This window comes from Diabrotica virgifera, chromosome 4 (genome assembly GCF_917563875.1).
Source record: "Diabrotica virgifera virgifera chromosome 4, PGI_DIABVI_V3a".
Lineage (NCBI taxonomy): Eukaryota > Metazoa > Arthropoda > Insecta > Coleoptera > Chrysomelidae > Diabrotica > Diabrotica virgifera.
Window position 1 is genome coordinate 198,691,288 of NC_065446.1, and position 288,358 is coordinate 198,979,645.

Here is a 288,358-nt window from a genome sequence, read left to right on the forward strand (position 1 = left end):
AAAGAATATCCTTTTACCTTGGCAACATCGAAGGTTTCAGTATTTCACATAGTTTCTAGAATAGAATAGAATAGAAATATGCTTTATTGTCATGAAAAATTTAACAATTTTATAGACAAAGCTTACAAGAATCATAAATAAAAACAATAACAAATACAATTTATTAAAATTATACAAATCGTCAATATAAATAAAACATAATAAAGTCAAACAAAAATCAGTAACAATCTATTGCAAAATTAAAAAAAAATTGCAAATTACGTAATCTACCTTAAGAAATTTAATAAGTAATTTAATAAGTTATGCCTAATAAGTTATAAGTTATATATATATGACACTCAAATATAGATTAAGATTCTACTTATACATAACAATACTGTAATTTCTTAGTTATTGGTTAAGAAACTCTGCTATTGAATAATATGGTCTTTCAGATAAATAGGCTTTAGTCATTTTACGGAACTTGGGGAAAGATGTTGCAGATTTAAGTTGTAGAGGGAGATGGTTGTATAGTTTTTTTGCAGAATATAATATAGATTTCTTTACTAACTCATTGGACGGGATCGGTAAATAGATGTCAAAAGTACAATTTCTGGTGGAATAGTCATGTCTAGGTCTTTCTGGAAAAATATGTAGATGTTTACGAATTAAGCAAACAGTTTCTAAAATATATAAAGAAGGTAATGTTAGAATTCTGTGATCTTTGAAGTAGCTTCTGCAATGTGTTGTTCTTCTGAGGCCAAACAGATATCTGATTGCTCTTTTTTGCAATTTAAAAATAACATCGGATTGGGCAGCTGTACCAAAACCCCAAAAAGGCAGACCATATCGAAGATGGGACTCGAACAATGAAAAGTATGTTATTTTGGAAGAGGCTAAATCCATTTCCTTAGAGACAGATCTTATTGCAAAGCAAGCTGAGGATAGTTTCTACACATCGATATGAAGGGACCATTTAAGGTTGCTATCTAAAAAAATACCAAGAAACTTGACCAGGATTTTATTGTGAGTAGATCAGAAGTTATAGTAGCATGAAGAGTTGCGATATTTGAGTTGCTCCAAGTGATACTGGTATCGTCAGCAAAAAGAAAAACTTTTCCATCGATTTTTAAACTAGTGATGTCATTAATAAAGATAAAGAAAAGTAGAGGACCCAATACTGAACCTTGCGGTACCCCACATACAACATTTTTGAGACTAGAGTCTGTAGCATTTGCTCTAACCAGTTGTTTCCTATTTTCCAAGTAAGATTGAAACCAGTTCAAAGAAATACCTCGAATTCCATAGAAATCTAGTTTTTTTATCAAAATGTCGTGATTTACACAATCAAAAGCTTTGGCATAATCACAAAAAACAGAGGCAGTGTGGAGATTATTGTTTAATGCTTGATAAACCTCATGTAGTACAGAAAACATGGCATCGGTGGTACATTTATTATTTAAAAATCCAAACTGATTTTGTGATAAAATCTTGTTATCAACGAGAAAGGATAAAAGTCGGGCTTTTAGGAGTCTTTCAATAATTTTGGAGAGTACCGGTAGTAATGCAATAGGTCTATAATTGCAGGCAATAGATTTTTCACCACCCTTATGAAGAGGAATAATTATGGCCGTCTTTAGGCACTCTGGAAATTTACCTTTCTCAAAAGAATCATTTATTAGAGAGATGAGGACTCCCAACACATTGTCTGGGAGATTTGAGAAAATTTTTATGGATAGTCCATCGGTACTACAGGAAGATTTGCTTTTGATACTATTGATTGTTTGGATCAGTTCAGATTTACCAACCGGTCTTATAAAGAATGAATTCTAGACCTTTCCTGAATTAGGGAGATAGGAAATGGGATCTTGTTGTGACACAATAGTTGATGTTATATTTTTACTCACATTAACAAAATATTCATTTAGATTTTCTGGGTCTGGAAGGGAAAATGTTTGAGCTGTGTGAGTTTTATTTCGAAGATCGTTTATTATGGACCAAGTTTCTTTTTCAACACTTTTGGAGCTTCTGAGACGATTTTGATAATACAATTTTTTAGCCGATTTTATAAGTTTTAAATAGATTGCCCTGTACTTGGTGTTATATTCAGTAACAGAGACGTTGGTAGTAAATTTCTTGATATACAGTAGTGAACGCATGTTTTTGGCTGATATGCGGACACCTTTGGTAGTCCAGGGTTTGCGATGTTTTTGCTTAATTGTGATTAAAGGAAATGCTTTATTGAAGATACAGACCAGCTTATTCAAAAAATTACTGAAATTATAATCGACGTCCATGGAAGGAAAGTGCCACTCAGAGGTTAAGCATAAATTTTGGAATTTACGAAAGTTCCGACCGGAAAAAATCCTGCCTAAACGTCGAGTTTTCGAGGAGGACTTGCTAAAGATGTTAAACTTCGTATAAACCGCTTCATGATCAGATAGTCCCGCATTAACAGTTGTAGCGCAGACATTAAGGGGTGAGAAATCTTAGACAATATCAAAATAATCAATTATGGTAGATGAAGTTTTTGTAATCCTTGTAGGAGAATCAGTGTTATCAATTAAATTGAATCAATGTTATCAATTGAATCAATGAGAATTCTGAGGGTTAAAAATGGCCGATTTCACAATTTTTAAATTTTTAATCGCTTATATGTCAAACAGTATCAATTTAATAGAAAAGTCACTAAAGACCTTTATAATAATTTTATAAAAGATCTTCTATAAAAGAAATAATTTTTAGGAAAAAAACCAAAAAAAAGTATATAAAAAAATTTTGACCCACTTTTGGACCTGGCAACATGCAAATTTGTTAAAAGGGGTCCTTTTTGAGTAAGATTGTGCAAAAAATCCGAATCAGAATATTTTTCCTAGCGGATGCGCAGTGGCTTTCTGGACTATATAGCTTTTTCGCTTAATACCCTTTTGACGCGGCTTATTACGGCAACATTATCCGTCTACGGGCTTATTTGCATAAATCTTGTATTAATACAGCCGTTTTTATCCAATTTTCTAACAACAGCTTCTAAAGTTAGATTAAAAAGTGTTGTTGATAAGGCATTAACTAATCGAACTCCATTTTCAATATCAGATGCCTCCGTCATATCTCCATCTATTCTCAGCTTTGGAACCCTCCAGAGTCATTCGTATAAGTTTAGTTAACTTATTGGGTATCCCTAACATGGATAGTTATTAAACATCTTTTGTCGATCTATTCCATCAAACGCATGTTTGAAATCGATATACAAGTTGTAAATAGGTATGTTATATTCAACATATTTTTCATGTATACCTCTTAACATATGTATTTGGTCTATAGTTCACCTCTTTTGTCTGAAGCTACGTTTAGGGATGGCGGTTTTTGACAAAAGACCGGTTTTCGGTTGTACCGTTTTTTTTCTGCTTACGGTTTAACCTGGCGGTTATAACCGGCCGAAAAAAACCGGTTTTTGGAAAAACCGGTTATCGGTTATTTTAATCCAATAGGTTACAAAGCTACATTTACAATGCACTTTAGTTTGCGATACTCCATTCGACTCGATATCAATATGATCAAAATTAGTACTATCGAAAGGACATCAATATCAATATAAATAAAACACAATTTTTAATAAAACCATTTTATTCTATTAATTAATATATTTATTTATTATCTAAAATACCCACCAATTTTCCTCTCCTCCCAAACTTAAAAAATTCCCCAACCATTTCAACTTATAAAAATTTCTCAGACTCTTTGAAATGGGATTTAAAAAAAAATAATATCAACATAAATATTTTACTTAAAACTAAATTGGATAATGCAATTTATCTTTTATTTTTACTACCATCAAAAAAAAATTATCATGTATTACTTTTAACACGTTTGTATATATTTGTAGAATAGGTACATTTTAACTCATTTAATACTTTCTGTATGCGTGTATCGTTTTGAAAACGGAGCGAAATTCTTGGAGATTCGTATTCGTAATCAGTAATACGATATGCATAGTCATAGCATAATTTTTGGTAATCAGAAAAAGTCATTCAACCACTTTCAATGTCAAGAGTTAAGAGTTTAGTGTGAAAAACAGATGATGTTTGCATCTAATTCAAACAGACACTTCTTATGTAAATATTATGATTAGAGATACCTTTTCAAGGAAATATAATAAAAATAACTGCTTCCGGCTGATGTGAGATTGCTTTTTCAGCTTGCTTCTGTATTTATAAAATAAAATAAAATTTGAATTATGGTTTTGTTGGGAACAATTAATTGAGAATAATAATTATGATTGGGATAAAAAATAATACCTAACCTAATCCTAACCACCGTAAAAACCTAATAACCGGTTTTTACTTTAAAAAGAAAAAACCGGTTATAACCGGGACAAAAAATAACCGGTAAAACCGGTTATTGGGAAGTAAAAAAACCGGTTTTAGGTTTAAACCGGTAGGTTTTTCCAATCCCTACACGTTAGTAGATATTCACCAATTATTTCCTCCGAAAACGACTCGAGGCGGGTGTATATTACAATTCCTGATATTATCTTGTAGACGACATTTAAAACTGTTATTTTCCTATAATTTTTGCAGAATCGTTTGTCTCCACCTTTATACATAGAAAGTATCACTCCCATTTTCCAATCTTCTGGGATGACTTCTAGGGTCCATATGCGGTCGATTAGTTGTTTATGAATACGCTTCCATAGCACATGTCCACTATTCTTGATCAGTTCTGCAGTTGTTTCATCTGTGTCAGGTGCTTTGTTATTTTTTAGATATTTTATGACGTTTATCGTTTCTTCTAATGTTGTTTGTTCAACTAGTTATTCTGCTGTGTGGTGAATTATTTCTTCATCTTGGTTTTCTTCTTTTTCTGGGTTAAAAAGCTCTTGAAAATGCTCCTTCAACTTTTTCATTATTTCCTCTTTCTCGCTGATAATTGCCCCATTTTTGTCCTTGCAAACTGTTGTTCGTTTCATGTATCCTTGGGTGTATTGCTTGGTTTCATTCTAAAATTTTTTAGTCTCTCTTCTGTTATTATAATCTGTAATTTGTTGTATGTATCCTCTCAACGTTTCTCTCTTTTTCCTTTTACATATTTTTTTGCATCTTTTATGAGTTCTTCTTATGGAGCGTGATATGAGTATGTCTTAGCACAAAAATGTATTCTCATTGTGATGGAAAATAAAATTCTAGTTTTATTTTGAAAAATTTTTCCATATCATTTGATATATTTGAAGTAAAACGCGCCACAAAAAAGTAACTTTGACTCAGTTCGCATTTTAAAGCTCTTTTGTGGCTAGTCCAGGGCGCATCTGTTTTCAGATGGACGTTGAGAGGTGACTCAAATTTTTTTACAGAAATTGCTTGAAAATAACTCAAATAATAGTATTTAAGTTATCCTCCCACTCAAAATGGTCCGGAACATTGTTTAAATAATCAAAATGTCAAAATATGAAGAAAAAATTCGATTTTTTTATTGGTTATTTGATTATAACTTTTAAACTATTCATTTCCGAGAAAAGCTGTACTGACATAAAAGTTGCGCAATTAAATTTCCTACAATATAGAATTAGTTCAAAATTTAAAAATAGTCACCCTTGTTGCAAAATAGCAATAATTGCGAAAAAAAAAAAACATAAAAAACAAGTATTCATATTTTACATTTTTCAACCATTTGTGTTACACTTAGGACCTTCATATTTTACAAAAAAAAACTTTATGATATAATAAAATAGCGCTGTAAATTTCATTAAGATCAGTTTAATAGATTTTGCCAAATAAATTTTGCAATCCAGCTTTAGCAAAAAAAAATTCATTTTTTAAAATGTTGCAGGACTGAAAATAAAGCAGATAGCAAGTTGATTTTTTTTTTGTTTATAGAAGTGTATTGTACCTTTCATTTGCAATTTTCAAAATTAACATCGATTAATTACCACGGCGTCAAAAATTTTTTAAAAATAAACATTAATTTTTGGTGCTACGCGCAGGAGAGTGGTGTTCGATTCACACAAGTTGATTTCCACCAAAATTTCTTCCAATCTTTATCTAATATATTATTTTCTTACTCTATATTTTGTTGTATTTTAATATTTTAATTCCACAAAAATCAAACTAATTTTATTATTGTTTGTGAAATATTGTTTAAACAATTGCATATGTTTAAAAATAATAAACTTTTAATCTCTAAGTTAAAATATATCAACAAAGAAAGTTTTTACTAAAAAAAGTGATATTTCAAAGGATAGAGTATGTGTTTTTATTTTGCAATAAACAAATTTATTTATTTACATCGAAATGTAATATAAATTAAAATGGATCAATCATTATCAAAGGTCATTGGAATGCCCAATCAGAGCAAACTATCCGCTGTCATGCGCGTAGCACCAATAATTAATGTTTATTTAAAAAAAATTCCTGACGCCGTGGTAGTTAATCGATTTTAATTTTGAAAATTGCAAATGAAAGGTATAGTACACTTCCATAGGCAAAAAAATTTCAGCTTGCTATCTACTTTATTTTCAGTCCTGTAACATTTTAAAAAAATAAATTCTTTTTGCGAAAGCTGGATTTCAAAATTTATTTTGCAAAATATATTAAACCCATCTTAATGAAATTTTAAGTATTATTTAACTGTATCATAAAGTTTTTCTGGGTGAATTATGAAAGTCCTAGGTGTAGCATAAGTGGTTAAAAAAACGTAAAATGCGTATACTTGTTTTTGTATTGTTTTTTTTCGCAATTATTGCTATTTTGCAACAAAGGTGACTATTTTTTAAATTTTTGACCAATTCTGTATTGTAATAAATTTAATTACGCAACTTTTATGTCTATACAACTTTTTTCGGAAATAAATACTTTTAAAGTTATAATCAAAAAACAAAGAAAAAAATCGAATTTTTCCTTCATTTTTTGACATTTTAATTATTTAAACAATGTTCCGGGCCTTTTTGAGAGTTATTTTCAAGCAATTTCCGCAAAAAATTTTGAGTCACCTCTCAGTCATGTACTATACATGTATACTAAATGTACTATAACATTTTTACGCCGTTTAGCGGTTTTTTATCTTTGTTATTCGTTATACAACGCATACATGCACAACTATATTTTTTTACAAATGAGTAATGTCAAAAAAATTACAAAATTGAATTCCACTATAAATCAAATGCATGAAATTTTCAGGTTTCGAATATTATATTGCCGTAAATAATATATTATTTTACGGTTTTTGCTGTAAATTAAATTTTAAAGAACCGCTTGGATTAACATGAAATTTGGCAAACGCATAGCCAACATGTTAACGAAAAAGGGGTGAGATTCACCCCCTCTCGGGGTGAAAAATTATATGTCCGAAATAAGTCCAGAAATCGATAAACTGACTAATTCTAAGCAACTTTTTTTCTATAGAGCTTTTTCATCAAGTCAATACTTTTCGAGTTATTTGCGAGTGAACTTGCCCATTTTTCAATAAAATAACCACGTTTTTAGACGGTTTTTCGCAAATAACTTAAAAAGTAAGTATTTTGTCAAAGCCCGAATTTCAGGCACCCCTAAGTTTGACTAGGCACTTCTCAGGTTTGACTGATGATCTTTGTCAAAGCCCGAAATAAATTACAATTTCGGCCTTTGACTAGTCAAACCTAGGAAAGACTAAGTTGGTCAGGCAAAGGTCAAAATTTAATTTTATGAAATCGGGGTTTGATTAGTCAAACCCCGATCAGCTATTAAAATGTCGTAATTTGTTAGATTAAAATGTCGTAATTTGTTAGAGAGAGCTTAACGTCTGGAACCTCTTCGAAATTAAGAAAATCCTCTTTGCATTCTCTTATTTGATTTATTGAAACAAGTTTGTTTATTGTTCCGTATTTCGTACCAACTCTATATAAACCGTCAATTGTTTTATCTTGTGTGATACTCAAAATATTTCGAGCATCTCCCTTGGCTCTATCAAAGCTGGAGATAGGTATTGTTACCGTTTTTCTGATCGAAATGGGAGGAATTCTTTTTCACTTAATTGTTTCATAGCATTAGCCTGGGCATGAAGACCTTTCATCGCCTTTCCTATATTTATTTTAATCTTTTATGTCTGTGAAACAATACCTATCCCCAGCTTTGATATAGCCAAAGGAGATGCTCGAAATATTTCGGGTATCATAAAAGCTAAAACAATTGACGGTTTATATAGCGTTGGTACGAAATACGGAACAATAAACACTCTTTTTTAAAGAAATCAAATAAGAGAATGCAAAGAGAATTTTCTTAATTTCGAAGATGTTCCAGACGTTAAACTGTCTCTAAGAGAAATTAGTACAAAAGATTCTACATTTGGAGGACACGGCTTTATAAAATGCTACTGCATTAAGAAATGCTCTTCAAAATTATATAAGTGTAAAAAAGGTCTAACGTATTGTGCAACTCTAAATGCCATAATTCCTCAACATGTGAGAATAAACACTATTTTTTTTATATTAATTACGACAATATAAAACAAAACAATAAAATTACCCTCTTTGTGGCTCAGTGGTAAGAGCGCCTACCTTTGGATCGAAAGGTCCGAATGGTCGTGAGTTCGAATCTCACCAGAGGCAGAAATTTTTCGTTTATTATAAATTAATAAATGAAAATAGTTTCTGTCCTTATGGGATCGGTACTCACCGGAGGGATCGCAGACGTTTGTATACAATTAGCGTCTCTTTGCAAAGACAATGGCGTCGACTTTGCAAAGTAACAAGACACTTACTCAACACACACACACACACTACACATGACACTAGGTACATAACTGCAAAAATTCACCGTACCTACCATGCCAATGGTCATTAGTTGTCGAGGCATTAGCTAAATAAATAAAAAAAACATTGAAATTAAAAAATGACGTTTCATTAATCATCTAACTAATTACGACATTTTTAATAGCTGTTCGGGGTTTGACTAGTCAAACCCCGATTTCATAAAATTAAATTTCGACCTTTGCCTGGCCAACTTAGTCTCTCCCACGGTACACAGAGAACCGGTATGTTCGCACGCATGGAAGGCGAACGCGTGACGTCATATGGGAACCTTAATTTTCATCCGGCAATGCTAAATGAAGCGGCAATATTGTTTGAATTTTAAAATTAGGTACCTATCATTGCCTTTTAAATAAGAAATTGTATTGTATATTCTTTTTACTGTCATTTTCCAATGTGCATTTAATTTAAACATGAATTTCCGTTGAAAAATAAAGATTTTAGGTATCTGTTGTCCAATATACATTTACCATAGTATATTAAAAAAATAAAACAGAAATAATATAAACATTCACTTTACTGCTGGGTCTGTAAAAATGTTTCACATAAAATTGTGTCTACTTACTGTTATTCTAGATTGTTGAAAAATTTTTGACTAAAAATAAAAATTTAACCACAAATCAATTAAGAAATTTGAAGTTTTAGATGAATAGAACCAATTACTAGATGACTTTCAAATTTTATTTACAAAATAGAAAAACGTTGATTTTAAGTTAAACCAGGTTAGGAATCTAAAAATTTCAAGTGCGAACATTTTATTAGACTGTAATATACATACATATACAGAGTGGGCCAAAGAAAACAGTCCACCTCGATATTTGGCAGTATTTATTAGATTTTAAGGAAATGACGAAGCAGGTCGATTTTTGATTTAAGTGGGACACATTTTTACGGTACATACATTTGTCATTTGTCAACCCCCTCCCTTCCACTCCCCTCACCCCTTATTTTTAAATAGGGAATAGGGGTCGTGTGCTAGCTCATTTAAAAGGTTACTCGATTCTCTATTCAGTAATATAAACATAAACGTAATTATTTATACAGGGTGTTCAAGAAAAAATATTTTAATTAAATTAATTGACACAAATAGAAGAATGTATGTAATTTATTTAATTCAAAATACATTCTGCTGCTACCACAAAACAGAAAAAAATGTTTTTTGATAAATAAACATTGCTCTTCGCTTAATTTCAATATTCAAGCTGCCACCCATCTGCCTCTTGGTAGGTTGAATATTGAATTTAAGCGAAAAACAACATTTATTTATCAAATAAACATTTTTCTCTGTTTTCTGTCAGTAGTAGAATGTATTTTGATTTAAATAAATTGTATACATTCTTCTTTTTGTGTCAATTAATTTAATTCAAAATAATTTTTTTCGGACACCCTGTATAAATAATTATGTCAATGTTAATATTACTGAATAAAGAATTTAATAACATTTCAAATGAGGTAGCACACGACCCGTATTCCCTATTTAAAAATAAGGGGTGGGGGAAATGGAAGAGAGGGTGTTGACAAATGACAGATGTATGTACCGTAAAAATGTATGCCCCTTAGATTAAAAATCGACCTGTTTCTTCATTTCCTTAAAATCTAATAAATACTGCCAAATATCGAGGTGGACTGTTTTCCTTGGCCCACTCTGTATATGTATGTATAAAATGTTCACACTTTAAATTTTTATATTCTTAACCTGGTTTAACTTTAAATCAATTATGTATATTAATACTATGTACAGTCGGAAAAATGAACGAATACCCATGAACGAACATATAAAACACGCTGTATTTTCCTGTCACCGTGTCACACAAAAAATTGCCCAATAGAACGCAAATACATGTAATAATAATTATTACATGTACTTGCGCTGGCCAATTTTTTGTGTGACACGGTGACAGGAAAATACAGAGTGTTTTATATGTTCGTTCATAGGTATTCTTTCATTTATCCTACTGTATAATACATATTATGTATATTATTAAAAAAACAAATTTGCGGGAAAAGTTTTATTAATAATATTAGAATTAGTATCTATAAATAAAATCATTTTTTAAAATTAGAAAATTTAGATATCTTTTTGTCAAGGGATCTCTGGCAGTTTTTAAAACTTTTTTCTGTTAATATCCCTCATTCTAATATATGTTCGTATTCTGCACATGCATAATATCACCTCAAATGGCATTATAGTTTCGGTTTTAATAAATTACCTACTGTAAAACTAATAGTTCTATTATAATAGTTTTAAAAATACACAGTTATGCTAATAGACAACAATTTGTAACTAAAATAATATAGAATTACTTCAATCGTTAACAGCTTAATTAATATTTTAAACCGCCTCAATCTATTCACTTTCAACGCCACCACATACGAAATAATGCATCCAAACAATAAGCAAATATCTTTTAGGTTCCCACGTGACGTGCTGCGCGACCGAAACCAAATTTAGCGACGACAATCGGCATACCGGTTCTCTGTGTACCGTGGTCTCTCCTAGGTTTGACTAGACAAAGGCCGAAACTGTAATTTATTTCGGGCTTTGAGTAAGATCGTCAGTCAGACCTGAGGATTGTCTAGTCAAACCTAAATTCGGGCTTTGACTATAACATATATATTAGGTCTCTATACTTAGCAGAAACAGAGTTAATACTAATGAAGGATAGGCCCATATTCGTCAAATTCCAAATCGAATATTTTAACTTGAAATACTCATTTCAACTTTTTTTAAAATGTTAAAAAAAGCTTTATTTTTGTTTTATAAAAAACGTTTCTAGCATCAAAAGTAAACAAGTTACGCTCAAAATAAAGTTGCTCCCCTTTGTATTGGTAAAAAAAATCGGGAAGATCAACCCCTAATTAGCAACTTAAATGATAGGAATCATTATCGCTTCACAAGTTACTTTACTTATGTTGTGTTTATATGATCTGTAAGTTGCATCGGTTCAAAGTGCTCATTTTTGAAAATAATTGGTTTTGAAGAAAGATTTAAAAAATTTTTAATTTTGAAGAGAATGCATTTTTTTAAAATAACTCAAAAATTGTTAGAGATACCAAAACTCTGAACCAAAAAAAAAGTCGGCTTGCTTTTCTGGATATTTTTTATTTCGTTGTTTTTCTGTAAGAGAAAAATTTGTTAAGAATTGGTGTATCTAAATTTCAATACACTTGTGATTAGTAAATCTTTCAAGCCCTTTTAACTAGAGCCCTCTCAAAAAGAAGGGCTTAAACCAATGAAACTTACAGATCGTATAAATAATACATACAGGAGTAAAGAAACTTGTCAAGTCGTAACGATTACGTTCATTTGAGATGCTATATAGGGGGTGATTTTCGCGATTTTTTTACCAAAAGAAAAACACTAACATTATTTTGAGCGTAACTTGTTTATTTTTGATGCTAGAAATGTTTTTTGTAAAACAACTAAAATCTTTTTTTAAACACTTTAAAAAAATTGAAGTGAGTTTTCCCCAAACAGTGCTTCATTTTTTGGTTATTTCAAGTTAAAACATTCGATGTGGAATTTGATGGATATAAACCTATTTTTCATTATCTATAACTCTTCTTCTGCTAAGTATAGAGACCTAATATAGACACCATTTTTTTCAATTTTTTACGAGCTATATTTTTTTGAGGGTATTTTTTTCGATACAATACTTACTTTTTGAGTTTTTGTGAAAAACCGTCTAAAAACATGGTTATTTTGTTGAAAAATTAACAAGCTCACTCGCAAATAACTCGAAAATTATTGACTTGCTGAAAAAATTCTATAGAACAAACAGGGTCTTAGAATTAGTCAATTTATCGATTTCCGGACTTATTTCGGACATATTTTTTTCCGGAAGTTGGTGAAACTCACTCCAGTCCCAGCGCAAAGGCACACATCCGAATAATATCACTTTTTTTCGTTAACATGTTAGCTATGCGTATGCCGAATTCTATGTCACTCCAAGCGGTTCTTTAAAATTTAGAGGTTTTGCAATATTTTACCGTTAAAGAACGTACTACGATATCCAAAAATACATAACGGAATTTTCAGCGTAAATACTCTATACAATTGCACAATATTTATTTTCCTAACTAGTGCGGAAAGTCATACTTTTCCGCACGCGAAGCGGAGTTCGGCAAGCAGTCGAGTGGGGAAAAGAGACTTTCCGCAAGAGTTAGGAACAATATTTTTTCTACGAGCGTCTACAAAATGACCAAATCTTAATCAATTAATTGAATTAAAAAATAACGCTATTAAGTTAAAATAATGCCGACTTGAAGTCAATGCGGTACCTAAATACCTGTTATGCTGTAATTAATGGTGTATATCACTAAAGGTTTTAATATTTTAAACTCATAGCAACAATGTCAAACAAAGCAATTATTGTCAAAAAGTACGTCACACATTTTAAAATTTCCGCGCATATTTACTTCCGAATTTTAAAATAATTCAGTGATTTAGATGACATCAAGTGACGAAGAACTACCCCCATCTATTCTCGACGCTCGACGTTGTCAATAATCTTAATCTGTTACCGGAAAAATCAGCAAACAGGTACAAGAAATAATACAACATTTCTATGAGTTGGTGTAAAGCCAACATCTACGCCAGCATCTACGCCACTGAATAAAGAGGTATAACGTTCTTATACGAACGTAGTAAATTAAATTCACATATTCACAATCCTCATATATATCGCGATTTTGCCGACAAATAAAACAAAAACCACCGTGACTGGTCACGCAACAGGACGTGGCATTTGCCTTTTGCTTACTTAGACGCGACGATGACAAGACCTTCGAAGCTTTCGTGTCGATGTCAATTTGTAGTAAACTACAGAGAAAAGTAGGTAGGTAGTCAGTAGAAAAATATTATCAAAGAGACGTCGGTTTGGATTTTGCAGTGCATAAATCACAATTTTTATGGCGTTTTATATCGACAGCATTATATTTTATAACGATATATAATATATTTTCAAAATCTCTGTAATAATGTTTTATTAGAAATGACATGAAGATTAATCTAAACCATGCAAATATTTATGATTCATTTAATTTTGCCGAATTAGGAAAGGGAGCGGTAGATGATGTAGGAAATTTTGGAGTGGGACAAATGAATGAACAATATTCTGGGCTGATTATCGGAGAATAGACCATTTTTGGGAAAAGCTATTTACCAGCAATTTTATTGCTGGAATCGAATCTTATGATTGTATATATTAATAATATAGATATGCAAAGTCCGCAGATAGTGTGCTACTTTTTTTATAAACAAAATGGCGCCCGAAAATCGTGTTTTTTTCAATTTTTGCTCTATAACTCCAAAGATTTTAACTTTAGACCAAAAACACCCAAATAAAAATTCACCGCAATTAAATTCTGCATAGAGACGTGTTTTTTCTGATTTACTTTGACGAAAACTTTTCCCGGAAAAAGCGGGTTTTTCCAACAAAATCTTTAATTTCAACTAAACTTTTAGATAAATAGTTAATCAATAATTAAATGACTTGGAAACATAAAAGCCCTTTCCGTATATATTATAATTCCAGAAGTCGATGGAAATTGAATGAACAGTTTAGCAACAATTGAAATGTTAATTAAAAATTTACGGTCGCTATAATAACGACAATAATTACGATGCAAAAAAATAACTATGATTTTTTCATAAAAAGACACTATACCCATCTAAAATACTTTACATAATTGAAATTGGACTATTTGAGCGGCCTCAGAAAAAAAAAAGAATGAAGGAAATTGCTCCATGGGAAGCCGAGAAAATGCATTTTGTTAACGTATACCGATTTTGAACTTTGAGGGTTACATTTTCTCCAACCTAATTTTTGATTGGAATTTTGCTATTTTTGGCAATTTTCACACGTATTATCGATAGTTTTTATTATAATAATATATGTTATGAGAATTTTAAAGATATGAAAATTGGTGTGGTGGGAGAGGACAAAAATAAAAAGGTGATGGTTAAAAAATTATGATCCTATTATTTATATCTTTGACGTAAATTCCGGTGAACTTTGACCGGTTGTATCTCAGGAACCACTCGTCATAATTAAATGTTTTTCCTTTTAAAAGAAGCATCCTACCGCTGTCTTTCGAGTACCGTTTTCATTATTTAATTTAGTTTAATATTTCCCGAGCTTTTCTATTTGTTTTTAAACCAAAAAATTGTTTATAATTTTAAAATATTCCTGAGGCCGCTTAAATAGTCCAATGTCAATTCTGTAAAGTATATTAGATAGGTATGGTGTCTTTTTATGAAAAAATCATAGTTATTCTTATGCGTCATAATTATTGTCGTTATTATAGCGACCGAAAATTTTTAATTAACATTTTAATTGTTGCTAAGCTGTTCATTCAATTCCCATAGACTTCTGGAATTATAATATACACAGAAAGGGCTTTTACGTTACCAAGCTATTTAATTACTGATTAACAACTACTTATCTAAAAGTTTAGTTGAAAATTAAAGATTTTGTTGGAAAAACCCGCTTTTTCCGGGGAAAGTTTTCGTCGAAGTAAATCGGAAAAAACACGTCTCTATGTAGGATTTAATTCCAGTGAATTTTTATTTGAGTGTTTTTGGTCTAAAGTTAAAATCTTTGGAGTTATAGAGCAAAAATTGAAAAAACACGATTTTCCGGAGCCATTTTGTTTATAAAAAAGTAGCACACTATCTGCGGACTTTGCATACCTATATTATTAATACATACAATAATAAGATTCGATTCCAGCAATAAAATTGCTGGTAAATAACTTTTCCTTGTATTTTGCTAATTAGCCCAGAGTAACAAGTAGATTATGTGGGTATAGTCCTGTTAGGAAGAACTACTCATTTAAGGTACATTTAAAATCAATCAGTAACGGCCACTAAAAATGAAGGAATTATAGGCCGATATAGAAAGGTGGGCGGTATTGCCAGTTTTTGTAGTCAACAAATACATTAAAGATAATTGGAACTTTGTTTATTTTATTAAAAATAGCAAATATAATTCTATACATAAACGGAAAATACTAAAACTTGAGAAAAGAAAATAAGAAAGTTCCAGATACACAATACATTATTAGAAACAATAATATACTGTTATGATCTGCTTTCTTTTACTTTTATATTAATTAGTATTTATTTACTAAATTATTCAATTGTCGCAAATCATACATAAGATTAAGAAAAATCTCAGGGTGCCTTTTTATCATACAAAAAATAACTAAATTATCTTAGGTTATACTTATCCTTTTTCGTGGTTTCAGTATCTCTTAGTTGATCCTTACCGGGATAAAATAGGAAAAGGAAATAAATAGAAATGGATAAATAAGCACATACAAATATCGTTTATTATCAAAAGCAATACTCTGAAAATTCATCAATTAAATCCTGTGGGCATAACTGTCCCAATGAAACTTTTACTACATAAATTAATTTTAATTGAACAAATATTTATCGGTTTGTTCTTGATAACATTGATAAAACAAGCTAAACAAACAAATTTAGGTATTCGCAAAACTACTTATATTTCATATTAAATTTTTTAAATATTGGAATCTTAGTTCATATGCTTTTACTCAAAAAAATTAACTTCTGAACATAAAGAAAATGTATCACATAAATTATTGACTGACATTTTGATTCACACAAAATGATGTCTCCTCTTGACCCAAACAGCTCTTCCTTGTTGATTATGTTAGGCAAAGCATCAAAGCCCTCTCCTTTCTCAGCATCAATCCAACAGCATACCAGCAACTAATTCTCCAAAACACGAGCCAGGCCTCTTTTAATCAGTACTCGTTAAAAAACTCCAAAATTCTCTCCTCTCTTTCTCACAATAATATTCTCTCCCTTGGAGTTTACAGAAACAAAGAGTTATTTCTTCTCAATTTGATCTGTCTCTCGTTCCACTTTTCAGCTACACTCTTCACTATCTAACAACCACTGGTAGTTGCTTCTGAGCTGTTCACAAAACTTTGACTGCTCTTCTCCGATGCCGGTCACATAATAATCTCCTTTTTCAAACTATCTGAACATTCAACCTTCTCTCATCCCCATTCCAAATTGCTAAACTAATCAGAAACGTTTTTTTCTCCCCATTCCTCTTTTTTCATTCGAAAAACCCATGCATCCTTCCAAACAAATATTTCTACTCATGATGACTACTTTTCGGAAATTCTACAAATTTACTTGGGGCTTAAACAAAGAAATTTAAAATTCCAACTTTCTCTACATTTCTTTATTAAATATAATAATTACCTGTGGCTTTTGGCCTCTCCCGTAACAAAGCAACCGTTTTAAAATTATAATCCCGAAACAAATTGTCTCTTCACATCACTTTATTTACTAATGTCTTTAATTCTTCAGGGAAAAACTCATTAAGGATAACCCACTGCTTAAAAACTAACTTTCTTTACTTTTTCTTTACTTAACTTTAAATCTGAAACTTTCCTTATTAGAACCCTTCTCTGTTAACATCCTAAATCTCTGCCTTCCACAATTTACAAGGCACAGAGACGACGAATATAGAAAACGGAAAGGATTCTACAATATGCAATCACATTCTGCTTTCATTCGTCTAGGAAGAAAAGGTTCTTAGTACTCACAATCTGAGTAAAGATAGAAGTGAATTGAAACAAAAATTTATGTTTCATTTCGATTCAGAGGCAAGGCACAATCTACAGACAGACTGTTTCTGTTATAAGTCTCATCAGTGCAGATGCTTGCCCGCCTGTGAATCAAAACGAAACGAGATCTTTTTAATGGGAATTTCAAAAATATATTGAAATCCACTAGGCAAACGTTGCCGCGACATCTATTAAAGAAAATAGGAAAGCCCCAGATACAAAAGTCCCATCCCACTGATGAAGTTCATAACAGAAACAGTCTGATAGTAGATTTTGTCTTACCTCTGAATCGATATGAAACATAAATTGTTTTTAAATTCACTTTAAAACTTCAGTTTTTTCAACATCGTATTTTTCGGCACACCTTTTTAACTTAAACCATGCTTAAAAATAGTGACAAACGTTTCTTCTTTTACGACATTTTATTATAGGACTTTAAGGAGCTTGTGACCACCGACCCTAATTCTGCAGGTTATTTAATCTCTTTTTAGGTAGATACAATATGTATTAAATAGCACTGGTAATTTCCATTAAAAAGTAGACCATATTTTGGCCGACATTCACAGGTAAATTTTTATAAAACATGTGATTATTTGGCCGCGTCCGTATTATGAAGGTGACCGTAAATGCCAGGTCATAAATAAGGGAGTCTACATATCATTGGTTTGGGGAATTGTTAAACTGGTCGTTAGTATAGGTGACCGATTTTGGCAGGTCCGATTTTACTATACCAAGACCATAGCACACATCGGTATAGGGTAGACTTTGTTTCTTGGGATATTCCCTACTTACTATGAAAATATCACGTAAATCGATGTAGTAGGATGGAATTCGGAATTTTGCTCAGAAACATCATGTTAAATAGATACAAGATGCAGCAAAAAAAATGTCACCTTCATTATTTAGAAATAAAACTAACATGACAGAAGTTCAAGATCTGCTAACTGACAAATATATTTTATCGATTGTTTAGATTTTAATTAGCTTTTGCGTTTGAATGCGGAGAAAAGATAAGGACAGAATATTTATTTGATAAAAGATCTAAGCGCCACCCATTTTTAGAATTAAAATAGTAAAACAGAACACAAAGTTAACGAAAAATCAAGAGAAATTGGAATATAATACGAACGACGAAGTAGTTTTCAATCCTAATAGTAAATTATTAATATTGAAAATATTAAAAATATTACTAAAAGATTTTTAAATTGAAAACTTATTGGTACATTTTCCTGGTGACACCTCCAAGACTTCTAAGTCAAATGGATGCTGCAGTGAAGACGAGATGGTATACATTTTTATTTTATGGAATAAAATAATTCAAATGACAAATATGTTACGTATACAGGGTGTTCCATTAATAATTGTCCATATAGTAACTTGAGAAACCTTAGCACAAAATACGAAGATTTAACCTAAAACACTTAAATAAAATGTGGTTCCTTACTGAGTTACAGGGTGTTTTATCTAAAAATTTAAAAAGTATTTTTGCTCATCATTTTTAAACTATTCAACGTATCCTTTCCATACTTGGCAGAAAGTGCGACTACTATATACCCTACTAAATTTTGATAAACAAAAGTTTCTAGCTACTACCAGAGGCGTACGACAGGGGATAGTGAATGGTTGACCCTTCTCAAATTCTACGCCACTGGAGGAATTACTATTTTAGTGCCGTTTTTAGATTCTCCAATACCTTCTACGTAAATAATATACTCTTCATTGGTAACGATAAAGTCATTAGTTTTCGAGATATTTGAAGTTAAATATGAAACGGCACAGTTATTTTGATTAATTTATGATATATTGATTCATATGATTAAAATTTAAAAATTATGTGTACCCAGTACTTTAAAACTATTTGGCGTATCCTTATCATACTTGGCAGAAAGTGTAGGTACTGTATACCCTACTAAATTAAGATAAATAAACGTTTCTAGCTACTACCAGAGGCGTACGACAGGGGATAGTGGCTGGTTGACCCTTCTCAAATTCTACGCCACTGACGAAATTGCTATTTTAGTGTAATTTTTTGATTTTTCAGTACTTTGTATGTAAATAATATACTCTTCATTCGGAACGATAAAATGATTAGTTTTCGAGATATTTGAAATTAAAAATGAAGCGACACAATACATTAATCAAAATAACCGTGTCGTTTCATTTTTAATTTCAAAGATCTCGAAAACTAATCACTTTATCGTTACGAATGAAGAGTATATTATTTTCATAGAAAGTATTGGAGAATCTAATAATTGAACTAAAATAGTAATTCCGCCAGTGGCGTAGAATTTGGAAAGGGTAAACCATTCACTTTCCCCAGTCGTACGCCTCTGGTAATAGCCAGAAACGTTTGTTTAACATAATTTAGTAGTTTTTACAGTACCTATACCTTCTGCCAAGTATGAAAATAATACGTCGAATATTTGTAAAATGCTGAGCAAAAATAGTTTTTAAATTTTTAGATAAAACACCCTGTAACTCAGTAAGGAACCACATCTTATTTAAGAGTTTTAGGTTAAATCTTCGTATTTAGTGTTAAGGTTTCTCCAGTTACTATATTTATTTATTTATTTATTTATTTATTTATTTATTTATTTATTTATTTATTTAGTACCCAAATAACAGTACTGGACCAATTACAATCTGGGTTAGTGTATTAAGCGTATTAGTAAATTTACCGTTTACAGATCACAAACATAACAACAAAACAGTATAAAATACATAGACTACATAAACGCCGTTTATATGTAAGTGTGTGAAAAAACTCAAAATGAGAAAAACACACTCACATACGAACAACGACGAACAAAAACTTATAAAGTAATTAAAGAAAAACAGAAAATACATAGTATGTAAAACAATTAAATACAAAAATACAGAATAAATATATAATATAACAGCAAGATGTTAAAAAATGACTGGTTGCAACCTAATATCGTTAGCAGTATTCTTAATGATGCGTAAATTAGAATTGAAGATATCAAAGAGATCAGAGTTCGCATTGTAGTGAGCTTGCATCTGTACTAGAGGTGACTGCACCAAAATATTTGATCTGGCTCTGCTAACATAAAACGTTTGTGAAGTACGAGAAGCAACACGTGGTACGTGAAGATTAAGAAGTTGCAATAACTCAGGAGTATTTACTTGATTGTTAATAATTTTAAATAAAAAGCATAAAGATTGAGTTATTCTACGACGCTGAAGACTTTGCATCTTAAATTTATCGAGAAGTAGCTCTTCAGAAAATCCCCTAGCAGGATAAATGCCAGTGGATTTAAAGTGCATACTTTTTAAAAACCGCCTCTGTACTGATTCCAAAACAGTTGTGTGATTTTGATAAATTGGAGACTATCGATGCATAATCGAGTTTGGGGAGAACAAGAGATGAATATAAAAATTTGCAAGTGTCAATATCGGTAAGTTCTTTCGCATTTCGTAAAATGAAACCTAGAGTACTAAACGCACCCGCAACGATATTAGTGATGTGTGGAACAAATGATAGTCTGCAGTCAAATATGACCCCCAGGTCCTTAACAGAGCAGGAGCGACAAATGGAAGTATTATGTATATGATAATCATAGTGTGTTGGAGAAGGGCTTCTAGAACAAGACATAACATTACATTTAGACGCATTTAGCTGCAAACAATTAGTGTCACACCATATACTGATTTTATTTTCATTTTCTTGAAGTCTAATGCAATCGGAGGGTGACTTAATTTCAAAAAATAATTTTAAATCGTCCGCATAAATTAGTGAATGTACATCTAGGTCATCAACAATATCATTAACGAATATCACAAACAATAGCGGCCCTACAATTGAACCTTGAGGTACTCCGGATAACTGAGGAAAAGGGGTTGATTTAAAACCTCTAATTTGTGTATATTGCCATCGATCCTTAAAATAAGAGTTAAATAATTGTAACAGCGTAGGTGTGATTGAAATAGAATACTGATTGGAATAGAACTGAGTGAATTGAATATCACAAACAATAGCGGCCCTACAATTGAACCTTGAGGTACTCCGGATAACTGAGGAAAAGGGGTTGATTTAAAACCTCTAATTTGTGTATATTGCCATCGATCTGTAAAATAAGAGTTAAATAATTGTAACAGCGTAGGTGTGATTGAAATAGAACTGAGCTTATTCAGTAGAATTTTATGACTTAAGCGGTCAAAAGCTTTGGAAAAGTCAGTGTATATGACGTCGACTTGAGCATTTCTGTCTAATGCTTCACACAGGAATTGAGTGATATTAACAAGATTTGTTAAAGTAGATTTACCACTGATAAATCCGTGCTGTTGGGGAACTATGAATGGTGAAATGTGGGTGTAAAGGTGTTTATTTATACATATCTCGAAAATTTTACTAAAGTTGGATATGATAGCAATAGGCCTATAGTTTTGGATAGAAGTTCGATTTTCTTTCTTAAACACAGGGACAATTTTAGAAACTTTCCATTGTGTGGGAAAGACCGAACTGGATAATATGCAGTTAAATAAAGTACACAGAGGAGTTGAAAATACATGGGCACAATCTTCTATGAGAAATGCAGGAATATTATCTGGTCCCATCGTCATGTTCGGCTTAATCTTCCTTATGGCCTGTTCAACTTCAGATTTTGTAAAAGCGGGAATGTGCAATTGTTCGGCAATATATGTATTTAATTTATGGACAATTATTAATAAAACACCCTGTATAACGTTACGATGTGCCTAAAAGTATGAACAAATCGTCGCCCTAAAGTGTCCCAATTTTACTGGAGAGGCAAAAAACGATTTCGCAGCGTGTACTTGTCAGGTCAAGTTTTACTATATACATAAATGCATGGCTGTCAAGGACTTAGCTGTGTTTAAGCGGGAAAATCAAAGCAATCAGAGTTAGCTGGTATAAAAATCATACAATATTTTAGGTTTTAGATAAAAAATGTAACTTAACTGTTTAACTAATCGATAGACTAAATTAATACTATTATGAAGATGTCAAAAACTCATTTTGCTTAAAATGTGGACTTAGCATGTTACTTTTAAAAGGGGTGATACACACGCGAATAAGTACGCGAACTTATGGCTCGCGACCTTTTTCGCGCGTGTATCACTGCAAGTACGCGTACTTTAAATCCGCCGAGTAAGAACGCCGTCGATCAAACAAGTTTGAAATCTTACTCGTAACCCGTACGTGTATCACTCCACGAGCCACGAGCCTAGAGCCATCATGTTGTTGCGTTTAAAGTTACACTTATATTTTCACTAATTAAGCAAATTGCCTAGAAATAATTCAATCGTTTATTGTTGAAAGGAGACAAATTACATTTTATAAGTTTTGAGAAAACCGTAAAACACTATTTTTAGCTATACATACCTACATAATTTAAAAAAAAATTGATTGATTTTAAACCTATTTTTATACAATGGACTTTCGGCTTTAACCGACATCCCGTTCCCCCAATTAGTCCGTTATATCGAGGTTTTACTGTACTAAATTATTTTGATTATTTGTTTTTGAGTAAACCTAATTATTTATAGGCTGTTTTATCCTCCTGATGAAAATATTACCATCTTATCTATGATATTTTGTTTGTTTGTGCCTACTTTGTATTAAATTAAAATAGATCAAAAACAAGTGCTATACTTCACACCATGATTTTGACAGCTTACCACACTTATAAAAAATCAAATTATTCTTCTATTTAACAAAACCTGATCAAAAAAATAATCAAACTCTACTAAAAAACTTAAGATTTCAGCAAAATTAGGTAGACAGAAAATAAAAAATTTAACCACGAGCACAGTTTCTAAATTTTTTGCTACCGACGGCGACCGCGATCTTTAAAACCGCGCACTTTAAGTCTGCCGTGTATCACCGACGGCGAGCCGAGTAAGTCCGCGATCTTTAAACCCGCGTACTTAAAGATTGCGTGTGTATCACGCGCTTTAGGCGACGAAATATAAAAAAAATAACTAGTGAATAAAAAGTTATTTGTAAAAATGTTATCGCTACAAATATCACCGCATGATGTTTGTGCTTTTAAAATGAGCGTATATACAGATACATGACAACAGAAGTTTTGTTTTTTAACGACTTGTTTATTGTACAAATTGCCTACTACTGCGGCATTAACAAGCTCGATGACGCATGATTTTTATCGTAGGGTCATTATTCAATTCACGGTGCTTTGGGTATATATGTTGAGACACTAGCTTGTTAATTGTATTATTAAAGCTATTATTGTTAGTCATAGGTCATTTTACGGCTTAAATCAGATGATTTTGACTTTATGGATGAGATATTTTTAGAGATTTACCAAGGCCACTGTGCAATAAAGTTATGTACTGTTATATAATTTTATGGGGAAAATTTAGAAAATTAGTTTATGTCAAAGACCACGAGATCATAGATTCTCATCGCCCTGTATGTGGCCGAAAAATTGTAAGTAGTATTAGTTAGTCATAAGCAGTGTTTCATTGAAAGTGAAAATCGTTCAGTATTAGTGTTTCTATGAACGGACTTATACAAACGGTCGGATTAGAAAGTACATGTATTCGCTTTGCAGTGAACAATAGGACAATTATAAATGCTTCTTGAAAGGAAAGACGGTAAACAACCATTATTGTTGAGTTTTAGAATATATCGGGTTTTTTTATAGCATGTAGAAACACAAAAGTAATTTGGTGTCTCCTGAAATTTGACAAAATGGAAAAGTTGTATATAAAATTAATTTGTTCTTAAGAAATGAAAGGCGGGATGGAATGTGTAGAGCGGATGTTTTGTGATTGGCGAGAGAGACGGATGGAAGAAGAATAGAGTGTTTGAGTCTGACTTGAAAAAAAAAAGTTTCACTGTGTAATGAAGATATGAGGAGAGCAATCCAGTGTTTGAAAAGTAAGAAGTCTGTGTAAAGTGGTGAAGTTGGCGGCCGTGTAAGCAGAATCGTATTGAAACGAAATCGTTGATCGAGTTGAGAAGTTAAATCTCCTTGTGTCCGAAGAGATTCCTGTTTCTGTATGGAACAAGTGGCCGGTTGGTATCAATTTGCACAAGATATCGAGCAGAGAGAAAACTGAGGAGATATTTCAAGCGAGTGCTGTTGTTGTTTGTGAATCAGTTTGGACGAGAAGGATCGTAGGAGAAAGTGAGGGAGAATCAAGTACTACACAATCCATGAGAATAAGTAAACAAGAAAAAAAAAAGGTTAGTCAGATTATTTGTGAAACGGAGAGAGTTGTTTTATATCACACACCATATTTGTTTATTTTTTGTTGAACAGTTCTACAGCACCATTTAGTCATTCATAAATTCAAAGAAGAAATAAGTAATCTATTCAAAAAGTGAAAAGTAAATTTTGTTTTTTTGTACAATAGTAAGAACAGTCTAACGAATTATTTAAATAAAAAATTGTAAAAAGAGAGATAGTAGAATTAAAGATTTATTTATTAGATAAGAAATAGTTGCAACAAGATTGAGTTTTCGTATACATTTACATCTTATATTTATGGTATATTAAATAAATAAATAATATTTATAGAATTTATATGACATTGAGTATATTAATTTTCCTGTTTTGTCCTGAAAGAAGTAAGCAACTAGAGATACTAGAAGCTACAAACCAAAGGTAATACATTGAAATAAATTTGTCCCGAGAATAAATTTTATTAGAAAGTTTTATTTAATTTTGTTTTTGTTTTCCATAAGTAGTAAATAAAATAATTAATTAATTAATCAAATAAGAATATGCTGATCAATCTCATAAAAGAGAGAAAATACAGAGCACAGAAGTACATATACATGATATTATTAATATAATTTCAGTTGTGTGGACTGTATGTTTTGGTTGCTGGTTTAAGTGGAATTATGAGAGGGATTAAGGTAATACAGACAGTATTATAAGTTCTTAAAAAATCTTACCCAGTCCTGTTTGGTCGCTGTTCAATCGCATTTCGATCAAACACATATGCCGGTTTCACACGCGACTTAACTCTTTCGAGCACGAGATTTAATTACTGCTTTTAACGGATGAACGGTTTGTTCATGTCATATTATTCAGCCACTCTACTACATAACGATGTGCTTAACAGATCTGAAAGCTACAGTTGGTAGACATAAATATCAATATATGAGTAAACAGCAAAGATACAATTTCAAATTGAATTAATAGATTGTAAATGAAGTAATGAAACACAGACTTACTCACAATCATTTAATTTACTTCGACGACCGGTTTCGATCTCTACAATATACAGATCATCTTCAGGTCGGCTTTACAAATAATGATTAAATTATTCCGTTACAAGGGATGCTTTGTAAGTTCATCAATAACATGTTTAAACGTCCAGATTGTGCTAGTAGGGTAGCTAGGTGAAGGACTGGGTAAGCGGACATGCTTCGTAGGTTAAAAAACAGTGAACTGCAATGGATCCTGAAGGCAGATATGTGATGTGAAACAGAGATAGATGTATTAGTTATGAGATAGACAACGTTCGATTGGGAATGTTCATAAATGCAGCGATGGTGTAAATTGACTTTGTGTAAGCACTTGTACGATTGTAAAAGTCTTTGCTCTTAGATTTATTTAAGCTATGGGCAAAGGTCGAAGTAGGGAAAAAGACAAATAGGAATAAGTTGTAATTTTGTATTGTTCCCAGTCAAAGGACTAAGGGATGTCAGTTAGTTTATATCATTGCAGGTGCCTAACACTAGGAAATCTATGGAATGTAGAGACATATAAGAAAATTAATTAGATAAAGAGAATGTCAATAGCTTAACCTTCCGATAACCAACCTTTTTTTGTTACACGGATGACCAAGGGGGGAAAATGACCCCAGGTCAAAAATGTCAAAAATGACAATTAGCAAAACAATGAAGTTTTTTTATGGCATAAACTTTATGTCATTCAGCCAGTTACAACATGAGTATTAGTGTCATGTGTAGTGTGTATGTTGAGTAAGTGTCTTGTTACTTTGCAAAGTCGAAGTCATTAGCGTAAAACTACTTGGAATTACACATAATAGACGGTATTTTACTAAACATCAACCTCAAAATATATTTTTTATTCGTAAAATATAGGGAATTTTTTATTTCAAAATATGAGGATACCTAGAATGATATTAAAGTCAAATAAAAAAATAATAAGTTAAAAATTGAAAACACCTTTGAATTTATTAAAGAAAAACATACGCTGGGGTCACGATTTCCCCCGCTTGGTCATCCGAAGGTTAAACAAACCCCACCCTTTCTCAGATCAGCTTTAATAATCTCCAGTTTTTAACAAATATTTTAATTTAACATTCTTTTTATCTAATTAATTTTCTTATATTTCTCTACATTTCATAAATTTCCTAGTGTTAGGCACCTACAATGATACAAACTAACTGACATCCATTAGTCCTTTGACTAGGAACAATACAAACTTCCAACTTATTCCTATTTGTCTTTTTCCTTACTTCGACCTTTGCCCATAGCTCAAATACACCTAAGAGCAAAGAACTTTACAATCATACAAGTGCTTACACAAAGTCAATTTACACCTTACCTGCATTTATGAACATTTCCATTCGAACGTTGTCTTTCTCATAACTAATACATCTATCTCTGTTTCACATCACACATCTGCCTTCAGGATCCATTCCAATTCACTGTGTTTTGACCTACGAAGCATGTCCGCTTACCCAGTCCTTCACTTAGCTATCCTACTAGCATAATCTGGACGTTTAAACATGTTATTGATGAACTTACAAAGCATCCCTTGTAACGGCATCATTTAATCACTTGTAAAGCCGACCTGAAGATAATCCGTATATTGTAGAGATCGAAACCGGTCGTCGAAGTAAATTAAATGCTTCTGAGTAAGTCTGTGTTTCTTTACTTCAATTAAAATAACTCACATATTATGCAACCCATTCAACATTTTAATAGATAGTGTTTAAATCAATAATTTTATGAACGTCTAATATTATGATCGTAGAAGAGAAAAGGCAAGCGTATATTAGATGGCTGAGCAGTAAACAACAAAAAGATAGAGATGAATACCTGGAACTCAAAAGAATAACAAGAACAACAACAGTAAAAGTAAAAAGAGAAATGTGGGATAAGAAGTGCCAGGAAATTAATACCTACCTGGGAGGCAGAAAATGTACAGAAACATGGAAGTTCCTCAATAAAATAAGAACTAACGAAAGGAAGAGCACAAACATTCAATTAATATCCACACAAAAATGGGAAAAGTGCTATGGGGAACTACTGACAGAAAATAGGGACGAATACTTAACTCAATCACCAACAGAGGTTAACATTGAAGGAGAAGATATAACAATACAAGTGACAGAAATTAGAAAAGCTATAAAAGAACTGAAAAACGGTAGGTCTCCAGGACCAGGGGATATCCCAGCCGAACTAATAAAATGTGGATCACAAAAATTGTTTGAAATCGTCACTTGGTGCATAAATCAATTTATAAATGGTTCTCCCGTACCCGACGAGTGAAAAATTGCTAATATTTCGTCGATCCATAAGAAAGGAGATAAGCTTAAATGTGAAAACTATAGAGGGATATCAGTGACTAGTACATTCAGCCGTTTGTATGGACGAATAATTAGAGACCGCATTGAGAAGGAGTACAAAGACCAAGAGGAAGAAGAACAATCCGGTTTTCGAACAGGAAGAAGCTGTACTGATAATATCTTCTGCCTCAAACAACTAAAAGAGAAAAAATTAAGCACAAATCAAGAAACCCACCTCATGTTTATTGACTTGCAGAAGGCGTACGATACAGTTCCTGTAAACAAACTCTGGAACGTGTTACGACAGACGAATATTAGTGTCACCTTAATAAAAGCCTTAAGAAATTTGTATGAAGGGTCAACATCACAAATAAAAACTGGAAACAGATTATCGCAAAGCTTCCTGGTTAAAAAAGGTCTACGTTAGGGGTGTTGTTTATCACCGACTTTATTTAAAATATATGTTACAAAAGCATTGAAAGAGTGGAAACGAAAATGCAGAGGCATGGGCGTAGACCTTGGAGAGGCTGGCTTATATATACATTGCAGTTTGCTGATGACCAGGTTGTTATAGCAAACGATAAAGATGATTTAGAGTACATAGCAAGGAAATTACAAGAAGAATATAGAAAGTGGGGACTAGAAATTAATACAGAAAAAACAAAATACCTGCCAATAGGTACCGAACTATCGAACATCACATTAGAAAATAATGAAATCATCATGCCCTGCGACCATTACACATATCTAGGAATCGTTTTTGACACAACGGGGAAAGATGATGAAGAAATAAAGAGAAGAATAACACAATCCAGAAAAACAATAGGCTGTCTAAACAGCATACTGTGGAATCATGAAATAGGAAAAAGAAGAAAACACAATATCTACGAATCTCTTATTAAAAGCAGTCTATTGTACGGAGCAGAAACTTGGCGGATAACCGAAAACAACAGAAGAAAACTGGAGGCAGTAGAAATGGACGCTTTTAGAAGATCAGTAGGAGTGTCACGTAGAGAGAGAATACGTAATGATGAGATAAGACAGCGAATGGGGGTTGACGGCTCTCTAACAACATACATAGAAAGAAAACAGCTGATATGTTACGGACACGTCCAGAGGATGGATAACTCAAGACTCCCTAAAATAATTATGCAATGGGTACCACCAAACCGCAGAAAGAGAGGAAGATCCAAGAAATCTTGGAGAGAGGGAGTAACGAAGGCGATGAGCGCAAGAGATCTTACAGAGGGCCAATGGGATGATAGAGTGTCATGGAAATTAGGCATCGGACAACGTCGAAAGACGTTTTAAAACCGATTGATATATATATATATATATATATATATATATATATATATATATATATATATATATATATATATATATATATATACGTCTAATATTTTATCCTTGACATATTATATATCTAATTTTTAAATAGGAAGTGCGCGCCACTTGTTATTTCGACTGGATTTGTCTAAAATATAATCTGGTGAGATTTGATAGCTTCGAGTTCCTCTTTACCAGTAACTTTTTCTCCTGTTCCTCTTTGCACACTACTCTATTCTTTTTCATCAATAGAGAAAGGATTATTCCAGCAACGCAGAGTATGGTGGAGATATGTAGATATTGTGTTCATTTGGCCTCATGGATCAGAAGCATTGAATAAATTTTCGATTGACATCAACAATAAAGAAGAATCAATCAAATTCACCGAAAACCAAATTCACTAAATTTCAAAGAAAACGAAAACATAAACTCACTTCCTTTACTGGATGTGTTAATTACAAGAGAGGGTACTACAGGACACAAACATGGTGACCAACAGATATTTAAATTACTATACTAAACTAAAATTAAAAGGTAAGATGTTTTCCGGAAATACTACGAGCATGATTTAATAACCAAAAAGCTTTTTCAGTTGAATCATTGTGGTACATATCCATGATTTTTAATGTTTAAAAGTTTAAATAGTAATTAATTTCTTCTTCTTCTTCTTCGCGCGACTAGGATTACTCCTGTTTGTCTGCCTCTTATTCTGTTTCAGTTGTTGTTGACTGTACATTGTCTTTCCACTTTTCGGCGGCCTTCCAACGGGTCTTCTGCTATACGGCTTGTTGTTTTTACAGATGTCCGCTAATCTATCTGGTACCATTCGATTTACATGTTCGTTCCAGTTTTTCTTTCTTGTTTTTATCCACCTGTTAATATTTTGAATTTTGCAACGTTCTCGTATACTTCTGTTGCTTTGTCTGTCTCTTAATGATATGCCCGCTATTGATCTTAATACTTTCATTTCGATATTGTTGATTTGTTGTTTCGTCTTTCTTGTATCGGTCCTTGTCTCCGCTGCATATGTTAGGATAGGTCTTACTGTTGTCTTGTATACTTTTATTTTGCTTTCCATGGTCAGATATTTGTTTCTCCATATGGTTTCTCGGAGGCAACCACTTACTCTTGCCGCTTTTGTCGCTTGTGTTGTGGTCTCTGTTCTTATATTCCTGTCACTAGTGATCTCTACTCCTAGGTAATTGAATTTCATTACTTGTTCTACAATTTTGCCGTCTATTTCTAACTTGCATCTACGCGGCTCTTTACTTATCACTATACATTTAGTTTTTCTACCGATATTCTCATATTAAATTTATTTGCTTTAATATTGAAAGTGTGGAGCTGCTTTTGTAGGTCATCCTCGTTATCAGCAATTAGTACTGCATCATCGGCATAGCATAGTATCGTGATTTTATGCGCTCCCATGTGGTATCCATGTGGTTTTCTGACTTCGTGAATTATTTGATTCATCATCATATTGAATAACAATGGGCTGAGCGAGTCTCCTTGGCGAATTCCTCCTTTTAGTTCTATGCGTTCTGTTTCTCCTGTTGACATTATAACTCTGGTCTTGTTGTTCTTGTTAATTTCCTTAATTAGCCTTATTATCTGGTGGTCTATTTGTTCAGCTTGTAATAAATTTAAGATATCATTTCGCCTCACCCTGTCAAAAGCATTTTTAAATCGACAAAGCACATATATGCTGGTTTTCCATATTCAATAGACTTTTCTACTATTTGCCTGATAATAAAAATTGCATCTCTTGTGCTGCGGTTCTTCCGGAAGCCTTGCTGTTCATCTACCATATTCGATTTTTCCTTGATTTTATCGTTTATGACAGCCGTCAACAATTTTAATGTGCTGTTCATCATTAATCATCTAATGCCTCTATAATTTTCAGGACTTTTCGAGTCTCCCTTTTTGAGTATCGGTAGCAGGAGACTTTCCTTCCATTCCGCTGGTACTACTCCGATATTTATTATATCGACAAATAAGTTTAGGAGCCATTTGAGTAGTGTTCTTCCTCCATATTTTAGCAGTTTTTTATTTATCTTATCAGGACCAGGTGCTTTTCTATTTTCTAATTTTTTTATTCGTTCTTGTAGCTCTTCTTCTGATATTAGTACTCTATCGTGGGTTTCATTAATGTTTATTTCTCTGTTCTCTTCTTCTCCATCTCCATATAATTTCGCGCAATGCTCAGTCCATTGTGTCTCCGTAATGTTATCTATCCGTATAAATTCATTTATTTCTGTTTTTTGCCTCCTTATCATCTTCCACACCTTTTTCTGGGATCCACAGAGGTCGTATTCCATATCTTTGATAAATTTCTCCCAGTGTTCCTTTTTGATGTTATCTATTTCTTGGTTTACTCTATTCCTGATTGTCACGTAGTCGTCTCGTGCCTCCGGTGTCTTCACTCTTGTGTATGTTAGGAAAGCTTGTTTCTTTTGATTTGCTAGTGCTTTCACCCTTTCGTCGTACCATGGAGTTTTGTATTCACGTTTATTTCTGTTGACTTTTCTTTTACCTAAAATTTCTTCTGCTGCTTGTAGGATACATTTTCTAATAATTTTCCAGGTTTCTTCTATATCCTTTTTAGTCTCTAGGTTATGGCTGTTTATCTTTTCTGTTAGTCTGTTTCTATACACGTTTTGTGTCCCTTGGTCTTCTAAGCTTTCTATGTTTAACTTTTCTTCGACTTTTGTATTTCGTTTGCGTTTTGTGTTGATTTCTATATTTATTTTCCCTAGTACCAGGCCATGGTCGGATCCTACATTGGCGGACGATAGAGTGCGCACATCTATTATATCCCTGGGGTGTATTTGTCTGTTTGTTATAATGTAGTCAATCATAGAGTTACGTCCTCTTGTATCTGACCAGGTGATCTTATGCTGTATTGGATGGTCAAAGTATGTGTTGTTAATGCGGAGGTTATTCAATAAACAAAGTTCTAGGAGACTTTCTCCGTTGTCGTTAAGCGTTTCTTCATTCAATCTTTATGTAGCTCCAGCCACAGGTATGTTGCCGACTCTGGCGTTTAAGTCACCGAGAATTATTGTTTTACTACCGGCTATTGTGGTGTCCAGTAGATTTTGGAGCTGTCCATAAAAAGCATCTTTTTCTTCCTTGTTTTTGTTGTTATCTGGGGCATATACGGGGATAATATTAAGTGTCGAGTGGTGAAGTTTAAGGCAAACCAGCATCATGTGTTCGTTGATGTACCTTATTTTTTGAATGCTGCTGCTATATTTATTGTGCATTAAGAGGCCTCCTCCTGCCTGTACTCGTTTGTTTTTATCTACTCCGCTGTACAGGAGCATAAACTTGTTCTTATTGACATTTCCTTTCCCTTTCTTTTTTGTTTCATTCAGGGCACATATTATATCAATGTTATGGAGCTCCAATACCTGCACAACTTCCTGTTACCTTTTGTTCCACGATGCGATGTTCCAATTGCCAATTCGTAGTTTATTTGGTCTCTTTGTCCTTTTCTTTGCGTGGGTCGTCATCTGTGTATCCGTCCAATTGCGAGGCTTCTGTTCGGTTCTATGAGCGTTAATTCTTTTTACAGTAGGTAGGCTGCTAACCTTGCTCACCAACCCCCTTTTCGGAGGACCATTTCTCCCTTCCTCGTCGGCCCTGACCTTGCCTTCCCTTGGGGTTGGTTACCCAATCTCCAGATTAATTTGACTCTTTTAATTCAACTCTCTTAATGTAACTCTTCTTCTTCTTCTTCTTCTTCTTCTTCTTCTTCTTCTTCCTCTTCTTCTTCTTCTTCTTCTTCTTCGACTGCCCTGTAAGTTGCTAACGTTGGCCATTAACATGGCAATTCTGATTTTGCTTGCGGCACTTCTGAATAGTGCTCTGGGCTAATTAGCAAAATACAAGGAACAGTTATTTAACAGCAATTTTATTGCTAGAATCGAATCTTATGATTGTATATATTAATAATATAGGTATGCAAAGTACGCAGATAGTGTGCTACTTTTTTATAAACAAAATAGCGCCCGAAAACCGTGTTTTTTTTTTAATTTTTGCTCTATAACTCCAAAGATTTTAACTTTACAGCAAAAACACTCAAATACAAATTCACCGTAATTAAATTCTGCATAGAGACGTGTTTTTACCGATTTACTTTGACGAAAATTTTCCCAGGAAAATGCGGGTTTTTCCAACAAATGATGATTGCCAACTTCCGTCGCGGAGATGGCAGGTGAAGAAGGAGATATTTGCAATGTACGTAGAAATTACATACAAATTAAAGAAAGAAAGATCAAAATACATTGAGCTGATCGGAAAATACAGAAAATTAAATTTGTTTGAATCTTTTTCGGGATTTTTAACTCCGTGGATTTGTAGGTTCCCCCTAGTAATCGTTTGAACTACATTTTTAAAAATCGTAGAGGTTGCTGTGAAGGTACAATGTTTGTGCAAATTTTTTAAGAAAAAATACAAATGGCATTCTTTAAAATGGCATTAATGAGATTCCTTAATTAATATAAACAAATTAGCTGTGAATTAAAGAAACATATTATGGCTGACTTTGTTTCAAATGAACCCAGGCAAAATTTTTAATTTAAATATTCGTGTTAAAACACCATCTTTTCGAGTATATAAAAAGATTGTTTCTACGAATAATATTTTTAAAGTTATTCTAAATGTTTATAAACTACAAAATTTAAAAAATTTGGCATTAGAATTTTTGATTATATTAATTACTGTTTTATCTTTTTTAATACATTTTGATACTATCACTCTTTTACTTTTATTTGCCATACTCAGAATTACTCTTCATTATTTCCTGTCTTATCTTATTGCAAAATAAAGGTCTCTGGGATAAACAAATAGAATAGCTCACACTAATTAATGGAACGGTCTCAAATTTTGAAAGTTTGTTAAGTACGCCAAAACCCAACTTTTGGTGAAACACTAAAGTTCGAAGGCAGTTTTAGTAAATTATATTAACAAATAACGATTTTAACTTATTTTGCAGTTTTCGTAGCAACAAATTAACTTTTTGAATTTCAAAAATCGGCATTTTGAAGGTTTTTCAATGTTCTAAAAAAATGAATTTTGTAATTTTATGTCAACTATTTTGCTTTTGAATGGAGTGCAAAAAATTTTAAAAATTAAGGATTTTTGCACTAAATTGTTAATAATTAAGAAACGGACTCGAACTCTAGGCAGGAAACAGGTAGGTTTTCATCCTATAAGTATACAATAACTAAAAAAGTAGTCAGCTACCTGGATCTTTGAGTGTCCCGAACATGGCCTATTACTCTGGTTATTACTCTGGACTATATACCAGCGCAGCGTGACTTTACTTATATTAGACATTAATTTACATATTTTTAAGGCTATGGGTACATAATTCGCAAATATTTTACGTGTATCCCTACTTTTTCTGTCTTTACACGGCAAATTACGTGTAGTAAAATTCACACTGGTGTGGATATGTAAACATTACTAGAATGTCATTCTACTTGAAAATGTCATAAATTATTTAAAGAGATGGCTTTTGAATGTTCTTGGATAACTGTTATTTTTATAATTGCAAATTATTAATTCAGTTAATAAATGTGATAATTTTTTCACTAACTATGTTTTCAGTGATTGTAATAATTTATTTGTACAACAAAAACTAATAATCAATCGAGAAAAGAGGAAAAGTGTTAAAGTGATTTTTTAATAATATGTTGTTATTTTGGAACGCTTACAATTTTGAACATCTCTAACAACAAAATACTTGGATCACATGATATATCTGATGTATTCTATGCTTGGATCTTTCACAAATAATACACAATAAATAACTTTTTATTAAGTTCACGTCTTAAATCAATTATTTATCAAATACACTATATATCAATAATATTTAATCAATTTCTCAAAATATTCCCGATGCAATGTCAAATATTTAAAATTGTCACTGATTGTCAGTGTCTGACTGACAATATTATATTCGGTTGAGTGCGTTGTAAGACAAAGACAGATTTGGAAAATATTACCACGGCATTGTGTTCATTTTTTTCAAATCCTGAAAAAACCAATAAATATTTTTGAAAAATTTAAACGCAGAATGAAAGACTAAATTATTACCGAGGGCCGAAAGTCCCTTAGAATAAATAAAAAGTTTATTTTGAATGAGATATTTGAATTTAAAAATCACACTAAATTTTCTCTTAGTTTTTTCACCCCTGTAACTTATTAAAATAAACATTGTAGAAGTTCTCAGGGACTTTCGGCCCTCGCTAATAACGTAATCTTTCATTCTGCGTTTAAATTTTTCCAAAATACTTATTAGTTTTCTCAGGATTTGAAAAAAATGAATCCCCATTTGAATAGCATTGCAGCCGAAAATACGTTCCGATCCTCTTAATCCATTTCGCTTATTTTTCTCAATGGGCTATATGGTGGCCAATATAATCTTTTAAATTGAACTAGCGACATGACGTGTGTTGTTGTGCATTAGCACGAATCTGTCATATTCAATGTGGCTGGCAAATGGCAAAAAATAATCTCAAATGTTTTAATTGTACATGTCATCTGTCACTCGGCCAATCGCTTTTACAAGTTCGGTATGTCTTTTGCCAGTATGCCAGTGCGAGCAACTTCTGTTCTGTTCGCTTATTCAGTTGCCCGGTTTCACATACATACAGTACCACGCTTTTAAATATGCTATTTTTTTTATGTTTTTGACCAAGGTAGTGAGTTCAAAGCTCCTATTATCTTCTTTCCTTTCATAATTCGTTCCTCTATTTCGAATTCTGTCCTTCTACTTTGTTGGATTCTCGTTCCAAGGTATACATAATCAGAGCTTGGCTCGATAACCATATCATCCTCTAGTTGTAACTCACTTTTCTGTCCTCCTACACACATATATTTGGTTTTCTTCATATTAACGTATAGGCCCCATTTTTTGTATTCTCGAAACAGCCGGTTTGTCATAAATATTAGGTCATCTTTATCCTGGGCATTATTTTTTATTTTATTTATTTATTGTTTATACATATGCCCTGGCCTCTAGTGACTAATCCAGGTGGTTTTTTCCTGATGGGATTACAGATATTTTTTTATATTTTTACATTTTTTACTAAACTACTAAATCTATTTTTACAATGTATTAACTAATTTGCCATAATCTATTAATTATATTTAACAAATACATTTAACAAATGTAAATAAACAATATACATTTGTTAAAATATTTTTGGTACCATCAACTCCCTTCTAAGTTATAAAGACAGACTCTATTTTCAGAAGAGAGTTGGTAGTCTTTTTTTTAATTTAATGAATTATTTATTGAATTATTATTTTTACTTATATATTTTATATTGATTTATTATTATTATAATTGTAAATATCTATTTTTGAATTTATATTTTATTAAAATAAAATCAATGGAAAAATCCCAATCTTCTTCTTTATGTGCCGTGTTCTACCGAAGGTTGGCGACCATCAAACGATAGGTTTCTCTGTTTTGTGCCGCATGTATTATGTTCGCAGCTTCTGGTATTTGAAACCATTCTCTCAAGTTTCTCAGCCAGGATTTCTTCTTTCTGCCCAAACCTCTTCTACCTTCAATCTTGCCTTCCACGATAAGCTGTAGCAGACTGTACTTATCATTACGGAACACATGGCCCAGGTATGACGCTTTCCTCCTTTTAACAGTTGTTAACAATTCCACCTCTTTACCCATTCGTCTCAATACCTCTGTGTTGGTCACTCTGTCTGTCCAAGGTATTCTCAGTATGCTTCGATACAGCCACATTTCTAGAGCCGCTAACTTCTTTATAGTTGCTGCTGTTAACGTCCACCCTTCTACTCCGTAAAGTAGCGTAGAGAGTACATAGCATTTTGTGGCACGCCATCGGAGGTTAACGCTTAGGTTGCGGTTGCTTAAGAGCTTTCTCATTTTTATGAATTTGGATCTTGCTATTTCAATTCGGATCCTAATCTCTACGTCTGGGTCCCACTTATCATTTACTGCATATCCCAGATATTTAAATCGGTGTACTTTTTCAATACGTTCGGCTTCAATATTCAGGTCGATATGTTGAATGTTCTTTTTACTAATCACCATAAATTTAGTTTTCTTTCTATTGATCTTTAGTCCAAACTGGTTGCCAGTTGTATTTACTCTATTTAGCATCATCTGTAAATCTTCGATGTTATCGGCCAGTATAACAGTATCATCTGCATATGGAAAATTACTTATTGGTACGCCATTAATCTTGATGTCCTCATTGTACTCTTCCAGTGCCTCTAGAAATATTTGTTCCGTGTACAGGTTGAAAAGCAGTGGCGAAAGAATACAGCCCTGTCTAAACCCTCTAGAAATGGTTATGTTTTCACTCACCATATGTCAATTCTTTATGTGGGCTGTTTGATTCCAATATAGATTTTTTATAATCTGGATGTCCTTAGTGTCAAGTCCTGAAAGATGTAACAGTTCTATGAGTTTGTCATGTTTGATAGTATCAAATGCTTTCTCATAGTCGATAAAACAGGCGTAAACATCTTTCTGTTGATCCAGGCATTTTTGAATCAAGACTTGTATTGCAAATAGGGGCTCTCGAGTTCCAAAACCGCATCTAAAACCGAACTGTGTTTTACTTATGCTGTGTTCTAATTTTGCTCGTATTCTGGAATGGATAATACGCAAGAATACTTTAAGGGTATGACTCATTAAACTTATAAGGCGATATTCGCTACACGTCTTAGAATTGGATTTCTTAGGAAGGGGCACAAATGTAGATTTCAGCCAGTCCGATGGAATTTGACCAGTATCGTTTATCTTATTAAACAGTTCCAATACTACATTAATGTTGTTCTCGTTAAAAACTTTTAAAAATTCGACTGGTGTTTCATCGCATCCTGTTGCTTTCCCATCTTTCGTTTGATCTATAGCTTTTATACCCTCAGTTTTCAATATTTTTGGACCATTCATATCAAGAGTGTTCGTAGAGATATGACGATAATCCGTAAACAAATATTTTATGTAAATTGCTTAAGTCTGTAACTGTTCTTCTTTATCTACAATAAGTTTGTTGTTCTCGTCTATTAACTTACCAAACTGTTTTTTCTTGTAAGTATAAGTAAACTCCTTAATTTTTTATGCGTGTTAAAACTATCGTGTCTTCGTTCTACCTCTTCTATTTCTTGACATTTTTCTTGTAACCATTTCTCTTTGAATTCTTTTATCTTTCTGCTGACAGTTCTATCCAGTTCTTTATATTGCTCGGGATTATTTTTATTTTCCCTCCTTTTGTCCATGAGGTGTAATATTTCATCTGTCATCCATTCGTTCTTCTTCTTCCGCTCGTAGTCACCAATTACTTCTTTCGTACCGTTGCATATAGCGTCCCTTAAGTTGATCCAGTCTCTTTCAATATCATCAGTATTGGTTGTTAAAGCAACATTACTATTAATGCTATTTGTAAGCTTGACTTTTATCTCGGGATTTCTAAGTTGATCCATATCTAATCTTTTGTTATTCTGTTTCTGGATTAAGGTTTTTAGTCTGACTCGTAATTGGGCTACAAAAGGATTATGATCAGAGTTTATATCAGCTCCAGAATATGTTTTGGCTGATATTATTGCGTTACGGAATCGTTTGTTAATTGTTATAAAGTCTATCTGATTTCTAACGATGTACCCAGACTTGTCCTGTGGTGAACTCCAAGTGTACAATCTCCTTAATGGTAACTTAAACCAAGTATTAGTGATAATTAAGTTTTTCTCCTGGCAAAACTGTATTAGTCGATCACCTCGTTCATTTCTTGTTACCAACCCATACTTGACAACTACGTCACTGACTTCGCCTTTTCCTATTTTGGAGTTAAAATCTCCCATTACCATGGTTATGTCTTGTTTATTTAGGTTTTTTATGATTTCGTCTAATTGTTCGTAAAACCCTTCAATTTCTTCATCAGTACTCTCAGATGTGGGAGCATAAACCTGAATTATATTTATGTCTAGAGGGTGCGCACTTATCTGGATCAACATGCAGCGTTCTGAATATGGAATAAAATCTATATGCCCACATATCAAATACTCTGTTCTATTATAATGTTCTATCATTAATGAATATCCTTGTTTTAGCGTTCAAGCCTCTGTTCCATATAAAATACAAAAAAAAATACGCACCTCAGTATTCATATTTCGAGTTACATACTCAGATCATAACTACAAAAAATCTTGCTCCCATTATTAAAAGTTAAACATTAGTCAGATTTATTTCTTTCGTATATTATGTAACTTGATCTCCTGTATATTATCGTTTTGGTTTTACGACCACCATCCAAAACCGTTGTGAAGTGCTTTTACCATATGCCCAATGCCCATGCCTGGCATTCTCTCATAACATCTTAGAGAAACACGATGTGCATTTTTTTAAATTTTCAAAATATTACGTGTATGGTATATAAAATATGTTTGTTAACAGTGTAATGTTTAATAATTAAAAGTGCTTATTGAAAATGGCAAACAGCCGAAACGTCTAAGCAAAATCAAGTGTTTTATTTATAATAGACCGCAAACCCAGGAATTAAAAACCAACTATTTAAAATTTTTTATATGTTTTCTGATTTTATTATTTACTGGAACCTCTACTCCATGCCTATGGTTGACATCTTCTTCTCTGCTGCCTGAAAAAAATATTGTTGCATCCTCCTTCTCGCACTTACCATTACCTGGTCAGCTTATTTTACTCATCCCCAGAATATAAATTTTGAGCCTCTTCATTTCATTAATTGCGTTGTTTAGTTTTCCAGTCTGATAAAGAGTTCTTACGTTCCATGTAGCTATCTTAACAGTATATTTTCTGACATTTTCATTTGTTTTATCCAGTCGCATATTTTCCACGCAAGGCCTGGTTCCCACCGTTGCGTGGCCCACTATGTCCCACTAAATCCCAATAGGTTTTTTATATTTTATTTTATTTATTTTAACTTTATCTTACTCAACTTCATCAGGGTTGGATTATTTGTTGTCTTCTTCTCTTATTATAGATTTCTTGTTGTTTTTTAGATGTTATTTCTGTTAAATTGTTTAATATTCCAAAATATTCTTCATTTTGTAACATATCTCGTATTTCAATTCTTTCTAATCTTCTTCCCATTTCTCTATGTTCTTGATTTTCTATAGTATTTTCACAATGTAACACTATATGTTCTGGTGTACCTAGTTTTCCACATTCACAATATGCATCATCTTTTAAGTTAAATCTTTCCAAATATGTTGGGTACGGTCCATGTCCTGTTAAAAAGTGTACTAAACCTTGTTTGGAATAAAATAATTTGGAATGTTTTCTAATATTGGTATAAAATTGTATAAACGTCTAGATTTTGTTGAATTTTCCCATTCATTTTGTCTTTTTCTATTTATTATTTCTTTTAATTCTCTTTTATTTCTTATATCTAATCATATTATTTATATTATTTTTTCATATTTTTCTTGTTTTAGCCAATAATTACATGCTCTTTTTTGTGTTTCTAAATGCATTGGGATTACTCCAGTTAAAACTGTGAGTGCCTGTGTTGCAGTTGTTTCAAATGCTCCCGTCATTCTTACAAGAAATCCTCTCTGAGCTCTATTTAATTTTTCTGCATTTTTTTTATTTATGTGCCCATACACTTGAACCGTACCCTACAATTGATGCAAGTATTGTACTTAGGTATATTCTTATCTGTCGGAACGAAATTCTATATTCCTTCTGTGCTAGACTAGCAATGCTATGCATGATCTTTGTTGCATTTTCACAGACACAACTCATGTGTTTTGTAAATAATTTTTGTTCGTCTATTATAATACCTAAATATCTTGTTTCCATTTTTCTTTTTATTGTTAATTATTCCTGGGCAATCACCACCTGATCGTCAGCAAAATGCAGTGTGTATAGTGTTGAGTCGTCATTTAGCTGTATCCCCATTCTAGAACACGATTTCTGCCACTTATTCAAGACCTCATTTATATAGATTTTACACAGTGTTGGCGATAAGCTGCATCCCTGTCGTAGTCCCTTATTCACCATGAAGCTATTGGATAATCTGATGTTGATTTTTATGTTTGCTTGGATATTGTTATAGAATTGTTGCACTGCTTTTATTAAAGTTATATTAATAGGGGATTTTTCCAGGACTTGCCATAATTTACAAAGTGGTACGGTATCATATGCCTTAGTTAGATCGACGAATAGTATTTCTCTGTCTCTGGCTACTTTTCTTTCGTTGAGTTGGTTGATCGTGAAGATGTGGTCGATACAGGATCTTCCTGCTCGGAATCCTGCTTGTTGTTCGATCTCTAAAGGTGCATATTCATTTTCTATTAGAGTTTTTAGAGTTTTCCCATATAATCTGCTAAAGTTGCTGGTTACAGGAAGAAAAGCGATAGTTCTGGCAGTCTTCCTTGTTACCCTTTTTGTGTATTGGGTTTATCCATCCTGTTTTCCAATTTTCTGTTATGTTTTCTCCATTTGTGTAGTTGTTGAAAATTATGGTTATTAGTTTTATCAATTTTGTAGTTCCATTTTTTATAAGTTCCGCTGGGATTCCTTCTGGACCACATGCTTTTTTATTTTTTAGTGATTTAATCATTCTCTCAACGAATTCGTCATTTAATTCTACGACTTGACCATTTAAATTGTAGTATTTTGGTGATGTATTTATGTATTCCTCTCTGTTTTCTTGAAGTTCTTCTTTGTAGTGGGTTTTCCATTTCTTTAAATCAATCATTTGAAGGTTTGTATTATTTCTGTTTTCATTTCGTAGATTTCGAATGAACCTCCAAGCTTCTGAGGATCTGCTTCCACCTAGATGTCATTCCACTTCCCTACATCTCTGTTCCCTGATATTGTTCTCATTTTTTGTTAACATTTTTTTATATTTGATTAATTCTTGTCGGCATTGGGTTTTATCTTATGCGTTTTGTGATTTTAACCATTTATGATGTTTCTGTTGTTTTATTTGTTTTTGTTGTTCAAGTTCATTGCTCCAGACTATGTTGTTATTTATCTAGTATTTGTTATCTCCTCCATGCCTAATGCTTCACTGGCTGCTTTCTTAATCGCAAGTGCTATTTTGTCGTATATTATATTGGTGCTACATGTCAGGTCAATTTGATCAAGTTTTTGATCCAGTCTGTTCTGGTACATGGTGCTGTCTTCATATAGCCCAGTTAGTTTGTATTTGGGTTCTTTGATTATTTCTTCTCTTTCCTCTTTCGATGTTTCATTTATTGCATATCTAAAGAGAATTTGGATTCGAGATATTAGTGAGTAATGGTCAGATCCGCATTCTACACCGCTATATACCCTTGTGTCTTGGATTTTCCATTCTGATTTTTGTTTTACTATAATATAGTCTATAATCGATCGTAGTTGTCTTGTCTCTTGATGCCAAGTGAACTGATGTATGTCCTTGTGGGGAAAGAAGCCGTTTAAAATTTTTAGGTTAAATTGTTGACATAGATTAATGAGCCTTTCTCCATTATCATTGGTTACTTCTTCCCCGTAGTTTCCTACAATTAGGTGGTTCTTCTCTCCTCCTGTTCTTGCATTCAGGTCACCCATCATTAATATCTCCCGTTGATTTCCGATTTTAGAAATCATGTCTTCAAGCTCTTGTTGGAATGCGTCTTTTTCGTTTATTAATGTGTCTTCTGTAGGGGCATATATACCTATTACTGTGGTTCTGTGTCCATGGATGTTTAAGTTGACAGTCAGAATTCTCTCGTTTATTGCTTCCTAATTTGTTATTTTATTTTTATATCTCTTATCGATTAGGATGCATACGCCTTTGGCGACTCTTTGATGCTTTTGTACGCCACTGAAGATGTGAATACAATTATCAATTTCTCCTCTACCTTTACCTTTTCTTTTTGTTTCAGTAAGAACGGATACTGATATCTTGTGTTGTCTCATTCCTTTGATTACGTAATTTTTCGTTTTATTTTTTTTTTAGGTGGGACGCAATCAATTTTAAAATTTCAAAATATTCACTGGCATAGTTGAGGCTTTTATAAAACATCAGGCTTTTAACCTCAAAAAATTTTTAGAATTTTTTTTTCTAAAAAAGTGTATAACTTCTTTTTGGTGATGGCTGGAGGTTTAATTTTTTTTTCTATTTTGTGTATTTTTTCAAACAATATATTTCTAATTTTTTTCAGATTTTTTCGTAAAATTCGCCGCCTTGAAAAACCCAAAAAAAAAACTGTTTCTTCAGGGGGTTTTTGGTGATTTTCCCTAGTTTATATAGGTACTTCAGAATAGATCATATCAATATTTTTTATAGGTTGCATGTTAATTGAAGTACTTAACTAAGTCAACTAGAATATTTAAAAATGGGAAAAACAATGTCAAACTCCCAAAAACCCACCAAAAAACAGTTTTCTCGATTATTTAAGGTAAAACTTAATAAACATACGGCAAAATCTGAAAAAAATTAAAAGTATAGTGTTTAATAAAATACACAAAATAGAAAAAAAAAAAATAAGATCTCCAGCCATCTCCAAAAATAAAGTTATACGCTTTTATCAAAAAAAATTATTTAATTAATTAATAAATTTAAATTATTTTGAGGTTATGTACAGATGATACAAAAGAGACAGAATTGTAACTACGTGCTGAGCCACTACAGGTTAGTTGCGTCGTTATTGAAATACGCACCATTTTACACCTTGTTTCAGATGAATAACGACGCAACCGTAAATAATGTTGAAAATGATGGGACTAAATTATGATAATGAAATTCGGACCAATAGACATGAAAATAAAAGCCATCGCTGTTAAAATAACCGGCATATAAACAGTTTTTGTACAGAAAAATTTTAAGATCAAGAATGATGCAACTGTAGATTGGGTTGAAAATGGGGGGATTTAATTAAGATAATGAAATTTGAACCAATAGGCAGGAGTTACCGATGTAATTTCCCGAATTGCAACCCTGAAATGGAACTGGACTGAAAACGTCACCCGAATCAGTGATGGGAGATGGACGAAGAGATTACTTGAGTGGAGGCCGAGATTAGACAAAAGAAGTAGAGGAAGACCACCTACTCGTTAGACTGATGATCTCAAAAAAATGTCAAGAAATTGGATGCAAAGTGCTCAAAATATAGCACAATGGACAAAAATGAGGGAGGCCTATGCACAGCAGTGGACGCAAAGGGCTGGATGATGATGATGATGATAATAAATCCCTATTTTAAATATTGAAAAATCGTTTTTTTGCTCTCCTGAGAAATTTGGCTCTTTGCAGTTACGTCATTCTTATTCCGGACCGGAAATGTACACTTAACCCTTAAACGCCCAAGGGTGGGTAAAAAATGTCCACCTAATGCGTATTTCCTTGTAACATATTTATTACGTGTTTAAAATTTTTCAAAAAAATTATTTATTGTTAAAACAACAGCCCTTTATCGAATGCTATTTTGATTCTGCCGATATTTTTGAAAATAAAAGTAATATCTTGAGTTAAATATGGGTGGGCATAAAAAGTACACCCTTGGTAAAACTTGACACTAAAGGTTTCTATATAATTTCTCGTTGGTAGGAACATAATCCATATAATTATCGACGTATAATTACATAATCGACATAATTATTCGCCAATGAGGAGGCTGAAAGAAGAATGTGGAGAAAATCGACAAATCTGAATTACTTTCTTTTACCGGTATGTTAATTTTGATATACATTGTAATTTTGTTGTAAGGTTTGTAAATTGTTTATATTAATATTTTAGAAGATACTGTGTTTATTAAGCATAATATTCTTAAGTTAAATCCATTTTCAACAACTCTCAATAAATATATTAGCTATTTTGGAGGTGGACATTTTTTACCCACCCTTGGGCGTACATGGAACCTAAAAAAACTTGGGCGTTTAAGGGTTAACCTACGGGTCTATAAAAAATAGACATTCTGTGTAAAAGCCTCAACTACGCCTGTGACTTTTTTTAAATTTTAAAATAAGGCTTTTCATCTATTGTCATTTGTTTCGAGCTTCTGTCATATGTTGTATAATCTGTGTGAATGAAAAGCCCTATTGATTGCTTCCCACCTAAAAAAATACAAACGAAAAATGAAGTGTTTGATGGAGGGGTAAGGGGGAAAAGGGCGGTTGATTAAAAATACGCTGACGGTTATTTTTTAATCACATAAAACAGGAAAAAATGAAAAAAATTTAATTCTGGGATAGAAGGATGCGCCACTGTCCACGAATGTGCCACTAAAAAGTGACGGCACAATGTTCGTACGTTTTCTTTTAGATTCTACTATTTAAGTTATAGGCTCTTACCGTAACTAAAATGATTAGCAAATTTCACCTATACCGGCTCCTAGTTTATTAAAACTAGCATAACTTTCGCTAGATCTTTTTTAGACGAAGTTTCGTCAATTTCGCTTCCGTCCAGCCCTCCCGCATGCGAAGAGCATATTGTAGTGAGTTTCTTTGATTTTCTAGGGATTTCGATTTTAAAAAAGAAAAGAAAATAATCGTTTTCGTTTTGATTCAATTCGAGTCTCTTGGCATCCTCTGACACCGTGTTTCGGGGTCTACCCTTTTTCAAAGAGGCTTTCCAAGGAGACTGAACTGAACCATAACGAAAAGAAGAAGAACTGCATTTATTAAAATATTGCAGCGGAGTGTGCTTACACTGTCCTCTAACGGGGAATGACGAAATGAGTGAAAATAATTGGAGTGTTCTCAACACTGGAGTGTTCTCCTAGCGGCGCCGCTTGGTACTATTGTATCTCGGTTAACAGAATACTGACTCGTGGTCGAAATTATTTTCATTTCGTCATTCCCCGTTAGGGGACAGTCTAACCACACTCCGCTGCAAATATTTTAATATATGCAGTTCTTCTTCGTTTTGTTATGATTCAATTCAGTCTCCTTGGAAAGCCTCTTTGAAAAAGGTAGACCCCGAAACACGGTGTCAGAGGATGCCAAGAGACTCGAATTGAATCAAAACTAAAACGATTATTTTCTTTTTTTTTTCATACCTTACTCGGTTTAGAGTACAACATGACCTCGTTTAATTAAAGTAATCTGAGACGCATTATTGGAGTGTTCTCCTAGCGGCGCCGCTTGGTACTATTGTATCTCGGTTAACAGCATACTGACTCGTGGTCGAAATTATTTTCATTTCGTCATTCCCCGTTAGAGGACAGTCTAACCACACTCCGCTTCAAATATTTTAATATATGCAGTTCTTCTTCGTTTCGTTCTGGTTCAATTCAGTCTCCTTGGAAAGCCTCTTTGAAAAAGGGTAGACCCCGAAACACGGTGTCAGAGGATGCCAAGAGACTCGAATTGAATCAAGACTAAAACGATTATTTTCTTTTTTTTTCATACCTTACTCGATTTAGAGTACAGAATGACCTCGTTTAATTAAAGTAATGTGAGGCGTATTATTGGAGTGTTCTCCTAGCGGCGCCGCTTGGTACTATTGTATCTCGGTTAACAGCATACTGACTCGTGGTCGAAATTATTTTCATTTCGTCATTCCCCGTTAGAGGACAGTCTAACCACACTCCGCTTCAAATATTTTAATATATGCAGTTCTTCTTCGTTTCGTTCTGGTTCAATTCAGTCTCCTTGGAAAGCCTCTTTGAAAAAGGGTAGACCCCGAAACACGGTGTCAGAGGATGCCAAGAGACTCGAATTGAATCAAGACTAAAACGATTATTTTCTTTTTTTTCATACCTTACTCGGTTTAGAGTACAAAATGACCTCGTTTAATTAAAGTAATGTGAGACGCATTATTGGAGTGTTCTCCTAGCGGCGCCGCTTGGTACTATTGTATCTCGGTTAACAGCATACTGACTCGTGGTCGAAATTATTTTCATTTCGTCATTCCCCGTTAGAGGACAGTCTAACCACACTTCGCTTCAAATATTTTAATATATGCAGTTCTTCTTCGTTTTGTTATGATTCAATTCAGTCTCCTTGGAAAGCCTCTTTGAAAAAGGTAGACCCCGAAACACGGTGTCAGAGGATGCAAAGAGACTCGAATTGAATCAAAACTAAAACGATTATTTTTTTTTTTCATACCTTACTCGGTTTAGAGTACAAAATGACCACGTTTCATTAAAGTAATCTGAGACGCATTATTGAACTGTTCTCCTAGCGGCGCCGCTTGGTACTATTGTATCTCGGTTAACAGAATACTGACTCGTGGTCGAAATTATTTTCACTCATTTGGATTTTAACTTCTGCTGGTATGTACCTGTGGTATCTACTTAAATGATCAATCAGAAAAATTTTTAAAAAATTGAAAGTCCCATAGTAGTTATTTATGATATACCTAAGTGTTAAAAGTACACGTTTAAGGCACGCATATGAAAGTTTGCAGAATGAGAGAAGCGAGTTCTGCAATTCACATGAGTGCCTTAAAAATGTACTTTATTTGCTCTATGTCATATTATGTATAAGTTTTTAGTTTGTGAAAACTCTCATTATAGATAGCAGTGCGTGAAGTAATGATGTATCTTAAACGGGATTTCCTTTTTCGTACACTTTAAATGGGTTTTTTCGCACACTTTCATATATAATAAAATATCCTTAACTTTCGCGTTATTATGGTGATGACAATATGAGCAATGACACAACAAAATTTTTGACACTTTTGTGGTTTGAAAGTAGTTATGATTTTGAAATGACAAAGTTCTAAAAATTGTAGAATATAAATGAATTCCATTAAGGAAGAGTTACAGTTTTTTTATTTGTTTATCGTAGAGTAGATAAAATATTGTATGAAACTGTGCGTGAAATACTTTTTGCGAACTTAGGCGATGTATAGCACTTGCTCCGTTGTCGCCCGTGCTCTAAAAATTGAGTGCGTTCGCAAAAAGCATACTTCACCAACTGTTTCATAAATACCTATTTAACACGCATAGCATATAATATTTGTTCTACAAACGTAATTACAGGACAATATCTAAAAAAACTTTTACTTGAACTTGACTGACATTCCATTTTTATATTTATTTGACATTACATCAAAATTGCCTATACGGTCAATACGAACTTCAGTGCCTTAAAAATTTTAAAGCACTAGTGCTTTAAAGTAACATTTTTAACGCTCGTGTGGAGTGCTAAAAATTGCATTTTTAACATGGTTGTAGAAAAATATTATTTAAAGCAATTTTAAGCTTTAAATACCAAACAAAGTTCATTAATTATTATACTATTATATGCCCTAATGTTATTATGCATAACCCAAAGCGAATTACATATTATAGAGTTAACGGATAATTTATCGAAAATTATTCAGTTCGTTTATTTTATCTCTAACTGTATGCAAATTCTTTAACAATAATTAATATTAATCTATTAAAAAAATGGAACTCAGTCTTGTGTTAAACTAACAATTGTTTAAATACAGTTAGAGCTATTCTCTGAAACTGGATGAAAATTCATTTCATAAATAATATAATACTAAAACTGACTGCTTCCTAAATATTCATTCTGGCTATGAATAAAATCATATTTTTTTGTATTTAATAGAAACATACATTTCACATCATCTACGCTTAGCTATTATTAGTAGAGTAAATAGGGGATTAAATGTAAGAAAAAATTCTTAGAAAGATTTTTGGGACCGTAAAAAATGAAAATGGGCTATGGCGTCGAAGATAGAACTTTGAACTGTATCAGTTATACATCGATCCAGATATTGTGAAATTCGTTAAAGAGCAGCGACATAGATGGGCTGAACACATTGCTGGAATGACAGATCATTAATACACAAAGAGATTGAAATTCTTAAAACCAGAGAGCACAAGAAGTAGAGGGCGACCACGAAGAACATGGATTGATGATGTAGAAGAAGACCTAAGTTTGTAAGGGCCAAAAGATGGAGGGAAGTTGCCAGGCATCGACAGAAAAGTCGTAAATATATATTACACATGCACATGTACGACAAGGGTCGTACACATATGTACACACACCCAAACTTATATGGAATCACCATGTATATCAAAGTTATATTTATTTCTTTTGAAAAAATTTGTTATTGATGCGAGGAATAAAAGTATTTATTGAAAATAAAATATATATAAGACAATCGGATAGTATAGCTCAGTACGGCACCGGTTCTTTACCTTTTTGAGTGATGTACCACCTACAGTTATTTTGATTATTTTTGGTACCACCTATATTTTTAAATTGAATTATCAATACTTACTAAGTACATACTACTATTTTAATTTTTTCTATGTTTTGGTACCACCGCCAATAATGATATGTACCACCATAGTCCAGGAACCGAAGCTTTTCACCTCGCAATTTTTACAGAATGGATCGATTTGCTTGAAAATTTGAGAATAGGTAGTAGATAGTCCAAGGATCAAAATCTATATAATGCGGAAAGGCGCTTTTACCATGGGGGTAGTTGCCACCCCACTTCAGGGGTTGAAATTTTTTATTATATTTTGACAACAAAAGTTTGTAAAACCATTCATTCTAAGCAAAAAATATTCTATACATTTTTTTGGTAAAATTAATAGTTTTCGATTTATTCGCTATCGAAAGTGTTAGTTTTATATCGAAAAAATCAATGTTTTTCGATATATACTGATTTACTTTTCACTCAATTTTTACCACAGAAAAAATTTTTTAACACCAAGTTGTTGGGAATTAAATACCCTACAATTTCTTATTAAAATATTTTTTAGTATATATGATGCTAATCTTTCTATTCTGAAGAAAATAGCATCTTTTACCAAACTACAAAAATTTGTTATTCGCTTTTAACTCCAGTTTTTTTAAAACTGATCATTCTAAGCCAGTCAAACTTCTAGAATCTATTACTAATACATAAATAAAGAAGACTAAATAAGGGCAATGACTAAAAACACCGCTAACTTACATTATTATGCTTCCAATTTGAATTATCCTTTTTTTTCAAAAAAATTTATTGATTTTTTAACCGCAACTTTTTTATTTTTTATCTTAGAAAGTTTAGTAAAAAAGAATTTTGTAGGTGTTTACAAGCTCTATAAGGCTGTTGATATTAAATCCTTTTAAAATCCTCAGTCGCAAAAATTGGTGACTTTGAAAGGGTTGGTAAAGGTGGTTTTTGCAAGTTATTATAAGTTTTAATTATCAATAGCTCACTCAATTTTTACCGTAGAAAAAATGTTTGCAAAACAAGTTCTTAGGAATTAAATAAGCTACAATTTCATATTTAAACATTTTTTCGTATCTCTGATGCTAATCTTTCTATTCTGAAGAAAAGGGCATTTTTTACCAAACTCCAAAAATTCGTGATTCGATTTTAACTCCATTTTTTTAAAAACTTATTATTGTAAGCCGGTCAAACTTCTGGAACCTATTAATAATACATAAATAAAGAAGACCAAATAAGTTCAATGACTAATATTAATTAGGGTGGTGATTAGGGGATTGCTTCCGATCACTTTTTCACTGAAAAAATTAGAGATTGACATTCTTTTCATTATAAGTCACTTAATTTTTGAGCTAGAGACTTTTTTTATTTCTCGTGATAGATATTTGTAAATAATTTAAATTAGTTTGAACAAGTTATTCTCGAAAAATGCATAGTTTTCCCGTCTTTTGACTTTGAAACTACAATTTTTAGCATTTAACGAAGAAAAGCTAACATAAAATAAAGTATAGCTCGATTACTATTAGTCTTAAAGAAAACAAAAACAAAACGGTTTTTTTTATTTTTTGAAAAGGTACATTTTTGTTAAGCAAAGTTGTTTTGATAAAACGAAAAGTTTTTGAGTTATTAGCAGAAAACTGATTAAAAACATTGATTTTTTCGATTTAACACTAACACTTTTGATAGCGAATAAGTCGGAAATTATTAATTTTCGGAAATTATTAATTTTATCAAAAAAATGTATAGAACGTTTTTTGCTTAGAATGAATGTTTTTACCAACTTTTGTTGTCAAAATATAATAAAAAATTTCAACCCCTGAAGCGGGGTGGCAACCACCCCCGTGGTAAAAGCGCCTATCGGTATCATATAGATTTTGATCCTTGGACTATCTACTACTTATTCTCAAATTTTCAAGCAAATTGATCTATTCTGTAAAAATTGCGAGGTTTTGTCCTATTTTAAGCTTCATTACTTGGACTACCAGTGGTACATGTACCACAAATTGAGAACCTCTGCGGTATGGTATAGGTTATTTGCATGAGTTGCAAATTAAACGAAAATAAATAAATTAACTTTTTCGTCCAAAAACGAAAATAGGCCTCATGTGGGGTTATAGAACTTACAACGAGGAAAGATTATTGGTCTTGTGGAGAAAGTAATGTTCTCAGAGGGACATAGCTGTAGAGCTAGGCGTAATACAGAGCGTTCTGTCCAAAACCTGTGCTAGGTAACAGGAACTAGGAAAGCTCAAAAATAAAGCAAGGAAAAGTCGTCAAAAGTAATAACGGCTCTCCACGATCGTTTGATTGTCCAATCAGCTGGAATACACCCAACCATTTCTCACCTGCAGCTCCAAAGACAGCTTTTGGAAGCTACAGGTGTGACTGTTTCAGCTGAAACTATAAGAAGAAGAGTTCACACCAAGAAGTATACAGCAGGAGACAGTTATGGGTTCCCGAGTTATCCAGGCAGCACAAGATTGATCACCTAAATTGGTGTCTTCACCACCAAAACTGGAACATTAGGAATTGACAAAATGTGCTATTCTCTAAAAAAGTCAGGATTTGTGTAAAATCAGATAACCCACGAAATCGTGTACTTAGAGGTTGAGGAAGACAAGCAAGAACGAAAACTGTCAGACCTGGTCACAAATATACAAGGGGAAGTGTAATGTTCTGGAGAGGAATTGTGATTTGAGAAAGTGAATTAGAATGATTTGAATGAGAGAAAAAAACTCCTTTAATTTTCATACAACCTAAATAGAATTCAGCAATGGATGAAAGTATGGCGCATCAAATCTAATGGAACTAAATCACTACGTGTAACATTCACGCTACGTAGAAAAACATGCTCCCCTGTATATATTGATAATTGTCTAATTCCTCAATAAAAGTACGGTAAATATCTTGGCATACACTTGGACCGCCGTCTAACTTGGAAAAAACATATTTTTATCAAACGAAAACAGCTTGGACTTAAATTGAGAAATATGTATTGGCTCATTGGACGCAATTCCAAACTATCTTTGGATAACAAAATTTTAAACTACAAGTCCATCCTCAAGCTCATATGGACTTATGGGATTCAGCTATGGGACACTGCTAGCGTCTTCAATACAAACATCTTACAGAGATTTAAAAACAAGGTGCTGCGTGTCGTAGTCAATGCGCCATACTATGTATCCAACGAGGTGATTCAACACGACATCCCCCTAGAATCCGTAAAAGAAACCATATAACGTTTTAATGTTAAATACTGTGAACGAGTTCTAGAGCATGCTAATGCGTTGGCCAGACAATTAAATGTGCAGGACGTCTTTGAAGTGCGTAGAATAAAACGACAACTGCCATCCGACTTGACCAACTAAGTGTAGACAGACTGATAAAATTTTAGTTTTAGAATTGTAAAGAGGTTACTGACTGGAGTAACTCTCTGCATGTCTGTATTTTTCTACCATAAAAAAAGGCTTAATGCCCAATGGGCAGATTGATGTACTCAATGGAGTTAATAAAAAGAAATTTGTTGATAACCTGTAGTCAGGCTCTAGAGAGGTGCAACAGGAGAAAATTTAATTTTATTTCATGAAAATAGACCTCCACATACCATTAGAGTGACTACAGACGTCACTGAAGCAGAAGGTATCCCTTGTTTGGAGTGGCCTCCTTGCTCACCCGAGCTTATTCCTATAAACTATTTGTGGGATATGCTTAAAAGAAAAATTAGAGCTCGCCGGGATAATCCACAAAACACCGCACGGCTAGTACAAGCTGCTTTTAAAGGATGGAGCAACCTACCAAAACAAAATGTTGATAATTTGATTATGAGCGTGCCCACGCAAACTGAAGCTTGCATATGGACTAGAGGTGATAACACTGACTACCATAAAATACAAAAAAAAAATAAATAAAAACAATTTAAACAATATTCGCTTTACATTTAAATTGTGTATGCTATTGACTTTAAAACAACTACTTTCAACTTGTTTGTTAAATACTTTATTGTTTTATTTAATTGTCACATATTTGTTATTAAATTGCTTTAAAATAAATATTGCTTGACTTCGTGTCTTCGTTTTTTTAAATTCGCACGAAATAGTAAGAAATATCAGATGATTGAATATAAGTTTGGGTGTGTGTACGTATAATACGTATAAAGCGTCGTTTAAACACAACGACAAGTCACAGCAACTAGTTGTGATGACAAGTTGAAACGCTGTTTAGACGCTGCGATTCAATGCGATACCACCTTCAACCCAACTCCAACTTTGATAAGTTGTGCGATGCACCGTTTACACACAATGATAAGTTGCAACAACTCGATTGATCTTGATAAGTTGTTTCATTTATCGCTGTGTTTAAACGATCCTTAAGTGCGGCATAAACATTCCATATATAGACGGAGAGGCAGTGCTGAAACATCTATTTGAATTTACTAAAGCTAGATTTTTCACAGTTGATTACTGTGAGTGTGTAGAGAAACATACTGCGGTCGGTCAAGCGAAACGTAGAACAGGGGTTACTAAGAGGGTATCAAAGTTGCTTTCCTACGAAGGTAATTATTTCAATTTACTAAGGCTGAAAATCAGTATACACATTCTAAATTAAATATAAATAAAAGCTATTATAGTCGGTCAGCTGTATGACGGGACAGAGCCGGTAGGTCGGCCCCAATAGTCGATTGAGGAAATGAAGCATTTTGGCTTGCAATTTTTTCGTCCAGCACGGATTTACTTGAACTTTTCACAAAAGGTAGGGAATAGTCCAAAGATTATTTTCTATATCATGCCGCTATCATACGCTAAAACTTGGGGGTGGTTTCCACCCCATCTCGGGGGTGGAAATTTTGTATTACATTTTAACCATGTAATTCGATGGAAAATATGATTCTAAGAAAAAAATGTTTTTACATTTTCTTCGTAAAACTAATATTTTTCGAGTTATTCGCGCTTGAAAATATCAGTTTTTCGACGAAGAGGGTTTTTTGAGAATACCTCGAAAAATATTCTATACATTTTTTGCGACAAAAAGTTTCTTTAAAAATTATTTTGTAGGATTTTTAAAGAGCTATAAGACTGTGTAAATTAAATTCCGTAAGATTCCTTAGTTTTTAATTGGGGCGGGTTTAAAAGGCTCGAATAAGGGGGTGTTTGCTGGTAAATAGAGGTTTAAACAGCTATAGCTGGCTGACTGTTTACTGTAATGAAAATCTATGCAAAGTTATAATTTTAGTCATTAAAAAAGCTACAATTTAGTAATTTTTAACTTTTTTCGTATATTTAGTATTTTCGGAGATATTTTGAAGTAAAGGTAAAAAATACCAAATTACAAAAATCAATTTTTGTTTAAACTTCAATTTTTCCAAAATTAGGCATTTTAAATAGGTCAAACTCCGTGAGTGTATTTATAATATAAATATAAAAGGAACTACAGAAAGGTGAAGAACAATTTTGAATTAGGGAGGTAGTTAGGGGATTGCTTTCACTGATTTTTTCGTAGAGAAAAGCAGGTACCGATATTTTTTTGATTAAAATTCGCTTAATTTTCATGCTAGAAACTTTTTATTATTATTTTTTGGAAGGTATAATTGTATACTTGAAAAAAGAGTATTTAAGTTTTCCTCGAAAAATGCAAATTTTTCCCATTATTTGGCTTTGAATATTTCACAATATGCATTTGAAGAAAAAGCTAACCTATAACATGCGGTATCTCGGTTTCTATTGGTCTTAAAGATATTATAGGAAAAGAATTTGATTTGTGTTACTAAAAGATACAATTTCGATACCTAGAATTTTTTTTATTCAATGCATATTTTTCGAGGTATTCTCAAAAACCGTCTAAAAAGTCGATTTTTTCGTGGAAAAACTGTTATTTTCAAGCGCGAATAACTCGAAAAATATTAGTTTTACGAAGAAATTGTAAAAAACAGTTTTTTATTAGAATCACTTTTTCCATCTAATTTCATGGTTGAAATGTAACAAAAAATTCCCATCCCCGAGATGGGGTGGCAACCACCCCAAGGTTTTAGCGTATGATAGCGGCATGATATATAAAATGATCCTTGGCCTATTCCCTACCTTCTGTGAAAATTTCAAGTAAATCCATCCTGGATGAAAAAATTGCGAGCCAAAATGCTTTATTTCCTCAATCGATTATTGCGGCCGACCGACCGGCTCTGTCCCGTCATACAGCTGACCGACTATAATAACTTTTATTTATATTTAATTTAGAACGTGGTACTGATTTTCAGCCTTAGTAAATGGAAACAATTACCTTCGTAGGAAAGCAACTTTGATGCCCTCTCAGTAACCCCTGTTCTACGTTTCGCTTGACCGACCGCAGTATGTTTCTCTACACACTCACAGTAATCAACTGTGAAAAATCTAGCTTTAGTAAATTCAAATAGATTTTTCAGCGCTGCTTCTTGGTCTAATAGTGCGAATAAATTAAAATAAGCTCCAAACACTTTCCACAACCTTGAAACTGAATGTTTACTTAAATCTAGGCACTTAGGCACTTGGCAAACTCAAAAATAATAATTTACGTATGAGTTTTCAAGCCTTCAAAAGAGCATTTTTGCATTTTTCAGATCTTAAATCGCTTGTAACTCGAAAAATATCAACTTTTTGTGAGGCAAGTAAGAACTTTTTCGTTTAAAATAACCCAAAACACCCAAAAAAGGTGATCTCACAACTTGTACTCTAAAAATAATTTTATAAATTAATCTGAAATAGGTATTTTATATTATAGTATGATAGAATTGATTCAAAAGATGGTATAACCCAGACATCCAAAGTCAAAGTTATCCTCCAACACCAAATTGTTATATATGGTCCACATAATGTTCAGATAAAAGTCACACCATTTTGAGCGTCGGGTTTGGGGGGGGAGAGGGGGAGAAATCGTTAAATTCGTAGTTTTTTAAGTTTTTCGTGAATATTTCTAAAACTGTGCGGTTTAGCATGAACAACCTTCTATACAAAAATGTTTTACATTAAATTTGAAATAAAAAACGTCCTATGCATAATCCAAAGGTTACAAAGTTACGGAGGTAGTATAGTATAATTGGTCCAAAAAAAGGCCTAACCCAGACAGCAAAAATAAAAGTTTCCCTCCTACACCAAATTGTTCTATATGGTCCACATATGGTTTAGTAAAAAGTTACACCATTTTGACCGTCCGGTTTGGGGTGGAGATGGGGGAGAATTCAGTAAATTAGTAGTTTTTTTTAAGTTTTTCGTCTATATTTTTAAACCTACACTTTAGCGTAAACAATGTTCTATACAAAAATGTTCTACATAAAATTTAAAACAAAAAAGGTCCTATACATAATTGTTATAAAATCAACGGTTCCAGAGTTACGGAGGATGAAAAGTGGAGGTTTTCTATACTTTTTATATATTTTGGACAATTGATGATGATTTTGGGTGTTGAGGTTGACGTTTCTTCAAGGGCTTAACACTAACATACCATCGGCCACTGAAATAGTAATTTGATTTATAAAACACAATCCTGTTAAAGAAAATCAGTAGGAAATTGCCCAAAAAATATAAAAAGTATCGAAAACCTCCACTTTTCACCTTCCGTAACTCTGGAACTGTTGATTTAATAACAATTATATAGGTACACGACTTTTTTGTTTTAAATTTTATGTAGAACATTTTTGTATAGAACATTGTTTACGCTAAAGCATAGTTTTAGAAATATTGACGAAAACCGTAATATAACTACTAATTTACCGACTTCTCCCCCATCTCTCCCGCAAACCTGACGCTCAAAATGGTGTAACTTTTTACTGAAAACTATGTGGACCATATAGAACAATTTGGTATTGGAGGAAAACTTCTACTCTGGATGTTTAGGTTAGGCGTTTTTTTTGGACCAATATTATACTATACTACCTCAGTACCTTTGAAACCGTTCATTTTAGAAGGATTATGCATATGGCCTTTTTTACTTCAAATTTAATGTAGAATATTTTTGTATAAAAGGTTGTTTATGCTAAATCGTATAGTTTTAGAAATATTTACGAAAAACCTAAAAAACTACGAATTTACCGATTTCTCCCCCTCTCCCCCCCCCCAAATCCGACGCTCAAAATGGTGTGACTTTTTTCTGAACATTATGTGGACCATATAGAAAAATTTGGTGTTGGAGGATAACTTTCACTTTGGATGTCTGGGTTTGGGTCTAGTTATACCATACTATTAAAAATCTTGATCTGATTGATATTTATTAACCCGCGAGTAGTCGCGCGGTGAGATAGAATCTCAATTTTTATCCTTTTTCGCGATAACTTGATGAAAAATTTTGCAATTTTGAAAAAATTTCGTAAGTGCCTCGAGGAAGGGTGTAGTAATGCGTAGGAATTTTTTTCTTCTTCTTTTTGTGGAGAGAGTCAATTAGCTTAAACCCGCGAGTAGTCGCGCAGTTAGATAGAATCTCACATTTCATCCTTTTTCGTAATACAGTAAAACCTGTCAGTAACGGCCACTAAAAATGAAAGAACTATTGGCCGATATAGAAAGGTGGCCGCTATTGCCCGTTTTTGTAGTCTACATATAATTGGTTTGGGAAATAGGACAGGTGGCCTATGTTGGCAGGTGGCCGTTAACACAGGTTTTACTGTACAGTAAAATTTGTCAGTAACGGCCACTAAAAATGAAATAACTATTGGCCGATATAGAAAGGTGGACGGTATTGCCAGTTTTTGTAGTCTACATATAATTGGTTTGGGAAATTTTTAACCTGGCCGTTAGGACAGGTGGCCGATGTTAGCAGATGGCCGTTAACACAGGTTTTACTGTACGGTGAAATTTGTCAGTAACGGCCACTAGAAATGAAAGAACTATTGGCCGATATAGAAAGGTGGACGGTATTGCCAGTTTTTGTAGTCTACATAATATTATAATTGGTTTGGGAAATTTTTAAACTGGCCGTTAGGACAGGTGGCTGATGTTGGCAGGTGGCCGTTAACACAGGTTTTTTTAATAAAATTGTTAGAAATATATATTTTCATTATAAAAAGTAGATAAAAATAGTACAAAATAAAAATTTGTTTTAAATTCGTATTTTGAGATAGAATCTTACACGCGACTATCGACGTTACAGAAGTGAGCGCGACTACTCCCGGGTTAAAGCTTGATCTACGACAACATCTGGTTAATCTATTCTGTCTCGGATTTCAAAACATAAATCGTATTCTAAACGGCCGATCACGTTTATTTTCTTTTATAAACACAACTTAAAATTGTCTGCGACGGATGGGACGGCTCAATTTTTTAAAGTATAACATTGTCTGTTAAACGGCCACTCTTTTTATCATCCGCATAAAAATATCACTAACTTTTTGTATTACAAGGTGACAAAACACTTTCAGTAAATGAAAGTAAAGATTATACCCTTGATGGTTAATAAAAGCGGGTAAGCTGAGATGAAAGAGGGACGAACTTTTTTATATTAAAATATTCATTTATTCCGCATAAAGCGTCACCGTTTAAGATCTAATATAGAGGGCGTAGTTGAAAGCGCAGGATTGGATTTTTGTATACATTTCGTAAATAGTCTTGTTTTTACGGAGACTTAGTTAGAAATTTATAAAAGAAGAACTGTATTACTGATTATGAATATTTTTATAGATTCCAATATACAGTTCTACAAACCAAATGTTGATGTTTCATTTTAGATCATAAAGTCGATTATACTCGTCAAATATTCAATAATTTCCATAACTACATTTAATTAACACGTTGACTGACAGAACGGGTATAAACGTCTAACTTCCAAACTACTTTGCAAAATACATATTTATAGTGTCACAACACTTGCTTATACATTTGCCACCCAGCTGCCTTTCGGCAGTTTGAACAATGAATTTTAGCAAAAATTAATGTTTATTTGTGCAATAAACTTTTATTTCTGTTTTCTAACAACAGTAAAATGTATTTTAAATTAAATAAATTACATACATTCTTCTTTGCGTGTCAATTAATTTAATTCAAAAAAAAATTTTTGGACACCCTGTATAATTAATCATGTTAATGTTAATATTACTGAATAGGGAATTAAATAACCTATCAAATGAGCTAGCACTCGACCCCTATTCCCATTAACAAAAATAGTCGATTACGTCATCACGCCCAAATGGATGACGTCGTTAGTACAATATATATGTCAAAAAATCATAATTTAAAAATCGAATAACTTTTGTATTTAACATTTTTTTTCTAACTCTGTAAATAAAGCCGTTTACAGGGGGGGTCAAAATATAGTGAATAACCCTGTACATGTTTTACGCCAAATTCCACAGTTGTATGTTTACTCATTGTTTCTTCTACTTTTACCATTTATTGTCTGTCACTCAGGTAACTTTTGAATTATTAAGAGATAAATATCCAATACTAGCGAATTTAAGGGTTCTAGGTCAATTGCTCGAAATACAAATTGCTCGAATAAAAAAGATAATTATATATGTAAAAGATTTATTGACAATAATGCAAAATAATAATAATAATACATACCCAATTAAAAAACATTGGTAATGGGTAAGCATGTTAATGGTATTTAATGATTTTAATCTTTCCCTAACACCTGAAAATTATTATAATCCCTAATTATCATAATGAGAGAAAATCAAAACCGTTATTTTTCTTATTATTTTAAAAGTTCAAAGATATTTTAGATTTCTAATAAATATTTTTTCTATGGATACTATACAATATGCAACTTCTCTCACTACTTACATACATTCAAAATAAACAATTCCTCATGCAGTGAGAAAAATCATCCATTGCAGTGAGAAATATTTTTTCTCACGGGTTCTCCTACGTGCTTTCATACTATGATCGCCGTTTCCATGGTAACATGCACAATACAAACACAATTATTGTTGTCAAATAAATGTGTTAAAGCAAATCTTACCAGGAATTACCTTTCAAAACTGTTCAAAAATAACTGTTAATTAGAATTTTTAAAAATAAGGTATGTATATAAATTTTAAGAATATTAAATACCTACATGCATATGTATTTTAATTCAATTTATGCATATAATATACCTAAAAGCACCTAAATTATTTAATTTTGAAGTTTGAACTCTTGAGAAAACCGCATCCATAGAAAAAGTACAGTGTACAACACATGAGAAAATTATATTATTTTTCCCTCGCTTGATTTGCGGCCCTCGCCTCGTGCCTCGGCTCGTGCCAACAAACTTCTGCGCTCATGAGAAATATGTATTTTTTCTCACTTGTTGTACAATAAATATACTATTTCAGCACAATTTAATATACGATTATATACGTGGAATATCACATAATTTGTCCTATTTCAAGAATCTTCCTTATGTCTATATTTTGTATTTTTGTGAATAAATATTTTATATACAGGGTGTCCCGAAAAGAAATGTTATAAATTAAAGCACACATTCTGGGGTCAAAAATAGTTCGACTGAACCTAACTTACCTTTATTGTACAAATGTGCTCATAAAAAAAATTACAGCCCTTTGAATTTACAAAATGAAAATCGATTTTTTTCAATATATCGAAAACTATTAGAGAGCTTTTATTGAAACTAAATATGTGGCATTCTTATGGCAGGAACATCTTAAAACAAAATTGTAGCGTAATTTGTCCACCCCATAAAAATTTTATTGGGGTTTTGTTCCCTTGAACCCCCCCAAACTTTTTAGTACGTTCCAATTAATTAATTATTGTGGCACCATTAGTTAAACACAACGTTTTTAAACCTTTTTGTCTCCTATTATTTTTTCGATAAGCCAGTTTTTATCGAAATGCGGCTTCTTTTTTAATATGTCCACATAAATATTTTATGGGGGTTTTGTTTTTTAAACCCCCCAAATGTTTGGGTACGTTCCAATTAAACTATTATTGTAGTACCATTAAGTAAACACAGTGTTTTTAAAACTTGTTTGCCTCCTAGTTTTTTTTTGATAAGTCACCTTTTATCGAGATGTGGCTTCTTTTTCAAAAATTGACCTAATAATGTAAATTATAAATAAATTTTCAGATTATTAACAGGTCTATACAGGGTGTCCCGAAAAGATTGGTCATAAATTATACCACAGATTCTGGGGTCAAAAATAGGTTGATTGAACCTGACTTAATTATATACAATAGTGCACATAAAAAAAGTTACAGTCCTTTGAAGTTACAAAATTAAAATCGATCTTTTTTCATATATCGAAAACTCGTAGAGATTTTTTATTGAAAATGGACATGTGGTACTTGTATGGCAACAACATCTTAAAAAAAAATTAAAGTGAAATTGTGCACCCCATAAAAATATTATGGGGGTTTTGTTCCCTTAACCTCCCCCAAACTTTTGTGTACGTTCAAATTAAATTATTTTAAAAGTTTTTTGCCTCTAAGTACTTTTTCGATAAGCCTGTGTTTATCGAGATATTTTGAATATTTGTCGAATCCACCACATATTTGTACATTAACAGAGACCTGATAATAATCTGAAAATTTATTTATAATTTACATTTTTAGGTATATTTTGAAAAAGAAGCCACATCTAGATAAAAGGTGGCTTATCAAAAAAAGACTAAGAGGCAAAAAAGTTTTAAAAACACTGTGTTTAACTAATGGTACCACAATAATAGTTTAATTGGAACGTACACGAACATTTGGGGGGTTTAAAAGAACAGAACGCCCATAAAATTTATTATGTATACATATTAAAAAAGAAGCCGGATCTGGAAAAAATTGGCTTATCGAAAAAATAAAAAGAGGAAAAAGAGGTTTAAAATCGTTGTGTTTAACTAATGGTACCACAATAATTAATGAACTGGAACGTACACAAAATTTGGGGGGTTTCAGGGAACAAAACCCCCATAAAACTTTTATGGGGTGGACAAATTTCACTATAATTTTGTGTTAAAATGTTTCTGTCATAAGAATCATATCGCACACCTAGTTCAATAGTGCCACAAGTGCAAAACACAATATTCTCGAGAAATGAGCAAAATGTTCTGTAGTAAACGCGTTATGCCCTGTAAATAATTTATTTTGAGAATGACTGGCTTTAAAATTACAATTTAGGTAGTAAATTATACACTTATTGGCTGGATCTTATTAGAATTTATTAAAAATAAAACGTTATTATTATTTTGATAGTTATGGCGATATTGCATTGTGAAGAAAGTCATTTATAAAACAATACTTAGGAGATACGGCGGCAATATAATGAAAAAATCAATTGATTTTTGCAGTTGTGGCCGTATTGAATTATACCGGTTGTATTGTGGCAGTGTATATTATCGCCACATTTCTCTTGATTTTTGCAGTTGTGGCCGTATTGAACGTATTGAATTACATCGGTTGTATTGTGGCAGTGTATATTATCGCCACATCTCCCAGTTATGTCCGTATTGCATTTTCAAAACCTCCAAAAGCCCTACAGTGAAATACCGAAGTAACTTACTTTATACTTATCCAAAACAATATTTTAGTTCAGGCTGTATTGCATTAGATGGGCCATTATATAGGCAATATTTTACAGCTTTAACCCAAAATTCGAATTTTTTGCAGTTGTGGCACAATTGAACTAGGTGTGCGATATATCTACATTTTCAATAAAAAATCTCCAATACTTTTCGATATATTGAAAAAAATCAATTTTCATTTTGTAACTTCAAAGGGCTATAACTTTTTTTATGAGCACATTTGTACTAAGGTAAGTTATGTTCAATCGAACTATTTGTAACTTCAGAATGTGTCGTATAATTTATGACCAATCTTTTCGGGACACCCTGTATAATCGTACTTAACCATATACAAATATGTGGTGGATTCGAAAAATATTCAAAATATCTCGATAAACACTGGTTTATCGAAAAAGTACTAAGAAGCAAAAAAGTTTTAAAAATATCGTGTTTAACTGATGGTGCCACAATAATAATTTAATTGGAACGTACCCAAAAGTTTGGGGGAATTAAGGGAACAAAACTCCCATAAAATTTTTATGGGATGCACTAAAATCTCTTTTCGATATATGAAAAAAAATCGATTTTAATTTTGTAATTTCAAAAAGCTGTAACTTTTTTTGTGTGCAATATTGTATATAGGTAAGTAAAGTTAAATCAACCTATTTTTGACCCCAGAATCTGTGGTATAACTTATGACCAATCTTTTCGGGACACCCTGTATATAGTTTTCTTTTTTATTCGAGCAATTTGTATATCGAGCAATTTTTATGTCGAGCAATTGATTTTCGAGCAATTGAATTCGAGCAATTGATTTCGAGCAATTGCATTCGAGCAATAATTCACCGGTTACCTAATTTAAGTATCTTTAACAATATTCCATAGTGCATTATGTCGCACGTCTTAGTTAAATCAGTAGTAGCTAGTTGTAGCTACTATAATGCGTTTCTATACAATCTTATATTATTTCAAAAAACTTAACAGGGGCGTATTAAAACTTAACAAGTTTTTTCACCCCCGAGCAGGAGTGACTGTCACCCCCCAAGTAAAAGCAACCAACGGCACAAATTCAACTTTGAAGTGGAGGGTATTTTATATTATATATTTGAAGTAGAACCTAAATCCAAATATTCATGCAATTCGGAGTTGCCCCCGAAAATTACTCTCCATAAGGGTCATTTACTGGGATAATAATGAAAAACCAAATTAAAGATGAAACTTTATTTCTATACAACACTCTACCTGGGAGCCCCTTAAATTCTATATGTTCTTAACATATTCTTAAAATGTACACTTCTTTTTCTTTTTCTTCTTCTTTTATATAGGAAGTACTGCCTGTTTTTCTTCAACGGTGCCTTTCATTATGCCCCTAAGTTGCCATTCCATATTTCCTTGGGCGTCCTATACTTCTCCTGCCTAACGGTGACTTGTCCCTGGCTATTCTTACTATCCTTGATTCAGACATCCTGCTTATGTGCTGATTCCACTCTTCTTTTATGTTCTTTACCCAGGTATTTATATTGTCTACCCCACATATGCGTCTGATTTCCTCAATTCTTACCCTATCCTGTAGTCCTTTTCCAGCAATCCTTAAGATCTTCATTTCGTTGGTTTCCAGATGTCTTCGTGTTTTGCTTGTATCTGGTCTTGTTTCGGCCGTGTAAGTCATAACTGGCCTAATAACTGACTTAAATATTCGGGCCTTTGTTTCCAATCTTAGGTGTTTGTTTTTCCAAATTGTGTCGTTTAGGCATCCGGCCGTTCTACTGGCTTTAATTATTTGGTCTTTTACCTCTTCTTCGATATTGTTGTCGGCTGATAGATTAATTCCCAGATATTTGAAAGTCATTACTTGTTGTATAATTTGATTGTCTAACTCCAATTTGCATCTTATTGGTGCTTTGGCAATTAATAAACTTTTTGTTTTTTGAGCTGATATTTTCATATCCATTTCTTTTGCGTTAATGTTGAACTCGTTCAATAACCTTTGTAGGTCGTCTTCGCACTTTGCTACTAACACGGTGTCATCAGCGTAACAGAGTATTTTTATCCCTCTATTGCCCATTTTGTACCCTCTTTTTTCTTCATTTGTTTTATTATTGCATCCAATATTATGTTAAACAGTAGAGTGCTTAGTGAATTTCCTTGCCTGATTCCTGTGTTTGCTTCTATGGGTTCTGTTATTATTCCATTGACTTTAATTTCTATAAAAATGTACACTTAACTTAGTAAAAGAGCTACTTAACAAAGACCTTCTGGATCTCCATCTAATAACTACTTAACAAAGACCTTCTGGATCGCCATCTAATATAACTGGTATATATTATCACCCTGGGAGCTAAGGGTGGTCGTAGTTCAGGTTCTTTTCAGTATTAAGTAGCTAAGGGAGAATGAAACATCTTTACTCGACGAACACCAAGTTTATTCTGATCTTTCACTGTTCTTTTCAACAATCAAAGTGCGTTATTATTACAGATACACGGGCTGCTTATTCAGCACCCGGTGTTAAAGAATTAGTACATTCAATATTTTTAAAACAATGAGACACTTTCTTACTCCATATTTACACAATCGTGACCCACTTCAATATTAATATAAGATATTAATCTTCTAATACATATTATACAAATCTTAATATTCTCTCTTATTACTTACTACACGTGGTGTTTCTCTGCCATGAGTGGCTTCAACAATCATGACATATTACACTTCAAGATACAAAATAATTTAACATTAAGACTAAGTTTTCACTGTAATGGCGTATAAAACAACATAATGCTATTCTACACCCCACCAGAATGAAAACAATGGGAACCTTCTCTGGTTACACCTCCGAGGCTTCTACAGTTTGCAAGCCATTGTTCCAAAGTTCCAGCGCGTGGAACTTTACCGCGCTGAGCAGATGGGACGTGAATTGTAAATTGTAGAATTCCCTCATCTTCCTTAGTCTCAGCATCCGTATGGCTTGCAAATTGTAGAAGCCTCGGAGGTGTAACCAGAGAATGTTCACATTGTTTTCATTCTGGTGGGGTGTAGAATAGCATTATGTTGTTTTATATGCTATTAGAGTGAAAACTTAGTCTTTTTGCTAGCAGTTGCCGCTAGGGCATCTATGCCATTTCGTTCGTTGCAATCCGGGACTGCACGCTGGGGTTTGTTTTGGTTGGATCAGGGAGAGCAGCATATGTGCCTCCTGATAAGAGACTAGTAAGTTTCGAAACCGGTAGGGGTGCTTACAGCACTCTCTGATTGGACTAGAATATGGTTCGGCTGTGTTTTCGTTTTGCAACGAAATTAAAAATGGTTATTCATTTTTAATTTAACATTATTTGTGCGATATACTGTATACACAATTTTGTCTGAAATAACAATTAAATAATATTCCTTTTTCTTCTTCTTTCTTCTTGTATGTAGGCTTCAAAGCCTGTTTCTGCTTCAATATTAGCCTCCTAAATTGTTTAAGTTATCGCACCATATTTTTCTTAGTCTGCCAATATTTCTTTGTCCATTTGGTGACTTATCTCGTGCTATTCGTACTATCCTATTATCTGGAATTCTGCTGTGTTTGTTTCACTCCTGTTTCCGTTTTGTCACCCATCCATTTACCCTGATATTCGTCGGAGTATTTTCATCTCTGTTGTTTCTAGTAGTCGTCTCGTTTTAGATGTGTCAGGTCTTGTCTCCGCTGTGTATGTCAATATAGATCTAATTGCGGCTATATAAATTATTTCTTCTGTGTCTTGTCTTAGGTGTTTGTGCTTCCAGATTGTGTCATTAAGAGATACCGCCTCTTTACTTGCTTTTAAGCTTTGTTATCATACTTCTTCTTCAACATCTCCGTAACTGGTTATATATATTCCAAGATATCTAAACCTCGCTTCCTGAATTCTTATTTTCCCATCATTTTCGATTTTAAATCGTAGTGGGTATCTAGAAATTGTCATATTTTATATTATTTATAACTAATCTGCTTTTCTCTAAACTTTCTATTCTCTAAAAATTTAAATAGTCAGTCTCATAACTCTACAAGCTGTGTAGTTTAATTTCCTTCTAATTCTGTACATCATAAATTTACCTCAAGGTTTTTCTACCATGTCACAATATTATAATTCCCTTAACTCAAAATTATTAAAGCAGTAATTAATAAAACCACCTTCTTTACTTCCAGTCATACTCATGAAAAAGTTTAATTTATATCGAATAATCAAGTTTCCTCTCTAATTACAGAAGCGAGGTTGTCAAAAGTTTTCAAAATTTTAGTTGGTTGGAAAACAGCGCTAAAAAGTTTAATTCTAAACCGGAACGGAAATTTTGGTGACTAGTTTAGTAATAATTAAAAAATAATAGTTATTTATGAAACATTTCGTGAAGTATGCTTTTTGCGAACGCACGCGATGTTTAGAGCACGAGCGACAGCGAAGCCAGTGCTATAAATACATCGCGTAAGTTCGCAAAAAGTACTTCATGCACAGTTTCATACAATATTTTATCTACGATAAACAAATCAAAAAAGAACTGTAACTCTTCGTCACTGGAATTCATTTCTATTCTACAACTTTGACATTTAAAAATTCTAACTTCTTTCAAACCACAAAACTGTCAAAATTTTGTTGTAATTTATTGCTCACATGTCATCACCATGACAACGCGAAAGTTTAGGATATTTGATTATATGAAAGTGTGCCAAAAAACAGTGCGAAAAAGTAAATCCCATTTAAAAGACATTGTTACTTCACGCACACTTTAAATCCTTCACGCATTGCTAACTATAATGACAGTTTTCACAAACTAAAAACTTATACAAAGTATGAGACAGAGTAGATAATAGTTACTTTCCTAACTAGTGCGGAAAGTGATACTTTCCCGCACGAGACTGCCGTTGACCCGAACGACGCGATAGCAAAGTTCGGGCAAGCAGTCGAGTGCGGGGAAGACACTTTCCGCATGAGTTAGGAACAATATTTTTTCTAGGGCCGTACGTTTGGAAAAGAGCCACCACAACTAGAGTTATATACCCATTCCACGAATATACGACCCTCTTGGATTACCGCAACAACGAATATTTTACTGTGCCAAATATGAAGAACGAAAGTAAATTGCAAATTATATTGTTGTTTATTGGAGTACTTATTAGAGCAAAATACTTTCGTACTTCTTATGTTGTCACACTAAAATATTCGTTGTCGCGATAATCCAAAATAGTCGTATATTCGTGGAATACACCATCTCAATTTTTATTTAGGAGTGAAAATACACAAATTAATTCATTGACAAGGTTGCCAAAACCAAACTTTCAATATAATTGGTTACCATGACGACGATTCAAAACCTTTGTCATAGTCTACTGATTTCATCATCATCCAGCCTCAAAAGTCCACTGCTGAACATAGACCTCCTCCCCTCGTTTCCAACCCCATCTATCCTGCGCCGCCCTCATCCAGTTTTTATTTACCTTTCTTAAGTCGTCAGTCCATCTTGTAGGCGGTCGACCGACGCTTCTCTTGTCTTCTCTTGGCCTCCATTCCAATAACCTCTTCGTCCATCGCCCATCTGTCATTCTGGCTACGTGTCCTGCCCATCTCCACTTCAACCTGGCTATCCTCTCGATGACGTCAGTCACCTTTGTTCTTCTCCTGATTTCTTCGTTTCTGATTTTGTCTCGCAGAGTTATTCCTAACATTGACCGCTCCATTCTTCTCTGCGTGACTCTTAGTTTGGTAGCCGAGGCTTTAGTTAAGGTAAGTGTTTCTGATCCGTACGTCAAGACTGGGAGGACGCACTGATCGAATACCTTTCTCTTTAGACATGTGGGTAACTCACTTTTAAAAGTTTCTCTCAGTTTTCCAAATGCTGCCTACCCAAGACCGATTCTGCTCTTCAGCTCATGAGTCTGGTTATCCCTGCCAATCGTAATTTCATGTCCCAGGTATTTATATCTATCTACGAGTTCTATTTCCTTCCCACCAATACTGATGTTCTGGTTGGGTACCAAATTTGTCATAATTTTTGTTTTCGAGATGTTTATATTTAAACCTACATTTTCTGTAGCTACAACGAGTTCTTGTACCATCTCTCTTGCCATACCTAGATCCTCAGCTACCATGACTATATCATCGGCGAAACGTAAGTTGTTTAGGTATTCTCCATCTATTTTTATTCCCTTTGTCATCCAATCCAAACTCTTGAAAGCATGTTCTAAGACCGTATTAAAAAGTTTAGGTGACATTGGGTCTCCTTGTCTAACCCCCCGTTCTATTTTTATGCGATTACTGTTAGTATGTAATTTGACAGTGGTTGTTGCCTGTAAGTATATTTTGTGTAATAATTTTGTATACCTATAATCTAGCCTGCATTCTTTAAGCGCCTGTAATATTTTTACCATTCTACTGATTTAACTTTTTAATATTATGTCAAAATAATTCTATTTTGATGAATTATCAGTAGTAATTGCACAAGAGCTCTGAAATTATTGAATTTTTCCCGAGTGACACTTTGACAGTTCTAATTTCACCAGCCGAAGGCGAGTGAAATTATGTCAAAGTGTCACGAGAGCAAAAATTCTATATTAATTTCAGAGGTCCAGTGCAATTTTTTGCGATTATTTCATGAATAAAACTGTTCAAAACCAAAATTTTATTGTAAACACTAAACATTAAACATACAGTTTTTTTAAATATTTGACGATTGAAAGTCATAACTTTTATAATTTTTAAAACATTAATTGTCATTAATGTCACTGAATGTATTTTTTCGTAGCAACGAAGGGCATCTGACGTAATATACTTAACGACGGGAGATTATCAAAAATTATCGATTTAATTCAGATTTCTGTAACTTTCTATTGGTCAGAATCTCCTATGAATGAAATAATCGTATATAATATCACAAGAGAGAAAATTTTGCCGACAATATTTTCGACTGGTATGAAATTTGTTGCCTGGCAATTTTCGCGAATTAAATTTTGACTTAGATGAGGAGACGTCAGTCGAGTGATTTAGTCAAAATTTCATAAGCGAAAATTACCAAAAGGCAACGAACTTGAATGAAACCAGGAGAAAATTTTGCCGGAAATAATTTTCTCTCGAATGATATTCGACAAGACTATTTCACGAGACAATTAAAGCACCATATCAACGAAATATAATCTTTATTTATTTGTTATTACCATACACTTTCGTGACGGATCTGTCATAATTTTGTCGCTGAGATTTCACGTCGTTAAGGAATTTTTGTCAGTAGGAAACGAAGCGTTGCTATGCCGTTTTATCAGTTAAAAACAGTCTAGTGAAACAGTCGCCTCAATTTCATTAAAAAATTAACAAAATAGGATACATTTAAAATAAATTAGTAAATAACATCTAACTATTAGTTGAATGCAGGTATTATAATATATTATAATGCCATATTACAAGGTATTCTACTTTTCCGCACGCCGTGCGGGAATATTTACTTTCCCGCACGCCGTGCGGAAAGGTGCAACTTTCGGAAACAAAATGCGTGCGTGAAAATGGCTGTTTTAGCACAGCCGTAGAAAAAATATATATTACTATTTCACACTTTAACTATAAATTTTAAAATATGAAACAGATTTTTGTTGACTTCTTCAACCGAATATTATGTGGTTTCATCGTAACAGAGCACCTCTGTGTCGTTCGTACAATAAATGTTCGGCATGTAATAATTTGATGCTGGTTTTAACAGATACTTACAATTTACAATTTAAGAATTTTGTTAATTTTAGACAAAATAAAAATTTTATATATGATAGTGATAACAGATGACTAGATGACTTTTGCATGATGGCCGTTTAAATTTTTAATCAATAGTTATCCATATTGAATTATTACTAAATCATTATAGCTCTACTGTATATGAATATAAATATAAAATACCACAAAATTTCACTTGTTGACATACAGTTAATTAATGATACCGTAAATTTTGTACAATATTATTTTTATTAAGTAAAGTAAATAAATTTTAATTTCACTCAAATAAATCATTTTTATATTACTGCCATCTACCACTTACATTCAATCTCGGTTAACTTGATTAATATTAATTTGCGGCAGGTAATGTTCTTCTTCTTTCAGTACAATAAAATATTACTTTACAATAGCTCAAATGAGTACAATAATGAATGACTTTAGTGACGGTTGGTGATAAAAATAATAACTGCAGCGACAGTTGAATCGGATACGGTGATACTGTGGAATGACACCCATGATCTCCAGGAATATACTAGTTAGTTATGAAGGTATGGTTAAGTTGTACTAATATTGTACTCCTAGTTTTTAATAAAAACAAGTGGTTTTATTAAACAGTTTTTTAAAATTAAAGTGTTTATCTACTAGATACTACTAAGTCATCTATACGTAATAATTATTTTATTATTGTGAAAAGAAAACGTCAAATAAGAAATATATACCACCGTACAATCATTTTGTGAGGTTAGCTAGCATGCGGTTGATCTGTCACTTACCAGAGTCGGAGTGAATCTTTCGCCACCGCAGCTTAAAATAACTTCACACAATGTAAACACACCTTACGATCTAACCAGTCCAGTAAATCAACGTTCGAATATCACAAACAGTTATGCATCAGCCGCTTCACATTCTTTTCCGAGTAAGACCCAAGCAATTGAATTTAGTTTTATCGATAATGCTAAACTGCAGCATTATTTAAGTCCTTTGGGCACAATTATCAACCCAAAAAATATTATTTTTTCATCTAGATTATCTCATAATAGAATCTGCATGTATTTGGCAAACAAAACCGTAGTAGATAATTTCATGACCCAACATGGCTCTATAGAAGTACTCGGCGAATTATAACAGCACGAAGACTTGTCTCGCCAGCAGAAATACTAGTCTTGTCTGGTGTCTGATCGGCAATTCCTCATCAAGTATTAGTTGAAGATTTACAGAATATCGGTTTAAAGCTTATTTCCCCAATAACATTTCTGAAAACTAGCTCGACTCTTCCCGAATATCGTCACATATTGAGCTTTCGGAGGCAAGTTTATGTAAGCCCTATAACATCAGCAATTCCAGATTCTATTCTAATAAATTTCAAACAAACACCTTACCGCATATTTTTGTCACAAGGTAAACTCACCTGCTTTATTTGCAAAAATACAGGACTTATATCATCCCAATGCAATAACAGTTCAGTAACGGAATCAACTCATATTGATTCAAACAATGAAGTACCAAATCAAACAGCTCCAACAAGTATATTACACAAGGTACCAAACATTCAGCAGTCATCAAGTTATCCATTATCAAATCCGAGCATATCACCTACACCTACCAATCTCCATGACCAAGAAATTACTAATACTCCTACTCATAGCAACATTTTCAATCAATCTCATTCAGCGGCAATACCGTTTTCACAAACTTCGGAAGCAATATCCTCCAGTCTATCAGCACCTCTTCTATTAGATACAACTGCAGAAAAATCTAATTAAACTGATACATCACCACAATTTTCTGAAACAACCATTTCAAACAATCTTACAAACAAAACTTCAAGCTCGATTCTGTCACTACCAATGAGTCTGCTCCAGTACTTCCAAATGTAATAAAGCCACAGCATCTAAGTGGAAACTCTAATAGCACTTGCGAAGACGCAAATTCTTCCATAAAACGCAGTATTGGTGAGATCGGTACGCCTCCTTCAGACTCAGCAATTTCATCACAAAATCTGTTTGCAAAACCCAAATCCTCTAAACCAAAAAACAAACGCTCATCTAAAGTCCCATCTACACAGGAAACTCTTGAAAATTTTATTGATAATCATACCCCACCATCGTTTTAAATTACCACCAATTGTCTTTACTGATTGATAATGTCCGAGGCTCCCCCGACACTATTAGCGTCATTACAGAATTTACAACTGATATGGCTGGTTTACTCCATCTATACAAAGCAGCTATCAATATGCAAATGATAGATCTACAAAAACCAAGTTTACAAAACTTCAAAAGAAACTATACATTTATTTAGAAAAAGAGAGTTCTGACTTAGACAGTGACTCTTCTGTAGAAAATTGTTCAGTATCATCTAACTTCGAATCTGTTAACAACATTCAACTCGATACTTCAATGGAACATTGATGTATTTTTCCATCGTCTCCCTATGCTAGAGCTTCTTTTATCTGAATATTCTCCAGATATTATTTGTCTACAGGAGACAAACTTAAAGACCAATCAGTTTTACAATTCAAAACATTTCACTTGTTTCCGCAAAGACCGTACAGATGCAAGTCGTACAAGCGGCGCACCGTAGCAATAGCAATCGTTTCTTCAGAAAAAAATATTTTCCGTTTAAGCTTCCGATGACCAACCTTTTTTTTGTTACACGGATAACCAAGGGGGGGGGGGGAATGACCCCACGTCAAAAATGTCAAAAATGTCAAAAATGACAATTAACAAAAAAATGAAGTTTTTTTTAATTTTTTTTTGCATGGACTTTATGTCATTCAGCCACTCACAACATGAGTATTAGTGCCATGTGTAGTGTGTATGTCGAGTAAGTGTCTTGTTACTTTGCAAGGTCGGCGTTATTAGCGTAAAACTACTTGGAATTACACATAAAAGACGGTATTTTACTAAACATCAACTTCAGAATATATTTTTTATTCGTAAAATATAGGGAATTGTTTTTATTTCAAAATATGAGGATATCTAGAATGATATTAAAGACAAATACAAAATTAATGAGTTAAAAATTGAAAATACTTTTAAATTTATTAAAGAAAAACATACGCTAGGGTCACAATTTCCCCCGCTTGGTCATCCGAAGGTTAACCCCAGCATGTAGCACATATTCAGCTGAACTCTACGCCATATACCGTGCTGTGTAACTTCTTAACGAGCTTACACTCACAAAAGCCCTGATCATAACAGATTCCCTTAACGCTCTAAACTATCCCATAAAATACCAGCTATCCCAAGAACATGGAAGAAGCGTCCAATTTTTATGGGTTCCATCACACGTCAGAATAACAGGAAATGAAGAAGCTGATAGGACTGCACGAGAGGCAATTTTAAGTGATTTTTCAGAGCCGATAGGCAAGTGTGCTTCCAGTGACTTAAAAGCTTATTTTAAAAATAAAGTGTTGTGTTTGTGGCGAAATGAGTGGTCTCAAAATTATTCTAAGCTGAATAAAATCAAAAATAATGTGTCTCAGTGGATTTCACCGTCGCGCAATAGACGAGAACAAATTGTGGTTGCGCGTTTACGTCTAAGACATACCAGGTTAACGCACTCTTACCTTTTCACAAAGAATAATCCACCTATATGTGATCAGTGTAACGTCCGATTAACAGTCGATCACTTTTTAATAAGTTGTAATAAATATGACCAAGAAAGACAGCGCTAAAATATTCCAAACGCTGTACCATAGGCTGTAGGCCAAAACTGTTCCTATGACAATATAGTTAATTATCTAAGATCCATAAACATTATGTACAATCTGTAGTTGTTTACTTTTGTTATTTATATTTTGTTCCGTCGCTAATAATCTTTTGGTGGATGCGACTTCTTTTTCTAATAAAAAGAAAAGTTATAATATATCTAGATTACAAGAACAAAGTATAAACGTTAATGTCTGATAAAGTTTTGATTACTCTTCCAGATAAGTTCATTAGAAAATTATTTGCTTACATAAAAACTCAGTTTTAACATTATAACATAGAATAAATGTTTCTTGAACTTGGCCCCAGCATTATATGATACATTTTTATAAATAGATGTATTAATTAATGTTTGCAGAAAAAAATATTTTTCTTCTACTTCTTAGTTCTTCTATCAAGACCCGTTAGTCTCTAACACTTGGTAGTAAGACCTTTGTACCATACCTTGTTTGTTCCGTTAACCTCTGTTCTGTAGCGTCAACGAAGTCTAACTGTTTAACTATTTGTAGTTTTAGGAACTCTTCTAGTTCAATACTTAGTTCCCTAGCAAATAACGGCCTCATATCACTTAGCACATTACAATTGCATAGGATGTGTTTGACAGTCTCTTCTTCCATTTCGCAATTACTGCACCATGGTTGGTTTGAGAGTACAAGACAGCAGAAACGAAAAATCAATCATATATTACTTTTTGGTAAGCAGCAACAAATGGAAAAGAGTACAGGATACGAAAGTGAAAAGAGGCTCGGAGATTGGCAGTGACCACCATCTAGTAATAATGAGAATGAGAACAACAGAGGAAAAAGAAGAAAAGTGAAGAAAGGTAGTAAATGAAAAAATAAAAAGTTACAAATTAAAAGAGGAAATATATAAGAAGAAATTCCAAGAAAAATTAGATAATACTTTGAAAGGTAGGGCAAAAAATACAAATATAGAAAAAAAATGGGAATATCTAAAAACCAGCATAATCAAAGCAGCTGAGGAAACTTGCGGGAAAGCAAAAATAGCAAATACTAACATGAGGAGAACAGAATGGTGGACGGAAGAAATACGAGAGAAAATAAAGAACAAAAAAGACAAATGGGAGAGATACCTAAGCACAAAACACCCGGAAGATTACGAAGCATATAAAGAAAAAAGGAAAGAGGTTAAAATAGCGGTGAAAGCAGGAAAGGAAAGGTCATGGGAGAGATTTGGACAAAAAATGACAAAAAATTATAGGGAAAACCAACAACTCTTCTACGGTGCATTAAAACAACTCAGACAAAAGAAAGAGCACATTATGCCGAATATAAAAGACAAGAATGGAAACGTACTAACAGAAGAAAAACAAATAATGGAAAGATGGAGAGACCATTTCAAAGAGCTAACTCATGTAGACAAGGACAACATAGGGGAGATACAAGAAAGGAATGAAGAACAACAAGTGGAATCCATAACAAGAGAGGAGTTAGAGAAAGCAATAGAAAGAGTAAAACTGGGCAAAGCACCAGGCAAGGATCATATCACCCCGGAAATGATAAAATTCATGGGGAGAGAGGGAATGGATAGCATGAAAGAACTAATGAATGATATTATAAATAGAGCAGAATTACCAAAGGACTGGAAGAAAGACATTATATTACCAATGCACAAAAAGCGAGACAAGAGAAACTGTGATAATTACCGAGGTATCACCATATCAAGTATCCCTGGGAAGGTATTCGCAAGAATAATAGAGACAAGAATAAAAACTTAAATAGAAACAACTATGGAAGACACACAGTGTGGATTCAGGAAGGACAGAAGCACGCAAGACCTAATATGCACATTAAGACAAGTAAGTGAGAAGGTAATCAAGAAGAATAGAGAGATACATATGTGCTTCATTGACCTGGAAAAGGCGTTTGACAGAATCCGAAGAAAGGACGTTTGGAAGACACTAACAGAAAGAGGAGTCGAGAGACACATAATAGAAGTAGTAAAGGATATGTACAAAAATAATACAAATACACTAAGAACCAATAACGAGGAATCCAGAGAATTTTCTACAAGTCAAGGCGTCAAACAGGGATGCGTGCTGAGTCCACTGCTATTCTCAGTGGTACTGGATGAAGCGATAAAGAAAGTCAAGAGAAGAATGAGAAAACTAACATTAGGGTACTGGCAAATGAAACAGACTCAACTATCGGAGCTACTATTTTCAGACGACATGGTATTGATAGCAGAAAACAGAGAAGACTTACAGAACAATCTTGAAATCTTAGAAGAAAAACTATCAAACATAAATATGAAAATTGATACAGAGAAAACAAAAACAAGAATAATTTCAAATACGAGGAAGACACACGCAATAGAATTAGACGGGAAACAACTAGAGCAAGTGGAATATTGTAAATACCTAGGAGTAATAATCGAATCAAATGGTAAACAAGACATGGAAATAAACGAGAGAATGGGACGAACAGGAAGCTTATTTAACACTATGAAAACAACATTTTTTGGGAAAAAAGAGATACCGGAAAAAGTAAAAACGGCAGTCGTTAAATCAGTAGTTAGACCAACAATCATGTATAGCAGCGAGACATGGACATTGACGGGGAGACAAAAATCCAGAGTCAATGCTATGGAAATGAGGTTCCTGAGGAAAATAGCAAACAGAAAGAGGACAGACAAAATACGAAACGAAACAATTAGACAGAACCTAAAATTAGAACCAATCAATGAAAAAATAGTAGAGGAACAACTTAGATGGTTCGGGCACGTGTGTAGAATGTCGAATGAAAGGCTAAAAAAACGAGTGTTCGAAACGAGAGTGCAGGGGAAAAACAAAAGAGGGAGACCAAGAGTTATGTGGGTAGATGAAAAATCAGGAAAGAAGTCGAGAAGAAGGGATTGACATTGGAAAGTGCAAGAAACCTAACGCAAGATCGGAAAGCATGGAGACTACAATGCCAAATTCAACTCCACCAGCCTTACACCTAAAGGTGGAAAGGCTTAGGAATAAGTAAGTAAGTAAGGTTGGTTTGCTTTACTTAGTTTTTTATGGATGTTTTCAGAAACGTTTTATTACCTCGTTTATTAAGAATCATTAAATGTCCTGAGAGTTTTTATCAATATTATTTATTTTTTTCTTGGCCTGGGTTTTCTCTTAAGGGGCTCTCCATTTTGCTAACTCCCTCCTTGAGAGGCTAACCTCCTCATCCCGTAAAAACCTATTGTTACGAAATATCGAGATATAAAAGCCGGACTGAATTCAAGACGACGACCCAGGCACCGAACTAAGGACAATGATTTAAAGATTAGTACTTGGAATGTAAAATGCTGTATAGGACAGCGGCACTGAAGCTACTCCAAGATCAACTCCTAAAATATAGAATAGACATTACAGCCATTCAAGAAATGAAATGGACAGGAACCGCCATTATGCAGAAAAAAAGAACAGAATATCTAAAAAAAAATCAACCGAATTTTCAACATGTGAGGTTCATTTTTTGCATATCACATCCACGTGGGTTAGAGTCCTGTGTTGCCCTGGGTTATATCCAGGAATATTTGTAATATCCTTCTGTTTTATTAAAAATATGTAGCATCATTTAAAATCTTCAAACTTTTAAAGGGTTCTTACCCATAACTTTTTTGTGGCTCACTCACGTATGCTATTGTAAGTGTGGCCTCTGTCAATTCTGAACCTAAGTCAACTTTCATAACATTCTCTATTATTAGTTAGTTTATACTTACTATTTTAGGGCTTAACACTGATGATGGATTACCTATTAATCCGAAAACGTTTTGTTTTGTGATGTAACCTTTATTGGGGTCTTTTAAATATACATTTTACGAAGGATCTTGCATTTTTTGTGATTTATGGTATAGAGCCAGCCTAAGGGATTTTATTTTCCTCGTAGATTTTTTTAACATAATATCTATTACAGCTGCAACCCGAACCGACATGAGTTCGGAACTGCGTTCCTAGTTTCAAAGAAAATAAAAAATTGTATTATTGGTTTTAAAGCCATAAATGATCGGTTATTCATCCTTCGAATAAAAGAAAAAAAATTTCAACATATGCCTGATCAACGTGCACGCGCCAGCCGAGGAGAAAGACGAAGAAAGTAAAGATTTATTCTACGAAGACCTCGAAAGAGCATATGACAACTGGTGCCAAAAACGACATTAAAATAATCATTGAAGACATGAATGCCCAGATAGGAAAGGAGATATGCTACCAAGATTATATTGGTAAGCACAGCCTTCACAACGCTACTAATGACAATGGCTTAAGACTTATTATTATGGCAGCTTCCAAAGACTTAATTGTGGGAAGTACATGTTTTAATTATAAGAATATCCATAAAGCAATTCGAATATCACCAAATGATCACAAATCAAATTGACCATGTTATAATTGACACTTTACAAACCTAATGGACGTCAGAAGTTACAGAGGCGCAAACATTAACTCAGACCATTTCATGGTAGGGGCCAAGTTACGACAAGGATTTTCAATGCCAACAAAGAAAGGGGCACTAGACAAGTAAAATATAATTTACCTATGCTAAAAAAATTAAAACATGGAGAAACAGTTCGAGTCATATATAAAAGTAACCCTAGAACACACCTGGGCAGTCGACCAGTCAAGCACGGAAATGTGGAACAACTGCAAGGAGGCTCTGAAATTAAAAGCCGAAAGCACATTGGAAATATCCGGAACCCAAGAAAGAAACCACCAAGAGTGCAAGAAAATAACAGATGAGAAAAACGAGGCATTCAGGATCATGCACCAACGGAAAACTAGGACAACAATGGATAGATACAAAAACTTAAGGAGAGAGGAAAAACGCATACACCGAAAAAAGAAACGAGACTTGGAAAATGACATATTAGAACGGCTCGAAAACCATATGAGTCACGGAGAAACAAGTAAGTTCTATCATCAAATAAATATTATTAGAAAAGAATTCAAACCGAGAATCAACTATTGTAATGATAAAGAAGGTTACTTACTTACCAACAAAGAAGATATCCTGTATCATGTGTAGAGCACTTTCGAGAGTTGCTGGAAGGGGAACCTACTAATAATATAGAGCTGGCATACTGAAATGTGGAACTCGTGGAACCTCTTTCGGTAGAAGAAGTAAAAATATCTATAGAAAAACTAAGGAACCACAAATCCCCAGGCAGTGACGGCATCCCAGCAGAGTTATTTAAGCACGGTGGAGAGCATTTGACCAAGGTGATACGAGAAATTGTTTGTAAAATTTGGTCTGAGGAGCAAATTCCTGAAGAATGGAGCTTAGGCTTAACATGCCCGTTACACAAAAAGGGAAACCCACTGGAATGCAATAATTACCGCGGAATAACTCTCCTAAATACAGCATACAAGATATTGTCAAACTTTTGCAGGAGAGATTGAAGCCTTATACCGAAACGTTTCAAGGAGAATATCAGGCAGGATTCAGGCGTGGACGTTCAACCATTAACCAGATATTTACACTACGACAGATCCTGAAAAAAGCGCAAGAGTTTAACATGGATATGTACCAAATTTTTGTCGATTTTAAAGCTGCATATGACAGTGTCTTAAGACCAAGTCTCTACAACGCTATGAATGAGTTAGGAGTTCCAAAAAACTCATATGTATGATAAAAGTGACAATGGCGAAGATGATATCAGCAGTAAAATTTTAAAACTACTAATCAACCCCATTTGAAATACATAGGGGGTTAAGGCAGGGAGATGCGCTTTCGTGTCAACTTTTTAATGTAGCATTAGAAAAAGTCGTACGAGACGCTAATATAGATAGCAAGGGAATACTATTTAATAGATCAGTCCAAATTTTAGCATATGCAGATGGCGTGGACATTATATCACAGAATTATTATACATTATATATCATAGAGCGAGAACAGCGGAAATCCTTACCGAGTTAGTAACAGCAGCAGAACGAATGGGGTCACATATAAATCGAAATAAAACCAAATTCATGGCCACTAACGCAAACACAATAGCTGGAAATGTTGACGCAGATCTAATCATCAATGACCAAAACTTCGATGCGGTCAAAAAAGTTCATATATCTAGGGACATCGGTTAACCCCAATAATAAAACATCAGGGGAAATAAAAAGACGAATAATAATTGCAAACAGGTGTTATCATAGTCTATCAAAGTACTTAGCTAACAAACGTCTGTCTCAAAAATAATCTCGTATAAGGCTGTATAAAACATTGATAGTCCCGGTTCTCACACATGGATCAGAGGCATGGACGCTAACTAAAAGAGATGAATTCGCTCTATCGATTTTTGAAATAAAGGTGCTACGCAAGATATTCAGAGCGGTCTGTGAGAACGAAATATGGAGGCGTAGATATAACTTTGAACTGCAAAATATCTACAAGTATACGTTTGATGGAAAATATATTATTACTATAATTAAGCAAAACCGCCTGCAGTGGGCAGGACATGTAGCCCGGGCCCCTGAATCGAACATGATAAAAAAGATTCTAACAGCGCAATCCGTGGGAATGAGAAGACGGGGTAGACCAAAGCTGGGGTGTATGGACGGGTTAACACAAGATGCCGAGAAGATCGGAGTCGGCAACTGGAAAATGCAAGCAAGGGATAGAATAGAATGGCGTAAAAAGCTTGAGAAGGTCGAGGCCCTCCAAGGGCTGTAGCACCAAGATGATGATGATGATGGCTCTCCATTTTATTTGATAATTCCTTATCAGTTACTACTGAACCTCCCTTTTTGTGCGATAAAATAGTTCTGAGTCTACAAATATTCCTCTAGAGCCTTCTGTTGCCAACGAATCAGCTTGTTCATTTCTATGCACTCCTCCACGACTCAGTATCCATATTAAAGACGTTATATTATCGTTTGCCAGATCCTTGAGACTAGAGTTTTGAAGTTCCTCACCGGTTTTGATTTTGTGAGTAAATTTTTACTACCAGAATAGCCGCTTGACTAGTTTGCAGGGGCGGTTTCTCCATTGGTTCACTTGTGCAGTGAACACCCAATCAAATTTCATTAAACTACATATTTTTAAAAATCTCATAAATATCATTAAAATATTTTTTCTTATGTCTCATAGATATCATAGTATCATTAAAATATAACTGTATTTATTAATCACATAATTTGTTTGCACAACACCGCTACGCTAGATGCACGTGGTAAGTGCAGAATTCAAATTGAACCCAGCCACTATACGGTAACTCTATAGAAGAACGAGAGCTCTTAAATCCGTGAACCAAGGATTCTCCTATCTTAAAACATTGACGATTTGTGTACTGCACACAGAGACCGGGCCGAAGCGTTTCGATTCACAGTTTGGCATTTTCTGTTGTGGGATTTTATTAAATACAATATTGGTAGGTAGTTTTTTTAGGATGGTGGAGCCTTATTCAGTGAATTTTATAAAAGAAAATGCAAATAGTTTTGAAAATCGACTTCTTATAAAAAGAATGGTCTAACTTGGCCGGAGATAAACTTGGTACAAGAATGTGCAATAAGAAACACAAAGTTTAAACATTGTTTTAAAGTTGAACAATATAGAAAAACTTAGTGATTATGTGGGTGTGATAAACTACATTCTTTATTTTGTTTTCCATGTTTAGTATTTTCAAAGAATAAAACTATAATTTCAATCTCGGTCTTTGGATGCCGCTAAAATAAAAGGATTTTTAAACAGTTTTGACAAAGCCATTTCATTATTCGTAACTTATGCCTCCACCTTCACCACCGAAGAAGCGCCATCATTCAGTAGGTATCATATTCTGCACAAAACAAAAAAAGTGTGTGACATCCTGACTTATAATCGGGTCAAAGATAGGTTTCATTTTACAGAACATCTTTTGGCGAGAACCCAAAAATGTTTCGCCTGCGGCCCTTATTCACCGTTTGTATAATTACATTCTTTAATTGAACAACCTCCTTAAATTACCACGAGCCGCCACTGCTAGTTTGTATATTAAGTTTCTTTGTAGCTGGAATATTGTGTGCGCCACTCATTTTTACGGCGTTTAGCGGTTTTTTATTCCTGTATAACAGACGGTATATTATTTGAAATTTAAAATTGAATGAAGGCAAAAGCTAAATATAAATATTAAAGCAATAAAGCGAATGAAAAATAATAATATAATATAATAAAATCGAGTTCACCAGAAATGCACACACAGAACTAAATATAATAACTGCGTATTTTATGATACGATTTTATATTTTAATATATATTCCTTTTAATTACGTTTTATAGAGATAAAATAATAATACATTATTTTAATAATATTTTTCATTGGACATGATTTTAATAGAACTTTTGGTGTATTGTGAATAATTTTATGCTTTTATTACGGAAAATATAATACCGGGTGTCCACTTATATTTTCCCCCATTTTACTGCCTATAACTTCTAAACGGCTCAAGATAGAAATATGCGGTTTTCGCTGAAATATTTTATTTTAGTAAAAGTTTTGTCTGAATGGATTGAATTTTTTATATTGCTTACAAATACGAAAACAAAAATGGCGGATATTTGAAAAAAAATTTGTTGACATTTTTTAATGGAACACCCAGTATGTTTTTTTGTAAATTGAAAGAAAGGTCATTCACCTATCCAGCGATATAAAGTTTTTCAAAAGCGGTTGTCAAATCACTGAGTAATTAATTTTTAAAACGAGAGGTGCAACGTGGATATTACAGACCTAAATAACATAACTAAGCAAATTGATATTCTGTTATGCGATTTTCACATTGCAACTCTCATTTTAAAAATTAATTGCTCACTCATTTGACAACCGATTTTAAAAGTTTTTATATGGCTGGATAGGTAAATGACCGTTTTTTCAGGTTACAAAAAAATATACTGGGTGTTTTAATAAAAAAAAGTCAACAACTTTTTTTTTCAAAAATCCGCCATTTTTTATTTAAAAGCGATATAAAAAATGGTCATTTACCTAAAAACTTGAAAAACAGTCATTTACATATTCAGCGATATAAAATTTTTTAAAATCGGTTCTTAAATGACTGAGCCATTAATTTTTAAAATGAGAGATGCAATGTGGAAATCGCATAACATAATATCAATTTGGTTAGTTATGTTATTTAGGTATGTGATATCCATGTTGCACCTCTCATTTTAAAAATTAATTACTCAGTGATTTGACAACCGATTTCGAAAAACTTTATATCGCTGGATAGGTAAATGACATTTCTTTCAATTTACAAAAAAATATACTGGGTGTTCCATTAAAAAAAATCAACAACGTTTTTTTCAAAAATCCGCCATTTTTGTTTTCGTATTTGAAAGCGATATAAAACTTCTACTTAAATAAAATATTTCAGTGAAAACCGCATATTTCTATTGTGAGCCGTTTAGAAGTTATAGGCAGTTAAAATGGGGGAAAATATAAGTGGACACCCGGTATAATATTCATAATAGGAAATAATCACGAAGGATTTAGTCTGGGGGCTAGCTAGGTCGCCATGGCCTTTCCATTTCTGATGGGCCAACTCAACGGTTTCTTATGGATTTTTGGCTGCCGATTACGGATTTCGAGGGTGGATTTCGATCCTAATGGTCAAAATTCGTTACAAACAATTTAATTGTTTATAAGGCTCTAGCTAATAAACTAAAAGAGATAAAAAAGTTTTTAATAAAATTTGTTCCTTAATAAAAAAAATAAAGAAAATGGCGTTTACCAAACATAAATTTAGTAGTTTTACCTCAAGATATTGTAAAATTAGTTAAAATTAGTGCCTAATGTAAAAATTTGCAAGATAGGTTTTTTTCGAGCATTTTCTATGGTACCTCGAACTTTACGCATGTAAATGAGCTTTTGAACCTCTCATTTTAAAGCGTAATTCATACACTTCTAAATAAAGTTTGTTGAATTACTTTGTCTTTATTTGTGTTAACGTTATACCCGTTTGAATTTATAATTTTCTTAAAAATATTGTACCTATATTAATTTGGTTTTAAAGGTTTTAAGCAAATTTGAGCAATAAACATTTTTAATTTAATTAACCAGGCATCCGATAGGTGAAATTTTGTCCCACTAAAAGACAGGTGGGATGTGACAAACCCCACCAACTTAAAGAGATAAAGAATCTCAAAAAATATCTTTAAATTTAGTTTTATGTTACATCTCGAACGTCAACATCTTGAATCTGATCAGGATAGTCACTATTTACACTAACATTGTCTATTTCTTCACTTATTTCCGAATCACTCTTGTCAATTAATTCGTTACTGTCTGTTTCATCCCATAAGGCCTGAAGGCGTGCTTGGTCTCGTTCGTAATTCATTTTAGCTTAAACTTATAAAAAATATGTTAAAATCTGTAATAAGTTTTTGTTTTTTTTTTAAGAAGTCGCATCCACCAAAAGGTTGCGATGGAACAAAATATAAATAACAAAAGTAAACAACTACAGATTGTACAAAATGTTTATGGATCTTAGATAATTAACTATATTGTCATAGGAATAGTTTTGACCTAGAGCTTCTGGTAGAGCATTTGGAATATTGTAGCGCTGTCTTTCTTGGTCATATTTACTACAACTTAATAAAAAGTGTTCTACTGTTAATCAGACGTTACACTGATCACATATAGGTGAATTATTCTTTGTGAAAAGGTAAGAGTGCGTTAACCTGGTATGTCTTAGACGTAAACGCGCAACTACAATTCGTTCTCGTCCATTGCGCGACGATGGAATCCACTGAGACACATTATTTTTGATTTTATTCAGCTTAGAATTATTTTGAGACCACTCATTTCGCCACAAACACAACACTTTATTTTTAAAATAAGCTTTTAAGTCACTGCAAACACACTTGCTTATCGGCTCCTAAAATTCACTTAAAATTGCCTCTCGTGCAGTCCTGTCAGCTTCTTCATTTCCTATTATTCCGACGTGTGGGGGAACCCATTAAAATTGGACACTTCTTCCATGCTCATGAGCTTGGGACAGCTGGTATTTTAGCAGCTTTTCAAAAGGGTGTTTCGGAAAAATGTGTTTTAATGAATTTAGAGAGCTAAGGGAATCTGTTTTTATCAGGGCTTTTGTGAGTGCAAGCTCGTTAAAAAGTTTCACAGCACGGTATATGGCGTAGGGTTCAGCTGAATATGTGCTACATGCTGGGGTTAAACGGAAAAGAAGATTGTTGTCGGAAGAAATGATTGCTATTGCTACACCACCGCTTGCACGACTTTATCTGTACGGTCTTTGCGGAAACAAGTAAAATGTTTTGAATTGTACAACTGATTGGTCTTTAAGTTTGTCTCCTGTAGACAAAAAAAATATCTGGAGAATATTCAGATAAAAGAAGCTGTAGCATTGGGAGACTATGGAAAAATCCATCAATGTTCCATTGAAGTATCGAGTTGAATGTTTTAACAGATTCTGAGTTAGATGATACTGAACAATTGTCTACAGATGAGTCACTGTCTAAATCAGAACTCTCTTTCCCTAAATGAATGTTTAGTTTCTGTTGAAGTTTTGTAAACTTGGTTTTTGTAGATCTATCATTTGCATATTGATATCTGCTTTGTAAAAGATGGAGTAAACCAGCCATATCAGTTGTAAATTCTATAACGACGCTAATAGTGTCGGGGGAGCCTTGGACATTATCAATCAGTAAGGATAATTGGTCGTAATTTAAAACGAATAGTGGGGTATGATTATTCAAATTTTCAAGAGTTTCGCGTGTAGATGGGACTTTAGATGAGCGCGGTTTTTTACTTTAGAGGATTTGGGTTTTGCAAACAGATTTTGTGATGAAATTGCTGAGTCTGGAGGAGGCGTATTGATCTCACCAATACTGCGTTTTATGGAAGAATTTGCGTTTTCGCAAGTGCAATTAGAGTTTTCACTTAGATGCTGTGGCTTTATTACATTTGGAAGTACTGGAGCAAACTCATTGGTAGTGACAGAAGTCGAGCTTGAAGTTTTATTTGTAAGATTGGTTGAAATGGTTGTTTCAGAAAATTGTGGTGATGTATCAGTTTTATTAGAGTTTTCTGCAGTTGTATCTAATGAAAAAGTGCTAATAGACTGGAGGATATTGCTTCCGAAGTTTGTGAAAACGGTATTGCCGCTGAATGACATTGACTGAAAGTGTTGCTATGAGTAGGAGTGCTAGTAATTTCTTGGTCATGGAGATTTGTAGGTGTAGGTGATATGCTCGGATTTGATAATGGATAACTTGATGACTACGGAGTGTTTGGTACCTTGTGTAATATACTTGTTGGAGCTGTATGATTTAGTACTTCATTGTTTGACGCAATATGAGTTGATTCCGTTACTGAACTGTTATTGCATTGGGATGATATATGTCCTGTATTTTTACAAACAAAGCAGGTGAGTGTATCTTGTGACAAAAATATGCGGTTAGGTGTTTGGTCGAAATTTATTAAAATAGAATCTGGAATTGATGATGTTATAGGGCTTACATAAACTTGCCTCCGAAAGCTTAATACGTGACTATATTCGGGAAGAATCGAGCTAATTTTCAGTTATTGGGGAAATAAGCTTCAAACCGATATTCTGTAATTATTCAACTAGTACTTGATGAGGAATTGACGGGCAGACATTAGAGATAAGATTAGGCTTTCTGCTGAAGAAACAAGTCTTCGTTCTGTTACAACTTCGCCGAGTACTTTTATAGAGCCATGTTGTGTTTTGAAATTATCTACTACGGTTTTGCTTGCCAGATACATGCAGATCCTATTATGAGATAATCTAGATGAAAAAATAATATTTTTTGGGCTGATGATTGTGCCCAACGAAATAGGATAATCCTGCAATTTAGCATTATCGGTACAACTAAATACAATTGCTCGCGTCTTACTCGGAAAAGAATGTGAAGCGGCTGATGCATAACTGTTTGTGAAGTTTGAACGTTGATTTACTGGACTGGTTAGATCGGAAGGTGTATTTACATTGTGTGAAGTCATTTTAAGCTGAGATGGCGAAAGCTTCACTCCGACTCTGGTAAGTGACCAACCAACCGCATGGTAACTAACCTCACAGAATTATTGTACTATGGTTTATATTTATTATTTGACGTTTTCTTATCACAATAATAAAATAATAATTACGTATAGATCCTTACGTATAGATACTTACAGTAGTATCTAGTAGATAAACACTTTTGTTTTTAAAAACTATTTAATAATACCACTTGTTTTTACTAAAAACTAGGAGTACAAAATCAGTACAACTTAACCATACCTTGCCAGGGCTGGTTTCCCGATAATAAGTATTATTCACTTAACTATAATTATTTATTTATAGGAGTAAAACAAAATAAAAACAATTCTACAGAAAGTATAATATCCGACTCGTGGGGTGTGGCCACTTTCAATCCAAATGTACTTGCTGAAACTAAACAGACGACTAAAAACTATGTCATCGCATAGATGAATATACAATAGAAAGCTATCTAGCCGCTAGTGCCACTACATGTCATATTTCTTTATGATTTAGGCGATTCAGTATTGTTGGGGTGTACTACACCCCACCTGTCAGATGGGATTAACATTAGAACTCAAAAGAACATTTCAGCTTAGGAAAATCTCCGTAAGTTTATTTTTGGTCAAGAAATCGATATGTTAACCCGCGAGTAGTCGCGCGGTGAAACTTGATGAAAAATTTTGCAATTTTGAAAAAATTTCGTAAGTGCCTCGAGGAAGGGTGTAGTAATACGTAGGATTTTTTTTCTTCTTCTTCTTTTTGTGGAATTTATGGCTTTGGGGAGAGCCAATTAGCTTTAACCCACGAGTAGTCGCACCGTTAGATAGAATCTCACATTTCATTCTTTTTCGTAATACAGTAAAACCTGTCAGTAACGGCCACTAAAAATGAAGAAACTATTGGCCGATATAGAAAGGTGTCCGCTATTGCCACTTTTTGTAGTCTACATATAATTGGTTTGGGAAATTTTTAAACTGGCCGTTAGGACAAGTGGCCGATGTTAGCAGGTGGCCGTTAACACAGGTTTTACTGTACAGTAAAATTTGTCAGTAACGGCCACTAAAAATGAAAGAATTATTGGCCGATATAGAAAGGTGGACGGTACTGCCAGTTTTTGTAGTCTACATATAATTGGTTTGGGAAATTTTTAAACTGGCCGTTAGGACAGGAGGCCGATGTTGGCAGGTGGCCGTTAACACAGGTTTTTTTTAATAAAATTGTTAGAAATATATATTTTCAATATAAACAGTAGATAAAAATAGTACAAAATAAAAATTTGTTTTAAATTCGTATGTTGAGATTGAATCTCACACGCGACTATCGACGTTACAAAAGTGAGCGCGACTACTCCCGGGTTAATAGCGTGCTTTGAGGTGCAAGAGCGGCTCACAGCGAAAAGGTTCGCGCGCTAACCTCTCGATTAATGCTGTCGCCAGGGGGGTACAACGGCCTCATTTATTTAGATGGGCTTACTCAAGTTTTTTTATGTATTATGCTTACTATTGACCCGTAGAATACGAATGAATTTTTTGGGTAACAGTTGATCCTGATGTCGATAACATTGTTATAAACAAAAAACTTGCAACATTACAGAAAAGCGATTTTTCGCAAAACAAAACATTTTTCATATTCCTTGTGTCATTATAAGTAAAAAATGTTCTTACAAGATTTTTCGCAGGATGCCTACCTAGTTTTCGACAGAAACCAGGTTGAACTTTAAAAAAATCAAAAAATTGCAATTTTTGAACACGAATAACATTTAATTAAAAACATAAAATAGCAATTCTGCTTGCAGAATTTGAAAGTTCAAGTAAAATTATACCGGTTTTGATTATTTGGCTTGCTAAAAATTAGTTTTTTTTATTGTTAAACAAAGCTACAAACAAATAGTGTTTGAGTGTTCTCATTTAAAATGTGTTCGTTATATCATTACTGTGGCATACATGCAAACTAATAACTTGTTTATCATATTAACCTATCTGAATATTTCTCTGCATTTAACAATAACTTGGTTATTTTTTACAAAATACTTTAATTAGCAAATTTTTTACTTTTCATAATTTTTTCGATGCAAAAGAACTTTAGTGTGAAATAAATGAAAGTAATTGATAAAAAATTAATTGTTAAAACTTTGGAAGGCCCTGGACCTCGATTTTTGACCCTTCGCTTCGTTATCGAACGTATTCGCTTCGTATCTGATTAGTGTACAAATAGCGAATAATCGATAATGAAGCGAAGGGTCAAAAATCGAGGTCCTGGTGCAAAATATCTATTTTGCATTTACTCCAGTTTGATTTCAAAGCGATGCTAAATTTGATTTCAAAACTTAAAGCTAAAATTAATATTTATATTACTTGAAATTGATTTAATGGTTATCATATTTCGTAAATCCCGTTCTAAACCGTGACAACTCAAAATATATAATGAAATTTTACAGGAGAGCGAAAAAAATATTTGCTTTGATTATTTATTAATATATTTTTTATTTTAGGTAGTATACCTTTAATTTTTAAATTATAATTTTATCTATTATAACTGGGATAAACCAACATAACAAAAATATTTGTTAAAAGAAAATAACAACTAAAACGACCTAAAACAATCCAAAAAATTTGATTTGCGACACTTTTTTCCGAAAGGAACTTGAAAAGAGTATTGTATGGTCGCTTTTTGAATTAATACTTTTTTTAATACGTTTTTTACCGGACACTAGCTGTTTTGTACATACTGTTTGTACTGGAACATGAGCTTTGATTTTTAATTGTAATATAATATATTATTTTGCTCCATCTACTAAAATATTTTGAAGGTTGCGATATTAGAATTTTCTTCTAAAACATTAATATACCTACTGTGTGAAAGGGACTTATAGTTCAGGGCGGATCTGTTTTGAGATGGACGTTAACCTTTAACTACCTGCGCATCAAGTTATAACATAACTACACGCGTGGCGTACTTTGTACGCCACAAGGAAATACACTTAAAAACAGCGGATTTGTTTAATTTTTTTTGGAAAAATACACTTAGTTGTTTGTTATAAACCTTATTCAGCATCAGTGAATACTTGGAGTTCCTTTTCAGTAAGCCAATTGGGATTTATAACTTGAATCATGGAATAACTGGATTCCATGGTAAATAAAATTACTAATAAAAAATAACATAACAAAAATATTTAACAAACGTTTAATATTGTTATGTTACCAACATAACAAAAATATTTGTTAAAAGAAAATAACAACTAAAACGACCTAAAACAATCCAAAAAATTTGATTTGCGACACTTTTTTCCGAAAGGAACTTGAAAAGAGTATTGTATGGTCGCTTTTTGAATTAATACTTTTTTTAATAGGTTTTTTACCGGAAACTAGCTTTTCTTGTCACAAGTTCAAATGATACTGTTTGTACTGGAACATGAGCTTTGATTTTTAATTGTAATATAATATATTATTTTGCTCCATCTACTAAAATATTTTGAAGGTTGCGATATTAGAATTTTCTTCTAAAACATTAATATACCTACTGTGTGGAAGGGACTTATAGTTCAGGGCGGATCTGTTTGAGATGGACGTTAACCTTAAACTACCCGCGCATCAAGTTATAACATAACTACACGCGTGGCGTACTTTGTACGCCACAAGGGAATACAGTTAAAAACAGCGGATTTGTTTAATTTTTTTTGAAAAAAATACACTTAGTTGTTTGTTATAAACCTTATTCGGCATCAGTCAATACTTGGAGTTCCTTTTCAGTAAGCCAATTGGGATTTATAACTTGAATCATGGAATAACTGGATTCCATGGTAAATAAAATTACTAATAAAAAATTTTTTTAAATGTGATTTTTCACAGGAGAAAAAGTATTGTTTACAAAGAGAAATATATTTTTTTACCATGATGACTAAAAAACAATTAATATATGTACTTATATTACGACTTATTGTAATATAATTCTGGGGTATATTGTCCACCACCGGAAACAACAAATAATAAAATGTAAATTACGATCTTTCCAGAACGCCGATTATAACGAAATTAAAACCAAATTGTAAAGTACATTCCAGTGATAGGTTAGAAAAATAAGCAAGGTCAAAAATTAAATTTTTAAATATATTTCATATATTAAATATATTTAAGGTGAATCTATTTTTTTTTGCAGAAATTACTTGGAATTAACCCATATAATAATAATAGAGTTATCCTTCCACTCAAAATGGCCGGAACATTGTTTAAATGATCAAAATGTCAAAAAATGAAGGAAAAACTCGTTTTTTTCTTAGTCTTTTCATAAACTTTTCTTAGTCTTTTTCATAACTTTAAAAGTATTTACTTTCGAGAAAAGTTGCACTAAAATAAAAGTTGCGTAATTAAATTTCCTACACTATAAGATTGGTCAAAAATTTTTAAAGTTGTTACCCTTGTTGCAAAATAGCAATAATTGCGAAAAAACATAAAAAAAGAAGTATTCGCATTTAACGTTTTTTAACCATTTCTGCTACACTAAGGACCTTCATATTTCACTCAGAAAAATTATATAATATTAGAAAACAAAACTGTAAATTTAGTTAGGATCGGTTCAATAGATTTTGCAAAATAAATTTTAAAATCCAGCTTTTGCAAAAAACTTCATTTTTTCAAAATGTTGCAGGACTGAAAATAAAGCAGATGGTAGGTTAAATTTATTTTTGCATAGAAAAGAGCACCCTACCTTTCATCTGCAATTTGCAAAATTAAAATCGGTTAACTACGACGGCATCAGGAATTTTTGTAAATAAACATTAGTTTTTGGTGCTACGCGCAGGACAGCGGTGTTCGATTCACACAAACTAATTTCCACCACAATTTCTTCCAATATTTATCTAATATGATATTTTCTTACCCTATATTTTGTTGTATGTTCTATTGTGTTTCAATTTATCAATCAAAGATAGAATAAAAATGTTTATTCTTTTTTTAATATAACGTGGGCACATAAATTTGATACACCCTGTATATTGATTTGTAAATATTTATTAGGAGTTAGCTTTCAACGCAAGGTGGTTCTCATTGAATTTTTCCATGAAGAATATTAAAAACATTTTTGTAAATAAAATTGGAGTGAAAGTTATTTAGGATTAGTATTTTAAACCGATTGTTTATTACGGGAAAGATAGAAGCCATAGGTAATTAGTTCTTAGAAAATGAAGGTAAAGAAAGTTTGGAATTTTTATCCTTGTGTTTAACCCCAAGTAAATTTTGTAGAATTTCCCGAAAGTAATTAGTATGATGGTAGGAAAAATTTTGAAAGTATGAGTGGGTTTTCGAATGAAAAAAAGAATGGGGAGAGAGAAATGTTCCTGATTGGCTTGGAAATTTGGAATGGGGAAAGTTTTGTTTGAATGTTGAGACAGTTTGGAAAAGAAAAGATTATTGTGTTACCGGCATTCGAGAAGAGCAGTCAAAAGTTTTCGTGAGTAGTTCAGAAGCAAGTACTAGTGGTTGTTTTTGATAGTGAGAGTAGCTGAAAGTGGAACGAGAGACAAATCAAATCGAGAAGAAATACCTCTTTGATTCTGTAAAGTCCAAGAGAGTAAGTTACAAGAATTATCGTTATTAAAATTATTTGTGACACCAAGTAAAAAAGATACTTGGGTCTCAGGAGATTATTGTTGAGAGAAAGAGAGGAGAGAGCTTTGGAGTTTATTGAACGAGTACTGGCAAAAAGAGGCCTGGCTTGTGTTTTGGAGAAATAGGTGCTGGTATCCAGCTGGATTGTTTGCTGAGAACGGAGAGGGCTTTGATTGGTAGCCTAACATAATCAACAAGGAGGAGCTGTCTGGGTCAAGAGGAGACATCATTGTGTGTGAATCAGAAAGGTCATTCAATAACCTATGTGATAGATTTTTTTATAATCAGAAGTTAATTTTTTACGTAAAAGCATATGAATTTAAGATTCCAACATTTCAAAAGTTTAATAGGAAGTATAAGTAATTTTGCGAATAACAAATTTGTTTGTTTAGCTGGGTTTATTAATGTTATCAAGAACAAAGCGATAAATATTTGTTTGAATTAGATTAATTTATATGGTAAAAGTTTCTTTTGGACAGTTATGCCCATAGAATTTAATTGATAAATTTACAGAACATTGCTTTTGATAATAAAGGAAATTGTATGTTTTTATTTATGATTTTTCTATTTATTTTCTTTTCCTATTTTATCCCGATAAGGATCAACTAAGAGATACTGAAACCACGAGAGAAGATAAGTATAACATAAGATAATTTAGACATTTTTTATATTATAAAAAGGCACCCTGAGATTCTTTCTTAATTTTTATGTATGATTTGCGTTAATTAAATAATTGATCAAGTAAATAATAATTAATATAAAAGTAATATAAAGCAGATCATAACAACATGGCGAACCAACGTAAGGCATTAAAGTATCTCTGGTTGTAAATTTGAAAGGAGAGAAAACGGAAAAACAGGTGAAGAAAAATTTATTTGCCCGTCGGAAAAAGTTGATATATTTACAATTTATGAAATATTTTGTTTGAGTTATTTTTTTAACTAGGTACAATTTTACATATTTATTTTATTTTTGATTGATTTGAATTTTGATAAATTTGAAAATTTGTGTGATAAATTGATTATATTTGGGGAGAGAAAAATTTTCGTTTCTACAGCATACAAGGTATTTTCGAATTTCGTATCAGGCGGGGAGAAAAATTTAACTACATGCCGACCACCAGAAGCAGAAGCAAAGAAAACAAAAAACAAGAAAAACATTTGGAACGAGAAGAACATATAAAATAAAAAGACATTTTCGAAACAACAATCATGGCATCAGAAAAACAGGAATTATCAGGAATAGATAAATTATTACAACTGATGCAACTCCAGTCACAAAAAATGGAAGAAAATCAAAGAGAAACAAAACAAGCAATGCATGAAGCAAAAAGGACAATGGGTAAAAATCAGGAAGAAACAAAACGAGCCATAGATGAAACACAACAAAAAATGGGTCAAAAAATGGATGACAATCAACAGGAAACAAAACAAGCAATGGAAGAGAACAATAAGAAAATAAAGGAACGCATAGAAAAGTATGAAAAGGAGATAAGAGGTTTTTTGACAACAATGAAAAACGAAATGAAAAACAAGAAATGAAAATTCAAAATAAAATGGAGGAGTTAACAAATTGCCAGAAGAAGGAACTAGAAAATTTGGAAAATAAGTTGGAAAATGCTATTCAAGTAGACAGAGAAGAAATGGAAAAAAGAATAACAGAAAATGAAAAACTAATTGATGATATCAGAAATCAACAAAATTCCGGAGAAAGAAGGGAAACGATTATCCATAATACAGAGGATGTAAAAATAAGATTTGGCGGGGATGTAAAAAAATTACACCCAGTAATTTTCATAAATAATTTAAAAAAGAAAGTACAATACATCGGTAACTTCGAAACAGCCAAAGAAACGATAAGGAACCGACTTAAAGATGAGGCGAGTTTATGGTTTGATAGCAAAGAAGAAGAATTGGACAATTGGCATAAATTCGAACAAAAGTTCCTGGGTTATTTCTGGGGAAAAATACAACAGCTAGAAATAAACAAGGAGTTGCAAAATGGGAGGTACCATGATAGAATGGGTATTTCAGAAAAAACATATGCACTACAATTATACAACAATGCAAAACATCTTCAGTACAATTATTCTTCCGAACAGCTAGTAGAACTGATAGCCAGACATTTTGAAGATACCTTAGAAGATCACATAACGTTACAAAACTACAAAAATATCGACAGTATATGCCAATTCTTACAAATACGAGAAGCAAAAATGAGAGAAAGAGAAATAAGAAGATCGCAACAAAATTATAGACAACGCGAAAATGAAGACTACAGAGATAGAAGACAAACCTTTAGGAGAGATTATACAAGAAGAGAATTTATTCCGAGGAGGGAAAACGAAAATAGAGACAACGGAAGAGGAAACTATGAACAAAGAAATCGGCAATGGAATGAAGACAGATATCGAGAAAACCAAAATATAAATAACAACCGCACATATCAAGAAGACAGAAATGATAATAGCAGGAAAGAACAGGAAAATCGTGGAAACCGATACAGGTCCGACAGACCAAGAGAAAATAGAAGAGCGGTAAACAATACGCAAATAGATGAATATGAGGATGAGAGACAAAGCGACGGAAGAAGAAGCGAGGAAGAACAGCAAGCGTCTTTTCACGAGGGCGCTCACTAAACACAAAAGAACAAACAGGAATTTTTTGTCACCCGAAGGAATTTATTAAATTGGCAGGAAATAATGATAAAAGAAGTGGAGTAAATTTAAAATTTGTAGATGGTTTTATCAATGAGAAACCGATTAAAATTATGATTGATACTTGTTCGGAAATTACATTGATTAGCAGGAAATTAATAGAAAAGGTTGATTTAATGAATTTAATTTACAAAATTCCAAGTGGGCGCAAATAAACGGACTTTGGCAACTATAAATGAAGGAATACGAATAAGGATACGATTGGGCAAGAAATTTTATGCACTACAATGTGTTATAATGCCGAACATGATACATGATATGATCGTATATACATTAGCACTTCGAGCCAAGCAGGCTCATGGCTTGGTTTACAATCTTCCTCCATTCTTGCTTGTTCTTCGCTTTTTCTTTCCAATTGGTTGCATTGAGATACCTCAGGTCATCATTAACTTCATGGCTCCATCTGGTCCTAGGTCTTCCTTTTCTCTTTTTACCACCTATTGTAGCGCTTAACATGATTTTAGGCATTCTAACTTGGGCCATTCTTTGGACATGTCCTAACCATCAAAGTCTTTGTGATCTTACAACTGCAATTATATTAGGCTCCTTATACAATTCTTCTAACTCCTTTTTTGTTCTTCGTGTCCACTGATTGTTGATTATTTTTCCCCCAAATATCCTTCTAAGTATTTTTCTTTCCCATACTTGTAACATTGATTGCTCGGTTTTTGTCGTAGTCCAAGTTTCTGAGGCATACGTACCTATTGGTCGTATCACAGTTTTATAAGTTCTTAATTTAGCTGCTTTGGATATATTTTTGCTTCTAAGTATTCTATTGAGTGCATACATGCAACGATTCCCTGACATAAGTCTTTTGTGTATTTCATCCCGGATATTTTGTTTACTAGAAAATAAGGTCTATAAAAATATTCAAATCTCTCTACCTTTTCAAATTTATACATTGTTCCTTCATTCGTTGTTATCATTAAATATTGCCCTTGTTCGAATTTTTTGTCGGTCCATTCCATGTACTTAGTTTTTGTTTCATTTATATAAAGTCCTTTTTCTCGAGCTGCCTTTTCTAGTCGTGCTACTACCTCTTTTGATTGTTCCTTGCTTCTTGATAGAATTACTATATCATCCGCGAATGCCAAACATTGATGTTTTTTATGATATATATGTCCTGATCTGTTAATATTAGCCTCTTATATTATCATTTCCAATACTACATTAAATAGCAGTGATGACAACGGATCCCCTTGTCGTACTCCTTCTTTCACTTCGAAATTTTCTGTTAGTTTGTTATTTACTTTTACTTTATTTTCTGTTTTCGTAAGTGTAAGCTTTATCATTCTTATTATTTTTGGTGAAACTTCTAGATTTTTTAACGCTTTATATATTTCTTTTCTTTTTATTCTATCAAAAGCTTGCTTAAAATCTAAGAAGAGTGCCATTGTTGGATTATTATATTCATAGCTCTCAGCTTGTATTTCTCTTAAAGTAACGATGTTGTCTATAGTACTTCTCCTTTTTCTAAAGCCACACTGGTATTCACCTATGCTATTGTTAAGACTTCTTGCTAGCTTGTTTTTGATATGGACTGCTAATATCTTATAAATTATATTTAATAGTGCTACGCCCCTATAATTTTGACATTCTGCTCTGTCCCCCTTTTTATAAAGAGGACATATCACTGCTTGCTTCCACTCCATTGGTAGTTCTTCCTTCTCCCATATGTTTTTTAGTAATTTGTGTATTTTGTCTGTCAGCTGCGCTCCTCCATATTTTAACATTTCCGCTGTTATTGAATCACTTCCAGGACATTTATAGTTTTTTAGATTCTTAATGATAATTTCAACTTCATTTAGGGATGGTGCTAGATCTTCCGTACTGGCTCTTTGTATATTCATTATTTCGTCTGTGTATCCTTCATTATCGTGAATTATGTGTCCTTCATTTCCATCATCTGTGTCTTATTCATTGTGATTATTTGTGTACTCCCCGTTTAACAATTCATCAAAATATTGTTTCCATCAAATATCATTTTTCCTTCTTTATCTTTGTAATAAATGGGCTGTGGTTTATATCCTCTTTTTTGATTTTTAATGCCTTGTTATAAATTTCTAATAAGATTATTTTTGTAATTCTCTTCAATGTCTTTATCTTCGTAAAATTTTCTCTTTTTATTTCGTAAAATTGCGCTGGTTTTTCTTCTTTGCTCTATGTAAAGTGTTTCCGCTCTTTTTGATTCCAGTCTTAGACTTCCTAATCGTAGCTTTTTCCGTTTCTCTATTTCTAGTTTGCATTCATCGTCGAATCATACCTTTTGTTGTTTCTTGATTGGATTGTCAGTATCATCTGCTACGGCTTTTAAAGTATTTTTAATTAAGTTCCATATTTGTTCTACATTGTCATTTTCTGTAATAAGTTCCAGTTTCTTGTTAAGTGTCAACTGGTATACCTTTTTTTCTCCTTCTGTTTGTAACCTGACTATCTTGTTCATCATGCGTTTTTCTATGTTTCTGTTTCTATTTATAGGTATTATTTGGTTCATTTTTATTCCCACTAAAAAGTGGTCTGAATCTTTATCTGGCCCTCTATATCAACGTATATGCATTATGCTTTTTTCTACATCCTTCTCTATTAAAACATGGTCTATTTGGTTTACCGTTTGACCGTCCGGCGATCTCCAAGTGCCCTTGTGTATTTCCTTTCTCTGGAAGTAGGTACTTTTTATTAAAAGGTTTTTTTCTCTTGCAAAGTCGATGATCGTGTGTCCATTTTGATTCGTTGTTGGATGCAAGCTGCATTTTCCTATAGTAGGCATAAATATGTCCTCTCTACCTATTTTGGCATTGGTATCTCCAAGGACTATTTTGAGATCGTATTTGGGGATGCTTTCATATACTTGGTCCAGTAGGTTATAAAACTCTTCCTTTACCTCTATTTCTTTTTCTTCCGAAGGTGCATGAATATTTACAAATGATATTTTTTGGAATGTTCCCTTAACTCTAAGAACACTAAGTCTATCGGATATTGCTCTGAATTCGACAATTGATGCTCTATAGTTTTTATGTATTAAAAAGCCTGTACCCAGCATTCTATTTTGCCCTCCACTATTAAAGAATAAGTAGTCTTCTATTTCCTGACTGTATTGCCCTAATTGCTTTGTTTCTTGTAATGCGACGATCTGAAAACTATATCTTTTAAGTTCAAGTACCATTTGTTTTAATTTTCCTTCTTTGTGATTTCCTCTTATATTCCATCATTGTGTGTGAATCAAAAAGGTCAGTCAATAACCTATGTGATAGATTTTTTTTATAATCAGAAGTTAATTTTTTTACGTAAAAGCATATGAATTTAAGATTCCAACATTTCAAAAATTTAATAGGAAGTATAAGTAATTTTGCGAATACCAAATTTGTTTGTTTAGCTATTAATGGTATCAAGAACAAAGCGATAAATATTTGTTTGAATTATATTAATTTATATGGTAAAAGTTTCTTTTGGACAGATATGCACAAAGGATTTGATTGATAAATTTACAGAGCATTGCTTTTGATAATAAAGGTAATTGTATGTTTTTATTTATGAGTTTTGTATTTATTTCCTTTTCCTATTTTATCCCGATAAGGTTCAACTAAGAGATACTGAAACCACTAGAGAAAATAAGTATAACATAAGATAATTTAGACATTTCTTATATTATAAAAAGGCACCCTGAGATTCTTTCTTAATTTTTATGTATGAATTGCGTTAATTAAATAATTGATCAAGTAAATAATAATTAATATAAAAGTAATATAAAGCAGATCATAACAGTTCATATTTTAATTTCACAAAGATTAATCAAATTTGATTATTGTTTGTAAAAAATTGTTTAAACAATTGCATCTGTTTAAAAATATTACACTTTTATTTTCTAAGTTAAAAGATATGAACAAAAAAGTTGTTGCTAAAAAAAGTGTTATTTCAAAGGACGGAGTATGTGTTTTTATTTTGCAATAAACAAATTGATTTATCTGTTTCGAAATGTACTAAAAATTAAAATTTATCAATCATTAACAGAGGTCATTAGAATGTCATTTGAATGCCCAATCAGAGCGAACGTATCCGCTGTCCTGTGCGTAGCACCAAAAATTAATATTTATTTAAAAAAAAATTCCTAATGCGGTTGTAGTTAACCGATTTTAATTTTGCAAATTGAAAATGAAAGGTACAGTATTCTTTCATACGTAGAAATAAATTCCACTTGCTGTATACTTTATTTTTTTAGTACTGCACCATTTTAAAAAAATTAATTTTTTTTGCGAAAGCTGAATTGCAAAATTTATTTTGCAAAATCTATTAAACCAATCTTAATGATAGTTTTCTACAACCGTGTTAAAAATGCAATTTTTAGCATTCCATACGAGCGTTAAAAATGCTACTTTAAAGCACTAGTGCTTTAAAATTTTTAAGGCACTGCAGTTCGTATTGACCGTATGGGCAATTTTGATGAAATGTCAAAAAAATATAAAAATGGAATGTCAGTCAAGTTCAAGTAAAAGTTTTTGTAGATATTGTCCTGTAATTACGTTTGTAGAAAAAATAGTGTATGATATGCGTGTTAAAAAGTACATTATTAAGGCACTCATGTGAATTGCAGAACTCGCTTCGCTCATTCTGCAAACTTTCACATGCGTGCCTTAAACGTGTACTTTTAACACTTATATCATAAATAACTATTACAGCATTGTTTTATCATGTCATAAAGTCTTTCTGGGTGAAATATGAAGGTCCTAAGTGTAGCATAACTGTTTGAAAAACGTAAAATGCGAATACTTGTTTTTTTATGGTTTTTTCGAAATTATTGCTATTTTGCAACAAGGGTGACAATTTTTAAAAATTTCAGTTAATCCTATATTGCAGAAAATTTAATTACGCAACTTTTATGTTAATGCAATGCAACTTTTCGCAAAAATGAATACTTTTAAAGGTATAATCAAAAACCAAGAAAAAAATCGAATTTTTCTTTCATTTTTTGACATTTTGATTATTTAAATAATGTTCCGGACCTGTTTGAGTGGGAGGATAACTCAAATATTATTATTGTAAGAGTTATTTCCAAGCAATTTCTGCAAAAAAATATGAGTCACCTTTCAACATCCAAATGTACTAACATTTTTACAGATGCGCCCTGGTCTATTATGGAATAAAATTATTTCTGTCCTTGTTTCAAAAAATTATAAAAAACGCTGAAACTTAAATTTAAATATACAGGGTGGTTCATGCAAGCCTAGCAGAATCCATGAGCTTTACTTTTAATGGAGCACCTTGTACATTTTTATATTTTTTAAAAGCTGCTTAACAATCTGCTTGCAACGAACTATAACATGTAGAGTGAATTATGCATAATACAAGGTGAAATTTTGAAATTATAAAGTATGGAAACCTATTAAAGAATAAAAATTTTTGAGCCTTATTTTAGAAAATTATAAAAAATACTGGGAGAAGTCAACTTTTAAATTCAAATAAGCATTTTACAATCATAAATTTAAATATACAGGGTGATTCACGCAAGTATACCATAGTTCATTATCTTTAGATTTAATGAATCACCCTGTATGTTTTTATATTCATAGATAGAAACGTCATGTCAAAAAAATGTATTTTGTAGTAGTGTTGTCTATTAGGAATAATAAAAGGTGAAATTTTGAAATTATTTATAAATTTCGTCAAGATATTAAATACAAAACCTAATATATTGATACTTTGTTTAAAAAATGTATTTCTTTATTTAGCTAATTAAAAAACACCTTTATTTAAAGTAAGATCGATTATTAATTTCAAAATTTCATGTATGAATATTTAATATCTTGACGAAAACTAACATAATATTTTAAAATTTCACCTTGTATTATTCATAATAGACCCTACATAATACACTTTTTTGATATGAATTTGTTTAGCAGCTTCTAAAAACATCAGAATATACAGGGTGTTTCGTTAAAATTAAAGATCATGGACTGACTATGTTAGACTTGCGTGATAAACCTTGTGTGTTTTAGTTTATGTTTAACACGGGAGCAGTCGCGCCGTTAGAAAAAATCTAAATCCTTTTCGGTGATAATTGATGAACAATTTTGCAACCTAACTTTCCACTCGTAAGTGCCTCGAGGAAGGTTGTAGTAATGCGTAAGTATTTTTCTTTTATTTTTTTCTTTGTGGAATTTTGTGGCTTTGTGAGAGCCAATTAGCTTCAAAAATTGTTAGAAATAGATATTTTTAACATAACAAGTAAATACAAATGTGATAAAATAGAATTTTGTTTTGTTTTTAAATTAGTATTGTTAAGGCCGGTCGTCCATTGGAAGCGTAGTCGCCCGACTCGAAGGTAGCGTGTATACGCCCGTATAGAAGCGACTAATCCTAACAAATAAAATGTAACTAAACAACGTCCACTGCAAACGACTTTAAGCGACCGGGCTCGGCCTACCACAAGCGGCTGGCGACCGATCCCCCTAGAATGGGATTAGTCGCTGGTAATCGCATGTTGATGCTACAATGGTTTGCAATAAATATCTGTGCAGGTATTTTTGATATTGTATTAATTTTCGATAATTGTGTAATTTTCGATATGAAAAGTAATATCGAAAAACTAATTAGTGCCGTAAGAAGTAGGTGCTAGTGATAAGAGTTTTTAATAATATTATTTTATAATATATAATTACAATGTAAACGAAAAATAAAAAAATAAAGTGTGGCACTTTTGAGTGCCGACAGAAGTGAATACTTCTGATAGTTTTAGGATTAACAATTTTTCGAAGAGAACAACTAATAATTTTTATTTGAAATTTTTACAATAATAAACGTCTTACATCTAAACCAAGTAAATATAAAGTTATATAAATCTTTAAATTATTTTTATTAACAAATTACTTAACGTTTTTTTTTCAGTTTGGTAATAATGTAATTAAATACTGATAAAGTATAGTACATATTTCGTGTAAATTTGAATCACCAACAATATATGGAAGAGTTGATTCCTTTTAAATGGGAGGCCATTCTACAAAGGTACAAACCTTTTTGTTAATAAATAATAACATAGATATTTGTGTAATAAATTATTCCTTTTAAACTATGCTTTCTATGTATATTTTACACGATATTCACAAAAATACACTTTCTTTTGATGATTACAGTCAGTTTGACAGACGCGAACTAAGTAGTATACAGTCGTCTGCAATGGTTGATACCAGACGCTCAGTCGCATTAGCACACGAACACGGACCTATACGCGCTACCTACGAGTTGCGCGACTACGCTTCCAATGGACGACCGGCCTTAGAGTTAATCTAATCGTGCGACTGCTTACGTGACAGAAATGAGCGCGACTGTTCCCGGGTTAAACAGTCCATATTTGAATTTAAAAGTTGACGCATTATAGCATCTTTTATAATTTTCTAAAATAAGGACACAAACAATTTTATTCCATAAGTATTTTCGATACACACAGCCACCTTTACTTTACAAGCCATGAAGAGAAAAAGGCAACGTTGCAATTTATGACGTCGGTAGTCTGACTTTCGGACTACCGCTTTCGAAACCACGATTTTAAAGTACAAATTCAAGTAAAATTTATAGTATTTTTTGAGTCGAACAGGAAAATATACTAATTAGAAACTTTTACAAAATCAAATTAAAAGTAATTCCTTGTAAGTAAAGTTTATTATAAAAAAAAACAAACAGTGAAAAGAATATGTGTAAAATACTTTATTTTAAATAATTAATACCTTATTTTAAATCATATACAAAATATCGCTAGAAATAACCATAAAGACAATTGCTCACAATGTTTGATGTGCATTGTTGGGATTTAGAGTAGATAACTTTCGTTTTTGTTTTCGCCCTTATCGTTATTTTTCTTTTTATACTTTTTTAAAGATTCATTACTTTGATGGCTGCTATTTTTATATAATTATCTAAAACAATATTACACATAATTTTTATAAAAACAGAATATATATTGAAGATATTTTCCCCACATTCACATTAAAATTCAAAATTTAAGTGAACTCCTTTATGCTGTTGTAAACTTTTCATTACAAAAGATCATAATAACATCAGGTGACAATAATTGTTTTGCAAAAATAATTTTTTAAGATTGGGATTGTTAATAATAAATTCAAATATTGAACAAAGGTGATAATAAATAAATTTTACTGAATCCGTTACTAAGCACAAACCATCCCTTTGCAAATAATCATAGTAATCTGCTCCAGTTTTCTCTCTTTTACTGCAAAAAACAAGCTGTTTGAACTACAATCATCTTAATAACATACCTTTAAAAGCTCTTTATAATTGGTAGCACGAAATTTGTAAAAATTTTCAGGTTATCTGTAAATACGGTGAATGTTGTATACAAACAAATGAGAACTGACAGACTAACCCGGTCTACCAATAGATGTTGCCAAGTTTCAACTTCATGGCTTGTTAAGAAAAGGTGGCTATGCCAAACATAATAATTTTAAAATTTCACTACGTGATAGGGTTCGTTGAAATCAGGTTGTTAAGCAGCTTTTAAAATTATAAAAATATACAGGGTGTTCATTTAAAAACAAAGCTTATGGACTATGCTAAGCTTGCGTAAATCACCCTGTACACAGTGACGTAGCTGAAGATTGGTGGCCCCTCCCGAGACAATTTTTGTGGGCCCCCGTATTATAACCATTTACTAAAATATGTCTAAATGACAATATTTGGCCTTTCTTTAATAAGTTTTCATCGGTTCGTGTCAATAGATTTTTTGGGAATAGACATGAAAACCTATTATAACTTCATGTGTCTTAATCCGATAAACCTAAACCTATTAATAAATTGTTTCAATATTAAGTAAATCTAAATTTACATTGAAAACATTAACTTCAAAACTTTTTTGCTATAAGTTATTTTTTCGTCGCAGCTGAACTCATCGTAAATGTTTTCCGTTATTTTTAAATTCCGGTTTAATCTCCACTATTCTGCTATTCCTGCTGCTTCTGCTAAAATTTCGGATAACGAATTTCTCATTTCTCGAAGATAATCACGAGTTTTTTCAAAAAGTTGAAAAACCGTATACTCTGCCGTTTCAGATTGCAGAAGTTTTGATGTTAGTTGAATAAAGTCAAGTACTTTAGATTGAATAGTCATGTTAACGGCAAATTCAAAATTATTCATATGTTCTAATAATGCATTAGCTTCTTAGTCCAGGGCGCATCTGTTTTGAGATGGACGTTGAGAGGTGACTCAAATTTTTTTGCAGAAATTGCTTGAAAATAATTCAAATAATAATATTTGAGTTATCCTCCCTCTCAAAAAGGTCCGGAACATTGTTTAAATAATCAAAATGTCAAAAATTGAAGGAAAAATTCGATTTTTTTCTTCGTTTTTTGATTATAACTTTAAAAGTGTTCATTTTCGAGAAAAGTTGTACTAACATAAAAGTTGCGTAATTAAATTTCCTACAATATAGAATTGGTTAAAAATTTAAAAAATAGTCACCCTAGTTGCAAAATAGCAATAATTGCGAAAAAACCATACAAAAACAAGTATTCGCATTTTACGTTTTTCATCCATTTATGCTACACTTAGGACCTTCATATTTAACCTAGAAAAACTTTATGATATAATAAAACAATACTGTAAATTTCTTTAAGATCGGTTTAATAGATTTTGCAAAATAAATTTTGCAATCCAGCTTTCGCAAAAAAAATTCATTTTTTCAAAATGTTACAGGACTGAAAATGAAGCAGATAGCAAGTTGAATTTTTTTTTGCTTATAGAAGTTTACTGTACCTTTCATTTGCAATTTTCAAAATTAAAATCGATTAATTATCATGGCGTCAGAAAATTTTTGAAATAAAAAATAATTTTTGGTGCTACGCGCAGGACAGCGGTGTTCGATTCACACAAGTTGATTTCCACCAAAATTTCTTCCAATCTTTATATAATATATTATTTTCTTACTCTATATTTTGTTGTATTTTAATATTTTAATTCCACAAAAATCAAACTAATTTTATTATTGTTTGTGAAATATTGTTGAAACAATTGCATATGTTTAAAAATAATAAACTTTTATTATTTAAGTTAAAATATATGAACAAAGAAAGTTTTGGCTAATAAAAGTGTTATTTCAAAGGATAGAGTAGGAGTTTTTATTTTGCAATAAACAAATTTATTTATTTATATTGAAATGTAATAAAAATTAAAATGTATCAATCATTTTCAAAGGTCATTGGAATGCCAAATAAGAGCAAACTATCCGCTGTCCTGCGCGTCGCACCAATAATTAATGTTTATTTAAAAAAATTCCTGACGCCGTGGTGTTAATCGATTTTAATTTTTCAAAATTACAGATGAAAGGTACAGTACACTTCTATATGCAAAAAAATTTTCAACTTGCTATCTGCTTTATTTTCAGTCCTGTAACATTTTGAAAAAATGAATTTTTTTTACGAAAGCCGGATTGCAAAATTTATTTTGCAAAATCTATTAAACTGATCTTAATGAAATTTACAGTATTGCTTTACTGTATCATAAAGTTTTTTAGGATGAAATATGAAGGTCCTAAATGTAGCATAAATGGTTGAAAAACGTAAAATACGAATACTTGTTTTTGTATGTATTTTCACAATTATTGCTATTTTGCAACAAGGGTGACTATTTTTTAAATTTTTAAATAATTATATGTTATAGGAAATTTAATTACGTAACTTTTATGTTAGTACAACTTTTCTCCGAAATGAATACTTTTAAAGTTATAATCAAAAAACCAAGAAAAAAATCGAATTTTTCCTTAATTTTTTGACATTTTGATTATTTAAACAATGTTCCGGACCTTTTTGAGAGGAAGGATCACTCAAATATTATTATTTGATTTATTTTCAAGCAATTTCTGCAAAAAAATTTGAGTCACCTCTCAACGTCCAAATGTACTAATATTTTTACAGATGGGCCCTGGTCTATCTAATGTTTTATAGTTTTTTGATAGCAATGAAATTTTCGGGTATAATATTACAAGAGATTGAGAGTAAATTGACAATAATGCGACAGTTTTTCGAAAATTTGTTTTCTGGCAATAGACACGAGAGCCCGCAGGGCTCGAGTGGGTATTGCCCAATGACAACAAATTTGAGAAAAATGAAGCACTATTTTCTTATTTATTCTTACTGTCGTGTGATATTCGTAAGTATATTTTTTAATACTTACATATAAAATTCAACTCTTTATATAAAAACAGTCAGTTTTTCAACTTGTCAAAGTGAAAAGCACAGTTTAGCAAATATTTAAATGAAGATATTAATAAAATATTAGTTAATTTATTTATAAATACAGTTTTTTTCATGAAATAATCTTACCGAAGTAAATCGAACGCTTAAATTTGCGTATTTGTGTTCTCTTCCTGACAATTTGATAATAGATGCAGAACTAAAATTATATTATGGATATTTTTTTAAATGTCACAGTTGTCAAAATTAGGAAACTGGTTGTAACTAAACAGAAACAATCTACTTAAAAAAATTCTCACTGTAATTTTCTACAGCAGAAATTTGAATGGTGGGCTGCAACATTTTAAGCGACAGAATTGAGATTATGCAGGAGATGAAAAAAACATATGGACAAGCTATTTATGTACATACGGATACCAACATTGCGGTACGAAAAACTCAGGGAAGGCAAAATATTTTTAGCCAGATTGAAAGATGCTCGCATTGGTCCTTAGATGTACAATAATATTGCATTAAAACCTCACTTTGACCCAATATGTCGCTTACAACATTGTTGCAGCCCACCATTCAATTAACGATGAAATAATAATCTAATTGGACAGAATTAAACACGTGACCAAAATCTTACTATACAATTGGAAGTTAAATAATTAAAAAATAATCATTAAAGATTGCATTACTTGTTGGAAAGCTCGACGCAAAGCCATAACATTTTTAAGGTTGGCAAACGCGATGAAGCCAAATAGACTACAGGCCCATGTCCAAAATGGATGGGTCATATGAACCACAAGGTGACGTATATAGGACAATATAAGAGCATAAAATAATAAGATTCAGCGCTATGCCGTCACTTGTAAGCGGTCCAACTGAGTGCTGGTGAGAATTCAAAAGTGCAGGTAGAGTGGGTACATTTTGGTCATATATTTTTGTACCGCATTTTTACCATAGATAGATCCATTAAAAATAATAAGAAAGCGCGCAGTGTCGTACAAAAATGGCGAGCCACAAAGTTGGTAAATTTTTTTGATTTTTGGTCATTTTATTCTGTACGGCATCAGTTTCATACTGTTTCAATACAACTTCTAATCCATTATTCCGCAACGCCGTACAAAAATCACGCGACAAGGGGAAAAATCGAGGGTTGCAATCCCCTCTCTTTCCGTGGTCCGGGGGTGATTTGAAACAACATAAAATTAATTTATTTTGAAAGTATTTTATGCATAGATAACATTATTTTACATGCCGTACATTTTCGTTGGTCCAAAGGTTTGTAGGAAAAAAAGCTCAAGGAAAAATCCACAGAATGAAATGTACGAAAAATCCATATAACGAAATTTAAGGTGAAATTTATGACGATATTTTTTTATGCGGCACTTAGATAGTTCAACGCCGTACAAATCTGAAAGTTCATATTGATAAAAAAGTAATAAAAATATTAAAAAATATAAATTACATATATTTATATCGCTTAAGAAGTAACGTTTTGTTACGACGTTTAGCATTTGTAGGCATAGTATCTACACCTGCCTATAATACTGTACTGTGTGCTAAGTAGTCATTTTCTAGTAGTAATTTTTCTAAAAAATAGTATTTGTTTTATTTACTCACATCATTTAATCAATGAAACAAATCAGTTATACAGGGTGTCCAGAAACTCTACCGACAAACGAACACAGGAGATTCCTCAGATAATTTTAAGACAATTTAACCCAATTCACCTAGTCCGAAAATGCTTCCTAAGGGAGCCAGAGCTCTTTGAAGATGGCGTCATATAATTAGTTTTTCTTAAATACCTCCAGAACGCTTCTATTTAGAAAAACAAAAATTGGTATGCATATTTACTTTCCAGAAATGAATCGACTCCATCCATTGTGAATTTCTAGTATCGGTCATAGGCGTCCGTTTTGGGTAGGGCAACGGTTATTTTATCGCATAACTTTTTTGTCTTTAACTTTTAAGCAATTTTGACACTGGATTATTAAATTGTGAGGTATTCTAGTACTAAAAGTTACTCTTGCTTTAAGTCGGTAGGATACACCGTTTTCTAGAAAAATCGATTTGAAAGTTTTTCGTTTGTGGAATTTGAAAAAAAATTGAAAACAATTTTCAAAAAAAAACTATGTATTTTACTAACTTAAAGCAAGAGTAACTTTTAGTACTCGAGTACATCATAATTTAATAATCTAGTCTCAAAAATGCTTAAAAATTAAAGACAAAAATTATGCTATAAAATAACTGTTGACCTACCCAATTAATGAAATCGATTCATCTCTGGAATATAAATAAATGTACCAGTTTTCGTCTTTCTAAATAGGTCTTTATTGAATTTTTTTTTAAATTTAATGAACGAAAAATGTTCAGATCGATTTTTCTAGAAAACGGTGTATCCTATCGACTTAAAGCAAGAGTACCTTATAGTACTAGAATACTTCACAATTTAATAATTCAGAGTCAAAAATGCTTAAAAATTAAAGACAAAAAAGTTATGCGGCAAAATAACCGTTACCCTACCCAAAACGGACGCCTATGATCGTTACTAAAAATTCGTAATGGATGGAATAGATTTATCTCTGGAAGATAAATACGCGTACAAATTTTTGTTTTTATAAACAGAAGCATTTTGGAGATATTTAAGAAAAACTCATTACAAGAGGCCATCTTTAAAGAGCTCTAGCTCCCTTAGGTAGTAGCATTTTCGGACTAAATGAATTGGGTTATATTGTCTTAAAATTATCTAAAGGATCTTCTGTCTTCGTTTGTCGGTTAGACTTTCTGGACACCCTGTATAATACATGTAACAATAATGCTTGAAGTATATATTAAACCAAAAAATATGCAAAACTTTTGATACTGGGATTTACAGATTCAATTCTTGGATATTATATACCTACACACCCTTTCACTTCAGTTATACGTCATAATGATTTTATCAATATATTATCACTAATAATTGTTCTCTTCAAAAATATGTTAATACCGTACAGTATCAAATGACCATGAAATACTATGTACCTTTAAAATGGTAGCGTCATTATCATCAACCTAAAAGATATGGTATGCATTGAAATTTACGGATCATTTTTTCCTAATTTATTCATCTTAATTCTATTTAAAACAAAGGATAAATTTATAAAATTGCTATATTTTATTAATTTACGAATATTTAAACTGTGGCAATATTTTAAAAAAATTTTTGTTTTTGTAATTCTCTATAATTTTTTTAGAACAGTTTCTTTTGAACGGAAATACTATATAACAATTATATTTTACAATATAATGTTAAAGAAAAAGTTGCCGTACAGAGTCAAATGATTTTTTTAGCTTTATAAATCAAGTATACAATGAAATTAACATAAGTATTAATATACACTCAAATGAACAATAATTTTTTGACGGCATTATTTTTAATAGTACTTTTGAGTGCTAAATAATGTTTTGGAACCGAAGACGTACTTTTTCAAATCACCCCCCAGACCACGGAAAGAGAGGAGGGGTACGGCGTTGCGGAATAATGGATTAGAAGTTATATTAAAACAGTATGAAACTGATGCCGTACAGAATCAAATGACCCAATTTACCCTGGAAATTGTCAGAAAATAAAAAAAGTAACTTTGTGGCTTGCCAATTTTGTACGGCACTGCGCGCTTTCTAATTATTTTTCATGGATCCATCTATGGTAAAAATGCCCTACAAAAGTATATGACCAAAATGTACCCACTCTATCTGCACTTTTGAATTCTCACCAGCACTCAGTTGGACTGCTTACAAATGACGACATAGTGCTGAATCTTATTATTTTATGCTCTTATATCGTCCTATATACGTCACCTGGTGGTTCATATGACCCATCCATTTTGGACATGGTCCTGTAGTCTAAAAGTGATAATAGTACATGTAGTACATTCCACCTTTTAATACTTGCACTAGAAAAACTTATAATCTCTTAATTTAGTCGTAAAAAAAACAACTCCTGCACACCAGCAACGGCATTATTCAACACTAGGTTCAGATTATGAGATGCACATGAAGATACGAAACTGTTTTTTCAATGTCAGTTATGCGCCTTTGTACGCCTGAGTATCCACCACTCATAACGTTTGCCCCATCATACCCCTTTCCTCTACAGTTGTGTATGGAAAGGTGCTTTGATTGCATAAATTTTAAAATTTCATTTACAGGACCTTCTGCACTTTGGTCTAATATGCAAATAAATTCCAAAAAACTTTCAACAACTTCTGCTTTGGAAAGTAAATTATTTTCAGTAGTAATTGCACAGGAGCTCTAAAATTATAGAAATTTTTCCCGAGTGACACTTTGACAGTTTTAATTTCACGAGCCGAAGGCTCGTGACAGACAGGCTCGCACAATACAGACAGTTTTAATTTCACTTTAGATTATGTCAAAGTGTAACGAGGTCAAAAATTCTATATTAATTTTAGAGATCGAGTGCAATTTGTTGCGATTATTTCATGAATAAAACTGTTCAAAACCAAAATTTTATTGTAATTTTTATGTAAGTACAAACTAGTACAATTAAACACACAGTTTTTATAGATATTTGACGGTTGAGAGTCATCACTTTTATAATTTTTAAAACATTAATTGTCATTAAAGTCACTGAATGTATTTTTTCGTAGCAACGAAGGGCATCTGACTTAATATACTTGACGATGGGAAATTATCAAAAATTATCAATTTAATTTAGATTTCTGTAGCTTTCTATTGGCCAGAATCTCCTATGAATGAAATAATCATCGTAAGGTATTTTTACATAGGTACCGGAAAATAAAACTAAGCTGATCATGTTTTGAAATATCTTGAAGTGGTATCAAGAATTATTGAATAAAAACAATGTTTTTTGAAGTGAAAACTTCTTTAGGGACGTTGTGCACTTTTTGGATAGGGGAAAAAGCATTGAATTCGCGACCGTCATGGCGACCGTCATTGCGACCGTCATCGCTTATGCTATATATTATGTGTATGTATATATAAATTGTGTAGTGGTTTTTAAATTTAAAATAAATGTAAAACATATTTTAAGATGAGGAAAAAGGATTTATTTGGCGACCGTCATCGCGACCGTCATCTCTTCGGTGAAATAAATTTTGTACGTATATACATATTATGTGTATGTATATATAAATTGTATAGAACTATTTAAATTTAAAATTAATGTAAAACCTATTTTAAGAAGGGAAAAAGGATTTATTTGGCGACCGTCATCGCGACCGGCATTTCTTTGGCGAAATAAATTTTGTACGTATGTATATTATGTGTATGTATACATAAATTGTATACAAGAAGTATTTACATTCAAAATAAATGTAAAACCTATTTTTGGATGGGGAAAAAGGATTTTTTGGCGACCGTCATCTCTTCGGCGAAATAAATTTTGTACGTATATTTATTATGTGTATGTATTATATAAATTGTGTAGAAGTATTTAAATTTAAAATAAATGTAAAATCTATTTTATGATGGGGAGAAAGGATTTATTTCGCGACTGCCATCTCGACCGCCATCGCTTCGACGAAATAAATTTTGTACGTATTTTATTATAATGTCGATATCACTTTCGATATCACTTCCATCTAAGTCGATTGTGATATATTGATTTGTCATCACTTTTGTTCTATTTGTTTTTATCCTGTGTCTAACTTCTCTCTCCGTTCTTATTTTACTTGTTGTTAGACCTTCTGATACATTTATATGCATAGTTGCATTGTCGTATATAAATTTGAGGAGTATTCTATATATAGAATCAATCCTTGCATTATTCATTCCTTCTAATACGGCCCAGAGTTCTATGGAATCGAATGCCTTATTGTAATCCACAAATGCCAAATAAAGATGTTCATGTGTATTCGTTGCACTTTTCGATAAGTGTCGTTATTTTCTGTATAGGTGTTCTATGGTACTTTTAATAGGCTGGTAACTATCGAATTTATTTGATAGCCTGTTAGTAATTATTTTGTTAAGCATTCTGTACGGATGTGGCAACAGGCTTATTGGTTTGACATTTTCACGTTTGTGGTACCTACATATTAGTTGTATGTATATATAAATAGTATAGGACGCACGCAACGCGTGTTTAATATAGATATAGAACTTATTTTCGGATTGAGAAAAATCATTGAATTCGCAACCGTCATCGCTACGGCGAGATATTAGTAATTTTTATTATAGGTAGAATTGCGTGTGTATAAGTTCGAACGAGGTTATAATGGTTGGAGGAGGGATAGAGTGTGTACCCGAAGGAGCTTGCGAAGCAAGCTTATAAGGGGCCACACGGTCCCTACTCCAATCATTATAAGTGATTAGTGTTTAAAGTATTTTTGAAGTGAAAACTTATGTAGCGATTTTGTGCACTGTTTGGATGGGAAAAAAGCATTGAATTCGTGACCGTCATCGCTTCGCCGAAATAAATTCTGTACGTTTATGTATTATGTGTATGTATATATAAATAGTATAGGATCCAGCCAATGGGTATATAATGTAGGTATATCACTTCTATTTGGATAGAGAAAAAGCATTGAACTCGCGATCGTTATCGACACGACAGATATTAGTAATTTATATACTATAGGTTGAATCGCGTATAAGTTCGACCGAAGTTATAATGGTTGGAGGAGGGATAGAGTGTGTATCCGAAGGGGGTTGCTTCGTAAGAAGTTTTCACTTCTGTCGGCACTCCCACGAGTGCCCTAATTTTTTTTTTTTAATTAAATTAATAAATTTAGTTTTCAGTTTCTTGAGCCAGCAAATTTATAACTACGTTTTGTATTTAGTGGCTCAAGTAATTTGTTTAAGTTATTGTTTTTATCGATTAATTTGGCTAAAACAGAATCGTATTTAGCTAGTAAAAGATCCACCGACAAAAAAACCTTTTTGAGATTCACTTTCATCTAAACTACAAACATGCCCACGAAATGCTTAATTTCATCTTGCATCCGGAGAGAGTAATAGTTACGTCAATTACCCGCTTCATTACTTTCTTCCAAATTCCCTATTTCGATGCTTATTAGGAAAATATGTTTTGGTCCCCAATTTAAGGAAAGTAGAAGTATTAAGCTTGAAGGCTTTAAGGGGCCCCTCCTAACGTCGGAGCCCCCCCGTCTTGCGGGCCCTGAGGGCCTGTCAGCTACGCCACTGCTGTACATTTAAATTTATATCTAAAAAGCGCACTTCTATATATATCTAAATCGATGGGTCTGGGCATTTTTTATAATATTTTAAAACAAGGATAGGAATAATTTTATTCCATAAGTGCCTTCCCCTCTGTATAATAGATTACGTTGGTGAAATAAACACAAAAATAAAAATTTTGCACAATTCAATGAGATGTCCGACTTATTTCACAATAATAGAATCTATTCATTATTGATAAACTAAATATTTATAACAAAATTCAAAACCATTGATTTTACTGAGCAGTAATTTTTATTTTATCCAAAATAGGCAGAACATCACTCATGTTGTTCTTGCGAACCAGAGGATTCAATTTTGTGACAAAATCGTCACTGTTATCTCCCCTTGTTATTGAATGTAGCCTCCAGCTATTTGGTTGGATTTCGCTCTCGTCCCCTTTGAAGCAATGATGTAGGAAATTTCTATGTAAACAATCTTTTTTCTCATTTTTATAAAAGACCAACATGAACACTTATTGGTATTTCCTACAAACGGTTGTTTTTAATGTAAGAAGTTAAACATTAAAGTTAAATAAGAAAGGTACAGTTAAATAGAAAATAGTAAAATAGTACAGTTAAATAGAAAATAGTAAAACTGGTTAAGCAAAATAAATACAACCAATTTATTGAATTTTAGTTTATTGTATATTATATATTTGTGCTCTAAGGCTAAGGCCACACGGGCGATAATTTACTGCGCCATAAGAGCAGTAAACCTGACGAGGCATTGGTTGACTAACTCCTATTTCATCTACAATTGGTGGAGGAGTTAGTCAACCAATGGATTTACTGCTCTTATGGCGCCGTAAATTATCGCCCGTGTGGTCTTTCGCTTAAGGTGCGTATCCATACAAGGGTGATTCGCGCTCGGTGTAGCAGCTCCACATAGTGGATACCTTGGTGATCGCCGCTAGGCGCTCCCCCTTTTAGTTTCAACCGGTTTGTGGTTTATATGTAGGGGATCGCATGCCGTATCCATTTGAGCAGCTACAAGGAGCGCGGATCACCCTTGTATGGATACGTACCTTTATAGGAGAGATCAAAAAATCGTAATTGACATAGGGCCTGAAATAAGCCTTCCTTCTTTTGGACGCTTAGACAGTACCACACGAGAAATTAAAAGAGAATATAAATATAACCCAACTTAAATAAATACTAAATAAAAGTCAAAGTAGAGCAAGTACCGACTGATCTAATTGAAGTTGGAAACGGGATAAAACAGGGGATCCCTTGCGTCCTCTATTGTTCAACCTGATCATGGACGAAATAATAAAGAGAGTAAGAGCCAAAAATAGGATGCCAAATGAGAGACCAAGAACTTAAAATAATCTGCTCTGCAGACAATGCAATACTATATAATAATCTCTTAAAGTAAAGATGATTTATGACGTGTGCTGCATCAATTTCATATAACCGCCAGAAAATTTAACATGGTTATTTCTCCAAAAGAGACAAAATGCGTGCAAAAATCTTCTTCTTCTTCTTTAAGTACCGTGCCCAAATTTTTAGGCGTGGGTAGCTTCCATAACAATTTGCCGATATCGTTCTCGATCTTGTGCGGCATGTAACAATTGATTTGCCGATAAACCAGTCCATTGACGAAGGTTTCGGAGCCATGAATATTTCTTTCGACCAATTCTTCTTTTTCCGTCGATCTTTCCATTGAGTATTAACTGCAGCATCCTGTGTCTGCTACCTCTCATTATATGCCCCAGATATTCAAGTTTTCTCTTTTTTATCATCTTCATTAAGTCACCTTCGCCTTGACCTACTCTGTTTAAGACTTCTCTGTTAGAAATGCGTTGAACCCAAGATATTCTGAGCATTCTACGATATGACCACATCTCAAAGGCTTCTAATTGGTTCATCATGTTAACCTTCATGATCCAGGTTTCACATCCATATAGTAATACAGGATACACATAACATTTTAGGAACTTGATTCTTAGTTGTAAGTTCAGCTGAGAGTTTTTTTTTTTTTTTTGGAATGAGGTGGAAAGATTCGTAAATCGATCGACTAGGGAAGGTGTCCCTAGTAATATTGGATTCAACCAAACCAGAGACATACGCCGACGGCACGGTGTCAAAACTAAGTGACAGAGGGCCCCCTTCGGACATCCCTGCCAGGTCACCTACCAACTAAAACCACCCCCTCTTCGACCCGAGGTATCCCTGGACGAGTTCATTAGCGAACGAAACATGGGGATACCCCGCGCAGACCGGATTAAAGGTGCCCTTAGAGCTATTTATTATATATACAACACTTACCTAATAGCGGTGAGCGTGTAGGGAAAAGATCTAGTTCCCAAGCGAAGGAACTTGGAAACATTGAGAAAAAAAAAGAGAAAATAACTCGATACATTTTTATACAATAAAGAAGAAAGAAAGAAATAAAGTTTTTATTTTTTTTATTTTTTTATTTTTTTTTACAGTTGACCGCTATGAAGGAGGTAGACTCCCTCACCCAGCTTGTTCTAATCTTTCCATTATAGACTTTCTTTTCATGATGCTTGTTATATGGTCGATTATACACTCGAAATTCTCTTTGCTGGTCATTGCAATCTGCATGATGTTGTTGGGCGAGATAGCACCAAACCTATTCTGCAGCCTTTGTTGTTCTACGACGAAAACATTGCACCTGAAAATGCAATGTTCCGCATCGTCCCTCTCGTGACACGTGGTGCATATATCATCGTTGGTTTTTTTGATGCCATATGTGTAAGACCTAAAAGATCCATGACCCGTCAGGAACTGAGTAAAGTAGTAATTTACCCGTTTAAATTTACAGTTGTACCAAGCTACAACATCGGGGATCAGTGTTTTGGTCCAGCGAGACTTCGTGGTCTGTACCTCCCATTCCCTTTGCCATTCCATTAGCATGTTTACTCGTATGGTCCTTCTCACCTGTTGTAAGTGGCCATCGTGTGCTTCATACAGCATTTGTCTCTCTTTGGCTAACAGGTGAATAGGAAGAGTGCCCGCTATCACCTGTAAGGCCAACGTAGAAGTGGTTCGGTACGCGCTCACCACTTTTAAAAGAGGCTTCCTTTGGGCCCTTGTTATGATATCTTTGTACTTCTGGTATTTTAGCACGCTGATCCAGACGGGGGTTCCATATAGAAGGGTCGACTGCACCAATTGGAGGTACAAACTTCTCTTGTTGCTGCTGGGCCCTCCAATGTTAGGTATTATTCTCTGGATAGCTGCCGTCCGTTCGTCTGCCTTCTTAACCACTCTTAATAAGTGTTTCGTGTATCTTAGGCCTCTGTCCAGGTCAATACCCAAATACCTCGCAGAGTTCGTCGGCTCTAGTTGGCTACTACCTATTTGGAAGGTCAAGTCCGGCCCATTTCTTGGAGCTTTAAGGATGACCACTTCTGTCTTGTGACCTGCAAGTTCAAGATCATTATTTTCCATCCACCTGTTCACTTTCTCGCAGCATTCGTTTACGATTTCCACAAGGTCCCAGTACATGTCGTTGGTGACCAATATAGCAAGGTCGTCCGCATAGGCTACTGCCATGTTGTTTCTACCGTAATCGATATTTAAAACCCCATTGTACAAGACATTCCACAACGTTGGACCTAGTACAGAGCCTTGCGGTACGCCGGCTGTTAGTTTCATCTCAACATTTTTGGCCACTGATACATGTCTCTCGCTTAAATATCTTGTTATAATATTGATCAGGTATCCCGAGACATTAGCGGTTTCTAATTTAGTAATAATATGGGCCCAGTTGGCCGAGTTAAAGGCGTTCTTTACGTCAAACATTACTAAAACGGCCCATCTTTTTCTGGTGTTCTTCACAATGTCTGTAATATGCTTGACCGCATCTATAGCAGATTTTCCTTTCCTGAAACCGTACTGTCTGGTTGAGATGATGTCTTTTTCTCTCAGCTCTCTTTCAAGACGGTTTTTAACAATATTCTCATACAACTTTCCTAGGCAGTCGAGTAGGCATATCGGTCTATAGGCGGTGGCTTCTTCCGGGTCTTTGCCGGGTTTGAGTATTAGAGTTAGTCTCGCGAGCTTGAGCTGGTTAGGAAACTCTTGTTTTGTCAGCAGCTGGTTCAATATGGCTCTGATAGCGTCTGGCTGTGTTTTAACTATTAGTTTTATCACCTCTGGTGGCACACGATCGGGTCCTGGGAATTTACCTACTTTAATGGACTCTGCTGTTTTGATGAGTTCCGCATTACTTATTTTCTCCGGACAGATATGTGGATTGTACGTATGTTCAATGCCGGGCTTGTTGGGAAAGAGAGTGTTAGCTATTTCTATTCTTTTCTCATCGCACAGATTGTATGGGACCTCGAACTTCAGCGTTTTGGTGGCTATTCTATAGGCATCGCCCCATACGTCATTTTCCAGTGCCTCGCACAAGTCTTGCCAACATGTGCGCTTTGCGCTCTTTATAAGTTTGTTTAGTTCTTTCTTGACGGATTTATATTCGTCTTTTGTCTGCTGGGTCCTGTGTCTCTGGGCGATTCGTCTGAATCTAAGGCATTCTGTCCGTTTCGACTGAATTTCGTCATTCCACCAGTAGGGTACGGTGTATGAGGCGGTTTTGCTCCTACTACTTAATTTGTATGCCCTAGTAATGGAATTCCTGAAGGTGGGAAAGTCAGTGGCTTCTTCCCGTAGATTACTAATCAACTCCGCAAATCTTGCTTTGTTGAAGTCAAGTATCTTCCTGCCGTTCTTTTTTGTTACCTTTGTGCCAATCTCGAAGAAGATGTACTTATGGAAGGTAAAGATGTTATCATCTAGCACGTCCCAATTCGTAATCTTCTTAGCGTAGTTTTTGGATGCCAGGGTAACATCTATGTGGCTCCGCGATTCACCTCTTTCGAACGTGTGTTTCCCATTATTCATCACTACCATATCGGTAGAGGCAATCCATTCGTTCCATATATTCCCTTTGACGTCATTTCTTGGGGACCCCCACCATATGGACTTGGCGTTTATGTCGCCAGCAATTATATAATGCTTCTCTGTTATTGCCGCCTCTATGATGTTTTCGACCTTCTCTTGGTATTGTGTGATGTTGATGTTTGGTGAGATATAACAGGCTATAATAGCTACCTCATTGAGTTTTAACTTGATGAAGCTTTCTTTCTTGGTGATTTTGCTTATGGACAGGTTCCTATTAACCAAGAAGATGGCGACGTCAGCCCGCTTGTCGGCGACCCAACCAAACTTTTTAGAGATGTTTTTATTAGGTTCAGGGACTATAATGAGGTCTGCTTTTATTTCCAGAGCTTTAGCGTGAATCAGATCATGTCCCACCTTGGCCCTTCCGATATTTACTTGTAATATTTTGAGAGTATTCGCACCGCTCGAAGCCATTTCAGATCAATTAAGTGTCTATATCTGCTTAGAGTGCTTAGTCGGGGACTCTCTAGGCTCTGTCCCATGGGTAGGTGGGTCACCCACCGTGGGTGTAGGGTTTACATCAGGTTCCTCATTTGGGGTTAAAGAGGATGCACGACAAGGCCGTTCGGTCCGTTGTACGTGTTCGGCCGCCACGCTGTCGGACATGGAGCCAAACTGCTCCACGAGGGTGGAGTGAGACGCTTCATGGAAGACCTCGTCGTCGGCCCTCGTGATATCCTCATGTGAAGGCGTTGAAGCACCAATCTTTGACTCATCAGTTTTCTCTGAGCCTATGTCCATTTCGGTCGGAGTGGGGGTAGGGGGGCTGATGTTTTTTGTAGGAGTAGGGGGCTGGTACGCCTGTGTAAGGGGAGTCTCAAGGGTCTTCGTTTGGTCTGCCAATCGAGCTCTCTGGAGAGCCGACCGGAACTCCTTACATTTACCGCTGCCAATACGGTGTGAGTCTTCGCAAATCACGCAATAATCCGCCTCCTCACAAGATTCGAAAGTGTGACCGTTCTTTCCACACTTCGGGCAGAATCCAGTACGGTCAGGGCCATTACACTTGCTCACGTCATGAGTATATGACCAGCATCTCTGGCACCTCTTGATGCTGTACCTCCTTTCCACCTCACAACTCACGAGGCCGACCTTCATGTTTCCCATATCTATGATTCTCCTTGCCGCTTCCGCGGAAAGGACGACCGTCGCTGCCAAGGTGTTATTCCGCATGGGACGCAAGTGTTTGATGGAGTAGCTAGGTTCCCATTTACCCAGCTCTCTCGTAAGAGCAACCTTGAGGTTCTCTGCATTCGTATTCAAGGTCATCCCTCTAACGTGGATGACGGCCTGTCTCTCCTGGCCTATCAGTTTGGCCGATACGCCGCTATCCTTGATAATAGCCTTTTTTATCATCAAGGCCGCGTTTTGATCTTTGTCGATTGTAATGAGTAGATTGCCATCACGAGTGCTTCTAAGGCTACGAACTGCCTCCTTGGCCTCGCTGTTTCCCACGGCTTTCTCTACTCCAGCCAGCAGCTGGGAGTAGGTCGCATCCTTCTTAGACACAATAAATCCAAACGTCGGTCTTTCCCGTCTGGTGGCTGTAGTGAATACTAAGACGGAGACATGGGTGGTGTTCCGGAAGATAACTTCCGCCATCTTCCTCAGATCAGCCACCGGCATGTAGCTTACGTGGTGCAGGGCCACAGTGTCATTTTCTTGAGTTTCCTCCCTGACACGCTCGAGTGCGAGCCAGAGCTCTTCCGGTGTACCGGCTGTGACCTTAATCACTTTGTGTGATTTCGTTTTTCTTCTGTCGCCTTCCCGGATGGTGATTGAATTTTCCATAACCTCGAAGTCCCCTTCCAGTGACGATAAATCGGGATACCGGTCTCTATACAGTCTTTGAATACTAAAATTCATCTTCCTGTCATTGGGCTCCAGAGCTACCACCTTCACGCGGCAATTGGATTCCAATGGGTTTGAGACCTCAATTGTCGTTTTTTTATATATCTTCTCAGGCCACTCAAAGTGGGCGTGCCTTTGGAAGTCCGCAAAAGTGTTGACTGCTTCTAGGCTCGCCATCTTGACCGCCCCGGGAGGGCCGTGCCATGCGTCAGTTTGCGTGCCGCAATCCGTCATGACGGGTCTTGGCACATCAGAGCCTTCAGCGCATGCAAGGTCACATTGGACGTCTGAGTCTACAGTTATTTTTTCGATAGGCTCAATAGCGTGCCTATTCAACCACTCGCGGATGTGCTCCATACGATGGGTTGCATGCCGCTTCTGGAGCTGTCTATGAAGATCTTTTACGGGTCTTGCCGTATTTGGGTACTCTTGTATTAAGGAAGCAAGTCGGTCTATCTGTTTTGTCATATCCTCTATGTATTCAAGCAGCTCCATTGCTTGACTACACGGTCTCTTTTTATATATTTCGGAAATCGACCTAGTGTACGAGGCCTTTCTCTTTAGATTCTGGTCGTCAGGAAGAGAATTTGTTCTCCTCCTGGCTGTGTCTAGTTTTCTTCCCGGCTTGCCGCCCAGGTCGCCCGCGGTTTCTTTGAAGGGTTGATTAAACATGTAAATCCCACGAGTAGCTAGGGTAAAAAGAATCGACCACCGCAGAGCCCCGCATGTGGTGGTAGGGCTGCGTACAACGGGGTTTCGCCAGGTGCCCCGAGGGAACCGTTCGTGGCCACGTATCGTGTGGTCATCCATCCTTCGGCACGGTGTCCCCCACCTTAGATTACGGATTTTTTCTCGCTGGTTTACTCCATCGGATTTTTACAGGTTTTCTCCTGTTAGGTATGAGGAAAGGATAATTGGGAAAGGTGTGACATGTCGGCTATCCCTGATAGGTGTGTCGAAAAAAAATTCGAAATAAGTGCGTGGTGGTAACCGTAGCCTTGACCCCCCGCACCGACGAGTACGTCTGGTGCGCGGGGCCCCGCCGCCGGTCCCGACTGGGATATGTGAATTGAGTTTGCGGGTTGGGGCAGCCGTAGGAAATTAGGAAAGGTGCATCCCCTGAAGGGGGCGAAGGCGTCGCAACTTTTCGCCTCAGTTTCCACGCCTTTTTAGCGTCCAGCGGCGGTGTCCGGTGCCCACCCGGTGCACAGGCGCTGGACGCTAGGGACTGTGTTTGGTTTCACTGGTCGTGCTCCCCTCACAAATTCAGGGACCAAGACCAGTTACTTGGCCCTCCCACTGACGTCGAGGAAAAAATTACAGTCCCAGGGAGGGTCAGCTGAGAGTTGCTCAGAATAGATCTAAGTTTCATAAATGCTCCTCTTGCAATTTCTATACGAGTTTTAATTTCTTCATTCGGATTTAGTGTCTCGTTTATCCAACATCCTAGGTATTTAAAATGGTTAACTTTTGTTATTGATTCATCACTGACAATTAGTTGCATAGGGCCGACGTCTTGTTTACTAACCACAAGTAACTTTGTCTTTGTTGCATTTATGTTAAGTCCGTTATTGGAGCATTCTCTAGTGACTCGATCTATAAGGAATTGAAGATCTTCGATGTTTTCAGCCATGTTCGCGGTGTCGTCTGCATATCTGATGTTATTAATAGTTTCACCCCCGATTCGAACTCCACATTGTCCTTCCAAGGCTTCATTAAAAATTATTTCTGAGTATACGTTAAACAAAGTTGGGGATAACACACAACCCTGTCTGACACCTCTTTGAATGCAAATTTTGTCTGTTTCTTTGCCGTCTACCAGAATAGAAGCTTCTTGATTCCAATATAGATGTTGTAAAAGTCTCAGATCTTTATCATCTATTCCAATCATTTCTAGATATTGGAACAACCTATCATGTTGAACTCTATCAAACGCCTTCTCAAAATCTATAAAGCAGACGTAAATTGGTTTCTGTACTTCCCATGATCGTTGAAGTAATGTTAACATTGAGAACAAAGCTTCCCTTGTTCCCAATCCTTCTCTGAAACCGAATTGTTTGTTTCCCATTGTCTCTTCACATTTCTGCTTGATTCTATTAAGAATTATCTTAAGAAGTAGCTTGAGAGAGTGGCTCATGAGACTAATTAGTCTAAAGTATTTACATGATGATGTATTAGGTTTTTTTGGTAGTGGAATAAATATAGACTCTAACCATATCTGTGGCATCATTCCAGTCTCGTATATATGGTTATAAATGTTTGTTAGTTGTGAGACATTGTCGTCATCCAGAAGTTTGAGCCAGTCTGATGGTACTTGGTAAAGGCCTGGAGATTTCCCATTTTTGCTCTGTTTGATGGCTTTCTCTACTTCCGCTTTTAAAATGTTAGGACCAGTATTCGTATACTTTGTGGTGTTAAGTGGTGGCCTCGTATCCAGGAAGAGCTCTTTTATATAGTTAGTCCATTCTTCCTTTTTTTCATCCAAGTCGAGAATTATTTTACCTTTGGAGTTTCTCATAAAGTGAGGAGTTCTTTTTCTCTGAGTGTAGGTAATTTCTTTAAGCTTTTTATGTATATTAAACTCGTCATGTTTTCTTTGTAGTTCTTCCATTTCACGACATCTTTGTTCCATCCAGTCCTCTTTTGCTCGCTTAACCTCGTACCATATTTGTCGATATATCTCTCTATACCGAATCTCCTCTTTGTTTTTCCAATTTCTTCTTTGTTGAATAAGGTCTAGTATTTTATCGGTCATCCAATTCTTTTTCTTTATTGAGTCTTTTTCTGGTTTCAAAACTTCATTTGCTGTGGTGACCATGGCGGAATTCATGATATCTAGATTTTGACCGATATTTTCTTGTTCAGATCTTTCTAACTGCCCTTTAATCTCACGATTTATCTTATTTCCGAACTCATCTGCTATTACGGCATTTCTTAGGAGTCGAGTATTAGGTTTCTTCTGCGTTGTGGGGGCTTTTATTCTTTTTAGTTTTAGTTTGAATCCAGCACAGAGCAGATTATGGTTAGTTGCTGCGTCTGCATTTGGGTATGTTTTTGCAGATGTAATACTGTTTCTAAACCTTCTATTAATGATAATGTAGTCAATTTGATTTCTGACTATCTTTCCCTCTTGATCAGCTGGACATTTCCAGGTATATAGTCGTCTTTTAGGTTGCTGAAACAAAGTATTTGATATAATGCATTTCTCTTCTTGTCAGAACTGTATTAGTCTTTGCCCTCTTTCGTTCCTTTCTCCATGTCCATACTTTCCGGTTATATCTTGTGTGATTTCGGCACCGACTTTTGAGTTGAAGTCTCCCATAATAATTGTAGCTCCATGTTTTTTTGTGCTCCGGAGAATTTGTTTAATTTCGCTGTAGAATTGCTCAATTTCTTCATCAGGTTTGTCAGCTGTTGGTGCATAGACTTGTATTATATTAATATTCAGTAGTTTATTTTGCAGCTGAATCATCATGATACGATCATTGAAGGGGACGAAATTTTGGATACAGTTACGAATTTCTTCTTTGACAATGATTGCGACTCCGTTACGTCTGGGTCCTTCTGCCTTTCCCGAGTGGTAAACAATGTATCCATTACTCTCAAATATGTTTGACCCTAGCCATTTCATCTCGCATATACCTAGGATAGGAATGTCTAGTCTGGCCATTTCTAGCTGAATATTTTGTAATTTCTCACCTTCAAACATAGTTGTTACGTTCCACGTAGCTATCTTGTGAATTTCCACGACACGGGGTTTTCGTTTGTTGACGACCTGAGAGGCCCCGTGGTCTGGTTGTGATCTTCCTTCCCTGCCGGATCTTGGATTCCGAAGTCCATGATCATTAAATGTATGTATAGTTTCCTTATCTGTCATGGGAAGCTGTACTAGAGATATCCACAAGGATCTTTAATGTAGTGGTTTCTCCTGGCCTTCTACATCCTGATGCCGTTGACCATTTCCTGGTTCCTCCGCCTTTGAGACCGATTTCTCGGTCTCAGGACAACAGAGTGCCCTACCACTCACCAACTCATCCGCCCGAAGCCGTTGGTCAGTAAGTGGGGGATTACTTATACTGGCAATCATTCGGTGAGAAGTATTGATAGAAGAAGTGACAGAAGTAGAAAATAGTGACCCGTCTGCCCTCGGAAACCTAATAGCCATTCGGGGTCGGAAAAAGTAAGAATTGGCCAAGTGAGGCCGATAGGAAAGATTAAAGAAATTTTACTCAAGACAAGTTGAAAGAGAGTAAAATGTGAAGGCCCTCATGACTCGCCAGATGCGACTCATGAGAATATGAGTATTTTTCACCTTTTGTTCCCGCTCATACATCGGGGTGTTGACTACAGACTGTATGGCTTATCCAGCGTACCATAGCATGATGTAACGAAATACATGCACTCCCATATAATTTTGGAGCCCTCATATTCCAGAACATCATGGCCTGACTAGGATACACAAATCTACTAAGATATAAATTAGAGTTGGAGGGTCATATAATAGAACAAGTGATGGAGTTTAAATATCTAGGCATCACACTATCTAGCTACGGAAAGCTAGAAACAGCAGTGATGGATCAAGTGTATACAGCAAACACAGCCTCAGCTTGCCTCAATGTAAAAATATAGAGAAACAAAAATTTGGGGAACGAAATGAAATGCAGAATTTACAAAACTGTCATCAGACCAATAATGACATAGAAGGCAGAAACACTAACTGAGAGAGAGGACAAAACGAATGCTACAAACAGCAGAAATGAAAAAAAGGTTGTCACCCTATCGTTTGCGCGGTTGACCGATACTTCTATCCATTGGTGGTTTATCTCTTGCTATTTTAACCACACGTGTCTCCCCCATTCTGCTTATGTGGTTATTCCATTCTTTTTTTAAGTGAAGGGAATAATTCAAAAAAAAATTAAAACCTGTTTAAAAAAATTGCAGACACAAATTGTTTTTCCTTCTTTCGGGGTTTTGTTGTTTACTGTTTACTCTTCGTTGATAGAGTCCTATTGAATGTTGCGAACATTGCGTCATTGTTTCAGTAGTACCATCGGTTTTAAAACTGTATCTATAAAAAATAAACAATTTATCAATACAGTCATGTTGGTTGTGTATATACACACACTCAAAAATGTTTTGCATATTATCTGTAACGCCACTGAACGTTTCTCACTTGAAATTTTTTGCACTGATTTTTTTTTGTCTACTAAAATAATGTATTTTTTCTACAACCGTGTTAAAAATGCAATTTTTAGCACTTTAAACTGCGTTAAAAATGCTACTTTAAGGCACTAGTGCTTTAAAATTTTTAAGGTACTGCAGTTCGTATTGACCGTATAGGCAATTTTGATGTAATGTCAAAAAAATATAAAAATCGAATGTCAGTCAAGTTCAAGTAAAATTTTTTGTAGATATTGTCCTGTAATTACGTTTGTAGAAAAAATATTGTATGATATGCGTGTTAAAAAGTACATTTTTAAGGCACTCATGTGAATTGCAGAACTCGCTATCGCTCATTCTGCAAACTTTCACATGCGTGCCTTAAACGTGTACTTTTAACACTTATATCATAATAGTTATTTATGATATATTGTACATATGACCAATCTTTTCGGGACACCCTGTGTAATTAAAAATTGTCTTAATTATTATAGCAAATTTTATCTATAAAATAAAATAATTGCTTAACCACAAAAAAATTTTTACTGTACCTAAGTTCGAATATTTTCGGAATGAAAACTGGTAATGACACGATTTGTTCTGGAAGTAAATCACTGTTTAGGTCGTCGAAACCAATACTTTTTAGGTCATCGAATATATCATTGGTGATTCATTGTTGCTTTTCGAAAATTAAATACTAGTTGAAAAGCATTTCAATAATTAACTTTCTTATAATTAATCGGTATTTAAATAGCTAGCTGTAATTGGTTTTTCTGTACTTTTGGATTATATACCTATTATTAGTAGAGGATCCGATATAAGTCGATTTGCACCGATCTGTTTAATGGATAAAAATTATTGGATATGTAATTTAGCATGTTAAATATTAAAAAAATAAGGGTTGCCCGATCTAATGTTGTTTTAACTATAATTAATTATTAATTAAAAAATAACATTTTTTTATGAATTTTAAAATAAAATTTTCGACCCGGGCAGATATTATTTCAGATTTTTTGGATCATTCTTAACAAAAAACGTCTTCTGTATTTTTTCTCTAAAGTTGATCGTTTTTGAGTTATAAATAATTTAAAACTGAAAAAAGAACGAAAGATGACAATTATATTTTCAAGGCTCAAAAACATAAGTAAAAAATATCATTTTTGTAATCATCAAGTACAAAAATTTAAGTACAAACTTTTTTCTATCAGGTCCCGATAGGAATTTTAGCCATGTTTTATTCTAAAATATATTTTTTTAATTGTTAATGAGGAAGGTTTCTTATGGGGAGACGTGCATTAACAACATTAAAAAATAATGTTTCAAAATGAAATAAGTCCAAAAGACTTATCAAGAACTGATAGAATAAGGTTTATACTTGAACAAACTGGAACATGAAGTAAAAACCACTTCTATGTAAAAGGTATATTTACTAAAAATTTTTAGAATCCCAATGGATTCAATAAAATGAGTTCATCAGAACGTTTTCAATCATGCTTTGACCCTACATCACACTCCTTTGCTTTTTGTCTTTGACCTTTTCCAAATATATTTTATTTCCACATCTAACATTTCATCACTTTATTTCAGTTATCACAGTTAAACTCAGTCATTCTTTAATCAAATTATAATAATATTCATTCTCTTAATTTTGTTTTATTAATTCTATTTTATTCATTACACCTATTGTTTTCTATACTAATTAAATTGTAGTTTGTATCAACTGGGCAACCTATTATCCTACAATTATTTATTATCAATTTTACATATTCACCAGTTTGTCACAAGAATTTTCTCAATTTCATAAAAATTGTTCCATAATAATTGCATTCCTGAATCATACTTTCTACTATCAGATTGACTATATCTTAACTCTAATCTATTTAAGTTTTTTAATTTTCACCTACATCCAAATAAAAATTTCCCTTCTACCTATACAACCATCAATACACATACTGTGGACATATAAATTTCTTGATATAATAATATCCCTTTTCAAAATTTAAAACTTCTTCTATATCACCACTTATTTAATTTTATTTCTGTCATTACTACTAATCAGCTCACTTTATCATATTGAAATTTTTTGATCAGGTTTATTTTATTTGATAGAGTCAATTTGTAGTTACCTACAGTTAAAATAATTTTTATTTTGTAAAACACATTTTCTTTTAATTTTAAAAAACAATAGATTTAATTAACAGGCATTTTCAGATATTAAAATCTTTACCATATCTTCGTCTTGGATCATGACTTTGTTTTTAAATTCCTTGAAAATCGACTACCTTCTTCCTCAACTGTCAATGTCACATCTAGCATTTCCTTACATAGCTTTGACACTTAGTAGTCATCGTTGACCGAAGATGGTTGATTGGGTCCTCGGGTAGAGTTTCACCATGTTCCCAGAGGTTTAATCCCTGAATATCGGCGTTTAGCCATTTTAAATTTATTTCAACATAATGTAGATTTATTTATAATCACAACCATTGTTTGGTTCTGGGGCTATTTTGCAAGTATTCAAGTAAGTAATCATAACCACATTTTTTTAACTTTCACAATTTCAACCATCTTTTCAATTTTAATAGTGGGATTACTTATTTGATTTTAGATTCACTGATGATAGACCGATAGGTTTGAAAACGTTCTGATGAACTCATTTTATTGAATCCATTGGGATTCTAAAAATTTTTAGTAAATATACCTTTTACATAGAAGTGGTTTTTACTTCATGTTCCAGTTTGTTTAACTATAAGGTATACAGCCAATCCAGGGAACTACCCCTTTTTAGTTTATACTTGAATTTAGGTACTTCGTAATTTCAAAAATGATATTTTATACTTATATTTTTGAGCCTTGAAAATCGTCATCTTTCATTCTTTTTTCAGTTTTAAATTGTTTATAACTAAAAAACGATCAAATTTAGAGAAAAATTACAAAATACCTTTTTTGTTTAGAATGATCTAAAAATCTAAAATAATATCTGCCGGTTCGAATTTTTTTAATTTATAAAAAATGTCATTTTTTAATTATTAATTATTAATAGTTAGAACAAGATTATATCGAGCAACCCTTGTTTTTTGTAATTGTTAACATGCTAAATTACATATCCAATCATTTTTATCCATTAAACAGATCGGTGCAAATCGACCTTATATTGTATCTTAGACTATATATGTAGGCTAAATGGAAATATATTTAGTACCTATAGGTATATGTTAATTTACAGTGAGGGGCAACATCATGGACTAAATTAATTTTTTTCGAGAATGGGCGATTTTGGAGACAATGTCCAAAACAGGTCGATTTTGATTTGTAAATTCTGGTTTTTTGGAATATACAGGGTGTTTCATTAAGAAACGGGAATACTTGAGTAGTGAATAGAGGTCACTCAAGCGGTTCTGGATATACTAAATTTATTGCCTCGTCGATTTTTATAACCGAGTTACAGGGTGTTCTATCGATTTTGCTTATTTATTTCTGGGCCAGTAACTTTCGAAGCACCCAGTATGTTGTTGCGAAATTTGGTACACACATATCTCAGAACCAAAGCCACCCAACTACTAATCACAAGAAGAATCCAGTCCGGATTAAAAAATTTATAAATTAATTCTGACCTTGAAACAACCCTACTAGTTTGACTCTTGTCTTTAAATTCTAAATATCTACTATATTTCTCATTTCGTGTCTCTGTCCTCTTTTAAATCCATAACTTCCTTTTTCTTTTTGAAATCCATATAAGTCACGTTCCAGATATTTTGGGAAGATTTGCGAATAAAAATAAATGGTTGTTTGAAAGTAGTGAAAGCTGTAATCAAGTCAAGCTCAATTAGTCAAGCCAATAGTAATGTAAACAGTAAACAAAATTGTAGAATGGAGCCCATGTTCCTTAAAAAATAATATTTATTTTGAAAATTTACGTTTAGGTCAGATTATGTTTTAAAAAAACTCCAATTTTATAAAAAAAACAACGAAGAAAGAATTTATTTTCCAATTTTTTGAGTTAGATATTTGACGTAAGCTGTACGTCACAAAAGAGAGTTTCTTTCAACAACATTGAAAAATATATTGAAAATTAAACCAAAAAACTACCCACTATATTGTTATGCTCTACCTTTTCTGTTTATTTAGATTAATTAGCAAATTATTAATTTTATTGATTATCTAATTATTTTATTTATTGCCTATGTAAAGACATAACTAAATTCCAATTAAATTTTCCAATCAATTTTATTATCAGGGCTAATTTTGTATTTTATCCAATACCAGTAATCTGTGGATTTTAGTATTTCTGGTTGCTTACTTCTTCCAGGGTAGAAATAGGGAAATTGACAACACTCAAATTCATATAAATGTAATCTATTGTTTTTATTAAATGCCGTGTACATATGATTCAAAATTATTAAAATTTAACTTTGTTGCAACAAACTCTAACTTAATAAATTAAAACTCTAACTCTGATATCTCCTTGTTTTGACAGAATTATTTAATTAATTAATTTCTTATTTACTCATACTGAATTGAATGAATTTTACTTTTCTTCTTTTGAATTGATTTCTCAAATTTGAAATGACTAACTGTGTTACAAAAATATTGTTCAATAAACAAGTAAACAAATATGGTCTTGATATAAATAACTTTTCTCCATTCAGACAAATGATTTGACTAACCTTTTATTCTTCACTCCCTCGTTTTCTGGATTGCGCTGTCCTTGATTCTCTCAACACGTACTCTCTGGTTGTTGCGAAAAAATCCCCCTCGTCAAAACTGCTTCCAAGAAAAACACACAGGACTTGCTCGAATATCTAGTGCACAAACGGGTAATAATCAGCTACTGGTTCTAGACAAAACAAAGGAATCTCCCACAGACCAGGAAAATTAACTCATCAACCGGTCGACGATTTGGTTTCAACTTGACTCTGCTCGCAAAGGCTGATCACACCACTCTACACTGATTATACACTTTTAAAACTCGACTGCCTTCTTCTGATGTCAATTACACAGTGACTTTATTTTTCTCTCAAATCCATACTCTCACATCCATTATCCCTTCTCCCCATATTTTTCGTCCACTCAACAACAACCTCTCTCAAACCATTTATTTCTTAAGAAACTAAATATTCTTCCACATAACTTTTCTAATTTGTCAAATTCAAGGAAAATCATAATTAGATATTTTCTACTTTCTACTCTTACAACTAAAATAATACCGTTTGTATACGACATTAAAATACCTCTCCGGAAGGATCTTAAAAACGTTATTGTCCCGTCAACGCTCTCTCCACTTTCTAATCACCGAAATGTTTTGTTAATGTCCCGTCAATTTCGTCGAATAATTATCACTAATCGTTTTAATTTTTTCGAAACACTTGTTTACTAGTAAAATTAAATTCTAAACAAATTTGGCCATATACAGGGTGATGAAGAACTATCATTTCATGGTCGTTGATATAAATTTATTTTTTTTTATTTACTTAAAAACAATTCCACAACAATTTTTAACTAACATGAATCACAATTTTACTTTAAAATACATTTATTCTGAAGTAAAAGTCGAAGCGTCAGAGTCATTTATTTTGACGTTACGATTTTCAGTTTGGTTCAAATTCGATTTAGCCTTTAAGTACTGACATGCGGTATGATATACCGCGCCGAAAATAAGTTTTGTTGTAAAACTTGTTTTATAAAACATTCCTAGAACACTATCGGTGTACCTTCAACTGCTGTGTAACTGTAGCTGCTCCCAACTGCTAAAATTTTAGTATGGTTTACGTTTAGTATATCAGTTTTTACGTTTCTATAGTTAAAAGCAGTACATTCAGTATTCTTTCGCGATTAGTATGGTAGCAAGTTCATCCAGTTGTTCTACGTTCACATGTTTTCAACAGTATATTACTATTTTTTAGTTACCAATAGGTACCTTTTTTTAGGTTATAAAAGTTTTTGTAAGAACCCCTAACATTTTTTAATATTATGCATGCGTTCATTGTTTTCTTGAAAAAAATAAAGTTTAATTATTTGGGGCAGTATTTTATTCTACAGCAGCGCGAAGAATCATTCCGTAAATTCACATTAAAAACAAAGGAGAATAGGCAACGGTATGACACACCGCGTGTTCTACCTCCTAAAACATCCACGTCAGTAGTTTAGGGTTAAATGGATATAGGGTCAGTGGAATTGGAAACGTGAGAACAAACGTATTTTATTACGTTCGTATTAAAGTGTAAAGAGTAAATTTTGATTGATTAATTCTCATGTACAGCATAACCCACCGATCAATGATGAGGCAAACACCTGGGCCAGGAACGACAACGAAAAACTGATATTTTTGGCAAGCGCCTTCAAAAAGCATTCACGCCATACCCTTCTACAGTATCTACAGAGGAAGACACATAACTATCCAGATGCCTAACGGCACCGTTTCAAATGGATCTGCCCCACACGAAATTTACAGTCAACCAAGTAAAACAAACAATAAATGAAGTCAACATTAAAAAAGCCCTGGCATTTGACCTAATCTCTGGCAAGATCCTTAAAGAAGTCTCGGATAAGTGCATAAAATTAATAACCTTTATATTTAATGCAATCCTACGCCTAAACTACTTCCATAGTTCATGGAAAGTGGCACAAATCCTATTGATCCTTAAACCCGGAAAAGACCGGAAAATGCATCTTCATACCGGCCTGTAAGCCTTTTGCCTATGATTAGCAAAGTCTTTGAAAAAATGTACGTTAAAAGATTAAAAACGATAATAGATGAACATAAAATAATTCCAGAATATCAATTTGGTTTCCGAGAAATACACGAAACTATATAACAAGTGCATAGGCTAGTCAACCAAATAAACAAGGATTTTAACGCCAAAAGATACTGTTCTGCTGCTTTCCTTGACATATCTCAGGCTTTTAACAAGGTATGGTACATAGGACTAAAATAGAATTAAAGAAGCTTCTACCCTATCCTCACTTCCAGCTCTTAAAATCCTACATAGAAAATAGACACTTCCTGGTGAAGCACGGTACCGAGCACACTAAGATATATCCTATTCACTCAGGCATCCCACAAGGTAGCGTTCTCGGCCCAATTATATATCTTTTATACACAGTGGACATTCCAACATCTAGTACAACTACTGTTGCAAAGTATTCAGGTGACACTGCTATCCTGGCATCCCACACAGGTCCATCAACAGCATCAAGAAATCTTTAATCAAACCTTAATAGAATTCAGCAATGGATAAAAGTATGGCGCATCAAATCTAACGGAACCAATTCAATATATGTTACATTCACGCTACGTAGAGAAACATGCCCCCTTGTATATATATTGATAATTGTCTAATTTCTCAATCCGAGGACGCTAAATATTTTGGCATGCACTTGGATCGCCGTCTAACTTGGAAAATATATATTTTTAACAAACGAAAACAGCTTGGACTTTAATTGAGAAATATGCATTGGCTCATTAAACGCAATTCAAAACTATCTTTGGATAACAAAATTTTACTCTACAAGTCCTTCCTCAAGCCCATATGGACTTATGGGATTCAGCTATGGGGCACTGCTAGCCTCTCCAATACAAACATCTTACAGAGATTTCAAAACAAGGTGCTGCGGGCTATTCCTCTAGAATCCGTGAAAGAAGTCATACAACGTTTTAGTGCTAAATATTGTGAACGAGTGCTAGTGCATCCTAATGCGTTTGCTCGACAACTAAATGTGCGGGACTCTTTGAAGAGCGTAGACTAAAACGGCAATTGTCGTCCGATTAATCCAACTGCACATAATAAGTGTATTCAAACTAATAAAATTTTAATTTTAGAATAATTGTAAAGAGGTTACTCACTGGAGTAACTCTCTACATGTCTGTATTTTTTATCATAACAAATGCTTAATGCCCAATGGGCAAATTGTTGTACGTACTCAATAGAGTTAATAAAAAAATTCTCATGTAAAATAGTACATAAATATTAAAACTATATATAAGAATACAGTTTCACAACAACACAATATACTATAATCAAACATGGCATATTTTTATAAAACCTGACAATCTGCCAGCTCAAAAGTTTTCATCGTCTAATTTGCGAATCTAAGCGATCTTGTTAGTGTTTCCTGTGACATAACACGACAATCCTAGTAACGTTATAACAAGCAGTTCACAATAGATGTAGTCTGTAATGTAAAGCCCATTTCATCCATGAGCTAGTTGTTGGTTTTACTGTTGTTCGTCAAATTTTGAATAAGTGAATATTCTAAGGTAGGTACGTTGCTAACACTAGGAAGTTTCAAACACGTTAACACAATTTGCTTCAAGCTGATACGGAATATTATAATTCTAGCTGGAATTATTTAAATTTAAGTGCAAAGTCCATTAATCGTTAACGACATTTGTTGAAATATCTCTAGACGAAGCAACGAAGCACTAACAATCCCAAAACCAAGGAATTTTGTGCAGTAAGATGAATCGTCATGCAACTTTTTGCATTCAATTCGAGAGAGTGTCAGGTAATTTTGTGAACTAAATTGATCTCCGGCAAAAAATTTTGTGCATGAGAAAATGCATTTTCAAAGTGCATCTTGAAGAGATAGGAAATGAGAAATTTAGAACTCAGGAAATATAGTCTTGTCGCCAGTGGGAGTACAACGGCCTCCTTAATTCAGATGGACTTACCCAAGTTTTTTTATGTATTTTGACCCGTAGAACACGAATTTTTTGGGTAATAGTCGATCCGGATGTCGATAAGATTGTTATAAACAAAGAACTTGAGGAATCACAAAACAGCGATTTTTCGCAAAGCAAAACATTGTTTTGTATTTTTTGGGCCATTCTACGCAAAAAACGTTTTTACAAGTTATTGCGTAGGATACACATAGTTTTCGACATAAACGCGGTTAAACTTTCAAAAAATTGAAAAATTGCAATTTTTGAACACGAATAACTTTTGATTGAAAAATAAAATAGTAATTCTGCTTACCGCATTTGAAAGTTCAAGTAAAATTCTATCGGTTTTGATTACCTTCATTGCTAAAAATTAATTTTTTTATTGTTAAATAAAGCTATAAACACATAGTGATTGAATGATGTTTTCAATGCATTTCCTATTTGAAATCGAACGAGTAGGCGCGCATGCAGACAATTCCTACGTAGATTACGTACATTAAAACGCATCCATTGGGCACGGGAAACACTATGTGTTTATGGCCTTGTTTAACAAATAAAAACTTACTTTTTAGCAATGCAAATAATTAAAACCGACAGAATTTGACTGGAACTTTCAAATGCAGTAAGCAGAATTGCTATTTTATTTTTTAAATCAAAAGTTATTCGGGTTTAAAAATTGCACTTTTTCGATTTTTTGAAAGTTCAAGCGCGTTTATCTCTAAAACTATGCATGCTACGAAAAAACTTGTAAGACCATTTTTTTCTAAGAATCACCCAAAAAATACAAAAAAATGTTTTGTTTTTGGAAAAATCGGTGTTATGTAATTCCTCAAGTTCCTTGTTTATAACAAACTTATCGACATCGGGATCCACTGTTACCCAAAAGATTCGTGTTCTACGGGTCAAAATACATAAAAAAAACTTGGGTAAGTCCATCTGAATTAAGGAGGCCGTTGTACCGACCTGGCGATAGGAATAATATAGACGGAACTGAGTTCAATTTTTATAAATGGGGGTTTTGGAGGTCAGTGAACATAAATTTCATGACGGTGATGCTCTCCGAGGTACCTGGTGTCCAGGATGGAGCTCGTCGCCTGGGACGATTGAATAATTCGCGGGACGATCGAATAATTGGCGAAATGAAGATTGGATCGCTGGAACTGAAAAATACGCTTTTAATATTTTTCAAAAATCTATCGAATGACACTAAACACGACCTCCCACTGCATCCCCTGGAGGTGGGGTGGGGGTAACTTTAAAATCTTAAACGGAATCGCCTATTTGTTATTACAGATTTGGATTGCTTACGTAAAAATAAGCAACTTTTATTCCAGAAAATTTTTCGAATTGTGTATAGATGGCGCTATAATCGGAAAAAACCATTTATCGTGATGCCATAGGTAAATTATAGAAACGGTCTAATATCCCGAGAAATACACTTCCAAATAAAAGACTAAAGAATACGTATTTATTATTATTTTATTATTTACAAGAACCTATTCGAATAACATCAAACACGACTCTCCACTCCAACCCCTGGAGGTGGAGTGGGGGTTGACTTTAAAATCTTAAATGAGAATCCCCATGTTTTATTGCAGATTTGGATTCCTCACAAAACAATAAGTAATATTTATTCGAAACATTATTTAGAATTGTTAATAGATGGCGCTAATAAATAGTGTTTTTCTGATTATAGCGCCATCTATCCATAATTCGAAAAAAGTCTCGAATAAAAGTTACTTATTTTTAAGTAAGGAATCCAAATCTCCAACAAAAAATGGGGGCTCCTATTTAAGATTTTAAAATTAAACCCCACTCCTCCTCCAAAGGGTGGAGTGGAGGGTCCTGTTTTATGGTATTCGATAGGTTCTTAAAAAATATAAAAGGTCTATTTTTTGGTTTTTTATTTGGAAGTGTATTTCTCGAGATATTAGACCGTTTCTATATTACCTATGGTTTAACGAATAAATCGTTTTTTCCGATTATAGTGCCATCTGTCCACAATTCTAAAAAATGTCTCAAATAAGAGTTGCTTACTTTTACGTATGAAATCCAAATCTGCAATAACAAATGGACTTTCTATTTAAGATTTATAAGTTACCCCCACTCCACTTCCAGAGTGTGGAGTGGGGTGGTCGTGTTTAGTGTCATTCGATAGATTTATGAAAAATATTGAACATGTGTTTTTCAATTTTTTCGATCCAATCTTCATTTCGCGAATAATTCGATCGTCCGTCCCGCGAATTATTCTCTCATCCCAGGCGACGAGTTCCACCCTGGGCACCAGGTACCTTGGAGACCATCGCTGTCATGAAATTCGTGTTCAGTGACCTCCTAAACACCCAGGATAAAAATTGAACTCATTTACGTCAATATTCCTTGAACTCTAATTTTTTTATTATTCATCTCTTCGACATGCACTTTAAAGATGCTTTTTTTCATGTACAAGAATGTTTACCGGAGATCACATTTAGTTGACAAAACTGCCTGACATTCTCACGAATCGAATGCAAAAAATTGCATGACGATTCATCTTACTGCACAAAATTTCTAGGTTTAATGCTTCGTTGCCTCGTCTACTCCAACACATAACATGTTCATTTTCATTTCTCTTTCTGTTACATTATGCAGGATTCCCAGAAACACTACCGACAAACGAAAACAGGAGAATCCTCAGATAATTTTAAGACAATCTAACCCAATTCAACTAGTCAAAAAATGCTTCAGGGAGCTAGAGATCTTTGTAGATGGCGTCATGTAATTAGATTTTTGAAATACCTCCTGAACGGTTCTATTTAGAAAAACGAAAATTGGTATGCGTATTTACCTTCCAGAAATAAATCGATTTCATTCATTGGGAATTTCTAGTACGGGTTATAGGCGTTCGTTTTGGGTAGGGCAATGGTTATTTTATCGCATAACTTTTTTACCTTTAACGTTTAAGCATTTTTGACAGTGGATTATTATTAAGCAATGTTTTCGGTTGCCAAAACCCACCCCCTTCACCCAAATACGTGGGCAGGGCCGTCTTAACCCGGGGGTGCAAGGGGTGCGAAGCACCCGGGCGCCAAGTTCAAGGGGCGCAAGCCGAACTCTTGCTAGGCTCAAACTTGCGCTTCTTGTCCTTAAAAAACTACAAATAACAAAATTATACAAGTACACTTTCGGTATTTTTTACAAAGGCATTAATGCTTACTACACCTACGATATGAAAATGAAATATGAAACCTATTTAGATTAGGAGCAAAGTTCCGATTCTGCTGACAAAAGTTATTGCGGTTTTGCGGAGCTATGTATGTAAAAGCGCCGCATTACTATGTAGTCGTTATTTTTTAAAGATGGCGGTAGAATCTTTTATGATGGCCGAAGTTAGTCAGTTTTTACCGATATTATGTTACTGATACCACCGAACAAGGATCAGCAAATTATTTGTTAGAATGTTTGAAATTAATGAATATTGATTTAGATGATTTACGACGCCAAGGGTATGATAATGGGATAAATATCGGAGGAAAAAATATGGGCCTTCAAAAAAATGGTTAGCCTTAGATTAATCCTGGTGCTCTTATGTTCCTTGTGCAGCTCAAAGCCTTAATTTAGTGCTAAAATTATGCTGTTAAATGCTCATTGGAAATAACAATTTGTTTTTTCAATTGTTCAAGAAATTTATGTTTTTTTCCTCATCAACATTACGGTTGAATGTCATAATGAATAAGATACCCACTTTTACATTAAAAGCGCTTTCAAATACGCGATGTGAGAGTAGAATTGACTCACTAAAAATACTTCGTTTTAATATGGGGAAGATTTAAGATGTATTGTCTTCAATTGTTGACAAAAACTACGACAATGACACAATAAATAATCGGAAGCTGATTGATGACAAAATTAAAGAACTTTAAGTTTATCGGCTCTGTCGTGACATGGTACAATATTTTAGCAAAGGTTTAATATTATTATCAACAAAACTTTGCAAACGAGCGATATTATTATTTCCGAAGCTGTCAAGATGCTTGATCAAGTCAATAAAGATTTAGCCAATAACCAGAGGAGGATTTGAAGATTTCCTGTGCCTGGTCTATCCACAATTTGCCGCCCTCCCCTCCGCATTTTTTCCTTTTTTACCAAAATTTGGCGCCCCCTAAATTCTGCCGCCCTGGGCTATAGCCTATTCAGACCATATGTAAATCTAGCCCTGTCAATAACCACACTGACACTGCGTTTGAGCAGATATTAATTGACTCAGTATCAATTGCTAAAGAACTAGACTGCGAAACTAAATTTTCTGAAACTGTTCGTCCATGTCCCCGAAAAATACATCTCAATCTCAATTATGAGGCTGCAGACGAGCCTCTTTTAGACTCAAAACAAAATTTTAAAGTTAACTTATTATTATTTATTGGACATTGTCATTGCAAAATTAGGTGAAAGATTTGAAATATTGAGCAAACATAATTATAATTTTTCTTTCTTGAAAATTGGAGAAACTCAGAAAAAAACTTAAAAACAACGCAATGTTTAAATTGACAAAAAATAGCGCATGAAATGAGAATGAATTAGAATTTCTTACCAATATTTTTTATTAATAAAGACATAACCCCACTCGACATTATCAGTTATTGTATATTCTAATAATTTACTCTGTGTTTTCCCAAATTTTCTAGGTGTCTAAGGATATATTTAACACTTCCAGTAACAGTAGCTGAAGATAAAAGGTGTTTTTCTAAACTTAAATTGATCAAAACTTGACTGCACTCAACAATCGCCCAAGCCAGATTAACAAACCCCCAACCACAGAAGTAATAAAAACTTTTGCCAAATTAAAAGCTAGAAAAATTGACTTTGATATGTGTTATAAAATTGATCTTGTTTGAATACTGAAACCACGTTTTTTTTAATATAGTTTAATTAGTTTTAATTTTACCGTAACTATAACCTATATAATCTTCTTACCAAAGGGGGCGCAAAGATTGCACCCCGGCACCGTGTGTGCTTAAGACGGCCCCATATTAACAAACCCCCAACCACAGAAGTAATAAAAACTTTTGTCAAATTAAAAGCTAGAAAAATTGACTTTGATATGTGTTATAAAATTGATCTCGTTTCAATACTGAAACCACGTTTTTTTTTAATATAGTTTAATTAGTTTTAATTTTACCGTAACTATAACCTATATACTCTTCTTACTAAAGGGGGCGCAATGATGAGTATTGCACCCCGGCGCCGTGTGTGCTTAAGACGGCCCTGTACGTGGGTTAGGGTGTTTCGAAAAAAACTTTTTTTCTTATTTCAGATCGCTATAGTGGGCAAAAGTTGCCATTAGTATAGACTTAAAAAAAGCACTAATTATTATTTTTTTAATAATTTGTCTTCCGGTCGCGCAATGCTATCAAAGTTAGGAAAAAATGTGAAAAACCTTCATTTTCAAATTTTTTTTTAAACAGGCCAGATGGTTTTAATTGCGTTACTATACCATGAATTAACCACTAAAAGTATGTAAAATAAATATAAATGCACTTATTATACATTTGTTTCATATCTTACGGTCACGCAACGTAATACAAAATGAGTAAAATTAGTAGTTTTTGCAAAATTTCAAAGTTTGACTGTTTAGTACAATTTAATCATACGACTCTTAGAGATGCTATAGTTTAACTATATTACAATAATATATTTAAAATCCAAGCATCTAAGATAGATTTTGATATTCAAGTGGAATTAAGTCGCGCAGCTTCGTCAAAAACAGCAGACTACCGAGAGGCGTGGCGAAAGTGACGAATGCCAGCGAAGTTCGCGCAGCCACAAACAGAGATACATGTGGGAAGATTTCTACAATGGAGTGTTTGTCTTCTACATTACAACGATCTGCCATTCCGCCACCTTTTCCAACAGTTAGATGGAAATACAACAGGCAGTATAGGATATCCGGACCGATTGGAAAGGCCCTACCTGATTGTGAAAGACTACCAGTTGTTGTTGATTTTAATCTTTGGCATCGATGAGCGGTGCAATAATGTAGTTCTATAATAGCCGTCTCTGGAACTGTGTCCACAAACTTTACTTGAAGCTACGGTCACTAGCTTAACGCATCTTTCAACTGCCTCTATATGGCATGGCAAAAATATATACTCATAACAGGCTTTAAGTCATTGCTCACATACTGTTTTATCTGTTCATTAGTCAATTTTCTTAGCAGTAGAGTGGAGTCAGTGTACTGGTTTTCCATTTGATAATTTCGTAATACTATTTAGCTTCAAAGTTTAAGTTTGGTGGTTTAAAGATTCTGATAGGGTCACTTTCAGATATTGCTTGCTTTTCCTTCATGATACGCCTAAAGCCCAGCTCTCCGATATGGTTTCTGTCATCAGTTACCATAGCCAAAAGTAAATTTTCGGGATGGGCAAAGTAAGAATTCCGTTGTAAAACTGGATCAAGAACTTGAATAAGCTCTTCTGGTAAGTACCTTGAATATTCAATGATTTTGTAATCATGTCTAGGCCCATCTGTGAATTTGTCGTTTATTTTTGTGGCAAACCACTAGGCATATTATAACATTTGAGAATAAATGTGACAATCTCTTTCAGATTTTCAGAAGGGTTGGACACACTGATATAGAAATGCAAAACTCGGTTTGCAGTAGTAAGCCATCTTGAATGTGACGTTGGGATAGGATCACGTACCCACTACAAAGTCTTCTTCAAAGTCCTGACTTGATGACTTCTGATATGTGAATAGGATTAAAATCAATAAGTGGTAGTCTTTCACAATCAGGTAGGGCCTTTCCAATTGGTCCGGAATATCCTATTGGGCCTGTTGTATTTTAATCTAAGTGTTGGAAAAGGTGGTGGAATGAGAGTTCGTTGTAATGGAGAAGACAAATGCTCCATTGTAGAGATATTCCCACATGTATCTTTATTTGTGTCAGCGCGCGCTTCACTGGCATTCGTCACTTTCGCCTCGTCTCTCGGTAGTCTGCTGTTTTTGAAGAAGCTGCGCGACCGAATTCCACTTGAATATCAAAATTTATCTTATATGCTTGGATTTTAAATATATTATTATAATTAAATTAAACTATACGATCTCTAAAAGTCGTATGATTAAATTGTACCAAACAGTCAAACTTTGAAATTTTGCAAAAACTACTAATTTTACTCATTTTGTATTATATTGCGCGACCGGAAGTTATGAAAAAATGTATAATAAGTGCATTTAGATTGATTTTACATACTTTTAGTAGTTAATTTATGGTAGAGGATCGCAATTAAAACCATCTGACCTGTTAAAAAAATATATGAAAATTAAGATTTTTCACAATTTTTGCTAACTTCGATGGCATTGCGCGACCGGAAGACAAATTAATAAAAAAATAATAACTAGTGCTTTTTTCAAGTCTATACCAATGGCAACTTTTGCGCACTTATAGCGATCTGAAATAAAAAAAAAAATTTTCGAACCACCCTAACTTGGGTGCTTTTACGGGGGAGCCCAAAGGTAGGCATTTTAAACTTTTTTGGATATTTTTTGGGGTCACAAAATTTAAATTCACAACAAAATTCAGCTTGTTCGTTTTACTAGAGTTATTATAGATTTACTAAGCTATTCTTTGCGCCGTCTTATTCAATTTGCTATTTTACTTAGTAAATAAGCCACAATTTAAGTTGAAAATTTTATTTATTCCAGATATAAACAAATCCAGATTCAAAATTAATGTTTCCAGAGTTAAAGCAGTTTTTGGGGATTCGTTAGTCGCCTAGTAAAACAATGGCAAAATAACTACGTCAACAATCGGAAACACAAGAATACTTAAAAAAATAGAGGCATTATATAAAAGGAACGAATGAAAATAATAAAGAAGATAGGTATTATAAAAAAAAACCCAAAAAATCAAGCAATAGAATAATTTTAACAAGGTAATTAGTAAAGCATGTATCCCTGTAGCATTCATCAAAAAGATTTTTATTGTTATTTAAAAACAATGCAGCAGGAAAACTAGATTTGGCCATTATAAATAGTAATAAGAAAATGTTAATTGCACCTAGTCCATATTTTCAGTACAAACCAAATAATTTTATAAATTTGGTATTGTCACGAGATTACATTCCGAGACTTTATTGAGTTATTAAGTTTAATACACTAGAGAATGAGAGAGACACACGAACATAGAGCTATCCTTCTTTATTAACTTGGCTTTAATAATAAAGTCTATCTAATATGGAAATCTGATTCTATGCATATTTAATTTCACTGGTTTTATTATTATGACAGTGAACTTTATGATCACGCGGTGAGACTTTAAATTTGATTTAATATTTTAAATATGGTTTTTCCCTTTCCCGTTTCGTTTTAACTATATGAATTTGCAGAGCAGTCTGTGGTAACTGGATAATTGATTAAATATCGCATCCGCTACAATAAGCAGTACAGATTACAAAAATGTTATATAAATTTTTATGTTCATGTGCAATATTTCGCCATAAAGATAAAAGGTACAAAACGTACTGCAAAACGTTCTACTTATACAGGGTGGTTAGAATAGAATAGAAATATGCTTTATTTTCATGAAAAATTTAACAATTTTATAGACAAAGCTTGCAAGAATCCAAAGAATCTAGCTAAATAAAAACAATAACAAATAACAAATACAATTTACTAAAATGGTATAAATTGTCCATATAAATAAAATACAGTCCCTGGCCATATTATTATGACCACCTATGAATTTTTACAAAAATCAGCTATTCCACTAGGTATGTTTTGTTTAAAATATGATTTTTTAATTAAATTTTGTGATGTAATGTTAATGTTATACAGTAACTATATTATATTTCATAATAAACACCAATAAAACATTTGAAAATATTACATATTTATATACTTTTTAATATTTTGGTGAACTTATGACCTTAATCAGATTGAAAATATTTGGGAGCTTTTAAAACGAGTATTTTCCGATGAAAAGGTCACTAACGAAATTGTTTTTATTAAAGAACTGATATATCATTGAAACCAGAATAACAAATTAAAGCAAAAAAAAATCTAGCTGCATTCAGATTATGTTAAGACGGATACAAGTGCTAATCAAGGTTAAAGGGGGCTCAACAAAATATTGAAAAAATAAAAATATGTGATATTTTTAAATGTGTCATTGGTGTTTATTATCAAATATAATACATTTAATAATAGACAGCCATAATCCATTTGAAAATATCACATATTTGCATTTTTTAAATATTTTGCTGAGCCCCCTCTAACTTTGATTACCGCTAGTACCCGTCTTGGCATAATTTGAATGCAGTTAATTTTTTTTTGCTTTAATGTGTCATTGTGGTTTCAATGAAATGTTAGTTCTTTAATCAAAAAAATTTCGCTAGTGACCTTTTTATTGGAAATTTCTCGTTTTAAAAGCTCCCAAATATTTTCCATCTGATTAAGGTCAGAAGTTCAACAAAATATTTAAAAAATATGAATACATATGTAATATAAAAATAAAATAAAAATTTTATTTTTAATTCAGTTGCAATGCGAAGGCAAAACAATTTTACTTTTCAATTAGAATACGGAGCGCAGTCCAGTCCCTTGAATCGCGATTTTCGGCTCTTATTGGAGCCTCATCGGAAAGACCGTAGGCTTGTTCTCCATATCCCAATTGATCCGTACTGAGAGGTTCTCCCACCTATTACATATGTAATATTTTCAAATATTTTATTGTTGTTTATTATTAAATATATTAAAATTAAAACATAACATTAATATTGCATAACAAAACTAAATTTAAACATAATATTTTAAACAAAACTTACCTAATGAAATAATTAATTTTTGTAAAAATTCATAGGTGGTCATAATAATATGGCCAGGGACTGTATAATGAAGTGAAATAAAAAAACAATAATAATCTATTCCAAAATTTAAAAAAAATTTGCAAATTTCATAATCTACCTGAAGAAATTTAATAAGTTAAGTTAAGCTGCTGCATAATATGGTCTTTCAGATAAATAGGCTTTAGTCATTTTACGGAACTTGGGAAAAGATGTTGCAGATTTAAGTTGTAGAGGGAGATGATTGTAAAGTTTTTTTGCAGAATATAATACAGATTTCTTTACTAACTCACTGGACGGGATCGGTAAATAGATGTCAAAGGTAGATTTTCTGGTGGAATAGTCATGTCTAGGTCTTGCTGGAAAGACATGTAGATGTTTCTAAAATATGTAAAAAAGTTAGCGTTAGAATCCTGTGTTTTTTGAATAGTTTCTGCAATGTGTTGATCTTCTGAGGCCAAACAGATATATTACTGCTCTTTTTTGTAATTTAAAAGTAACATCGAATTGGGCAGCCGTACCAGAACCCCAAAAGAGGGAGACCATATCGAAGATGGGACTCGAACAAAGAAAAATATGTTATTTGATGCAAAATCAGCATTGCACTCACCATCAACAGAATGCAGTAAAAAATAAACTAATAGTCGGTTCGTATTTTCTAAGCGAAATAATAAGTCCTTTATATTAACCAAAATTTATCCACATATCTGGGGGTATTTAGTCTTGTAAGAGAGCATTGAACCAGCATTCACAGAAGTTTAAAAAAATATCTTAGCAGTAGCTGGAACGAAATTAAATCGGCAGTACTTAACGCTGGTGAAAACTTTGTGAGTAAAAACTAACCAAGTACCAACAAAGACTGGGTGACACAAGATATTATAAACCTCATATAAGAAAATGAAATTTAATACATACATAGATACAAATCAATAAAAACGCAAACAAATAAAGAAACTATTAGAAACGTAGCCAGGAAGCTAAAGAACGCTGGATGGAAGGATATTGCAAAAAAATAGAAGAATTTAATATAAAACATGAAACATATAACCTACATAAGAAACTGACAGAAATTACAGGTAATACACGGAAGATAAAGAGAATACCACAAGTTATAAGCAACTTCATTAGAAATCTCCGATTATTATCAGAAGCAGAAAACAACAAACTTGAGAGAAATACATCAAGGACTTATTTGCAGATACTAGGGAAGGAATAAATCAAACATTACCTTCTTCTGAAGGTGTCGTGCATTTTTGCGTAGCCTTGGACTGTACAATGCCTTGTAAGGTGAAATGTTAGATAGTCAGGATTAAATAATTCTGTTTTTGGCAACATTGCGAATTGCATTTCATATGTAATAGCGGTGGATTCCTGTCCACTGTCGAATATTATTAATATAAAATATTACCGAATCATGAAAATGTACAAAATTCTAGTGCCAGAGTGTTTCTTCTTCTTCTTCTTCTTCTTCCCCTTTATAAGCAATTCTGTTCATTGGCAGATTGATACCTCTGCGGAAGGTTGTCACTCCATCTTTTGCGCGGTCGGCCGATACTCCTTCTACCGATTTATTTCGTGCTTTTTTGACCACCCCTGTCTCCCCAATTCTGGTTAGGTGGTGATTCCATTCTTTTTTTTATTTAGTTTCCATTCCTTTATACACTGAACGTTACATTGTCTTTTAATGTCTTCACTCCTCTTTCGATCTCTCAGCGTATTTCATGTAATTCCTCTCTGTACTATCATCTCTGCCGTTTCTAGTAGTATTTGTATTGTGGCTGTCTCGTGCCTTGTTTCTGATGCATATGTCATTATTTGTCTTACACTGACTTTATAAATTCTTGATTTCATCTTAGTGTTAATATGTCGCTTCAGACATATTGGGTTATTAAGGAATCCTGCCAATATTCGCTTTTTGTACTTGTTTTCTCACATCTTTGTCCAGGTCTCCGTAACTTGACAATGTAAATTCAAGGTATTTTACTTCCATTTCTTGTTCAATACCAATACCATAAATTTTTATTTTACATCTGATTTGTTCTTTACTGATTACTATTGTTTTAGTTTTCTGAGGTGAAATTGTCATATTGAATTATTTTGTTCTTATGTCAAAATTAGTGTACTAATCTTTGCAGACCATTTTCATCTTAGGCTATAAATATTGCGTGGTCTGCGTAGCAGAGTATTTTGTCTTCTTTGTTTTCCATTCTCTATCCTCTTTCTTTGCTGACGTTTTTGATGATTTCATCCATGATTAAATTGAAGAGCATAGGACTCGATCTGTCTCCCTGTCTTATTCCGCTGCCTCTATCTATAGGTTCTGTAAGTTATCCATCTATTCCGACTTCCATTTTGTTATTTTTATAGATAATTTTAATAGTTGTTACCATATCTAGGGGGACTTCTCTATTATACAAAGGATGGATTATGTCTTCGTGTCATACTCTGTCAAATGCTTTCTTCAAGTCAATTAGACATAGAAATGCTAGTCTATTATACTCTACTGATTTTTCAGTAATTTTCTTTATGACGAATATTGCATCTGTATACGATGCTCCAGTACGAAAACCTCGTTGTTCACCTGATAAATTTATCCTCTGATTCATTAGGTCTTGTAAAATTTTAGTTGTAAGTTTTAGGGTAATATTTAAAAAGTTGATACCGCTGCAGTTTTCTGGCTGATTTTTATCTCCTTTTTTTTTATTATTAGAATTATTTCGCTCGTTCTCTATTCTTCCGTTATTTTATTGTGTTTTACGATTTTGTTATTTAATGTTGTTAATTGTTCTGACATTACTGCTCCACAATATTTCAGTAATTCCTTTGGTATTCCATCCTTAACTGTAGCTTTTCTGTTCTTTAGTTTGTCAAGTGTTTTAGAACTTCCTGTGTACTTATATTAATATCTTCACTTGTGGTAACTTCTGGTGTTTCCGGTTCTAGCGTTATTTGTTCTTCCTCTGCATTGGGCTTTTTTAAATAGTCAATCCATGTATCATTTTCTATGTGTTTTGGTTCTATTAGTGCCTTTTACTTATTTGACATTTTATAAAGCGTCATATTTCCTTTTGGAGACCATAAAAATCGTGTTCCATTTCTTTCGAAAAACGTTCCCATTGATCATTTTTATTCTTCTTACGACTTACTGTGTTTCGTTTCTTATTGCCTTATAATTATGGGATGCCTCTTGTGTCTTAGTTGACATGTATTTTAAGTATGATTTTTTTCTACTCTTTACATTTTTCCTTCAGTTCTGTACAAAACCATGGAGTTCTACGCCTTGGTGGCGAAAAAGTGACAAAGGAAATTAAAAACTCAAAAATTGGTAGAGCGCCAGGTCTTGATGAAATTCCAGTAGAAATAATAATTATCCTGAATGATGAAAATATAGTTTCTAACTAAATTATTTAGTAAAATATACCACAAGGTGACGAGAAAATCACTGATGAATGCTTAAAATAGAAAATAAAATTAAGATAGTCATAAATCTTGCTATGAGTACCTATTTATTAATTAGCCTCATGAGCCACACTATAAAAATACTACTCAAGTTATTCAACCGCGTAGGTATATAGGTATAAAACTTATCATGAGAGGTATTGTGAGCAATGACAGGACTTTTACAAAATGCAGGTAATATAATAAAAACGTATTCACATGTTATATAGATTTCCAAAAATCGTTTGACAGAGTCCATCATGGTGAACGCATACTGCATTGAAACATAATCCTAGATCCCAAGGATATTCATTTTGATCAAAAATCTATACTTTAATCAAACAGAGGTCGTACGAGTCGAAGATAGTGAGACGTACCAAGTAGAAATTCAAAGAGGAGTCAGAGAGGGATATGTGCTCTCGCCACAATTATTTAACGTGTACCCCCAATGTCAATGGACTGGCTTATCGGCAGATCAAGTGTTACATGCCGCAACAGATCGAGAACGATATCGGCAAATTGTTATGGAAGCTACCCACGCCTAAAAATTTGGGCACGGTACTTAAAGAAGACCTCCCAACTAATATTTCAGGAGGCATCATTGGAAAGAACTCAATGTGTAAGGATTGTAGGAAGCATGATTAATAACATAATATTTGCAGAAGATACCGCCATAATAACAGAGAATATAGACGATTTAAAAATTCTCTCAGAAACTATTAACAGAAAAATCAAAAAGATGGGACCAACAATGAATACATTTTATGTAGAAAACACTACATAATGAGGGAGACGTACGAACCTAGAGATGTCGTTTTTTATTAACTTGGCTTTCATAATAAAGTCTATCTAATAGGTCTGGATCCCGCGTACCAAAAAAAGTTGCTTAATAGCAAGCTGAAAATTTGTTAACAGCTTAAGGGTCAATTAGTCGGACAAAATTTGATATATTGGAACACTGGAACAAGGGAAGTTTTAACCTTTAACTACACGCGCTGGCGTACTTTGTACGCCAGATATAAGGATTCTACTGGAAATATATTTAAAAATTTAATTTTTGACCTTGCTTATTTTTCTAACCCATCACTGGAATGTGCTTTACAATTTGGTTTTAGTTTCGTTATAATCGGCGTTCTGGATAGATCGTAATTTACATTTTATTATTTGTTGTTTCCGGTGGTGGACAATATACCCCAGGATTATACTACTATAAGTCGTAATATAAGTACATATTTTATTTGTTTGTTAGTCATTATGGCAAAAAATATATTTTTCTTTGTAAACAATACTTTTTCTCCTGTAAAATATCACATTTAAAAAAAAATTTATTAGTAATTTTATTTATCATGGAATCCAGTTATTCCATGATTCCAGTTATAAATCCCAATTGGCTTACTGAAAAGGAACTCCAAGTATTCACTGATGCCGAATAAGGTTTATAACAAACAACTAAGTGTATTTTTTCAAAAAAAATTAAACAAATCCGCTGTTTTTAAGTGTATTTTCTTGTGGCGTACAAAGTACGCCACGCGTGTAGTTATGTTATAACTTGATGCGCGGGTAGTTAAAGGTTAATTGTGGAACAGGTTAAAAATTTGGAACGTCAGACTACGAAAACGTCAGATTTATTTTGTCCGACAGAACTTTCAATTGATTTGTTACCCTTTCATTATACTCTCATGCAAAAATCAGACTGCTATTACTAACCAACATGATTTCTGTCATTTGACATGTTCTTCGTGTTCCACTCTAAAATGCCCGGTTGGTGATACACACCAGTCTGATTTTTGCATGAGAGTTTAAATCTTAAGTACTAACATCTTAAATCAATGGCGTAAACACTAACTAACCGCCTGACAGACGGGTTTAACATTTTAGTGCTAATTTTTGTTTTTGTTAAACATTTTAATGCAAGAAATTATCTCGACGACTTACTGAAAGTATTGATTATCTAAAAAACACAGTAATTAATCTCGTTTTTCTGTATTTATTAAAATAAAAGACATTATAACAAGAATGGAAGGATTGTTTGTGTAATTTTTTACTCCTGACAAAAAGTGTGATAAAAATTAAACAAATTAAAGAATCTTAATAAAAATTTATAATCGAGTTAAACAAATAGTAAGAAAAATGAAAATAATAAGGTTTTTAAAAAATGTTAAAACAAAAAAAAACTGACAGGTACTACACTTAGTACAGTGTAGCAATGGTAGTCAGTGACAACATTTTCATCACAAATTGATTCCACTTCGCTTATGTCGTCTTCTACCCCATAAAACCCTTTCAAAAGAGTTTCCTCAGGGTATTTATTCCCTTATTTGATGTTTTTTGACGAACTGGGGCACATTATGTGTAATGACGAACTGGGCGCAAACACTAACACCCCGTCTATTAGACGGAAATCACACTTTGAGCCTAAATATCTTTCGAATACAAACCTTCAGCAACTTGCCGAATTCAGTACTACTAAAGAACAACTCAACTTGAAAAGTCATAAACGGGTGACCTTCAAAATTTTCTAGGAATAGAAATATCCCACTTTCGATAAGCGATGCCGTCTGAGAGACGGGGTGTTAGTACTTAAGGGTTAATCAAATGGTAACAAATAATCAATTGGAAGTTCTGTCCTACAAAATACATGGAACGTTTTCGTAGTCTGACGTTCCAAATTTATAACCTCTTCCACCATTAAAACTTCCCCTGTTCCAGTGTTCCCATATATCAAAGTTTGTCCGACTAGACACCGTTAAGCTATTAAGAAATTTTCAGCTTGCTAATAATCAACTCTTTTTTCTTATGCGGGATCCAGACCTATAATATGAAAATCTAACTCTATGCATATTAAATTTCACTGGTTTTATTATCATGGTTGTGCACAATGACAGCGTATTAATGTGAAGTTTCAGAGTATTCTCTGGTAACTGGATAATTGATTAAATATTACATCCGCCAAAATATTCAGTAACGTCAACAAAAATAATGGTAGGGGAGCGAAGTATGCTAAATGTGCAGTCACTCGAGCGTTATGGGGACCTATTGGGTTGTGAATAGGAGATCCTAAAACCAAAAAAAGTTTATTAAAGTTTTCCATTTTAGTGGGGACTCCATTTTTAATTTAATTTTCCATTTCCAACAATAGTTTTTGAATTGTAGCGCCATCTATCCATAAATGGAAAAAATATTTAGAATAATAAAAGTTTCTTATTTTTACGTAAGGAGTCCAAATCTGCAATAAAAAATGGGGGTTCCCATTTAAGATTATAAAGTAACCCCCCACCCGACCTCCCTGGGTGGTCGTGTTTGGTGCCATTGGATTGATTTTTCAAAAATATTGAATAAGTGTATTTTTCATTTTTTTGATCTGATGTTTATTTCGCGAAATATCGCGCGATTCGTGTTTAATATTATAAATTTACCCCTCACCCCCCTCCGTGAGAAGTCATGTTTGGTATCATTCGATAGAATTTTGAAAATATTGAGCACGTATTTTTAGTTTTTCGATCTGTCATTTCGATCAGTTTCTTGTGAAACTTTGTGACTCACCGATTTCCTTACTCAAATCGTCAGATTTTTGAAATATACACAGTTTTGCATGTACTTAACAACTTACCTTACCTTAATTTTATAAGGATAGATTTCAAGAAATCTCATACAGAGCGAAAAAAGCAAATAAGATTTTCTATGCCCTAAATAAAACAATATTTGGAGAGGAAGAAATAGATAAAGAAATAAAACTGAAGGTACACAACGCAATCTCTGTACCAACTTTAATATATGCAAGTGAGACATGGGTAAACAATGCAAAAATAGACAGTACAATAAACGCAGCGGAGATGAAGCAGCTAAGAAAAATAGCAGGAAAAACGAAATTAGACAGAATAAGAAATGAATATATTAGACAAAGACTGAAACAGGAATCGATAATAATCAAGATAAAAAAAAGAAAATTAAAATGGTATGGACACATTAACAGAATGGGCCAGGGAAGACTATCAAAGCAGGTAATGGAAACAAAAAGATATGGTAAAAGAAGAAAAGGGAGGCCAAGGAAGAGAGGGATCGATCAGATTATGAAATTGGACAGGAAAAAGGGAAAACACATCAACAAATGAAAGAGTTAGCAAAGGACCGCAAGAAATGGAAGATATGAATAGAGGATGAATAAAACCTCCGACGCCCCTGAGGGGCATAAGGAGTTTCGAGAAAGAAGAAGAAGATAAGGATAGATTTTTTTTTAGGCTTACCCCCCCCCCTTAACCAACTGCATTAAGAGCCAATATATGGTAGAGGTACATTTTCAGGGACAAGGTTTCTCCCCATGTAATAATCTGACGCGCTCGAGTAACTGCAAAAATCCCCGCTTGGACTTCCCTACCATAATGGGTTTTGAAAAGAGGGTATGATTTGAATTTTCAAAAATACTTATTAGAATTTAACAAAACTTGGGGCCAATTGAAACAATAAGAATTGCTTGGTCTACTTTTAGATAAAGGGGGTCAATATGGGACTTGAAACGAAATAGTCAACGAAGCAACTAAAAATATTGATCGGAAACACTAATAGATAACGGGGATTTTAGGAGGAGTAAGTATGTAATAAATTGTTCGTTTGCGAACGACTATGTAGGTAGTCTTATTAGTCCGTTCTTTTACGGTAAAATATCGCAAAACCTCTAAATTTTAAAGAACCGCTTAGATTGACATGAAATTTGGCACACACATAGCTAACATGTCAAAGAAAAAAAGTGATGTTGTGCCGATATGTGCTTTTGCCCTGGGGGTGTTTTTCACCCCCTCTTGTGGTTGAAAAAATATTCGTCCAAAGTAAGTCAGGAAATAGATAAACTGGCTAATTTTAGGTAACTTTTGTTCTATAGAGTTTTTTCACTAAGTCAATACTTTTCGAGTTATTTGGCAGTGAATGTGTTCATTTTTTCAACAAAATAACCACGCTTTTAGACGGTTTTTCGCAAATAACTCAAATATTAAGTGTTTTGTCGAAAAAACATTCTTAGCAAAATTATAGCCTGTAAAAAATTTAAAAAAATTATGTATATATCACGTCTCTATACCTATTAGAAGCAGAGTTATAGTTAATGAAAAATAGGTTCATATTCGTCAAATTCCAAATGGAATAATTTAACGTGAAATAACCAAAAATGATGCACATTTCGGGGAAAACTCGTTAAAACTTATTAAAAGTGTTTAAAAAATGCTTCATTTTTTTTTATAAAAAAAAATTCTAGCATCAAAAGTAGACAAGTTACGCTCAAAATAAAGTTAGTCCCTTTTTGTTTTGGTAAAAAAATCGAAGAAATCACCCCTAATTATTATAAATAATAAATGAACTTAATCGTTACGACTTCACATGTTTTTTGACTCGTGTATGTATTGTTTATATGATCTGTAACTTTCATCGGTTCAAAGTCCTTATTATTGAAAAGGCTGTATTTAAAAGGGGTTGAACGATTCACTGATCACGAATGTATGCAAATTTAGACACAACAAATCTTAATCAATTTTTGTCTAAAAGAAAAACAAAAAATACATGACATTCAGAAAAGCAATGCTGACTTTTTGTTTTTCGAGATTTTTAGTATCTCTAACAATTTTTAAATTATTTTGAAAAAAAGCATATTTTTCAAAATTAAAATTTTTAAAAATTTTATTTTGAAACCAAATTTTTTCAAAAATAAGTACTTTTAATCAATGAAACTTACAGGTTATATAAACACAACATAAGTAAAATAATTTGTGGAGCGGCGACGATTATTTTCATTTAATTTGCTCATTAGGGGGTGGTCTTCCCGATTTTTTTTGCCAAAACAAAAGGGACCAACTTTATTTTGAGCATAACTTGCTTAAATTTAATGCTAGAAACTTTTAAACAGAAATAACGCTTTTTTTAACCCGCCAGTGGTCGCTATATAAGATTTTCTCTCACGGTTCTAGAAAATTGCGCACAACTTTTTTTCTGGGAAATTATACGCGCTGTAGTTCATTCCAGTCTCCTACTTATCCTGCCTTGACAATCTAATAGACTCGCCCGCTCAGATAGTGACTCAGTTTACTTAGTATCACCATATTGTTGAGTCAGTGCGCTTCATGTGAGAGATTCTCTCATCAAGCGACCACCCGCGTCACCAACTTAGTATAAAAATTAATTTTATTTTTCCCCTTAAAACCTAAAATAATATCCTTTTATGATGTAATAAAAGGCTCCGAGGATGTGTTCGATGATATAAAAATCCTTTATTCTGTTTCACGGGTTAGTTGTAGATGGTCACTTACCATATATTTTTCAATGTTAAATATTGGCGGCATCAATAGTCACATTTTATATAAAGTTAATAATAATAAAACAAAAAAACGTCGTGTCTTTTTAAAGAAAATGGCTTTATCGTTAAATAAACCTCATCTTTTTTGTAAAATTTTGTAAAGAAAGGCAAAAGTTGGATATGTGAGAGAAAATCTCACGCGCGACCACTCTACCTAGCGACCAATGCCGGGTTAAACACTTTAAAAAAGTTATAAGGGGTTTTCCCCAAAAAGTGTTTAATTTTTTGGATATTTCACGTCGAAATCTTCTATTTGAAATTTGGTGAATATGAATCTATTTTTCATTGGTCATAACTCTGGTTCTACAAGATCCAGAGACCTAACGCGTACACCATTTTTTAAATTTTTTATAGGCTATATTTTTGCTAGGAACATTTTTTTCGACAAAGTACTTACTTTTTGAGTTATTTGCGAAAGGCCGTCTAAAAATGTGGTTATTTTGTTGAAAAATGAACATATTCACTGGCGAATAACTCGAAAAGTGTTGACTTGGCGAAAAAGATCTATAGAACAAAAGTTACTTAAAATTAGTCAGTTTACCCAGTTCTGGACTTATTTTGGACATATATTTTTCACCCTCTAGAGGGGGTGAAAGTCACCCCCAGGGAAAAAGCACACATCGGCACAATTTCACTTTTTTCTTTGACATGGAAGCTATACGTATGCCAAATTTCATGTCAATCCAAGCGGTGCTTTAAAATTTAGAGCAAAAACCGTGAAAGAATGTACTATATTTTGGTGGGAGAGCTAGGTCGTGGAGTTTTATTTCTTTTTTAGGAAGAGGGCAAATAATACTTACAGAGATGTTCTTAACGATTAAAAACAAAAAGATTTCTAATATATTCGATACTAGCTAACCTGGCAAACTTCGTACCGCCTTAGAACTAAATAATGTTTACAAGTTAAATAAATAGAAATTACCAGAAAGCCAAAAAACACTCAAAAATATTGTGTATATGTACTTTTTTCTGATAAATTGATAAACAATATGGAGAACAGTGCCTGCGTTCTTTCCGATGAGGCTCCAATAAGAGCCAAAAATCGCGATTCAGAGGACTGGACTGCGCTGCGTATTCTAATTGAAAAGTAAGATTGTTTTGCCTTCCCATTGCAACTGAATAAAAATGGTATATATTTTTATTTTATTATTTGATAAGCAATAGTTTTTTGTGGTGTCTACATATATAAATAATGGTTACTTAGGTTGTTCGTACCAACTAAGAAACCTTCACGGGTTTATACACAACTTTGCTTAAGATCATCACGTGATCAAATGCATACAGACAAACATTATTTAATACACCAACGTGTATTTTGGTTCCATTTACATATTATAGATTGGACGCCGATTATAAAGAATCTTCTGCTGTTGGATTCACACAGCCAGGATTTAATCAAAAAGGACTAAGATCTTTGCTAAAAGCTCAGGGTTGATTAATAGTTTTTTAAAGTATCCTATTAAACAAGTAAAAAAACAGGATTACTTAGTTCATTATTTACTTGACAGTTAAATCAAATTTACTTTTATAATATTATGTAGTACATTATTTCACGGATTTTGCTGTAAATTTTAAAGAACCGCTTGGATTGACATGAAATTTTGCACAGGCATAGCTAACATGTCAAACAAAAAATTTAATAGTGCGCCGATGTGTGCTCTTGCCCTAGGGGTAAGTTTCACCCTTTTTTAGGGGTGAAAAAATATACGTTCAAAATATGTCCGGAAATAGATACGAGTATAAACTGACTAATTTTAAGCCACTTTTACTCTATAGAATTTTTTCACCAAGCCAATACTTTTCGAGATATTTTCGAGTGATAATGTTCATTTTTCAACAAAATAACAACGGTTTTAAACGGTTTTTCGCAAATAACTCAAAAAGTAAGTATTTCAGCGAAAGAAACATTCTCAGCAAAAATATAGCTTGTAAAAAATGGAAAAAATGGTGTATTAATGAGGTCTCTAGACTAGACCAGCAAAAGCAGAGTTCTTCTAATAAAAAATAGGTTCGTACTCGCCAAATTCCAAATAGAATATTTTAACGTGCAATATTAAAAAAATGAAGTACTTTTTGGGGAAAACTCATTACAACTTTTTTAAAGTGTTTAAAAGAAAAGCTTTATTTATGTTTTTATAAAAAAGAGTTTCTTGCATCAAGTATAAGCAAATTAAGCTCAAAATTCAGTGGGTCCCTTTTGTTTTGGCAAAAAGAATATGAAAATCACTCCCTAATTAGCAACTTAAATGAAATTAATCGTTACCGCTTCACTGGTTTCTTTATTTATGTTGTGTTTATATGATCTGTAAGTGTCATTGATTTAAAGTGCCCATTTTTGAAAAAATTTTGGTTTTAAAATAAAAAATTTTAAATTTCTAATTTTGAAAAAATGCTTTTTTTCAAAATAACTTAAAAATTTTTCGAAATACCAAAAATCTCAAATGGTAAAAAAAGTTGTAGTTCCTTTTCTGAATATTTTGTATTTTTTTGTTTTTCTGTAAAAAAAATTGTTAGGATATGGCTGTTCAAAATGTGCATACACTGGTGATTAGTGGCTCGTTCAAGCATTTTCAACTACAGCCCTTTCAAAAATAAGGATTTTGAACCGAAGAAACTTACAGATCATAACAACAGTACATACACGAGTAAAGCAACTTGTGAAGTAGTAACGATTAAGTTCATTTGAGATGCTAATTAGGGGGTGATTTTCCCGATTTTTTACAAAAAATAGGACCAACTTTAATTTAAGCGTAAGTTGTTTACTTTTGATGTTAGCCATTTTTTTATAAAACAAAAGTAAAGCTTTATTTAATCACTTTAAAAAAGTTATGATGAGTTTTCCCCAAAAAGTGCTTAATTTTTTGGTTCTTTCACGTTAAAATATTCGATTTGGAATTTGACGAATATGAACCTATTTTTCATTAGCTATAACTCTGGTTCTGCTAGGTCAAGAGCTATCTGAAAGCTTCTGCTATCTACACCATTTTTTTTTCACTTTTTTACAGGCTATGCTTTTACTAAAAATGTTTGTTTCGACCAAATACATACTTTTTGAGTTATTTGCGACACACCGTCTAAAAACATGGTTATTTTGTTAAAAATGAACATATGCATTAAAAAATACCTCGAAAAGTGTCGACTTCATGAAAAAACTTTATATAACAAAAATTGCCTAAAAGTAGTCAGTTTATCCATTTCCCGACTTATTTTGGACGTATATGTTTTTCCCCCCGAGAAGGAGTGAAACCCCCGGGGCAAAAGCACACATCAGCACAATATCACTTTTTTTCTTTGACTTACTAGCTATGTGTGTGCTAAAATTTCATGTCCATTCAAGCGATTCTTTAAAATCTAGAGGTTTTGCAATATTTTACGGTTAAAGAACGCACTAATGCCAAAAATATTCATGTTGCGACAAAGATTAAAACTTTTCAAGTGTTTTGTACCAAATTACTAAACACGTCTAAAAATGTCAACTGTTGTATGTCAGGAGAAGTAAAGAGCTATGAATTGGCCTAATTATTATTTTAAACAAATGCATATGATAGTTAACGGAATAAAACAAAAATTTACATATTTAACCTTTTAAAATTGTTATGTTTACAACCCTTTATTTTGTAAGAAAGCAAGATTTGTTATGTAATTAAAAAAAATTATCGGTAATATCACTGTTTAAAAGTTCAATAATAGTTATTTATGAAACAGTTCGTGAAGTATGCTTTTTGCGAACGCACGCGATATTTAGAGTACGAGCGACAACGGAGCGAGTGCTATACCTCGCCTAAGTTCGCAAAAGGTACTTCACGCACAGTTTCATACAATATTTTATCTACGATAAACAAATAAAAATTCTGTAACCCTTCGTCACCGGAATTAAATTCTATTCTACAATTTTTAGAACTTTGACATTTAAAAATTCTAACTATTTTCAAACCACAAATCTATCAAAATTGTTGTTGTAATTCATTGCTCATATTGTCATTACCATGACAACGCGAAAGTTAAGGATATTTGATTATATGAAAGTATGTCAAAAACAGTGCGAAAAAGTAAATCCCATTTAAAATACATTGTTACTTCAGGCACACTTTAAACCCTTCACGCACTGCTATCTATAATGACAGTTTTCACAAACTAAAAACTTATACATAATATGACATAGAGTAGATAAAGTTACTTGTAATTCACTGATTAAGTTCCTTTTAATAAAAGAAAAACGTCTGTTAGGTTCCTTATAAAATATTATTTGCCACGCATTTGAATGACGCAACGATGAAAATATTAAAAATAATTTGTATTTAATACATTTTTTTTATTTCAGGTAAGAATTCTACAAGTATTTTATTTTGTAAGTATTTCTCTATTTACCTACCATTCTTTTAAAAATGTATAATAAATAGTTACAAGAAATTTTATCGCATTTAGTAAGTAGCACTCACCTCCTATCTTTTACGCATATCTTCTAAGTATGCTATTTGTTTTCTATGCATTTTACATTTTAACTTTACCTATACATAAAAATCAAGGTAGTATAAATCCGGTGGTTGTGGGGATTAAGTGCTTTTTTACATATTTTCTAACAATCAAAACATAAAGTGAATAGCGCCGCATATTGCAACATTAAATAAGCAATTGACTTCGTAAGTTTGGGATATTTACCCAATGTGACCGGAAATTGAATCGGAAGTCCATATTTGAATTTATACGTGTAACTTTGTGTCAATTGATATACGATTCGACTAATTTTAAGTAATTTTTTCACAAGTTCCAGTCATAACTTTTTAACCGGAAATGACATAAAAACCGGTACTAATTACTCAAACACGACTTTTAAATACGCGTAAAGTGATATATCACGTGAATTTTTCTGCGACTATGGTGTGGCAATTCAGGGTAAAATTTTAACTGGAAGTAATATAAACACCAGAAGTATATATTTGTTCTCGTCTTGCTGAGGCGCGTCGAATAATATATCGCTTGTACCATTTAGCCGACTTTAAAACAGTAATTTAAATTGCAACTCTGAAACCGGAAATGCCATATTAAATTTCTCACCTTTATTACTATCTTTGAGTTATTAGCATTCATTCGACACCTCATTTATCATGTCATTCTATCTGTTCTAAGAACGAAGGAGTTGTCTTCGCGGGCAGACAGACGGAGGGACAGACAGACATGACACCGGAAGTATATATTTGTTATCATTTTTCTAAGGCGCGTCGAATACTATATTATTTATACTATTTCAGCGACTTTAAAAGAGTACTTTGGGTTGCAATTCTGGAACCGGAAGTCTGAGTTCAAATTTCTCACCTTTAATATCATCATTGGGTTATAAGATCTCATTCAAAACTAACTTGTCATTATATCTGGTCTAATAACGGAGGAGTTGTGTTTGGACGGAAAAGTGACAGGGATAATTCAAGGTTTTCACATTGTAATGGTGCAAACAATATTCTATATTATGCTGTTTAACGCAGTCAAGGTAGGGTTAACAGCGATTTTCATGAATGCGATTTTATTGAGGCAATAGAGAATTAGGTCAAAAGCACCGATCCATTAAAAACACCAATAGGATGCATTGCTGAAAAGAAGTAAATGGAACACACTTTGAACACTTGATATAAGAACTGATTTTTAAATCTATCATAATTAAATGCTTTCTCTTCTTCTTATTCCTTCTTGTATGCAGGCTTTAAAGCCTGTTTCTTCTTCAACATTAGCCTCCTAAATTGTTTAAATTATCGCACCTTCTTTTTCTTGGTCTGCCTGTCAATACTTCTTTGTCCATTTGGTGACTTATCTCGTGCTATACGTACTACCCAATCCTCTGCCTTTCTGTGCTCTTTTTGAATGCGAAACCCATTTAAACAAAAATTAATGTACACTGTGTTTTTTTGGGGCCAGAAAATTTTTCCAATATTTTTTAATCCGGTCCTGGATTTTTTATAATTGTAAATAAATTAATTGATTGGGCACCTTAAGTAATATTAGGTGTAAAATATAAAATAAACATAAAGTGTTGTTGACAAGTTGTAAGTCGTGTTTAATTTTTTTTCCACTTCGAGCTTTCGCAATTCACATAATTTCAAAATTCAAATTCAAAATTTGACCATAAAAATCATTTAACCGAAAATTCAAAACATACCACTACATTTAGTTTTTCATCCTCTTTTCAAATGTAAAATCTATTTTAAAAAAAAATTAATGTACACTGTGTTGTTTTTAGGCCGGAATATTTTCCCAATACTTTTGAATCCGGTCCTGGATTTTTTACAATTTTGTATGTATTACACCGTTCTTAGGCGTCAACGCTTTTTTACAATTTTAAATAAATTAATTGATTGTACACCTTAAATAATATTTGCGTGCAGAATATAAAATAAATATACGGTGTGGTTAAAAAATTATGAAGCAAATAAGAAAATGGCAAAATAGATAAAACACCCAGTATCTTTGATATTAATGAAGTAAGACCCATTAAGTATGATATTTTTGAGACCGCCTAAGTGTCCTCTTTCTACAGTTAACGTATGTTTCTCTCCCAATGAGACACCCTGTATAGTTATACTAAATATTTTAACGGAATAAGATTTAATCCAAATTTTAAGTTCTTAACTCTTAACTTGACATACAAGTTAAATTAGTTGTCAAGGTTTGAGGTTGATAATACTTAAAGCATTCTTCAAATATTACACTAACTTTTATCACGTATGTCATAAATCTCTAGAAAATCTGGGCCTTAGGGGAAGAGGACTTCCCCTGCTCTTCACCACGCTTTCGCTGTAAAGCGTGAACTTTTGAGTTATACAAATCTAAAACTGTAATAAGTCAGTTGATTTACATAACTGTCATCGTGGAAAAATCTCAGTTCGTGTCTAGGCAAAAAATTCAGATCGTGACTTTTGTGATGGCTGCCTGACTTTCTTTTCACCAGCTTTTGTTTTCAGCGTCGGGTTAAAAAATCGCTGTTATGCATTATAAGATAAGAAAGGTTCAAAATGTTCTTACACTTCATAAGATCTAACAATATTGTTGAATAAAATTTAAATACACTGGCGGGCAAAAAAATTAGAAACATAGAAAGTCACATAGAAATTGTGATGTATCGTTGATATTTTCAGATTTTAACTTCTGTTTGTAGTTGTAAACCATTAGTACTTTATTTTGTAAACTAATTTTAATAATCAATATTAAATTATCTGCACGAATAACGAACTTAGAATAAACAATACATTTTTTGACCAGAAAGACCAACACAAATATACATCCCATAATACCAGTGGACAAAGATTTATGATAGATTATGTTGTAACCAACAGAGATATACATCCATCAAAAATAATCGACGTAAGATGCCTCAACTCAGCAGATGTAGGTAGCGACCATAGCCTAGTATTATGTAAAATAGGAATCATTATGAAATACTTCACACCCTAGAGGACAGCACCAACGCAAACAAAAATCAAAGTCGAAGGACTAAATACGGAATCCAAGGAATACTTCTAGAGGAAAAGAATATCAGAGAAAATTTCTCAGAATGGAATATTAGAAAACGATAACATCGATGAAAGCTGGCGAAAACTCAAATATAACATAATCAACGCTGCAACAGAATCACTTGAAGATAGAAAAGTAACGAATACTGACAAATTAAAGAAAACCACCTGGTTTAGAGAGGAAGTGAAGATAAAATGTGAAAAAAAGAAGAAAGCCTTTTTACAATGCTGAACAAAACAAACACAACAGGCATACAACTACTACAAACGAATCCGAAACGGAACGAATACTATAGTAAAATAAATAAAAAGGGAGCACTGGCAGAGTCTCTCAAAACTGATGGAACACGACTTCTACGGAACAAAAAAATAAGTATGGAGAATGATCAGAGGTCAAAAAAAGGAGATGAACGAATTAATAAAAGCGAAACACATTTAGAAGGAAACAAGGGACTCCCGATCTCTAATTGCTTAAGGCGACGGTAATGAACCACCAACACCTGAAGTTACGACAAACGAAGAAATAAACATCGAGACGGGAGAGGTAAAGGAAGCATTAAGAAAATTAAAAAATTAAAAATCTTTGGAGAGCACAGAATATCGAACAAACTCCTAAAGTACGGAGGACAAGATCTAACTAAACAACTATTAAAAGTACTACAAAAAATAGAACAAAACAGAATGCCACAAGAATGGAGATCAAGCATCCTAATACCTCTCTTCAAAAAAGGAGACAAATCGGACTCGGAGAATTACAGAGGAATTAGCTTATTAAACATAACATTAAAATTAACAACCAAAGTGAAAACAAACAAATTAAATGAAATTATAACATTGCCGAAGAACAACAAGGTTTTAGGTCGGGAAGGTTATGCAACGCCGCTATATTTGTAATGGGGCAAGTTCAAGAGAAATCGTTGGAATACAACAAACCGCAATATTTATGTTTTGTGGACCTTAAGAAAGCATTTCACAGGGTCACATTAAAGGACGCTATCCTAACCGCCAATCTTACCTTACCACATGATAGTATCTAGTTACAACAAGATATCCGCAAGCTTTTAAACCAGTATTTTTCTGGAGGTGCATTGACAGAGGAGGACCAAAAGAGTGCGCCCCAAGATCTCTAGATCATACAGCTCTAAATTTTTTCTGCAAAATATATAAATATAAGTTGCAAGACAGAATTAGAGACGATGTTAGAGTACTCCGGACGTTATCTATAATGTGCAAGAAGAACGTATTTCTCGAGGTGCAAATTTTCATGACATTAGTGCATGCCATTTTTAGCATTGGCTAAATAATTATGAATAATTTAGCTAGTTTTTTGTAAAATTATTCTCTGATTAAATTAACTCAGTTTAATTCTGCCTGTATAAGTATTATTCAGTTAATTATACTGCTAAATAAATTATTAGTAGACCTTTCAAATAATAAAGTATTACAACACCCACATGCCAGTTTAAAAAGATCAAAGATTACGTCATTGTTTCAAAATTTGTGAAATCATTATTTTAGCACATAATTTAAAAAATCAGCATTTAAAATATAAATATATAGTCCTGGATCCCGCGTAATAAAAAAAATGTTATTAACAGCAAGATGAAAATTTTGTCTGCGGTGGCTATTTGGACACACTTTGATATATGGGACCACTGGAACAGAGAAAGCTTTAATCATGGAACGTAATAAACGTGTCATCCTGACAAGTAGTCCGATGTTTCAAACCTGTAAGATATAGACAGTTTCAAACGTCAGACTACGAAAACCTTCTATGTATTTTCATCTGTTCAAAGTGCTTGTTTTTGAGAAGGCTGTAGTTAAAATGGCTTGAACGAGTCAGTAATCACGAGTGTATGCAAATTTCGAAAAGTCATAGCATAACCAATTTTTGTCAACCAGGAAAACAAAAAATCCGAAATATTCAGAAAAGCAAAACGTACATTTTATTACTTTATAAGATTTTTGGTGTTACTAATAATTTTTAAGTTATTTTGAAAAAAGAAAAAAAGAAATTTCTTAAAAAATAGAAAATTTGTTTTAGTTTAAAACCTATTTTTTTCAAAACTGAACAGTTTGATCCAATGAAATATAAAGATCATTATAAAGGATAAATAAGCAAAATAAGTTATGAAGGAGGTAACGATTAATTTTATTTCGGATGCTAATAGGGGAGTGATTTTCGCGATCCTTTTAATCAAAATATAAAAGGAAGCAACAATATTTTGAGCGTAACTCACTTACTTTTAATTTTAGAAGTTTAAAAAAAATAAACAATTTTTTAAACACTTCAAAAAAGTTGTAATGAGATTTCCCCGGAAAGTGCTCCGTTTTATGGTTATTTCACTTTGAAATATTCGATTAAGAATTGGACGAATAACAACCTACTTTTCATTAGCTACCGCTCAGCTTCTACTAGGTATACAGATTTCATGCTTACACAATTTTTTTAACTTTTTTATAAGCTATATTTTTATTTATTTTTACTAAGAATATTTTTTCCGATAAAATACTAAATTTTTGAGTTATTTGCGAAAAACCCTCCAAAAACATGTTTTTGTTGTTAAAAATGAACATATTCACTCGCAAATAACTCGAAAAGTATTTGTGAAAAAACTTTGTAGAAGAAAAGTTGTTTAGAATCAGTCATTTTATCCAATTCCGGACTTATATTGAATGTATATTTGTTCACCCCGAGAAGGAGTATTCCCCTCCATTTTTGTAAAATGGAGGGGATGTAGAATTGTAAACTTTTTCTTATATAATAATAGACAATTTCAACTACCTACTCCCAAATTTTCATATTTTCTTTATTTTTTTTTGTCAGATTGTTCTTTGACCGGTCTATTTATATTAATAACAAGGTCGTCTCAGGCCCCTTTTTATAATTCTTAATATTACTACAACGCCTTTCTTCGCGCAGTTTTTAAAACGCGGGCTTAGCTGGAACCTGTGCAGGGATCAGCAAGAGGACTTGGCTTTGGCGTATTAGCGACATCAATTTAATTTTACCGCTTGACAAATTTCCACCTCAATTTTGACCTTACTTTTTCATGATATAAATTCGAAAGGGACAGCGATCGATTATTTTTGTTTTTGGCAGGATGAAAGCAGGATAATATCCTCTTTTATAGAAGACAAAATAAACCTTATTAAACGCTTTTATTTAGTTCAATAGTTTGCGTCAAATTTTTAGACGTTAATTTAACTGCCTTTTCTCCAATGCAAATTAATGAAAATTTGCAGACATATGCATTCGAGGGAACAATTCACGAATAGTCAATAAAAAAAATTGTTTCTATGTTTTTTAATTGTTTAAATAAAAAAAACGATTTTAATGGAAAATGCTAAAATTCTCTCGTTTTTTACAATGTAAAAACTTGGAACTTTTACGGATTATAGCTAATGATATGAACTATACATAGTTTCACTTTTTACGTTAATTGTTTACGCTATACTTCATAAATAAACAATAAAGTTTCAAATTTTTTGCCGATTCCGACTACTTTTCATGTTAGTACATCATATGTTTTATACATATTTTAATAAACATGACGACATATTTTAATGTGTGAAAAGTGTAAGACTAAAAAGTAAAAAATAAAAAAATATAAAAAAAATTTTTAAGAAACGCTTTTCTTTAGTTACGAGTGACTAAAATTAAAAATAGTATAAAAAAAATCAACCAAAAATCAAAAAATAAAAAAATTGAAAAAATCTAACACATTCGTTAAAGAAAAGCATGGGGTGAAAACCGTTTATTCGATGAAGACGCGCCACGCTTTTCTTTGACGAATGTGTTAGATTTTTTCAATTTTTTTTATTTTTTACTTTTTGGTTGATTTTTTTTATACTATTTTTAATTTTAGTCACTCGTAACTAAATAAAAGCGTTTCTTAAAAATTTTTTTTATATTTTTTTATTTTTTAAATTCGGAAAGAAAATTACTGTTTTTCTTTCTCTTTAATTTCGGTATAAAGAGTAAACTAAATATTAGATGAAGTAAATACTTACTTCCTTCGCACAACGCACTGTGTTTCCAAATTCCGCAATGTGGTCATGAACGTTTAAAAGTGTATACTGCTCATAAACTTCGGAGTTACTTTCGTACTTAAGGGTTTTTGGCATCACTGATTAATCTGGCATTATTTGTGTTGAAAAACAAAATGGAGGATCCAACATGGCGGAAGGAAGTTGAAAATATATCAATCAAAGCGCAAAATTTTTTGTTAATTCTGGTAGTCTAAGGTAACTAAATTACGTGAAGACAAGTGGACTTGAGCTGTCTTCAAGAAGCACATAAATACAGGACTGCTGTGTTCTAGGGTATTCTCTGCTATCCGATGAATTATGAAGATACCATCTGTTTTTTATACCTAATATTGGCCGTGTCTAGAAATTGGTTGCGTGGGCTAGCGGTATGTGTATCTAGTTACGGATGTGCTAGTACTTGATTCGATTCCCCATAAAGAAAATTTTTTTGTTTATTATTAATGGTTAATGACATATTTCAGACTACTATAAGGACTAACAAATGATTAAAAATAATTAAAATAATTAATCGAGGCTGTAGCCCGATGACGTCACCCCACAAGTCCCGACATGTAACCCCAATGACGTCAACCCGACAAGTCGGAGTCACGCGGGCTGTTGTATCGAGAGGCAGTCACGCGCGATGCTGTATCGCGAGTGTCCAAAGGACAAAGTCTCCTGAAGTGGCTACCCATCTACTGGATTTTCGGTAAATTATTATGGAAATTTATTTTTGTAACTTTCTCATCGTGTAAGTAAGATTTTCAGATTGCCATCTGATTACTTCTTAATCAGCTGCAAATCTTTTTTGTGCCGTATTCGATACAAATATTTTTAGTATTTGTTTCGTACTGGTACTTTCCATTCCGAGGAAATATTTTTATATTTTTAGTGTGTTTTCAGGTACATTATATTTTAAATAGCACTTGAGATGTTGATCGTTCGTTGAAACAGTCTTGTTACTAGTCTAATGATCATTTTGTTATATTTGCATTGATTTTTAGGGCCTAATTTATTTTTTACTGCCTATTGATTTTTAGGCAATAACTAAACATGGGGAAGGCCCTATATTTAGTTATTGTTAAGAATAAATTATTTTTTATTCTAAACTTGTGCACTGCTCTTTATAGTTCTGATCCCGTTACAATCCTTTCTTAAACCTACAAGCAAAATATATATATACATTTGTGTCTGGTCCTTTTTCTCTTTTAACAGTGTTTCTTGTATATAAATCTCGTCTATACATGATCTATTTACCGCAGGCCCTGCGCAGTCTCTACCTATTTATAGTTGTATTGCTTGCTTAATTTTTTTATTAGCTCTTTTTATATTCTTTTCATTGATGATGCTACGCTTAATCCGTTATAGTTTTCTAGCCGTTCGCGACGAAACAGAAAATCCCCAATGTTCACCGAAAAATACAATATAGAGACGCTAGCAATAGAGAGTACAAAACTCCTTTATTAGAACAGGATTACCAGCAAACTAAAAGAGATCGACTTACAACCAGAATGGAGGGTAGAAGATACTTGGCAAAAAATTAAGAAATGCATCAACGAAGCAGCAGACGAAGCGATTGAAAAGCGGAAAATTAATACTAGAGCGACAAACCACACCATACCGTGGTTTTGTCAAGAGGTAAAAAAACTCTCTGAATTAAAACGCAAATACTACCAGAGCTATAAAAGCACACAATCTGAAGAAGCTCTCGCAGAATATATCCAAGTAAGAAACTAAGTAACCGCAAGAATAAAACCAATCAAAAGGGAACATTGGGCTAAATTCACTAGCCACATGGACTACAACCTATATTGTGCCCAAAATAAAGTATGGAAAATGCTTCAGAACAGGAAAAAACCAGTTAAAGAGTTCGTGCAGACCAAGGGAGTATCTATAGAGATATGCCAACAGCATTTTAAAAAGCTATATTATTATTATTATTATTATTATACATAAGCAAGGGCAGAGGGACAAGTCCCTATTATGCCCAAAAACAAAGAAATTACATAACTAACCTACTAGTAGATACAATATAAAACAAAAAAAAGATATAATTTTTGTTTACATAAAAAAAAATAAAATAGTTCAGCTATAATAAGAAACGGTCAAGTCTGTTTTTAAACGTGTTAGTAGAGGGGGCCGTGACAATGTTATCACTAAGGTTATTCCAACTCTCGAACACTCTATTTGGTAGGAAGTTCTGCCTTGATCTCGTAGAAAAGTTCTCTTTTTTAAGTTTGAACTGGTGACCTCTGAGGCGTTCATCTTGGTTTATAGTAAACATTTCGTCGAGATTTCCGAAACTGAATTTTAATATTTTAAAAGTGGTTATTAAGTCTCCACGTTGTCGACGAAGTTCGAAGGAAGTTAGATTGGCCATACTAAGTCTCTCTGCATAGGAGGGTCTTCTCAGTCCCAATGGAATTCGAGTTGCTTTTCTTTGGACGTTTTCCAACAATGTTTTGTCTCGAACCAAATCAGGATGCCACGTTGGACCAGCGTATTCAAGAATCGGTCTTACGTAAATAGTGTAAAGTTTACAGAATGACTGCATTGAAACTCTCGCAAAACACCTCCGAATAAGATATAGTCTGGAGTTCGCATGTTTACAAATAGAAGTAATGTGGTCGGACCACGTTAGACTGCTGTTTACGATAACACCAAGGTCGTTATACGAGAACACTGAATCTAATGGTCGCCCGTTAACAAAATACGGCATAAGTGGGTTATTTTTACCAATTCTAAGCACTACACATTTTTCCGCGTTTAAGGGTAGTAACCATTGGGAACACCAAATAAAGATAGAGTCCAAGTCCCTTTGGAGGGTTAACTGGTTTTTCATAGGATTGGCATATATTTTTGTGTCATCAGCATAGAACGATATTTTACTGGAAACATAATAAGGAACATCGCTGGAATAAACCGTAAAAAGCAGAGGTCCGAGGACAGAACCCTGAGGCACTCCACTTTCCACTAACCTGTCCTGTGAGAAAGATTCGCCAACTCTAACTTTGTAATGTCGATCTGTCAGGAAATCATCTATCCTACGAAGTAAAGTAACGCGAACTCCGAAATGTTCTAGCTTATGTAGAAGTCTGCGCTTAGGGACACGGTCAAAGGCTTTAGAGAAGTCTAGATAAACAACGTCGACCGGCTGCGAACTGTTAAGAGATAGCGTCCAGTCGTTAACACAATGTAGGAGATTGGTTAGAGTAGAGCGGCCAGACACAAATCCATGTTGTTGTGTTGGAATGACATGTTCCTGGAGAAGGAATTTAGTCATCTCCTCGGAAATAATGGCTTCCATGACCTTACCAACTACTGACAGCAAGCTAATCGGACGATAATTGTTGGGATCGAGTTTGTTGCCTTTTTTAAAAATAGGGGTGACGGATGCTAATTTCCAACTAGGGCGTAAGGAATTCTCGGTAAAAGAAGTCTGCATAATTAACGTTAAAGGTATTGCAAGCGTGTCTGCGCATCTTTTTAACATTTTTGGTGTTAAACCATCTAAACCAGGTGAAGCGACTGTGCGAAGTTTGTTGTTGTTTGTTTGGGTTTATATGACTGCGGACACTAAATCCATTCGCCAATTTTACTATTTTTTATTTTATTAGTCATTTTTTCGTATCTTATCCTAAAACTAATACTAATATAATAAACAATTCTACTTTACTGAATTCTACTTCTACTGTGCGAAGTTTCATTAAATGTTGTTTGACATGATCCACTGTAAATTCGACTTGCTCTAAGGATGCGACGACACGGCTACACCTAATAGGAGGTAGATTGCCATCATTCGATTCTTTAGTAAAAACCTGTGAAAATGCTAAGGAGAGGGTTTCGGAAGAATCTGTGTCAGAAGAGCATAAAGTCTGATTAGGTTTTTGTAGTAAAGGTATGGACACTTTAGATGTCAATGAGGATCTTACATATTTGTAAACTTTTTTAATGTTACCGCTTTCAATAACACTTGTTTCAAAATTACGTCTTAAAGTTTTTAGAAATGTTTGTAAGTTATTTGAAAATCTGCGGTGGTTTTGAAAATCGCTGTAAAGCCCGGTCTGTTTAAATTTCCGCCAGAGATGTCGTTTGTGATTAATTTTTTCTGTTGCCGTTTGATTAATCCACGGTTTAAGATTGTTTTTATAAGTCTTACGGATGGTAGTATTTTTAGAAATTATATTGTGGACGGTATCGATAAATGCAGTCCACATTGATGAAGGGTCGCTTAAGTCAGCAAAAAACAAATTCCAGTTGATTTGAGAGAATTCAGCGTCGACTTCAGAAAAATCTGTTGTGGTGTATGTTACAATATTATTTTTGCGGGGTAGAATTTGACTGAATTGGATGTGAGCCATTATAACTGCATGATCTGACTTTCCTATAGGAGAGCTGATTTCGAGAGATGAAATCAGCTGTTCGTCGTTAATAAGCACCAGATCTAAAGTAGATGGTTGATTATTAGTTCTAAATCTGGTAGGTTCTGTAATGAGCTGTATTAAGTTCGAATTTACTACAAAACTTTTAAATAAATTATGAGTGTTTTCGGTGTCAGATAACGAAGTTATTGGCCAGGTGATCTCCGGAAAATTAAAATCTCCAGTAATAATGAGATTATCGAGAGATGATAGTTCTTCAAGTTTAGTAAACATAATATTATCGTGTGCAAGTACTGTAAGAGGTGGACGATATATACAGACTAAATTAAGGCAAAATGGATTTTTAGTAATAGACACGTGAATAGCATCTATTCCAGGAATATCTAATGGCTTAATGTTAATTTTGAAAGTTGTGGTAATAACATTAGATAAATAAATGCATACACCACCACCGACACGATTTTCTCTGTCTTTACGATAAATTGTATATCCATTGATATTAACAGAAGAATCAGGAATTGAGGGTTTAAGCCAGGATTCAGCAATACAAATAATGTGTGGCTGAAGAAGTTGCACTGTGCATACAAATTCATCAAATTTTGCGGAAAGTGAATCTAAATTCGTATATAGAAATAGCCAATCATTAAATCTATCGGTAGAAAAATTATGAACGAAATTTCGTGATTCTGGGAGTGCCATTAATGTATTTAATTGTTAAGTCATGTTCACCGTTATTTTTGCGAATTTCTAGTTCATTTCGGAGTTCTTTTAAGCGTGTTTGTTGGATGGGCGTCTTATCGTCAATTATTGAGAGTTTTTCCGTGGTTTTGTTTTCCAAAAGTTTTGCTTTATTTCTCAAAATATCTTTAACGTGGTATTCCGAACTCATTACTACCTTTATCATTCGGGGAAAGCGTTGGTTCGCTTTGCCGACTCTGTAGAAAGTGATTTGCTTTTCCTGACAGCCAACAGTTTCCAAGACAAGGTTAATCTTATTTGCGTCGTCATCTTTTCTGCGTTGTGCATCCCCAGAGGAAGATTCTGGAACGCCTCTGATTAGAATATTCTTCGCACGTGTCATGCGATCTACAGCTTCGTTTGCAATATGATCCGTGAATTCGGTAGACTTAAACAAATCAATTTGGCTGAGCTTATTATTTAACTCAGTTATTTTACTTTCAAAATCATTAATTTTCGTACGAATTTCCATTTTAAAGTCCAGCAAAAGATCTTTTATTTCCGAAAAATTAGAGATATTTGAGCTGCAAGAATTACATAGGATACTTATCCCACGAATTTTCTGTCGAGTAACGCGATCGTCGGAAGAAAGATCCGTGCATGTGATATGTATTTGTCGCTTACAACCATCGCACTGAAGTTTACGGTCAGCTGTTGCTATGTTTTTGGAGCAGTTAGAACAAACTGAGGTAGAAGGCATGATCGGGTTTTTTACTGGTATATAATTAGTATAGTTTGTTTTATTATTAATAAATTGTGAAATGGCACTCACAGTTGTTTATGTTCACTGTAATTGCACTTTTTTTACACAAAATTTTTTTACAACCACTAATGACTATTGGTATATGGAACTGGTATGCAAAATTTCTTTGCGAAATTATTATTATTTACGGCGTAATCTTGAAAATTACTAGGAGCACAAAAATGTACGTGTGTCGTTAATCTACTAGCGATCAAACTGTGTCAAATATGATGCTGAAAAAACGCTGAATATAAAGAAATACGAAACATATATAAGTGCTACAATCAATGGCAAAGAAGTACAAGCAGAGATCAAGAAGCTAAAAAACAAAAAATCACCTGGAACGGAGGGTATACTCAATGAACTTTTAAAGTATAGAGAGTAACTGTCGCAACTCTTTAAAAAAATCTTAAACGAAACATAAACACCAGAGGAATGGCATAAGAGCATCACAAAATTCACAATCTCCATATTTAAAAAAGGACAAAAACTGGCCCACAAAACTACAGAGGAATAACCCCCTTTGAAATACAACGATGAAACTTTTCACGGGTATTTTTAAGGACAAATTCGAAAGGCAAATCTCTAATGCTGAAGGACAACAAGGTTTCACAAAGGGGCGGTCTATAACAGACGCAGTATTTATAATAAAACAAATAAAAGAAAAAGCTATAGAGTTCGGCATGTCAGCGTATATTTGCTTCATTGATCTGACGAAGGCGTTTGACAGAGTTGGCCTAGGTGACATTCTAAATATACTAATAGAAAATAAAACACCGAACAGCAAAACAAAGATAGTCCATAACCTAAATAACCACAACTTAACCAAAGTTAGAGCAGAAAACCAGTTTACTGAAAATATTCCAACATCGGGAGGAATAAAACAAGGCGCCAGTTTACGCCCCTTCTTGTTTAACCTACTCATGGGCAAAATTAGAAACAAAGTAACATCTCTTAATCTCGGATATAGAATGGGCAACAAAAGAATAATTGGTATGGTGTTTTCAGTTCTTTCAAATAAGCCGCCAACTAAATATGAACAATTTTACAAACAGAACTAAATGTATGTCAATACCAAAAGATCCGCTCAGATACTTACTTTCCGTATCCGGAACACCAACAACTTTAAATTCTGTATTTCCAATGGTTGGCCACATAGATGGCCCTGTCATTTGCTATAATTAAGTCTTCTTCTGTGCAGGTCTCTCTCATCTCTGTGCATGAGAGTAGATGCCGGCTGGTCTGAACCGCGCCACAGTCGCAGGTATCGTCCTAATGGTATCCCCATTTTTTCAGGTTACTAGCACAACGTGAAACGCCGGTTCTTAGTCTGTTTAGCGCTTTCCAAGTCGGATACGGTAAATTTTGTCCAGCAGACATTTCCTCTGCGGGAGGAAAATGTGTCGCGGTAGCTGACGCTTGCCATAGGTGTATTCGGCGCGTCTCTGGCGCTTCGGGGATGGATCTTGATGTTTTCAGGAAGCTTTTCCGAGATTTTAGTCTGCTTGCCTGAGTTTGGTGGTCATATGAAGGGCGTCTTCGGTCCGTCTCCTGCTTTTTTCGTTCTACCTCTGACGTGACCTTCCTCCTGATAGGTGGTGGAGCAATTCCAGCTATGGGGTATACCACTTCGATAGGTGTCGGTTTCAGACAACCCGATATTATACGAACCGTTTCATTTAGAGCCACGTCGACGTTCTTTACGTGAGCAGAGTTTGCCCATACTGGTGCTCCAAGCTCCACGGCCGAAAAACATAATGCCAAGGCAAAAGTGCGGAAAGTGTGTGGTTGTGCTCCCCATTTTGTATTAGTTAGCTTGCGGATGATATTATTTCTGGCACTTACTTTCTTCTTGACGTCTTGACAGTGGTATCGGTAAGACAGAGGTCTATCCAGAAGGACGCCAAGGTATTTTGGCGTCTTGTTGTGTTCCAGCATCTGACCACGCCATTCCACCTCCAGCGGCCTTCGGGCATGCTTGTTTCTCAGGTGGAAAGCACATACCTGGGTTTTTGTGGGATTGGGTTTCAGGTGGTTTTTATCGTAGTATAGAGCTAAGTCTCCCAGGGCATCTGTCAGTTTCACTTCGACTTCATTGAAGGTTCTTCCCTGAGCTGCCACAGCTGTATCATCAGCGTAAATAAATTGCCTTGTTTGTTGGTGTATGGGTTGGTCATTGGTGTATATGCTGTATAGAATCGGCGCGAAAACACTTCCCTGTGGTAGCCCATTTTTTTGGTACCTGCACTGACTGTTCTTGGACTGGATCGTTACGTAGAAGCGTCTATTCTGGAGGAGACATTTCACTAACCTTGTTAGTCGGAAATCCTTTGTAGTTTCGTAGAGTTTTGCGAGTAGCCGTTGATGGTTAACTGTATCATAGGCGGCAGTTAAGTCTATGAACGCTACTCCTGTTATTTCCTTCCGTTCAAAACCATCTTCAATATGTTGGGTGAGATAAAGAATTTTACTGCAGCAGCACTTTCCGGGCCTGAATCCTGCTTGTTCTGGAATAATTTTAGTCTCCACATATTCTAAGATCAGGTTTAGTATCATTATTTCAAAGGCCTTGAAAAGGTGGCACAAGAGAGATACATGTCTTAAACTCTTTGTACGCTCAGATGAAAGTTAATGGTTGAGAACCATCTATTACGACAGATGATGCAATTCAGATATCTGGGCATAGATATATCAAGCAACCACGACACATTAAAGGACCTGAGGAGTCAGATCAAAAAAGCATCTGCACTGTCAGGATGTCTGCGGGAGATAGTCTGGCCAAATCCGTATATGCGCACAGACGGTAAAATTAGAATCTACAAGACTTACATACGACCGATCATGACATATTTATGGAATAGAGTGCGCGAAGACACCAAAAAAACGAAACAGATGCTAAGAGTTCTCGAAATGAATACCCTAAGAACAATAGTGGGGAAAACAAGAAGAGACAGAGTAGGAAACACAGCCATTAGAGAGCAATGCAAAATTCAAGATTTTGTAAGATGGGGAAGGTAGCGCAAGAGGATGTGGTACAACCATGTAAGACGAAAATAGACTCCCAAAAATTGCCCTATAAAACAATCTGCCCGTTTCGAGACCACCCGGAAGACCACCTAAAAGATGAAGGGATAGTTGCCAATCTACCCAGCCAATTCATGTCTCCCTTTGTAACGTTACAAACGTCATATATTTGATACTTTATTTTTAAAAAATTATTTTAGTTTATTTTCTTTATTATTTAATTAGTAATAATTTTCTTCTATTTGTTTTATCTGTATTTTCGTTAAAAACTCGTTGCCGCCCTCTTTTATTATCCTCTGTTTCCTATCTTTCTTTTCAAATAACATCTAAATCATCAACTAAACGTACTGAATGTACCCCATAAATTCTTACTCTCTAGATATCTGTCTTTCAATATGTGTGTGTTTTGTGTTTTATTGGCACTGGTTTTCACAACCAACTGGCCAGTCAATTTCATAATTGTTTTTTAGGCTATAACTTATCACTAACTCAGGGGAGTAATGTGTAGTGTGTGTGTTGAATAAGTGCCTTGTTACTTTGCAAAGTCGACGTCATTGTCTTTGCAAAGAGACGCTAATTGTATCCGAACGTCTGCGGTTCCTCCGGTGAATACCGATCCCACAAGGACAGAAACTATTTTCATTTATTAATTTATAATAAACGAAAAATTTCTGACCCTGGTGAGATTCGAACTCACGGCCTTTTCGGATTTTTCGATCCATAGGCAGGCGCTCTTACCACTGAGCCACGGAATATGTCTTTCAATATGGAACGTTCCTGCTACTTCATACGTACTTGGTCGTCATTTCAAATGTCGTTTTCAATGACAGTGACACTTCATACCTACACCCTGACACAAACTGAAAATGGAAGGGAAGAATTATTCCTTAAAAAGGCATGTAATTTGAATATTAGATTTATTGTATTTTCCATCAACACTACATATTCTCTTGGAGTGAGTTCTAATTCTTATCATATTAATAACAGTCATATCATTTTTACGTATCTAACATAACCTTCCATGTCTGCGAGCACATGGTTAGTTTTAAATAACTATTTCTTTCTAATTTTCATATATGCACGTGTAAATCAAATTATAACTTTTCCCCTCATCTTAATTCCATTTAATTTATCCTTTGCCAATTACTATTTTTTACGATTATTTGGCAAAGGCTCGTTTTTGGTTTTTCTTCTTGATGTTTGATATGTGTTTTTATCGTATAGTTTTTTGGAAATAAATCAAACTTCCTCCCTTCGGGAGCCTCAAGCCGTCAACATCACCGGCGATATAAGGCGAAGACAATATGATATCTAGACTGCAACGACTACATCTCCAGCTGCAGGGGCCTAGGACCAAACATCTGTCCAGGTCTACAAGAAGTCTACAGCAGTACAATTCGACATCAAGAAGTTATTATCGAACCAGATACCAAAAGCCATAAGTATAATCCAGAAATTGTAAGTTTTTGGCAAGAAGTTGAATATATTTGTTAATGTATTTAATAAGTCACATTTGTATTATATCTTTATCAGTGCCGGATTTAGGGTATTTGCGGCCCTAGGCCAAATTACCCCGAGCGGCCCCCGATAACTTCAAGATTATGTAATTAAAGCATAAAAACTTAATAATAATAATAATAATTAAAACGTTTATTTTAATTTTACTTTTTAAAATTCGTAATACAAAGTATAACATAAATGAATAGAAATGCCTCTAATGTTCTAAGTATTTGAATACGGACATAAATAGTTTGAAATGTATTTACTAATTAAATAATCTTGGTTTGCAAATTTGGCTGAAATCCCAAAACAGCTCTAACAATTTCTATATTAATTTATAGAAATTTCGAAAAAGAAAATTTATAGAAAGAATTCTATATTTATAGAAGCCTTTGAGATGTTGGTTTTTCGAAGGATGCTGAAGATCTCTTGGACAGATCACGTGACTTACAACGAGGTCCCGAGAAGAAATGAGACTGAGAGAGAATTCATAAATATTGTAAAAAACATAAAAACGAGTTATCTAGGAAATAATTTACACAGGAGAAAGGTACAACTTTCTACGACTCATAATGGAAGGGAAAGTATAAGGAAGAAGAGGTTCAAGGAGAAGAAAATGCTCCTGGCTGAAGAACGTGAGAGACTGGACAGGCATGGACACACATTCAATACTAAGAATCGCTCAAGATAGAGAACAATTTGCTGTAGTTATAGCCAACCTTCAGTAATGGAGAAGGCACCTTAAGAAGAAGATAGAAAATAATTCAAAATGTTAGCAAACAGCAGTTATTTGTAAAATTATTAATATTGCTAAAATTATTATATTATAAATAATTGGTATTGTAGTTAATTGTTAAAATTAAATACCATTTTGTTTCATTCGAGGGAAAAGTACAGATGACAACAAAAAACTAAAAAAAAGCCGAGTTGAAACGACCTTATAAGAAAAAGAACAAGCAAAATAATATGAACTGTATTAGTAATAGGCTACGGTACTGAAAAATAAAAATAATAATGGCTGGTTGCACCAACAAATTTTAAGCTCCAGCTTAACCCAGCTCAGCTTATAGATAGAGCCGATTTAAGTGGCACATACGTTGCACCATAATTTTCAATTATTATCAAAGCAATCCACATGACAATCTAATGTGGCAAGCTGAAAATTGATCTAACGACTCAATGGTGCAACGCATATGTTTCGTTAATGCACCCTTCTAACTTAAGATCTGTTGGTGCAACTAAGAATACAACAAATAAACTTCTAGATCGTTCAGTTTATTATTTATTATTATCTTATAATAAATATCATATCTAAACTCTAAAAACTCACTTTTCTAGCTTTTTTGGCTGCAAAATCTTTAAACGCATTTTTAAAGTCTTAAAGCTTGAAAAAGCTCAGCATTTGAAACAAAACTGGCCGAACCAGACAATCTAGAATCTTCGTCAGAAGTCGAGTTACTCAAGTAGTTTTTGATTCTTTTCAACACGCTGAATGATCTTTCTCCAGATGCATTAGATGCCATCATGCATAGTAGAATGCGCAAAGCCGTGTCCATATTCGGAAATAATGTTATTAACTGTTTTTCAAGAATGATTTTCAGATAGGTACTCCAAAAGTGTATTTCTCGGAGGCTTGGTAATCTTGTTGTCATGAGGTTCTCTTTCTTAATCAAATATACCTTCAACAAAGCCTTTGAACTGTACACACTCTTCTCCAAAGTAGCCATCTATGTCGATTCGATACTTGTTAGTCAAAATAGAAACGTTTACCCCGATTTCTTCATTGGAAATTGATGATAAGTCGTTTTAAATCCAAATTCTTCATTAAGACTGAAATAAACTTCGGATCTTTCATTCAATTCTGAATAAAGCGTATCAATTACAACATTAAATCTTTAAGTTTTCTTTGCCAAGTGGGGTTCAGTGGATTTATTTTCTTTGTCTTAGCCAGGAAGAGCTTTTCTTTTCGGGCGTCTTTTTATTTCAAGAATATAGGTTTCATTTTTAGACAAACCTTTCCTCTTTTTTCATAGGAATCAAAGTTGTCTCTCAGACTCAATGCATACTATTTTAGAGATTTGTATGTTGCAAGTCACATTCAAGTCTGTAGCAGTTAATGTTTTGCTACTCTTGTCAAAAAGTTGTAAAATACCTTACCGCATGTTTAGTAGAATAGCCATTCTCTTATTTGAAAAATTGTTTACTGATTTCAATTCAATTAGTTAAATTTTTTTACCAAAAAAGTTTTTTTTACAAAACGCTGTGGCCCCCTTTTGCTTGCGGCCCTAGGCCGCACAGTGGTCCTTTCTGACGATCTATGGTTGCAAAAGTATAACCCCACAATTAGTCGGAGAGATAGACGCGGATTTTGTGCGTGATAAGTAATATGGAAAACTATACGGGAACATGTTGAATTAGTTGTGTACATGACTTTCCCCAACGGCCGGAAACCAGAGTGGGGGACGAGGGTAGTTATAAGGGGTCAAATTCGCGGTTTTTATTATTTTTTTTGTGGCGCTCATGATCGAGAAAGTGCACCAAAATATGGTAATAAGTAGGTCATTACGTAAGTAAGTACAATCTCCAGGGGCGGAACGTTGCGTGCCGACAAAGGGGTGGGGGCAGCGGTGAATATAAAAATTATAAGGGATTTTTGTGACGTTCGTGATCGAGATAGTGAACCAAAATTTGGGAGTAAGTAGATTATGACGTAACTAAGCAAAATCTCCAGGGGCGGAAACCAGAGATGGGGATGAGGGTAGTTTTAAGGGTTCAAGGTCACAGTTTGTATTATTTTTTTTGTGATGCATCACAACATTTGGCCGCCACGCAGCGTTCCGCCCCTGGAGATTTTACTTAGTAATGTCATGATCTACTTTCCCAAGTTTTGGAGCACTATCTCCATCATGAGCGTCACAACAAAAATAATAAAAACCGCGACTTTGACCCTTTATAACTACCCTCGTTCCCCACTCTGGTTTCCGGCCGTTGGAGAAAGTCATGTACACAACTAATTCAATATATCCCCGTATAGTTTTTGCATATTACTTATCACTCACAAAATCCGCTCCCAGCTCTTAGACTAAATATAAAGGACTGAAAATTCGTATACAAGTAAAACATTGTTGTATATGGAAAATACTAGAACCTACAAAAATTTAAAAAATATAGAGAAAGCACGTTCGAGCACACAAGAGTAACTTTTTCTGAGAGACAAATAAATAAACTAACAATAAAAAAATAGTTTAGCAACAATCCCGAACAATCCCAAAAGTTCTACTCTATTAAAATCTTTTCAAATTCTTATTTTAGTGCTAATCTATCATCATCTTTACAATCAAATATTTTTTTTATCAACAAAGGTACAAATATTGTTTTACAATACTGTAGGTAAATATACCTGTTCGCTCGACTTTCATTTCAAAAAAATATTAAAATAACAGTTTTAGGTACACTTAAATTCGCTTTGAAAGGGCGCGGGCGCTGGTAAATTGCCTGAAACTACTGAGCGTATTTTTTTTGTAAGTTCGGTAAAGAGGTACAACTTTCGGTTTCAATTGTTCACTTCGAGGTGGGAGTTGAGTTCTAAGAACGATTTATTTTGTTTACCTGGTTATCTAGGTATTCAATGAGTGTCATTACAACCGATTATTTGAAGATCAATTTTATACCTTTTGCAACCATAGATTATGAAAAAGGACCACCGTGGGCCGCGGCCTAGTCGGCCTAGTGGTAAATCCGGCACTGATCTTTATTAAACAATAAATATAATTGGTTTAAAATACTGTTTCTTTTTGCTTCCATTCTAAATTTTCAGAGTTCATATTTAAGATTTGGACAAGACGGACACACACCCTGAGAGACTGAGCTAAGCTAGGGTGAGCGATAGCTACCTTGTTTGGTTGAAATATTATTTTCGAATGGTATTTCAATTAGCTGGGGTATTCTATTTTCGATTTCGTTTCACCGTAAACAAAGACAGAATAGCCATGTTAATTAGTCCCAACGTTCGGAACGGACAAGGCACAATAAGAAGAAGATAACTTCCTGAAACGTATAAAAACTTTACTATTAAATTAATTAGAATGTTTAAAAATAGAATCCTTTTTCAAAATAATTCATTTAAACACCTTTCTTTTACAGACATTTTAATTAAAATGCCTTCTCTAATTCAAATTAACTGTTTCAATATTAAAAACTAATCCTCCAAACTCATCCCTTAGGCGCCCGTCTCGTTGTACTCCTAAAAATGCTATTTTTATCGTCCTTTTAAAAACAAGTTAATATTAAAAAAAAATAATGTTATTCAGAGAGAGAACTTGAATCAATTATTACTTTATGGGAAGGTTAACAAATCAACAAAATTTTATAACGATTGTCGTTAAGTGTGTAAGGTGCAAGACCGCTACAACTTTTAAATTGTTACACAAGTCTTTTAAATATTTAAAACAATGTAGGAGCAATAAATTAAGAAAGAAATGCGTAGCAAAATAAACAAAACATTTTCAAACCATAGTCCATTAGGATAATCATAGGAGAATACCAGGATGGTCTACTATTGGCCAGCTGTTCATCGTGGAACAACTATTAGCTAAAGCCTGGGAGCACGACATAGATATCTACCAAATATTTGTAGATTTTCGACAAGCTTATGATAACATACATAGACATAAAATACACACACCCAAACTTATATCGAATCACCATGTATTTCAAAGTAATATTTATTTCTTTTAAAAAAACTTGTTATTGTTGCGAATAATAAGGATTTCTATTGAAAATTAACAAATATATAAGACAATCGTATAGTACAGCTCGGTACGGTGTAGGTTATTTGCTTGAGTTGCAAATTGAACGAAAATATATAAACTAACTTTGCGTCCTAAAATCGAAAATATGCCTGATGTGGGGTTATAGAACTTACAACGAGGAAAAATTATTGATCTTGTGGAGAAAGTAATGTTCTCAGAGGGACATAGCTGTAGAGCTAGACGTAATACAGGGCGTTCTGTCCAAAACCTAGGCTAGGTAACAGGAACTAGGAAAGCTCAAAAATAAAGCAAAGGAAGGTCGCCAAAAGTAAAAACGGCTCTTCAAGATCGTTTAATTGTCCAATCAGCTGGAACACACCCAACCATTTCTCACCTGCAGCTAGAAAGGCAGCTTTTACAAGCTACAGGTGTAACTGTTTCAGTTGAAACGATAAGAAGAAGAGTTCGTGCCAAGAAGTATACAGCAGGAGACAGTTATGGGTTCCCAAGTTATCCAGGCAACACACGATTGATCTCCTAAATTGGTGTCTTCACCACCAAAACTGGAATATTGGGAATTGAGAAAATGCGCTATTTTCAGAAAAAGTCAGGATTTGTGTAAAATCAGATGAGCCATGAAATCGTGTACTTAGAGGTCGAGGAAGACAAGCAAGAATGAAAACTGTCAGATCTGTTCACAAATATACAAGGGGAAGTGTAATGTTCTGAAAAGGAATTGTGATCCGTAAAAAGACTCCTTTAATTTTCATTGCTTAATTGCTTCATCAACTTAAACTGCTGACAGGTATGTTGATAACCTCTAGTCAGGCTTTGGAGAGGTGTAACAGGAGAATTTTATTGCATGATAATGGACCTCTAGATACCATTAGACAGACTACAGACATCAGTGAAGCAGAAGGTATCCCTTGTTTGGAGTGGCCTGCTTGCTCACCCGAGCTTAGTCCTATAGAGTATTTGTGGGATATGCTTAAAAGAGAAATTAGAGCTCGCCGGGATAATCCACAAAACACCGCATGGCTAGTACAAGTTGCTTTTAAAGGATGGAGCAACCTACCACGACAGAATGTTGATAATTTGATTATGAGCGAGCCCACGCAAACTGAAGCTTGCAAAAGGACTACAGGTGATGACACTGACTACCACAAAATACAAAAAAAAAAAAATAAATAAAAACAATTTAAATATTGAGGACCGGTCCTGCATCGATAACTATAATGTTGTATTCAACGTGTGCTCCGAATATTTTTAATATTAACAAAGTTTAAAATAAGTTATAAATTGTGAATCTCAGTGATATATTGAAATAAACTGTAAGTGTACAAACTCTTTATACAGGGTGTTTCATTAATAATTGTCCATATAGTAACTGGAGAAACCTTATCACAAAATACGAAGATTTCACCTAAAACACTTAAATAAAATGTGGTTCCTTACTGAGTTGCAGGGTGTTTTATCTAAAAATTTAAAAACTGTTTTTGCTCAGCATTTTAAAACTATTCGACGCATCCTTTTCATACTTGGCAGAAAGTGAGACTACTAGACACTCTACTAAATTATGATAAATAAAAGTTTTTAGCTACTACCAGAAGCGTACGACAGGGGATGGTCAATGGTTGACCCTTCTCAAATTCTACGCCACTGGAGAAATTAATATTCTAGTGCCATTTTTAGATTCTACAATACATTCTACGTAAATAATAAACTCTTCATTGGTAACGATAAAGTCATTAGTTTTCGAGATATTTGAAGTTGAATATTAAACGGCACAGTTATTTTGATTAATTTTTATAATATGATTCATATGATTAAAATTTAAAAATTATTTGTAGCCAGTACTTTAAAACTATTTGGCGTATCCTTATCATACTTGGTAGAACGTGTAGGTACTGTACACCCTAATAAATTAAGATAAATAGACGTTTCTAGCTACTACCAGAGGCGTACGACAGGAAATAGTGGTTGGCTGACCCTTCCCAAATTCTACGCTACTGACGAAATTGCTATTTTAGTGTAGTTTTTTGATTTTGCAATAGTTTTTATGTAAATAATATACTCTTTATTCGTAACGATAAAATCATTAGTTTTAGAGATATTTGAAATAAAAATGAAGCGACACAATACACTGATCAAAATAACCGTGTCGTTTCATTTATAACTTGAAAACTAATGACTTTATCGTTACAAATGAGGAGTATATTATTTCCATAGAAAGTATTGGAGAATCCAAAAATTGAACTAAAATAGCAATTTCGCCAGTGGCGTAGAATTTGGAAAGGGTCAACCATTCACTTTCCCTCGTCGTACGCCTCTGGTAATAGCCATAAACGTTTGTTTAACATAATTCAGTAGCTTGTATAGTACCTATACTTCCTGCCAAGTGTGAAAAGGATACGTCGAATAGTTTTAAAATGTTGAGCAAAAATAGTTTTTAAATTTTTAGAAAAAACACCCTGTAACTCAGTAATGAACCACATTTTATTTAAGTGTTTTAGGTTAAATCTTCGTATTTTGTGCTAAGGTTTCTCCAGTTACTATATGGACAATTATTAATAAAACACCCTGTATAATCTTCAGTTAAATTAGCATTAAAGTCAGCAAATTGCAATTAATTGTTATTGTTGTCAATAAACAAATCCAGTTTTACCAGCAAAATAACCGCTTTTAGTAAAGACCGATACACCTGTTTTAGCAGGTGTACAGGGTCGGACTTACTTTTCACTTAACGTTTATCGAAATGGATTCAAACATGGAATCACACAACAGTTCTAAAATACAAGACCATCAAAGTCAAATAAACGCATCACAGTCATACTCTTTGGCAGCGTCGAGAGTGAAATTTCCTTTAAAGTCCTAAGCAATTATCTTTAGTGCCTTATAAAACACCAAACTTCAAGACTACCTTCTCCCACGTGGAAATGTAATTCAACCGAAAAATATAATCTTCTCTTCTAGATTATCTAATAATCGCATATGTATGTATTTATCCAATAAACAAATAGTGAAATACAAGGTGAAATTGTCGGAGCAAGAAGGTTAGTTACACCAGCGGAACGACTTGTACTCTCCGGCGTATGTCCTTCAATACCGCACGACTTGCTAATCAGTTATGTATTTTATCGGCACAGTTTCTGTCTCCCCCATGACATTTCTCAAAATTAGTGCTTCTATGCCTGAGTACAATCATATCCTTAGTTTTCGAAGACAAATCTATATCAGTCCTCACAGTCTAACACTACCAGAGACATTTACTCTTGTTTTTGACAACACGATATATATAATATTCATTTCTCAAGACAGTTTATTTTGCTTTAGATGCAAGAAGCCAGGTCACATTGCATCACAGTGCTCCGAACCACTAGCTCAACTAAACCACAACCAAAACAATGAAGCGTCCCCAATGCAATGCAAGGCATCTTTGCAAGCACCCAATGATACAAACCCTTCTCAGTGTGAACAAATGTCTATTTCTAATATCCCGGAGATACCGAGCCAAGTAGATGCATTAAATAAGGAGAGTCACATAAATAATCAACCAAAACGTAACTTTGATGAAATTATTTCACCTGAAGCAGATCCATCTTCAAAAGAATATAACATTTTTCCACCACCTAAAGTCCAAGCAAAATTTAAAAAATCTAAAATTAGTTCAGCAAGCACTTCTGAATGCCCATTTTCTCTCTTACTTGACCCTGCTAAAAACTTCATAGAAAATCCCCCTCTACCTTTCCCTCTAAACTTTGATCAACTTAACGCGCTCCTAACGAATATCACTGGATCAACAGATCCTATAACCACAATTCAAGAATATACCACAGACCTATCAGCTTTGTCCCATATGCTCAGCCGAGTTTACCCCCATTTAAAGGAAAGATCCATAAAACGAAAATTTACGTCCATAAAGAAAAAAATCAATAGTTATCTTGGCAGTGAGGCATCGGACTGGGAAAGTGACACATCTCAATTAAGCCAACATTAATATTCAAGTTTCTACTTCAAAATAATATTCATGGATTTTGTTCATCGCCTTGCTATGCTCCTACATCTTTCTATGAATTCCAGCATCTATACTGCAGAGCTCTTTGGTTTGTTTAAAGCCATCAAACATATAAATATTAAAAACCTCTCTTGTTGTCCAGTACTTTCCGACTCTCTTAGCACAGTCAAAGCTATGCAAAATATATACCATAAACACCCCAATGAGAAAAGAACCAAGGCCGAACTAATGGAAGCTCAAGAAAGTTTCAGAAGAATCCACTTCCTGTGGATACCATCTCACATAGGCATAGAAGGAAATATGAACAAGCAGATACTAGTGCGCGTAACGCTATCACTAATGATGCATCAGAAAGAGAGTGTTGCTAGCGATCTAAAAGTACATTTCAAAAATAAAGTGTTAGTGCGTGGAATCCAATTATTGTTCCAAAGGTTTAATTGTCTACAAATTGTAATTCATTTTTACCAATTTTCGATTTAATATTGTTACAAATGTTACAGAAATGTCGCTAATAACTTTCGGGTGGATGCGACTTTGTCTAAATAAAAAAAAAATTAAACATTATTCGTTTTACATTGAAATTTTGTATGCTATTGACTTTAAAACAACTACTTTAAATTTGTTTGTTAAACACTTTATTGATTTATTTAATTGTTATGTATTTGTTATTAAATCGCTTTAAAATAAATATTGTTTGACGTCGTGTGTTTGTTTTTTTTTGCACGAAATATTAAGAAATATCAGATTATTCCATATACGTTTGGGTGTGTTTATATGTAATTTTATGCAAGAATTTGGTATATCAAGGAAATTGGTAAAATTAGTTCAAGCCACCATCACTCACACATAAGCGCAAGTGCGAGTTCAAAATGAATTGACAGATCCCTTCCAGATAACCAAAGGGCTAAAACAGGGAGATTGGCTGGCACCAACTCGGTTTAATATATGTATGGAATATGTCATCAGAAAAATGTCCATAATCTCAAAAAATTTATTGTTTATTATATATACATTTTTTCATCAGAAGGTTCCTACTCACCCCTACCTCTTATTTACAAAGGTGGACTTAAACTTGTGAAATCAAATATGTGCAAAATTTTATGAACAATACGATGATTGGATTTCCAGTGCCCTATCATTATGTAAATTTTGTAAAATTTTGATTTTTTAATTTTTGATATTCAATTGCGCCCTCTAGCGGTGGATATACAATAATGAAAATAATTTCCAGGCTTTTCCCAAGGCAACTTTTGTTATAAATATTTTTTTCTCAAAGCTGTACTACAAACGGTTCCTGAGATATGGCCGAGAGCCATTCTTATTAGGACACCCGGTACATCCTTACATAGAGAACTTCAGGTACTAAGAGTCTCTGAAAAGTGCAAAAAAATTTCTGGACAATATCAAAATAGGGTACGCATGTCTCGTAATACCCTGGCACACAATCTTCTCAACAACCAACAAGCGAAGAGATTGAAGAGCTTGGACCTATCTACACCGATCCTGACAGAGCCTGCAGTAGTGGAAGCTACGCCTTCAACAGTGCTGTGGTGTTTTTTGGTGTTCATACTCGTAGGGGAGTGCAATTAGAACGAAAAGATACAATGTTTCGGAAAAAATCAAACAAAGTTATATTTTTCTAAAACTTTTTTTGTTACTTTATAAATATGTTAAAGTAAAAAGTTCTACTCACAAATTTCACCGCTAATTGTTTATTAACTGTTTAAACAATAACAATTGTTTTGTATAAATGTTAAGAATGTGGGCGAATTCAACATTTTATTTTGATACAAAATGTTTTTATTTTAGTTCTGATTATGCTGAACCCGAATCTGACATTACAATTTGCAAATTCAAAATGGCGGATTCAAAATGGCGGATTTTTCCTAAAAATCCTTAAAAAGCAGTTGTAAAATCCGATTTTTTTTTTATAAAACTTGTTTGTTTACATATATGTGGATATTCTTGAGTGGTTGCTGAATCTGAATCAAATTTTGATAATGTAAATTATAAAATGGCAGATCCAAAATGGCGGATAGCTTAAAAAATAGTTGTAAAATCATAATTTCTTTACAAAATGTATTTATTTCTAGGTACATATATTTATTTTTGAGAGCTTTGATAAACCTAACTTAAATGTTAACATTATAAACTATAAAATGGCGGATCCCAAAATGCGGATTTTCTAAAAAGAACATAAAAGAACATTTTTCTAAAACATTTATTGTCTTTATTTTTAACAGGTTGTTGAATCTGAATTAAAGATTAAACATTTAAATTTCAAAATGGCGGATCCAAAATGGCGGATATCTAATTGAAAAACAAGTAGAATCCAATCAAACAAATATGGAATTTCATTCTTAAAAAAAGATAAACAAATAATTTTCACAATAATATTAAAAATTAAAATGTATTAGAAAGAAAGAACAAATTATTCAAAATCTATCTCTATCTCTTCAATATTCAAAAAATTGTTGCAATGGGATCATAAATAAAAAAATTATTCTTAGTAAAAAGCTCTGTATATTCTAAGACTTTAAATGCAATCATAAAATATCAGTTTTTATCAATTTTGTACAAGATATGTCAATAAATAAAAATTTCAGTTAGGAGTAAAATACCTATATTTTTCATAATACTGAAAATTCTTATTATGGAAAGTTATTCAGAATTAAAAACGATGTGTCAATATGCAATTACACCCTTCTAATCGAAATATTGTGAACTATAAAGGTAGGTTAGGTACATATTTATTGCGCGAAATATAATTTTTTGACATGAATACCTCGTATAATATTGATATTAAAATATAATAATATTTTATATTTGCATATTAAGTGTTAGACCATTCAAAGCTATTTATGACGAATAACTTTCTTCATAAAATTAATAATAAATCAGTTATCATAAATAATAAGTGAAAATTTAATGATATTGGCTATAATTAATTTGAAACAATACCTATTAAAAAAAAAACAAATTTTCGATTAGAACGATATAATTACATATTGGAACATAGTTTTTAATTCCAAACAACTTTTCTTTATAAAAATTTTCCATATTGTGAAATATAAAGGTACTTTACTCTTGAGTGAAATTAATATTTTTTTCATACCTCGTACAAATTTAACAAAATTTGGTATTTGATGGTTCCATCTTATGTTATTATATACGATGCAGAGTATTTTATAAAGAATAACTTTTTTTCGTAAAACTGATATTAAAAAAGTTATCAATAGGTTCCGAGTTACGCAGACATACTGTATAAAAATTTTTTTGTTGAACATTTATTATTGTTGAAGCTTATTATTAAATATTTTTAGGTAAGTTTTACAGAAAAAAGTTTTGATCACTCTGTATATACATTTTTTCCGCTGGTAATTTTCGGTTTTTGTATTACATTTTTGTTTTCTTTCTTAGTTTTCTCAAAAATAAATTGTTTATTTCATTTTTAAACTAAAATTATTCAGTGTTTTTAAAGACAACATATTGAAACTTGAGTAATACCGTCTTAAATTGGTGGAAATTCTGTAAAAATACGAAGTTTTCAAAAATTACATTTTTTGAGACGGCGTACTACCTATTTGAATTAAATTTTTGAGTTTTTTTTTGAATGAAACATCGTTTAGTAAGATGATTGAGAGGTAAGTTGTGCAAATTTAAGAGTTTTATAAGTAAAATTGTATTAGTTACACATTTTTAAATCATTTTTAAACAAAATTCATGTAAGGCTCATTTTCCGCCCACACTGTACTTATGTCCACACATTTTATTTCTTTTTATTACAACCATAAGATAGCTTATTTCATTTTCTTTCATGTCCAATTCGTAAAATTTCTTTTGATCCATTAGTTAAAGAATTACATTTAAAAAACTCAACCGTGCACTTATTCCAACGCTAGTTTACAGTGCGCCAATGTGTGTGAGAAGGGTGACTTTAGCGTTATAAATAAAAAATTACAGAAGCTAGAGATTTAATTTTAGAAAGATTTTTATATAAGGTTTTTTTTTGTAAAATTTTCTGAATTTTTCAATGGTCAAGTCAGTTTTTTTCTAAAAATTATATTTTCGGAGTTATTTAAAAAAACATCTAACTCCGCTGCTTATTTGTTTAATAAAAATGAAGCACCCACTTCTCGAGTAGAACTTTTTGATATGTTGTTTATTAAACATTTCTTAATGAAATTACAAAAAGTTTTATCTTGTTTGATTTTTTCCGAAGTGAAAATCTAAATGCACTCCCCTATCGCGTATCAGTGCACTGTGAATGGGCGCATCCCACCGACAAAAAATCCAGTATGTATTGTGATGCTTTGGTCACTCGACCTTATATCTCTCTGACATTGTAAAGACACACAACTTCAATTATTATTTTTATTATAAAACATATTAAAACAAAATAAAAAAAAATAATATCAATAAGCTGTTCTCCTTACTTCCAAAATAGCTTTCATATAACATGACTTTTCTTGGTTTGTCAGAGAAATATATCTCCTTGTCCTATTTCGTCCTTGCCCAGTATTATTGTAACCATACGATTTTTTTACCCTATAAAGCAATTAATATTCCTCGTATATTTGAATGGTTGTTCAAATGATATGTCAGCAGGCGTCTAACAAACCTACATCCTGTGGCCAATTAGGCACAGTCCCCACTAAGCACTTATCTCGCATTTCTAATTGTCAAGCAGATGGTGTGTTAAGAACTCAGACCTAGGGCGTCTGCTTATTTCACTTTATACATCTCCAAGCTAAGATTTACGTCTCCAGACTGATAATTACGACATAAGTATGTCTTGTGAGAGCCGCACGCAAATGAATTTTCTCTATTTTAATTGAAACCCTTGTCTTAAAACAAAAGAGAAATACAATGGACACACCGGGTATAATTAGGAGAATGGTCGGATTTACTCTTTATCTCTTGCTTTTGCTCTTTGTAGTTGTTTCTTAGACCGCTTGTCATTTCAAGTGTTAGAACAAAATATATAATCTATTTTGGTATATAATAAATGTGTAGTAACAACAAAAATGGTTCGTGCAACTACAATGTATGAGATTTGATATATTAATTCCGTCTACAACTTTTTACGTACTATTATGCTATATAAATTTATTAAATATTTTGAAGTTTAATTAGTCCATTAAAATGTTACATTTTTTAAGCCATACCTTGCATTTACTAGAGGAGTCAATTTTATTTCTTTAGTGTATAGGGGGGATCAGTAGAAGCTAATGTTCAAGTTTTTGGGGTCACCACACTTGTCCCCCGGCCGCCATCTTGGAAAAGAGGTGCAAAGAGGTTTAGCGCTATATCTCGTAAACTACCAACCCTACGAAAAATCTAATGAAACATAAACTGTAGCAAATTAAATTTTCTACAATTTTGTTTCTATTACTTTTTATCGTCAAGTGACCAACAAAAAAGATATAAACAAAAATATGTAAAAAATTTTAACAAGTTTCTTTTGGAGGTTATAACTTTTTTCAGTTCATTTTAAACTAAAATAACACTTTAGCAATTTTGTAGAGGGTTTTTCAGCGAACAATTTCCACTATAAAGTTGTTTAATTCTATTTATTTATATAGGTTTTACAGCGCTCCAAACTTGACCAGATTCTCGAATGCTCATAGGGATACAATAAAAATAAAAGTTAGGCTTATTTTTCTATCTATATATATTTTTTATTCATACAATTTATTATGATTTCAACATTCCTATGCTATTAATAATCTGTTTTTGACCTTTCTCCCCACTACAAAACTTATAACCCTAAGCATATAATATAGAAAAAGCCCAAGAAGTTGTTTGAGGACAAATTCGCCGGTTCAGAAGAAGAATGACGCAACCGCAAAATGAAAAATTCTTAAGAAGAGCAAAAAAACAATTTTTTATATCAAAATCATAAATTATGATCAAAATTAGCCATTCACCACACCGTGGTCAGGATCTGTGGAGCTATAAGCGTTTTTTGAGGTATATTTGAGGTTTTCCTATTGTATATTTTGACTTAAAATTTTCTAAAAAACTTCATGAATTATATTTTATTGTTGTGTTGGTTAAAATTATAAACTAAAAAGTTTGTCACTCAACTTTTTTAAGTAAACATGAAACTAACGAAATATGATGACAAAATGTTTAAAAATTAACAACTGCTTTTGTAATATGTTTAAACATTTTGGACAAATTTCATTGTTATCTACAGTAAAACCAATTTGTCTGCAACCGTGAGGAGAAGAGATAACAGACGTTCGTTTATGCGGTTCAAGTGACCTTGAAGGTTTTTGTTAACTTTGTTTACCTGTACATACTTCAAAGATGACACAGTAAAATTTTCAAAAGGAAATATTTACAGCGACCAAAGATACAGCGAGGTAAATTTGATAAATCATCAAAAATAAGAGAAAATTTTTATATAAAATTTGATTTTTGAACATATTCCACCAACTGTAGATAAAAATGAACTTCATATTCGGATTCAGCGACGTCGAAAACATAAAAATAGACCAAAATTAGTCATTCACCTTAAATTTGATTTTCGTGGTCGGCATAACGGTTGATGCCGCTCGGCTAATTTTATAGATAGAAAAGTATTTTATTGTATTCCTATGAGAATTCGAGAATCTGGTCAAGTTTGGAGCGCTGTAAAACCTAGATAATAAATAAAATTAAACAACTTTATAGCGAACATTTTTCATTGAAAAGTCCTCTACAAAATCGCTATGATGTTATTTTATTGTGAAATGAGCGGAAAAAAATTATAACCTCCAAAAGGAAACTTCTTACAAAATTTTTTCTTATTTTTTTATTGGTCACTTGACGATAAAAGGTAATGGACATAAAATTGTACAAAATTTAATTTGCTACATTTTATGTGCAATTATATTTTCTGTAGGATTGCTAGTTTAGGAGATACAGCGCGAAAGCTCTTTGCACACCTTTTTCCAAAATGGCGGCCGGGGGACAAGGGTGGCGAACCCAAAAACTTAAGCTTCTACTGAACCCCCCTACACATTAAAAAAAATAAAATTGACTCCTCTAAAAAATGCAACCCTAAATGTAACATTTCAATGGACTAAATAAATTAAGTAGACATAATATATTATGAACCAAATGAAGTAAAACAATGCAATGTAAAACGTTTTTTACATTTGCAATAGAATTTTTCGATTTTTTTGGTTTTGGTTTTGGTTTCAAATGTTCAACGTCTTTATTATACATAATTTTTTCTTTCTGTTCATGCTATAATATCGCTGGTTATGGCCAGGTTCGGCTCCTACCAGCTAGAATTTACAAGCCTAAGGTTTAGCCGTTGTTATAAAATAATTACTATCTATCGTATTGTTACGCGATTGACTCTACTATTTTATTGTTTATGTTTTTAGGCACTAAGTTTAATTTAATTGACTTTATTTATTTTTAATAACTTACACTTAAAGAAATAAAGAACACTGAATTTATATCCTTTAATAACACTAATTTACAAACTTAACATTAAAATACTACATTATTTTTATTCGTTACAAAATAACCACGGCTTTATTAAAGATTACACTAAAACAACAATTTATCTAAATGTCTAATATGTACCATTTACATTTACATTTATTTCGCGTCCGAACATCGAAAAATGTTACTCGACCGACGACTACAAATTTATAACTAACTCTAATTTCAAAAATGTCTCTTTATATAGTTATAAAAATTAATCTACTGATTTCCAGAAAAAATCGAAAGATATGTATTATTTACAAAGCAACAAAAGAAAGGTGTATTAGGTGACCTTCTAGATATGCCGATACGTTCGTAAACAGCTGTCTCGCCGACGAACAGGGTTTCAGACACTTCGGCGCCAGAAAGTTCTGGCGTTGACAGGGCCGGCCTGGGACCGTGACATTGCCCCCTCCTCAAAAGATGGTTCCTCCTGGAACCTTGTCGGGACTGGAACTGGATGCTGGTATCTGTAACTGGACCCTCTTTTACAACTCCCAGTTGTATAAAAGTGACAGGGGACGGTCTTCTCTCCGCACCAGTAACTATGCGGATTGCAACACACTAACACCTGGACCTCGGTGTCTTGGAAAATTTCTTCTACCATATTTCGGATAACTCTCCAGTCTAAAGGCTGCATTCTATCTTTGGCATGGCTAACTTTTGCACGTCGGACTCCAACACGTGCTCTCTCAATTGAATTAATGCATCCCATACATCTTGGTAGGTAGGTTGGTCATGGACAGTGTCTTTTGTTACCAGATAGAATAGGTAACGTGATGCATCTTGGAGTTTCAATGCTTTGCCAGGAGCTGGCAGTTGGCATTGAAGTTCTGCAACTCGACCAAACTTCATTCGGAAGGCGGATGCCAACCCTCGTGCGTCTTTGATACTGGCCGGGATGGTATGGGCCAGTGAATAGTCATCGGGAAGTGCGAGTAAATCTCGCTTTTCTTCAGCGGTAACACCATGTCTTGCTTTACCGGTACCTCCATAGGCCCCCATGAACTCCTCAAACGTGAGGTCAGGTATTTCTCGAACTTGGTTGACTTCCACTTCTTCATCTACGTCGTGGTCTCCCTCGTACGGCGCCAACCGGTTATGGTGAACTATCATCGGCTTTCCCCTAGGAATCTTGCTTATTCGGTAGATAACGTCATTGATTTTCTTGACAATGAGGTACGGACCTTCCCAGAACTGCTGCAACTTGGGAGAGCAGCCTGTTCGCTTCTTTGGATTATAAAGCCAGACTTTGTCGTTCTCCTTGAAACATCCCTTTTCAGCTTGGGTATCGTATCGTTTCTTCATTCGGTCGCTAGCGATCTGAAGATTAGAACGGACCAACTCATGTATATCGTCCATTCTTCTTCGTAATTCATTCACGTAATCCTCACCAGCAACATCTTCTCCAGGTCGACATCCAAACTCTAGATCACAGGGTAGACGCATCTCACGTCCAAATAGGACTTTTGCTGGTGTTTGGCCAGTTGATTCATTAACAGCAGATCTATAGGCCATTGCGAAGAACGGAAGGTACTGGTCCCAGTCTCGTTGATGATTGGACACCATCTTTGTCAAATACTTGCCGACTGTCCTATTCATACGCTCCACCATTCCATCCGATTGCGGGTGATAGGCCGTGGTTCTTGTCTTCTTCATGCCTAGTTTATCACAGATTCCTTGAAATAGATCGCTCTCAAAGTTCCTTCCTTGGTCACTATGGATCTCCAGAGGTACTCCAAATCGGCTGATGCAGTCTTTGATTAACACATCTGCAATAGTGGCGGCCTTCTGGTCTGGAATTGCGTAGATCTCCACCCACTTCGTGAAGTAATCCATTATCACCAACATGTATTTGCATCCATTGTCACTTTCTGGAAGTGGCCCGGCAATATCCAAAGCTATTCTTTCAAATGGACTTCCAACATTGTACTGTCTCATAGGAGCCTTTCTTTTCCGGTAGGGCCCGTTACTTGTAGCACAGGTAGTACATTTCTTACACCAGTCCTTCACATCGTCGGAACTATTCATCCAATAAAATCGTTCCCGAATTCTCTGAAGGGTCTTCTTTACACCAAAATGCCCTCCTGATGGACTGTCGTGTAACTGACGAAGTACTTCGGCTACTCTGCTCTTTGGAATCACCAACTGTGTTCTCCTCACCGAACCATCATCATTTTCTATTACTCGTTTAAGCAAGCTGTCTTCCAAGATAAATGAGTCCCACTGGGCCCAATACGTCTTAACTACCGAGCCTAGGCTTGATATTTCTTGCCAAGATGGTCGACGATTTTCTTCTTTCCATTGTCGAATCTTCTGTAAAACTGGATCTTTTTCTTGTTCTTCCTTGATCTTGGTAGGCGTCCACTCGTCGTTGACCACTGTTGTTCTTAGTACTGCTGCTTCCTTTGACTCTGTTTTGTTGCAATGGGAACATTCTGCTGGACACGGTCTTCTAGATAGAGAATCAGCGTTCCTGTGGCTAACTCCGGCCCGATGCTCGATCTTGAAATCATATTCTTGAAGTCGTTCAATCCATCTGGCTATCTGACCCTCTGGATTCTTAAACTGCATTAACCATTTAAGGGCGGCATGGTCGGTTCGGATTAGAAACTTCCTTCCGTAGAGGTATTGATAGAAGTGTTCCACTGATTTTACTACTGCTAGAAGTTCTCTTCTCGTGACGCAATAATTTCGTTCAGGTTTTGAAAGCACTTTACTAAAATATCCAAGGACTCGTTCCTGTCCTCCTTGGATCTGCGACAGCACTCCTCCAATTCCCACATTGCTTGCATCCGTATCTAAGATGAACTCTCCTTCTGGCAGTGGATACCCTAATATTGGCGCTGTAATTAAATGCCTCTTCAAAGTTTCAAAGTCCGTTTGGCAGTCTCCATCCCAGCAATAATCCCTTGCTTCCTCTGTAAGTCGCGTTAATGGCTTAGCGATATCTGCAAACTTCTTAATGAATCTCCGGTAGTAAGTACATAGTCCCAGGAAACTTCTCACTTGATGTTTATCAGTTGGTTCAGGCCATTCCTTAATGGAATCGATTTTTCCTTTATCCACGCCACTCCTTCTTTGCTGACTATATGACCTAAATAATTGACTTTACTTTGAAATAACTGGCATTTCTTGGGATTTAACATTAACTGGGCAGATTTAAGTCGATTAAAGACGTCTTCTAAATTCTTCAGGTGGTCTTCAAACGTCTCTCCCAAAACGATTATGTCGTCTAAATACACCAGGCACGTTTTCCAAGATAACCCTCTCAACACATTTTCCATCAGCCTCTCAAATGTCGCAGGAGCATTACAGAGTCCAAACGGCATAGCGTTGAATTCCCATAATCCAGATCCTGTCGTAAAGGCCGTCTTCTCTTTGTCCACTGGATCCATTTCTACCTGCCAATATCCAGACTTCAAGTCCAACGTAGAAAACAATTTACTTCCAGCTAATGTGTCCAACGTGTCGTCGATCCGAGGCAGAGGATAACTATCTTTTTTGGTAACATTGTTCAACAAACGGTAGTCCACACAGAACCTCGTAGTTCCATCTTTCTTCTTGACCAGGACCACCGGAGAGACCCATGGGCTCGTAGAACTTTCTATCACCCCGTCTTTCTTCATTTCTTGAACAATCCTTTCAGCTTCCTCTCTCTTCGCCTGTGGTAATCGTCGATCTGTTTGACGAATTGGCCTAGCGGTACCAGTGTCAATTTTATGTTTGACAACTGTCGTTCTTCCTGTCTTTCCTCCTTTCGGTACGAATATGTCACGATATTGCCTAAGAAATTCCCTTAATTTTCTTTTTTTCATTTGATTTAGAGACTGGCCTGCAACTGCAACCATTTGGTCGAACTTGTCGTTGGAATTATCTGATGTTGTCGTCTGGCGGATTATGGACGTCACGGGTACACAAGTTCCTACTTTTGTCTCCTTCTTGATGGTCACTGGGTAGTCATTGACATTAATCAATCTCACGGGAATTTCTTTAGCAGAAGTAACCAATTCCTTTCCAATTATGATTCCTCGGCCAACCTCCTCGTCGTGGTTCCATGGCTCCATTATAATAGGTGTTCCTTCTTCCACAATTCCCTGTAGCCGCGCTACGATGATCGTTTCACTCCTCGCAGGCACAACTGTATCTTCTTTAATGGCTGCTAGCACAGTGATGTCATCATGTGGATGAAGAAATACCTCCTCGTTGCCAACTTTGATTACCCGGTTCTTAAAATCCAACTGAAATCCATGCAAATTCATTACGTCCATTCATAATATAACATCTTTTTCGATGTCTGCAACTATGATAGTATGGACGAACTTTTCTGCTCCAATCCCTAATTGTATCTGGATTTCTCCGTGGATGTTGGCATTTTCACCTGTGGCAGTCCGCAGTCGCAACCTCGTTGGTAAGAGTTTCTTACGGTTGTTTATAACTGACGGTCGTATAATGGTCCTGGTCGCTCCGGTATCCACCAACAATGTATACTTTTTACCGTTTATTTCTCCATCCACATATACACTATCCTCACGACATTTCAAAGAAGCTATTAGTATGAGAGGGTCTTTGGAAAAGTTGCGGGTCGAAGCTGCCCCCCTAAGGCCGACCCGTTCTAGTTTTCCTGCTGGTGAGTCTCTTGATTGTTATTGTACCTAGGGTAGTTACATGAACTCAGTACGTGTCCCATTTCCCCACAGTTCCAGCACCTTATGGTCTTCGTTTTCTTGGATGCAATGTCTTTCATCATATTAACAAGCTGGTCAAGTTTGTCCTCATCCTGTTCCTCTTTCACAGTCCTCACTTTACTGTACCCACCAGAGGCCTGGGTAGCTGATTCGTATTCGAGGTCGGCAGACAAGACATCGACCAGCGTCTTGTGACGAGCTAATCGCAGTGTTCTTTGCATTTCATGATCACGAAGGCCATCAATGAATGTTTGAACAGCCAACTTTTCCATCATGTCTTCGGGAGCTGTTGGATATGCATATCGTACCAACCTGGCAATATCGACCTCGTATTCTTGAAGAGCTTCATCTTTCTTTTGTCTTCGATTTTTAAACTGCGACTGATAGACATGCTCTAAATGTTCGTGCCCATATCGCATATTCAGTCTCTTTTTAAGCTGCTCGAAGTCATCTGTCTCCTCTACGGCTATGGTCTGGAGGACATCCAAAGCGTCGCCTCGAAGAGCAATAGTGAGGTTTACAGCTTTTTCTTTTTCGGACCATCCGTTCGCTCTGGCCGCCGATTCGAACTGTTTCATGTAGTTGTTCCATGATGACTTTCCGTCGAAATTTGGCACCTTAACACGGGCATGACCTACACTCCCTTCAACTATCGACCGTGGCTCCAGTTTGTATTTGGTTTCATTATCTTTGATGTCTGTTAAGATGGGTTCCATCCCTTTGTCTACTTTTTCCGTTTCCTCCATTTTCTTTTCTATTTCCTTGATCTTTTCTTCAAAAGTAGATTTTATTGACGATATCTTGTCGTCAAAATCCGAAGTGACTTTAGAGATCTTGTCAGTCATCTTGCTTTCAAGGGATGAAATATCACCCGAAACTTTCAAAATATCACTAGAAACTTGGGAGATTTCACCAGAAACCTTTTTCTCTAATGATGTAATGTCTGTGGAAACTTTGTTCTCTAACGATGTAATGACTGTCGAGACTTTGTTCTCTAGCGATGTAATGTCTGTCGAGAATTTGTTCTCTAGCGATGTAATGTCTGTCGATACTTTAGAAACATCGGAGGAAACTTTCGAAATCGACGAGATCACAGCAGCATGCTTGTCTTCAAACAAATAGGTTTCTGGATCTTGACCCTCTTCTTGAAGAGCGTTCTTTAGACGTTCGACTAGATCAGCCTTTTTCCCAGTAGTGTCCATGTCTCTCTCTTCTAACTGGTTGCGGAGCTCCTTAACGATCAATTCAGTGATTTTCTTATGTTGTGAAGACATTGTCACACACTTTATTTATTACGATTTATATTTTATTTATTTTTAAAAGTTCCACACTCTATTTAAACCGAAAATTTACGTTAAATTTATGTATTTCAAGTATCCCACTTCTGACACCATTTTGTTACGCGATTGACTCTACTATTTTATTGTTTATGTTTTTAGGCACTAAGTTTAATTTAATTGACTTTATTTATTTTTAATAACTTACACTTAAAGAAATAAAGAACACTGAATTTATATCCTTTAATAACACTAATTTACAAACTTAACATTAAAATACTACATTATTTTTATTCGTTACAAAATAACCACGGCTTTATTAAAGATTACACTAAAACAACAATTTATCTAAATGTCTAATATGTACCATTTACATTTACATTTATTTCGCGTCCGAACATCGAAAAATGTTACTCGACCGACGACTACAAATTTATAACTAACTCTAATTTCAAAAATGTCTCTTTATGTAGTTATAAAAATTAATCTACTGATTTCCAGAAAAAATCGAAAGATATGTATTATTTACAAAGCAACAAAAGAAAGGTGTATTAGGTGCCCTTCTAGATATGCCGATACGTTCGTAAACAGCTGTCTCGCCGACGAACAGGGTTTCAGACACTTCGGCGCCAGAAAGTTCTGGCGTTGACAGGGCCGGCCTGGGACCGTGACAGTATAAAAACATCACAATTCGAAATATATTGCACCTAATAACTAAAAAAAGTTATTATTACATAATGCATTTAGATACAGCCAAAATGTGCGCATGCCTTGTTTGCCTTTAAAATATGCACTTTTATGCCTTTTTAACCAAATTATTTGTTTAAAACAACACTAAAATTAACAACCAGTTAATAACAAATAAACTGAATGAAATTATATTGCAGAAAGTATACAGTGCTAGTCAAAAGTCCGTACCCCCCTCGTATCTTTTGATCAGTTATACCTATAATAGTAAAATTTGGAGGGACGAAATAAACGGACGTAAGCTTCCTAACGAGTCATGAGAGGTGACGTAATAGTGACAGATGACTTTACAGCGTCACTGTGACAGATAATTTTAAATGGGACCTTATGGCAAGTGATACCTCGTTTGAAAGGTATTGAAAGTACCTATTCAGTCATAGTAATTTTATTTAGAGTTTAAGCTAATTTTGATGAATAAATGAAATAAAAATAAAATTGTAGTTTCGCATTTAATTAATAAAAATTTAAAATTCCGCCTATGATTACTTGTCAAAAAGGTTGACGTTGACATAAAAACTACTAGAGAATTGAAAAACGTCAACTTTTTTGACAAAAAAACCATAGGCGCACATTTGAATTTTTATTAATTAAATGCGAAACTACAATATTATATTTACTTAATTTATTCACGAAAATCAAAATCAACTTAAACTTAAAAAAATTAGTATGACTGAATATGTATTTTGAATACCTTTCAAACGAAGTATCACTTGCCATAAGGTCCCATTTAAAATTATCGGTCACAGTGGCTCTGTAACGTCATCTGTCACTATTACGTCACCTGTCATGACTAGTTAACAAGCTTACGTCCGTTTATTTCCTCTCTCCAAATTTCACTATTATAGGTATAACCGTTCAAAAGATAAGAGGGGGTACGGACTTTTGACTAGCACTGTATAGGAAAATAACAAGGATTATAGGCTAGCGGGAGATACCCCTAAAATGACTAGTTACTGACCACGGAGAGGTGAATGGCTAATTTTATTCAAACTTTATATTTTTGAATGTGCTGAAAACGAAAATGAGGTTTATATTAAATTGTATGTGGGGGAATATTGTCAAAATCTCAAATTTAACCTAAAATTAAAAAAAAGAAATCACGTTTTTTTGTGTTTGCCTCGCTACAACTCTTTTCAATTTTAATATTTTTTTCTGAAGTTTTTACACTATATAGCTCTAATATTTCTGAAGACAATGGTACCTGCCTTAAGCTTTAATTCTTATTCCGATAAAGGGTATCAATTTTTAAAAGGAAAAGGTGCGGATTTGTGCATTGCAAAGTTTAATCGCAAAAGTTGAGTGACGAAATTTTCAATTTAACTTTTTAATCACATCTATGTTAAAATAGAGAGCACAAAGAAGTGTTCTGGAAAACTATAGATCAAAAGGTTTTATAGAAAAAAAAATAGTGCAACTTTTATTATCGACATTAGAAATCCCCAATATAACGGTTATTTTTCGAGATACTGACCATGGGTGGTGAATGGCTAATTTTGGCCTTACATTATGTTTTTGACGGTGCTGAAAACGAAATTGAAATTTATTTTAAACTTTAGGTGGGGAAATATTGTCACAATCGCAATTTTACCATAAAAATAAAAAAAGTTAAATCGCATTTTTTGCGTTTAACTCATTACAACTCTGGTCAATTTTAATATTTTTGTCTAAGGTTTGTACACTATATGTTGCTCACTTTTTTAAAGACAACGGTGTCTGTTATGAGATTTTAGTCTTATTCTAGTAAAAGTTATGGATTTTTTAAAGTACAAGTTGCAGATTTGTTAATTGAAAAGTTTAATCGCAAAAGTTAAGAGGCAAAATTTAAAATTTATCTTACTAATTACGTTTATGTTAAAACATAGAGTACAAAAAAGTTTTCTGGAAAGCTTTAGTTACAAATGTTTAATAAAAAAAATGGCGCAGCTTTTAATATAGACGATATACATCCCCAAAATAACGCTTATTTTTCGAGATACTGACCATGGGAGGTGAATGGCTAATTTTGGTCTTAGTTAATGTTTTCGATGGTGCTGACAATGAAAAAGAGGTTTATTTTGAATTTTATGTGACGGAACATTGTCAAAATTGCAACTTTAACCTAAAAATGAAAAAAGAAAGTGAAGACACGAATTTTTACGTTTAACTCGCTACAACTCTGTTCCATTTTAATATTTTTTTCTGAAATCTCTACGACATATATTTCTTACCTTTGTGAAAGTATGAAAGTAACTGTAGTGTTTCAGTCTTTTTTTTTAAGTTATGAATTTTTAAAAATAAAAGGTGCAGATTCGTGAATTGCAGAGTAAAATCGCAAAAATTAAGTGACAACATTTAAAATTTATCTATTTGATTACGTTTATGTTAAACCATAGAGTTCAAAGAAGTTTTATGGGAAGTTTTAGGTCTAGATGTGTTATAGAAAAAATATGGTGCAACTTTAAATTTTAGGAAAAACGTGGTTTAACTTTTTTTTATTTTTAGGGCAAAATTGAGATTTTGACAATTTTCTCCCACCTAAAATTCAAAATAAACTTGATTTTCGTTTTCAGCACCATCAAAAATATAAAGTAAGACCAAAATTAGCCATTCGCCACCAATGATGAGTATCTCAAAAAATTAGCGTTATTTTGGGGATTTATAACGTAGATGTTAAACGTTGCATCATTTGTTTTCTATAAAACATTTTGATCCAAAACTTTCCAGAAAACTTGTACTCATGTTTTATTTTTGAATTTGATTTAAAATCTATATTTCAAATTTTATCAAACAAGTTTTGCGATTAAACTTTGCAATTCACGAATCTGCACCTGGTACTTTAAAAGATTCATAACTTTTACTAGAATAAGACTAAAAGCTTAAAGCAGAAAACATTGTCTTTAAAAAAGTGAGCGATATATAGTGTACAAACTTTAGAAAAAAATATTAAAACGGACCAGAGATGTACCGAACTAAACTCAAAAAACGTGATTTTTTTTTTATTTTTAGGGATTTTTCCACGCTGTGCGGGAAAATTTATTTTCACGCACGCCGTGCGGGAAAGTGAAACTTTCGGAAACGAAATGCGTGCGTGAAAGTGGCCCTTTTAGCACGGCCGTAGAGCATTTATATTATTACTTTCATCTATCCTCCATTCTCACACGTAAAATAGATTTTTTTTAACAAACCTTTAAAAAAGTTATTACACCAAATCTACTTCATTTTCCTTTTTATTTGTTCTTATATCAGTTAGTTAATGGCATCACTGAAATTATTGTTGTTTCTGAAGTAGTTAGTTTTTTATGCTTGCTCCTTTTGCTTGCATCATTTCTGTATGTTTTATTGCTTTATAAAGTACTTAAAACAAAACACATGTAGGAAAATGGAACTTAATATACTTGTATATTAAGTTTGTTTCCTAACTACTGACAAACAATTCTTCAGCATTTGTCATAAAAATAACCAAAAGGGTGTAAACGTGTTCCATATTGTCTTTACTTTATGTTTAAAGACATATCGATGGCTTAGTGTGAAAACCTCGTATCTCATTAAATTACAATTTTACAGGAGAGGCAAAAAACTGATTTTCTACATAATATAACCTAAAAACAAAAACTACCGTTACATATTTTTAATTCGAGCACATTGAGACAAATATCTGATATTCGCCTAGAGCTAAAAGTGTTAAATGTTGCTATTAAATTGGAAATACAAATATTAACTAAGAAAAACACGTAAATATCCTTGCAGTATATAGACAGAGCCTTTGCCCAAGTAACTATGATAACCTCGTTTATCTTGATATACGTGTTTTTCATCTTAAATGAGGTTGTGTTTATTATTATTTACGAGGTTTTCATTTTTCATAGCTTATTGCACACCTCCAAATACTAGGTTGATACAGTACAAATCTTTTGATTTAAGGTTCATAAAATGTTTCTGTATGCAGGACTACCTTTTACTGTTCACAAAAAATATTTCTCCAAGTCGAATCTCTCAAAAAAATACTCAAAATAAAGTACCAAAGTCTTGGTTATAAATATACGTGGTATTCACATTAAATCAAGAGAGCAATTGATGTACGTGGTTTCTTTTTTCGGCTGTAGAAAATAGTCTAGTGTATTTGGATTTTTTCAACAGTTGTAAATAGTGAGATACAAGGTTTTCAAACTAAAACCACCAAAATATCATTTTCGAAAAAAAAATTAGATACGAGGTTTTCACACTAAGCCATCGATATGTAATGACTTACTTTATGTTTGTGTTTTAAAGAAAACAGAGAAATGTTAAAATAAAGCTAATTTATATTGTATTTACTTGTGGAGGGGGATAATCCAACGAGTAACTTATAAAAATTGTTTCATTTCTTTCAACGAACGAATACGATTGTTTTTCGATGATTCCGTACTCTAAACCATTGAAACGAAGATAGGTATAAATTTTTTATATGTTTAATAATTTTATTATAAATTTATTACGTCTGGAAACTAAGCCGAAAAGGCACTTGAAAAATTGAAAGATACCGTCCTTTATTTTTCAACTGTAAAATCTGGGTGTCGAAAATCGTGGGTATCGAAATTTGAGAGAGTCTTGTTTTTTAATAAGATTTAAGTAAAAAAGCGAGTCTTTTCCTCTCCGCCTGGTGGCGCCTCTGTCACAAGAGAAATATACCATCGTGTAATACTTTCTTGTAGATTGCCTATGTCAAAATATCAGGCAAATCGGATAAGTAGATTTGTTTTGACGGCGTCAGTAAACGGGCGGGTTTGGGAATTTTAGAAAAATTGAAAAAGAGCAATATCAGTCGGTGATTCGGCTCTTGTTTTTAGAAGGCAGAATCAGGAGTGAAATCAGAAAGCGCTTGAATTCTGTAAGTGGAGACGCTTCTCCTTCGATAGCAACCATCAACAGTCGACTTAACCAGTTTCAACGTGGTGGCACGTTGGTTTTTGATAACTCACTCCCAGTTGCCCCGAAAACGGCTACCAATGAGTATAACGTGAAATTATAACTAATTGACTTAATCGTTAAAAGAGCGAAGAGTATGTCATTTACATAGAAAGCATTGTATTCCAAATTCCGTAAGTCGTGTAGAATTTAGGAAGGGTCAACGATTCACTGTCCCTTGTCGTACGCCTCTGGTAATAGACAGAAAGGTTTATTTAACATAATTTTATAGGGTGTATTTATAGTACCTACACTTTCTGCCAAGTATGAAAAGGATACGTCGAATAATTCTAAAATACTGAGAAAAAAGTAGTTTTTAAATCTTTAAGTAAAACAGTCATTAAAGTGCCATATTTTATTTAAGTTATTTGGGTTAAATCTTTTGAGGTCTAGAATCTACAACTCGGAGATATCCTGTATACATTGTAAATACCAAATCATGATTTACAAAGTTTGAACACTGTAAATCATGATTCGGGACTGCTCCTCGTAACATTTAACGTGTCTCGGTTTGTTTATTTCTAGTGCATCTTTATTTTGATTTTAGTTTATATGTGCAAAAGATCGGTAGACTAGTTTTTCAATAATTCTATTTGTTTATCCCACTTAAAAAAAAGATATTTTTAAATATGTGTACAATATGTGTAAATATGTGTACAGGTACACATATAGGTACCTACAGGTACACAGACACACATGTTTTCAATATTTAGAAGGGCTTTTTTGATCTTATTCTCTTCGCAGAGTCTAAAATTTTCCTGTTTTTTTAAAAGTACATATACAGTATGTCCCTGTAAGTTGTATCCATATGGAAAACTTTTTTATTATTAATTTTACGAAAAAAATTTATTCTTTATAAAAAGCTCTGCATGGTCCAAAACCTAAGATTTAACAATCTAATATCAAATTTTTTGAATATTATACGAGGTATGTCAAAAATTTGAATTTCACTCAAGAGTAAAGTAGCTTTATTTTTCACAATATTGAAAATTGCTATTATGAAAAGTTGTTTGGAATGCAAAACTGTAAGTATTCTAGTATGCAATTACATCCTTCTAATTGAAAAAAAAATTTTTTTGAAAAATTATGGATACCCAACTAAAATTATTTTCAGTTATTTTAATTCAGATAACTCTTTTATTATTAATTTTACGAAAAAAAGTGATTCTTAATAAAAATTTCTGCGTGCTCTAAAATCCAAAATACATCCATCTTATGTCAAATTTTATCAATTTTATACGAGGTATGTCAAAAAATATGAATTTCGCTCAAGAGTAAAATACGTTTATTTTTCACAATATCGAAAATTGATATTATGAAAAGTTATTTAGAATTAAAAACTATGTTTCAGTATGTAATTACACACTTCTAATTGAAATATTCTGAACTATAAAGGTACATTACTTTTGCTCTAAATTTACCTTTTTTGACATACCTCGTATAAAATTGATAAAATTTGATATAAGATGGTTGTATTTTAAGTTTTAGACCATCCAGAACTTTTTATTAAGAATCACTTTTTTTCGTAAAATTAATAATAAGAGTTATCAGAATTGAAATAACTGAAAAAATAATGATAGTTATCCATAATTTTTCAAAAAAAAAAAATTTTCAATTAGAAGGATGTAATTGCACATTAGAATATAGGTTTTAATTCGAAACAACTTTTCATAATAGCAATTTCCAATATTACGAAAAATAAAGCTACTTTAGTGAAATTCAAACTTATTGACATACCTCGTATAATATTCAAAAAATTTTATTTTTGATGGAAAAATCTTAGGTTTTGGACCATGCAGAGCTTTTTATAAAGAATAACTTTTTTTCGTAAAATTAATAATAAAAAAGTTTTCCATATGGATACAACTTACAGGGACATACTGTATATTCATCATATCATTTTTCTCCTTATAAACGAATAAATTATCTGCGTCATTTTAATCTTTACAAAAATAAAACAAAATACACAATCTGAATCATTATAAAAAAGCACATCTTAAAAAAAGATTTATTTTTTTCGGCATTTTAATTGTTTATTTTCATTTTATTCCTAAAGCAAGCATTTTACGAAAAATTTCAAGAACAACTTTTATCTTCGAATAACCCAATAAAAAAACTAGTTTCAAGCAAGAAAAACAATGTTCTTGTATTTTTTTTTAATTTTTATAAATAAATAGGTTTCCATGGAAAATTTTCGGTAAACTTTTAAACATAGTAGGCATAGTACCTATATTGGCATCATAATCTATCCTTCAAAACAAGTTTTAGCTTGTGCGTATGAAACACCTTTTTTGACAAAAGCTACCCGCATAAAACAAGCTGCGAATTAAACACAAAATCTTCGATTCTATGTGTTACAAAAACTTATTTTTTATGCACTTTTCATAGCTTTCAGATTATGTATTTTTTTATATAAAGATTAGTTTTTTGTTTATAAGGCAAAATGTGGTACTTTATTCTGCATCAATTATTTCAAGTAAACAATTAAAAATGAATAGATATACTTTTTCAAAAACATGAAAAATTGAGACCTTACCAGGAGAAAGAGATGAAACCCTTCCAAATATTGACAAAGCAGATGACAGCCATTTAAAAGTGACCTTTTTTTCTCAAATGGTATAAACAAATGGAATTGTTTAATAACTACTCAACTGATCGGATACAATACAAACTAACGTTGTGGAATGTGTTTTACATATTTATTATTCGTTTTACTTATTTGCTTCAATATGATAATGAATCAAACAATTCACGAAGTAAGAAAACGACATGGGTACCACATGGGAGAGCATAAAATTACGATAGTATACTATGCCGATGATGCAGTACTAATTGCTGATAACGAGGATTACCTAAAAAAGCAGCTCCACACCTTCAGTATGACAGTAAATAAATTTAATAACAGAATATCAGTAGAAGTAACTAAATATATAGCGAACAATAAAGAGCCGCGTAGATGCAAACTAGAAATAGACGGAAAATTTGTAGAACATGTAGTGAGATTCAATTACCTGGGATTAGAGATCACTACTGATAGGACCATAAGATCAGACCACAAGGCAAGCAGCAAGAGTAAGTGGTCCGAGAAACCATATAGAGAAACAAGTATATGACCACGGAAAGCAAAATGAAAATATACTAGACAGCAGAAAGACCAGTCCTAATATGCAGTGGAGACAAGGACCGATACAATAAAGACGAAACAACAAATCAACAATATTGAAATGAAAGTGTTAAGATCAATAGCGGGCCTATAATAATTAAGAGACATACAAAGCAACATAAGTATACGCGAACAATGCAAAATTCAAAATATTACCAGGTGGATAAACACAAAAAAAAACTGGAACAAACCTGTAAACCGAATGGGAACAGACAGATCAGTGAACATCTCTAAAAACAACAAGCCGTATAGCAGAAGACTCGTTGGAGGCCGCCGAGAAGGTGGAAAGTCAATGTACAGTCAACAACAACTGGAACATAATAAGAGGCAGACAAACGGGAGTAATCCTAGCTGCACGAAAAAGAAGAAGACTTATTTACTTACTTAAGCCGTCGTCTTATACCTTACGGTGTCGAGATAAATGGAGAAATCAGACGTCTCCATGCCTTTCGGTCAGTAGCTAGTCTGTCTGCCTCTCTCCACCCATAGCAAACATTTTCAATATCCGCGTTCCGTGTTCTTGCTGGCCTGCCTCTTCGTCGTTTGTTGTCGAATGCAGCTTTTCATACCCCCTTTACAGTTCTACCTTCACTCATTCTCGTCGTATGTCTGAACCACGATAACTGTTTCTTTTCAAGTCCGTCTAAAGTCATTCCGATACTGAACCTTTCACGTATTTCTTCGTTTCATATACGATCACGTCTGTTCACCCTGGTTACCGCTCGAAAATATCGCATGTCGCATTCTGGAATTTTACTACGAATTTTGTCGTTCAGTGTCCACGTTTTACTACCGTAGAATCGATAAACAACTCGATATCAGGCATTATCTCGAAAACCATTTAAATATCGGCTGAAAATTGATTTAGGATTGATTTTAGTATTGTTTAGTGTTGTCATTGGTTTGTTTTGGTGTAAAAAGGATGCGAAAGTATATTCGATTAATTTGTTCGATTTAAACTTTCAAAACTTTTGTGTAAAAATTGGAGGGTTGATTTTGTTACATACTCCTTTTGTATTATCCTGGAGGTATGCTTAAGATTTTGTTCTATGAATTATTAGAATATCTATTTTCTTTAAAAAGCTGTAAATAAAAACACTTCTTTGAAGGTTAACTTAATTAAAAATACCAAACGCACTAAAATTAACAACACAAAACACAATTAACAACAAAACAAAACAATTCAATAGCAGGTACGTCCACCTCTCGCAGCAACGACTGCTTGCAATCTGTGTGGCGTCGAATAAGGATGTGTTCTCTTTGCCTGGGGAGTAGTCCTAGTTTCCTCTACAAGGGCCATAACTGTACCAAATTTTCTGGAGGCCTAGGAGACGGCGAATAGCTATGTTTAACCCTTATCCGGGCAAGGTGGGTTCAACGGACCCGAGACGCCAATTCTTTTATTATAATCTGATAAAAAAAAAATTATTGAATTTTATGCATCACTGAATTTGTTTAGTAGAAGTATGTTTATTTCAACATAGTCATGAGCTATTCAAAATATTCATTATCATTTTTAAAATTATTGCATCAAAAGGATTTTGTCACGTAAATGGGCAACACGAGCCCGTCGGACCCTATTTGTATTTATATCTAAAGTCCAAAAATTTTTTACAGAAGTTAATCTGGCAGTCAGGTAATGTGTGTGGATTATCTAAACGACTTTTATGATTCCGGAAATCCAATAATAAAGTCTAAACGTTTTCAAACAATGTAAATATCCCTTTGATGTGAACATCAAAGAGATGCTTACAATAGGTGTTATATCTATTCTAAATGAATTTTAAAAACTAATAACCATCGGTGGAATGCAATAATATTGTTAGGTAGGTACCTGTACATATTTTGAAATAAATATTGCATCTGCTATCAGTCGTTTGATATCGATGTTAGTGTCAACAACTAAGCTCTTAAAATTATATTGAATTACAGTGAAAGTAGATAGTGCGAATAAAATGACCCAAAAACCATTATCTGCTGCAGAACTATACGATATTGCAAATAATTTACGGGATTCCGATGATGAAGAATCTCCTGCAGTAGGTGGCATGGAAAGTGACTCTGAAATTGAATATCATTGTTCGGAATCAAGTGAAGAGGATGATCAGCAAGTAGTATTGAGTGATAATGAAGAAAAATGTGTAGCTACAAGTTCCCAGATTTCAGAGTGTGTAATTTTTGAAACTAAGGATGGAATTAACTAGAAGATTCAACTTCAACCGACAGTACGTATGCGATCTTGCGACATAATAAAAAGCAAATTGCACAAAGTTTTTTTAGCCCCTGGTCAAAGTGTAGATGATCCTGTTGACTCCTTTTGTTTGCTTGAGGACGAAAAAATTGTGAACGAAATAGTGAAATGTACAAATAAAGAAGCCAAAAAAGTCATGGGGATAGATGACTGGAAATATTGCGACTCTACAGAGCTACATATATGCTTTTATTGGACAACTAATAACTTCAGGTAGATCGCTCTCTCGAGGTAGACCGCATACTATAGTAGCACCTTCTTTAATCTAGACAATTTAAATTTAACTTTAATAAAAAATCAAAAAAGAATATTAGAAATATATGGGTAAATACGAATAGTTCATTCAAGAACAGTGGTGGGCCCAACGGACCCGAGTTGCCCGGTTACGTAAGTAAAATGTGTTGCCCGGATAAGAGTTAATTCATCCTATAAATGCTCAATAGGATTGATATCTGGGCTGCATGTGGGCCATTCTATCTTATTAACCCAACCTCTATTTAAGATGTTTATGTTTATGAGTGTTTTTATTTACAAAAAATTGTACAGCTCTTACAAGAAAATTTTTTATTACCCAAATAACAAAGAACGACACCAAATAATATATAAAACCATAAACGAATGCAAGAATCTCGAAAATCGGAGTAAAAATAATAGAAAAAAACTCTAACAAGAAGTAAAACCACTTCTATGTAAATTGGTATATTTATTAAAACTTAAAAAATCCCAATGGATTGAATAAAATATGTCCAATTCAGAACGTTTCCAGACCTATCGGTCCATCATCAGTGAATGTGCATACTTGCTAAATAGCCCCAGAACCAAACAATGGTTGAATTTAAAATTCAATTTACATTATTTAAAAATAATATTAAACAGGCTAAACGCCGATGTTAAAGGATATAGCCTATGGGAACATGGTGAAACCTTACCAAAAACTCAATCAACCATCTTAGGCCAACTTTGACTATAAGGTGTCTTTGACTTTATAGTCAAAGTTGGCCTAAGATGGTTGATTGAGTTTTTGGTAGGGTTTCACCATGTTCCCATAGGCTATATCCTTTAACATCGGCGTTTAGCCTGTTTAATATTATTTTTAAATAATGTAAATTGAATTTTAAATTCAACCATTGTTTGGTTCTGGTGCTATTTAGCAAATATGCACATTCACTGATGATGGACCGATAGGTCTGAAAACGTTCTGAATTGGACATATTTTATTCAATCCATTGGGATTTTCTAAGTTTTAATAAATATACCAATTTACATAGAAGTGGTTTTACTTCTTGGAGTTTTTTAACTATATGGTATACAGCCAACCTAGGGAACTTCCCTTTTAGTTTAAAAATAATAGAGTTATAAATTGTCAAACTTAATAAAAAATATTGGGTTGCGGAATTTTGTGCCGGTGAGTGTATTTTGACCTATTTATTTTTCATAAATAAAAATGATTCCCAAAATAAATATCTGATACAATTTTTCTTTATAAAATTAGAAACAAAGCATTAATTATGCAATATGCACTCCACTGGATTTATTATTAGAATGGTATCATACTCCTAACTATGCATAGAATATTTTCCAAACCAATTCCTGCTGCTGGTCTTCATTCTGATTTTCATTTTACGGTATACTTACGAGTAAATAAATCCTTTGTGGCAAACAGTATTGTGATAGCTATCTATGTCATTAGTAACATTAGGTTTATTAAAAACGGGATTTGCCGATGAAACACGTTTGGTAAAAAAATTGTAAATCCAGTTTTGTGTATTAAACACACAAAAATATAAATATTAATTAGAACAAAATTAATAAAATTATTATTCTTTTTCTTCTTCTTACAGTACCGTCTCCTATCGGAGGTTCGCTACCATCACAGCGATCTTAACTTTTTTGTCTGCAGCTCTGAACAACTGTATTGAACTGCACCCATACCTCTCCCTTAAATTTCGCAACCAGGAAATCCTTCTAGGTCCCACATTTCTCTTTCCAGAGATTTTTCCTTGGATTATGAGTCTTAGCAGAAAGTACTTTTCTCCTCTCATTATGTGGCCTAGATATTCCAGTTTTTTCGTTTGTATGGTTTTATGACTTCGCATGTCTTCCCCATCTTCAGCAAAACATCTTGATTTGTTACTCTTTCTGTCCATGGTATTTTCCACATTCTCCTGTAACACCACATCTCGAATGCCTCAATGTTTTTGATGTTTATCTTTTTCAGTGTCCAAGCTTCCATGCCGTACAGCAGAATGGAGAAAACATAGCACCTTAGCATTCTTGTTCTTAAGTTTATATTTATGTCCGGGCTGCATAGGAACTTTTTCATTTTGACAAACGATTGTCTCGCTATCTCTATTCGCCTCTTGATTTCTCTTGTCTTGTCATTAGTATCAGTGAACTAAACCCCTAAATATTTGTAGGACGTAACTCTTTCAACTGGCTGATTATTTATGGTTAAATTCACAATTATTCTTCGGAAAACGGTAAATACTAATATATTTTAATTCAAATTTTAGATTGAGGTTTTCTTTTAATGTCATAGACTTTATGTCATGCAGCCAGTCACAACATGACGTACTTAGTGTCATGTGTAGTGTGTGTGTTGAGTAAGTGTCTGGTTACTTTTCAAAGTCGACGTCATTGTCTTTGCCAAGATACCCTAATTGTATCCGAACGTCTGCGGTTCCTCCGGTGAGTAGATTGAGGTTGATTAGTACAATTTCGCCATTAGTTTTCGATTGGTGGAATTCCTCGTTTACTTTTATCTTATACAGGGTCGTTCATTGGGAAATGGAGCGATTATTTATTTCATAGGAGATTCTGACCAATAGAAAGCTACAGAAATTAAAATTAAACTGATAATTTTTGATAATATTTCTTCGTCAAGTGTATTACGTCACATGCCCTTCGTTGCTACAAAAAAATACATTCAGTGACATTAATGACAATTAATGTTTTAAAAATTATAAAAGTGATGACTTTCAACCGTCAATAATTTATAACAACTGTGTGTTCAATTGTACTAATTTGTACTTACATAAAATTATTACAATAAAATTTTGGGTAAACAGTTTTATTCATGAAACAATCGCAACAAATTGCACTCGACCTCTAAAATTATTATCGAATTTTTGCCCTCGTGACACTTTGACATAATTTATTTATTTCAAATTAAAACTGTCAAAGTGTCACTCGGGAAAAATTCTATAATTTTAGAGCTCTTGTGCAATTACTACTGATAATTCGTTGAAATAGAATTATTTTGACATAATATTCAAAAGTAAAATCAGTAAACAATAACAATGGATTTGAATCGTCGTCATGGAGACCAATTTTATTTTCTTGATTATTCTTTAATGATTTTAACTTCCAATCGTGTAGTAAGATTTTTATCACGGTTTTAATTCTGTTCAATCAGATTATTATTACACCGGGAATATTCTACTCTACATTATTACAGTGGAATTAATTTTAAGATTGTTTCTGTTTAATTGCAACCAGTTTCCTAGTTTTGATAACTTTCACATTTTAAAAAATATCCATAATAAGCTTTTAGTTCTGCATCCAATGTCAAATTGTGACGAGGAGAACACAAATCCGCAATTCTAAGAGCTAGAGTTTACTTCGGTAAGATTATTTCATGAATAAAACTGTATTTATAAATAATTTTAAATAATATTGTATTAATATCTTCGTCTAAATATTCGCTAAACTGTTGTGTTCACTTTGACAAATTGAAAAATATGTATCACATTAATTAGGATTAATGTCGCTAAGGTCCGGTTTCACCAACAACAAATAAATCAATGAAATTCGTCGAATAAAATTTATTAGACCTTTATATTTTTATTTTGTTTCAAAATAATTTTGATAATTTTAAGTTAAACTGACGAATTTACTTTCTTTTGGATATTTACAGCGAGATTAACTTGCGAATTTATTCGAAGAATAAATATTTACTTGATAAATAATTAAAATGTCTTATTTCACGTTCGTAAAATGGAGAAATGTCAGTTTATTGGTCGATTAACTTTATTCACAGAATAAATTACTATTTGTCGTGGGTAAGACCGATTAACCATAAATGTTTTTATACCAAAAATTGAATTTTTTGTAAGTATTAAAAAATAACCTGTCGAATATCATACCATAGTAAAATAAATAAGAAAATAATGCTCCAATGTTTGTTCTCAAACTTGTTGCCATGCGGCAATAGTCACTTGAGCTCTCCGGGCTCTCGTGTCTATTGTCAGGCAACAAGTTTTAGAAAAATTGTGGCATTATTGTCAATTTATTTTGACCCTCTAGTGATATTAACGCCGAAAATTTGGTTCTGAAAACCTTGTTTTAAGAAAAGAATTAGCTTGCATTAGCCATATATTTGCAAAGTGTCACTAATTGCTCTTTTACATTTAATATTACCAAGCAATAAGTAAACACATTCTTATTTTTCTAAATAATTAAATTTGCATATATTTTTGCATTACGTACTCTTGTATGTTGTATTTATTCGTAAATAAAAATTGATATGATCTATTTGTTGTGGCTTTGTTCCTAGAACGGCCCTAGAATACAATTGTTCCTAACCCATGCGGAAAATGTCTTTCCCGCACTCAACTACTTGCCTGAACTCGCTATTGCGTCGTTCGGGTCAACGGCAGTCTCGTGCGGGAAAGTATCACTTTCCGCACTAGTACCAAAAAATAACTATTTACCGTATAAAATTTAAATAATCCCAATTAAAATTTGTCCATGCGTATATTCTTATGTTAGCTAGTATTTGATTTTTTTAAGCCCACCCATGTCTACTTATCAAATTAAAATATTACTAAAAATTAAGCACAATTATTTTCAATATATATAATGTGGAAATTTGACGCCATAAATTGGAAACTGGTAGATGCACTTACCAAATGAACAGAAAATCTCCATTTTAAGGTCGTAAATCTTCATATATTCTATGTGTACCTGGAGCGAAGTAAATATAAGAAATTTAATTTCCCTAATAGAAGAGTGTTCCTGGACGATCAAAAAAATTGTATATCGTATAGCAATATTTAAGTTATTCTGCTAGATATACAGTATGGTGTATTCCACGAATATACGACTGTTTTGGATTATCGCGACAAAGAATATTTTAGTGTGCAAAATAAGAAGTACTTTACTCTAATAATTACTCCAATAAACAACAATGTAATTTGCATTTTACTTTCGTTTTTCATATTTTGTACAATAAAATATCCGCTGTCGCAATAATCCAAGAGAGTCGTATATTCGTGGAATGGGGTACACACACCCAACGTATAGCTATTAATCAGGGATACCAGGACTATTTTCACCATTTACTGCTAACAAGCTAATTTTTCGTAAGTAGCTTCATTTTGACGAGACGTTCAACTTTTTTCCTTACAACAATTTCCATATGTGGTAGATAATAGCAAAGATAGCAGGGATAGTGCAGTCGGGTTAGACGAATAACATGCCTAACCTTGAATGCCGAGCTGCCCCAAATTTAATTCTCTAATATTTAGGGAGGGTCAATAGTAATGTAAATTTAAAATCTCGACTGAATTTCGCTGTTGCGTTAGCCGTCATTTTGATTATAAACAGGAACCGTTTTTGCTCAATATCTCCGCCATTTTCAACTTCCCGGCAAGAAGTATGAGAACAAAAGTTGTTGAGAATGTGATTTTGTATAATTTCTTTCATTACAATTTTTTTCGTGCGGTCGATATTTTTCAGATTTATGGGAGAAATTAATAACAGAGCATAACTTTGGTTCTCAAAACAGTGGATCTGTAGTATGATGGATCTAGTGGATTTTTAATTCCAACTACACACATAACATTACTGTCATATTATATTCTGATCTTCGTTTTTTATATACAGTGATGAGTGCGCTGAAAACCGGCAAAATTACGCAAATATGGAAAATATAATACTATATGGAATAAAAAGAGATGAAATTAGGATTAGCTAGAGGTGGAAAATTATAGCTAGAAACCTATAAATTTACATTATGTTACAGGATGATTTCCCACCTTCTGACGTTAGCTTGACAGCTAAATGGTCCACTTCAGTCATAATTATACGCATGACGTTTAGTATGACGTTAAGTAAATATCTTAGTTGAGCTATTTTTATTATTAGTTTGATTTGTAATTAAAAAGGCTACTAATTATTGTTTTTTATTAGCATCTGTCTTAACTCGTTCAATCATTTGCTCTAACATGGGGAATTAAAATATAGTCCGTCCTAAACCCTTTTTTTAGTGGGTCACAATTATCTGTGATTATTATACATTCAACTTAAAAAATTATGCATTCTTTGAGGGATATTTGCATATTAAAAAGGGATTTCTACTTATAGATGTATAATTGGTTGGCGATTACAATACTCTAAATAGATAACCAATCAATGAGCCGAGTAAAGATAATTTGATACAAAAATCAATCATGGTATAATGACAATTGTAATTTCTAGGTTAGAAATTTGTCAACGACGTAAATAGAAACATTTTATGTCATTGGTATATTAGGGCATAGTATAGTGAAATTTGATATTATATATATTAAAATTTTACATTAAACTATATTCTTGCAAATATTTGTATAAATATGGATGTTTATATAAATATTAAATTTATATTTATATATTGTGTAATTCAATAAAATTGTGTTTTGACTAGGAAAGTTTTGGTGCAGTTCTGATTTTTTCCCTTATATATTATGTATTTTGGGCTGCTGAATCCGAATATGAGGTTTGCAGACAAAATTTCGTGACGGAACATTGAGAAAATAGAGAAAAAAAAAAACGTAAAATTTTTGTTTTTTCTCGCTTTTTTTGCTTATATCTCGAAAACTATTAACTTTCAGTAATTTGTGTGTTAACAGAAATTAAAGTACTTAAAATTCTCTACAAACCTCACTATTTACTTTTTTTTCAGACGAACCGTTTGGTCTAAAATGCAAGTTTAAAATTTTCAATTTTTAACGGTCTCGGCAAAACCCACTTTTTACATTCGAAAACTTTATTTTTCATTAGATTGCTGTCATTTGATAAATTTCTCCTAGTTTTCTGCACAAATAATAAATATTAGTTCATTTGGCATGTCTCTTGTTACAGCTTCCATGAATCCATTCCCTCCTAAGAGGCCGGGAATGTCTCTGCTTTTTCCTTAGAGCTACAGAAGATCAGGCACAGATGGAGTCACAGTTTCAGTTGGTCTGAGTATTTCCTTCGAATCTGTTATCTTGATTCCTGATAAACCTTGAGGTTTTGTCCTTTTAAAATGAATTACTTGACTTCCATAAACCTCAGGCGCGGGTTTCGTTTTTAACCGAGGAATGGATTGGTTAGGATCTACTGCATGTTTTGGTGCAATACAAGAAATGCCACACATGACGTGAAAACTGTGGTATCCGTCGATTTTATGTACGTTAAAATCAGCGTTACCACACACCTCCTGTGTAAATTACGGCAGTTCAATTTTCTGCAGATCGCCTGCAAATGCTGACACTTCCAGGCGAACAGCTTCTGTATAGGATGAATAAAACCCCAAGGAGGAAACTACATCAACCTATTTTCTTGAGCCGAAATTTTTGTAGAGAAAACGGCCACTCCTGCAAGGAATAACGGTCAGACGAATTATCTGGGCCTTACTACCGCTACAAGACTTTGAGCAAGCGCGTTCCTTGTCTGGAAGTATCAGAAATCGCAGGCGACCTTCAGAAAATTTACCAGCCGTGCTTTGCACAACAGGTGTACGATAACGCTTATTCTAGTGTACATAAAATCGACGGATACCACACTTTTCACGTCATGGGTGGCATTTCTTGTATTGCACCAAAACATGAAGTAGCTCCTAACCAGTTTATTCCTCGGTTAAAAACTAAACCCGCGCCTGAAGTTTATGGAAGTCAGGGAGCTGTTCAACTAATACATTTTGAAACGACAAAACCTCAAAGTTTATCAGAAATCAAGATAACACATACGAAGAGAATGTTCACACCAACTTAAACTGTGACTCCATCTCTGTCTTATCTTCTGTGGCTCTAAGGGAAAAGCAGAGACATTCCCGGCCTCTTAGGATGGAATGGATTCATGGAAGCTGTCACAAGAGACATACCATATTCATATTATGAACTAACATTTACTATTTGTACAGAAAACTAAGAGAAATTTATCAAATTACAGCATTCTAATAAAAAATAAAGTTTTGGAATGTAAAAAGTGGATTTTGCCGAGTCCGTTAAAAATTGGCAATTTTCAACTTGCACTTTAGACCGAATGGTTTGTTTGAAAAAAAAGTAAATAGTGATATTTGTAAAGAATTTTAAGTACTTTAATTTCTGTTAACAAACCATTTACTAAAAGTTAATAGTTTTCCAGATATTAGCAAAAAAGCGAAAAAAAGCAGAAAATTTTCGCTTTTTTCGTGATTTTTTCAATGTTCTGTCAATAAATTTTGTCCGGATACCTCATATTCGGATTCAGCAGCCCAAAATACATATATAATGAAAGAAATCAGAACTACCCCAAAACTTTCCCACTAGGGAGCTCGTAGAGTACAAATTGACTGAATTACAGTAAACTCTCTCTTAACGGACACCTCTCTTCGCCGAACACCTCCTCTATACGGACGATTTCTAAAACAAAAATCATTCGATGATATATGCACCTGTACCCTTTAACTCCCTTAGACGGACAATTTCAACAACGGACGTGGACAGTAAATGAGATGTAAATGCGGACAGTAACAAATTAACATTTTTTTTCAAATATTTCACAATATAAAAATGTGTAGAATATATTTATTATTTCAAATCAATACAGATGTCCACGACGTGATATTTAATACTGATCACGTTATCAACATTAAGTAATAAAAAATTAATATGTGTGTACGTCGATGAAAGAAATGCGACACCAGGAACTTGTTAAATTATTGTTTTGACTGGAACAAGGATTTAAGAATTTTAACCGAAATATCTGATTAAGCCTATTCAATGGACGTAGTTGTATTTTTATAAGTGTTTTTGCAACGTGAATAATATAATGTGGTCCGCAAAAAGGAGCTTTTAAGTTTGAAAGAAAAAGTCGATTAGTGTGCTGAATTAGACCTAGAAATAATTGTTTTCGATTGATTTGGTAAAGTGCGTTCTAAAATAGTCTAAAAGTAAGAAATCCTGTTTCTTGTAAAATTATTCAAGAAAATTCATTAGAATATGTAAGGAAAGTAAGCGTTGATATGAAAGCTCCTGGTGGATGGCAAATTTGAGAGAAATGAGAAATTTTGTAAGCAACACAATATTTTCTTTAAATTTGTATGTGGCGAAGCAGTAGCTGTAGATTAATTAGTGGTTTCTAAATGGAACGAGAAACTGATCACTTTTATGAAACTATACTCTCCGCTAGATATTTTTAACGCAGATGAGACGGGATTGTTTTTAGAATTCAGAGCATTACCCAAGAAAACTTATAACCTGAAAAGAGAAAGGTACACTGAAGGCAAGGCTAGATAGGATCACAATTCTATTTTGCACCAATATGATGGGGGCCAAAGGAAGGACACTGCTAACCGGGAAAAGTAAAATTTCTCGTTGGTTTAAGGGTTTACACGCAGAACAATTACCTGTCGAATGGTACAATAATAAGAAGTCGTGGATAACAAATGACAAGGGAAATGATGACAGACTGGCCAATTAAGTTTGTTAAAAATCGGAGGGACCGCAGATGTTCGGATACAATTAGCGTGTCTTTGCAAATACAATGACGTCGACTTTGCAAAGTAACAAGACACTTACTCAACACACACACACACACACACACACACACACACACTACACATTACACTAGGTACCTAATTGGAAAATCCACTTTACCATCACCATGCCAATGACCATTAGTTGTCGAGGTTTTAGCTCAATAAAAAAAATGTTAAAAGAATGGTGGGAGAAAATAGGAAAGTTCTTTTGTTCCTAGACAATGCTGCGTCTCATCCATAACTTGTGTTATGTAAACTAATATTTCTATTTATATGTATATACAAATATACACTTATACAAATAATTACATGCACTTATTTTTAAATTAAATTATGTTTTATAATAAAAATTTTAAGGTAACATATTTTTTCCTCTTCAACGGACACCTCCTTTAAACGGACACTTTATGCGGAACGACTACTCTCCGTTCAAGAGAGAGTTCACTGTATATATTTATATTTAATATAAATATTCCGACAACTATCAGCTTTAACTAAAATGTCATGTAATGTTTTGCGACATTCTTAAAATCCTATATGACGTCAAAATTAATGACGCATGGAAAAAAGGGTTTGGGATCTACTATAGAATGTTTCTCGACGTTATACGTATAACTATAACTAAAGTTAACTAGCAACGTATAGGAACTATATAGAACTATACTAGCTTTATCTCGTACTGTCTCACAACTTATGTTTTCCATCTTTTTCGTTATTTTGCTGGTTCTTAGGGCACTCATGACTTTATATTAATTATTGTAAGTATGTAATTATTTTAGACCGGGAGGTAGTGTCAAATTTGACCGGAGCATATTATCATGGCTATTTTCTTTTTATTTAGTTAGGTGTTCCCAAGCTTATTAACAAAAAATAATGATGTGTCAGCTGGCCCAAAATCGGGAATTTTAGGCAAGAAAAGGTAAAATGTGAAACTTTATGGAAAAACTCTACAACTTTTATATCAAATATTTATCTCCGTGACTCATTCTCCATCTATTAATGGCCTAGAATACTTACATGAGCGGGACACCCTCAAGAAAGCGCTTAGTTTTCGGCATACTGACCACGGAGAGGTGAATGGCTAATTTTATTCATAGTTTATACTTTAGAGGGTGCTGAAAACAAAAATAAAGTTTATTTTGGATTTTCTATGGGGGAACATTGTCAAAATCGCAATTTTAACCTAAAAAAAATGAAATCACGTTTTTTTGCGTTTACCTCGCTACAACCCTGTTCGGTTTTAATATGTTTTCTCTAACATTTCTGAAGACAACGGTACCTGTTCCAAGCTTTCATTCTTATCCTGATAAAGGTTATGAATTTTTCAATGGAAAAAGTGCGGATTTGTGCATTGCAAAGTTAAATCGCAAAAGTTGTGTGACGAAGTTTAAAATTTAGCTTCTTAATCACGTTTATGTTAAAGTAGAGAGTACAAGAGATTACAAAGAAATTTTATGGTAATTTTTAGATCAAAATGTTTTATAGAAAAAAAATTGTGCAACTTTTAATGTCGACATTAGAAATCATCAATATAGCGCTTATTTTTCGAGATACTGACTATGGGTGGAGAATGTCTAATTTTGGCCTTAGATTATGTTTTTTTGCCGTGATGAGAACGAAAATGAAATTTATTTTAAATTTTAAGTGGGGGAATATTGACAAAATTCCAATTGTACCCTAAAAATAAAAAAAATTAAATTACATTTTTTTTTCGTTTAGCTCGCTACAACTCTGGTCCGTTTAAATATTTTTTTCTAAAGTTTGTACACTGTATATATATCGCTCACTTTTTTGAAGACAACGGTTTCTGCTTTAAGCTTTTAGTCTTATTCTAGTAAAAGTTATGAATCCTTTAAAATACAAGGTGCAGATTCGTGAATTGCAAAGATTAATAGCAAAATTTGACTGACAACATTTGAAATATAGATTTTAAATCAAATTCAAAAATAAAACATGAGTACACGGAAGTTTATGGAAAGATTTGGATCAAAATTTTTTTTAGAAAACAAATGGTGTAACGTTTAACATCTGGGATATAAATCCACAAGATAACGCTAATTTTTCGAGATACTGATCATTGGTGGTGAATGGCTAATTTTGGTTTTACTTTATGTTTTTGATGGCGACGAAAACGAAAATCAAGTTTATTTTGAATTTTATGTGGAAGAAAATGGTCAAAATCGCAATTTTGCCCTATAAATAAAAAAAAAAGGAAAACCGCGTTTTTCTTAAAATTTAAAGTTTCTCCATATATTTTTTTATAACACATCTAGACCTAAAACTCCCCATAAAACTTTTTTAAACTCTATGGTTTAACATAAATGTAATCAAATAGATAAATTTTAAATTTTGTCACTTAATTTTTGCGATTTAACTCGGCAATTCACGAATCTGCACCTTTTATTTTTTTAAATTCAAGTTCTGTAAAAAAAAGACTGAAAGACTAGAGTTACTTTCATAGTGTTCACAAAGGTAAGATATATATGCCGTAGAAATTTTAAAAAAATATTAAAATGGAACAGAGTTGTAGCGAGTTAAATGTAAAAATTCGTGACTTCACTTTTTTTCTCATTTTTAGGTTAAAATTGCGACTTTGACAATGTTGCGTCACATAAAATTCAAAATAAATCTCTTTTTCATTGTGAGCACCATCGAAAACATCAAATAAAACTGAAATTAACCATTCACCTCCCATGGTCAATATCTCGAAAAATAAGAGTCAGTATCAAATAAAATTCAATATAAACCTCATTTTCGTTTTCAGCACCTTCAAAATTATAAATTATGAATAAAATTAGCCACTCACCTCTCCGTGGTCAGTATCTGGTCATTTTAGGGGTATCTCCCGCTCGCTAAACTTGCCTCATAGCTTTCACTCAGGCGACCCGGGTTCAATTCCTGCCGTTGAAATTTTATTTTGTTTTTAAAATTGACATTTTATTTTGCAAAATAATAATTTTTTTAATACCACGTCTTTATTATTTACACGAGACAATATAAAAAAGTCTTGTATATCTTTTATAGAATCGTAAACTATGCATTTGATGATATTACGATTGACCTTAATAAGCAAATTTGTTGTACATGAACCCCTGAAGGTTCCTGAGTTGGTACGACCAATCTAAGTGAAAAGGGGAGTGCCCCCGCGACATTATTTTTTATTTTTTGGACAAACTGTTTTCTTAATTTTTCTATATGTTGTAGAACCGAAAGATACAACCTTAAATTTTCACTTCTCTGTCACCAACCCCCATTCTTTAATAGCCATCTAATTATTTCCCTATTCTCTATATAATATACAAAAATGAATGTTTGTCTTTATGTCCCTTATAGAATCGTAAACTATTCACTTTGCGCAAAAAAGTATACGCAATATTTTTGAGTATTTTTTGGCTTTCTAATAATTTTGAGTTATTTAACTTTTAAACATTATTAAGTTCTAGGGCGTTACGAAATTTGCCGGGTCAGCTAGTTAATATTAAAAAAATATTCTTGGACTAGTGTGGCAAAGATTAAAAAGTATTAATCAATAATTTATGAATTTTAGATTGTAATAAAAACTTTGTTTTAGGTCCTTATATGATTAAATGCTTAGTTTACGATTATATAAAAGACATACGGACTTCTCATATTGTGTCGTATAAATAATAAAACGTGGTATTATCAAAAAATAATTATTTTTAAAAATAAAATGTGAATTCAAAAAAAAAATTTTCAACGACAGGAATTTAACCCGGGTCACCTGAGTGAAAGCTATGAGTAAAGTGTTCTAGGCCATTAATAAATGTAAGTCACGGAGATAAATATTTGACATATAAGTTGTTTAGTTGTAAGCGTTTTTCCATCAAGTTTCACATTTTACCTTTTCTTGCCTAAAATCCCCGGTTTTGGGCCAGCTGACACATCATTTGTTAATAAGATTTGGAACATCTAACTAAATGAAAATAAAGCAGCTATGCTAAAATGCTCCGGTTAAATTTGACACTACCTCCCTGGCTATCATAGACGCCCATACACACGGGCAGGGGGGGCCGTGGCCCCCCCTAGCTTTTCGGGAAAGAACAAAAATTAAAATTATATTACAAAACGTATTTTTATCAAAAAATTATTGGATAATTTTGAGAGATAAATTGGAAACAACATATTTATTAATAAAAAATTCACATATTGGGTAATTAATAGTTTAACAGAAAATAAATCTGTGTGTCTGTGACAGCGGTCTATATGGAATGTGCATAATACACATTTCGCACAGTCACGGTATGCTATTAACGAAAACATTGAAAGATATTAGAAACGTGGGAACATAATATATCTATACTGTAATCGACACCCAAAATTACAAATTAAATGAATCATTTATAATACTGCAAAGCAAATCATATCAGCAAGAAATCCGATCTCTGGCCGATAATCACTAATAGTCCAAGTAATGAAGCTTAAAATAGGACAAAACCTCGCATTTTTTACAGAATGGATCGATTTGCTTGAAAAATTGAGAATGAGTAGTGGATAGTCCAATGATCAAAATCCATATCATGCCGAAAGGCGCTTTTACCATGGTGGTGATTGCCACCGCATCTCGGGGGTGAAAATTTTTTATTATATTTTAATTGCAAAAGTTGGTGAAAACGTTCATTCTAAACAAAAAACGTTCTATACATTTTTTTGCCAAAATTGGTAATTTTCGATTTATTCGCTATCATAAGTGTTAGTTTTATATCATAAGTTTTCTGCTAGCTAATAACTCCAAAAATTTTCGTTTATCAAAACAATTTTACTTAACAAAAATGTATGTTTTGAAAAAATAAACAAAATCATTTTTTTTTTAATTTTCTTTAAGACCAATAGTAATCGAGCTATACTTTATAATATGTTGGCTCTTCTTCGTCAAATGCTAAATATTGTAGATTCGAAGTCAAACGACGGGAAAACAATGCATTTTTCGAGGACAATTTGTTGAAACTAATTTAAAGTACCTACTTAAAAATATCTATCTCCAGAAATTAAAAAGCAGTCTCTAGCTCAAAAATTAAGTGACTTATACTGAAAATAATGTCAGTCCCCATTTTTTTCAGCGGAAAAGTGATCGCAAGCAGGGGGTTGATCTTTTAAAAGCCTACAAAATCATTTTTACAAAACTTCCTAAGATAAAAAATAAAAAAGTTATGGTTAAAAAATAATATATCTTTTTGAAAAAGAAAAAGGAGAAATCTAATTGAAAGCATAATAATGTAAGTTAGCGGTATTTTTAGTGATTGGGCTTATTACTTCTTATTTATTTATGCATTAATGATAGATTCTAGAAGTTTGACATGCTTAGAATGATTAGTTTTAAAAAAACTGGAACTAAAAGCGAATAAGAAATTTTTGTATTTTGGTAAAAAAATTTTTTTCTTTAATTATAATTATATTAATTATAATATTAAAAATAAATTTTTCCATTTTCTTCAGAATAGAAAGATTAGCACCAGAGATACGAAAAAATGTTTCGATATAAAATTGCAGGTTATTTAATTCCCAAGAACTTGGTTTGAGAAAAATTTTTCTACGGCAAAAATTGAGTGAATCGTAAATGAGTATATCGAAAAACATTGATTTTTTTTATACAAAACTAACACTTTCGATAGCGAATAAATCGAAAACTATTAATTTTATCAAAAAAATGTATAGAACATTTTTTGTTTAGAATGAACGATTTTATCAACTTTTGCTGTCAAAATATAATACAAAATTTCCACCCCCGAGATAGGGTGGCAACCACCCCCATGGTAAAAGCGCCTTTTGAAATCATATATATTTTGATCCTTGGACTATGCACTACTTATTCTCAAATTTTTAAGCAAATCGATCCATTCTGTAAAAATTGCGAGGTGAAAAGCTTCGGTTCCTGGCCTATAATGAGCCATTTTTTTTAAATTAATTGAACATAGTCAAATTTTAGTTTGCAAAAGTATTTTTTTAGTAAGTAGATTATTTTAAAGTGTACATTATGATGAACAGAACAATTTTATTTAAATGAAAACAGGTGATCTTTCATGACGAATGAGTGTTATATACAGGGTGTCCCAAAAGTAGCAGAAAGGTCGAATAATTCGCGAAATGAACATCGGATTGAAAAACTGAAGAATATGTGTTAAATATTTCTCAAAAATCTATGCGATGACACTAAACATGTCCACCACTTCAAACCCTGGCCTGGGTGTGAAGCTTTAAAATCTTAAATGGAACCCCTAATTTTTGTTGCAGATTTGGATTTTCCTTGTAAAAATAAGCAAATATTATTCGAGCCATTTTGCGAATTGTGGATAGAGAGCGCTATAATTGGAAAAAACGATATATCGTGATGCCATAGCAAAATTATAGAAACGGTCTAATATCTCGAGAAATATACTTCCAAATGAAAAACTAAAAAACACGTGTTTAATATTTTTCAAAAATCTATAGAATGACACTAAACAGGATTTTTTATTCCACACTCTGGAGGTAACGGTGAGAATTGACTTTAAAATTTTAAATAGGAACCCCCGTTTTTTATTGCAGATTGAGTTTCCTCCTCAAAAAATAAGTAAAATTTATTCGAAACTTTTTTTAGAATTGTTGAGGATGCCGCTATAATCGGAAAATGCGATTTATTTGCGCCATCTATCAACGATTCTAAAAATGTTTGGAATATATGTGACTTATTTTCCATAAGGATTCTAATTCTGCAAAAATAAAGGGGGCTCCTTTTTAAGATTTTAAAGTAAAAACTTGGTTCGACAAATACTCATGGTTAGTCTACTAGCCAAAGTTGAAGGCAGGGCTTTGCAAGCATTGTATTCTTTTCAAACGGATTTTAAAGAGAGGCGCAACTTTTGTGGTACCCATTACATTTCCATTTAAAAACCTGGTCTAGTATTTAAATGTATGAATAATTTCTCACAACAGGCTTCAAACTAGGTTTTTTTAGTTAGTTTAAACTACAGTAGACTCCCTCTATAACGAGAACTGAAATGGTGGACTAATTATCTCGTTATAAGCGGATCTCGTTATATCAAACAACAATAATATTGAACTACTTTAAATGGGACATAATAATTTAAAATAATTTAAAAACAATAATATTGAAATCTTTTGATGCCTCTTATGTAGTTTATTAGGTGTCGACGGTCAACCTGAACAGTAAACAATGAGACTTCGCCGTCATAAATTGTAAATTTCCTATAATATTCAATATCGGTCGATAAACAGGCAGAAGTTTATTACAGGTGGCCGAGTTTATTACAGCACTGGCCTCGATAATAAGACAGATGTTGGGCATTTCTATGTACAGGCAGTTGGGGCATTTATTTATTTATGACCATTACAACGCTAAAAAGAGGTAAAGACACGTATTATTCGATTTCAATTTTCTTCGTTGTAACCAAATATGCCTCGTTATAAAGCGTTATAGTTCAATAGGAATTTCATGGGGCACCTAATGTACCTCGTTATAAGCGAAACCTCGTTATATCCGTGTTCGTTATAGAGAGGGTCTACTGTATATATTGTCATCCGAAATATACAAAATGTAATGTGCAACATCTTCACGTTTGGCCCCCCCCTAAAAATTTTTATATGGGCGCCCTTGCTGGCTATTGGACTTGTCAACAAGGTTCTGAAACTGCTTTCATGTGGTATTTGTCTAATTTAAGTATAATGTTTATATGGGATTGTCACAATTATTATTGGTGCAGTGAAAATTACATTTTCAAACGTCTAACGTTTCGATTTCCTCTCCTGAAATCGTTCTCAAAAAAGATTATTTAAAAAATTTTTGGAAGATGGATAACCAAAATTTTGGGAAGTGCCTATTATTTCGGTCCAAGAAACAGGTATGTCTTTTAAAAATGTCCCAAGTCGGCGCAAAGATTAAAACTGCTCGATATAAAATATACCAGCTCGGCTCATGGGATATTAATTGTTACTCTCAAATAATTTTATATCTCAATGGAAAAAACACATTTATAGAATAACTTTATTAAATAGATACATAATTATGACATAACCCAATAAAAATAAAAACTAATATTAAAAATTATCATAATGTGATAATAGGTTTGTTCTAACATCAGTTTCAAACGGTTTGAAACCATCAGCGAATAGATGACCAGCCCGAGTTTAGGGGATAACACTGGTGACTGTATTATGTTCTTTCACTGACCAACTATTTGCTGACGGTTTCTGACTAGTTTGACTGTTTGCTAGAAACAACCTAATATTTTAACATGTTCAAGTTGCGATAACATATTATTGTTGTGTTCAATAACTTTTGTATTAATAAAATTATGGCGCTAACAATCAATATTTCTCAAACATCCAACCAAGCTGTATCCTATGTATCAGTAGAGAAATCGATTCCACAGTCAACATTTCCAACCAACAGAAACTATTTATTCAATTCGCAAAGAACCCAAAATTTCTGTAAAATATTGAAGAAAGTGGTATTGAATGTAGGATGTTTTTCTATGTTAATAAGACATTTTTCCCTACCTGTTAATCTTCGTGCCGACCTGGGGGGTTTTTAAAATGTACCTGGGGTGTCATAAAGGAATAAAGGATTATAGTAAGCCGAGATGGGAGTACCCCAAAATTTTATTTGGTTTCTTCAAAATTTACATACTGGGCCTTGGTCTTGTAAATCACAATTTTAATATGTATCGTAGATGTGAGTGTGTAAGTTAAGTTTTCTAACTTGAATTTGTGTTTGTGTATTTTGTGTTGCATATTTATTTTGTAGGAAACTGTGGGTAACTTGTTCTTAGATTTCCTTTACTTCGCTACTGTTGGTATATTCTTGTTAATTGCCCTGCCTTTGTTAATTCTACTTTATATTTCGACCTCTCTATTTCTTTTTTTTTTATTATTAGAGACTACTCTCAGATAATTACGTTAACTACACCCGTTATGCTTACACTTTCTGGCCGCCACGTCTAGAGTGACGCACTTCAATTGCCTTGGCACCATAAATGAATAATGAATCAACAAGAGATAAGCGACGCCTTGAACCAGATGGGGGCCTTTTTCAAGAGCCAGACCCTCTCTCTTAGTATAAGAGGAAGAATGCCGTGATGGCATACCTCTTTACCGTACTATTTTATGATGTTGAATTGTGGACCTTGAATGAAGATATGTGCAAAAATTTGGAAGCATTTGAGATGTGGCTACGTCGGAAAATACCTGGTGTGGACTCACTAAGTCCCAAATGAGGAGGTCCTCAAAAGAACAAAGAAGAACCGGGAGGTTCTAATCAATATTAAATTTCGAATTTTTCAATTCTTTGGACACATTATGTTAAATAAATCTAGGATACCCTCCTACAAACCATTCTGTAAGGAAAAGTATTTGAAAAGCGAGATCTAGGAAGAAGGAGAACATCCTGGTTAACCTTCGGATGACCAAGGGGAGTAAATTTGGATCCCAGAGTATGTTTTTCTTTAATAAATTCAAAAGTATTTTTAATTTTTAACTCATTATTTGTTTATTTGACTTTAACCTTTAACTACACGCGCTGGCGTATTTTGTACGCCAGATATAAGAATTATACTGCAAATATATTTAAAAATTAAATTTTTGACCTTGTTTACCTCTCTAACCTATCACTGGAATGTGCTTTACAATTTGGTTTTAGTTTCGTTATAATCGGCGTTCTGGTAAAGTAATTTACAGTTTATTATTTGTTGTTTCCGGTGGTGGACAATATACGCCACGATTATATTAATATAAGTAGTAATATAAGTACATATTTCAATTATTTTTGAGTCATTATGGCACAAAATATATTTTTCTTTGTAAACACTACTTTTCATCCTGTAAAAAATCACATTTCAAAAAAATTTTTTGTTACTAATTTTATTTATTATGGAATCCAGTTATTCCATGATTCCAGTTATAAATCCCAATTGGCTTACTGAGAAGGAACTAAAAGTATTCACTGATGCCGAATAAGGTTTATAACAAACAACTAAGTGTATTTCTTTAAAAATAAAAAAACAAATCCGCTGTTTTTAAGTGTATTTTCTTGTGGCGTATAAAGTACGCAACGCGTGTAGTTATGTTATACCTTGATGCGCGGGTAGTTAAAGGTAAATTTATCATTCTAGATATTCTCATATTTTAAAATGAAAAAAATTCCCTATATTTTACCAATAAAAATATATTCTGAAGTTGATGTTTAGTAAAATACCGTCTATTATGTGGAATTCCAAGTACGTTTGCACTGCGCGTTATTAAAATCTATTTTTAGACTCTGGTGCCTGTTATGTACGAATCATGACATTCCTGTCCGCTACAGTTAGTCATTATTATTATTTCTTGGCGTATATTATTATAGTTCCTTAGTACTTTGTGTACACATAAGATATGGCCCGCAAATATGATACTGAGGCTGAGTTACAGGAAATTGTTACTGTTAGCGATTTTTATGATGATATAGAAGATGAAAAATATGTATCATAAATCGAGGATGTATTGTTAGATGAAGATTTAAATGCTGAAATCATGCATTCCAGGTCATTTTTGACCTGGGGACATTTTTTACCCCCGTTGGTCATCAATCAAAAAAACAAAAAAAGGTGTAACAAAAAAAGGTTGGTAATCGGAAGGTTAAGGAAACTCTGAACCTGGTTTAACACAACATTTGTGCATCTTTTCATAGCTGCTCCCGATAAAATAAAGATTCTTATGATGGTCTCCAACATTCGTCAGGGATAGACACGTCAAGAAGAAGAAGAAGGCCACCATGGACCCAGGAAAGTGGGTTCTTATTATCTCCTGGCCATATGAAATGTATTCACTAGAAAATTTAATTCATAAATGTGACTTCGGTTAACAAGATTAATGCTGCAGTCATCATCATCATCACACAGCCAAATTTGTCCACTGTCGGACATAGGCCTCCTCAAGATGTCTCCACCCTTCTCTGTCCTAGGCAGCTGCAATCCAGTTTGTCGCTATTCTCTTAATATCGTCGGTCCATCTGGTAGGTGGTCTTCCACGACTTCGTTTGTCCGCCCTTGGCCGCCACTCTAAGATCTTCCTTGTCCATCTGTTGTCTCTCTGTCTTGCGACGTGTCCTGACCATTTCCACTTCAACTTCGTGATGTGCTTTATGACGTCTTCCACTCCAGTTATTCGCCGTAACTCATCATTTCGTATTCTGTCTCTCAAAGTTAGGCCGAGCATGGATCGTTCCATTTTGCGTTGTGCTACTTGTAATTTTCTTATTGATGTTTTACTCAATGTCAGTGTTTCAGCTCCATAAGTAAGCACCGGAAGTACGCACTGATTAAATGCTTTTCTTTTTAGCTTTATTGGGATGTTTTCCTTGAACACGTCTCTTAGTTTTCCATACCCTGCCCATCCTAAAGCTATTCTTCGAGATAATTCGCATGTTTGGTTGTCTCTACTTATTTGTATTTCGTTGCCAGATAGATGTATTTGTGAACTGTTTTGATATGGCAATTTTCTAGTGTTAGTGGTCCGCTAGGTACTAAATTGGTCATCATTTTAGTTTTCCCAAAGTTTTTTTCCAACCCTGCTGCAGTACGCAGCCATAAATAATTATTTTATGGCCTTTTTAAATTTTGACCTTTTGTTGATAGCTGGTGTACTTATATGGCATTATACTTTAATCAGAAAAGACATCAAAAAATGTATTACGAAAGCTTAGTTTTAAACACCAGTAAAAAGAACATTAATCTGTCTTAGGATTAAAATCTTGATTGAGCTTAATCCTTTATTAACACGGCGCTGCACTTGTAGTTTCCTAATATTCTGGGCTGATTATCGGAGAATAGGCCATTTTTGGGAAAAGTTTTTTACCAGCAATTTTATTGCTGGAATCGAAGCTTATGAATATATGTATTAATAATATAGGTATGCAAAGTCCGCAGATAGTGTGCTAATTTTTTTATTAACAAAATGGCGCCCCCAAATCGTGTTTTTTTCAATTTTTGCTCCATCACTCCGAACATTTTAAATTTACACCAAAAATACCCTTACAAAAATTCACCAAAATTAAATTCTGCATAAAGACATGTTTTTTTCGATCTGCTTCGATGAAAATTTTCCTCGGAAAATGCGGGTTTTCCCAACAAAATCTTTAAATTTCAAATAAAGTTTTAGGTAAGTAATCGTCTACCAATAACTTAATAACTCGGTGAAATAAAAGATTTCTTGGTTTAGATCATACTTCCAGTAGCCGGTGAAAATTAAACGAATATTTTAGCAACAATTCAATTGTTAATTAATAATTTTCGGTCGCAATAATAACCAAAATAATTATGATACACTGATCAAACTTTGAAATCTTATAAAGATGATATGCCTATTTAACATTTTGTCGACAAAATATAAATTTTTAATTTTTTTGAATAATCTTTAAATGTTAAAAAAAAAGTTATAAACAAGTTAACGTTTCTCAGAAAGTTTTTATTATATTCTAATTTAAAAAAAAAACTAAAATGCGTATTTGAATGATCTTGAAAATGAATGCATTAAAAGTTTTTTCCAACCATTTGCAAAAAAGTTATGAAACAGCAAAGTAAACATACGATTATTACGTTGTTTATAATTTTTTTTAATTCTTTCAAAGCATAAAAGTGATTTTAAAGTACAAGCTAATTACTTACAAAAAATATCGATTATTAGTTTAATGGTTATATTTTAATTACAGATTATAAATATTTTTTTTGTAATTTACATGTGCGAAAGTAGACTAATACAGTACCGTAGCTATGTATTATGTATTATACCCATCCACATGCACAACTCGCGCGAGTTTAAAGCGTGTCAGTCGCTTCGAGTGAACATCTGCAGCTCTGTTTCAAGCCTACTTTCGCGCTAAAAATTACAAAAAAAAACATATTTAATCTTTGATTAAAATATAACCATTGAACTGATGTTTGATATTTTTTGAGAGTAATTAGTTTGTACCATAAACTCACTTTTAAGCCTTGAAACAATTAAAACAAATTATAAACAACCGAGAAATCGTATGTTTATTTTTTTGTTTCATAACTTTTTTACAAATGGTTGGAAAAAAACTTTAGTGCATTCATTTTTAAGACCTTTGGAACACGCATTTTAGATATTTTTTAAAATTTTAATATAATAAACAATTTCCGAGAAATGTTATTTTGTTTATAACCATTTTTTTTGAACATTTAAAGATTATGCAAAAAAATGAAAAATTTATATTTTGTCGACAAAATATTAAATAGGCATAACATTTTTATAATCTTTCCAAGTTTGATCAATGTCTCAGGATTATTTCGGTTGTTATTGCGACTGTAAATTGTTAATTAACAATTGAATTTTTGCTAAAATATTCGTTTATTTTTCACCGGCTTCTGGAGTTATAATCTATACCAAGAAAGCTTTTATTTCACCAAGTTATTTAATTATTTATAAATAATTACTTGCCCAAAAAATTTATTTGAAAATTCGAGATTTTGTTGGGATGACCCACATTTTCCGAGGAAAATTTTCGTCGAAGCAAATCGGGAAAAACATGCTTCTATGTAGAATTTAATTGGGGTGAATTTTTATTTGAGTGTTTTTGGTGTAAAGTTAAAATCTTCGGAGTTATAGACCAATAATTTAAAAAAACACGATTTGGGGGCGCCATTTTGTTAATAAAAAAAGTAGCACACTATCTGCGGACTTTGCGTACCTATAGTATTATTATGTAGGATCATAATATTTGACTCCAGTAATAAAATTGCTGATAAATAACCTTTCTTTGTTCTTTACTAATTAGACCAACGTATTATAACTATTTTTTTTTTCAAAATTTAAAGATTATGCAAAAAAACGAAAAATTTATATTTTGTCGATAAAATATTAAATAAGCATCTCATCTTTATAATCTTTATAAGTTTGATCAATGTATCATGAATATTTTGGTTATTATTGCGATCGAAAATTGTTAATTAACAATTGAATTGTTGCTAAAATATTCGTTCAATTTTCACCGGCTTCTGCAGTTATAATCTATACCAAGAAAGCTTTTATTTCACCAAGTTATTTAATTATTTATAAATAATTACTTGCCCAAAAAATTTATTTGAAAATTCGAGATTTTGTTGGGAAAACCCGCATTTTCCGAGGAAAATTTTCGTCGAAGCAAATCGGGAAAATCATGCTTCTATGTAGAATTTAATTGGGGTGAATTTTTATTTGAATGTTTTTGGTGTAAAGTTAAAATCTTCGGAGTTATAGAGCAATAATTGAAAAAAATACGATTTGTCGGCGCCATTTTGTTTATAAAAAAAGTAGCACACTATCTGCGGACTGTGCATACCTATATTATTAATATATAGGATCTTATAATTCGATTCCTGGCAAATAACTTTCCCATGAATTTTGCTAATTAGCCCAGAGTATAACGGCAAGGCTAAATGCGACCTCGTTTTACGGCTTAAAAAAACTAAGGGTATTGTTTTCGAAAATTACATTACTTTCCAAGGCGCTGCTGAAAAATTCGATTTATATATTTAATCCTTGATATTCCTTGATATATATCCTTAATCAAGTACAAGATTTGCTGTGCCAGTTCCAATGCTCAAATGTTTTGGTTTTTTTGGTATTACGTTTAAGTTCCCATTTCTGATATTCCTTTGCCAACTTTGTTATCATATTTTTCATACCTTTATTACCGTTTGCTGTGACGGCCTGGTTGCTGACTTAACAACCCTTTTTGTTGGCTAGTAACAAAAAACTGGAAGCAGTACAAATCTAAAAAGAGCGTGTCAAATATCTAGACTTGATCACATCCCAAATGAAGGAATAAGAAGAGAAAGAGGAAATATTTACAATAGGGTAGGTACAATGGAATCCAAAGACAAAGGACTTGTAATGAAAGATGAACAATTGCCTAAACAGGCTATAAACATTAGAATGCAGCAAAGGAATCAGAGGAATAATGAGAAGTACATAGATAGATAATTTTCTTTGACTACTTAGACAACGTTTTTGACATTATTATGACAACATCAACAATAAATAGCTTCTCCTATCTTATGTCCTCCGTTTGCCCCTTCCATATAGGCGCGGCGCTTTGTTTAATATAATCGTCCGATCTCACTATTTGCTGTCGACCTTGTGACCGTTTTGAAGTATGTGGTCTCCAATGATCAGTATACTTTTACCCATCTCCCAACCTGATATCTTTTGTTGTTCCCAGCCCAGATCATGTGAATATCCGAGCACATGATGCCCGTCATTTCTGAATATATTCTACATAGATTCACAACTATAGGTTAAATCTAGAAATCTGAATCTATAATTAACCCATAACCAAATTTCACCTTATATCGGCTGGTGACATTGCGTATACTAAAAGGCTCTGCAATATGCAGTCTATTTAGCTACAGTTTATTGTAGGTAACTACTTCTTTCAGTTAAATTTTCCTTAGGGTTTCTTTATGTAAAGTTTTGTCGAATGATTTTTCTCTATCGAGAAATACACCCGGAATAACTTTCAAGTAGTTTATCAGAGTGTGCAAGATGATTCAGTGCCGTTTTTGTAAAAAGTGCTGCCCTATTGGCAGAAAAGTGTCTCTGATACATCAGAATTTGAATCAGTTCACCACCTCTAATGTGCATAGTAAACAATAATTTAGTCTTCAGTATACATGACATGAGATTTATTGACCTCAGGATTTCAGCTTTTTCCTGCCTGTTTTATCAGGTTTGCGTGTAAAAGCTAAATTTATCAGCCCCAAGCCTCTATTTTAAATCTGTACCAAAATTTTAACCTAGCTTGTCGTGTCATAGATATTTTTTTACAGATGGTAAATGTACTTAAGTAGAATAAATAAATATATCCTGTCTGGACCTGATTATTCATATAACCCAAATATCGTTATTGTTTATGTGCTTTTATCCTAATCTGTTATGCTATCTATTCCAGTGAGTTGCCATGTATAGGTATTGGATTTTGGCAGTACATAGCTATGAGGCATGCCGATTTAGTAACAAGCTTACGTGAAATTTTTAAGGACATAGCTCTTGTCAATGTCCATTACCTACATCTAATGGTATGAATTTTGTATTGATACCATTGACAACATTTCAAATGTATTCACCTCAAAATTCTATCCATAAATAATGTCATGTAGTTCAACATGGTGGCTGTTATACTATGGAGATATAAATACGCACAACCAAATTTAGAAGGAATCATCTGATATTTCTTATTATTTCAAGCAAATTTAAGAAACCAAGATATCTTATCAAGTCGAACAACATTAAATTTGTTTTAAAGCAATTTAATCTCCAATACATACAAAAGCAAACAATAAGTCTGAGAATAACAAACTGAAATTACTTTTTTTAAAGTCAATAGCATGAAAAATTTCAATGTAAAACGAATAATGTTTAAATTGTTTTTATTTATTTACGTTCTTTTTGGTAGTCAGTGTAAACCCCCCTGAACCATATCCATGCTTCAATTTGCGTGAGCATGCTCCTAATCAGATTGGCATTATTTTTTTGTGGTAGGTAGTTTCATTCTTCAAGAGCACCTTTTACTGGCCCTGAAGTGGATTATCCCTGCGAGCCCTAATTATTATTTTAAGAATATCTTACAAATCCTCTGTAGGATTAAGGTTGGGTGAGCAAGCAGGCCACTCCAGAACTGTGATATCGTCTGCTTCAAGAAAATCTGTAGTCACTCTACTGGTATGTGGAGGTGTATTATCATGCACGAACATTAAATTTTCTGAAATAAATGGCGACTCGATTCTAGTTTTCTGTTGACCTAGATATCAAAATATCAAAAGGCACCGCTGGGAAAATATTCCAAAAATGCGGTTCAGAGAAACTATATGAAACGAGTCTTTGTACTCTCATACAGAGTATGGCATTAGTAAAAATACAAAAATAGACGGTTTAGTTTTGATTTAAATCCGTCTCCTGCCATCCCCCGATAGCGCTATTTCTAGGTCTACCTTTTGTCAAGGAGGCTATGCAAGAAGACAAACTTAAATCAAAACTTCCGTAGTTCTCGGTATACAATAAAACTATTTATACCGGAGTAAGGTTAGAACGCCCTCTAACGGGGAATAAGTGAAATAAATGGCGACTCGATTCTAGTTTTCTGTTGACCTAGATATCAAAATATCAAAAGGCACCGCTGGGAAAATATTCCAAAAATGCGGTTCAGAGAAACTATATGAAACGAGTCTTTGTACTCTCATACAGAGTATGGCATTAGTAAAAATACAAAAATAGACGGTTTAGTTTTGATTTAAATCCGTCTCCTGCCATCCCCCGATAGCGCTATTTCTAGGTCTACCTTTTGTCAAGGAGGCTATGCAAGAAGACAAACTTAAATCAAAACTTCCGTAGTTCTCGGTATACAATAAAACTATTTATACCGGAGTAGACCTAGAAATAGCGCTATCGGGGGATGGCAGGAGACGGATTTAAATCAAAACTAAACCGTCTATTTTTGTATTTTTACTAATGCCATACTCTGTACGAGAGTACAAAGACTCGTTTCATATAGTTTCTCTGAACCGCATTTTTAGAATATTTTCCCAGCGGTGCCTTTTGATATTTTGATATCTAGGTCAACAGAAAACTAGAATCGAGTCGCCATTTATTTCACTTATTCCCCGTTAGAGGGCGTTCTAACCTTACTCCGGTATAAATAGTTTTATTGTATACCGAGAACTACGGAAGTTTTGATTTAAGTTTGTCTTCTTGCATAGCCTCCTTGACAAAAGGTAGACCTAGAAATAGCGCTATCGGGGGATGGCAGGAGACGGATTTAAATCAAAACTAAACCGTCTATTTTTGTATTTTTACTAATGCCATACTCTGTATGAGAGTACAAAGACTCGTTTCATATAGTTTCTCTGAACCGCATTTTTGGAATATTTTCCCAGCGGTGCCTTTTGATATTTTGATATCTAGGTCAACAGAAAACTAGAATCGAGTCGCCATTTATTTCACCTATTCCCCGTTAGAGGGCGTTCTAACCTTACTCCGGTATAAATAGTTTTATTGTATACCGAGAACTACGGAAGTTTTGATTTAAGTTTGTCTTCTTGCATAGCCTCCTTGACAAAAGGTAGACCTAGAAATAGCGCTATCGGGGGATGGCAGGAGACGGATTTAAATCAAAACTAAACCGTCTATTTTTGTATTTTTACTAATGCCATACTCTGTATGAGAGTACAAAGACTCGTTTCATATAGTTTCTCTGAACCGCATTTTTGGAATATTTTCCCAGCGGTGCCTTTTGATATTGTGATATCTAGGTCAACAGAAAACTAGAATCGAGTCGCCATTTATTTCACTTATTCCCCGTTAGAGGGCGTTCTAACCTTACTCCGGTATAAATAGTTTTATTGTATACCGAGAACTACGGAAGTTTTGATTTAAGTTTGTCTTCTTGCATAGCCTCCTTGACAAAAGCTAGACCTAGAAATAGCGCTATAGGGGGATGGCAGGAGACGGATTTAAATCAAAACTAAACCGTCTATTTTTGTATTTTTATTAAATTTTCTTCCATTTTTCCTCTCCTGAACCTAACTATAGGTTCTATAACCAAATCAACAAAACCTGCGGGTTGCTAAAGCTGGTTGGATAAAAATTAAATGAGTTTTTTTATCGATAATTATGCCTACCCAGAACATGACACTTCCTACTTCATATTTTTTTATTTTGATTAAATTTATTATTAGTAAATATGAGTATTGCAAATACATGAGAGGAGGAGTTATCCACTGATAACACTCCCAAGACTAACACTAACAAATTAAATTAATGTTTGATTATAATTTGAAAGTAAAATTGAAATGAAAACTAAATTAAAGAATAAAATCTGTTGGCCAATGTCTTTTCAATCTTCGTCTGACTTCTGGTTGGAGATGTAGTTGCCTTGCTTCCTCGTTGGGGTGGGCTGGCAGATGTTCTAAATAATTTCTTGTTCTGGTATTAGAAGGCTTGGCACAGCCCCATAATTGCACTCCATAATATGTCCATATAGGCTTTATTATGCACTTATACAAGAGAAGTTTATTAACTGTAGATAACTGCGATTTTCGGCCCACTAGCCAATTCATTTGACGTATTTTCATGTTGATTTGGATTTCTTTTGCCAAGATGTGTGCTTTCCAAGTGATTTTTTGGTCAAGTATCATTCCCATGTGTTTGAATTCTGTTTTTACTGGTAGTAATGTGCTGTTCAGTGTGATTCTCGGACATACGATTTTCCTGTTGGTAAATGTAATTTGATTAGACTTAGTATGGTTAACTTTGATTTTTCATCTGTTCATCCAGTCTTGTAGTAGATTCAGGTGTATTTGAAGGTTTCCTGATGCTACTTGAGGGTCACCATCTATGGATATTATGGCGGTGTCATCTGTGAACATGGCTGCTGTGGTCGTATTTGCTGTTGGAATATCAGCAGTGTATTTGAGGTACAGGAGTGTACCCAGGACACTTCCTTGAGGGACTTCGGATTTTATGGGATAGTAATGAGAGGTTTCTTTAAGGAATCTGACTTGGAAGTGACGTTCTGTGAGGTATGATTTTAAGAGTAGATAGTGAGGAATGGGAAAGGATGACTTAAGTTTATACAGGAGGCCGTCATGCCAAACACCGTCGAAGGTTTGTTCTATGTCCAGGAAGGCAGCAGTGCAATTTTTTTTTCTTCGAGGCATACATTAATGTTTTAACAATCCTATAACATTGTTGCAGAGTTGAATGGGCTTCACGGAAACCAAACTGGTGTGTTGAGATCACTGAATCAATTTCGACGTCTTCTGAGATTCTTTGGAGCAGAAGTCTTTCTGGATTTTTGACATTATTGGAAGTAAGCTGATTGGTGTATATGAGGTAGTAATATTTGGTGGTTTATTTGGTTTAATTATTTTTGCGCACTTCCAATTAATCGTGTAGTAGGTTAATCTTATGGTACTATTATATATCATTCTTAGTAGGACTGTTAAAAGGAGGAAAGCGTCATACCTGGGCCATGTGTTTCGTAATGATTAGTACAGTCTGCTACAGCTTATCGTGGAAGGCACGATTGAAGGTAGAAGAGGTTTGGGCAGAAAGAAAAAATCCTGGCTGAGAAACTTGAGAAAATGGTTTCAAATACCAGAAGCTGCGAACATAATACATGCGGACAAAACAGAGAAACTTATCGTTTGATGGTCGCCAACCTTCGGTAGAAGACGGCACATAAAGACGAATTAGGACAATTGCTTTTCTGGGTAATTTTTTTAAAATTAGCCCGGTGATCATATCGAAGCCTGGTGCTTTGTGGTTATTGCATCTAAAAATTTTTCACATTATTAGAAGTAAAGCATTTGATTGGTGGCATCATTGGGCATGAAATGTCTAAGAAGTTTTTAACTTGTTCTTCGTTATTATTGTTATTAAGTTCGGGTGCACTAAAAACGTGTGAGAGATGTTCAGCAAAGATTGATGCCTTTTGTTGTTCAGTTTTTCCCCAGCTTCCATCGGCTTTCCTTAGAGGTGGTATGTGTTGTGTAGGCCTCTTGAATGATTTCGTTCCTTTACAGATACTGTGGTCTTCTTTTGATAGGATGTTAATGAATAGTTCAAATGTATCATTCCTCGCGTCTTGTAGAGCAGTTTTAAGTTGCCGTGTTAATCTATTGTGTTCATTTTATCTATAGGATTGCGACTTCTTTGCCATATGCTCCGGGCTTTTCTTTTTTGTGAACTTCATATTTATGAACATATTTGGTAGTTTTCGTTCTTTCTGGTCTTCCTTACACTTCACTAACCCAAATTCGTCGGTTATCTGATTTTACAAAAATTCTGTGTTTGTTTGAAAATAACAATTTTTTTCAATTTGCAATGTTCCAGTTTTGGTGCTGAAGAAACCAATTTAGAAGATCGATCTTGTGCTGCCTTTATAACTGGGGAACCCGTGACTGTCTCCTGCTGTGTAGTTTTATACACAAGAAATATTTTTTTTACTGAAACACTTACAACTGTAGCTTCCAAAAACTGCTTCTAGAGCTGTAGATGAGAAATTTTTGGGTGCTGGGCAATGAAACGATCGTGGCGAGCCGGTGTTAATTCTTGGCAACTTTGTCTTTATCTATTTGCAAACTTTCCTAATGATCCACGGTAATAAGGATTTTCTCGGGATACTCAAAGATCCAGGTGGCTGACTATTTTTTTAGTTATTGTAGACCTATAGGAAGAAAACTTACCTGTTTCCTGCCTAGATTTCGCGTCCGTTTTTTAATTATTAATAATTTAGTGCAAAAATCGCCATATTTTCGATTTTTTACACTTTATTCAAAAACTAAATAGTTGACATAAAATTACAAAATTCAGTGTTTTAGAACATTGAAAAACTTTCAAAATAAGGATTTTTAAAAGTTAAAATTTAATTTGTTGCTACGCAAACTGAAAAATAAGTGAAAATCGTTATTTGTTAATAACTTTTACTAAAACTACCTTAGAACTTTAGGGTTTCACCCAAAGTTGGAAATTATGGTACTTAATAAACCCTCAAAATTTGATCCATTAATCAGTTTAAGAGTTATTCTATTTGTTTATCTCAGATACCTTTATTTTGCAATAAGTTAAGACAGAAAATAATGAAGATAGAGCAATTCTGAGCATGCCACAGGAAAGTAGAAGAGTGATAGTATCAAAACGTATTAAAAATAGATAAAAAAAATAATTAATATAGTCAAAAATCCTAATGCCAAATTTTTTAAAATTTTGTAGTTTAAAAACATTTAGAATAACTTTAAAAATGTTGTCTGCAGAAAAAATATTTTTATATATTCGAAAAGATAGTATTTTAACACGAATTTTCAAATAAAAAAATTTAGCCTGGGCTCATTTGGGACAAAGTTAGCCATATGTTTTTTTTTTAATTCACTGCTAATTTGTTAATAATAATTACTGAATCCCATTAATGCCATTTTGCAAGAATGCAAGAATGGGATTTGTATTTTTTCTTAAAAAATTTGCACAGACATTATACCTTCACAGCACCCTATACGATTTAAAAAATGTAGTGCAAACGATTACTAGGGGGAACCTACAAATCCACTGAGTTAAAATCCCGAAACAGCAATTTCAAACGAATATAATTTGCTGTATCTCCGGATCAACTAAATGGATTTTGATCTTTCTTTTTTAATTGGTATGTAATTTTTACGTACATTACAAATATGCAATTTGTTTATTAATTTATTAATTAATAAACAGTCTAATTTGTTTAAACAATTCTTGAAAAAATATTTTCTTTACAAAAATCTATTTTTTTAATCATAGTATCATTAACCTTCCGCTACCGGAGGGGGGTACATATTGTACCCCAAATTCGATTTTTCATGAATAATTTTTAAGAATGTTGGAATTTTGTTTAACTGTTCTAGTTACTTCTTCATTGGGATGTGTAAAAGCATATCCAACCATTTGTTTTCAATTTGACATATTTTTACCTACGAAAAGTGCAGCACTGTGCTTGGGGTACAAGTTGTACCCCCTCCGTCAACCGCGGTACAGTTCATTGCGGTCGACGCCACTGACTAAACCAGACGTTTTGCGCACGGCACCAAACCTGTTGTATGCAATAACACACAAATCAGTTCTGTGGATGACTTAGTGCTAACATACCGTTTTAGTTTATCCATTTGTGATTACACGATTTACCGATATGTCGAAAAAAATAAAGTTAGACCTTCGGAAAGAAGAGGATCGTGAAACTGCAGTGCAGTGGTTAGAGGAAAGTGATGATGATTACCTTTCTGAAAGAGGTAGTTTATCGGATGATTCAGAATTAGATGATAATTTAGAAGTAGCGGAATATGAGCCTGAAATTCTGCAGGTAATTTTTATTTTTGTTTTATGTACGATATTTCTATCTTGAGTTTATTATATTTTAGCCATCTGAGAGCGACAGTAATGATTCTGATAAACCAGTTTTGGGGGCAGTAGATTCCACATTTATTTCCAAGAATGGTACAGTTTGGAAAAATTATCCTTTACGAAAAACTAGATGTCGCACAAAAAACTTGCTCGAAAAACCAGGGCTTACAGAAAAATCTAAAAATGTCGCTAAAATTAGTGATTGCTTCAAATTATTTGTAGATGAGAAAATTGTAGAGATCATCGTCAAATGTACAAACCTGAAAGCGGAGAAATACATTCACGATTGGAATGGGAAAAATCCTAATAAAACAAGAACCTGGTTGCCCACCTACCTGAAATCAAAACCAGCCAAGTATGGCATATATGGGCTCTAGTTGATGCAACAATCACCTATGCTGCTAACCTTCAGATTTATACTGGAAAAGATGGTAACAAACCAGAAAAAGACCAGGGCAAAATAGTAGTACTTGATTTGGTCTCATTTCTAAAAACTGGTTATGGCATCACTACTGATAATTTCTTTACCAGTGTTCCCTTGGCAAAACAACTCCTAGATCGACAAATAACATTATGTGGAACACTTCGAAAAAACAAGCAGGATATCCCTCCAGCCCTTCTACCCAATATTTCTAGACAAGAAAAGTCCTCAGTTTTTGCCTTCACTGGGGAAATAACACTGGCGTCTTACGTTCCTAAAAAGAATAAGGCAGTAATTTTATTGAGTACAGAACATAACGATGATAAAATTAGCGGAGAAGAGACGGACTATAAGCCAGACATAATCTTGCATTACAATTCTACAAAAGGTGCCGTAGATACTATGGATAAGATGGTAAATGAATATTCTTGTAAAAGAGCCTCTAAGAGATGGCCATTTGTTTTGTTTCAAAATCTTCTAGACATTGCAGGTCTGAATGCATACGTACTGTGGACGATAAAGAATTCCATTCGTGCGTATGAAGCTTCTCACAGACGCAGAGAATTTTTACTAAACCTGGGTCAATAACTTATAAAGCCCCATGTCGATAGGCGACTACAAAGTCCACAAAAATTCCATAAGCGAATTATAAACGCGATGTACGGATTATGCCCATCGCCACCAAGGGAGAATCGCGAAAACGACGCCACCATCTTGAAATCCTCAGGGCGATGTTTACTTTGTCCACGCAAGAAGGACCGCAAAAGCAGAAAAACGTGCAATTCTTGTAAATTCTTTGTTTGTGCTGAACATCAAACAACCACAAAAATTCAAACAATAATATGTACAAAATGTAAAGCTAATAAAAAAAAACGATAATTAATTTATCGATAATTAATTAATTTTCAATAAAAAATACTTGCATTCGTTTTAATTTTGTTTTAACTAAAATTATTTTATTATGTTAATATTTAATCTATAAAAATGCATGGGGTACATAATGTACCCCCTCCGTCAACTACAAAACAACTTGACCCTTTGGTAGCGAAAGGTTAATGATCACAGAAAAAGTTAAAGTACACTTTAATAAATAAATGATTTTTATTAGATAATTATTTATTGAAGATAATTTATTTATTAAAGTATGCCTTAACTTTTTCTATGATTAATAGGGATAGTATGATTAAAATCATGGATTTTTGGGAAAAATGATTTTTTTAAAAATTGTTTAAACAAATTAGACTGTTTATTAATTAATAAATGTCTAGACAAATTGCATATTTGCAATGTACAAAAAAATTACATACTAATTAAAAGAGAACGATCAAAATATATTCAGTAGATCGCGAGATATAGAAAATGATAGTAGTTTGAAGTTGCTTTTTTTAGTTTTTGAACTCATGCATTTGTCGGCTCCCAGCTCCCCCTTTACTTACCACGACTAGTCACCAATTGAACTACATTTTTAAAAATTCGTGTAAAATACCAGCTTTTCTACAATGTAAAATGACTTTTTCTACGGACAATATTTTTAAAGTTATTCTAAATGATTTTAAACTACAAAATTTCACAAATTTGGCATTAGGATTTTTGACTATATTAGATAATTTTTTTATCGGTTTTTAGTACATTGCGATAGTACCAGTTTTCTAATATCATTTGGCATACGCAGAATTGCCATATCTTCATTATTTTCTGTCTTATGTTTTTGCAAAATAAAGGTCTCTGGGAAAAACAATTAGAATAACTCTTAAACTAATTAATGGATCGGTCTCAAATTTTGAGGGTTTGTTAAGTACCTCAATACCCAACTTTGGGTAAAACACCAAAGTTCTAGGGTAGTTTTAGTAAAAGTTATTAACAAATAACGATTTTCATTTATTTTGCAGTTTGTGTAGCAACAAATTAACTTTTTAACTTTAAAAAATCGGAATTTTGAAGGTTTTTTAATGTTCTAAAAAATAAAATTTTGTAATTTTATGTCAACTATTTAGCTTTTGAATGGGGTGCAAAAAATCGAAAAAATCGCGATTTTTGCACTAAATTGTTAATAATTAAAAAACGGAGGCAAACTCTAGGCAGGAAACAGGTAGGTTTTCATCCTATAGGTATACAATAACTATCCTAATAAAAAAGTAGTCAGGTACCTGGATCTTTGAGTGTCCCAAACATGGTCTATTTCTAGCTTATTGCCCTGGAGTATAATTCCTGACACCTAACATAGGTTTTTGACACAACACATTGTGTTACACTTACCGCTGAAGCTATATTACCCTGAGACGCCTGGATAAACAAGACCAATAATATTTCCCCTTTGTACGTCCGCTAACCCAACAGAGGGAATATTTTCATTTTTGAACATAAAAGTTAGTTTATTTATTTTCGATCAATTTACAATTAAAAAAAGAATGTGTGTGTACTTTGTACGCACGTAAGAAGTTATACTTCTATTATATGATTTATTTATTAAAAATAAATATACTTTAAACAGTTTGTTTTAATTTTTTTTTTCTCTAACCGGGTTTAAAATTGCAATTTTTAGCTCTACATACGAGCGTTAAAAATGCTACTTTAAGGCACTCGAGCTTTAAAATTTTTATGGCACTGCAATTCGTATTGACCGTATAGGAAATTTTGATGTAATGTCAAAAGGACATAAAAATCGAATGTCAGTCAAGTTCAGGTAAAAATTTTTGTAGATATAGTCCTGTAATTACGTTTGTAGAAAAAATATTGTATGATATGCGTGTTAAAAAGTACATTTTTAAGGCACTCATGTGAAATGCAGAACTCGCTACCGCTCATTCTGCAAACTTTCACTTTCGTGCCTTAAACGTGTACTTTTAACACTTATATCATAAATAACTATTAAACACCAAACCAAATGCTATGCCAAATACGCTACGAGGACTGTGTCTGTATCGGTTCGGACGTACCTAATGACAATTCACGTTAACAAACAGACAAGGTGAAGTATAATAAATATACAATAAAAGGTTTTAACAATACTCATCTTACTCCCGAGGAAGACAAATCCAAAGACACAAAATTATAATAAATATATTTACTAAAAACACTAATATATTCTTTTCACACCTTTTCTTGCACTGATATATTTATAAATTCGTCTAATTTACTAACCGTTGCACGTCATCCGCGTCATAGCCTGTGACGTCGCATGATACCAACACGAAATATTTGGCGGTAGCACAGAATAAATAACAACACAGAAGCGAATCTGACTCCGAACAGGGAGAAGTTGGTTTTTTGCGGTTTCCCAACTTCATTGCACAATTATACCTGTTCGTCCCAAGAAAATAGCCTCAACTATTTTCTCCACTCGAACGCACACTGTCCACGCTGCACTCAAAGCCACCTCCTGACCGCCGACGAGGGACGCAGGTTCGCCTGTCGTTGTGCAATGGTTTCTAGGGAGACTGGTCGAGAGCAAAGCACGGACAGTACACGTAAATGTCTATGGAACCAACAACAATCCATCAAACTTTCTTCTCTGTTGACTTCTTAGCCTTCTGGACACCACCGTCCGGCATAACCCAGGATCCAAGAACACCAGGAAACGGCGCTTGCCCCAGTGTGTTTTTCGGACTGTTTGCTTTTGCTGCCAACACAATACATTCACCTCAAACCCTGAAGAGGACAAAATCCTAAACGGGGAAGCACATTGAACGCATTTCTTCTAAACATTATCTAGACAAGCAAATCAAACAATGTGGCTGGCTGGCGAATCTGACTGTCATTTCCATTGATTTTGTTGGGACCGAAATATTTGACCTTGTGCACCAGTTACAGAATAGAACTTGATGTTCTAAGTAATAGACCATTCCAAATGATGTAATATTTTTGACAAATAGTTATTAATTAAATATGAAATATAAAATTTAACTATAAAATAGAAATAAAATATAAAATAAAACATATATACATATAAAATTTAACTATAAACAACTGTCAGGTCAGACGCAAAAGTGAGGTTGCACCAGTTACGTTGACACATGAGCATGAAAATTATGTTACCGTTTTCGGCAGGAGTTTCCCTTCTGTGTGGTTATTTATTCTGTGGCGGTAGGTGTGTTTTTTTTATAATCATTTTGCCGAGTACACTGGAATTACAACCACTAGACATATTTTATTATATACAGGTATAAATAATATTTGAAAATTTCTATTAATGTTAACCTAAAGAAATACACAATAATATGTTTCATTTAATTTGTATAAATGGATTATAAAGCGTTTTTATGAAACCCATTTGTTCGAAACACACTGTAACTGTTATCGAACGAAGGTGACGTTTTAGAATAAATTGGTAACATTTATTTGACAGTTGCGGTGATGATACTCCATATTTGTTTATATTCTTTACTATAAGTATCTGTTCTATTATATTTACTGTTTTTATTATTTACTTTACTATAAAAAATTCTCTACTACAAAAATATAAATTTCACCTAATTTTATCACGACTTGAGAGTAGTCGAGGTATCTGACAACTTTTTTAGTTGTTATTGTAGACATAATATAGTCGGTTCGTTAAACTCAGACGCAACTGGCTAGATATTTTAGTCGATGATTTTTTTTGTTTTTTGCCAATTTTGCAAAAATTGGCAAAATTACTAACTATTTAGTGATTATTAACTATTAAGTAATTGTTTTTTGCCAATTTTACTAAAATTGGCAAAATTACCGACTAAAATATCTAGAAAGTTGCGTCTGAGTTTAGCGAATAGACTATACAAAGAAACCTATCGGCTTCTCCCAAGAGTTCGGAGCAGTTTTTTAATAATTATTAACAATGCAGTGCAAAAACGCTTGCACTGCAAATCTTAAAAGATTATAACTTAATTCTTGTTCTCTATTTCTTAAGTTTTGATTTATTTACATTGAATATTAATTTGTTTTGTTGTGTAATCCACGTTTACAATAATTATTATGTGATATATTTGATTTAAAATAGATTCAGGATTTTTTTATACTTTGGCAACTATGTCAACTTTGATCTCTGGCGTAGATAATGACGTGCAACGGTAAGTAAATTAGACGGACTTGTACACAACTTGAACGATTTAGCAACTAAACGCCATACTGTCTGTGTGCGCATGCGCGCAGTATTATGAAATTTTACTCTCAATCGCGCCTAAAGAAGTATAACTTCAATAAATAATCTCTAACGTGCAGAGCTGTGTTATCTGATTGTTTTATGGCTTTGTTTATTTTAAATAAAAACCTGTATTCTTCGCAACAATAACAAGTTTTTTCAAAAGAAATAAATATAGGCTTGAAACACATGGTGATTCCATATAAGTTTGGTTCTGTGTATTATGTGGTTTTATGACCTTCGGAAATTGACTGGAAAATTGCTTTTTCTTGATAACGGTATATTTATGTGGCATTACACTTTAACAAGAAACAACTTAATCGAAAAATGTATTACGGAAGCTTAGTTTTAAACACCAGTACAAAGTACAATAATCTACCTCAGAATTAAAATCTTAATTAAACTTAATCCTTTATTAACACTGCGTTGCACTTATAGATTCCGAACGGCAAGGCTAAATGCGACCTCGTTTTACGGCTTTTCAAAAAAAAACTAAGGGTATTGTTTTCGCAAATTACATTACTTTCCAACGCGCTGCTGAATAATTCGATTTTAATTTAAGCAGATAGTGTTTACCTTTACTCCAATCGATATTGCTCGTGCAACAGCATTGAAGGCTTCAAACTTGGAAAGCGCACCGGATGAAAATAATGGACGGGATTTGGGTTAAAGAAATGGTAATACATATTTAATATAGTTGGTCCATTATATCTTTGCACAAACGTCATAATTTATTTACACACATGTTAAATAAAAACACTAAGTGAAACGTACGTCGATGTAATATCATTGATATGTACTGTTAACGTAATAATTGGAAAATGGTTATTTTTAAGTGATGAAACTGTTGCGAGTGTTGAGTACATGAATACTCACAATCTATATTTATGTTCTTTATTTTTATCTTAAAAATGACGACCATTCTCGGGGACTGACATTATTTGTCCCATCTTCAGAGCAGTTAAAGAGCTCTTTTGAATAAACAGTTAATAGCTGAAATGACACAAAAATTAACAAATTACATAAGAAAAATTAAAAAAAAAGGTGTTAAAAATATAAAAACTAAGTAAGCTAACAACTATAACATTATCGACAGTAGTATTGACTGACCATACATTGTATGCATTTGGATGTTAACATTTTTTGCAACCAAATAATCTGATGAGAATTTTAATATTAGCAGGTAAGTTAAATAAATAAAACTATTTTTTAACGCTAAGGTATTGAATTCAATACTTACATATCAGTTCCAAAAGGGTTGTTGCAGCTCACATGCATACATCATTCAGATGTTATCCTCTTCGCAAGGGAAGACCTGCCACTCAGTTTTTTAGAGTTGGATTATTTTTTATATGTATGTGTTACGTTAAAAGTTAAAGGTTTGTTTCCTTAAATAAACCTAGTGTATGGCTATTATTACCGCAGATATGCTTGTTTGTTCTTTATATACATACATATTGCTCTTATACAGAGAGAGTCTGTAAAGTGGAATAAATTCAATATCTCAAATACTAATTGTTTTTTTGGAAAATGCTCAGACCCGTCGATTAGTATTTCAAATTGTCCTTTTTGACATTCAATAATAATGTATACAGGGTGTCCCAATTTAGAGATATGACGTCATCGTCGATTTTCTTAAATGGCAACACTGTCATTTTGACAGCTAATTTGGTAGGGTTTGTAAAGTTATACATAACTGCAAAATATCAAACTTTTATTCTCTACCATTTACAAGATAATAGAAAATAACAAAGTTATATCTGTAATTTGGAATATATTCAATAATTAAAATACTAACTGTTTTTTTGAAAAATTCTCAGACCCGTCGATTAGTATATCAAATTGTCCTTTTTGACATATAATAATAATGTATACAGGGTGTCCCAATTTAGAGATATGACGTCATCGTTGATTTTCTTAAATGGCAACACTGTCATTTTGATAGGGTGTGTAAAGTTATACACAACTGCAAAATTTCAAATTTGTATTCTCTACCATTTAAATGATAATAAAAAATAACAAAGTTATGAAAAAGAAGTAATCAACTAATAATTGAATTTAATTATTTCAATAAATTAAGCAAAAACTCATAATGTTGCCCTCAATTGTTGTCAAATTGTCAATGGGCAACGTTATGAGCATTTTCTTAATTGAAATAAATAAATTCAATTATTATTTGATTACTTTTTGTTCTTCATAACTTTGTTATTTTTTATTATCTTGTAAATGGTAGGGAATAAAAATTTGAAATTTTTCAGATGTGTATAACTTTACACACGCTATCAAAATAGCTATCAAAATGATAGTGTTGCCATTTAAGAAAATCAACGATGACGCCATATCTCTAAATTGGGACACCCTGTATACATTATTATTATATGTCAAAAATGAAAATTTGATATACTAATCGACGGGTCTGAGCATTTTTCAAAAAAACAGTTAATATTTTAATTATTGAATATTCCAAATTACAGATATAACTTTGTTATTTTCTCTTATCTTGTAAATGGTAGAGAATAAAAATTTGATATTTTGCAGTTATGTATAACTTTACAAACCCTATCAAATTAGCTATCAAAATGACAGTGTTGCCATTTAAGAAAATCGACGATGACGTCATATCTCTAAATTGGGACACCCTGTATACATTTTTATTGAATGTCAAAAAGGACAATTTGAAATACTAATCGACGGGTCTGAGCATTTTCCAAAAAAACAATTAGTATTTGAGATATTGAATTTATTCCACTTTACAGACTCTCTCTGTATATTATGCTCTTATATTATGTGTGATAGTTGTTGTTGTTACTTACAAATTGGATCCATGTTTTTCAAATCCTTTGTCAGTTTTCCAAAAAAAAAAGGATGTGATGTTTAAAAACACAAAAAATGGACATTATACTACATACACAAAAGCCGAACACACTTTTTGAAGGATTTAAGTTAATCAGACGCCATGTGTATTGGGTGGTTCTCGCTGCTATTCTACCTTGGCTGTCATATATTAGGGTAAAGGAACCTATTTGTCCCGCCTTTCTGAGTGACATGTCTTCCCTCAAGGAGATGACGAACCTTGCCCTTTGAAGAAGTACCGCTTTGGGTTTAATTCCCAAACCGTTTCTCCGTCTCTTGGTTGAAGAATAAATGACTTCTTTTTCCCAATTGGTTTATTTAACCCTTAACTGGTGACGTGCCGTCAAAATGTCGTATCGCAACTGCGCGATACTTCGGGATCCCCACTTACTCTAAATTTGTACGGTCGACACTCTCAGTACCTTTCAGTTTAGTCATCGAAAGTACATAGCAGAAATTTGTTGCGTTTACGAGCGATATATTTTGAATTACCACGTGTGGAAAATCAAACGTCAAATTGACGGTACATCACAATTCACGTAACTATTTCAATAAATTGTGCAATATAAAAATGGCCAGTTCACGCAATAGGGCAGTCAATGAGGGTATTTGGCTCCGAATTCCATCCTACTACATCGATTTACTTGATATATTCAAAGTAAGTAGGGAATACCTCAAGAAACAAAGTCTACCCTATGCCAACGTGTGCTTTTATCTTGGGGGTGGTTGTCACCCCTTCTCGGGGGTGAACAATGTTGGGGGTGAAACACTGTTCTATGATTATTTTTTGAAAACTCAATACTTTTTGAGTTATTCGTGTTGAAAATTGGCCATTTTCATTGAAAAATGACACCTTTTGGAACGGATTTTTGCGAATACCTTAAAAACTATTCATCTAACAAAAAAACTATATAAATAATTTCTGTAGGTTTTAAAAATACAAAGAGATTTGTTCCTTCATAAATCTTCTTGTTAAATACAAAGAGCGATATGGTAGGTAAGAAGAGTTTGTTTTTTTTTTGCTGAATGCTTAAATCGGTGTATTCAACTTGAAATAACAGAGAAACTGTCGATTTTAGGTGTATAATGATACTAATAACTTTTGTACTGCTTAAAAAGTCCTTTAAAACGAGCAATACTAATTGTCGATTACCTGCAAACTAAGCAAGATATTCTGCAAAAAATTAATGACTAATGTATTTTAGGAAGAAATAAAAAGTATATTTTAACCCCTCATCCATCAGAATTTAAATACATCGTTCTCCTTCTACAATACTTTTTATTATTGTGTTATTTCTATGTTCAAAAAGTTGGGCTGGATTAAAATGAATGGTTTTTGAAAAAAATAAGATCAAATTATAGAGCGCATTTTTAAATTTTCTTAAAAATCCTCGTTTTCCTCCATGTAACTCGAAGAAGATAAGAGATAAGAAACAAAGATACCACACAAAATGTAGGGCTTTTTCAGATAAAAATTTCTCTTTAATTTTTCATTACTGTATCCCTTATCATTTTAAACCTGTCCAAATTTTGAACATAGAAATAACACTATAATAAAAGGTATTGTAGAAGGAAAACCATGCATTTACATTTTCGTGGATGGGGGTTAAAATTAACTCTCATTTTTCTTAAAATACATTAGTTATCAATTTTGTTTGCAGCATATCTCCCTTAGTTTTAATGTAATTGACCTTTACTATAGCTCATTTTAAAGGTCATTTCAATCACTACAAAAGGTATTAGTAGCATTGTACACCTAAAATCGACAGTTTCTCTGTTATTTCAAGTTGAATACACCAATTTGAGAATGTACCAAAAAACAAATTATTTTCACCTACCATATTATCTCGTTTTGTATTATAACTAGAAGATTTATGAAGGCAAGTGTCTCTTTGTTTTTTATAACCTACAAAAATGTTTAATATAGTTTTTTAGTTGGATGCACAGTTTTTAAGGTATTCGCAAAAAACCGTTAGAAACGGTATTATGTTTCAATGAAAATGGCCAATTTTAAACCACGAATATCTCAAAAAGTATTGAGTTTCAAAAAAAATATAGAACAGTTTTCGCTTAGAATTAGGTTCTATAGCGAATTCTGTGGTGATTTTCACCAAAAAATTTTCCACCCCCAAGAAGGGGTGGGAACCACCTTCAAGAAAAAAGCACACATCGGCATAGGGTAGACTTTGAATTAGGAGATAAGTAGAGGCTAGGCCCAAAATTTCATTAAAATCCATGCAGTAGGATAGAATTCGGAGGTAATATCCTATTCTTGCTCCCATTGACTGGCATACAAGAAAATAAAAGTGAGTGATGCAGATTTTAGTAATATTGCATTACAATGGTATATAGAATGTGACAGTGACCTTGATAATTCTGACGAGATAATATATATTGGATAAAACTTGGGCACGAAACAGGTAGTGAGCAAGAAGGCAATTCTATACCAATTTTTGCCTAAGTTTACCCATTGCATTTTTCTAAGTAAAGCAAAGAAGTGATTTATTTTGTTAATAAGCGTGGTAAATGAACTATCCTTTTGAATATTTTGTAATGAAATTTATTGTTTTTTGTGAAAATTTTGGTAAAACGTTTAATTAGTGAATCTTTGTTTTTTTTTGTTTACGCTATACTCTGGCTTATCTAAATAAATACATACTTAAATCAGTTGCAACAATTTTTTTAAGAGAATGACACTTTACAAGGTTTATTTAAGCTTTAGTAGTTAAAAAATAAAAACATTCGCAATTTCTTAAGAGGAAACAGTAGCGATCAACAGGTAGCGGAAGATTGCGGCTGTAATTTTGAATATTTTTTCGAGATATTTGGCACACGTATTCGTAATATAATAGAGAATGGCGGTACAGAGCCCAATTTAAAAAATATATTAATATGTGGAAATTACTCTGTAACTAAATAAAATAATAAAAAAACGAGCCTGTACCGCTATAAAGGAGAACAAAAAAATACACTTTCTTCAAATAAACTTTTTTATCCGATGAATAGATTTTGTGTCATTTTGGAACTACTAATGAAATAAAAAATTTTAGTTGTTCCAAAATTACACAAAATCTATGCATCGCATAAAAAATTTTATTTGAAGAAAATGTATTTTTTGTTCTTCTTAATGGCGGTACAGGCTCCTTTTTTTAATATTGTATTTAATTACAGAGTAATTTCCACATATTAATACATTTTTCAAATTGGGCTCTGTACCGCCATTCTTTATTATATTACGAATACCTGTGCCAAATATCTCGAAAAAATATTCAAAATTACAGCCGCAATCTTGGAACGCGTTTTTGCTACCTGTTGGTCGCTATTGTTTCCTCTTAATATTAATTTGGTGGCGGTGTCAATTTGACGGTACAGCATCAGTTGCGTGACAACTGTGGCACGTCACCAGTTAACCCGGCACCTGCCACGTGGGGATCTACCAGCACCCCATAACATATTTTTATCAAATATTTGGTATTTCAAGTTTGGTAAGCGAGCTGTGCGTCATAGTAGCTCTCTATAATATTATATAGTATATATGTGTTAATGTTTAAAGTGGTTATTTAGTCTCATTCTGAACTTATAGCTCTAAAGTCGAATTGGGGTGTCATCATCTGGCACTTTATGTTTTAAATTTTTTTTGTATTTTTGATATAAACAGGTCAAATTTACATTTTGTATTGAAATAACTGATTTAAATTATTAATATAGACTCTATACTCACTATATCTTAATTTTTTTTAGATATTTTACTTGACTTCATTTATTATGGTTTGGTACTTGCTAATTTGCTTATAACACCTTTTTCATTTTATTTTTCAACTTTTCTAACATATAGTGAGGCTAAGGTAGGCTAATAAGTGAATAAAACATGTTTATTTATATTCTTGTGTTACTCAACAGATTATTTTGTTTTTTAAACAAGTGGATCACAGAAAATTGTTAAGGGGTGCTGTGAGATCCCCACGTGGCAGTTGGCGCCTTGCAAAGCCACGTGGCAGGTGCCGGGTTAAGGGTTAAAGAAACTACACTTACTAAAGCTAAGTTTAGCTTTTATGCCAGACAAAGCGAGAATTAATCTGTTGTACAAAGAATGTACCAAATATTAATTGGGAACTATTATAATGGAAAAAGCTATCGTTTTTTAAATGTGTATCATTGACAAATATTTTTTTTAGGAATTATGTCACTGCCATTTTTTTGAGATTAATTTTTTAAGAAGGCCTAAATCGTGTATTAAATATGACATAATTTTTAGGGGCGTAATAAAGCAAAGATTAGAATTTTGAATATTTAATAAAGTTTCAACACCCTTGTTGTTGGAGTTATTCAGTTATAAATATTTTCACAGATTTATGATTAGTGTAATTGGTTTATATATAATAATTTGTAATAATAGGCGTGCAACTCACGCCTATTGGTGTGGCTCAACAGTAAAAGAATAATTATTTCGCGCAGCATCCCATAGAGAAAGGTTTCAAGAAATTTTAAACATGATGACGGCCAACGTCTGAATAGAGAAGAAGAAGAAGAAGAAGAAGAAGAAGAAGAAAGGTCGTAGAAAAAGTATGGTATTCTACTCGCATGTAATGGCTATTACTCTCTCTGATGAATTACGACTCTGGCCTCGGCATCGTGAGTAATAGCTATCATCACATGCTCATTGAATATTATACTATAACACAATATACCTTTATAAAATAAACACAGTATAAGCTGTAAATTACAATTAACACTACAAATGCGCTTGTGTCACTGTCACTCAAAATGATAAACGTAAAAATTCGTAGTAAACAAGGCATCAAAGACATGCCGTATTGTTTATCCTTGTTTAACTTATTGTGGTTTCTACGGACAAGTGGGATAATTTTGCGATACCAGTTTCCGTGAGTAAAAAAAACCTAGTCTAAAAAGTAATTCGTAAATAATGCCATGCGTGTGCAAAGATATAATGGAAGAAATATATTACAATAACTTTTTTAACATTTTCCAAATTTAGGAAATAAATAGAATCAAAAACAACTTTTGTATGTGATTAATAATTGATCAAATGTAATCCTGAAAGCTACCTCCAAACTCTAGTTTCATGGTATTCTGATTTAAAATGCCAAGGACTTCTTCTTCTTCATGTACCGTGCTCGATTCTCGAGCGTGGGATATCAAATTGGCTATAGTAATTTTGTTGACGGCGACTTGGAAAAGGGATGCAAAGGATCAGTTAAACCATTCCCTCAGGTTTCTAAGTCATGACGTCTAGGCCTTCTTGGACCTGCCCCTCTTCTTCCGTCTACCTTGCCTTTTGGTTATGTTATAGAGAGTATATTATATCTCTCTGGATATCGCATATTTTTCTTCACGTGGCATATCAGAATTATCCGACCTTGGCGATCACCATTGCGAAGGCTTCTCTATCTTTTGTAATCTGGAATAATTGTCCTGCATTTGATATCTGAGTCCATTCACGAATTTTTTTAACCAAGAAACTTGTTTTCTTCCTACACCTCTACGGCCTTACATTTTGCCTTTAAGAAAAAATAAGTTGTAATATTTTATATCGATTTCCCCTCACTGCATGTCCCAGATGACACATTTTCTGGTGTTTAACAGTCTATCTCTATCTTTGTTGACCCTTCTTGGTACCTACTACCTTATTCGTTTTTCTTGCTGTTCAATGTATCGTCAGCATCCGTCTATGAATGCACATTTCCAATGCTTCAATTCTGTTCATGATCGCTACTTTTAACGTCCACACTTCTGCACCATACAAAAATACATAGCAAACATTGCCCTTAACCATTCTTTGTCTTAGTTCTACACTGAGATGATTATTGTGTCGCATAACATGGCCAAAATATTCAAGTTTGCAATTTTTACTGTCCTGATGACTTTGGTAACTTTTCCCATCCGATGCAAAACAACTTAGTTACAAACTATATCCACCCAACTTACGAATTCGTATTCGCTAGAAACATATTTCTTGGTAAAACAAATGTAACTAGGTATATCGATAACATACATTGGACGTACTAAAAGCTCTGAACACTGGAAAATTTCATGATAAAAGCAATGTGTTCAAAACTATGATATCTGACAACCAGTGGATGAAGGACTTAACTGAATTATTGACAGAAACACATTAATAGATGACAATTAAAAGAGGAAAGGATTAACATAAGCTTGGAACTGACCTTCTTCTTTTTCTAGTGGTGATTCCACTAATGAAGGTTGGCTACAACCATTGCAAGTTCGTCTGCTTTTCTAAAAAGCATCTGTGTGTTTAACCCGGTCCAGTCGCGAATGTTTTTCAGCCAGGATATTATTTGTCGTCTACCGTGACCAATTTTTTTTAGATTTAACCTTTCATAATCAGCTATAATAACTCATAGTGGTAATTTAAAAGTATGAAACTGATATTAAGTTTTATAAAAGGATAACAACAACCGTGAAAACCTCCTATTCGAGTGGAAGTATATCCCGACTAGTACAGTTTGATATACATAGTAAAATTACTAGACATGCTTCAAAATTTTCTCAGAAAATGCTTATACGAAGAGGATGTTTTAGCAGACTGGAAAGAGTTTTATATTTCGCCTATCTACAAAAGAAAATAAAAAATCCGACTCAACGAACCACAGGGGCAGAGCGGTAATACTAATAGCATAATTTAAAGAATTTAGAATTTTAGTATTCTAGAATTTTAAACGAATTTATCGGAAATGACAATACAAATAAATAACCGGAAGAACAAGTAGGATTTCGCCCCATTAAATTTAGCCAAAGAATTGAAACAGGGCTGTTTTCTTTCTTCTAATCTCTTAAAGGTATAGGTATTTAGACCGAGCTCTAGTGAAATGGGTTAAAAAATACAAAAACATAGGACTGACCACAGAAGATGACGTGATTATTACTTCGTTTTTTTTTGCAAATTATCATATAGAAAATATCGACGGATAAAAGACGAACACAAGGTGCATCGTTTTCCCGTTATATAAGCTTGAATACTTAAATTTGAGTAGTCACAAAAAAATACATTTAATTATCTATAACTCATTTTGAATAAATATTAAAAGATTTTTCAAGTAAGGAGTTTATTCGATTTTTTATTAGCTTCAATTTTCGTAATAATAACTTCTTTTGTAAAAACTTATAATTTTTGAGCTAGTTTTGAAAAACCGCCTTGATCCATGCATTTTGTTCCCGAAAAATTAAAATCTTTGATATTTACTTACTAAGTTCTAAGCATATATAGTTCTAAGCATTTCTACCTTTAGGTTTAAGACTGGTGGAGTTGAGTTTTGCATTGTCTCCAAGCTTTCCGATCTAGATGCTGGGCTACGAGTTACATCAATATTGCAGTTAGAACTAACTAAAACAAATTATGCAAAGATACAAAAACTTTGCAAAGCAGGTCACATAAGAAGAATGGATAATAATATAATACTTAGCAAAACGCTTAATGAAACTAGGGTAGGGCGTCCGCCAGTGGGAAGACCAAGAAAGAGGGTATTATACGAAGTGAGCATCGATTCTAGGGTGATATTATTAATGAATAACCGAAGAAGAGCAGACAAAGAAAGAAAGTGACACTTTTACGAATCTACGTAATTTTAAAAAAATTTAAAAAGGTGTTAAAAAGTTTTAAAAGTTATTTTCAATACATTCTTCTATATATAGGGTGAGGCAGATAAATCTATTAGAAATATCTCGAGAACTAAAGTAAAGAAAATTATGAAAATTGGAATATAGGGGTTTTGAGGTGTGAACTATTTAATAAAAATATTTTGGTCTCTTTGCTACTTCCGGTTAAACCGGTTGATTGCAACTTCGTTTTTTTAAATGAGACACCCTATATATTTTTACATTTTTGGATTCTCCTCGATGCCTTCTTTCTTAAAATATAAGGTTTTATAATATTATACAGGATAGATAATTACGTTTTTTTATTAATTTCGTAGCAAAATTCACACCCTGTAGAATTGTAGTAGTTTTACATCAAAATCCCTTTGTATGTTCAAATGATTTTTAAAATGGTATATACTCTGGGCTAATTAGCAAAATTCATGGAAAAGTTATTTACCAGCAATTTTATTGCTGGAATCGAATTATAAGGTCCTATATATTAATAATATAGGTATGCAAAGTCCGCAGATAGTGTGCTACTTTTTTTATAAACAAAATGGAGCCGACAAATCGTATTTTTTTCAATTATTGCTCTATAACTTCGAAGATTTTAAATTTACAACAAAAACACCTTAATAAAAATTCACCGCAATTAAATTCTGCATAGAGATATGTTTTTCAGGATTTGCTCCGACAAAAATTTTCCTCGGAAAATGCGGGTTTTCCTAACAAAAATAACTTAGTGACATCAAAGCTTTCTTGGTATAGATTGTAATTCCAGAAGCCGGTGAAAATTAAACGAATATTTTAGCAACAATTCAATTGTTAATTAACAAATTACGATCGCAATAATAACCAAAATAATCATGATACATTGATCAAACTTATAAAGATTTTAAAGATGGGATGTTTATTTAATATTTTATCGACAAAATATAAATTTTTCTTTTTTTTGCATAACCTTTAAATTTTGAAAAAAAAAGTTATAATACGCTGGTCTAATTAGTAAAGTACAAAGAAAGGTTTAACAATTTTATTGCTGGAATCGAATTATAAGATCCTATATATTAATAATATATGTATGCAAAGTCCGCATATAGCGTGCTACTTTTTTTATAAACAAAATGGCGCCGACAAATCGTATTTTTTTTCAATTATTGCTCTATAACTCCGAAGATTTTAACTTTACACAAAAAACACTCAAATAAAAATTCACCCCAATTTAATTCTGCATAGAGACATGTTTTTCCCGATTTGCTCCGACGAAAATTTTCCTCGGAAAATGTGGGTTTTTCCAACAAAATATCGAATTTTCAAATAAATTTTTTGGGCCAGTAATTATTTATCAATAATTATATAGCTTGGTGAAATAAAAGATTTCTTGTTATAGATTAAAAATTCAGAAGCCGGTGAAAATAAAACAAATATTTTAGCAACAATTCAATTGTAAATTAACAATTTACAGTCGCAATAACAACCAAAATAATCATGAGACAATGATCAAGCTTAGAAAGAATATAAAGGTGTGATGCCTATTTAACATTTTGTCGACAAAATATAAATTTTTTATTTTTTTTGCATAATCTTTAAATATTTAAAAAAAATTGTTATAAACAAATTAACATTTCTCAGAAATTGTATATTATTTTCTAATTTTAAAAAATATTTAAAATGTGTGTTTCATAGGTCTTGAAAATGAATGCTTTAAAAAAATTTTCCAACCTTTTGCAAAAAAGTTATGAAACAGCAAAATAAATATACGAATTCTCCGTTGTTTATAATTTGTTTTAATTGTTTTAAAGCTTAAAAGTGAGTCTATGGTACAATCTAATTACTCACAAAGAATGTCAAAAATTAGTGCAATGGTTATATTTTAATCAAAGATTAAAAATACTTTTTTTTGTAATTTTTAGCGCGAAAGTAGGCTTGATACAGAGCCGGAGATAAAATGTTCACTCGAAGCGACTGACACGCTTAAACTCGCGCGAATTGTGTATGTGGGCGGGTAGCTACGGTACTGTATTATTCTACTTTCGCGCGTGTAAATTACAAAAAAATATATTTATAATCTTTAATTAAAATATAACCATTAAACTGATAATCGATATTTTTTTATAAATAATTAGCTTGTACTTTAAACTCACTTCTACGCTTTGAAAGAATTAAAAAAAATTATAAATACCGTAGTAATCGTATGTTCATTTTGGTGTTTCATAACTTTTTTGCAAATGGTTGCAAAAAAGTTTTAAGGCATTCATTTTCAAGATATTTGAAATGCGCATTTTAGCTATTTCTTAAAATTATAATATAATAAAATCTTTCTGAGAAACGTTAATTTGTTTATAACTATTTTTTTTAAACATTTAACGATTATGCAAAAAAATAAAAAATGTATATTTTGTCGACAAAATGTTAAATAGGCATCTCATCTTTATAAGATTTCAAAGTTTGATCAGTGTATCATAATTATTTTGGTTATTATTGCGGCTGTAAATTATTAATTAACAATTGAATTGTTGCTAAAATATTCGTTTAATTTTCACCAGATTCTGGAACTATAATCTAAACCATGAAGGCTTAGTCACCAAATTATTTAATTATTGGTAAATAATTACTAATCTAAAACTTTATTTGAAAGTTAAAGATTTTGTTGGGAAAACCCGCATTTTCCGAGGAAAATTTTCGTCGGAGCAGATCGGGAAAAACACGTCTCTATGCAGAATTTGATCACGGTGAATTTTTATTTGGGTGTTTTTGTTGTAAAGTTAAAATCTTCGGAGTTATAGAGCAATAATTGAAAAAAACACGATTTTCGGGCGCCATTTTGTTTATAAAAAAAGTAGCACACTATCTGAGGACTTTGCATACCTATATTATTAATATATACAATCATAAGATTCGATTTCAGCAATAAAATTGCTGGTAAATAACTTTTCCCAAAAATGGTCTATTCTCCGATAATCAGCCCAGACTACTACTATTGTTACCAATTATTAGTATAGCTAAATTTTAAATTTTATAATACAGGGTGGGTCGAAACTCGGAATGTGTATTTTCTGAGTTTTCTTAAATGGAACACACTATATTTTAGTATTGTAATGAAATGGTATTTTATGGTTCTTTTTAATTTCTTAAGAATTCCCTATACCCAACTGCTTTATTTTGTGCTTAATTGTTAATCGCACCAACAATTTTAACTACGTAGATATTTTGATAGCTCAACCATTATTGGCAATTTTAAGAATCAGTCTCGATTAATTTGTATTTATTTCCAAAAAATTATTTGTGATTTAATATTTTTACGCCCAACCTAATAAAATTTCAGGTATTTTGTGTTGCAATTAATGTTTGGCTTGAATCACCAATAACTCACAAATTGAAGCAGTTAGGTATAGGGATTGCTTAAGAAATTAAAAAGTATCCTAAAATAACATTTCATTGCAATACTAAAATACAGGGTGTTCCATTAAAAAAAAATTCCAGAAAATACTCATTCTGGGTTTCGACCAACCCTGTATATATAAAAGAAAAATTTAACTATACCAATAATTCTTAGCATAGTAGACTATATTAAAAATCATTTGAACATAAACAGAGTTTATTATGTCAAACTACTAAAATTCTACAGGGTGTGAATTTTGCTACGAAATTAATAAAAAAACAAAAATCCACGAGGAAAATAAAATTCCTGTAGCTGGCTGTATACCAAAAATCACAGAAAATACAAGATCCTTTGTAAAAGGTATATTTAAAAGGTATATTTTAAATATACCTTTTACAAAGGATCTTGTATTTTTTGTAATAAAAAAACGTAATTATCTTTTAACCTACCCTCTATAATATTACAAAATCTTATATTTTAAGAAAGAAGAAATCAATGAGAATCCAAAAATGTAAAAATATACAGGGTTCCCCTTTAAAAAAACGAAGTTACAACCAACTTCCGGTATAACCGGAAGTAGCAAAGAGACCAAAATATTTTCATTAAATAGTTCACACCTCAAAACCCCTGTATTCCGATTTTCATAATTTTCTCACCTTGAGTTCTCGAGATATTTCTAATAGGCCCTTTATCTGCCTCACCCTGTATAATTTTTAATGACTCAACGCAAAATAACTACGTAAAGGAGAAGGTACAATTTGAATTATTTATCATTGGATTAGCAACTCTGTAAAAGATTAAAGTCGTGAAGTTAATGCAACCTATTAAATTTTTATTGATCCTTACGGTGGAATATTCATTTAAAAAAATCTACCAAAGTAATAATTTATCTTCCAAAAAAGTATTACTGGACTCACCTTTCTTAATTTACTTCGTACTATTCAATAAGCCCCTGTAGATTTTTCAAGTATATATCCGTCCTTTTGAAAGCCATACTGAATTCAGACGGTTTTACATTTATCAATAAGTAATGCTTTCGTGAAAGGAAAGAATTCTCCCCGCCGATTTGCAAGGAAACTCTTAAATGAATAAAGAATGTTTTCATTTTCCGCAAACTCTCTATTCAATTTCTATACAGAATTTTTTCCGCTTCATCTTATTTTGAAGAAAATGCATTCTTGTATTTTCACAGGCTAATTAGAAAATCTTTTTGAATTACCGACCTGATTATATTGAGGCCACTTGAAATTAGGATTAAGTAATAATTAAGAAAACTAAAATCTTCGCTAACTCGTCTTATCTTAATTAGATAAGCTGACTGGAATAAAATTTTAATGTGCAGGTTTTATCGTGTTTCTTGAAATAATCTCTGAAATAAAAACTACAGAAATTTGTCTAAACTCTAGTAAGTTAAGGTATGCTTTATTGTCATAAAATTTTACCAATTTGTGGACAAAGATTTTACAAAATAAAAAAATACAATAAAAAACAAAAGTTATATAAAAAATAATAAAAAACTACAAACAAAACAAAAACAGAAACAGACACCAAGTAAATGGCGTGAGTTATACTACTTAATATAATTTTACAGTTATTAAGTACACGTTAAAAAATTAAAAATTTTGCAAACAATATGTATACAACGTCAGAGCAAAAAGAAGGCGAACAAGGAAAAGGGAAAGGGAAAGTAAATCAAAAGTTCTATGCCGCTGCAAATATGTACAAGAGTACTCGAAAGTAATAATCCTGCAAGTCAATTTGCTGAATTCAAATCGTTTATAAAAAAGTAATTCACTGTATAAAAAGCTCTCTCTAGCAAAAAAGCTTTCAAGGTCTTGCGAAAAGCGGGAAATGCTGTAATAGATTTGATGTTAGATGGCAGGTGATTGTGCATTTTTCTCGAATTGTATAGTACAGAGCACTTAACCAGCTCAGACCGTGGGGTTAGGAGATGAAGATTATGCTCCACGTTTCTAAGGGTATAGTTGTGAGTGGGTCTCTCTGGACCTTCTGATGCATGTTTGCGGATTAAACAAACGGATTCAAAAACAAACAAAGAAGGAAGAGTTAATATTTTAAATTTTTTAACGAATTCTTGGCAATGAACTCTGCTATTGAGTCTCAGGGAGTAACGAAGAGCCCTCTTTGGTAGTTTAAAAATACGCTCAAATTGAGTCGCAAAACACGTACTCCAGAATAGAAGGGCGTACCGAAGATGAGACTCAAAAAGGGCATAATAAACGGTCCTAGATTTTGACAAATTCATTTCCGTAGCAACTGATCTTAGCGCAAAACAAGCAGAACTTAATTTTTTGTGTAAGGCATCAATGTGCAAGTTCCATTTTAGAGACTTATCCACAATAAGCCCTAAGAACTTCACCGATTCAACTACCTCTAGACTGTTGTTATTAAGTACTAAAGGTTGCATCATACTGTTGTAAGGTAGGACTTTGGTTTTAGAAACGTTAAATAACAGGAGATTCGAATCGCACCACGATTTAATGGTGACTAGGTCTGTAGCTATGGTATTGCGAAGATCCATAATATCCGTGTTACTCCAACTAATACTAGTATCATCTGGAAAGAGACATATTTTACCTTTAATGTTCAGACTATAGATATCATTTATGTATATCAGAAACAATATAGGGCCTAGAACTGGACTCTGAGGTACCCCACATCCTAATGGCATGCAAGAAGACGTCTTCGTGTCAACCCTTACAAACTGACTTCTTTGATTAAGATATGATTTAAGCCATTTAAGAGCCTTTCCCCTAAATCCATAGTGGTGTAATTTGTCAGTCAAGATGTTATGGTTTACACAATCTAATGCTTTAGAGAAATCACAGAAAATTGTTGCTGTAGAGTGGTGGTTGTTTAGACTGGAGTAAACATGATCGAAAAGGAAGAACATAGCATCATTCGTGCATTTGTCACTCAGGAATCCAAATTGATGTGAAGTAAGCAATTTGTATTTCAACAGAAAAGATAAGATTTTTGTTTTACCAGACTTTCAATTATCTTCGACAACGTGGGCAGGAGTGTAATAGGGCGATAATTCGAAGCAAAATCTTTATCGCCTCCTTTGTGTATAGGAATAATTATCGCTGTCTTAAGGCAGCTTGGAAAAACTCCAGTTTCGAATGACCTGTTTATTAAGGTAGTAAGATGGTTTAAAGTGCAATCAGATAGAACAGAAAACATTTTAAGAGTGAGGCCATCAGTCCCAGATGACGATTTATTTTTAATGTCATTTATTGTAGAGCGTAGTTCACCTAATACTATGGGTGTACAAAAGAAACTATTTACATTCTTATGCGAAAGATATGAAATCGGATCCTGAGAAGGAGGTATAGTATTTGTTAAATTTTTTGCCACATTTACAAAGTAATTGTTCAGGGTTTCAGGAGAAGTCGGGATTGTGGTGGGAGAAGAAGTCTTATCTCTCAGTTCATTTACGATAGACCACGTTTCCTTAGCAACATTACCTGATTTAGCCAGCCTCGCATTATAATAAATTACCTTGGCCGTCTTTATGGCTTTATGGTAAATTTTACTGTAAAGCCTAACGTAATCATTACATGGAAATCATTCCATGTAATCATGGAAGGATATGTTGTCCGAAATTTTTTTTAGGTACGATAATGAGCGCATGTTCTTTGCAGATATGCGTAGACCTCTAATTGACCAGGGTTTACGATGTTTAGTTTTGATGGGCCTAAGAGGAAAGGATTCGTATGCCAGACCATACAATAGCTTTATGAATCTAGAAAACTTGATGTCGACATCAACAGAGCGGAAGTCCCAGTCAGTTGTTTGACGTAGGTGTTTAAATGTTAGAAAATTTTGTTCTCCAAAGACACGGAACAATTTTCGTTGCGTGTTTTCACTATTATTTTTTGATTTTAACCAAAATGTAGTCAATACTGCTTCACGATCAGAGAAACCTGAGTTGAAAACAGTACAGTCAGTAGAATTTGGAGCCAAAGACGATACGACATAGTCAATGATACTAGAGCTAGTTTTAGTTATTCTGGTTGGAGAATTTACATGCATACCTATACCAAAGGAATCAAAGATAGAATGAAGAGATTCTTGAGCAGCACACACACTGGATTAGTCAATATTTAGATCGCCACATAGAATTAATTTACTTTTTGAAGGAATAGATTCTAGCAAGCTATGCAGTTGTTGTAAGAAAATCTGCACATCCACATCGGGAGTTCTATAAATACAAATAATATAGAGGTCAGAAGATTTCTGATAAATTATGGAGAATTCAAATACTTTTTCAATTAATAAATTATCAAATTTGGTCACTGCTGAAAAGTCTATAAGTTTATCGTTGTCAAAAAAAAAAATCAACACGTAGTACGACATATTTTCAACGAAAATTTTGTTTTTTTTTATAAATTCTCAAAGTCTGTTCATTTGTTAGTTCGTGCGTCGTCGCTCCTGCAATACTTGAAGCCGATTTACCGTTGGATTCCTATGTAGTTTTGTCTCCTGAATCCAAATCAGAAAACGGTATTTCGATAGCTCAAACCTTCTTCGAGATAACCGACCTAAAATTCAACTTGCATCTTTAACCAGCGCTTTATTGACATCGGTTATAAAAGTTTGTGATCAGGGCCCAGAGCACGCCAAATAGAATTCATTTTGCTGAGGTCACAAAATAGAATTTCATAATGGGAGAATCGACAGTTGCTAGGCAACGTGACGTCACTAAATTAGAATTCTATTTGGCGTGTTCCCACAGCAGGGGTGAAAGCACGCTAAATAGAATTCTATTTTAGTGACGTCACGTTGCCTAGCAACTGTCGATTCTCCCATTGTGAAATTCGATTTTGTGACGTCAGCAAAATAGAATTCTAGTTGGCGTGCTCTCACCCCAGGACTCTAAATTGCTGTCCCGAGAAGCAAGTTTTTGTTTCGTTTGACACATAATATTAAATATCAGGTTGAAATATAAATATTTCATAAAATAAATAAATTTTATCGCCAACCGTCACTAAAGTCATTCATTATTGTACTCATTTGACGCCACTTGCGGCAGTAAAGTAACACTTTATTGTACTGAAAGAAGAATTTTACTTTACCTGCCGCGATTGATCAAATTAACTGATATTGAATAAAAGCGGTCCATGGCAGTAATCGATTATTTATCTGAGTGGACTTAAAATTTATTTACTTTAATTATTAAAAATATTGTACAAAATTTACGTTATTAATAATTAAATTTATGACAGAAAGTCAAATTCTGTCGTATTTGGCAATTATATTCTTCTTCTTCCTCTTTATAAGCAATTCTGCTTGTTCATTGGCGGATTGATACCTCTATGGAAGGTTGTCACTCCATCTTCTGCGCGGTCGGCCGATACTTCTTCTACCGATTGGTGATTTATCTCGTGCTATTTTGACCATACGTGTCTCCCCCATTCTGGTTATGTGGTTGTTCCACTCTTTTTCTCTAATTAGTGTCCATTCGTTTATACACTGTATGTTATATTGTCTTCTAATATCTTCGCTCCTCTTTCGATTTCTCAATGTATTTCCTGTAATTCTTCTGAGTACTCTCATCTCTGCCGTTTCTAGTAGTCTTTGTGTTGTGGCTGTATCGGGTCTTGTTTCTGATGCATATGTCATTATTGGTCTTACACTGACTTTATAAATTCTTGACTTCATCTCAGTGTTAATATGTCGGTTTCGCCATATAGTGTTATTAACCCGCCGTTACACGCGTCTTCTATTGTGACGTGGTTGCACGCGTATGAGCGTCGCCCTCACCTACATAAATTCGACTTATTTCGAGGAAGAATTAATGTCAACATGTATAAATATAAAATGGGTTGTACTCACATATTATAGAAAGTCTCGTAAACCATTTTTTTTTATTAATTTAACAAAACAAAAGTAAAAATAATATACATAGATCAAAAGCAAGTTTTCTTAATTTTCAATTTCAGCAAGCCACTGAAGAAATTAACGTTCTTTACTCGAATTCATTTTACTAAAAATACAAATTAAAATTAACAACTCTTCTGAAGCTATTTATTTGTGGTATTTATGTAATTAACTATTAATATTTTGTATTTTAATAACGACGTCCGAGGTGGAATTCGAAACGTCAATAAAATCAATTTTTAAAGTTAAATTGTGGCTAATTTCCCAATTAGAATAGATAAATTTAAAAATGGGTTCTTAACCAGTGGCGAACCTAGAATTTTCCTCTGGGGGGAGGGGGTTTGCTTGGGCACCGAAAGTTTTTTGTATTATTTGTGAAAGACAAGTTACATTTTCCTACTTTCTTTTATATATATTTCTATATGCTCTGGGTGGGATTTTAAGCCACAAACCCCCCGTTCGGTGTGCCACTGTTCCTAACCTAATCCAAACAATAATATTTTAATTAAACCTACCTAAATATTAAATAAAAAGCTAAAAGTTTCTTTGAGATAACAGAAACGTGATTTCACCGTGATTGCACGCGCAGTGAGGAATTCCCTCACTTGAAGAGAGATGTCTCTTCTTTCAACTATCACACAGCACACTGACCGCCTGAAATATTCTATAACTTTTTCATACCCTCTCATGAACCATGCTAAAGGCATTCCTGGGTGCTTAAGGTTATCGTATTAGTTTACACAATTTCATTGGTTATAAACAAATATGGTGAGGGATTCCCTCATAGCGCGTGTAATGGCGGGTTAAGGCATCCAACCAATCTATTTGCTTTTTGTACTTGATTTTTCACTTCTTTGTCTAGGTCTCCGTAATTTGACAATGTAATTCCAAGGTATTTTACTTCCGTTACTTGTTCAATACTGATACCATCAATTTCTATTTTGCATCTGATTTGTTTTTTTACTGATCACTATTGTTTTGGTTTTCTGAGATGAAATTGTCATATTGAATTCTTTTGCTTTTATATTAAATCTGTGGACTAATCTTTGCAGACTATCTTCATCTTGGACTATCAGTATTGCGTCGTCTGCGTAGCAGAGTATTTTTACTTCTTTGATTCCCATTCTATATCCTCTTGCTTTGTTGACGTTTTTGTTGATTTCATCCATGATTAAATTGACAAGCATAGGACTCAATGAGTCTCCCTGTCCCTGTATATTATATTCATAAAACACAAATCGAAACTTTACAGATTTAGTAATTAGATACTTAGTCAATATTGATTACTTGAACAACTATCGATTAAACATCGAAATCGGCCATCATGCAAAAGCATTCTGTCATCGTCATTACTGTCATACGAAATTTTTATTTCGTCTAAAATTAATACAATTCTTAAATTTTTAAGTTTTGTACATATTAATGCAGATATATTATGAAATGGTGTTTTTGTTAATTCGATTATATATAGGACGGTGACAGATATTAATGATAATTTGTTTGCAAATATATATTTATTTAGATTTTCTATTATTCATCAAGGGAAAAGCAACTGCGCTGCGGAAGGCTACACTTCATAAACAATAACGTAACTATTAACGGTATTTCTAATTTTTGGTATTTTATTTTAAGTGTTAAAATTGGTATAATATTTAAATAAAAATACGACTAAACTGTTTAAAATATATTTATTTCGTTGAAATTATAATAATAGAAGTATAACGTCTTACGTGCGTATCAAGTACACACACTCTTTTTTCATTAGGATATAATTAAGTAAGTGTTAATGCTTTTTATGATTGGCGATAAAATTTTGTATGTACCACGTCAGTAAAGACTCTTTATCGAACTCGTCTGTTATTCGCCTCGCTCGCTAACGCTCGCTCTGCTCATAATATCAGAGTCGTTTGATAAAGAGTAACTTTACTGACTTAGTACATAAATAACTATTATTTATTTAATGTACGTAATGTTAAATGGCAGCTTAGTGTTTTTTTATTTGAGCCGTCTACCCAATGATATGTACCTATTATAATTTAGAGTGTCTACTCAAGTCGGACCCATAATTACGGGAAACTTTTTTTTATTTTATGAAAAAAGTTATTCTTCATAAAAAGTTCTGTATGGTCTAAAACCTAAGATTCCACAATCAGATATCAAATTTTATCTATATTATACGAGGTATGTCAAAAAACGTAAATTTCGCACAAGAGTAATTACCTTTATTTCTCACAATATTGGAAATTGTTATTAAGAAAAGTTGTTTGGAATTAAAGTTATGTTCTAATATATGCAATTAAATTGTTCTAATGAAAAAAAAATATTTGAAAATTTTCTCAAATTACCGATACCGTAAATCATTTTCATTCCGTTACTCTTTTATTATTAATTTTAGGAAGAAAAGTTATTTTTCATAAAAAGCTCTTCATGGTCTAGAATTTAAGATGCAACCAACATATATCAAATTTGATCAGTTTTATACGAGGTATAACTCAATTAATTAATCACTGATTAATTTTGTTTTTAATTAATTTTTAATTAATTCTAAATACATATTACAACTATGTATTTACAGATCATTTAGAAGAGGAATCTGAGTCTCGAGGGGAGTCTGATGAAGAAGAACAGCATGAACATTTAAGCTCAGATGAGGAGTTTTAAGAAGAAGTACAAGATTCGGACACCGAATTAATTTAGTTTATAGTTTTATATTTTCTACCTATATATTTATAATAACAAATTTGACTTTTTCTATCATATTTGCAAATTCTATTGTATAGTACGTATTATTTTCCTTTAATTAAGAAAAATTACTTAAAAAACTATAATACATATAATAATTACTCTAACGTTTCGAGGCACAACAACATGGATATCGCCAGGTCACGTGATTTTCTCGAGCGAACGGACTCACTCAACAACAACAGAGGACGCAAATAGCTATCGGTATACGCTCTTTCTCACACTGCTGCTTACTTATAGCGGTTTTCATTTATATGCACGCGTAATTTGTTTGATCACATGGCAATTGGAAAATTTCACCAAAAAAAAACTGTCTTCTGTAGATTATTTATTTTTAAAATTAAAAAATACCCTGTCAAAATAACAATTGCACCTCCCTGTCCGGAAGGAATGTACATAGCTATGCATGTATAGTTGTATATTTTATACTCGTTAATAGTATGTACAGATTCAAATGAATTCTTCTGAAGTTCCGATGCACCACCTGAAAATGATCCTGGGGCGCCCATGCAAGTATCTTGCAGAGTTAAAATCGCCCTCAAATCGCCTGGCCTGTTTATTTTCTTTATATTTGAATATTTAAATTTACTTTCAAGTCATATCAATGATATTTTTTGTAATAAAAATTTTTACCCTTTTTTAATTTTGGGGGGGATTTTTGGGGAAAATAACCGCTACCCTCCTCCAGCCAGACCGGGATTTTTGTGTTAGGCTATCATAAAAGAGCCCTTGCTGACCAAGATATAGGAGTTAAAATAAATGGCACTTTAATAAACAATTTGAGATACGCTGATGACACAGTATTAATAGCAGAAACCCCGGAAGATCTCCAAACACTGATAAACAGAATAGTAGAGTGCAGCGAAAAGTTCGGTTTATCACTTAACATCAAAAAAACAAAAATAATGATGGTGTCGAAATCTCCACAAAATTTTTTCTGACATAACCGTACATGATCAAAGAATTGAGCGTGTTAGAAAATATAATTACCTGGGAACTGTGATTAATGAAAACAACGACAACTCTGAAGAAATCAAGATCAGAATAGAAAAAGCTAGAGCTACTTTTACCAAAATGAAAACAGTTTTATGCGGAAGAGAGCTAAGTTTAAACCTTAAAATTCGCCTGATGAGATGTTATGCGCTGTCAGTTCTTTTCTATGGAATGGAAGCTTGGACACTGAAAAAGATCGATACAAGGAAAATAGAAGCATTCGAGATGTGGATGTACCGCAGGATACTGAGAATATCGTGGACAGAGAGAGTGACAAACATGGAAGTGTTGCGAAGGATGCAGAAAGAAAAAGAACTTGCGCTTACTATTAAAAAGCGCAAACTGCAATACTTGGGACATATAATCAGGGGACAAAAGTACCAGCTACTACAATTAATTATTCAGGAAAAATAGGTAAAAGATCCATTGGCAGTAGAAAACATTCATGGTTGAAGAATTTAAGAGATTGGTACAAGTGCAGCAGCTGCCAATTATTTAGATCTACGGTATCAAAAATACGCATAGCCTTGATGATAGCCAAACTTCGGAACGAGGACGGCACCTGATGAAGAAGAAGATCATAGAAGAGTCATCTGAAAGATTTTCAGGTTGCCTAAAATACCTACTCAAAAATGTCTCACAGCTCTCATAAATGGCGTCGACGTGTATTGGGTATTGCGTAGTGGGATAGGGAAGGCAGAAGTGGAAGTTCGATCAAGCCAATTGGGATGGACAATAGAAATCAGTCATTAGTGTTGTCACATCGATTTCCGATTTGATTATTTTTTCAGGGCGAAAAATTTCCCAATTTTTTCTATTGATGGGGTTCTCGAATACTAAAAATCGACTAGTATTCGATTCCTGAAAGTTATCGAGATGTCTAGAGACTTAAACCGAAGTAGTCGAACACTAGCTGGCGAAGCCTCCAGTTTATAATAAGGTTTAGTTAACAAAAACAAAATCCATAAGAAAATAAAAGTGACAGATGTCTCAACCCAAGTAGCCAAGCTTAGTCAATTAATGGAAGGTCGCAGGATATATCCTAAGGCAGAAGGATGAAAGTAGGACCAAAATATTTACGCATTGGGGACCGTGTAACCACAAACGAAAAAGAAGGCCACAAATACGATGGTCAGATGATCTGAAGAAACACGCCTTGTCAAAATGGATGCAAAATGTCCAAGATAAAGAAGCATGGCGATGACGTGGATATAATATATCCACGGATGGATGTTTAGGGCTGATTAGGATTAGACAGATAGGTAAAATGTTTGTTCTCGGTACTCGGATGTCAGCAGCTATTTTTAAAAGTGGATACCGGTTCCCAATATAAGCGGAGGAGCTACTTTTGTAAACAAATATTTTTAGAGGTCAAATAATACAAAAAACTAACGCAATGAAAACGTAAACCAAAATTAAAACAAATAATTGAAAAATACAAAAGGTAGTGAAGTTACATATAAAAAAAATACCTTTTTATAAGACTATAAAATAATATGAATTAAATTGAACTACAATAATGAATTACAAAAACAAAAATGCAACATTAAAAATTGTAAAATTTATAAAAACAAATTATGAATCATTGTTAAAAAAACTTAACTGAATGTATTGCTATAAACGTTTTTACAAAGGACATCGCACAATCTTATGGAAAATATAATGTCACTAAAATTCAATAAAATTTATACCAATAGATTCGTTTTAAATTAACGATCAAATCTTATCATTGCGCCAACCCTCTATTTTCAAAAATAAGAGCAGAAATTGATATAAATAAATCTGAAATCAAATGGGTAGGTACATAAGTTAGAGAGAGAAAAAATATTTTAAAATACCCAGATTTTCGGTACTCCATAAATCAGCGGATTAGTTTCACTAATCCGCTTAAGCCCAGCGGGATTTAAGCTGTTATGAATAGCACTCAGAGCAATAATGATTGTAAACTAACATTTTATGGACTCCAAAAATGTGATTTCGATAAACTTTAATTGCAATTTGCGCCGTAATTAGAGTTGCACAAGTTTGACTTGAATGTTTGAACTTGACTTGAGTTTGACTTAATTTCAAGTCAAACTCAAGTCAATCCCTCTAACAAATAATTCAAGTCAAGTCAAACTGGTCAATCGTACAGGTTTGAAAATTCAAACTGTTTGTCAAACTAGTTTGAAAGAGTTTGAAAAATAATTTATTTCGTAGATATATTTTTTTGTTGAGATAGACATGTCAGTTGCCAATTAAGATAAGAAATTTAATAATACATTGAGTGCCATATAAATCATCCTTTAGTTCCAATAATTTTAGTACCTATTTGTTTCCCTCTACTCATTTTTAAAAATTATGTACAATAGAACACTGACACTTTCACAGTAAACTATTTTTCCACCTACCTCTACCGAAAGTATACTTTTCTGGACCTGATTGTAGGGAGCAAAGTTGTACTTTTCCTCCCTAGGGAGGAAAAGTAAAAGTGACATCATGGTATTTCATTCATGAAATATAATTTATTGACGCCCTGTACAGTATCTATTTTCTATTACGTAAGTATCTATACATTTTAACGTTTATTTATAAAACACTCTGTATTTTGCAGAATGGTAAAAAACAGTAAATTGTTATTTTGATTTAACAATGTTTACATTAATAATTTGACTTATATTTGACAGTTAACAGTTATATTGTACCTACTTGTTGTAAAAATGTAAAATGACTTGTTATTAATTTGAGGGAGGTGGAAAAACCATATGTATAACATGGGAGTAAAGTGCCTTTTCCTCCCTTGAATGTCTACTGCATAGTAATATGACTACTGCATAAGTAAACTTCATTCTCGGGAGGAAAAGTAGCACTTTCCTCCCTTGTTATGCAAATAGCTATTAAGCACGCACAACAAAATTAAATAAAAAAAAAATACTAAATGAACAGTTTTTGGTTTAAATGGGATCTAGCTATTTTTATAATTTTCTGCTTTTATAACCGATAACAATAAACAGCGGCACCGTCTTCAACGACAGAACGAAAGTCATAAAAAAAAGGTTTAGGAAAGTTCAAAAGGAAGAAAACAAAGAACCTCAAAAATCTGTTTTCGTACTAACCCCTTTTTGAGCATGTTAATTCCTAGAAATTTTATGGTCAAATTTGGATTACCTACATTTTTTCAATACAAAAGACCCAGAATATTGTAACATGTGGTGTGAAGTCTAGTGGTATAGTCAAGCTGCGTAAAGTGAAAGCGGAAGGTACTAACAGTATACGTTGACTTGTTTGTACTCTTAATACAAAGCAGACTTTTGAAAGTATTAAAAGTTGTACTGTTGGAATAAAATCAAAAACATTCAAAATTCAAAATATAGAAGAATCCCGAAAGGTCCATTCAAGCCTTATACCATACTCTTAGTACATAGCACGTTAGATATAATGTAGAGATTTTATATAGATTATTTGTATTTTTCAATTTAACTAAATATAATAAATTATTTTTAATGAGAAATAAGCCACAATTTTACCAAAAAAATGATTTTATTAATGTAGTATTTTGTATTTTGACAACGAAACCCGATTTGGGCTTCGAAACGTTAATAAAATCATTTTTTTGGTAAAATTGTGGCTTATTTCCCATTAAAAGTAATTTATTATAAAAATGCCACAAGAAAATAGCTTCAGAACAACATTAATTATATACAAACACATTTTCACTTTAAAAAAATTCCATAATTTTTTTACCGAAACTTCAAAATTAATGTGTACATTAATCGGGACCAAAATGTTATTCTGGCCAAACGCTTAGTTTAGCATAGACAGACCAAAGACGGTTAGTCGGCGCTTATAGTCTACAATTGCGAAACTGTTATGAATGGCAGTTATGAATATATGGCAGTTAGAATGGCAGTTAAGAATGGCAGTTATGAATATAGTCTTGTTATGCAAAACTAAAAACCCTTAATAGACAAAATGTCGCTTGGTTTATTTTTGTTTTTCTTAGTAACCGTTAACGTGACAATAACAGGGATTTTTCCAAGATAGTTTTAGCTATGCGTCACCAGAATCCGCTGTTATCTCGATTTTAAAGAAATGGCGCTTTGTCGAGTATGCATAGCGCCGTCCTTTTAAAGAATTAGTTCACTGTTTGTGAATTTGTAACGCTGGTTTTTATTTTTAGATAATAGAAGTACAGTCCGTCCGCTATAACTTTTCCCATTCGGTACGATTCATTTTCAATCAAATTAAGTCAAAACATAAATTGAAACGAACGTCGATGTGTATATACATTTTTTATACTGTATACTATATACTACACACATCGGCGTACGCTTCACTTTCTGTTTTGACTTAATTTGATTGAAAATGAATCGTACCGCATGGGAAAAGTTATAGCGGACGGACTATATGTATGCACTTTGCAATTTTTATTGTTTTGAAATCACCTGCCGCAACATCAAATAAATCAGTATATTTATTTTTCTTAATTAATACTGCTTCGACTACAGATTGTTTCCCTCAATTTTTGCAGTGGGAATACCTTCAATATCAGACTAAATTTGTTCTGGTGCTTATTCTAAACCGAAAAATATCCAAATTCAGATATTATCTCCCAACGTCACACACTTCAAAACGAACGTAATAAAAAAGTAAAACATGGACGTCTAAATATGAACTACAAACTAATTTGCGGAGTAGAAGAGTACTGATTCAGACCTATCCAAATAAGCCACAACAAAATCCGTACGCTCTCAATTAGAACTGGAAGTAAACACGTTGCCAATATGATATTCAAACTTCAAACTGTTTGAAGAAGTTTGATTTCAAGTCAAACCTAAAGATATCGAAATCAAGTCAAGTCAAACTTTTTTACAAAAACAGTTTGATTTTCAAGTCAAGTCAAGTTTGTTGAATAAAATCAAACTAGTTTGACTTGATGCATCTCTAGCCGTAATTAATCATAATTAAGAGTTGGCGCAATGATAAGAATTGATCGTTATATTAAAACGAATCTAATCATATAAATTTTATTGAATTTGAGTAACATTATATTTTCCATAAGATGTGTGCGATGTCCTTTGGTATTTCTGAAAAAATAATTCCTTTATACCCAACATATTATTATACAAAACTATTTTTGTTTTGTTTTTCAAGTCGTTACACAGGAATGATTCTTTTCTCCTGGATTTATATATTATATATTTAATGATAAAAAGTAAGTTTATTCTCGTTTGTGCATCGAATCTATACAATTACAACTACCTATGACTGCACAACTGATTGATACTATACTGATTATTATATTCATTTATAATATAATTCCCCAATTCAACAAACAAGACGTGCTTATTCTCAAGATCATCAAAACGGCCTATTCAGCCTATCACATTTCTTAAACATAGATCAGTGAGTGTGAGAGTCATTACAGAATATAAACATACAAATTAAGAATATTGATTAATTTAAAACAAACAATATTTTTTCTCCGAGTTTATTATTTTAAAAGTTATAGACGGTAAAAAGTTATACCGAGTTATAAAAATTTATCCGGTTTTTCATCGGTTTTTACTTTAAAAAGGAAAAGCCGGTTATAACCGGGACAAAAGAATAACCGATGAAATCGGTTATCGTGAAGTAATAAAACCGGTTTTAGGATATAACCAGTCGCTTTTTCCCATCTATATCGGCCTATAACATCCATTTTCGAATACGTTATATTATCTTTGTTCGGTTTCTTTCTGTTTATCTCCACGTTTCACATCCGCATAGATTTTTACCAAAATTAAATAGATATTAAATTGTCTCATAAAATTTCGTGGAGGCTTCCTATAACTTTTCTCGCTTACTTATATCAATCTGGTGTTAATTTTTTAGTCAGCAGTTTTTTCTTGGATAAATATAGTTCCTAGATTTGTATTCATCACCCGTCCATATAATCTTTTTGTAATTTAGCACAAGATTTACTGTGTTTAATCCAATACCCGAGATATTGAGTTTTTCAGTAACATGAAACATACTCACAAATACATACTTATATTCTGCTTTTCTACTCATAGTTTAATGTAATTTATGTGTTAGCCTTTGTATATTCACTTTAAGCTGTAAATTCACTTTTATTAATTTTTTTGTTGACTGTTTACTCTTGTTCTTTCGAAATTATTATAAATATGAATTGTTGAGAGAATGTAAAATATAGCCAATGGTAGTGGAGCCCAAGCGGGGATTTTTGCAGTTACTCGAGCGCATGAGATTATCATATTATGGGGAGAAACCTGGTACCCTGCAGATTTACCTCTACCATATAGGGCTCTTAACACAGGGAAGTTCGTCAAGGGGGCCCGAAAAAAAATATGTCCTTAAAAATACTCGAAATTGTCAGATTAAGGGTCGATTTCTCATACCTGCGTTAATCTATGGTTCAGTTGAACCGGGCTCACGGGTGATCTCCGGTTCTGTTTGGAATGCATTTCTCATTGCGCGTTCATGTCAGTGCTCGTTCTACAGCTTTCGAGAAATGCCAATAGATGGCAAAAGGTAAAAACTGTCACCATTTTGAACTACCTTTTTTATGCTGTTTTTGAATAAAGTTAAATTTAAGTATTTATAGTCAAATAGTCATTTTAATAATTATAAATAAATATTATAAAAACACAAATAATGTTATCGTTTATCGTTAGGCTTAATATATTAAAATAGGATATATTTATATTTAGTCCTGTCGCCAGGAGGGGTACAACGGCCTCCTGTATTCAGATGGACTTACCCAAGTTTTTTTTATGTATTTTGACCTGTAGAACACGAATTTTTTGGGTAACAGTTGATCCGGATGTCGATAAGATTGTTATAAACCAAGAAGTTGAGGAATCACATAACAGCGATTTCTCGCAAAACAAAACATTTTTTTGTATTTTTGGGCCATTTTAACCAAAAAATGTTCCTACAAATTTTTTCGCAGGATGCATAGTTTTCGAGATAAACGAGGTTGAACTTTCAAAAAATCGAAAAATTGGAATTTTTGAACCCGAAAAACTTTTGATTAAAAAATAAAATAGCAATTCTGCTTACCGCATTTGAAAGTTCCAGTAAAATTATATCGGTTTTAATTATTTGTATTGCCAAAAATGTATTATTTTATTGTTAAAACAAAGCTTTAAACACCTAGTGCTTGAGTGATGTTTCAATGATTTCTCATTTAAAATCGAACGAGTACGTAGAGGAGGTAAAAGTGCAAGCGGGGCTATTTCTAAGTAGCATGCAATAAAACGCATGTATTAGGCACGGGAAACAGTATGTGTTTATAGCTTTTTTTAACAATCAAAAAATAAATTTGTAGCAATACAAATACTCAAAACAGATATAATTTGACTTAAAATTTTAAAGGCGGTAAGCAGAATTGCTATTTTATTTTTTATTCAAACGTTATTCGGGTTCAAAAATTGCAATTTTTCCATTTTTTTAAAGTTCAACCGCGTTTATCTCGAAAACTATGCATCCTACGAAAAAACTTGTAGGAACATTTTTTGGTTAGAATGACCTAAAAAATACAAAAAAATGTTTTGTTTTGCGAGAAATCGCTGTTATGTAATTCCTCAACTTCTTTGTTTATAACAATCTTATCGACATCCGGATCAACTGTTACCCAAAAAATTCGTATTCTACGGGTCAAAATACATAAAAAAAACTTGGGTAAGTCCATCTGAATTAAGAAGGCCGTTGTACCCCCCCTGGCGACAGGACTAATTATGACAGCGTTTCGTGTTAATACAACGCATGCGTAGTCCATGAAATCATCTGAACTGAGTTCTGAAATCTTTGAACGGCCGAATTCCACCGTTCAAGCATCGTTCAAGTTTAAACTGCCATCGGTTGAACGGGAATTGAGAAAGACGATTTTGACTTTAAACTGACGTTTACTAGAAGTTCAGGTTAAACTGGAGTTGAACTCGATATGAGAAATTGGCCCTAAGATACGGTAAGTAAAGTACATGCAAAAGACTGTATATTTCAAAAATTTGACGGTTTTAGCGGGGCGTAAGGAAATAGGCGAGTCAAAAATTTCACAAAAAAAGCGAATATTTCGCGAAATGGACGTCAGATCGAAAAACTAAAAAATACCTCTTTAATATTTTTTAAATAATTTATCAATTGGTACTAAGCATGATCCCCCACGGAGAGGAGTGGGGGGTAAATTTAAAATTTTAAATACAAACCCCGCGATATATCGCAAAATGAATATCAGATCGAAAAACTGCAAAATACACTTTCTGTTGAAAAATCTATCGAATGGTACCAAACACGACTTCCCACGTAGGTTGGGTGGATGGTTACTTTAAAATCTTTAATGACACCCCCAACTTTTTATTGCAGATTTGGATTCTTTACGTAAAAATAAACAACTTTTTTTCGAGACATTTTTTCGAATTATGGATAGATAACGCTATAATCGGAAAAAACCATTGTTAGAAATGGAAAATTAAATTAAAAAATGGAAAGTCCCCACTAAAATGAAAAATTTTACCTAACTTTTTTCGGATGTAGGACCTAATAATTACAACCCAATAGGTCACCATAACGCTAGAGTGACTGCAAATTTAGCATACTTTGGCTCCCCTACCACAATGTTTCAAGCCACATTAGACAAATATTATTTAAAATTTACAGTTATTATGGTCATCTATGTAAGGTAGAAAATATTGTAAATGAAATATTTTTAAAATAGTGTTATGTAATACATTACTCATACAATTTATTTCCAGATTAAACAACATAATAAAAGTGAAGTGTGCAAAAATAAGTTGTAAAAGATTTCTAATTCGGGCTTATTCATCATCATCTTGACAGACAGAAAAACTTTTACTTTTTGTGTGCGTTTTCACGTGAACGTGCCCCATTCGGAACACTTAATTCTTGACTTCTTATCTTCTCGTCGCACACAAACTGGCATCTACTGTTTGTAGACCCAAATATGGAATCGGTGTGAGAGACTGTTAATTTTTCCTTAATTTCTAAGAGAAGTAGTTAAATTTAATCAAGAATAGACGTTTCCATCCTTAACAGTCATGGAATTCTTGTAAAAGTGTTGTAAGAATTGTTGTTTTTACTATTCTCTTTACAATATCAAATTTTCCCATTTTCTCACATCTTAAACCTTCCTTGGACTTTTACAAATATTTTATTTCAAAATCAAAATTAACCAAATCGATCCATCGTTCTCGAGTTATTATAAAAAAGTTATAGCTATGACGTTTGTTAAACGTCATTTTATTTATGTATGTGTATGTATATTATTTATATAAGTGTATACTACAAGGTTACTGCACCCGTCTCGATATTTCGTGTCACGCTATCTATTATTTTGGGTCAGTTTTGTGGTCCGGCTGATATATAAGCTTATGTATTATGTACTGGTCTCATAAAAGATATGGACTCAGTTTTTACTATAATTACCCATATTAGTCCTGATATAGCGACTTGGAGATATCTGGCAGTGGATCCACTGGCAGAAGGAGAACTTATGTTAGATACAGATATAAGTAATGTGGGGATTGGAGGACTACTACTGTCGTAGATTCAAGAAGGACAGGAACGAGTCCTTTATATAGACATTTTAGGCCAGTCGGGATACCATTTGACCTTGCATTAGGAGCTGCCCGGAATTTTATTTTTCTAATCTTTAGGGAGGGTCAATAGTAGTAAAAATTTAAAATGTCGACTGAATTTGACCGTTGCGTTAGCCGCCATCTTGATTTTCAACGAGAACAGTTTTTGCTCAATATCTCCGCCATTTTTAACTTTTCGACAAAAAATATACAAACTGAAATTGTTGACAATAAGATTTTCTATAATTTCGTTTAATATAATTTTTTCGTACAGTCCATATATCCCGAGTTATGGGGAAAAAACAGTGACAGTTAAAGCATAATTATTGAATTATCTCGTTTATTAGTACTTTTACAACAAATTTTAAGCTATACAAAAATGAAGAGAATTAAATTTTCTACAATTTTGATCTCTTTCATTTTTTTTATAAAATCAATATTTAAGGTAGTACGTATGTGGTAAATGCGCGAGCGTAAGACCCGATTGATTTTAAAGCAATTGTTTTTGTTCAATATCTTCCCCATTTTCAACTTTTCGACAAAAAGTGTAAGAACTGAAATTGTTGCAATTACGATTTACTACAATTTTTCGAGGGAATGGAAAAATTCCCCCAACGGGGTCCAAAATAAAAAAAAAATGTTGAAATATTAAAATATGTTAGCGGACATGAAACTCAATTATCGACAGACAAATTCAACCAATAAAACCCGCTAGTTAATAAAATTAAGTGAACTTAATATATATAAGTTATTATTTATGTCTTTTATGTACTTAGTTTGCTTGGTGTTTCATTGGAAACTTCAAAAATTCTATAAAATATAATTCTCTTTATTTTTGGTTATGTACAATTATGTCGTAAAGTTAATAATAAATGAGGCAATTAAGTAATTATGCTTCCCCTCCGTTCACATTTTCCTCCTTAACTCGGAGAATATTGATCGCATAAAAAAATTGTGGAGAAGAAATTGTAGGAAATTGCGTTTCCAACAATTTTAGTTGGTACCGTTTTTGTCGAAAAGTTGAAAATGGCGGAGATATTAAGCAACAACGGTTCTCCTTTAAAATCAATATGGCGGCTAATGCAACCGAGAAATTCAGTCGAGATTTTAAATTTACGCTCAGAAAAAAGGTTCAATTCAGTAATTATGCTCCCCCCACCACTTTTTAATATTTTCCCACTTAACTCGGAAAATATCAACCGCATGAAAAAAATTGTTAAAAAGAAATTGTAGGAAATCATATTTGGAACAATTTAAGTTGAAAATGCGCTCGCGCCATTATCGCATACATACTACCTTAAATATTAACTTTAGCAAAAAAATGAAAGAAACTAAAATTGTGTAGAATTCAATTTTCTCTATTTTTGTATAGGAACATTTTTGTCGTAAAACTAACAATAAACGAGATAATTCCATAATTATGCTCTATTTATATATAACTGTCATTATTTTCCGCTATAACTCGGAAAATATCGATGGCACGAAAAAATTGTACACATAAAAATTATAGCAAATTACATTTTCAACAATTTCGTTTGTTATACTTTTTTTCTAAAAGTTGAAAATGGCGGTGATATTGAACAAAAACGGTTCTCCTTTAAAATCAAGATGCGGGCTAACGCAATGGCGTAATTCAGTCGAGATTTTAAATTTACTATACTATTGACCTCCCCTAAAGATTAAAAAAATAAAATTTGGGGCAGCTCCTCATACAAGGTTAGGCCTGTTATTAGTCTAACCCGACTGGACTATTTCAATAAATTGCTTTCAAAACCTGAGCAAACTTATTGCGTCACGAGCAGAGAACTTCTGACAGTAGTGAAATCAGTAAAACAGTAGTTTACAGTTCTGACAGTAGTTTAAGAATTCAGAAAGATAGAATGCCATATGGATTGAATGACTTCAAGGATACGATTTCAAGATCGAGCATCGGGCCGGAGTTAACGGAACGCTGATTAAATCTGTAAAAGGCCGTGACCAGCAGAGGGTTCCCAATGCAACAAAACAGAATCCATGGAAGAAGCCCTATTAAGAACAGCGGTAATCAATGACAAGTGGACACCCACTAAGATCAGAGAAGAACAAGAAAAATATATAGTTTGTAGCGATAAACTACCACAGATAATTGAAATACTATCAAAAAATCATATTTCAATCAAATATGATAGTTATCGTTTACCTTAGCCTAGCTTTAGGGTTTACCCTATGTATGGCTTGTGGTATTTGACGGTAGATCTTCTTGATGGCGGATAGTACAGCTGTTGACTTCTCTCGACCTGGGCTAGATGCTCGGCCTCAGGTCAATGTAGCTCTAGTTTGTTGGTGATGTTTACCTAGTACAACTACAGATTTGGATAGCTGCTGCACCTGCAGATGTTGGATATCTGCTTGTAGTGGCATCGGCGCGATGGTTATTCCCAAAAGGAGAGACAGTTTATTTTACTCCCAAAAATTAGAATACAAGCTCTGTATTAGATTGACGTCATGAAAAAAGAGTATTATAAATATGCCATCTTTCAAAAAGTATTAAAAACATACTAGCAGATGGCAAGGGGTAAATTAAATGGAATTAATTAATAGTTAAATTTGTGTATGACTACTACATGCATATGAATAAGTGAAGAGAATATTGAAAATGTAAAATATTAGAACATATGCTTTTTGAGTTGTAGGTTAGATATAGAAAAAATGGTTATAAAAAACTGCCGAAAATATAATGAATATTATTAATATTAAAAATAAAATAATGAATTTCTTACACCAAGAGAGATGATGGTCTGATGAATAAAGTGAAGGTTTATTTAAAATACAACTCGTTTTATAATAAAAATAAGGCTTCCACTTCCATTAAGATTGTGGAATGGGGAGATTGTCACTCTCATTGAAATAACAAAAATGAGCATAGTCCGTATTACGACAGAGTGATTAGATGAAAAGGGAGTTGCCTATAACAGGGCGACCAACAAGTTTTTAACTGGGAAAACAGGTAAAACAAAATAGAAGATTATTAGAAATGAAATATTATAGAAAATTGAATAAATAATTAAATAAAAATAAAATAGCAAAGATGTGACCTTTATAACGTTACAAGTTTACAGAAAATTCGTAAATGAAAAAGCAGGCCGAAAGAAGGAAAGAGGCGACGATCCTGACAAGAAATATCAAGCCTATACTCAGTAGTTGAGACTTATTGGGCCAATGCAACAATGGTTTAGATAAGGGAACACAGTTGGTGTGATTAATTTCAAAGAGCCGAAGTACTTGGTCAGTTACACAACAGTGCTTGAGGAGGGCATTTCGATGTGAAAACCATCCTTTAGAGAATTCATGCAAAAACGGTATTGTTGAATGAATAGTTCCGATGATGTAAAAGACTGGTGTAAGGATGAAGGGAGTAAGAAGTAGGGATGGTAAAATCCTTATTAGGTATCGCAAACTAAAGTACAATGCAAATTTAACATTGTAACCTATTGGGTATTGGCTAGGTATAAAGAAAACAAGAACAACAGCCTATCACCCGAAGGCGTATGGAATAGTAGAGCGAATAAATAAGATAGTTGACAAGTATTTGATAAAAATGGTATTAAATCACCAACGAGACTGAGAGCTACACCTTCCCTTCGTATGCCGCTCTATAATCCAAAGAAGGAAAAGGGTTGTTCTCCCAAGTTGCAGCACTTCTGGGAAAGTCTGTAACCCATTATGGAGAAAATTTACGATATCATCTACCAAATATGTAAAATGATATTACACCATAACCGGCTAGCACTATTCGAAGGAGACTACGATATAGATGAAAAAGTGGAAAAAACTAAGTCCAAGAAGTGCTTTACCTCACGTTTGAGAAACTCAGGAGGACATAAATAATATAAAGGTACCGGAATAGCAAGATATGGTGTTACCACCGAAGAATGGCAAGATCTACTCACACTTCCAGGTGACTGACCCACCTACCTACCAAGATGTGTGTGAAGCATTATTTAAATTGGGGAGGATGTGCTGGAGTCCAACGTACAAAAGTTAGCCATGCCAAAGCCAGAGCGCCGCCAATTGAATTGGAGGGTTGTGGAGGAAAAGACACCGAAGTCAAGGTACCAGTCCGTTGCAATGGGCATGGTTACTGGTGTGGGGTGAAAACCGTCCCAGGTCACTTTTATACAAGTTTAAATTGTAAAAGAGGGTCCAGTTGCCGATACCAGCACCCAGTTCCAGTACCGATAAGGTTACACGAGGAAAAATTTCTTAAGAAGAGGGCAATGTTACGCCACTTCTCCTCATTCTAACACAGTGGTTTCAAATGCTGAAAACATGGTCATGAGGCGAAAAAAATTCCCTATCTAGGTATTTTCATATCTATTCTAGTTGTTTCCTCATACTATCGTAGAGTAGTAATACGCAGTTATATAAATCAGACTGGATGTATTCTGGTTCATAGTTCAGAAACAAATGAGCCATGTCTGAGGTTATTTTGGCCGGTAGAGAAAGTGAAAAAGAACGCGTATATTGAAAACGCTGTAAAACGTTATGTAATTTATCAATTTTATCGCTGTAAAGCAAATTCTTCTTTTTTAAGTATGTAGTAATGTAAGATGTAACTTAACTTAAGCTTTAGTAACAATAAATGCCTTAAATTTTTTAATGCCTAAATATTGAAAATATACTTGAAATAATCAAAATTTTTAAAGATATATTCAAAAAGTACAAAATTCTACATCATTCTGCGACTAATGTTTATTAATCTTAAAATATATAGCAAGAAGATACAGAATCATTTTGATTTAGCTGTCTATAACTGCCTATGAATTGCTGGCAGTTGTTTGAATGCAAAAGTGGAAAATGACGCATATTACATGATTTTGGCGATTATTGAGTATGTATGGGCAAAGAAAATGTATTGTTAATCAGAAATTTCAAAAATCCCCTATAGTAATAAATTTTAAACAAATATGCGTTTAAAATAAAATTTTCGAATTTCTTCCGGCCATATTGGATCTACCATTTTGTTTAAAAAACGTAGTGTTATATTTGTAATCAGCGACCTAAAACTACCAAATTGGACCAAAAAAATATTGCGTTTTGATTGATTTTTTCAATTTCCTTCCGTCATGTTGGCCCGCCATTTTGTTTTTCAGAAAAAATAATGTCAGATTCGTAATCAGCGATGCCAAAAACCCTTAATTCGGGACCTGCCACGTGACTTTGCAAGGCGCCAACTGCCACGTGGGGTGCTATCAGCACCCCGTCAAAATTTTCTGTGATCTACTTGTTTAAAAAACAAAATAATGTGTTCAGTAACACAAGAATATAAAAAAAACATGTTTTATTAACTTATTAGCCACTAATATGTTATAAAAGTTAAAACATAAAATGAAAAAGGTGTTATAAGCAAATTAGCAAATACCAAGCCATAATAAATTAAGTCAAGTAAAATATCTAAAAAAATTAATTTTTAGTGAGTATAGAGTCTATATAAATAATTTAAATCAGTTATTTCAATAAAAATGTAAATTTGACCTGTTTATCAGAAATAAAAAAAAAATAAAACCTAAAGTGCCAGATGATGACACCCCAATTCGACTTTAGAGCTACAAGTTCAGAATGACACTAAAAAACCACTTCAAACACTAACAAATATATGCTATATAATATTATAGAAAGCTACTATGACGCACAGCTCGGTTACCAAACTTGAAATACCAAATATTTGATAAAAATATGTTATGGGGTGCTGGTAGCACCCCACGTGGCAGGTGCCGGGTTAAGAACGAAAGTAATTCCGAAGTGTATAAACAATGGGGTGTATTCTGTAACACTTCCGTTAAATTTTAGAGGCCTCTAAAATTTTAGCGCCCACTAAAAACATTTTGGTGTCCTGTACATTATGGATCCGTTAACATCATAACCTAAACCTTTAAAACTCCCGCTAAATAAAAATATTTTAGAGGATGTCAAAATGTACCGCTAAATTTTTAGCAGTCCGTTAAATGTGGTTTGATTATTTTTGTTTGGTTAGGGTTATATGAATAGTAGTTTCTTATTGTTTATGTTTTATAATAGAGATAAACATTTAAAAATGGCAAATGGCTTTTTATAGTGTATTTGGTGAAGAAATAATAAATCATAGGCGTAACCAGGGGGGGTTTGGGGGTTGTGACCCCCCATTTTAATTTTTTATTGTACTGTTTATTATTATAGTAAATAGTACAATAACCTGCGTCAAGAAGAAACCAGCAAACGCAGACAGGTGTGGAGTCAGCTAATCCAATCGCTCCAGACGCTCTTCGAGACCCTTCGCCACCTTCGTGACTATTTGACAGGTGAATCAAGACATTGCAGATTATTTCTTGAGTTCTATTACGAATTTCCAATCATAATAATTATATTTTTTCAATCTTGAGAATTTATATATTATTAGTACGTATGCTATCAATATGTGTTAAATGTATAAATTTATTGTTTATAAATGTTTTGAAAATGATTTATTTACCTTCGTTTGATGTCTATTTACATACATTTGATCAGAACTTTATTTTAGTAATTCTGGAAAAGCGAGTAGCCACTACACTCGATTGCCCACCTTCGTTAGTATTTAATTTATTATCTTGTTATTATCTTGTTCTAGAGAACATCTAGTTTTATAGTATTAATTGCATTAAACTTTGTCAGTTTCGAAAAATAGCGACCTATTTATAATTCAAATCACCGTTAGGCACACTGCAGATACGCTTCAATCTTGAACTTTTATAAATTATCTAGCAAAATTCCGTCACTGGGCTTATTAAATTAGACTCTATATATATAATTTGACTTTTAATTGAGGCTGTTCAAATTCAAGTCCGAAGCCGACTGAAATATAAAAGTCATTGGAAAGGGATAAAATTTGTTCAGCAGTATTCCTGAATATCGCAAAAGCATTTTACAACGTTTATCTCGACGGCCTGTTAATGAAATTAAAGAAAATGAGTAACGAATGAGTAAAGAAAATGACTGTAATATTTCAACTCGTTGAAATATTACAGTCATACCTACACCAGTGAACATTTAGAGTTATAGTGGAAAACAATTACTCTGATTTAAAGCCAATAAATACAGGGGTTCCACAGGGTAGCGTTCTTGGACCAGTACTATACATTTTTTATATATCTGACTTTGCTGATAAGATAGAAAACATTCAACTAGCCAAATGTGTTGATGATACAGCAGTCCTTACAATAGGAGCAATTATACAGGGTGGGTCAAAGAAAACAGTCCACCCCGATATTTGGCATTAGTTATTAGATTTTGAGGAAATGCCGAAACAGGTCGATTTTTATTTTTAAATTACAATTTTTTGATATATTTAATATTTCATAGTAGAACCGATAATTTTTTAAAATAAAAATAGGGGTCGCGTGGTAGCTCACTTCAAAGGTAATTTAATTCTCTTTTCAGTAATATAAACCCTAATATATTTATTTATACAGGGTGACCTGAAAAATAATATTTGAATTAAAATAATTGACGTAAAAAGAAGAATGTAATGTAATTTATTTAACTCAAAATACATTGTATTGCTGTCAGAAAATAGTAAAAAATGTTTATTTCACAAATAAACATTTCTTTTCTCTGTCTTTCAAATGAAAGACAGATCGAAAAACTAAAAAATATGTGCCCAATATTTTTTAAAAATCTATCGAATGATACCAAACACGACTTCCCACGGAAAGGGGTGAGGGTAATTTTAATATTTTAAATACGAATCCCGCGATATTTCGCGAAATGAACATCAAATCGAAAAACTGTGTGAAATACACTTATTTAATATTTTTAAAA